General features: G+C 41.0%; 5 protein-coding genes, 2 long non-coding RNA genes and 1 other non-coding gene across 16 annotated transcripts; 3 read left to right on the forward strand and 5 right to left on the reverse strand.

Annotated features, from left to right (window-relative positions):
* The first annotated feature begins 5,790 nt into the window (after positions 1-5,790).
* MATN2 (matrilin 2) lies at positions 5,791-168,860 on the forward strand. 4 transcript variants are annotated; one of them, XM_037802886.1, is made up of 19 exons: positions 5,791-6,015; positions 27,493-27,657; positions 67,521-68,090; positions 75,226-75,348; positions 94,575-94,697; positions 106,370-106,492; positions 124,638-124,760; positions 132,434-132,556; positions 135,352-135,474; positions 135,740-135,862; positions 154,901-155,023; positions 156,345-156,467; positions 158,301-158,423; positions 161,842-162,255; positions 164,561-164,713; positions 165,764-165,835; positions 166,146-166,280; positions 166,636-166,734; positions 168,308-168,860. In XM_037802886.1, the coding sequence occupies exons 2-19, from the start codon at positions 27,519-27,521 to the stop codon at positions 168,361-168,363; spliced, it is 2,868 nt and encodes a 955-aa protein (XP_037658814.1). In that variant the 5' UTR covers positions 5,791-6,015; positions 27,493-27,518; the 3' UTR covers positions 168,364-168,860. The 4 variants fall into 4 exon arrangements, with proteins under 4 accessions (XP_037658814.1, XP_037658816.1, XP_037658817.1 ...); XM_037802888.1 differs by having other exon boundaries at positions 166,203-166,280; XM_037802887.1 differs by having other exon boundaries at positions 5,860-5,918.
* On the reverse strand, positions 6,436-8,056 carry LOC119509061. The gene is made up of 3 exons (XR_005211617.1): positions 7,971-8,056; positions 6,737-6,828; positions 6,436-6,570 (listed from the first exon to the last, which is right to left on the reverse strand). It is a non-coding gene; the product is annotated as an uncharacterized LOC119509061 (long non-coding RNA).
* A 6,423-nt stretch (positions 168,861-175,283) lies between the features above and the next one.
* RPL30 (ribosomal protein L30) lies at positions 175,284-178,994 on the reverse strand. The gene is made up of 5 exons (XM_037802891.1): positions 178,920-178,994; positions 178,759-178,811; positions 178,346-178,491; positions 176,791-176,921; positions 175,284-175,881 (listed from the first exon to the last, which is right to left on the reverse strand). The coding sequence occupies exons 2-5, from the start codon at positions 178,777-178,779 to the stop codon at positions 175,832-175,834; spliced, it is 348 nt and encodes a 115-aa protein (XP_037658819.1). The 5' UTR covers positions 178,780-178,811; positions 178,920-178,994; the 3' UTR covers positions 175,284-175,831.
* Positions 176,099-176,230, reverse strand: LOC119509716. The gene has a single exon (XR_005211774.1). It is a non-coding gene; the product is annotated as a small nucleolar RNA SNORA72 (small nucleolar RNA).
* A 42-nt stretch (positions 178,995-179,036) lies between the features above and the next one.
* On the forward strand, positions 179,037-208,725 carry ERICH5 (glutamate rich 5). Of its 5 annotated transcripts, none has more exons than XM_037803549.1 (3): positions 179,037-179,154; positions 205,532-206,455; positions 207,946-208,725. In XM_037803549.1, exons 2-3 carry the CDS (start codon positions 205,603-205,605, stop codon positions 208,056-208,058), a joined length of 966 nt encoding a protein of 321 aa, XP_037659477.1. In that variant the 5' UTR covers positions 179,037-179,154; positions 205,532-205,602; the 3' UTR covers positions 208,059-208,725. The 5 variants fall into 5 exon arrangements, with proteins under 5 accessions (XP_037659477.1, XP_037659474.1, XP_037659475.1 ...); XM_037803546.1 differs by lacking the exon at positions 179,037-179,154 and adding an exon at positions 188,410-188,900; XM_037803547.1 differs by lacking the exon at positions 179,037-179,154 and adding an exon at positions 188,410-188,825.
* On the reverse strand, positions 180,474-188,517 carry LOC119509528. Its single transcript, XR_005211722.1, has 3 exons — positions 188,456-188,517; positions 183,128-183,481; positions 180,474-181,677 (listed from the first exon to the last, which is right to left on the reverse strand). It is a non-coding gene; the product is annotated as an uncharacterized LOC119509528 (long non-coding RNA).
* Positions 208,726-221,129: 12,404 nt separating the features above from the next.
* RIDA (reactive intermediate imine deaminase A homolog) lies at positions 221,130-244,773 on the reverse strand. Its single transcript, XM_037803392.1, has 6 exons — positions 244,589-244,773; positions 230,447-230,552; positions 226,158-226,212; positions 225,833-225,901; positions 224,778-224,833; positions 221,130-223,782 (listed from the first exon to the last, which is right to left on the reverse strand). Exons 1-6 carry the CDS (start codon positions 244,651-244,653, stop codon positions 223,720-223,722), a joined length of 414 nt encoding a protein of 137 aa, XP_037659320.1. The 5' UTR covers positions 244,654-244,773; the 3' UTR covers positions 221,130-223,719.
* A 102-nt stretch (positions 244,774-244,875) lies between these two features.
* Positions 244,876-280,660, forward strand: POP1 (POP1 homolog, ribonuclease P/MRP subunit). Of its 2 annotated transcripts, none has more exons than XM_037803350.1 (16): positions 244,876-244,940; positions 249,360-249,503; positions 250,492-250,659; positions 251,637-251,812; positions 253,143-253,391; positions 255,845-255,932; positions 256,610-256,797; positions 257,497-257,753; positions 257,878-257,971; positions 260,090-260,201; positions 260,811-260,930; positions 267,179-267,294; positions 269,372-269,563; positions 270,928-271,082; positions 277,202-277,561; positions 278,496-280,660. In XM_037803350.1, the coding sequence occupies exons 1-16, from the start codon at positions 244,934-244,936 to the stop codon at positions 279,127-279,129; spliced, it is 3,060 nt and encodes a 1,019-aa protein (XP_037659278.1). In that variant the 5' UTR covers positions 244,876-244,933; the 3' UTR covers positions 279,130-280,660. The 2 variants fall into 2 exon arrangements, with proteins under 2 accessions (XP_037659278.1, XP_037659279.1); XM_037803351.1 differs by having other exon boundaries at positions 256,628-256,797.
* The last annotated feature ends 7,698 nt before the right edge of the window (positions 280,661-288,358 follow it).

Consider the following 288,358-nt stretch of genomic DNA (forward strand, 5'->3'; position numbering starts at 1 on the left):
AGCTGTGAAGGTGATAGGCAAAAAAAGGCAAAACAGTAATAAAAGAACTGATCTCTGAAGACAAAGATTAAAGGACCACTAAGAAGAGAAGCTAGCTAATGTTTGACTTACATTCGAAATCAAAAGATATCAGCATTCTTAAGACTTACTTTCTTGCAACTAGCTCCCTTTTATATGAGCTTAATTCATCAGGGCTCTTTGAAGATGAAAGAGTAAATTGTTAGAGGCTGCCTCCCCTTAGGAGCTTTCCCTTTCCACTTTTCTGTTAGAAAATTGTATCATTAAAACAATAAGTGACCAAATCTAAGACCCTGTGAAATTCTGAGGCCTTGGCCCCAATTGGCCTTGGGCTTATAGGGGGGAAGTTCTGAACAGCCAACATGTAACTGAAGTACAGTGATGTGTTCATCCACCTCCTGGGAGCTTTGGATGTAAATAAACCCTGTGAAAGACTGTGTGTTATAAAGCAAGTTTGTATTTCATCCTTTACAAGGATATCACAAGATTCCAATAGTAAAGCAATGTGAATTCCTCTGTGGCAGGTGGAGGAGATACTAGTACAGACAATTCTCACCAGTAGACAATTCCTGCAGCATAAAAGCACTCAAAAGGAGGTATGAGGAAGAACATGAAAAACAGAGACTGGGAGAGGGAGAAAAAGACCACTTTTGGCTTTTTTAAGACCCTGCCTAGGTGTGAGAGACATGATCCCAGGAAGAACATTCAGGGAGGGTGTGCAAAGGAGAAAGAGGAAAGGTCTGGTTAAAAACTGGTTCAGACAGAGGCTAAAATGTTTGCATGAGTGCTCTGAATTAAAACTTGCCCCTTCCCCATAAACCAAAAATTGTGTATGTATGGAGCTTTATTGGGATATAATCCACATAACATAAGTTACCCATTTGAAGTTTACAATTCAGTGGTTTTTAATATATTCACAGAGTTGTGCAACCATCACCACAATCAATTTTAGAACATTGTCATTACTTTAAAAAGAAACTCCTTGTTGGCCATTTGTATATTTTCTTGAAGACCATTTGTACATTTTCTTGTATAATTTCTGGATATTCAGAAGTTTTTCCCATTTATTAATTGGGTTATTTGTCTTTTTATTATTGAGTTCTTTATATATTCTAGATACAAGTCTCTTATCAGATATATGATCTGCAAAATTTTTCTCCCGTTCTGCAAGTTGTCTTTCTTGATGGTGTCCATCAAAACACGAAAGTTCTTAATTTTGATGAAGTCCAAATTCTCTGTTGTGCCTTTGGTGGTATTTGTGCCTTTGGTATCATAGTTAAGAAACCATTGCCTAAACCCTGTGCATTCATCACCACAATCAATTTTTGAACATTTTCATTACTCAAAAAAAAAAAAAAAGAATAAAAATAAAAAAAGACACCCCAAACATGCCATATCCCTTACCCACCCCCATTATTTATTTTTTTGTACAATTGATTTTTGTATATTGGGCCTTGTATCCTGCAGCCCTGCTAAATTCATTTATTAGTTTTAACAGTTTTTAAAGTGGATTCCTTAGGATTTTCCATGTATAAAATCATATAATCTGCAAATAGTGATAGTTTTACTTCTTCCTTTCCAGTCTTCCCTGGCTAGAATATCCATTACAGTGTTGAATAGAAGTGGTGAAAAAGGACATTCTTGTCTTTTCCCTCATCCTAGAGGGAAAGCTTTCAGACTTTTGCTGTTAAGTTTGATGTTAGCTGTGGATTTTTTGTAGATGCCATTTATCAGTTTGAGGAAGTTCCCTTCTGTTTCTAGTTTGTTGAATGTTTTTATTATGATGCAGTGTAGGATTTTGTCAAATGCTTTTTCTGTGTCTACTGAGATGATGTGGGTTTTGTCTTTTATCGTATGGATATAGTGAATTACACTAATTGATTTTCAGAAATTCTTCTGGCACACTCTTCTGCCTTATACTGAATGTGGAAGGAAGGTAAAGGCTGGACTAAAGGTGAAGCAGTGCTAGTTGATGCCCTCTCATTAGACCAGGCTAGGTATGCTTAACTCTCTTAGAAACTCTGTTCTAACTAAAAGAAAATTCCAATTCAAAATCTGTGGTTATTGCATCCTCTTCTCATCATTTTTAAAAAATTATATAATATTTACAGATAGTGCACATGTAGCCAATGGCTTTCTGGCACTTTCCATACTTGGGAATTGCTTTGTCAATTCTTGTTTTTGACAAGTCAACATGTTTCCATTGCTTCTTTTCAGAGACTGCTCTGCTAACAAAATTGTGCACTTTATTGCACTACATGTTATTTTTTTCCCATCTTAAGGTTTATTGTGGTTCTCAGCTGTTCATTGCCTTACTTTTTCAATTAGTGTTTTCCCTTCTGCTGGACCATGGTATAACCATATCCCAATTATTTTCTTTGTCAAGGGCAAATGTGGAAAAGTCCTGACTTCTGTTATTCTTATTATTCTTGAGTCCTTGCTTATTGAGCTCTGCCAGCATGTGGGAGATTTTACAGGACAGATGTGCAAGGTCATTGCCCAAGTATCTTGCCATCTGATTTAACACCAGGCAACCAAGGCAGATGTAGACTCATTAAAGACATAGAGTAGAAGTAGTTGAGTTTCACAGGGATATGTTTATTGGCTTCTAATAGCAGAATTCTTTGTGACAAAGGTTTAAGGGATGAAAGAAGTAGCAATCTGTATGTTGCTGAGTGATACTTTCACTCATAGCAGGTTCATCCTCCACTTGAAAAGTGGAGACTGGTCTCCAGGGAGACAGGCAGTGTTTCAGCTTTGTTGAATCAGATTTCTGCTCATTTTTTCCCTATGTTTCAAGGCTCCCTATCCCTCCCTATTATCTCATTCTTGACAGGGAGCCTCCTCAGCCTGATAAAAGGAAAGCTACTGGCTATAAACTCCAGGTTAGAACCACAGCAGCCCAGTCCCTTCCACAGCACAGCATAGGGCAAGGGACTGTAAACAAGCCAAAGACTAGTCCCTGTCCTCTAGGAGCTCGTGGTCCAAGTTTGAGATCACAGAAAGACATTCGAGTCCTCTTTGAAATAAGTATTGTTTGCAATATGGACTTGTAACGGTTTTTCTGTGATCATCTCTCATACTGCCTTTTCAAGATGGGATGATATATTTATTTAGAAACCATTTCACTTGGGACAGTGATTCCATCAGCCAGCCCATCCTCAAGGGGACCCTCTGGTGACCATCCCACAGTCGTAATCTCTGGACATGGGATGGGGTACTCAGAAGGGTTTCCTAACCTGGGCTGGAATGGGAGTCTGGCACCTGTCTTGTAGGGCTCCCACAAATGGTCAGCTGGCCCGACGGGGACATGTCTCCTTACCCAGGTGAGACATTCTGCCCTTCTACTTGGGCAGAGGTACTCCAATAGTTTACATAGAACTTAAACACCATCAGTTGCAGAGAGAAATGCTGTGCAAATGAGGTGGCATTGCAATTTTACATTTGTCCTCACCTATTCAGTACAAGGTATATTTTAGGCTATGGGTCCATGACACAATCTGTCTGCTCTTTGGTTTCCTCATATTCTGTTCCCCTTTGTGTTTCATTAAGTCTAATATCAAATGCACTGAGGGCCACATAGCTGGGTCAGTAGTAGGCACAATTCTGTTGCAAAACAAAACAATAAAATTCTAGTGTTTACAAGGAACAAATGAAGGCATGTCATGTCAAAAGTCTCTATTTGAGGTGCTTCATTGAATGGGTCAAATGACATGCCTTCCCCCCACCCACCTTTATTCTGTAGTAGTACCCATGTGGAGATAGAGAACTGAGAGCTGATCCAGAGTATAGCTACTAAGGTGTCACCAGTTTAAACAGTTGTCATTTCCAACTAACTCAAACTCTTAGACACTAGATACCTTCATTCTTGTCTGCTTGCATGAGTGTCCACATGAGAGTTGAAAATCTTAACCCCATACTTCTCTGAACACCCAGAGAGTAGCAGAAAAGGCAAATACAGGCTTTCTTCATTAGCCTTTATCATCATCAATTTATACTTACTGAAAGAAACCAGGAAATTAAGAAGTTGTATGTAGTGGGGATTTTTTTTAACCTATTTCAGGACATTGAACTTGCTTTTGCTGCTGCTGCTTCTTTTTTTTTTTTTTCCCTGGCAGACCTGAATATCAGCCCACAAGGTAGAACAGTTCATTTGACTATTTGACTTGGCCTCAGAGGCACTTTATACAGAGATTTCTGAGTCTGAAGAATTCTGATAGAATTCCCTGGGGAAAAATACCCATTTTAGTAGGCATTCACCAAAGTCACTGGAATCACCTACTAAATTGCAATTTCCCGAAAAGTTGGAAGGATTATGGGATTGCTATTGTTTTCCTGATAAATTACTGGATCATATTGGTGTCTTGGAATAAGACAACACAGTTTAAATGTAAGTTTCCATAAACTGTAACTCAACTTCTCTAGCTCCTAGGAGATTTTCACTGGCCCAGACTCAAATAATTTTCTTCTGTGGGATCCAAGACTTCCGAGACCAAACATTTCCTGAAGACTTCCCTCTGCTTTCTGACCTCCACCTACCTCCTCCAAAAGATACACAAAGAAACTATTCCTGATCAGTGCCCCAGCTAAGAGCGCCCAGTGGGTGTAAGTTAAGGGAAAAGGAATCCAAGATTCTTTCTTGGCATTATGGTACCACTGAGTTGCTCATGGCACAAGTATGTTAACCCCTTGCTTTATGGCTGGAATTGTAATTACCTACTTCTGGAGCCCTTTCTGAAGAATTTATTTTGTTCATGGTATTTATTCATATTTCAAAAACCAACTCTATCATCAAATAAAAATTATTACAAAATAAAGATAGCCACAAGCACTTTAATGATGAAACTCTGACACATCCAGAGGTTTTGAAATTCATTAGTTCTGCAGCCTCTCCCTATAGCTTGTTAAAACCTGAGTTGTGCGCTTTAGGCTAGTGGTTTGGGGATAGAATCTGTGCTACCTTTATTAGGAAAGAGATCGTCCTGGCCTGTTGGACCCCTCCACTCACCTGGTGGGCCAAGACTGGAGATTGCTGGTGGGGTGGGGATGGCAACCCCTTTCCCTGCCACTGCCCAATACTTCCGTCTTCTGCATCCCTCCAAGGCTCAGTGGGGACCTCCAAGGTAAAGTTCCCCCACTTTATAAAGTTGCAAATGTCTTTGCCAGTAGTTGCGAAAAGTCTTGTCTGAACTAGACTTTCACCACTCCTTCATCGTAGGAGCCTTGTCTCCTTTCCGTCTCGGCATCCTCAACCCCCCACCCCAACCCTGGGGCCTAGTCCCAGTTCAGTGGACCCCTGGTTAATATGAATTGGCACTGTTGGGGTGATCTGGGCAGTGCGGAAGCTCCAGTTGTCACCAGTCATCACTATTTTAACCACTTTTTTCTTCATCATCGTCATCGATGAAACCCTACAGATCATGACCCTATGTTCAGGATATAGGACGTCTGCCATGCCTCCCTTCCCCCAGAGATGCGCCCCCCTGCCAAGCCTCGAAACCTCCCCGGTTGTTCTGAGCCTGCTGCTTCCGACCCCTGGAGTCCGATCCCAGCTTGCGGGCAGAGCTGGGTGGCAGCGGGCAGAGCGCACGGCCAGGGTCCCCTGCTCCCGGAGCTGTCCTGCAGGGTGGGAGGCGGCTCCCTCTCGGCGCCTTCCCCATACCCAAAGAGGACACCCCTCCTTCCGCCCCGGCCCGCCAGGCCCGCTCCCCACCCTCGCCGCGGCGCCGCCTTTCCCGCGTCCGCCCGCCCCTGCCCAGAGCCTCCCATGCAGCCAGCGAGCGAGACGAGCGCTCTGGGATGGGACTTGGAGGAGGCGGCGAAGGAGGAGACAGCGGCCACGGCAGCGCCGGCGATTCGGGCTTCCTCCTCGGCTCCCACCAGAGATCCCCTGAGGAGAGGTGCGGCTCTCGGAGAAGCAAGGAGGCCCACGAGGAAGACGCGGGTGGCTGCGCCCCTGTCTCGCGGCTCCCGGGGCGCCGGCGGCGGTGGCTGCAGGTGAGCGGGGTGCGCTTTGCCCGGGGCTCTGCACGGCCCAGCGCCCCGAGGCGCAGACAAACAGACGGAGCCTGGGCTGGCGGACGCTCACGGCGCGGTCTCCCCAGGCCTGCGTCCAACTCACGCCCAGGATCCCGCGATCCGCGGCCCCGAGAGCCAGGCGCCCCCTGCTCCCCGGGACCCGCTACTCCTGGACCCCTCTAGGGAGAGTGGGAGGTGGGGAGCAGTACTGCCCTCGCCCCACAGCCGGGAGACGTCGGGCAGCCCCTGGCCGGCCAGCTGGGCGCCCTCCCGGTGCGGGGCGCTGCACGCGGGAGCGGCCCCGGAGCCCGGATGCCTCGTAGGGGCGCTGTGCCCTGCAGCGAGGGCACCTAGACCCTGTCTGCACCGACCCGGTGGAAGCGAGACTTGTTGAACGAGTATCCAGAGTGATTCCTATTCAACTGGCAAGTCGGATGATTCCAAATTATCCCCCTTGGGAGGGTGGTATGTTAATGACCTGTGACATCCGAATTTTGTTCTCGATTCTACCTGGCAGATCAAGTTTCAGCTTCCCTAATTGTGAGAGGAGGGAGAGAAAGGTAAGGGCATTTTGAGGTAGCTGCTAGAGACCCAAAGGACACTTTGGAGAGAGGACAAAAAAAAAAAAAAAAAGAATCCCACCGAAAAGGGAACCCTGGGATAGACTCACTGGGCGCACAGGAAGGTAACTTCAACTTACCGACTTCCAAATTGTCATAAATCAGGGAGCAATGATGGGTGAGTGCCAGGTCCTTTCACCATTGGCCTTTGAGGAGCCGGACCATGAGGAGACTGTCAAGAGCAGATACCCCCCCCCCCCATCAGCCTGCGGGTTCCAGCCCAGCTGTGAAGCTTACAGCTTGGTGACCTTTGCTTCCTCGACTGAGTGGGGAAGATCATATCTACAGGATTTTGAGGACTAAGTGAGATAGTGAGATACTACAAGTCCTTAGAATAGTTTCAGGAACATCTTTAAGGTGAAATGGTGAGCTCCATCATCTGTCTTTCCAGAAAAAGCCAGGAATCTCCCAATTTAGGATGAGAGGCTCTACCTGGATGGTGAGCGTGGCAGATAACCCACACGTATAACCAGGGTTTTCCATTCACTCCAGCACAGCATTCCCTTCCTGCTTTCAGGGACAGACTCAAAAAATCATGTCAAAATATCAAGATGGGTTTATGGCCTGGAAAGTTTCCTCTCAGCCCTAAAGCGTGATCCCTTAGAATCCCCTGTGGGGAATGCAGATACTTGTTGCTCTTTACCTTCCATTTTCCTAGCCATCACACTTTTATTCCTGCCTACAGAATTCCGTTTCCTGCTGGGTGCTGCCAGGCCTCTCTTTTCCACAAATCTGGACTCCAGGGTTCCTTGCTCCCTCAAACCCATGCAAACTGGAGCCACTGAGGCCTGGGCTCACTTGCTGGAGGTGTCATAGTAGGGTCCAAATCTGAAATACCCATGGACAGTTGTCATGTCCTAAACTCCTATCAGCTAATGCCATGTGTCTCTGGTCAGCCAAAAGTGGTTGAAATGAGGCCCAAGGTTTAACGAAAGGGAAAGAGATGGTGACATCCTGAAAGACAGGGAAGGAGTAAGAGACCATTAGTGATTCTGGAAAGAAACTCCACAGTTGGCCTAGAGACAGCTCTGGCTGGTACCTAAAAGAAGGCAAGGAGGAGGAAAGGGGCGGGGAGGAAGGGGAGGGACAGGCTCGGGACTCGGGAAAGCAGGCTCAAGAGGGTGTGTGTGTTGGGGCTCAAGGCTGGCCCTGGCCAGGCGTCCGGGTGCGAAGCTGAGCAGGCGGGAGGGAGACTAGCGAAGACTCAGCCGCGAGCAGGCGAGGTTTAAGAGAGTCAAGCCAGCGACAGAGGCTCTGGTGCTTTCCCTGGGACTTTCTCCCCTCTGGTCTGCAGCATGTGCGAGAAAGTCTTACCTGGGATTCGTCCATTTCTAGGGAAGCTAAGGAGCACTTCCCCGTTTAATGTGCGGGTGGGAATAACTCGGGCTGGAGCGGCAGTGGGAGAGCGGAGCGTGTCGTTACTGTTGCTAGTAAACAGTGCCGGAGAGACTTCCTCCCAAGGGACGAGTTGCCACTTGGAGCTCCAGCCTGTGAGGTCATCCTTGAACCCTGCCGTGTGGCTCAGCAGAAAGCAGGACGCCGAAGCGGCAGGGCTGAGCTCCATCCCAGAGGTCTCGGCGGTTGTCAGCAGCGGGGAGAGGGTGGGGGTTAGGGAGAGGGGGGCGGGTGGGAGCTGGTGGGGGCACGGCCCCAAGCGCCCCGATCCTGCCGCCCGAAGGACCTCAGCTCCAGTCCCAGCCCTGCCACCCATCGCCTGTGAGGATCTGGAAAAGTTACCCCGACTCTCTGGGCCTCGGTTTCTTCATGCTTAAATGGGGGATAGGACGGTTGGGAGAATTAAATGAGTTAACACATGTGCAGCGCTCAGAGTAAGTGCTCAAGACTTAATAGCTCTACTTACTGTTATTATCCGAGCCTTGGTTACATCATCCACCAAATGGGCGTGATACTATCTATGCCTGAGGGTTGTTGGGAGGGTTAAATGAGATGATGAACGTGAAAATTACTCCAGCACAGTGTGTGGGTGTAGGGAGTGCTCAGAGGCCCTCTTGCCGTGTAAGGTAACAGATTCGCAGGTTCCAATGTTGGGAGGTGGACATCTTCCACAGGGGACGTGTTGTCTGCTCACCACAGCCATCACTAGAGAAAACAGGGTAAGCCAAAGGGTTTTGCCTCACTTCTGCTTAGGGCTTATCCCTGCACCTTCAGAGTTGGTGAGTTGGTTTGTACTCATTTTAGAGATGAGAAGCTCCAGACCAGAGGGCTCCAGGCTGTTGGTGAAATCTCCTTGTGACATTTAGCCCTGGGCTTCTTTCAACCAGTGCAGAAGTTGCTACTTCCTGGCCTTGGCAGATTTCTCCCTTTCTTCCTCTAACCCTCAACTGTGCTGTTTGAGGAAGACACATAGCTTGAAAATACCTTAATCAATGCTAGTTTTGGTTGCTTATAGGAGTCAATTAACCAAACCAGTAAAAATAGAAGACAAAATTTCAGCGCAGGTTTAGTAATTATTCCTGAAGGAACAACTTCACAACGGCAAGGGTTGGGTCCTTTTTATTTTTATTTTCATTTTTTTAAAAATTAATTCTATTTTGTTAGAGAAGTTGTAGGTTTACAGAAATATGCATAAAATATATAAAATACAGAGTTCCCATATACCACCCTATTATTATTATTATTAATTTTTTTTAATCATCATTTTATTGAGATATATTCACATACCACGCAGTCATACAAAACAAATTGTACTTTCGATTGTTTACAGTACCATTACATAGTTGTACATTCATCACCTAAATCAATCCCTGACACCTTCATTAGCACACACACAAAAATAACAAGAATAATAATTAGAGTGAAAAAGAGCAATTGAAGTAAAAAAGAACACTAGGTACCTTTGTCTGTTTGTTTGCTTCCCCTACTTTTCTACACATCGATCCATAAACTAGACAAAGTGGAGTTTGGTCCTTATGGCATTCCCAATCCCACTGTCACCCCTCATAAGCTACATTTTTATACAACTGTCTTCGAGATTCATGGGTTCTGGGTTGTAGTTTAATAGTTTCAGGTATCCACCATCAGCTACCCCAATTCTTTAGAACCTAAAAAAGGTTGTCTAAAGTGTGCGTAAGAGTGCCCACCAGAGTGATCTCTCGGCTCGTTTTGGAATCTCTCTGCCACTGAAGCTTATTTCATTTCCTTTCACATCCCCCTTTTGGTCAAGAAGATGTTCTCCATCCCACGATGCCGGGTCTACATTCCTCCCCGGGAGTCATATTCCACGTTGCCAGGGAGATTCACTTCCCTGGGTGTCTGATCCCACGTAGGGGGGAGGGCAGTGATTTCACCTTTCAAGTTGGCTTAGCTAGAGAGAGAGGGCCACATCTGAGCAACAAAGAGGCATTCAGGAGGAGACTCTTAGGCACAAATACAGGGAGGCCTAGCCTCTCCTTTGCAGCAACCGTCTTCCCAAGGGTAAAACTTATGGTAGAGGGCTCAACCCATCAAACCACCAGTCCCCTATGTCTGTGGTCATATTAGCAACCATGGAGGTGGGGTAGGCGAATACCCCTGCATTCTCCACAGGCTCCTCAAGGGGGCACTACATCTTTTTTTTTTTTTTTCCTTGTTTGTCTTTTTTCTTTTTTTTTTTTTTTTAACTTTCCCTTCTTTTTTCAAATCAACTGTATGAAAAAAAAAGTTAAAAAGAAAACAAACATACAATAAAAGAACATTTCAAAGAGACCATAGCAAGGGAGTAAGAAAAAGACAACTAACCTAAGATAACTGCTTAACTTCCAACATGTTCCTACTTTACCCCAAGAAAGTTACATAATATAGCAACATTTCAGTGAACTTGTTCCTACTACATCCATCAGAAATTAACAGACCATAGTCATTTCTGGGCATCCCCAGAACGTTAAATAGCTTATCTGTTCTTCTTGGATTATTGTTCCCCCTTCCTTAATTGCTCTCTACTGCTAGTTCCCCTACATTCTACATTATAAACCATTTGTTTTACATTTTTCAAAGTTCACATTAGTGGTAGCATATAATATTTCTCTTTTTGTGCCTGGCTTATTTCGCTCAGCATTATGTCTTCAAGGTTCATCCATGTTGTCATATGTTTCACCAGATCGTTCCTTCTTACTGCCGCGTAGTATTCCATCGTGTGTATATACCACATTTTATTTATCCACTCATCTGTTGAAGGACATTTGGGTTGTTTCCATCTCTTGGCAATTGTGAATAATGCTGCTATGAACATTGGCATGCAGATATCTGTTCGTGTCACTGCTTTCCGATCTTCCGGGTATATCCCGAGAAGTGCAATCGCTGGATCGAATGGTAGCTCTATCTCTAGTTTTCTAAGGAACTGCCAGACTGACTTCCAGAGTGGCTGAACCATTATACAGTCCCACCAACAATGAATAAGAGTTCCAATTTCTCCACATCCCCTCCAGCATTTTTAGTTTCCTGTTTGTTTAATGGCAGCCATTCTAACCGGTGTTAGATGGTATCTCATTGTGGTCTTAATTTGCATCTCTCTAATAGCTAGTGAAGCTGAACATTTTTTCATGTGTTTCTTGGCCATTTGTATTTCCTCTTCAGAGAACTGTCTTTTCATATCTTTTGCCCATTTTATAATTGGGCTGTCTGTACTATTGTCATTGAGTTGTAGGATTTCTTTGTATATGCAAGATATCAGTCTTTTGTCAGATACATGGTTTCCAAAAATTTTTCCCATTGAGTTGGCTGCCTCTTTACCTTTTTGAGAAATTCCTTTGAGGTGCAGAAACTTCTAAGCTTGAGGAGTTCCCATTTATCTATTTTCTCTTTTGTTGCTTGTGCTTTGGGTGTAAAGTCTAGGAAGTGGCCTCCTAATACAAGGTCTTGAAGATGTTTTCCTACATTATCTTCTAGGAGTTTTATGGTACTTTCTTTTATATTGAGATCTTTGGTCCATTTTGAGTTAATTTTTGTGTAGGGGGTGAGGTAGGGGTCCTCTTTCATTCTTTTGGATATGGATATCCAACTCTCCCAGCCCCATTTGTTGAAAAGACCATTATGACTCAGTTCAGTGACTTTGGGGGCCTTATCAAAGATCAGTCGGCCATAGATCTGAGGGTCTATCTCTGAATTCTCAATTCGATTCCATTGATCTATATGTCTATCTTTGTGCCAGTACCATGCTGTTTTGGCAACTGTGGCTTTATAATAAGCTTCAAAGTCAGGGAGTGTAAGTCCTCCCACTTCGTTTTTCTTTTTTAGAGTGTCTTTAGCAATTCGAGGCATCTTCCCTTTCCAAATAAATTTGATAACTAGCTTTTCCAAGTCTGCAAAGTAGGTTGTTGGAATTTTGATTGGGATTGCATTGAATCTGTAGATGAGTTTGGGTAGAATTGACATCTTAATGACATTTAGCCTTCCTATCCATGAACATGGAATATTTTTCCATCTTTTAAGGTCCCCTTCTATTTCTTTTAGTAGAGTTATGTAGTTTTCTTTGTATAGGTCTTTTACATCTTTGGTTAAGTTTATTCCTAGGTACTTGATTTTTTTAGTTGCTATTGAAAATGGTATCTTTTTCTTGAGTGTCTCTTCAGTTTGTTCATTTCTAGCATATAGAAACATTACTGACTTATGTGCATTAATCTTGTATCCCGCTACTTTGCTAAATTTGTTTATTAGCTCTAGTAGGTGTATCGTTGATTTCTCAGGGTTTTCTAGATATAAGATCATATCATCTGCAAACAATGACAGTTTTACTTCTTCTTTTCCAATTTGGATGCCTTTTATTTCTTTGTCTTGCCGGATTGCCCTGGCTAGCACTTCCAGCACAATGTTGAATAACAGTGGTGACAGCGGGCATCCTTGTCTTGTTCCTGATCTTAGAGGGAAGGCTTTCAGTCTCTCACCATTGAGTACTATGCTGGCTGTGGGTTTTTCATATATGCTCTTTATCATGTTGAGGAAGTTTCCTTCAATTCCTACCTTTTGAAGTGTTTTTATCAAAAACGGATGTTGGATTTTGTCAAATGCTTTTTCAGCATCTATTGAGATGATCAATTGATTTTTCCCTTTCGAGTTTTTAATGTGTTGTAATACATTGATTGTTTTTCTTATGTTGAACCATCCTTGCATGCCTGGAATGAACCCCACTTGGTCATGGTGTATGATTTTTTTAATGTGTCTTTGGATTCGATTTGCAAGTATTTTGTTGAGGATTTTTGCATCTATATTCATTAGGGAGATTGGCCGGTAGTTTTCCTTTTTTGTAGCATCTTTGCCTGGTTTTGGTATTAGATTGATGTTAGCTTCATAAAATGAGTTAGGTAGTGTTCCATTTTTTTCAATGTTTTGAAAGAGTTTGAGTAAGATTGGTGTCAGTTCTTTCTGGAAAGTTTGGTAGAATTCCCCTGTGAAGCCATCTGGCCCTGGGCATTTATTTGTGGGAAGATTTTTGATGACTGATTGGATCTCTTTGCTTGTGATGGGTTGGTTGAGGTCTTCTATTTCTTCTCTGGTCAGTCTAGGTTGTTCATATGTTTCCAGGAAACTGTCCATTTCTTCTACATTATCCAGTTTGTTGCCGTACAGTTGTTCATAATATCCTCTTATAATTTTTTTAATTTCTTCAGGATCTGCAGTTATGTCACCTTTTTCATTCATTATTTTGTTTATATGGGTCTTCTCTCTTTTTGATTTTGTCAGTCTAGCTAGGGGCTTGTCAATCTTGTTGATCTTCTCAAAGAACCAACTTTTGGTGATATTTATCCTTTCTATTGTTTTTTTGTTCTCTATGTCATTTATTTCTGCTTTAATCCTTGTTATTTCTTTTCTTGTACTTGGTTTAGGATTGGTTTGCTGTTCATTTTCTAGCTTCTTCAGTTGATCCATTAGTTCTTTGATTTTGGCTCTTTCTTCCTTTTTAATATATGCGTTTAGTGCTATAAATTTCCCCCTTAGCACTGCTTTTGCTGCATCCCATAGGTTTTGGTATGTTGTGTTCTCATTTTCATTCGTCTCTATATATTTAGCAATTTCTCTTGCTATTTCTTCTTTAACCCACTGATTGTTTAGGAGTGTGTTGTTTAACCTCCAGGTATTTGTGAATTTTCTAAGTCTCTGATGGTTATTGACTTCTAATTGTATTCCATTGTGGTCAGAGAATGTGCTTTGAATAATTTCAATCTTTTTAAATTTATTGAGGCTTGTTTTATGTCCCAGCATATGATCTATTCTGGAGAAAGTTCCGTGAGCACTAGAAAAGTATGTGTATCCTGTTGATTTGGGATGTAATGTCCTGTAGATGTCTGTTAAATCTAATTCATTTATCAGATTGTTTAGGTTTTCAATTTCCTTATTGGTCTTCTGTCTGGTTGATCTATCTATAGGAGAGAGTGATGTGTTGAAGTCTCCCACAATTATTGTGGAAACATCAATTGCTTCCTTTAGTTTTGTCAATGTTTCTCTCATGTATTTTGTGGCACCTTGATTGGGTGCATAGACATTTACGATTGTTATTTCTTCTTGCTGAATTGCCCCTTTTATTAGTATGTAGTGGCCTTCTTTGTCTCTCAAAACATCCCTGCATTTGAAGTCTATTTTATCTGAGATTAATATTGCTACACCTGCTTTCTTTTGGCTGTAGCTTGCATGAAATATTTTTTTCCATCCTTTCACTTTCAGTTTCTTTGTGTCCCTGTGTCTAAGATGAGTCTCTTGTATGCAACATATTGATGGTTCATTTTTTTTGATCCATTCTGCGAATCTATATCTTTTAATTGGGGAGTTTAATCCATTTACATTCAACGTTAAAACCGTGAAGGCATTTCTTGAATCGGCCATCTTATCCTTTGGATTATGTTTGCCATATTTTTTCCCTCTCTCTATTAATATCCTTTATTGTACCCATACCGAATCTCTTTAGTACTGAACCTTTCTCCAAGTCTCTCTGTCCTGTCTTTGTTTCTCTGTCTGTAGGGCTCCCTTTAGTATCTCCAGTAGGGCAGGTCTCTTGTTAGCAAATTCTCTCAGCATTTCTTTGTCTGTGAAAAATTTAAGCTCTCCCTCAAATTTGAAGGAGAGCTTTGCTGGATAAAGTATTCTTGGCTGGAAATTCCTCTCACTCAGAATTTTAAATATATCGTGCCACTGCCTTCTCGCCTCCATGGTGGCTGCTGAGTAGTCACTACTTAGTCTTATGCTGTTTCCTTTGTATGTGGTGAATTGCTTTTCTCTTGCTGCTTTCAGAACTTGCTCCTTCTCTTCTATGTTTGACAGTGTGATCAGTATATGTCTCGGAGTGGGTTTTTTTGGATTTATTCTATTTGGAGTTCGCTGAGCATTTATGATTTGTGTATTTATGTTGTTTAGAAGATTTGGGAAGTTTTCCCCAACAATTTCTTTGAATACTCTTCCTAGACCTTTACCCTTTTCTTCCCCTTCTGGGACACCAATGAGTCTTATATTCGGACGTTTCATATTATCTATCATATCCCTGAGGTCCATTTCGAGTTTTTCAATTTTTTTCCCCATTCTTTCTTTTATGCTTTCATTTTCCATTCTGTCATCTTCCAGGTTACTGATTCGTTGTTCAACTTCCTCTAGTCTTGTACTATGAGTGTCCAGAATCTTTTTAATTTGGTCAACAGTTTCTTTAATTTCCATAAGATCATCCATTTTTTTATTTAGTCTTGCAATGTCTTCTTTATGCTCTTCTAGGGTCTTCTTGATTTCCTTCATATCCCGTACTAGGGTCTCATTGTTCATCTTTAGTTCTTTGAGTAGCTGCTCTAGGTGTGTCTCTTCTGGTCTTTTGATTTGGGTGCTTGGGCTTGGGTTATCCATATCGTCTGGTTTTTTCATATGCTTTATAATTTTCTGTTGTTTTTGGCCTCGTGGCATTTGCTGACCTTGATAGGGTTCTTTTAGGGTTTGTAGACCAGTTGAAGTCCTTATCTCTAATTTATCAGATCTACAGCTTCGTGGAGTACACTTTCTCTAACTAACCAGCAGGTGGCGTCCACGAGCCACCTGTTCTCCACAAGCCAGATCCCCCTGCTTAGCCTTTTTGGTGAGTGGGGGAGTGAGTCTTGTGGGGCCCAATTGGTGTCCCAAGCTTGCGTGTGTAGTTGGTGTTGCCTGCCCTGTATGTGGGGCGTGTTTCTGGGCAGTCGGGGAGGGGGGGTGGCCCTAACAATCAAATCTCCCTGATGATCCTAGAGTTTTAAAGCTACTGCAATAGTCTAATCCTTCAGTTCAGTCCTGCCACAGTTTGTCTCTGCCACTGACCCACAAGTCTTTGGTATTGGCGTATGGCTCCTGAGACTTGCAAGTGGGCCCCTCTTCCAGGCTGTGCACCCCGGGTCCTCTGTTGAGGGATGACTGTGCTATGTCACAGGTGAGTGCCGTCCCCCCAGGGCAGTTCTGGGCTGCTGGGCTGTGTTGGGAGGCTCCCAGTCTGCTCAAATGATGGCTGAATGGGGCTCTGTTAATTCACACTGCTCCCCCTTCCCAGCTCTGGGACATTCAGCTGAGGTTGCAGGGAAGGCTAATGTCCACGCCCAGTTTTGTGGTGTGTGCCTGTTATTTGAAGCACTTCCGTCACACTGGGTTGTCTGGGGCAGCTCTGGGCTATGGGGCTGGCGATGGGCAGGAGTGTTTCCTGTCCACCAGGATGGTGGCTGTGAGCGGACACCCCCCTTTTCTTGGGAAGTTGTGTTGTTTAGTGAATTTTCTCAGCCACTGGATTATTGCCTTTTGTCTCAGAGCTCTCTTAGTTCTGCTCTTGACTTGATGTGCCCAAATTTCAATTCTTTGAAGCTTTCTGTATTGAGCTTCTTAGAGTAATTGTTTTAGAAAAAGCAAAAAGGATTAAAAAAAAAAAAAAAAAAAAAAAAAAACGGCCCTCCTCAGAGATCTAATGGGTTATTGAAATGCTAATAGACAAAGCAACCAGGGCCATTAAGGAAAGGTGCCCAGGGCAGAGAGATCAGCCTTGCTTTGGGATTTGCATATGCGCCTCAAGGCCTGATCTCCGCCCTTCCCCTTTCTGTGTTCACCAGAACTCCAAAAATCCTCTGCTTTTATTTTGGAGTTTTTCGTGTTGTTTTTTTTCTATGCCTGTCTCCTCTCTGCTGGGCTGGCTGCTCTCAGAGTCTCTGGTGTCTGGCCTCAGTCTATCTATGGTTGGAGTTTGAATCAGTAGAATGAGTTTCCGATAAGAGCAGCCACTGCAATTCTCCCTTCTCCTTCCTGGAGCTGACAGCCCCTCCTCCCCCGGGACTGAGCCTGGCAGGGAGGGGCGCGGGTCCCCTGGCCGCAAAAACTTACAGATTTCGCTGATCTCAGCAGTTCCACGTTTTCATGAGTGTTGTATGAAGTATGCCCAAAGACAGATTGCTCTGTGGTGTCCAGTCCACGCAGTTCCTGGCTTTTTACCTACTTTCCTGGAGGAGTAACTAAAACATACAGCTCACCAGTCTGCCATCTTGCCCCGCCTCCCCACCCTATTATTTTTAAATACAGTTTTATTGAGATATATTCACATATCCTACAATCATCCACAGTGTACAATCATTTGTTCACAGTACCATCATATAGTTGTGCATTCATCACCATAGTCCATTTTTGAACATTTTCCTTACTTCAAAAATAAAAATAAAAGTAAAGAACACCGAAAACATTCCCTCCCCCCCATCCCACCCTATTTTTCATTTAATTTTTGCCCCCATTTTTCTACTCATCCATCCATACACTGGATAAAGGGAGTGTGAGCCATAGGTTTTCACAATCCTCTGTCACACTGTGCAAGCTACATAGTTAAACACTCATCTTCAAGAATCAACGCTATTGGGTTGCAGTTCAACAGCCTCAGGTATTTCCTTCTAGCTATTCCAACACACTAAAAACTAAAAAGTGTTGTCTATATAGTGCATAAGAATACCTTCCAGAGTGACCTCTCGACTCCATTTGAAATCTCTCAGTCGCTGAAACTTTATTTTATTTCATTTCTCTTCCCCTTTTTGGTCAAGAAGATTTTCTCAATCCCACAATGCCAGGGCCAGGCCCATCCCCAGGAGTCATGTCCTGCATTGCGAGGGGGTTTTAAACCCCTGAGAGTGATGCCCCGCATAGGGGGAAGGGCAGTGAGTTCACCTGCTAAGTGGGCTTAGAGAGAGAGAGGCCACATCTGAGCAACAAAGAGGCACTCAGGGGGAGACTCTTAGGCAAATTTTAAGTAGGTTTAGCCTCTCCTTTGCAGTAACAAGCTTCATAAGGGCAAGCCCCAAGATCGAGGGCTTGGCCTACTAAATTGGCAGTCCTCAATGTTTGTGAGAGTATCAGTAATAGCCCAGGTAGGGAAGGCCAACATTTCTGCATTTTTCCCCAGTTCCTCAGGGGACCCTGCAAATACTTTTTTATTCTCTGCCCAAATTACTTTGGGATGTATGAAGATTTCACCTTAACCTGTATATACCTACCAGATCCACTTCCTATTCAAAGTTCCATATACTTATCCACCCTATTATTAACACCTTGCATTAGTGTGGTACATTTGTTATAAATCATGAAAGAATATTTGTATTATTGTACTATGAACTATAGTCCATCGTTTATAATAGGGTTCATTATGTTGTACAGTCCTGTGTTTCCTGTGTTTTTTCTTTTAATTTTTATTCTAGTAACATAGATATGACCTAAAATTTCCCCTTTTAACCACCTTCACATGTATAATTCAGTGCTGTTAATTATGTTCACAGTGTTGTGCTACCATCACCACCATCCATTACCAAAACTTTACAATTAACCCAAATAGAAATTCTGTACAATTTAAGCATTAACAACCCATTCGCTACCCCCCAAACGCAGTCCCTGGTAGTCCATATTCTAGATTCTGCTTCTGTGAGTTCGCTAATTTGATTTCATGTCAGTGAGATCATACAATGTCTGTCCTTTTTTCACTCAACATAATGTTTTCAAGTTCATCTATTGTAAATGATCCCTTTAAAGATCCTTTTAAAGAACAGCACAATGAATGGTTAAGTTATAGAGATTACGAATTTATGCCTCCAAGGCATATACAAAATCCAACTGAACTCATGTTATATAAATGGGAACTGGGGGCCTGTGATAAAATTCCCAGTGACAGCAGCATGCATGGGTTCCAAAGTTGCTGTACTTCAAAAACCTAGGCAGAAGTGCAGGTGTTGGAGGACTCAAAATCATTGTTAGTGTTGACAAAATACTGATGTTAGAGAGGTAGATAAAGCTTTTTAACACATTGCTTTATGAAATGAGAGAGTAGAAAAAAACAGTATTTCTAAATTAATGTATTATTTTATAATATGCAGTTTTAAATAAGTAGATATTTGATATTTGATAAATAAATAGATATTTTTATAAGTAGATATTTGATATTTCATCTGTATTTTAAAAATTTTATATTCAAGTTGGCCAAGAAATTTGGGGGGGATCCTCCCATCAGAAAAAAAAAAATGGGATTCAACCTTCTATTAGTGGTTGCCTACATTCAGGCAAATATGGCAGGTGGAGGAGGAAGTGGGCTTGGCCTTGGCAGTTGGAGGGTACAGAACTAGAGCCAGTTTGAGTCAACGTTTGTTGATCTTGTATTGATCAATAAATGTGTTTATCCAGTATTTATCTATTTTCTAAAATCTTACTTACAAAATTTGATATCTGGCGTCATGGATACAGAGTTGACAAGGTGTAGTCCCAAAGAGCAGCTTGCAGCCTAGGTAGGGGGCTGATGTGGTTGCAAAAAAAGAAAAGTTAGAGCAGACAACAAACTCATTGTCAGGGGAGTGTGGAAAAGTCACTCCTTGCCGGGAAAGTTGGAGAACATTTTACAGAGAGGGTGACATGTGAGTTGAGCCTTGGGGGATGAATGTATTTTTGATTAATGTAGAATATAGACATTCTAGGCCAAGGGCCAGCATGGACAAAGACACTCAGCTATGACAAGAATCTGATTTCTCCAGGGAACAGTGGGGAATGTGTGGAGGAGGTGGCAACCGTCATGGTTGAAGTGGTAGCCTGTGGGCATTGAGTAAGGCCTTGACTGGTAACGTTACACAGTGAGGCCACGGACAAGCTCTGAACAGAGGAGGGACAGGACCAGAAGGTGAAGGACCCAAGGCAAGGAGGGCAGTTCTGAGGCTCCTTCAAGGGTCTGGGTGAGAAGTGGTGAGAATGGAGCGTTGGCTGCAGTGGTGGGCACAGGCAGGGGAGCTGAGTGGAGGGAGATGTGCAGGGGTGGGAAAGCCAGAGTTTGCGTACTCGTTGAACATGATGGGTGATACAGAGGCAGACAGGGAAGCCACCTCTGTTTCTGTTCTGAGTGACTGAGTAGCTGGTTACCTTTACCACGAAAGGACTTGAGTGGAAGAAGATGAGTTCATGTTTGGACAGGCTGAGCTGGCAAGCAGACCTTCACCTCTGGGTGGAAGATACAGATAGGTGATGTTGAGTCAACATCTAGGAGGACAGTGTTCTAACATTTAGAACCAGCTGATAACCATGGCCTTGAGGCCCAGCAGAGGTTCAGGTCCCATTTGCCAGCTACACAGGAGAAAGGGATTCCAGTCTTAAGTGGGACACGGGAAAGTGCCAGCTCTGTGACTTACACCACTCCAGTATTGTGAGCTTCTCCGTGAATGTATAGAGTAGTGACTCTAGCCTGGCAGAGAGGTCTTAGAGGGACAGAACCACTGAGCTTGATGACTAAGAACTTACACACGGGGGAGGTGATCCAAAATCCCTCTTTTAACAAGTACGCTGACTGCCTGAGAGGCAGCTGTAATGCAAGGAAAGAACAGAGGTAGAATCCTGGCTTTGCCACTCAAGCTCTGAGGCCTTGAAGAAGTGTCTTTCCATCTCCAGATCTTAGTTTTTGAGCCATAGAATTGGGAGCTCATCCACCTCACAGAGTGGTTGTGAGAATCAAATGAGATAATAACATGCAAACTGCCCAGTTCACTGCCTGGTCCATAGTGTACTTAATACAAAATTCGGCTGCCTACCCCTTTCTTCTTGACCATAGTTGGGGTTTATCAACTCAGAGGCTGTTTTGCTCACCTCCCTCTTTGGAACAGCAGAGCTTTACTGGAGGGTGGTCTGTTTTAGGTTGAGAAACACTGCTTCCATTCCTCACCTCTCCATTTATGGCTTACTAATTAAAGCCGGGGAGTGAAGTCACCCAAGTAAGGTCACACAGCATTTCAGTGACAGAGCCAGGGTTCTCCTCCTGAGGCCCACAGCAGATCGTGCTGGCTCTGGGAGGATTCTACTCACCTGTCAACTTACTTGGAGCAGTGATGCTTAGAAGAACCTGTAGCTGAGAGGGTCAGGACAATCTCCTTCTCTCTCCCTTCCTCTACCCCCTTGTAAAGCTAAATGAAAAGACTCATTGCTTCATGGAGAGGGAAAAAATTGCTAAAATGAAGGTCAAAGCTATCATGTTTCTTAATAGCCTTTATTTCTCAGCACCACAATTGTTCTCATATGCCCATATATGAAGAGGACTGTTCTCAAATAGCATTCCAATTTCCAGTTTGAAATGGCTCCAGTTCTTCAAATGCCAGCAGCTGGAACCGAGAAATAATCACTGAGCTGAGCTACATGCACTGCCTTATTTTTCACTGCCATTGCATTTTAAGAACAATCTGTCTTGTCTGATATTAATATTGCCATACTGGTTTTATTTTGGTTGGTATGTATGTGGTGTATTTTTCCCCATTCCTTTACTTTTTTTAAAAAAATAGCTTTTTTGAAGTATGATTTATGTACAATAGGATTCATCAATTTTAAGTGTATAATTTGATGAGTTTTGACAAATGTATAGTCAAGTAACCTCCACCGTAATTGTAAGATAAAACGTTTCCATCGCTCCCCAGATTCCCCTTGTGCCCCTTTGTGGCCAATCTCCTTTTCCTACCCCCAGTCCTGCTTTCTCCATATATTTGGCCCTGTTCAGTTTGTCATCATTTTGTGTCTGGCTTGTTTAACTCAGCATAATTATTTTGAGATTCATCTACTAGATTGTTCCTTTAATTGCTATGTAGCATTCCATTGCATGGATATACCATAATCTGCTTACCATTCAGCAGTTGATAGACATTTGAGCTGTTTCCAGTTTTTGGCTTTTATGAATAAAACTACTGTGAACATCTTAGTACGAGTCTTTGTAAGAACATGTTTTCATATTTTTTTTGTTAAATACCTAAGAGTGGGGTTTCTGGTAGGGACTAAGTGGCCTGATTTGCCTGGGATTGAGGGATTTCCCAGGATGCAGGACTTTCAGTGTTAAAACTGGGACAGTTGGTCACTCTGTTATGGCATCAGGGAAATGTATGTTTAACTTTATAAAAAACAGCCAAACTGCGTTCCAAAGTGGTTGCACTATTTTACATTCTTACCAGTAGGGTATGAAGTTCCATTTTCTCCACATCCTCACTGATACTCGATAGTATTATTCTTTTTAATTTTAGCTATTCTAATGGGTTTATCACGGTATCTCACTGTGGTTTTAATTTGCGTTTTTTAATGACTAAGGATGTTAAACCTCTTTTCATGGGCTTCTTTGCTATTTGATTATCTTCTTTGGTTAAGTGTCTGTTCAAGTTTTTTCCACATTTTTAAGTGCGTTGTTGAGTTGTAAGTTGTTCTTATTGTTGAGTTGTAAGAGTTGTTTATATATTCTGGATATAAATCCTTTATCAGATACATGTTTTACAAATATTTTCTACCACTCTGTGGCTTTGTCTTGGTATTGTATTTTGGGAAAGGAGAGTTGAAGATTTTTGGATAATAACATATATGTAAAAATTGTGGATATGTATGTCATTGCTTGTTTTATTATGGTAATATTCATAAGCAAGTGTAAAAGTTCATTTAATGTACATTAAATGCTTAGTATAACAAAATTAAAAATGTATACTTTATATTAATTGGTTTGATTGCAGAATAATAATGATAAGTAGCTGACTTTATTGACCACTTACTATGAGCCGGGCCCTGTTCTAAGTGCTTTATGTATATGAACTGATTTAATCTGTACCACAACCAGTCTATTATTATGCCCATTTTATAGATGAGGAAACTGAGACAGAGAGGGTCAGTAACCTGCCCGGGGTCACACAGCCAGAAGTGTTTTATCTTGTCTATTTTTTTAATTCAATTTTATTAAGATATATTCACATTCCATACAATCATCCAAAGTGTACAATCAGTTTTTCACAGTACCATCGTATACTTGTGCATTCATCACCCCAGTCTAGTTTTGGAACATTTTCCTTGAACCAAAGTGAAAATAAGAATGAAAAATAAAAGTAAAGAAGAAAACCCAAAACAACCCCCCACCCTATTTTTCTTTACATTTTTTTGTCCCCATTTTTCTACTCATCCATCCATACACTGAATAACAGGAGTGTGATCCATAAGGTTTTCACAATCACACTGTCACCCCTTGTAAGCTACATTGCTATACAGTCATCTTCAAGAGTCAAGGCTATTTTGTCTTGAAGAGCATTTGGCTGTTTCTGTTGTGAAAGAGCTGCATTTAATACCAGATAAGAGTCATCATGAATTCAATTACTCAAGCTCATAATCGGAGGAACTGGTTGCAGAGAATAATGCAATACGAGTTTTCCCGTAGAATCTGCCAACAGCTCTGTTGTTTCTGTATTGGAATAATAGTTTTCATTATTGGAATTGCCATGGGGGCTTTTTATCCAAATGGTATAACCTTCCACATTGTAATGACATTGATTGCTTCTGGCATTGTTCTGGTCATCAGTGCTGTGAGGATAACCTTTTGTGAAATATACCAGAAGGCACAAGAATTCACGTGTCTTCAGCTAGAAGAATTCTCAAGGCATCATTAACCAGCATTGGGTGGAGGCTTCAGCAATGGCAGCACCTACAGCCAGCATCTCATGCTAATCTCAAATTAAACCCAGATATCTCTGGGCCTCTGGGCCTTTTTAATGTCTCTTGAGACTTTTTAAATAGAAATAAACTATGCTTCTTAAGGAAAAAAAAAAAAGAGTCAAGGCTACTGGGTTGCAGTTTGATAGTTTCAGGTATTCACTTCTAGCTATAACAATGCATTAAAACCTAAAAACGGTTATCTATGTAGTGCATAAGAATACCCACCAGAGTGACCTCTCTACTCCATTTGGAATTTCTCAGCCACTGAAACTTCATTCTGTTTCATTTCGCATCCCCCTTTTGGTCAAGAAGATGTTCTCAATCCTACAATGCCAGGTCCAGATTCATCCCGGGAGTCATACCCTACATTGCCAGCGAGATTTACACCCCTGGGAGTCAGGTCCCATGTAGGGGGGAGGGCAGTGAGTTCACCTGCCAAGGTGGCTTAGTTGGAGAGAGAGGACCACATCTGAGCAACAAAGAGGCACTCAGGGGGAGACTCTTAGGCACAAGTATAAGCAGGTTTAGCCTCTCCTCTGCGGTGAGCTTCATAAGGGCAAGTCCTGTGATAGAGGGTTCAGCACATTAAACCGCCAGTCCTCAATGTTTGTGAGAACATCAGCAGCAATCCAGGTGAGGAAGCCCAACACCTCTGCATTTTCCCCAGGCTCCTCAGGGAGGCCCTGCATATATATTTTTGTCCTGTTTATTTTTAACTCCCTCCTTTCTTCACTTATTCTCAGTGACTTTGTTAGCATTGATGACTTGAAAATGCAGACACTTCTTGAAATCTGCAGTAAACCCAAACCACATGTAATGGTGTTTGCTTTGTGGAAATGATGATTATCCACTACATCATATTTTAAATGTTTAGATTTATGCACAGATGTGTCAGGATGGAAGTGGGCCTTGACAGCATGTGATATACGTTTTGTAACAAATAAACATGGACTTTATTCATTTTGGAGGAAGGGGAATAACTAACACAATAGACTAAGAGTAAAAAGTAGATTTAAGACAAGATGAACAGGCAAAATCTGCTACGTTTTTTCCCTTTTCTCTGAAGACATCTCAGAGTTAAAGCTATGAAAAGGGATCAGTCCAAATAGTAAAGAGTTTACATTGTTTGAAAAGGGGCAGGTAGAATGCATACATGTGCTCTGGAGTTCATCCCTTATGAGCTGTGCAACCTTGGGCAAGTTACTTAACTTCTCTGAGTTACTGTAAAAATTAAATAGCAGTACATCTGTGTGGGTTTCCTGTGGCTGCCATAACAAATTACCACAAATTGGTGAATTAGTGACCTAAAAAAACAGAAATTTATTCCCTCACAGTTCTGGAGACCCAAAGTTTGAAATCATTGCCATGGCCATGGTCCCCCTGAAACCTCTAGGGAAACATCCGTTCTTGCCTTGTCCACCTTCTGGTAGCCCGGGTGTTCCTTGGCTTGTGGCAGACAACTCCAGTCTCTGCCTCCATCTCACTTGGCCGTCTTCCTTCTCTGTCTCTGGGTCCAAATCTCTCTCTTCTTGTAAGGACACCAGTCATCTTGGAGGCAGGGCCCACCCTAATTCAGTATGACCTCACTTTAACCAATTACATCTGCAAAGACTCAATTTTCAAACAAGAGCACATTCTGAGGTTCCAGGTGGACATGAATTTTGGGGGTACGCAATTCAACCCAGTGCAACTAATGCACCTTGGCCAAGTGCTTTTCACATCATGAGTACTGAATAAACATTTACTGTTATTAACATTATTTTAATCCATAGTGAACAGTGAGCTAGCTCAATATGGCAAATGTGAAAAATTGTGGACTTTGAAGGTTGACAGGCTTAGGTTTATCTCCAGGTCAATTCCCAAAGCCATTTGCTGAACAAATATTATTGAGTGGTTTTTGTTGTTGTTGAAGTTGTGGGAAATGGTCCCTGCCTCGGCCCCTGCCTGTCCCTGCCCCATCCCTGCCTCTGACAGTGAAACAGCTATGGCCTCTCATGACTTGACTTCTGGTGAGTTGACTTTCAGCTAATTGAGTTTTCTGCTAATCAATGAATTGACAAACTGACCTGCTTATCCTGGGTTTGAATTGCTGCTTTAGCTGTGTGATCTTGGTCAAGTCACTGAACTTCTCTGAATTCAGTTTCATCATCTCTAAAAAAAGTAGAAATAATAATTATAAGGATTAAATGAAGTAAGTTAGGTGAAACTGCCAAGCACAAGATAAGGGCTTACTAAAGATTTTACATGCCAGAGATGTTGCTTGAATGTTGTTCCTCCTAAAAGGGACTGTGAAAGGAAATGAAAGAAGTTTCAGTGGCTGAGAGATTCCAAAAGGAGCCAAGAGGTCACTCTGGTGGACACTCTTACGCACAATATAGACAACCCTTTTTAGGTTCTAATGAATTGGAATAGCTAGCAGTAAATACCTGAAACTATCAAACTACCACCCAGAACCCATGAATCTTGAAGACGATTGTATAAAAATGTAGCTTATGAGGGGTGACAATGTGATTGGGAAAGCCATATGGACCACACTCCCTTTGTCCAGGGTATGGATGGATGAGTAGAAAAATGGGGGCAAAAGAAAAAAAAAGGGCACCCAGTGTTCTTTTTTTACTTTAATTTTCTTTTTCACTTTAATTTTTATTCCTATTACTTTTGTGTGTGTGGTAATAAAAATGTTCAAAAATTTAATTTTGGTGATGAATGCACAACTATATAATGGTACTATGAACAATGGAATGTACGCTTTGTGTGACTGCATGGTATGTGAATATATCTCAATAAAAATGAATTTATAAAAACATTGTTCCTCCTTAAATATTTCCTCCTCCTCACCCAACTTATGTAAATTAATAAGTTGCTATGACACTCATTATAGTCATAGATAATAGAAGTATAAACTTAAACCCAAACCCGAGGATATTGCCTTATCCATGAGGCTTTGCCAGGCCTGACGGTCTGGATGTCATTCACCATGTTGCCAAGTACCTTTAACTACCCTCCATTCTAATATTAATCCTATAACTGGAGGATTGCCCAGGGTAACAAAAGCTATCAAGGGTCAGAGCCAGGATTTGAATCCAGGTAGTCAAGGGCCAGGGCCCACGCTCCTAAACACTGCCCAATACTCTCTCTTAATAGCGCTGTGTGGGAAGTGGAGAGGTAGAGAGCCTGGGGGGCTGGCCACGTGATGCAACCTTGTGTTAGCTATACATGAATTCTGTGGGAAAGTTTTGTATATTAATTTGTGCCATCCACTATTATTAGACTGTAGGAGTACTGCACTTAGAATCTTCAGTTTTAGTTTTTTCTTTTTCAAGTCTAAGATATAGAATGTGATGGTGAACTACTTATTTGAACTAATTGACTTCAGGATAGAATTTTTTTTTCAAGTTTCCCATTCCTTCTTACAGTGACTAAAGTGATAAAGAATTCCAACTATGAATGTGGGCTCAGAGTATCCTAGAAGAACCCACCAACAGGGGTTACTTAAGTTCTTACTGGTCAAACACACACATGACATTTTTTTCCGCCATTTTATTGTGATATATTCACACACCATACAAACCATCCAACGTAAACAATCACTGGCTCACAGTATCATCACATAGTTGTGCATACATCCCCATGGTCGATTTTAGAACATTTTCGTTACTCCAGAGCAGAAATAAGAATAAAATAATAAAACCCAAATCCTCTCCTCCCTTTGTACCCCCCTATTGTTGACCCATCACATTGGTACAGTAAATTTGTTACTGCTGATGAAAGAATATTAAAATATTACTGTTAACTTTAGTCCATGACACAAATGGCATTTTAAGTACAAGTGGCAGGTTTGAAACGTGGAAAGGCAGCGCCTGGAGTTCAGCGAGACAGGAAATCTCACCCGGCCCCCTTCTTGTGTTGTGTGTCACAGCTTTACCCCTCATCCTCTCCCTGAAAATGGAAAAGATGCTGGTGAGCTGCTTTCTGCTGATCTTTGGACAAATCCTCCTTCCATCAGGGGCCAGGGAGCGGCCACTCACGAGGCCCTTCTCTCGAGGGAGACACACTCGGACTCACCCCCAGACGGCCCTCCTGGGTGAGTGACGGAGCCCCCTGCAGCAGCAGGCAGGAGGGGGGCTCGGGAGCGGGTGTGACCAGAGTGTGGGCACCAGGTGTGTGTGGCCGGGGTGGGAGTGGGGTGGCTCATTGTAAATGGGTGCATCTGGAGTTGAAGACATGGTCATACATGAGTTTTCAAAATGAAATCAGACCTCCTCTCTTCTGAAGCCTTCGGTTTAATCTTAGGCTTGTGATTTCCTCCAATATGCAGGGCAAGATTTTTCATCTGAAAAGATCCTTCTTGAACTTATCTGGGCAAGAGCGTTATGAGAATTTTTATTGGATTTGTCCAGCCAAATCTGTGTTAATGATGCTTTCCCATGTATGGCAGCATGGGAAAAAGGTCAGGCGGGCTTGTGGAAGTGGGGGTTCAGCAGGCACAGGAGGGGGGTGGGGACATCAGAGGAATGGAAAATGTCAGGGGTTTATTGTTCTGAGCCAGTGAAAATGTTTTCTTCAGCTGAATTTTTTTCCTTCCTCTCCTCTGAAAGACAGGAATGTCCTGAGAGCCCACAGGATATGGCTAAAGCAGCCCGCTTCTGACTATGGGCTCTACTAAGCCTGGGATGGGGTGTGGGGAGGTTAGCCTCTCTTGGGGTTTGGTTTCCTCACCCATAAAATGGGGATGTTAATGCTGATCTCGGAACATTTTGGGGAGGAATAAATGCAGTAATATATTAAATAGTAGGTACATATTAAATCATGACACTCACCACAGTATTAACCTGTCATTCTATCAAGTCATTTCTCTGAAACTGTATTTTCCATTCACATCTTATTGACCAATCAATAGACTGGTCCCCTGTGAAAGCCACTGAGAGAGCTGCCCAGCAGCCTGCAGCCTCAGCAGCTGACATTGCACAAGGGACCCAAAGAGCCCAGTTGGAGAGGTCAGAATCTTTACTGATGTTGACCTCCACAGTGACCCCATGATCCTGGGTCTTCCACATCTTCAGTCTCCTAAGACTTCTGGAAATGTGAGAAGGACTGGGAAATGTCTAGTAGGTCAGCTGGAAGAGTCTTTAAAAACAACATTTTAAGATGATAGTAAACATGCATGTATAGAATTAGAAATGTCTGATTTCTGGGTCACCACTGGCGATTGCACTGTTGGGATTCTGATGGGGCTGCTTTCAGGGTGAGATACCAAACATTTATGGGAAACACATACTCTGCTTGGTTCCAAATCTCCATACCCCACCCTTCTCCCTCTCCCTCTGTCTCCCCACCCCCACACTCAGAGCTTTCTCCAGTTGTCAGCATTTACCACCCTCCTCCTTTACCCCAAGTTCAGGCTCTGAATTGGAAACCCCTTGTCTTCTGAGCTGAAAAAGAGAAGCCTGTTTTGCCAAAATGCATTAACCCTCATGTCCAGCATTGCTGCCTGCTTTCCATTTTGCCAGAGAATGTATGTCAGGGATAAAGAGGATGGAACCCGGGCACGTATCCCACCCCAGGGGCTGGATGCAGAATGCCACTTTCTAGGGGGTAAGCCCTGCAAGGCTGCTTCCAGATGCACCAGTGGGTTGCTGGCTCATGAAAGAAAATCATGAAATCAGAAGACAAATACTACAGCTTTGGTCTCGATTTGGTCTGGATTCTCAAGTGCAGTCTGCTTTTGATCTTACTGAGTTCTACTTGACAGGGAACGTGGATGGTGAAGCCAGGGTTCGTTAGTAGTCCTTGCAATGATTATATGACCTCCTCTTCATTCTCAGAATAGAGTGCCTTGTGTTTTCTGAGCATTTGCTTTACTGGGCTTTGGGTTTTCTGTGTTCAAAACATTGCCCAGGCTGCATTCCACTTCTATTGTGTGGCAAATCACGTTGGAGGTATTCATGGCAACCACTGGCATGATGTATTTCACTGGTTACTGCTGCCTAGAGCGTCTCTGAATTCCCTTTTTGTAAAATACAGTTTTATTGAGATATGTTCACATACCCTACAGTCATTCACAGTGTACAATCAATTCTTCACAGTACCATCATACATACATTCATCACCACAATCAGTTTTTGAACATTTTCCTTAGTCCAAAAATAAATAAATAAATAAAAGTAAAAGTAAAAAAGAACACCTAACACATTCCATGCCCCGACATCCCACATTATTTTTCATTTGATTTTTGTCCCCATTTTTCTACTAATCTGTCCATACACTGGATAAAGGGAGGGTGAGCCACAAGATTTCTGAATTCCCTTTTGATGAAAGTTTTAACAGAGTAGAAACCGCAGAATGATTTCTTAGGTTGATTTGTTTGTTTCAATTTTATGTTTATCCTTTTTTTTTCATGTTTATAGCTTATATCTAAATTCAGGTCAGAGTCCCAGTAACAACTTGAGCCACTTTTAAAAAAAAATGCATGCATGTATCCATCCATCCCATGAATGTTTGCAGGCCATGCATGTGTCAACCTATGACACCTGTCCGTGTGGGGGTGACCTCTTACTTCATGCATTCATCTGCCATTTCTACTCTGTACCAGATACCAGGGGTTTGAGAGGAATAATCACCATCAAGAGCCCTCAATGTAGTGAGGAAGACAGATATGTAAAAAGAATGAATTGGGCAGAACCAGAGACCAATCCTAGAGATATATCTAAGTCAACATATTAAATACAATATGTTTGTATTTAAAAAAAACTTTATTTTCCAAATAAAAATTTAGTAAGAAAGAAGAGTGGCACTGTTTTACATTTTTGCAATTCCATTTAATGTCTGGTCTAATCGAGGATTGCCATGGCAATACGAGAGAAGATTTGAGAACTGGAAGGGGGAGATTTTTAAAAAGGCTGGCCTCACAGTCTGGCCAGAGGACAGTGGGATCTGAACTTCCCCTCACACTCTTCCAGAAAGAAGTCCAGACATGTTCAGGGGTAGAGGCCATGGAATTTAGTGAAACTTCTTCAGAAAAGTTAATTTACTACTTAGAAATAAGACTACTGAAGAAAGTCTGAGCACTCACTTTATGCATACAGCCCTAAATCCTGCCGTTTGGAAATTACAGTACATTATAAAGCTCTTATTTCCATTTTGGTGTACACCTCTAATTAAACCCGATGTCAAAATATTAGTGTAAAAGCAGTGTGTTTCGTATGAGGAACTGAAACCTCCTAAATTAGCAATGTGACTGAAGGCGTTTCTGACCTAGAGAATGAAATGTAAGAATGTCCTGCCCTGTGGTGCCCTTGGAGGTTTTAGCCTAGGTTGCTAATTATTTACATTTTCCAGTTAATAATTTAGTTCCAACATTGAAATAATGAAGTTTCAACATTGGCATCTAGTAACATCTACATCCTAAAACAATATCCCTAATGGACATTTGTTGGCACTTGGTGCAGGAAAGAAGCCAGGGCCAGAAGCCATGTGAGACTCCTGGAGAGATAACCCAGGCAGGCCTCCAGTCTTCCATCCCTGGGGCCTCTTGGTCATGGTTAGAATTTGTCCACCGTCTTCCTTCCACCAGGAAGAGCCTTCCCCTGCCAAGGCCTGGCCAAGGCTCAAACGACGCCTCCTGTTTCTCCCAGCCGGGCCGGACCCTCCAGCTGTCAGGCCCTACACCCTGCATTTCCTCTGCCGAGGTGCTGGCCCAGTCTGCCTGATATTCTAATGATACCTACCTGACAGGAATTAATATTCTAGGTATTTTTATACTGGTCTCATATTTACCACCAGGCTGCAAATCCCTTGGAGACGTGGACTGAGTCTTTTTCATTTCTCATTGCACCTATCTCCATAGGAAACGCTCATTGATTGAGCCCTTGCTATGAGGACATGTTATCCCACCCCTCAAAAAACAAGACAAAACATTATTAGGTAGTCACAGCTAAATCCCAGTTTCAGATGAGGGAGCTGAGACTCAAAGAGGTTAAGTGATCTGGCAAACTTGTCAAAGCTTCTGCAAACCTAGACGGAAAAGGGGCCCGACACGGAACAGATGCCCGGCTTGGGGCAGATGTGCCTCTGAGCAAAGACAAAGGCACCTGGGGCAGGCACAGGGCTGATTTCGGCCCCTCCTTGCCCCTCGGTCAGCAGTTTTTGTGCGGACTGTAAAATGCCCATCTGCATCTGGAGGCCCCGCTGCTGCTGGCTATATCTGGGGTCCACTGGCCTCAAGCCCTGTCTTTGCTCCTTCCCACGGCTGAAGCCCAGAGTGTGTTGAATGACTGAGCAAAGGGGACGTGCAGAGAACTGGTTCGGTCCTCTTACGATGGCTCCAGTCTTGATTCAACTTAGCAGGTGGCACAGGGCAAGTCACTTTTCTTCTCTGGTCCTCCGTTTCCTCATCCATAAAAGGAGGAAGTTGATGCCGAGATGCTCAGGCCTTATCCAGGACGCGGTGAGGTCTCTGATTCTCCTGCCTTCCTGCCGGCCCTTCTCTGGCTACTGCAGAAATCTAGAAGGGTGTGGGGATGGGGAGGAGCAGGAGGAAAAGATCTCAGGAAGAGTGGCTGTGGGGAGCAAGCCAGAAAGACAACTGGGGATGAGTAACGTCTGCAGCTGGGTCTGCCCCCTCTGGGGCTTGAAAATAAGCTGCTAGCATTTTTCAACCCAGGGGATGTTGGCAAAAGGCTCAAGACTGGACAGGGGAGCCAGCCTCTAAAGCATGGCGGTTAACAACTCACCTCCAAAGGAGCAAGTGTCTGGTATGTGTTGTTCTCATCCAATCCCATTATAAAAATGAAGATCTGACTGTAAAAATAGAAAGCTGATTGAACTGTCTTAAATACAGCAAAGGCTTTAAAAAAATACAGCCCTTTGAAGTAAACTCTCCCCTTACCCGCCTCCTTAGCCCTCAGTGGCTGTGTTCTCTTGCATGTATCATTCACATCTCGGTGGAGCAGAGGATTTGGGCCCCGATGAGGACTGTGATGGCTGCACTCAGCCCCCACATGCTGCCCCCACCAAGCACATCTCTCCATGCTTATGTACTGTTTTATGTATAAACAAACTTCTTTGTTATCATTCAGTTTTCATATGCTGTATGAAGTGAGAGTCCTCATTTCTATTTTGTGATGAGTGTTGGGAGAACCCAAAGAAGCACAGACTCTGACTTCCGATAAGCAAGATGGCCAAAGGCTCTCCTAGCCAATTAATAAATAATTTGATTTTTTTTCTCCTATGTATTCTCCCTCTTCCCTTCTCTCTCTCGTTTTTTCCTCTGTTAAATGTTTTCTTTATCCTCGTCCTTTTCTCCAATGCTCCTTCATCTCTTCTTCTCAAGTCTCTCTTCCTCCTTGCCTCGTTTCCTTCTTCAGTTCTGGGATGTTCTATCTTCGGCTCGCCCCTGTGTTTTGCAGGTTGTATACATGTGTGCCTGGCAGGCAGGGGGAGGATGGCGGAGAGGGGAAATCCTCTTGTCACTGTTCTTGTCTCCTCTTCAGTGGTTGGTGCTGTTGTGGAATGTGACATGCAACCATACCCCTTTGGAGCTAGTCATGCCCCAGGGCTCCCCAACTCTGCTCCACCAAGATTTGAATGATACATGCAAGAGAACACAGCCACTGAGGGCTAAGGAGGCGGGTAAGGGGAGAGTTTACTTCAAAGGGCTTTATTTTTTAAAAGCCTTTGCTTTATTTAAGACAGTTCAATCAGCTCTCTCTTTTTACAGTCAGATCTTCATTTTTATAATGGGATCGGATGAGAACGACACATACCAGGGCTCCCCAACTGAATGGGCATGATGGCTGCCACTTTAATTTTTGAGCATCTACTATGTGCCAGGCACTGTGTGAGGTAGTTCACACTTCCTCTGCAAGGCAGAATTATCCCCATTTTACAGATGAAGAAACTGAGGCTTAGAGAGGTTAAGGGTCTTGCTCAAGATTGGACATTGCTGCGCAGCAGAGATAGGATTCAAAAAGTCTATGCATTTGCTGTTTCCACTGCTTGGACCCTTTTCTACAACCCCCACCGCGCACCCCTTGTTTCATCCCATTGAATTATACTCATCTTGCACATCCCACCAGGAGTGCCCCTGGTCCTCTAGGTTGGGAGTTAATATCCCAACTGTGCATTCCCATAGCATCCCTAGTCACAGGATTACCATCTGGCACAGGGATGGCCAGTTTAATTGTCTATGTGGCTCATCACTGTATCTGCAGGGCTTAGCAATGTGTTTGTTACACAGCAGGCACTCAATTAATACTTCTTGAAGGAGTAAATGAACTAACAAGTGAGCAAAGAAGGAGAGTGTCCAGAGAAGAGACCCCAGGCTGGCAAAGATTTCCCAAGCCAGGGCATGTGGAAAATAGTTGAAAGACCTGAGAATGTTTCGCTTGAAAAACAGAAGATACAGGGGCTCTCTGAAGGTTGTGTTACAGAAGAGTTAGACTGGTTATTATCTAAGACTTCAAAGAGGAGACATGGGACCAAACACTTGTGCTTTCAAGGAGACAGGTTTTTCTTCCACATGGGACCTTTCTAATCTTCAGAGCAGCTCAGGAAGGAAAGGAGTTGCCTCCTCAGGTATCAGGGACCTTGAAGGGGTCGGTGTCTGGAGGATTAAATAAACCCCTGACCTGCAAATCTTCACGTTCAGTGGTTCTATGCAGGTGCTGCAGGATTAGGACACAAACTGGAAGATAAGGACTTTCTCCCCCAGGGATTAAAAAAAAAAAAAAAGCTAAATATTTTCTTTCCAAAAAAATTAAGAGCCTTTGAGATAACTTTTTTCCATTTCTTACTTTATAATGAGATGCTTCTGTGGGAATATCAAAACACTCAACAAAATTTAATGAAGTGATTTCTGTGCCATGGAAAAGTCAATGGAGAAACAGAAATTATTAGTGCCTGGCAACGTATATAATTGGTTGAACCCCTGGGGTACACTTTTGGCAATGTTGAATGAATGAATGAATGATTACGGGTAATTTGCATTAGCTTTTTTGATCAGTTCATGTAGAGCTTGCGGTCAATGAAAATCACTAGATCTTTATTGCACATGGCTTAAGAGCTACCATGTAGCTGAATTTTTTGTTTTTTTTTTTTTGCTTGAGTGGAATACTTTAAATTTATTTACGTTAAATTTTATCTTCTCCATTTAGGTTCATCATTCTAGCTTGTTAAGATCTTTTTTTACCCCTTAACTTAGCAAGTTAGGATCATCTGCAAATTTGATACAATGTTTTCTATATCTTTTTCCGAGTCTTCACTGGAAATTCTGTATTCTTTTATAATGATTATAAAGAATAATCATCTTTAAAAATCATGTCTAAATATTTAGCAATTATTAGATATTGAGAATACAAGGCAAACTAGTTCAAAAAGACACCTCAACGAACAACCTATGAATATTTAATATACTTTTGATAGGAAATATTACAGAGATTTGAGTTGCTTTGCTCTTCACTTTCCTAGTAAATATAAAATTTGTGGAGGACAATATGTCATCTTCTGACATGTTCCTCAATAGCCTCTTTTTCCTTTCTGATTCACTTTATATTCCCATTTCAGGGTGATATAACTGTTCCTTACATACACTGGGGAAGCATGGTCAAAGACTTCAGCAGTGTGTTACTTATTAATTTGCCATCATATATTTCTGAGTCATTGAAGCAGGTCCAACAAATGCAGTGGGTTGGACAGCCAGCCTCCTAGAGTTGGAGATCAAAATAATTACTGTCACTGAATTCTCTACCAGGTGGTATCAAGCTGCAGATGGGAAATGAACACATTTTAGCCAGGTGTAAAACCAGTTGGAGTAAGGTTTTTCAAAAGCCAAGAATCGGAACCACTAGCTCAGAAAAGTCTTCTTTCAATATACCCAAGGGAGACTGACTTATAGGGAAAGATGAAAGGAAAGTAATAAGTGTGTTTGGGGTGTCTTGGCTGCCCAAAAGGGAGGAGGGAGAAGTTACCAGAATCTCACAGCACGCCAATGAGCAAGAACATCAAAGAAGGAGCTGCGGGACCAGTCGCACAAAGGACTGAAGCCTGGGAAGTGGCTGGGGGAGAAACAATGTACACAAGCGTTGGACAACTTGGCGTCAGAACCAGGAGGGGCCTTTGCAAAAGAAAGATGGGTTACATCGTGTGCAGGGCATTCAACCATGAGAGACTCTAAGAGGACAAGCCCTAGAGGCCCTTCAAGTCAGATTGGACCATGAAGTAGACTGCAGAGGAATCCTTTCCAGAAGGGCTCAGTCCTGCCAAAGGCTGTGAGAGGCTGCTTTCCATCTCCAGCTCCGGCTTCCCCAGCACTGATACCTGGGCTCGTTCCAGTCCGCTCCATCCACTCACTGAATAAGTGTGTACAGCCAATCCTCCAGCATTCCAGTGCTTCACGAGGGCTAGGGAAAGGCGGAGGGTCCTTAATTTTTTGGGACTCATTTGAGGGGAGTCTGGGAGGCATCCCCTCCTCCTGAGCACTGTTCACTCAGATGTGCCAGTGTCCCTGCAGCTGTCCTGATCTGACTGCCACACCCACCAAAGGAAGAAGCCTCCTCCACTCCACTCTGCCAGTCAAACTTGAATTTATCTCCAAAATGAAGAGGAAGAGGAGAATCATTGATTTTAGCTAGGTTTTTCCTATACCAAACTGGTTTAGCTCTGATAAACTGTTCTTTTGCTTTAGAATATGTCTGGGTTATATCATTCATTCTTCCATAAGACAAATGCTTATTGAGTACCTGTTGTTACAAGGTGCTGCTCTGGGAGCCAAGGACATTGCACGGTCATTCCAGGGCCACATCTGGCTCACTGACTGCCACTGGCTCACTGACTGCCATGCTTTAGGGTTTGGAACAGATTCCACAGTCTCATGCCATATAGGTCAAGGCATAGTCTTTTTTTGGAAAATTTGCATAGGACCAGTGAGAGAAGGAATGGTCCCCCTGACAAGCCACCCCTCTTCCCCCATCATCTAAGAGGTTTGTAGAGGGCCTGGGCACTGCTGCTTTTTTATAGGACTAGCTTAGGAACGCAGCCTTGTCATTGGAGGGATACCCAGGTGGTCTGGATTTGGAGCCAGCTGTTTTCAGGAGTACCCAGGGACATTGAGATTCCTGGGATGTTCCAGTCCCCTCCTGGTGGCAGGAGGAAGCCACTAATCCCTTGAGAAGTTGAGCTTGTGGCAGCCCCTCCTGCTGGAAGAAAGGAGAGCCTCAGATGCCAGCAAACTTGTTTCCAGGCAATGCAGAGTGAGGCCCAGAGTCATTTCCAGACAATGCTACTCATTGCACTGTGTGTAGTGATCAACACAGACATGGTACCTGCTCCCATGGAGATGGGATGCTCTGTGGAACATGCATGCCTTCACCTGCCCTTTTTCTGTACCTTTAGAATCATGGAAGAGGGGCACTGTTTCTTTTACATTTGAGTGTAGTTATAGTGCAAGGGCAAAGACGAGTTCCTCTGTGGAGTGCCAGGTCTCTCTTGAAAGATAAAATCATGTTCTGTGTCAATTCCATGTGGAAGGGCCCTTTCTCAAAGACCTTAGAAAGGTATCGTTTGAATGTAAGCTCCTTGAGGGCAGGGATTTTTGACTGGCACGGAGTAGATGCTCAATAAACATACGCTGGCTGGCTGGCTGGGTGTGTGGATGGATGGATGGGTGGAATGAAATGGAGAGGTCCAGGTGGTTTGTGGGAAGGAATAGACGAGGAACACTCTAGGAGGAGTTGGAGGGTTGGCAAGTGCAGCTTTCTTTGGAAGGAGGAATTTGAAAATCTTCCAGCCTGCTGGAGAAGGAGTTTTTGTCTAGATTGGGACCATAACATTAAAGGAAGTGTCCTGTGCTATCAAGGGTCAAAGTAGGTTGACTGAGATTTCCAGGGACTGAGGAAGGACCACTTGGTCCATCCTTGCAGATTCTGAGCTATGTTTCATCAAATACTTTTCCTTCATCTATTAACATGATTATGAGCTTTTTGTACTTTTGTCTAATAATACAATGGGTTATATTGATTGATTTTCTAATGTTGAACCAATCCTCACATTACTTTTTAATACCCTGCTAGACTTATTTGCTAATATATTTTTGTACCTAGATTCATAAATGAAATTGGCTAGTATTCCCTATAATTTTCTTTTTTGCACTGTCTGGTTTTGGTATCAAGGTTAATTTAACTTCGTGGAAGGAAACAATGTTTATCATATAGAGATTATCTGCCCCTTAAAGATCTGTAAAACTAGCTCATAAAATAATCTGGGTTTAATGACTTCTATAGGGGGTAATATATTTGACTACTAATTAAATTTCTTCATGTTTTCTATTTATTCTTGATCCCTTCTTGTTAATTTGGATTTTTCTGAAAAATTGTTCAGTTTGTCTGCATTTTCAAATTTATGGACATAAGTTACAGCTCATAATACAGAGCTAGTTATGTTTTAATAGGGGACATAGTATTCTTTAACAATAGTGCCCAGTGTTTTGTTCCGATAGCTCACAAAGCTCTTAGCAAAATTCTGAAGGAAGGTTGAAACCTGGGACAGCAGGTGAATGTAGGAGTAGATGGGAGACGTCTTCATTGACCCTTTGGTTTCCCTGATAATCCGTAGCATTTATAGAGCGAGTTACAGTTTTACAAAGCACTTATTGCTTTCCTTATCTCCTTTTTCCTCATAAAGCCCTTGAGAGGTAGATTTACAGATAAGATAAATCTGATCTCAGATGGTGTCTTATCCATGATATACAGATGAAGCAAAAGCCACTCCTAGATCACATCATTTAATTAAAGGTTCAGAGATTGTCTAGCTGAGAGATTCTTAACTTGGGGTCCATGGACCCCCAAAGGGCTCTTGGATGGACTTCATGAATTTGGATGGGAAAAAAAATTATATCTTTTTTCATTAATCTCTAACTGCAATTTAGCATTTTCTTCTATCAGGATTGTAAGCAACAAACTTCAGTGGTATTGGTAATACTTCGTCACCAGTAGAGATTACAGATAGTTTCATGGACATTACAGTTGTCAGTCATTGTTTACACTCACCATTACTTCACAATTAACGTTAGTAGATCCACCTCTAGTTCTTGTTGTTTAATGTTATAAAAAAGTACATGCATTGCCCTATCCCATTTATTTTTCTGTTAACATCTTGACAACTATAGTTCAAATAACTGAGTTCCTTTCTAATCTTTTGCATTTTCTTTTAAGCACTTAAAAACTTTACTCTGAGAAGGGTCATGAGTTTCACCTGCTACAAATAAAGGCTAAGAAGCTAGAATGAGGAAACCAGGGCCCAGAGATAATGTTATTAGTCCAATGGGAAGTGGTCGACCGGCACCAACCTGGAGCTAGAACCAGGTGTCTTGGGTCTCAGATGAGCCCTTTTCCCTCTAGCCACACAATCTATTCTCATGTAGACGCTCTGCCCAGCCCGTGGTCAGCTTGATCAGCTCTGAGTCAGGACTGGAACAAAGCCATCGGCCAACCAGCTACCGGAGACACGGAAGCCAGTGCCAGATGAGACGGCTCTGAGTCTGGTTTGCAAATTGCTGCAACATAAAACCACCACACACCGCCACAGCAGCCCAATCTTTATCCATTCAACATTCATTGAGTGCCTTGTGTGCAAGTCAGAGTCAAAGTTCACGACAGCTGATGTCTGAGGGTTATCTACATGCAGATTCTCAGCTGGCAGTTTAAAGTTCAGGAGGGAGGAATGACTGTGAGCTTCCTTTATGGTGTTGTCCTGAACCGAGTACAATGCTCTGGTTATGCGGTGGGTGGGGAGGACCGTGTGCTTTCTTGATCAGGATCCTCTAGTTCTGCAAGGGTAGCTTTCCTTTTCTAACGGTCTCATCACCCCATTTTCTCACTGGACTTCCCATCAACCGTGACTCCTGAACCTTCTCACACCTGCTACTGTCCTTGTCAACTTGGTTTTAAAAATAACAATAGCTAACTTTTAACAAAATTGAATTCTGGCTCTCCACTGTGTGATCATGAATTGGTCATTTAATTGCCCTAAAATCCAGTTGCCTCATTTGTAAAATGGGAATAATAACGGCCCCTCCCTCATAGGGTTGTGAAGAGGAGGGAATAAGATACTATGTACAAAGGGCCTGCCGCAGAGTAAGCATTCAATAAATGTGTTTACTATTATTGTTGACTTAAAAATTATTGTTAAAAAGCACTTTGTAAATTAAAAAGTGATGGTAGGAATCCCCCTAGACTGTGAGATCTCGAAAAGTAGGAATTAGGTCTTTTCATTTCTGTGTCTGAAACCTCAGATGTACTAGCCTCTCAATAAATATGTATTGAATGAATGAAGAATGAGTAAGAGATGACACTGATATTAATTTTTATCTATTTGAGCATCTACTGATTGAAATATAAAAGAGCAGTTTGTCTCTTCCAACCTTAAATCAGATAGGGGTCTTAGAGAAGAATCTATATAGAACCAATTATCTAATGAATACATAAGCATTTTGGAAAATATGCAAAATGAGCAAAACAGTTTATTAAATTTAATTTTTAAAATGTCAATAGTTGTAACATTAGATGCAATCATTCATACATTGTATTTTTGTTGAGCTTCCATTCTGTAGGAATGGAACCAGGCTTGGTACTAGTAGCAGAATCTCCGATATTTCCTAGTATATAAATGATTTAAGTGAACAGTAGTTTATTAAAAGATATTTAAATATCTCACAAGAAGTCTGGAGGTCAGTGATCGCTGTTTGTGGCAGCAGCTTAGCTTTGTCATCAAGACCAGGTTTCTTTCCAGCTTTCAGCTGGTTTGTCCCAGGAAACTGGCTTTCCTTCCTTAGGCTTCTGCCTTGTAGTCACAAGATGGTTGCCATAACTCCAAACATCACTTCCATCTGTGGCCTTGGTCAAGGTAGCATAAGAGTAAGAGTAGCAGTGGTGGAAAGGCTTTTTCATCCCTTGGCTCACTCCTTTTATCAGGAACCAAAATCATTCCTAGATGCTTCAGTAGACTTTCCCTTATATAAAACCAGATTGTATGCCCAGTTTTGTGGAGTGGCTCCATCCAGTCAGGAGTCATCCCTGGCGAGCAGTGGAGCCTGCCTTCCAAGGGCTCGTGGCCACCCCTGTGCTGTCTGAACAGCAGTTGAAGTCTGTCAGTGAGGGAGCAGGAAGAGGGTGGGGAAATAAATGGATTTTAAGTTGGAGACCACTAGTCTCCACTCTACTGTGTTAACCCATTTTCTTACAAGTAACACAAAATGCAGGGTAGGCATAAATAATTAAGATGAAAGATGATAGAACAAAGAAAATAACTTCCCCAAATGGCTGATGCACATTAAAAAACTAAATGTCAAAGAATGTCCAAAGCTTAAACTTGATCACATTTTTTTTAGCAATTTAAAATGTGTATGGTGAATGGAAATGTATTAAATGCAATTTAACAAAGGATTTAACAAAGGATTACCAGTACTAAATCTTTATATAAATATGTATATTTATATATATATATTTTTTGGATGCAAGGGTATTGGAATGCTAGAGAGAAATGGCTGAAATGGTGGAACTGTAACCCATGGCATTCTTTGAGGTTACCTGTTTGCTTGCTGAGTCATGCTTTGGGGGTTATCACCTTTCTGTGTCACAGTGGGGAGGTGGCTGGGGTTGTGGAGCTGTAGCCCGTAGCATTCTTTGAAGTTTGCTCTCAAGCTGCTTGTTGGATCGTGCTTTGGGGCGTTGTCACTGTTCTGTACATATGTTGGGTTTCACAATTTAAAAAAGTATTTAAAAAGGAAAAATAATTTAAAAAATTAATGCAGTTTAAATGTATTGAATGCAACTTAAAATTTGTTTGATGAATGCCCTGTGAATTGTTCCAGGAATCATGGGAGAGAGCCAGACATGCTGCCCTCACTCTAGTGCGTTCTGAAATTGGTCCTATAACTTCTATCCAGTGTTTTGCCCCAGAGCCATACAGAGTAAACCTTTACTCCCTCTTTAAGAAATAAATAAATAGGCAAGCTTTTCCTGTTATATCAATAACATATACTCATTTATATTTTTTCCTTTGTGAATTGCCTTCTCTATGTTCTGCCCCTTTTTAATCTATTGGAGTCATCTTTAGACGTCTTTTCATGCCAGAGTGGGTTTAATCTGGTCTCTGGGAAAGGGACCTGGTAGGTCAGTTTCAATCCTTTTTCCAGGACTAATATGTGAGAGGCGAAAGGAGAGTTGTAAGAAATCTTCATGTCATGGTCTGATTCTGTACTGTTGTATCACAGGACCCCGTTATGTGCCTATTCATTCACTATTCTTTCATCCATTCATTCATTCAACAAATATTTATGGGGCATCTGCTGGCCAAGGTATTGGGAACACAGTAGTGAACAAAACAGCAAAAATTTCAGACCTCTTGGGGTTTACATTCTGGTGGGGAAAACAGACAATAAAAAACATAACTAAATAGTTGTTGCTTGGTGAATATAGAGTGCTTGGAAATTTTGGAAATTTTTAAGTAAAATTAAAGTTAAAAACTAAATTAAGTAAAATATATAGTATGAGAGAAGGTGAAAAGTGATGGAGAAAAATAAAGTAGAAAAGAGGGATAGGAGTTTTGGGGGTGGGAATGGAATTTTAAACAGAGCAGAGAGGGAAGGCTTCCTTGAGAAGGTGACATCTCTACAGTACACCTGAAGCAGGTGAGGGAGCAAGTTGCTGATGTCTGGAGGAAGCATTGCAGGCAGAGAAACAACAGGTGCAAAGGCGTGTGAGGGGGGCCTGCCTGAGAGTGTAAGAAGCAGCCAAGAGGCCGGGGTGGCTCTTGCAGAGTGAGTGAGGGGGACACGTCAGGAGATGAGATCAGGGAAATGAGCAGGGGGTCTGCGGGGGCCCTTTAAAGCCTCTGGCTTTTCTCTGAGTGAGATGGGAGCCATTGGAGGGTTTTAATGTGCACAATCTGACTTAGGAATGACAGGATCCGACTTCGTTTTTTAAGAATCCCTCTGGCTGCTGGATTGAGAACGGTCTGCGGAGGAGCAGAGCAAATACCGGTTAGGAGGATAATGCTGTGTGAAAGACGATGGTGAAGGGAAATAATCTCTGGAGTATAGTGAAGAACTAAGAATTATTTCATTTTGTGGTGTTTCCCAAAGCCTTCTCAAATAATACCAGGTTGCTGAGAGTTTGTGGATACAACCTGCAGAGTATCCCATAGTTATAACCAGAGAACAGCATCAGTGTAATGTAAAGTCATGCAGGTTGTACTGTGGTGTAGGTGTGTGTGTGTACATTTGTTTCCTGTAGTAAAATAGAGAAGAGTGTGAATTCTAGTGTCAGGCTCCCTGGATTCAAATCCTGGCTCCACCACTTATTAACTATGTGACCTTGGGCAAATTACCCTAATCTCTCTGAGCCTCAGTTTTCTCATCTGTAAAATGGGACAGTTGTTTGTGGTGAAGGGTAAGGCACTAATGCATGCAAAGCATTTTGCACTATATTGTTTATAATTGTTGCTCAATAAATATTAGCTGTCATTATAGATGTGGAGATAACCATTTGTAAAGGTCAAGAGATAGCTCTAATTTATTTTATTTAGAACCATAACATGTTAGAGCTGGAAAGGAACTGGGACATCAATACTGAGTTAAAAAGGGACATGGCTAAAAAAAAGTGATGTGTCCAGTGTCACCTGGTCAGTCACAGAGTGGGGACAAGAATATCAGTTTCTTGACATCCAGGCCAGTGTTTTCTCTGCTGTGCTTCCTTAGAGCTCTCAACACAAGACCAGATGGGAATAATAATAACAACAAATGATTGTTGGATTCTTAAACTTTGTGCCAGACACTGTTCTAAGTGCTTTTCACATATTAATTCAGTAATCCTCACATCAACCCTATGCAGTAAGGGACAGTTATTATCCCCATCTTGCAGATGAGGAAATTGAAGCATAGGGAACTCAAGTAACTTGCCCGAGGTAAAGAATGTGGGTGAGTGGGTGGGTTGGAGGACGTGGAAGGCCTGGGAGACAAGGAGGCCCCACCCCCACTACACCCATGACCCTGGGAATGCCATGTACTTTCTTTATTTGGAGAATAAGGAAATTGAATCCAGTGTTTAAGGTCCCTTTTCAATTTTAAAATTTACATATCCTAGATGCTTTGTGATTATTGGGTCTGTAAGAAACACCATTTCAGTTCATTAAGCTTGCTGTTTTATTAGCTTATCTTCATCTTAATGATCTGCTGCAAGAAAGACTATTTGTAGAACAGCCTAGGAACCCAAGTTACCAAAGCAGTGAGGGATTCCTGAAGTGTTATTTCTGGCTTCCATAGCAACCCTAACATTGGGCATCAAGCTTAATTGAGTCACTGACAGCAGCTGGAGCCCGGCGCTCGCTCAGGCACTGCAACTGACAAAGAAGAAAATTACTGCCTCAGTAGTTTTCCTTTGGGATTATACTATTCCCAGCGTGCTTCAAGGGCTTGAAATCTAAGCCAAGTTAAGGAAGATGGAGGAAATGAAGCATTGTATCAAAACGGGGAGAGAGGACAATTTTTCAAAAAGAATGTAAAAATCTTGGTGCCCAGGGGAGTCACCATAGAGCAGAAAGATGGGGCTACTCATGCAGAGTCTTCAGGGGAAGTGATTGGAGTTGGCCCCACCTTTACAAAGCCTGGGGGCTTAGGCCTTAAGGTGGGCTTTGTGAAGAGGACTGAGCACGCCCCGTTGCATTTTTCTGTTCCGACACATTTGGAGTCCTCGGCAGGAGCCCACTGTGAATGAGTGAGACCCCCAGAAGGCAAATATATTCAGGAGTTGAGGAGCCAACAGGATCAGTGCAGGAAATTGACCCCTCTAGGAATTTTAAGCAGAAAGGGATTTAATGCAGGGAATTGAGTGCTTACAAAATTGTTGGAAAGGATGGAGGAGTGGGAGTCTGGGGCCACCACCCCAAAACGCATTGCTGGGGCCAGGATGCTGCTGCCGCTTAACTGACATCTGTGGAGCTGGTGGCCAGAAACCAGAGCACAGGGTCTGTCTGCTGTCTGTTTCCAACCTTGCTTGCCAGCAGAAACAGCCTTCACCTTGCACCATCCATTTTACGTGCATCTCATTAGTGTGACCAAATCCTTACCCAGGACTCTAACAGCAAGAGAGTCTGAGAAATGTGGTTTTTGTCTTCTTGGCCTCTGCAATACTGTAAGACTCATAGAAAGAGGTGGAAATGACTGCTGAGTACCAACTGACATTCAGAGTATTTCATTTGAAATTTGGATTAAATAGGTAGCTATCTGCTCTACCACCTGAATGTCCTTTATTTATTTATTTTTTTTTTAAATTCAGTTTTATTGAAATATATTCACAAACCATACAGTCATCCATGGTATACAATCAACTGTTCACAGTATGATCATATAGTTATGCGTTCATCACCACAATCTATTTCTGAACATTTTCCTTACATCAGAAAGAATCAGAATAAGAATAAAAAATAAAAGTGAAAAGAGAATACCCAAACCATCCCCCCATCCCACCCTATTTGTCATTTAGTTTTTACTCCCATTTTTCTACTGATTTTTTTTCAATTTTTTAACTTTGTTTATCAAAAAATTAAAAACAAACAGGCAAACAACCACCAAAAAAACCCCACAACATTTCAAACAAAGCAATGGATTAAGGAAAACAAATAACCTAAAATAACTACTTTGCTTCCAATATGTTCCTACCATACCCCAAGAAAATTAATAAACCATGACCAAACAGAGGAGTAAGAAAAACAAATAATCTAAAATAACTACATTGCTTCCAACATGTTCCTACCATACCCCAAGAAAATTAACAACCCCTAAGAAAACAAAGGAATAAGAGAAAAAAAAAACCTAAAATGACTCTATTGCTTCCAACATGATCTTACTATATCCAAGAAAGTTTGCAAACCATAATCATTCCTGAGCATTCCCATAACATTGAGATTACCCTCCATAGTTTATCTGTTCTTATTAGATTATCATTCCCCCTCCACTAATTGGTATCTCTAGGTTCCCTACATTCTACAGTATAAAACATTGTACATTTTTCACAGAATTCACATTAGTGGTAACATACAATATCTCTCTTTTTGTGCCTGGCTTATTTTGCTCAGCATTATGTCTTTTTTTTTTTTTTTTTTTTTTAAATCTTCATTTTATTGAGATATATTCATATACCACGCAGTCATACAAAACAAATCATACTTTCGATTGTTCACAGTACCATTACATAGTTGTACATTCATCACCCAAATCAATCCCTGACACCTTCATTAGCACACACACAAGAATAACAAGAATAATAATTAGAGTGAAAAGGAGCAATTGAAGTAAAAAAGAACACTGGGTACCTTTGTCTGTTTGTTTCCTTCCCCTATTTTTCTACTCATCCATCCATAAACTAGACAAAGTGGAGTGTGGTCCTTATGGCTTTCCCAATCCCCTTGTCACCCCTCATAAGCTACATTTTTATACAACTGTCTTCGAGATTCATGGGTTCTGGGTTGTAGTTTGATAGTTTCAGGTATCCACCACCAGCTACCCCAATTCTTTAGAACCTAAAAAGGGTTGTCTAAAGTGTGCGTAAGAGTGCCCACCAGAGTGACCTCTTGGCTCCTTTTGGAATCTCTCTGCCACTGAAGCTTATTTCATTTCCTTTCACATCCCCCTTTTGGTCAAGAAGATGTTCTCCGTCCCACGATGCCAGGTCTACATTCCTCCCCAGGAGTCATATTCCACGTTGCCAGGGAGATTCACTCCCCTGGGTGTCTGATCCCACGTAGGGGGGAGGGCAGTGATTTCACCTTTCAAGTTGGCTTAGCTAGAGAGACAGGGCCACATCTGAGCAACAAAGAGGAATTCGGGAGGAGGCTCTTAGGCACAACCATAGGGAGGCCTAGCCTCTCCTTTGCAGCAACCGTCTTCCCAAGGGTAAAACCTGTGGTAGAGGGCTCAACCCATCAAACCACCAGTCCCCTATGTCTGTGGTCATGTCAGCAACCATGGAGGTGGGGTAGGCGAATACCCCTGCATTCTCCACAGGCTCCTCAAGGGGGCACTGCATCTTTTTTTTTTCCTTGTTTTTTTTTTTTTTTTAACTTTCCCTTCTTTTTTAAATCAACTGTATGAAAAAAAAGTTAAAAAGAAAACAAACATACAATAAAAGAACATTTTAAAGAGACCATAACAAGGGAGTAAGAAAAAGACAACTAACCTAAGATAACTGCTTAACTTCCAACATGTTCCTACTTTACCCCAAGAAAGTTACCTAATATAGCAACATTTCTGTGAACTTGCTCCTACTATATCCATCAGAAATTAACAGACCATAGTCATTCCTGGGCATCCCCAGAACGTTAAATAGCTTATCTGTTCTTCTTGGATTATTGTTCCCCCTTCCTTAATTGCTCTCTATTGCTAGTTCCCCTACATTCTACATTATAAGCCATTTGTTTTATATTTTTCAAATTTCACATTAGTGGTAGCATATAATATTTCTCTTTTTGTGCCTGGCTTATTTCGCTTAGCATTATGTCTTCAAGGTTCATCCATGTTGTCATATGTTTCACGAGATCGTTCCTTCTTACTGCCGCGTAGTATTCCATCGTGTGTATATACCACATTTTATTTATCCACTCATCTGTTGAAGGACATTTGAGTTGTTTCCATCTTTTGGCAATTGTGAATAATGCTGCTATGAACATTGGCGTGCAGATATCTGTTCGTGTCACTGCTTTCCGATCTTCCGGGTATATACCGAGAAGTGCAATTGCTGGGTTGAATGGTAACTCTATATCTAGTTTTCTAAGGAACTGCCAGACTGACTTCCAGAGTGGCTGAACCATTATACAGTCCCACCAACAGTGAATAAGAGTTCCAATTTCTCCACATCCCCTCCAGCATTTGTAGTTTCCTGTTTGTTTAATGGCAGCCATTCTAACCGGTGTTAGATGGTATCTCATTGTGGTCTTAATTTGCATCTCTCTAATAGCTAGTGAAGCTGAACATTTTTTCATGTGTTTCTTGGCCATTTGTATTTCCTCTTCAGAGAACTGTCTTTTCATATCTTTTGCCCATTTTATAATTGGGCCGACTGTACTATTGTCATTGAGTTGTAGGATTTCTTTATATATGCAAGATATCAGTCTTTTGTCAGATACATGGTTTCCAAAAATATTTTCCCATTGAGTTGGCTGCCACTTTACCTTTTTGAGAAATTCCTTTGAGGTGCAGAAACTTCTAAGCTTGAGGAGTTCCCATTTATCTATTTTCTCTTTTGTTGCTTGTGCTTTGGGTGTAAAGTCTAGGAAGTGGCCGCCTAATACAAGGTCTTGAAGATGTTTTCCTACATTATCTTCTAGGAGTTTTATGGTACTTTCTTTTGTATTGAGATCTTTGGTCCATTTTGAGTTAATTTTTGTGTAGGGGGTGAGGTAGGGGTCCTCTTTCATTCTTTTGGATATGGATATCCAACTCTCCCAGCCCCATTTGTTGAAAAGACCATTATGACTCAGTTCAGTGACTTTGGGGGCCTTATCAAAGATCAGTCGGCCATAGATCTGACGGTCTATCTCCGAATTCTCAATTCGATTCCATTGATCTATATGTCTATCTTTGTGCCAGTACCATGCTGTTTTGGCAACTGTGGCTTTATAATAAGCTTCAAAGTCAGGGAGTGTAAGTCCTCCCACTTCGTTTTTCTTTTTTAGAGTGTCTTTAGCAATTCGAGGCATCTTCCCTTTCCAAATAAATTTGATAACTAGCTTTTCCAAGTCTGCAAAGTAGGTTGTTGGAATTTTGATTGGGATTGCATTGAATCTGTAGATGAGTTTGGGTAGAATTGACATCTTAATGACATTTAGTCTTCCTATCCATGAACATGGAATATTTTTCCATCTTTTAAGGTCCCCTTCTATTTCTTTTAGTAGAGTTATGTAGTTTTCTTTGTATAGGTCTTTTACATCTTTGGTTAAGTTTATTCCTAGGTACTTGATTTTTTTAGTTGCTATTGAAAATGGTATCTTTTTCTTGAGTGTCTCTTCAGTTTGTTCATTTCTAGCATATAGAAACATTACTGACTTATGTGCATTAACCTTGTATCCCGCTACTTTGCTAAATTTGTTTATTAGCTGTAGTAGCTGTATCGTCGATTTCTCAGGGTTTTCTAGATATAAGATCATATCATCTGCAAACAATGACAGTTTTACTTCTTCTTTTCCAATTTGGATGCCTTTTATTTCTTTGTCTTGCCGGATTGCCCTGGCTAGCACTTCCAGCACAATGTTGAATAACAGTGGTGATAGCGGGCATCCTTGTCTTGTTCCTGATCTTAGAGGGAAGGCTTTCAGTCTCTCTCCATTGAGAACTATGCTGGCTGTGGGTTTTTCATATATGCTCTTTATCATGTTGAGGAAGTTTCCTTCAATTCCTACCTTTTGAAGTGTTTTTATCAAAAAGGGATGTTGGATTTTGTCAAATGCTTTTTCAGCATCTATTGAGATGATCAATTGATTTTTCCCTTTTGACTTGTTAATGTGTTGTAATACATTGATTGATTTTCTTATGTTGAACCATCCTTGCATGCCTGGAATAAACCCCACTTGGTCATGGTGTATGATTTTTTTAATGTGTCTTTGGATTCGAATTGCAAGTATTTTGTTGAGGATTTTTGCATCTATATTCATTAGGGAGATTGGCCGGTAGTTTTCCTTTTTTGTAGCATCTTTGCCTGGTTTTGGTATTAGATTGATGTTAGCTTCATAAAATGAGTTAGGTAGTGTTCCATTTTCTTCAATGTTTTGAAAGAGTTTGAGTAAGATTGGTGTCAGTTCTTTCTGGAAAGTTTGGCAGAATTCCCCTGTGAAGCCATCTGGCCCTGGGCATTTATTTGTGGGAAGATTTTTGATGACTGATTGGATCTCTTTGCTTGTGATGGGTTGGTTGAGGTCTTCTATTTCTTCTCTGGTCAGTCTAGGTTGTTCATATGTTTCCAGGAAATTGTCCATTTCCTCTACATTATCCAGTTTGTTGCCATACAGTTGTTCATAATATCCTCTTATAATTTTTTTAATTTCTTCAGGATCTGCAGTTATGTCACCTTTTTCATTCATTATTTTGTTTATATGGGTCTTCTCTCTTTTTGATTTTGTCAGTCTAGCTAGGGGCTTGTCAACCTTGTTGATCTTCTCAAAGAACCAACTTTTGGTGATATTTATCCTCTCTATTGTTTTTTTGTTCTCTATGTCATTTATTTCTGCTTTAATCCTTGTTATTTCTTTTCTTCTACTTGGTTTAGGATTGGTTTGCTGTTCATTTTCTAGCTTCTTCAGTTGATCCATTAGTTCTTTGATTTTGGCTCTTTCTTCCTTTTTAATATATGCGTTTAGTGCTATAAATTTCCCCCTTAGCACTGCTTTTGCTGCATCCCATAGGTTTTGGTATGTTGTGTTCTCATTTTCATTCGTCTCTATATATTTAGCAATTTCTCTTGCTATTTCTTCTTTAACCCACTGATTGTTTAGGAGTGTGTTGTTTAACCTCCAGGTATTTGTGAATTTTCTAAGTCTCTGATGGTTATTGACTTCTAATTGTATTCCATTGTGGTCAGAGAATGTGCTTTGAATGATTTCAATCTTTTTAAATTTATTGAGGCTTGTTTTATGTCCCAGCATATGATCTATTCTGGAGAAAGTTCCATGAGCACTAGAAAAGTATGTGTATGGTGGTGATTTGGGATGTAATGTCCTGTATATGTCTGTTAAATCTAATTCATTTATCAGATTGTTTAGGTTTTCAGTTTCCTTATTGGTCTTCTGTCTGGTTGATCTATCTATAGGAGAGAGTGATGTGTTGAAGTCTCCCACAATTATTGTGGAAACATCAATTGCTTCCTTTAGTTTTGCCAGTGTTTCTCTCATGTATTTTGTGGCACCTTGGTTGGGTGCATAGACATTTACGATTGTTATTTCTTCTTGCTGAATTGCCCCTTTTATTAGTACGTAGTGGCCTTCTTGTCTCTCAAAACATCCCTGCATTTGAAGTCTATTTTATCTGAGATTAATATTGCTACACCTGCTTTCTTTTGGCTGTAGCTTGCATGAAATATTTTTTTCCATCCTTTCACTTTCAGTTTCTTTGTGTCCCTGTGTCTAAGATGAGTCTCTTGTATGCAACATATTGATGGTTCATTTTTTTTGATCCATTCTGCGAATCTATATCTTTTAATTGGGGAGTTTAATCCATTTACATTCAACGTTATAACCGTGAAGGTATTTCTTGATTCAGCCATCTTATCCTTAGGTTTATGTTTGTCATATTTTTCCCCTCTGTCTATTAATATCCTTTATTGTACCCATACCAAATCTCTTTAGTACTGAACCTTTCTCCAAGTCTCTCTGTCCTTACTTTGTTTCTCTGTCTGTAGGGCTCCCTTGAGTATCTCCAGTAGGGCAGGTCTCTTGTTAGCAAATTCTCTCAGCATTTGTTTGTCTGTGAAAAATTTAAGCTCTCCCTCAAATTTGAAGGAGAGCTTTGCTGGATAAAGTATTCTTGGCTGGAAATTTTTCTCACTCAGAATTTTAAATATATCGTGCCACTGCCTTCTTGCCTCCATGGTGGCTGCTGAGTAGTCACTACTTAGTCTTATGCTGTTTCCTTTGTATGTGGTGAATTGCTTTTCTCTTGCTGCTTTCAGAACTTGCTCCTTCTCTTCTGTGTTTGATAGTGTGATCAGTATATGTCTCGGAGTGGGTTTATTTGGATTTATTCTATTTGGAGTTCGCTGAGCATTTATGATTTGTGTATTTATGTTGTTTAGAAGATTTGGGAAGTTTTCCCCAACAATTTCTTTGAATACTCTTCCTAGACCTCTACCCTTTTCTTCCCCTTCTGGGACACCAATGAGTCTTATATTTGGACGTTTCATATTATCTATCATATCCCTGAGGTCCATTTCGATTTTTTCAATTTTTTTCCCCATTCTTTCTTTTATGCTTTCATTTTCCATTCTGTCATCTTCCAGGTCACTGATTCGTTGTTCAACTTCCTCTAGTCTTGTACTATGAGTGTCCAGAATCTTTTTAATTTGGTCAACAGTTTCTTTAATTTCCATAAGATCATCCATTTTTTTATTTAGTCTTGCAATGTCTTCTTTATGCTCTTCTAGGGTCTTCTTGATTTCCTTTATCTCCCGTACTATGGTCTCATTGTTCATCTTTAGTTCTTTGAGTAGCTGCTCTAGGTGCTGTGTCTCTTCTGGTCTTTTGATTTGGGTGCTTGGGCTTGGGTTATCCATATCGTCTGGTTTTTTCATATGCTTTATAATTTTCTGTTGTTTTTGGCCTCGTGGCATTTGCTGAACTTGATAGGGTTCTTTTAGGATTTGTAGACCAATTGAAGTCCTTATCTCTAATTTATCAGATCTACAGCTTCGTGGAGTACACTTTCTCTAACTAACCAGCAGGTGGCGTCCACGAGCCACCTGTTCTCCACAAGCCAGTTCTCCCCTGCTTAGCCTTTTTGGTGAGTGGGGGAGTGAGTCTTGTGGGGTCCAATTGGTGTACCAAGCTTGCGTGTGTAGTTGTTGTTGCCTGCCCTGTATATGGGGCGTGTTTCTGGGCAGTCAGGGAGGGGGGATGGCTCTAACAATCAAATCTCCCTGTTGATCCTAGAGTTTTAAAGCTGCTGCAATAGTCTAATCCTTGAGTTCAGTCCTGCCACAGTTTGTCTCTGCCACTGACCCACAAGTCCTTGGTATTGGTGTATGGCTCCTGAGACTTGCAAGTGGGCCCCTCTTCCAGGCCGTGCACCCCGGGTCCTCTGTTGAGGGACGACTGTGCTATGTCACAGGTGAGTGCCGTCCCCCCAGGGCAGTTCTGGGCTGCTGGGCTGTGTAGGGAGGCTCCCAGTCTGCTGAAATGATGGCTGAATGGGGCTTTGTTAATTCACACTGCTCTACCTTCCCAACTCTGGGACAATCAGCTGAGGTTGCAGGGAAGGCTAATGTCCATGCCCAGTTTTGTGGTATGTGCCTGTTATTTGAAGCACTTCCATCACACTGGGTTGTCTGGGGCAGTTCTGGGCTATGGGGCTGGCAATGGGCAGGAGTGTTTCCTGTCCACCAGGATGATGGCTGTGAGCAGACATCCCCCTTTTCTTGGGAAGTTGTGGTGTTTAGTGAATTTTCTCAGCCACTGGATTATTGCGTTTTGTCTCAGAGCTCTCCTAGTTCTGCTCTTGACTTGACCTGCCCAAATAGCAAGTCTTTGAAGCTTTCTGTATTGGGCTTCTTAGAGTAATTGTTTTAGAAAAAGAAAAAAGGATTAAAAAAAAAAAAAAAAAAACAAACAAACAAAAAAAAAACAGGCCCTCCTCAGAGATCTAATGGGTTATTGAAATGCTAAGAGACAAAGCAACCAGGGCCATTAAGGAAAGGTCCACAGGGCAGAGAGATCAGCTTTTCTTCGGGATTTGCATATGCGCCCCAGGGCGCTTCCCCTTTCTATGTTCACCAGAACTCCAGAAATCCTCCGCTTTTATTTTGGAGTTTTTCGTGTTGTTTTTTTTCTATGCCTGTCTCCTCTCTGCTGGGCTGGCTGCTCTCAGATTCTCTGGCGTCTGGTCTCAGTCTATCTATGGTTGGAGTTTGGATCAGTAGAATGAGTTTCCGATAAGGGCTGCCACTGCAGTTCTCCCTTCTCCTTCCCGGAGCTGACAGCCCCTCCTCCCCCGGGACTGAGACTGGCAGGGAGGGGCGCGGGTCCCCTGGCCGCAAAAACTTACAGATTTCGCTGATCTCAGCAGTTCCACGTTTTCATGAGTGTTGTATGAAGTATGCCCAAAGTCAGATCGCTCTGTGGTGTCCAGTCCACGCAGTTCCTGGCTTTCTACCTACTTTCCTGGAGGAGTAACTAAAACATACAGCTCACCAGTCTGCCATCTTGCCCCGCCTCTCCTGAATGTCCTTTAGGTAGGCTCACTCTTGGGTTGCGTAACAAAGGGGCAGAAACTACAACTCCTAAGACAAAAGTTAAAATACTTTCTGGTTAAAATTCTTTCTCTGTTAGTATATAATAGGGAGACATTAGTTTTTACCCATTGTGCTGAGACGATGAGACTAAAGTGAGAACCTGGACAGGAAGGAAAGTAAGGGGACAGGCCTGGAGAGACTGGCTTCGAGTTGGAGCAGGGATGGGGAAGTGTGAAGCCTGGGCTGAGAAAGGAGCCCTTAGAATGTGCCCTAGAGGAGGATGGACACTTCAGTGGCTCCCTGTTGGCTCCTTGACGAAGTCCAAACTTCCCTTAAAGGAAGCATACGCAGCCCTCTCACCAGCCCGGCCACCCCCCTCTTGTCCTTGAAGATCCAGCCTTAACACATGACCAGCAGTTCCCCATGTGTGTACCCCACTCCATTCGGGCCTCCAGGTCTTGCTTATGCTGCCATTTTGCCTAAAATGTCCACCCCAACTCTCTTCCTGGCCAACCCCTGCTCTCCCCGGAAGACTTGATGCAGGGTCACCTTCTCTGGGAGTCCTTCCCCACCTGCACCCCCCAATGTATTCACACACATGCCTGTGGGGTTGATGCTCTCCTCCAGGCCTCAGTTGCTCATTCTCTCACACCCCTTAGGAATCTGTCTTTTCCACCAGGTTGTATGCTTTTCCCAGGCTCAGACTGATTCTCGCACTATATCCCCAACACCTAGCGTGAAGTGGGGTTCTATAAGGTGTGCACAACTCAACCGACCTAAACTGATGAGAGATGTGCCTCCAAAGACAAACTTTGCCTTTGCTGGTGTAGGGGTGTAGAACCTTCAGCTCTTTTGTGAAACAAGCCCCCTGGCTCTATGTGTGCCTGCCCCTTCCTCTCCTTCTGGGGAAAGGACTCAAAGAAAGACTGCCTCCAGCATTTCAGGTTCTCGCCCTCCTGGCTCTCAGCTCTCAGCCCTCAGCCTAACCTTGCATTACTGCTCATGGGTCTCTCTCCTCTTGACTTCCATCTGCTGAACTCTCAGAAAGCAGATGAGACAATTGCTCAATTTTAAATTAAAACACGCCTGTGGGTCAAATGCCAGTTTGCTTTTTAAAACCTGCTTACGCTGTTTTTCACTCTGCAGAAAGAAGAAATCACCCAACTGTTTCCTAGTATCTTTATACTGTCTCTTATCGTACAGGGTGTGTGTGTGTGTGTGTGTGTGTGTGTGTGCACACTCGCATGGAGATCACAATCTTAAGATACAAGTCATTTCTCAATTTGAAAAAAGAAGAAAGATGGTGGTGGGGCGGGGGTGTTCGATAGAGAATACCAAACTTATTCTCTGCGTATTCAGTGAGTCCAGATATTTTTTAAAAGGATTTAAAAACCATTGACTATTTCAGGCCTTATTTACACTTTTCTTTATCATTTACGAGAAAGCCTGTTTGTACAGCAAACTCTGAGAGAAGACTTGAAGGGCATTTTTATTTTTTAGAGAAGCTTTAGCGAACTGTTTTACCTTGCAAGGAAATGCAATTCATTGGAAACTGTTTTCTCCAGGGCTGAACTGGGGCGGCTTTCTCCTTGGCTCCCTCGCAAAGAAAATTGTCCAGGATTCTGGAAACCACAGTTGCTGAACCTCATACAATGTCTCTTTTCTTTCAGCTCATGTAACAGTTACTAGATGAGACTGGTATGATGTGGCATGTTTTTTTTTTTTTTTCTTTTCCATTTTGTTGGCCTAGTGGTGCACACTCCTTGAGGGCCTTAGAGAGCTGTATTCCTAAAGGAATTTATGACAGTTAGCAGGGACAACTGAGGATCCCAGGAACTGCCCCTGGTAGGTGTTTTCTGGGGCACCGTTGCTACCCAAAGATGCAGGCTCTTTCACCAGAACCTTCTTTAAAAAAAAAAGTTCTTCATGACATTGCCAAGCATTTTTGCATGAACACTTCCCAGCGTGTATCTCCGTACGCAGATAGAATCTATCTTGGAAGGGTCCTTCCCAGTGTGCCGTCCCTTGCTGCTCTGCGAATGCCCTTCTTGGTAAATAGGCAGATAAAGCGTACAGAGCAAACCTGGATTTCTGAAATTTTGACTTGTAGTTGTTGGAAAGAAACTTCCTAGAATAAAGGTTGACATTCAGACCATCCTCTTCTGTGTTCCTTTTTTTTTTTTCAATTCAGTTTTATTGAGATATATTCTCATATCCTACAATCATCCACAGTGTGCAATCAGTTGTTCACAGCACCATCATATAGTTGTGCATTCATCACCAGAATCCATTTTTGAACATTTTCATTACTCCAACAAATAAATAAATAAATAAAAATAAGAATAAAAACACAAGAACACCCAAAACATCCCATTCTTCCCCTCTCCCTTATTCATTTGTTTTTGTTCCCATTTTTCTACTCATCTGTCTATACACTGGATACAGGGAGTGTGAGCCACAAGGTTTTCACAATCACACAGTCACACCATGTGTTCTAGTTTGCTAATGCTGCCGGAATGCAAAACACCAGAGATGGATTGGCTTTTATAAAAGGGGGTTTATTTGGTTACACAGTTACAGTCTTAAGACCATAAAGTGTCCAAGGTAACACATCAGCAATCGGGTACCTTCACTGGAGGATGGTCAATGGTGTCTGGAAAACCTCTGTTAGCTGGGAAGGCACATGGCTGGCGTCTGCTCCAAAGTTCTGGTTTCAAAATGGCTTTCTCCCAGGATGTTCCTCTCTAGGCTGCAGTTCCTCAAAAATGTCACTTTTAGTTGAGTGTTTTTCCTCTCTTAGCTTCTCTGGAGCAAAAGTCTGCTTTCAACGGCCATCCTCAAACTGTCTCTCATCTGCAGCTCCTGTGCATTCTTTAAAGTGTCCCTCTTGGCTGTGTCAAGCTCGCTCCTTCTGTCTGAGCTTATATACTGCTCCAGTAATCAAGACCCACCCTGAATGGGCGGGGCCACACCTCCATGGAAATTATCTCATGGGAGTTATCACCCACAGTTGGGTGGGGCACATCTCCACAGGAACACTCAAAGAATTACAATCTAATCAACACTGATAACATCTGCCCACACAAGATTACATCAAACATAATGGTGTTTGGGGGACATAATACATTCAAACTGGCACACCACGTAAGCGACATAGTTTTACAATCATCTTCAAGAATCAAGGCTACTGGGTTGCAGTTTGACAGTTTCAGGTATTCTCCTGTGTTTTTGAGGGAAATATATGATTCATGTCACTTTGATTGGTGTCAGCTGCTTTTTATGGTGCAGTGGGACAAGGGTATTTAGGATTAAAACGCACAGAGCAGAGCAAAGAAAACCAGAGTGGCTCTGGCAGAACAGGGAGCCTGACCGGTCATCTCCTGCCTTCTCTCCACCCGAGCGTTCAGAGCACAGGGGGAGGAGGAGACCATGGCCATCACCCCCCCCTGGATGCACATCGTTCCTTTTATCCTCAGCAGTTGGCCAAGAGGGTATATTTGCTGTATATCTTTGCTCCTCATTCAAAAGTAAAATTGCTAGTGTTTGTTCATCATGATCAAGAGTGCATCAGTCAGGGTTCTCCCAAGAGAGAGCACCAAGAGGATATGTGTATGTATGTGTGTGTGTATGTATGTGTGCATGTATGTATGTAAAGGGATTGATTTAAGGAATCGGCTTATGTGATTGTGGGTACTGGCAAGTCCTAAATCCCAGGGCAGGTGGCAAACTGGAAATTCCTACCAGAATCAGTATTGTCCAAAATCTGTAGGGGAGACCAAATGGCTGGAAACTAAGGAGTAGAGATGGTATCCTTGAGGCAGAATTTCTTTTGGAAGAAGTTCTTTCTTTGCTCTTCCGGCCATCAGCTGTGTGGAGAAGGCCCAGCCCCATTGTTGAGGGTGATCTGTTTAGAGTCAACTGATGACAGATGTTAATCACATCAACATAGTACCTTCTCAGCAACATCCAGGCTCGTGCTCGACCAAACTCGGACACCATAACCTAACCATGTTGACATGTAAAATTAACCACCACTATGTTAGCCTGATCTGGTTAAGCAAATATTATATTATACTTATTATTATACTCATTTCATTGACCCCCTGGACTATAAGCCCCCTGAGGCCAGGAACTGTGTCTTCTAAATGCTAATATCCCCACAGTACCAAGCATTATGTATTGCACAGAGTGCCTTCAGGTCCCTGCCTTCTATGTACCAGCCCTGAGCCAGGCATTGGTGAAACAAAGATGAATCAAGCCCCACTGTAACTTAGAAGGTTTGCCTTATTGTTTACTGGGAATTGTAGTCCGGTAACTATCGTAAGTATCTGCAAGATTGCATCACTGAGCTGTGCTCTGAATTGTGCTGTCGCCCCTGCCAAGAGGTGCAGAAGGCACTTGGAACTCAGGTGGTTGCAGTGTGCTGATCGCTTGCTCTGGGTCTGGAGACCCAGTGATGTGTCCCAGGATGTTGGACCAGGGCAGGGAGTGAAGTGGGAACATTTGTTCTAAGGGGAGCACGTGTTGAATTGAGCTTAATTTCTGCATCTCATTCCAGTTTCAGTGGCCAGTCCACCCCTGACTTTATCTGGTGGTTAATGTGTTGACTGGTAACCAGGCAGCCATGAGGACCCTTCTCAGGGACTTTTTCCTGTGAAGAGGAGATGCTTCTCCTTAAATCCCCTACTGGGGTACAGTGGCAAAAATGCAGGTACTGGGATCAGACTGACATGGGTTTTAAGTCCCTGTTCCATCATGCACTAGCCATGTGACAATGGGCTTTTTATTTAACCTCTCTAAGCCTCGGCTTCCTCATCTAAAGATGGGGAGCCTTGTGGTGCCTATCTTGTTGGGTTGCCATGAGGATTATATTTGGAAAATGTGATCACTCAATAATTTAGCTATTGTCATCGCTTTCTGAACCTAAGTGGAGCCAGGATGTACCTGACATACATATTATGATCCGACAAAGGATCAGAATGTTTGGATCAGGAGACATGGGAGAAACCTGCATGTATAGTTGCCTTATTATTTATGAGGCCACTCTTGGTCTTGGCGAGGGTGTGCTGGGACATGGGGAAGGGCCTGACCAAGTCTTCTCTGGACTCTTGACTTGTTGGCAGATGCTGTCTCAGGACAGGGTTCTCAGAATCTCCTGGGGCAATCACAAGTGCACATTCCCGGGTCCCATCCCTAGAGCTTCTGATTCACTGGGTCTAGAATGCCCTGGATTCAGCATTTTAAATAAGTACCACGGGCATCTCTGATATCATCGAGATGTTTAGGATCCTGCTGTGAGCTGGTCTTTATTGTACCACCGCTGACCAGCTTTCCCAGCTCTTTCTAGCTCATCTGTAACTTCTCCCTTCAGACCTCCCCACACCCCTACCCACCGACACACACACACTGAAGGGGATAAGCAAGACCGAGATAAAGTATCAATATGCCTAGTACTGCACTGGGTACTAGGGATTCATGGATGACAATACTTGTGGGCCAGACAGCACTGTGCATGAGAAGCTGATGGGAAAATGCTCTGACAGAGGTCAAGGCATGGTACCAGGGGACCCAGAGTAGCCCAGTGGAGAGGAGGAGTCATCAAGGAAAGGTTTTCAAAAATAGGCCACCACAGGACTGTCTTAAGATGGAGCAAGTCAGCAAGCAGGAAGCATCCCTAGCAGAGAGGACGTGTGTAAAGAGCTCCAAGCCAGCAGGCTGATATTACTGGGGTAGAAGGTGCAGGGCAGGGAGTGGCCTGCAGGTCCACGAGGTGGAAGAGTTCATGAGATCATTTCCTCATGAATATCAGTGACCTTGCTATCACTGACCCTGAGGATGATGGCTTTTGAGAAAGTTGCTTTGATGAAACAGGTCACTGAGACTCATTTATACTGGGAACTTAGAGCTGCTGAATCCAGCGATTGTAACTCAGATCAATGAAACATCAAAATATTCATTCATAGGAATGCTCTGATACAAAGAGAGGAGGACTAAGGGTAGTTTTGTAGTGAGAGTCTCTACCTTCCCAGGCCAGGAGAGGCCACTGATGAGTTGTCTGGGGCATCACGTTTGAGAGGAGTCTAATAGGAGTGATCAGAAAGTGATCAGTTTTACTTCCCGAGCCCTCTCCAGTCATTGGGTGAGTGGGGACTTGGGGTGCTGTGTTGGGGGGGGAATCCTGTGGCCGAGCTTTGATTCCAAGGCCAGGGTTGATTAGGGGCATCTGCCACAGGTGCTGGGATGGGGATGTGGGTGCCACACACAGCTCTTGGATTTGCCATCCTAGCTCTGGGTTTCATATGAGACCAGCTGAGCCAGCTGTTTGCTTTCCTGTGGTTCATATGGTGGATTTTGAACCCTGTGTGCAGAACTTACTTGACATTTATACCAATTAGATTTCCTCTTGTTAGCTTTGACATTTTTCCAGCCCTCAGCAATCCTTCCTCGTCCTGACTGTTATTCCTCCTGGCCTTGTGAGAATCACCAGTGCCCCAGAATTTGAAAAAAACGTCTGGAAAATATTACCAAGTGGGAAATGGCTTGCTAATGAATCCACAGTATGTCCCAGAGCCCATTAAGGAGCCCAGGGTGTCTCCCTATTAGACAGTAATCAAGTGTTCAGGGATTTCCCCAAGCAGCCCTTGAGGACGGTGTGAGGATTCCTTAAGTCATTCAGCAAAGCCGGAGCCCATGCGCCGCGCTGGACGCTGCCCGGGCTGAGGTAATGCAGCAGCTGGCGGCTGACTAAGGAGGGGAGTGGGGAGGGAAGCACCGACGGTCTTCCCAGCCCTAGCCAAGGACCGCGGTGATCTCATCAAGTGCCCGAATACAGGGGAGTCACAGGTCAATGGGGGGTTCAGTTCCAAAGTCGCACTGGGCGCAAAAAATCAAAGATAGTCAAAGCTACCTCTGAAATATCCCCTAAATCAACCGTGAGCCCTGGGCGGGTGACGCAGTCTGGAGGCACATGGGGCTGTCAACACCTGAGGGTCAGCACGTGCTCACCGAGGCCGGGGGCGGGCGAGTACCATGCTCACGCCTGTTGGGCTTCACTCAGTCTGTCTCTCTCTCTTTGACAAGCCCATATAGTTCGGTTCACACAAACCAAATGCTTATAGGATGCAACGTCCCTGTATTCTGACATGCTGGTTTTATATTCTTGTCATGGTGGGTACATAACACTTTCTCACTGAGAGGAGACTATTCTTACAGTCTTTGGGTTTTCTTTGCTCTGACCCGGTGCCTGCCTGGCAATCCTCCGTCATAAATGTGGCTTTATCTGAAAGAACATAGGCAGATCGCTTGCCCTTCTTATTTCTTCTTTCTCACCGAAAAGTAATAAATTAGCATAAGTGTGTCTCATGAGTGTGATTAGCTAATTTATCTTTATTCAGTAGCTTAGGAATGGATAAAATCGAGTCGAGTAGGGCACCAGTCTCTAAAACAAGGTTGGCGAAATGATTCCATTTCATGTGTCAACACTGATAGATTGTTAGCAGGCACTCGGAGGGCAGTGCGTGCTGAGTGGGAGAGGGTCGGAATTGATTAGTAATATCTGCCAGGGCATTGGGCATTGCCGAGCCTGACCTAGGACCTGGGTACCTGAACCAAGAGATAGTCATCTTTGTGTGCTCTCTCGGTCTCCGACATCTTATCTGCACCAATGTGATTCACAAATGTGCCTTCCATGCTTTTATCTAAAGCACTGATAAAAAGATCCCTTTGGCATCTCACCAAAGACCTCTTGCACATTGGCTTGGAACATTTATCAATGGCAGCATGTTCTGTTTATCTTTATAGTCTGCCAATTTCATTGGAACCTGTTATTTGTGTGTACAACTGCCTTTCATAATTGGGAGTCTTTCCTTATCTGTATCTCCAAAGCCTGGTGCACAGTGGGCACTCACTAAATATTTGTTAAATGACTGGCTCTTCCTACCTATTCTACATATGTGCTTTCTGCATTTCCATCTCACTAGAGTTGTTCATTTGCCATTTGCTTTGCTGAGACTCAAATTATAGATTTCCTCTGATCCTCCTGATTTGTCCCATGTAGGAATAGAAAATAAATTTTTCATGATTTTTTTCCTTCTTAAACTCATGTTGGCTCTTTATGGTCATGGTTCTCTCTCTTTTTGTAATGAGAAAACAATAATTTTCCTTCCCAGCATTCCTTTGAAACTCTTGGAGAGCTAGTTTTTCTCCCTGTTGTAAAATTGTAATCATGCCTCATTGTCTTTTTGGTCACTTTTAGGTAATTTGAAAATCCTCTGGTCGTTTCCAGTCATAAGAACAGTTTCAGCTCTTGGCTAACTGCCGCTTTCTCCACCATTACTCTTGACATAATTCCTGATAACTTGAATAAGCCTATAAAGGCTCTCTTAATAACTTTGACTTACTTTTCTCCAATATCCCAGCCACTTCCTTCTCGGCTCATACCCTTGACCCCCTGATTACCAGTAACTGCAATCCCTCCATAATCTTAATTCCAAACCTCCCCTCTTCCCTGCTCACTCCTTCTGCTGTTCCAACTCCACCAATGTTTTGGCCTTGTCTGGACTTTCAATCCATTGATCCTGCAGCCTTTTCGTTGTGCTGCACCCTCTTGTTTCCTCTTGTCTCTACTTCCACAGCTTTAATCCATAGATCATTGTAATCACTCTTTCAACTATCTCCCCCCCCACCTGATTCCTCACTCTTGTTTGGGTAAATGACAAGCCTGGTTAAATCCAACTTTTGCCTGCTTTTTCCCTGTGCCTGTGCGGTGAAAGCGACTGGAGCAAAACACACAGCCAGGCTGATTGATCTCACTTAAATTTCATGGTCACCAACCCTAGGTAGGCCTTTAGTGCTGCCTGGAACTCATACTCTGGTTTCCACTGTCCTAGAAACTCTTATATGCTCTCATTAAATTGTTCACATTTCTCTAAGTGCCCACAAACCATCTGTCTTTGGAGACTTTTCTGGGAATGGATCTGAAGCATCACATATTCTGAAATCCATTTTCCTCCCCGACCCTGCCCTGGGCACCAGCCTATTGACCCTTCTGTATTCCTCCTCTCCCCCACCGCCCCTCAGGGATGGGGGACCCCTGTCTCCCCATCACATCTGTCCCCCCCTGCAGTTTGCCATGGGGTCTTGCTCCTACTGAGCGCTCCATAAGCACTTGTCAAGTGAATGAGAATGTGAGCGACTAGCAGCCTGAATCACTGGGCTGCTGCTACCCAGGGAGGTACACATCTGTTTTAATCACTTTATTAAATTAAAAAAACATGCAAATAGTCATTCCGCAAGGGAGAAGCACTTGGCAGGAGACAGGCAAGTTTGAGCCATAGCTCTCAGCCCTATTTCCAGGCTAGGAAAGAACTGACACCAGAGAGCCAGTGCAGTCCTGCTGCATTCTGGGTAAACTGGGAATGGCAGATCTGAAAGGACCAAATCCTTCACATCCATTAGAGCACTGCTTGGTGGTTAAGATTGTGGGCTACAAAGCTAGACAAGATGGGTTCAACTCCCAGTTTCTCTTCTCCTAGCCAGGAGACCTTGATCTACCTCTAGACTTCACTGTCCTCTTCTATTAAGTGCTCAGTAAATATTATCTATAAATTGTTATTATATCCTCTTTTCAGTCTCACAACAACCCTGTGAGATATTATTATCCCCATTTTACAGAGGAAGAGACTGAGGGTCAGAGAGGTTAAGAAGATGCTCAAGATCAAACAAATGGCAAGTGGCAGGGGCTGGACATGCCCTGAGATCATAGGACTGCTGCTCATTTCCCTATCTCAGAGCTCCTGTCAGTCTCCAGATGAAGTTCCTTTTCCCTCTTCATGAAGATTCACATCTCTTCCTTCTCCAAATATGCTCTGACTTCCCCAGGCAGATGTCACCACATATTTACTGTACAATTACACGGCTGAAATTGAATTTAGCCACAGCAGGGGAGGCTAATTAGCAACAAGGCTGCACCCCTGGGAGGAGGAAAGAGTTCTGTGATTGTATACTGCATTTCCACTGGGATAGGAATGTCCCCTAAAATTATCCTGGCTCAGGTTCACCTTCCCTGGAAGGGCAAGAGTCACCCTTGGACTTTTGGAATCAAGTTGACAGCATTGGAAGTGCTGCTGACAGAGGCCAGGCCCTCGCTGTATGGTTAGAGGATGACATTTTATTATATGCCCACAAACCCTCTTCAACTGCTGCTGAAAGTCCTTGTCACAAGGGCCAGAAGGCAGGTCATCATGTGCTCCTCTCCCTGGCCAAGGAGAGGGGGATGAATCGTTCATGTGAGAGGGTGTCTGTGTTCTGGAAGGTGTGAGCAGGACATTGAGACCCACTGAATGTCTCTTCAGCAGGGCCCAGGTGCAGAAGCTGTGAGGCTTTTCGCAGTGTAGATTTCAGCCTGCTCCCCGGTACTTGCAAAGCGCCTAACTATAATGCCAGCTGTGCTGATAATTTTCCACGGGAGCCAGCTGTGGGAGGGTGGAAAAGGCACCAGTCCAGCCCTAGGTCTGAGCATTATGAGCCGTGAGGCCTTGGGGAGGTAGACTCACCTCTCTGAGCCTCAGTTTTCTCTTCTACAAAGTGAGCAATCTGGACTCTATTTAGACCCCTCTAGCTCTAATGCTTATGAGTCTATGATTCCTTGAACACATAGTTCAAGAGCAGTATTTTGCCTCACAAAATGGATGGTAAAGATTTGGGTCCAGGAATCTATGACTCTTATTATCAGGACCCAGACCTGGTCTAGAAGTGTTTGACTCATGGTTTTCACCCACCCCCTGGAACTGTCTGCTCTGACTCAGCCCCTTCCACCTTAGGCCTTGATTCACTGCCCAGAATCCAATTTCATTCCACAAATGTTGACTGAAGACTTAACTCTGTTCCCCGAAGCATGACTACTAAGATGAATGAGACTAGCTTCCCACCCTCAGGAAAATTCACGGTGAAATAAGGAGGTCAAGACTTCCCAGAACTTCTTTTCTGAGTGGTTGTCAGGGTGAGGTCCCTGGAAAAGTAGCCTCAGCTTCACCTAGGGACTTGTTAGAAATGCGAATTTTCAGGCCCCCACCCCAGACCTCCTGAATCTGGGAGTGTGGCCCAACAATCTCTGTTTTTTTAACAAGTCTTCCAGAGAATTCCAACTCACACCCAAATTTGAGAACCACTGGACTAGCCCTTCCAGGGACAAGCTGCAGGGTTCTCAAGGGCCCTAAGGAGATGTCTGGAAGGAAACTCGGTTGCTTGGGCTGCCAGGACTTGGGGTTTACAACTTGCATTCACTGCTCACTTGACTTGGAACCTTCAATTTTGAACCTTTGTGGTATTTTTGTAAACTTCCAGGCATTGTGCAAACTACACATTTGTTTTGACAGGAACTGATCCAGTTTAGCACATACTTCTCCATGGAACTTCCATGCTTCCTTTTAAATTGCCTTTTAATCATCGACTGACCGTAATGCTTGGTGGAACGTCAGTATGGCTAAGACACACAATCAAAACTCCTGGTCCAAGAATGACCCACTTGCTTTCAAAGATCTCCAAAGGAAAAGTCTCAGGGGGCCAGTCTGCTGTCTGCCTCCCTCCTTCTCAGGAACCTTCCGTTAGTGTCCTCCCCTCGGGCAGGATCTAAGCGTGGTTCCTGCTCCCCTCAGCAGATGGAGAGCATCAGGTCACATTCTTTCTGTAGGAAGCTCAGACAGGAAAGGGGAGCAGGCTTGGCTCCCTGAAAGGAGCCAGCCTGGGAGCAGGGACTGCCTGGCCCTTGTCCTCCTTCCTGGGACCTGCAGATCTCTCATCCACTGCTCCCACCCAGGGCCCTAGGCTAGCCCACAGGCACCTTTGTGAACATTAGAAAGAGGCACCCTCTCCAGGTGCCCGTCAGGGTGGGCACAGCCCTTGGGGCTCGGGGAGTGGGTGATCTTCAGCCCCACTGGCCTCCTTGGGCAGGAGCTTTGTGCAGCACAAATTGTACAGCCATGAGCAGCTGCCCTGCTCCTACTACTGTAGGGCTGAAGAAGAAGAGATGGGGGTCTGGGTGGGGCAGAGGGAATCTATCTATGCAGCTACTACCTGGTGGGATGTTCCCATGTGCTGAGCCCAGGGCTATGCTCTTTACCTGACTTAGTTCTTTGAATTCTCATAACTCCCCAGTAAGGTGGATATTACTGCTATCTGCTGTGTTTTGTTTTGTTTTTCTCTCTCTCTCTCTCTTTCTTTTTCTAACTGAAAGATTTTCAAACTCTCAGTGCCTCTAATTTCTCATCTAATGGATATGATACTTCTAGCTTTTTTCTCAAGAGCTTGTTCTGAAAATCAATGAGATCGTAATGATGAAAGTGCTCTGGAAAAAAAAAAGGGATTTAAAAATGCCCAACACATGTCAGGTTTTATGCCATGTCCTCAAAGGCAGTTTTTGGGGTGTCTGTTTTGAGAAACTCACCTTAAATGCACCCAGTCCCCAGTACTGTGCATGGGCATGGCAGAAGGCTGATTTCCTGCCAGGATATGGACTTTTAGGGGTGCCTCCACACCTAGAATCGCTAGAATTGGAGGCTGCAGTAGATGTGTGTATGGGACGAGTCACAGCCTGGCAAGCCGGCCTGGACAGGGTGATCTCATGGGCCTTTCCCATTTCTCATTTTTATGACTGAGCTCACTGTGTAATTTTTGGCTTTCTCTTTCTTTCTTGCAGCTGTGGTGACTGGGATTTAGGGCAAGCATTTCGGATCTCTTTTCTAATCCCTGTCAAATCCTGATTTAGCTGCAAAGTCTGGGGTGGGAATGGGGAGAAGGGGAGGTGGAGAGGAGGGACGCACCAGCTGGGGGCGGTAGTTCAGAACATCCGAGGAATTCAACAAAGCATGTTCAGCACCCACTGGCTGAGCAGGAGGCTGCCATCTCATCCAGTATTCTCCTCTTCCCAAAATGCAGAAGGGATGAGTTGTAGTCTTCTTGCCTGGCTGCTTAAGAAACAAGTACGGTGGTTGTGGTGTGTGGGACAGATTTGTCTTTTTCCAGTGTAACTGTGTCCCTTGTTGAAATATTTCATGGTGGGGTCCCTTCTTCTCCATTTACACAGTTGCCTCCCTGGTTGAGATGTGGGTCTCACTCTCAATCAGATACTGCAACACCGAAAATGGTCTGGATCCCACCCCCCCTTGTAAACCACTGCCAGACTCAACAGACTTTCATTATGTCCCTTTCCTCGGGAGAGGTAAGGGATGCTAAGACCATTCCCCATCACCTGTGGCATCACATACAAATTTCTCACTTTGAATTTAAAGGCCTTATATAACTGGCTCCAGGCCACCCCTTCAACTTATTTCCTGCCTGCAACTCCTAGCAATTCCTTCTTCTTCAAGGTCTGTTAATACTCTGTTATCCACCCTATTCATTCTATCTTGGGCTTTCGCTCGTGTGTCCCTCTCCTTGTGTCCCTTCTCTCCAATCCAAACGCCATGCATCTGTCAAGGCCAGGTCATATCCCATTTCCTTGACCCCAGCCTATCAATATCTGTCTTCTCTGAACATCTACTGTCAGAACCACACAGTTTCAGACAAGTTATTCTCTCCTTGCTCTCTTGGTTAAGTCTCCCCTAGTAGATGGTAAGCTCCTTGACAAGCCCTGTCCTATACTTCTTTTATATTCCTTGCGGTATCCAACCAATCTTATGTGCAAGTGGGAAATGATAATTTTGGCCCTGATTAGGTGTTTCCCCACCTAAAAACTGCATTGACAACTTTCTGGGAACTGAAGTGTTCATTTATTTTGCAAAAAGAAATAACGTCTCTCTGTAGCTAATAGTCATTCACATATATTCCCTCATAACTTTCCCGAGTGTGGAAGGAAAACCAATGAATGTTGGAGGTTTGAAAGGTGATCCCCAGCCCTAGGATTTCCAACCACAGCTGATCGATACTTGGTCCTCAACCCTCTTCTAACTGTGTACCTCTCCTCTTTCCCCAGAGAGCTCTTGTGAGGACAAGCGGGCGGACCTGGTCTTCATCATTGACAGCTCCCGCAGCGTCAACACCCACGACCATGCAAAGGTCAAGGAGTTCATCGTGGACATTTTGCAATTTTTGGACATTGGCCCTGATGTCACCCGGGTAGGCCTGCTCCAATATGGCAGCACAGTCAAGAATGAGTTCTCCCTCAAGACCTTCAAGAGGAAGTCTGAGGTGGAGCGTGCTGTCAAGAGGATGAGGCATCTTTCTACCGGCACCATGACCGGGCTGGCCATCCAGTATGCCATGAACATCGCATTCTCAGAGGCAGAGGGGGCCCGGCCCCTGAGGGAGAACGTGCCGCGGGTCATAATGATTGTGACGGACGGGAGGCCCCAGGACTCGGTGGCGGAGGTGGCTGCGAAGGCACGGGACACAGGCATCCTGATCTTTGCCATCGGCGTGGGCCAGGTGGACTTCAACACACTGAAGGCCATTGGGAGCGAGCCCCACGAAGACCACGTCTTCCTGGTGGCCAACTTCAGCCAGATCGAGTCGCTGACCTCGGTGTTCCAGAACAAATTATGCAGTAAGTCCTGCTCCTCTGTGGCTATTCCTTATTAATTTTCAAGTATTCACTCAGTGCTCCCAAGTCCCAGGCACTGGGCTGACAAAGACCAAGACAGACACAACGTTCTCTTGGGGCTTTCACTCTGGCCAAGAGACAGATATTAAACATATAATTACACAAATAAGCAAGCAGGTGCAGTTGTGGTAAGTGTAATGAAGAAGAATTCAGGACATGGTGGAGCATATAACTCCAGGACCTTACGGGGCAGGGGAACTTGGGGAAATTTCCCTGGGGAAGGGACATTTAAACCCAAACTGCCAGGTGAGTAAGAGAAGACAGATGAAGTTTTTCTCTAGCATTTGAAGCTGCCCTGGCATTCCCTAAGTTGGAATTCCATGTGCTGGAGGTGGAATGGGAATGGGAGGAAAAAAAAAAAAGACAACATAATTTCTCCTTGGATGATGTGGATTCCAGAGGGCAGAGGCAGTTTTGCTCCCTGGCAGGGCTAGTAGTGGATGTTTGCTCAGTGACGAAGAGGCTCAGTGTTCAGGGAAGACTAAGATGCAGTTCTGGTGCTTCCCGCCTCTTGGGATTGCAGGCGCCCCACCCTCCCCCTCTTCTGCAAGAAGCTGCCTCCCCAAGGGCTTGAGCCGAATTCTTCTGTTTTAATGGTTTTCTTCCCTCTTCTGCTTTCAACCCTATTCTCCACAAGGCCTCTCTCTCCCTTCCTTCCCAAACTCCTCCCCGTTACCTTGAACTTAACTTTTCTCAGCCCGCCAACTTGCTTTCTCCCCACTTTCTTTCCTCTGTGGCCACCTTCTGGTTCAACAGGAGGGCAGGGGCTGGTGCCACACCAGGCTCCACTCTAGTCCCTGGAACTGGAAGTGTGTGTCCCAACCTTATAAGCAGTGTCTGATCCTGCCTTACCCACCCCCAGGGTTCCATGATCCCTCCAGCTGCCAGGCTTTGATGGGGACACATAAGGAAGCATCTATTTTTTTAAATTTTAAATTCAGTTTTATTGAGATATATTCACATACCACATAATCATCCATGGTGTACAATCAACGGTTTACAGGGAAACACCTATTTTAAACTATTAATTCCCTGAAGTGGAGATAAAGCTTAAAAACATAACTCCTCACCAGCGACCTGGGAGCAGAAACCTGCCCCCCTGGGGGACTCTGGGACCCAGTGCTCAGAACAGACAACCCTAGACCCCTCAGGCTTGCCTCAGGAAAGAAGAAGAAGAACCATGTGCTTTTGATGTGTCCCAGAAAAACCCCCTGCTGAGAACTGAGAGCAACCTCAAAAAGCAGATCCCATTCTTGCTTGACTCCAAAATCAAAAGAGTTACTTAAAAAATCAATGCCATAAAGGAAAAGTAACCTTCTTTTCTCTGCAATGTCACTAGGAAAATGTTCAGAAGTGCCGTTTTCTCTGGCGCTGCAGAGGGGCTGTGTTATGTGGTGCATTGTAGCTTAAATCAACTGGAAAACTTCAATCAGTAGAACACACTGAAAACATTTTTAAGGTTTATGACTTTAAATGACTTCTGCAGAATTGATAGTCCCCCTTTCCTGGAATATTAAAAAAAAAGAAATTGGTTCAGTAACAGTTTTGATGGTTTACTTGTTTATACTGGAAAGTTTTAAGGTGGGGGGGTTCTTTCATAAGCACTCTGGGTTTATCAGCACATGGAAAGATAATATGATAAGGCTGGGAAGCTAGAGGACATTTAAACTGAAACTGCCGGGTGAGTAAGTCAGCAGAATGTGGACTTGTCCCTGGAAGAACCTTCTCTATGTGCCTTATGGCAAGGCAGCAAAATTAAAAGACAGTTCGCATTCCTTTTACCACCCCACCCCCCATAATCTTTGTTTTAATCTGGAAGCTCTAAGAAAACATCAGTGTTACCCTGGTTGTTCGTGTGGCCCGAGAAATGAACACCCCACCCACTCCGCAGGAGATGCAGCTGCTCTCTCCCCACAGGGCTGGGCTGAGCAGACTCAGCAACTGTCTTGAAAGGTTGAGGAGGCCCCAGGGCCTCTTTATCCCCACGCAGTAAAGACTGCAATTTATAAAGCACTTTCCCTTATGTTATTGCATCTGATCCTCAGGAGGGTGGAGAGGTGGGCAGTATGACACTGTCATGTCCTTTTTATAGATTAGTGAATTTAAGTAATTACCCAAGGACTAACAGTCAGGAGATGAGGGAGTTCTGATTCCAAATCTCTTGCTCATCTCACTCCCCCATATACCATCAGGAATTATAAAGTCCCCCTTTAAGGTGAACCGTTTTCTGATGAGGACGGCCACAGTCTGGCTGTGCTGGGTAACTCTGCTTCTGGTGGGCACCTTCTGAAGTGGGAAGTCTCAACCACCCCTCCTGCCAGCTGTACAATGTGGAGCAAATCCTTTGAGCTCCCTGAGCCTCTGTTGTCTTGTCTGTAAAATGGGGATTATACACACATGAAGTAAGTGTGTGAACAGGCATTATAACTGTAGAGCACTGTTCAATGTGCACCATGTTGGGTACTATTGCCGTCAAATACACTGAGTACCAGAAAGGTCAGCTAATGCTTTCAGTTTCGATCTGCACTCAACTTCTCAAACAGCAACAAGCATCTGCTAAGTCGCAGATAACTTCTCTGAAGTTTGGGAAGTCTCATTTATTCATTAATCATTTATTGAGCTACATTGTGATAATGACAGCTAACCTTGTCCTAAGCTGGATATTTTCTATATATTACATTTAATTATAACATCCCTATGAGGTGTATAGTGTTATTATTCCCATTTACAGAAGCAGAAACTGAATCTTGGAAAGGGTAAGTAACTTCAAGTGGTAGAGTTGGAGATTCAGATCTCCAGTCTCTGGCTCTGGAGCTTAATCTCTTACCCACCAGTGCTAAGCTGGTAGGAAGGTGCCCTCATTACAGTGCAGTGGGATAAATGCTGTATGCCTGGTGCACTTCAAGGGCCTCAGAAAGTCACCTGGGATGGGGAGAGCTCCAGCCAAATAATGCCTGGGTCTGCCTAGAGGTTCTGGGAGAGCTTTAAAGAGGAGGTAATAATAATAATCACTAACAGGTATGTGCATGTGCTGTTTTGAGCTAACTCATTTTATTCACACAACAACCTTGTGAAGTAGTGCTCTTATAATTCTCATTTTACAGAAGAGGAAATGGAATGCAGAGAGGTTACATAACTTGCTCAAGGTCACAAAGCTTGAGATGTAAACCCAGTCATTCTGGCTCAGAGCCTACATTTAACCAGTACACACACTAAAAGATGACTTGACTACACAGACTTATCTACACAGCCTTGAAAGATGACCAGAGAAGTGTTGGGAGGGCCTCCTAAGATGTGTCATCAGCATGTGCAGGAAGCATGTGCAAAGACCCAGAGGAATGAAAGGTCTTAACATGTTCAGGCAACTGGAGTTCAGGGTGTTGGAACCGAAAGTTTGAAAAGGGTAGTGGTAAGAGGTGGGCCTGACAATTAGGCATCAACCAGCTCTGAAGAGCCCAGAATGCCACAGAAGCTTGTTTTGCTTCTATCTTACAAGCAGTAGGGAGCCACTGGGAAATTCTGCTCAGGGAACACCATGACCCAGTGCAGGGACTGGAAAAGTCTCTCTGCAGCTGGCAGGAAGACCTGTGACAGGTGAGCAAGGCTGGAGGCAGGTCAAGGAATGCAGAAGCTCTCGCAACAGTCCAGGCCAGAGATGCTGAACACCTGAGCCAAGGCAGAGGGCTTGGGAGTGAGAGGAAAGGACAGGTGGGGCAGATTCTAAGCTCTTAGGCAGTAATTGGGGGTGGGGGAGGGGAGGGTAAGATCAGTGCCTTAATCAGGATGGGGTTATAAGGGCTTTGCTCCAGAGCCCCTATGCTTAGAGGGCACAAAAATTAAAAGCAGTGATTTCAAGAGTTTTCAGCACCCACCCCTCCCCATCATCTCCTATCGCACAGACTCAGACGTCGCCACGACCAGAGCCTCTTCAGCCTCTGGGAGTCCAACCCATCCTAGGAAGAGCACTCCAGGCAGAGGGCACGTGTGTGCGTGGGAGTGGGCGGGGCGTGTCCGCGGTGGGCGCAGGCGCAGTGTTAGAACGTGAAGATGAGGTCAGTGTCCTGCCGGAGACCCAGTCCTGCGGGGCCTGCAGGAGCGAGGTCGGGAGGTTGGCTGTAATTCTGACTCGGGAGCTCATGCAGGGTTTTAGGGCGAGGCGTGTTGTGATCGGACCCACAATTTAAAAGCAGCACCATGGCTGCTGAGTGGATAATAGCGGGAGTGCAAGGATGGAAGGAGCCCTGTCAGGAGGCCCTTGCAGAATACGGGCAAGGAATGAGGATGTTTTCGCTCCACACCCCTCACCCCCTAACCCCTTTTTATTTAAATGAATGGATGAGTGAATGAATAAGGTCCAAATCCCCTCAGTTCATTTTATGAGCTGCTAAGGGGACATGACCCAGAATTTGGAAAAGGCTCTTCGTCAGGAAAGTGGGATGTCGCCATGCACACAAGGAAGACAGGCTGTCACGGGGAGGCGAGCTCTCGCCTGTACTGTGGGCAGAACTGAAAAGTGCCTGGATCTTCTGTCAGTGGAGAGCAGGCAGGCGGTCTCCGCGTGTGGTCAGGGCAGGAACTTTTCCATACAATTAGGAGGCGATTAGGCTCCCGGTGGGCATCCTGGCTCTGGCACTCCCGGGTGTGTGGTGGTGAACCCGGAGACAGAAGCAGCTTGGTGCCCGCGGGCAGGGGGACCACTGAGGCCTCATTGTCAGGCCACCCGAGCGAGGAACTTGAAGGCCAGTGTCCTGTGAATTGAGGCCCTGTCTACAAAGTGACCAGAACCCACACATCTTGGGGTCCCCCCACCATGTTTGCCACCCAGTGAGAGAGAACCTTAGAATAAGGAGCTGAAAAATGCACGTTTGTCCTGAGCTTTCTGGTGATTCAGTGTAAACTGGACTGGGCTGCTTTTAATTAACCTCTTAGTGCCTGCTTTACCAGCCTAGCCTGGTATGTTGGAGCCCTGTTAGCCCCACCCCACACAGGTTAAGTACGATCTAAGGCTCTAATAACACACCCTTCATCAACTGGCCTGGGCAAAGTCTACACTGCTTTGCGCCCCCTTTGAAGCCCTATTAAGTGGGGAAGTCAGGGTGACTTCAGCGTTAACTTTGTGTACCCAGGAACCCTAATCAGCCCACAGCCATATGATCACCCCTTTAATCATTAACACGGTCATTAAAAAATGTTTATATCCATATTTCCTAATCAAAAGATCCAATCCTGCCAATAACTTAAGTCTGCAGATTTGTTTTTCCTCCCTCCTAACAGAAAGCTGTGATCCCATGTAAACCCAGAGGGGCTGGTAAGAACTGAGACTAATGGGGACCTCTCAGGCAGGCCAGCGGAGGAGCAGAGCTATCATCTCCACTCTAGTCACACTCCAGAGGACACGTGATTGGAGACCCAGTCTGTCCCCCTGCTCTTAGAATCTGGGTGCCAAACAGACAAAATAATAGCTCTTTATAGTGAGAGCCCCTAGAGACAGTTCATGCCTTTATTCTTCAGGTGGAGAAAAAAAAGGCATTAAAGAGCTTCCCATCTTCCCTAAACTTATCTCGCTTGTTAGAGATAAAGGGAAACTGGAATTCAGGTCTGCTGGCTCCTAATCCAGTGTTCTTTCCAATATACCAAGTTACAATCTCCCAGTTCCAATTTCTTTTATGGTAAATGGCCAAAAGAAGCCTTCCTAATAAGCTGTCACTCCAAAACCCTGTGAAATAGTTCTTTTACTTTCCCCTACTTGACAGGTGGAGAAACTGGAGTTCAGAGAAATGAAGTAATTCATGCAAGGTCAGGATAAGCTGCAAAGCTGAGCTTTCAGGCAGCCTAATCCCAGGAGCCATCCTCTTCACCACTGTGCGGCACAGCTGCCCAAGAGAGGTTTTCTCTGCCTGCCATCTCCTGGCTTCTTATTTAGTCTGTCTGGGTCCCAGTAGGAAGACTGGCATCAGGCTCATCACGTGGGCCTGCCACCAGTGGGTACTGCCCTGTGTTTGGCTTCTTAGGCTTCCTTCATGGTGGAGAAAATGAGTGACACACTGTGAGTTGTGTTATTTGTATCTAACAGGAGCTAAACTTAGACATTCATAAGCTCAGAAAAATACATTCTAGATTGTATGAAATAAAAATGTCCTACTGCCCTAATTCATAGTCATTCACTACATTTCTTACTAAGAAGTAAAGAGGCATTTACTCAAGATATGCCATCGATTTCATCAGCAGCTGAGTTTTTCTAAGCACTGGGTTAATGGGATCATTTGTTGCCTTTGAGAGCCCCTTTTATTTTAGCTTCATAAGAATATATTTCTACATATAGGCATTTTTTGGAGAACACTTGCTTAACTAGTACTTTTTTATACTGATGCTTTTTAATTATGAGTATGTTCAAGTTACATTAGACTGAGTAAAACCATAAATTACGATGCAAAAATGATGAAAATTTTTATGAGCTCCAGACAGACTTATGCAAGAATTGATGTATTTGAAAGTTGAGGTACATCAGAAAAGAAATACAGAAATATTTTAAATTGAGAGATATAGATTATGGAAACATGAACTGTCAGAAGACATTTTTACTCCAAAATTTTTGGTAAACTTTTGGATTTTAAAAAATCTTATTCTTAAGACATATGTTTCTGAGAAATTGTTGATTGCTTACTACATCCTCGTTTAATTAATAGCTTTTCCTCCAGCTCCATTGCTGCCTATTGAAAATCCACACTTTAGCCTGGTTCTCCTCGGGTGTCAGACTTCTGATCCCCCTGCCCCACTAAATGGGTCTTAGTAAGTTTGAACCAAGTGAAATTCCTGTTGTGCTAGTCATATGGTTCTGCCTAATACCATTTCCCTTTGAGCCTACCTAGCCCTTTATCTGTGTCTTGCTGATGGCTTTTATATGGACCTGTCTTGTCCATCCATAGACTATAAACCCCCCTGAGTAGGGGCTGCCTTTTGTTTCTCTTTGGGCCCTGCCCTCTTGTCCACAGAGCAGGCTCTGCATAAATGTTTGCTGGGTGGAAGGCATTTAGAGGAGGCATCACTGTCCACTTAACCTCCGTGTCTTCCCTTCCAGCCGTCCACATGTGCAGCGTCTTGGAGCACAACTGTGCCCACTTCTGCATCAACACTCCCGGCTCCTACGTCTGCAGGTGCAAACAAGGGTACATCCTCAACTCAGACCAGACGACCTGCAGAAGTAAGTTGGCTTTGCCAGTGCATCTCTGCTGTCTTCCTCTTCTCTCCTCTTCTTTCATCTAGGCTTATTTTATTCATCTAAACTCCTTCACCCAACCCAGGTACTATCTCCCTGCGGACAGAAATGTTGACTTGTAACTTGTGTATTTTGTGTTTCCCCCACCCCACACTCTCCATCATAGCACCTAGGCTGGAGCTGAGCACATAGTAGTCCTTCAGGAAGAGTTTGAAAGATCATGAGAGGCACCGTCTTAGAATAACCTCCTTGAATGCATGGGCAGTGTCCTTCACTTCCAGTTTTGCTCTTAGGGGAACTGCTGAAGAGGCTTTTAAGCCACTGTCTTTATTAACTGTACTCCAAGGAATTGTTTCTATAGTTTATTCTCTTCTCTGAAGCATGGACTTAGGATGAGTTACTAACATTGGCTGGGAATGATTATTCAATAAGTTCTGTTTTTGAGGTGTGCAGGGATCTAGTTGCTTTGATGAGACACACTTTCTTTCTAGGTTTCTTAAATTAAAAAGGGCAAACAGACATAAAGTATTAATAGAACTTACATTCTCTCTTTTTTGGTCAAGCCCCAAAGACCAGACAATATATTGACCTTTGAGCCAGCAGGAGGTAATCCACCTCTTAGAGTACAGAGTTACCTGCACACTGAACATTGTGCCCTATACTTTTTTCTTTTTTCCTAAAATAAGGGTAAAGCCATTGTAACTGCCCACAGCCCCAACAAGGCTGCCCAAGCAAGACATGAGGAAGGCCAGCAAATAAAACTCAGCTTATCTGATGCGTGTAATTCATGCAGTGCATAATTATTACACCTCATGGTAAGCAATTAAGCATTAATGGAAAGCAGTTTTGCACAAATGACTGTAATTAGTATCACATTTTAGCACCAAACCACATTTTTCTTTTCACTTTTCAGTTTCAGGGTTGATCATTGTTGGCTAGAGGCTTCCCTGCCCCCCAAGATTAGGGACTATCTGCTTGGCTCCCTCCCGTTCTGTGGCCTATAGAAGTCCAAAGCCCTCCCAACTCTGTGAATCACAGAGGGCTTCATGTTCTTAGGTCCAGCTCAGACCTCAGGATCCCAGGTTGTTGAGTACAGACTACATCCACTGACAACTGCTCTGATATTGTCATTGCACAAAATGATTCTGAGAGGGCCTCTCAAGGACTGCCTTCGGGTACACACACCCTTACCCCCCCCCCACACACACACAACGTTTCATACACTTTCTATTTATACCTTGCTTGTGTGTGAAGAGAGGAGGCAGATACAGCAGATTCATAGATTCTTCAAGTGGAAATGGACTTTGGCCATCAGACTTCCAGCTTCCTCTCCCACACAACCCAGGAATTCTGTCCCCTCCTAGTGTCCTACATGGGTGAAGGGGCTTGGAAACAAGGTTGTTACAAAGCACCTGGCTCCCACCTCCAGATGGCCTGGATCAGAGGTTGAGCTGAAATCCCACTCTCTGTAATTTTCTCCTTGGGTCTTATTCTGCCATCTGAGGCTATATATCAAAACGTTTATTTCCTTTTCCAAATAAAAAGAGAGAAGTCTCACCTCCCCACCTCCTCCCATTAATTATCCCTTTCCAGGGAAGCATAAACATGTCTTCAGGTAACCTGGTTTGGGGTCTTTTTGCTGTTCTGGTAATTCTCTTCTGGTGGATCCCAGTTGATCAGTGTCTCAAAATGTGCCCTTCCATTCAAACGCTACATCAAGGGCACTAAATAATCTTACCTTCCAAGTCTGCCGATACGAACAATTCAGGATGTTCTGGAGGTCAACATGGTGGATTCCCTCTGCCCTCCAAAAAGTTGTCCCCATCCCATACCATTATGTGGATGTATACAAAAGCATTCGCACAGTGCCTTAGCCCATAGGGCTCAACAGAAGTTTCCATCTTTCCTTTTCCCCATTAAAAACCATGAGTCGGGGGGAGGGGGGGGGACTCATCAAGTATGCCCATCTTCTCATTCTTATTTCCTCTTCCTCTTCTCTTCCCCTTGAATTCCTTTCCCACTAACAAGAAAGAACTTTATCTTGTTTCTTTTTCTTTATTTATTTGAAAAGTAAGGACTTTTCTCTTCCTTTCATTCCCTTCTGGAACATTTAATCTATCTGGAAGCTAATGAAATGGAACATTAAAAAAAACCTTATTTGGCACAAAATGTAAACTTTCTTGTCCAGCTTTCTTTTTTCTTCCTCAAAAACCATATTAAATGTATTATATTGCTTTCACTTTTTGGATATTTTCCTGACATTTTTTTCCCAAGCCATAAGTGACTTACAGCTTTTCTATTAGAGCTTAAACAAAGAACCATGATCCAGAATAATAATTACATTATTAGGGAGAGAAAAGACAACTATAACCAGTATACCCCATGATTTTAGATGCAGAAATTCTTAACAAAATTTGAACAAAAAGAATCCAACAATATATAAACGAAAAGTATATCAAGACCAAGTGGGGTTAATCTCAGGCATGCAAGGTTGGTTTAACATTCAAAAATCAATCAATATAATTCACCATACTAATAGACTAAAAAAAGAAAAAAACATGATCATCTTAATAGATGCAAAAAAAAAAAAAAAAATTGGAAAATCACAACATTCATTTGTGTTAATCTCTCTCAGCAAACCAGGAATGAAGGGGAACTGCCTCAACCCGATCAATGGAAAAAAAACAACAACAGTTAATATCATATCTGAGAATGAAAGACTAAACTTTCCTCCTAAGATAAGTAACAAGACAGGATATCCATTCTCACCACTTCTATTTAGCATTGTACTGGAGGCTATAACTGATGCAACAATGAAAGAAAAAGAAATTTAGAAGGAATATAGATTGGAAAGGAAGAAGTAAAACTGTCTTTATTCACTGGCTATATGATTATTTATGTAGAAAAGCAGATGGACTCTTCAAAAAAGCTCCTAGAACCAATAAATGAGTTTAGCGGAGTTGAAAGATAAAAGATGAATATACAAAATTATTTTATTGTATTTCTAATACTGGTAAAAATCAGAAATTGAAATTTTGAAAATACTACTTATAGTAGTGTCAAAATATGTAATTAAGGACAACTTTGATTAAAAATGCACAAGATCTGTACATTGAAAACTACAAAAGATTGCCGAGATAAATTAGACTTAAATAAATGGAAATATAGACTGTGCTCATGGACAATATTGTTAATATATCAGTTCTCTCCAACTGATCTATAGATTCAAATCAACCCCTATCAAAGTCCTACAAGACATTTTTGTAGAAATTGGCAAGCTGATTCTAAAATATATTTGGAAATGCAAAAAACTAGAATAATAAAATAAACTTTGAAAAAGTTAAACAAAGTTGGAGGATTCAAACCACCTCGTTTCAAGATCAGTTATAAACCAACAGTAATGAAGATAGTGGTGGTACTGGTGTAAAGAAAGAAAAATGGAACAGAATAGAATATAGAAATAGACCCATACCTAAATGGTGAAATGATTTTTGAGAAAGGTTCCAAGGTATTTCAATGGGGAAAGGATAATGTCTTCAACAAATAGTGCTGCAACAAGTAGGTTTCCATGTGCAGTAAAAAAAAAAAGAAAGAAAAAAAATCTCGGCTCTTTCCTCACACGACATACAAAACTTAATTTACAATGGATTTTAAGCCAAAATGTAAGAGTGGATACTAAAACATCTAAACGAAATGTAGAATAAACGCTTGATGACTTTGGGTTTGGCAAAAGTTTCTTAAATAGGACACAAAAAGCTGCACAGTATAAAATAAAAAATCATTAAATTGAACTTCATCAAAATTAAAATGTTTGCTCTTCAAAACTCACCATTACTGAAATGAAAAGGCAAGCCACAGACTGGGAGAAAATATTTGCAAAATATATATCCAACAAAGGACTTGTATTTAGAATATATAAAGAAATCTTAGAACTCAGTAAGAAGACAGTCCACTAAAAATGGGCAAAAGTTTTGAACAGACATTAAACCAAAGGAGATGTGTAGATGGCAAAGAAGCACATGAATAAAATGCTTATTATTAGTTATTAGGGAAATGGAAATTAAAATCACAAATAAGATACCATTATTTAGCCCACTAGAACAGCTAAAATTAAAAAGACTGATCTTACCAATTCTTGGTGAGTGGGAACTGGAATTCTCATACACTGCTGGAGGGAATGTAAAATGGTACAACCACTTTGGGAAACAGTTTAGCAACTTCTTACAAAGTTAAATATGCACCTACCATACGACCCAGCCATTCTACTCCTAGGTATTAACTCAAGACAAATGAAATTATATGTCCATACAGAGATTTGTTCACAAATGTTCACAGCATCTTTGTTGTTATAGTGCCAAACTAGAAACCAACCAAATGTCCTTCAACATGTGAACAGATAACAGATTGGGATATTTCTACACAATGGACTAGTACTCAGCAATGAAAAGAATGAGAGTGAACTATTGGCCCATGCAGCAACCTGGATGAACTTCAAAATAACTGTGATAAGTGAAAGAAAACAGACAAAAAAGGAGTACATGCTATATGATTCCATTTATATAATATTTTAGAAAATGACAACTAATCAATAGTGACAGCAGATTAGTGTCTGTCTTGGGCCTAGGGGAGGGGAGGAATAAAAGGGATAACAAAGGGGCATGAGGAAACCTTGGGGGGCGATGGATATGTTCATTCATTATCTTGACTGTGGTGATGATATATTGATATGCCAAACTTATCAAATGGTACACTTTAAATATGTAGTTTACTGTATGTTAATTATAACTCAGTAACGCACATATATATATATATGTGCACTTATCTGTGTGTATCTATCAGAACAAGGTTTCAGAGGGTATGTGGTGCTGAGACAAAATGATCCAAGAGATCAGAGAAAGAGTCATGGAACAACCAGGGAAGGCTTCGTGAAGGAGATGGGATTTTCTGCAAGTCAAAGAAGAGCAATGCAGGGGCTTGTTGTCCTGCCTATCTGGAATAGTTTGTTTGGGACACTGGGGGGCTAAGAGAAAGCGTGTATGCTGGGACAAATTGTGGAGCAATTTGATTCTCAAGCTGAATTCCATCAGTGTCCTTTGGTTAGTGGTGGGAGCTGAGCAGAGGGTGACAAGTGCAAAAACATGTTTTAGTAAACTGTGCCTGGCAATCATGTATGCGCTGGATTAGAAGCAAGTAGAGATTGGGGGCAGAGATACCATTTGTTTATTCATTCAATACTTATTGATTCCCCTCTGTGCCTGACACTCCTCTAGGAGGTGGGATAAAATGAGCATTTCTCTTGTATGCTTGAGACCCAAGGAACATTCCGAGCTTGGCTTCCCTTCCATGCAGAGCAGAATGTGAAAGGGTACGATCAGTTTACAGTTCTAATCGGTTTAGTTAACTCAGTGCATGTCTTTCTTCTGCCCACACAACTAACGAGGAGACCACAACAGTAATCCCAGCCAAAGGGAAGAATCTGACATAAGATGGGAGATGGTGGGTGGGGGGTGGTAGTAAAATTGACATTGACAAAGGTCTTCAGAGGGGAAACGAGGTTCTGAGGGAAAACAGGAGTCCAGAAGGAAGCCCACACACGTAGTTGGGTGAGGTTGAAGATGGAGGATTAGAGTTCAAGGGAAAGGTCTGAGCTGGATGTGCTTGGTGGTGGTAATTGACCCCACGATGGAGGCAATCTTGGAGGAGGAATGCGAAGGTCAGGGTCTGAACTTGGAGGCAGCCTGCAGTCAGAGCGTGGAGCAAGAGTGGAATGGCGAGCAGGCTGCACACACACCCAGAGCGGCTGCTGCCTTTAGCTTCACAATAAACAGCAGTGAGCCCAGACTGCTGCTAAGACTGCCCTGAGCAGAAGCTGAGAGGGAACAAATTCAGTTACTGAGCTTCCTCTTAACCCTGGCTGCTGGGCCCAGGAGATTAGAAATCATTCTGTGCAGACTGCTCACCCTCTGGCTTTGCAGAGTTTAATTTAAAAAAAAAATAAAAAAAAAGGAATTGGGATGAGTAGAGCCCCATGGGAGAAATGAGCTCACTAAATGTGAGTGGAGAATGCCAGTTGCGAAGGAATTATTACACCTCGGGGGAATACGAGCTGAACCTTGTACAGCTTCTCCTCCACTTTCCTGTTTTCACGCTCAAAGTGTAGTCCCAGGGCAGAAGCAACAGGTTCACCAGAAATTTGCTAGAAATGTAAATTCCCAGGCCCCATCCCAGACCTAAGGACTTGAAAACCCAGGTGTGAGGCCTAGGAATGTGTGTTTTAACAAGCCCTCTAGGTGACTCTGATGTACATTCAAGGCTGAGAACCACTGACCTAGACCTTCCCAACCAGGCCTCTTCCTGGGGGAGTCCACGCGGGAGGGGGTTTATATAAGAACACAATGGAAAAACATTTGGAAATTGAAAGTGGTCCATAACGGTAGGGCATTATTCACATGTGTGTATTATTTTGATCAGCCTCATTCAATCAGATTTACTGATGTTTCAGGATTTTATTTTGGGGATCCCCCTTCTTTCTTTTCCCTTCATCAAGGAAAATCAAAATCTTATTAATGGATAGGAGAATTGAAACAAAAATGAATTAAATTGCCAGGGGAATTGATACAAGGCACAGCTGGGGTTGACCTGAAAAGGCAGGTTTTGTTTTTTCTTGGAGACATTAGGCTCTTTTGTTTCTTTCAAGGAAGAAGCACAAGGCTGATGACTCACATTTACTGCTAAAAGTCTTTAAATCCAAACTGCAGCTGTCAAAGTAAGATTAGTGCTTTCAGACATGATGAGAGAAGGGGGTGGTTCTCCAAATGCAGGCTTGGGTTTTGCCTTCATTGGTGGAGACCTAGGTGGGTGAGCTTTGGGGTCACAGCAGGCGGAGACCCCATTGTTTCCCAGTTGGGTGAAATAGCCCTAATAACAGATCTTTCTTCCCTCTTGCTGTGATAATTTCTGATTTCTGCCTCTTGGTTTAAATAAGTAGTAGCTGTCCATAGTGGAGATTATCTTGGAAAGGTATTCATTTTACTTTACCCTAAAGGAGAGATTAAACCGTCATTGGTGTCAACAGCATGAAGTGTGGTTGTCTAAAATTGTGAAAGATCAGTAAAAACCCTTTGTTTTAGCCCAGGTTGGTGTCAGCCTCAGCAGTCACAATTTTTGTCCCATGTTGCCTTCGTCCAGTGTAACTAGATGAAGGCTTTCCAGTTCTCTTGGCTAAGTGAGACTCTGTGCCAGGGTTTTGAGGTCAAAAATGAAGGAAGGGATTTGAATCTAGGGTGCTCATGAGCATCTGGAGAAACCTTGCTGATGGATTTGAGTACAGCTTTGGAACTCCTAGCCATCAGATCCTCACTTGCTCATTTCACCTGGGAAGACTGAACAGATGCAGTTAACATCCCTCTCTAAATTCTCCAGGATCTAAGAGAAACAAGTGAATATTGCTGACTGTCAGCTATGAGCTAAAAGGTCGCCCTCTGGCAAGGCAGAACCTGAGTTTGAGGAGACCTTCTGATGTAAAATTCGAAATTCCCAACTTTGCTGTGTGACATCAATTCAGTATAGAACTCTCAAACCAAAACTTGGTCAAAGATACATTGTTTGAAGAAATTTGAATCTACTGTTCATGTTTTCATAGCTACCTGTTTTGGTTTGTTAATGCTGCCATCATGTAAAATACAAGAAATGCACTGGCTTTTATAAAGGGGGTTTATTTGGTTACAAATTTACAGTCTGAAGGCCATGAAAATGTCCAGATTAAGGTATCAACATGAGTATACCTTCACTGAAGGAAGGCCAGTGGTACCCAGAAAACCCGTTAGCTGGGAAGGCATGTGGCTGGTGTCTGTTGATCCCGGGTTGTATTCCAGCTCCTCTCTCAGTTCCTGTGCGTTCTTCAAAATGTTGCTTTTGGGTGTTTTTCCTCTCTCAGCTTCTCCAGAGCAAAGTGTCCGCAAAAGTCTGCTTTCAATGGCCGTCTCCAAAATGTCTCTCTTGACTGTAGCACTGAGCTCCTTCTGTCTGAGCTCTTATAGGGCTCCAGTGACTTAATCAAGACACATGCTGAATGGGCAGGGCCACACTTCCATGGAAATAATCCAATCAGAATTATTGCCTACAGCTGAGTGGGTCACATCTCCACAGAAACAACCCAATCCAAAGCTTCCAACCTAATCAAGACTAAATACGTCTGCCCCCACAAGATTGCATCAAAGAATGTGGTGTTTTGGGGGACACAATACATCCAAACTGGCACATTACTCCAAAAGCAAAACTATCTTTCTTAGAATTGTGATGTCTGCAAAATTTGGTTGGGCTCACCTGTCCCCCTTGCTTAAATAAAGCTGCACCACCAATGCCATTCTTTTTCCCAAGGTCTAGGAAAGGAGAAAACTTACTGTGGAGCAGATGCTTTGCCCATCTGTTATCTCATGTAACCCTGCAAATGAGATATTTTCTCCACTCAATTATTTAATCTCCCTGTGAAAATTGAATCTCATGGAAGTCACATACTGGAGTCAGGCAGGCCATCCAGCTGGGGCCAGGTCTGGCTCCAAAGCAATGCTGGTGTCCTTTCCATTCTACCCGACTCCCTTACCCCCTCCGAGGTTCAACATCCTTAATCCCTATTTTTTCACATCACATCCTTAGGTCCTTTTCGGTGAGACCACCTTCTTTACATGCTGTTTAAAATGGAAGTCCCCTTCCCTCCACACTCCCAACAACCCTTTCCTTCTTTTTTTTTTTAAATTTTATTTTGAAATAAATTCAAACTTACAGGAACAGTTGCAAAAACAATACAAACCCCATACACAGAACTCCAGCATACCCCTCCCCCCTCCCCCAATACCCTGAACCACCAATTTTAACATCCTGTCACACCACCATTTCTTTCTTTCCCTCCCTCCCTCCCTATCTATCATCCATCATCTATTGCTCTGTCTTCTGAACATATGAGAGCAAGCTGCACACATTCTTGAACAAACGCTATAATTCACATATACATTTCCCATGAGCAAGAACATTCTTTTATGCAATCCCATTAAGTGCAGCTAAGAAGTTCAAGAAATTCAGCATTGATACAAAGCTTACATTCTATGTTTCCCTTTTTTTTTTTTCCCTTATGTCCCATCTGTGTCCCTTTGAGCCTCTTCTCCTCCATCCTCAGATCCCATCCCAGGATCATCCTTGGCATTTCATTGTCATCTATTTAGACTGTCTTTTTTTTTTTTTTTTTCAATTGTGGAAACATATACAGCCTAAATCTTCCCATTCCAACCCCTCCCTAGCATTCCATTAGTGGGATTAATCACATTTAGAATGTTGCAATGCTGTCACCTTCCTACCATCCATTGCTAGAGATTTCCCTTCACCCCAAACAGAAACCCTATACTCATTTCTTAACTCCCCCTTGCCCCTTCCCCCACTTCTGGGAACCCATACTCTACTTTTCATCTCTATGGTCATATTCTCTGATACTTTCTTTGTGTTTACCATGGGGCTTAAATTTAACCTCTTAAATCTATAACAATCTTGTTTTTCTTTGATACCAACTTAACTTCAATAGGACACATAAACTATGTTCCTATACTCCTTCATTCCCCCACCTTTACGTAGTTCTTGTCAAAAATTACATATTTTACATTGAGTCCAAAACCACTGATTTATCATTACAGTTTATGTATTTTAGATCCTGTAGGAAGTAAATAGTGGAGTTACAAATCAAAAATACAGTAGTATTGGTATTTATATTTACCATGTGATCTTTACTGGAAATCTTTATTTCTTCATGTGGTTTCAGTCAGTTGTTTAGTGTCCCTTCCTTTCAGCCTGCTCAACTGCCTTTAGCATTTCTTATAGGATTGATGTACTGATGATGAAGTCCCTCAGCTTTTGATTATCTGGGAATGTTTTCATCTCCCCCTCATTTTTACCCTCCAGGTGTTTGTGAATTCTCCAAGTCTCTGATGTTTGACTTCTATTTGTATTCCATTGTGGTCAGAGAATGTGCTTTGAACAAATTCAATTTTTTTTTTTTAATTTATTGAGGCTTGTTTTATGTCCCAGCATACGGTCCATTCTGGAGAAAGATCCATGATCACTAGAGAAGAATGTGTGTCCCAGTGACCTGGGATGTGATGTTCTATATATGTCTTTTAAATTTCTCTGTATCTCTCTCTCCTTTCTTTGTTTCTCTGTCGGTAGGGCTCCCTTTAGTATCTGAAGTAGGGTAGGTCTTTTATTAGCAAAATCTCTCAGCATTTGTTTGTGAAAAATTTAAGCTCTCCCTCAAATATGAAGGAGAGTTTTGCTGGATAAAGTATTCTTGGTTGGAAATTTTTCTCTTCTCAGAATTTTAAATATGTCATGCCATTGTCTTCTTGCCTCCATGGTGGCTGCTGAGTAGTCACTACTTAGTCTTATGTTGTTTCCTTTGTATATGTTGAGTTGCTTTTCTCTTGCTGCTTTCAGAACTTGCTCCTTCTCTTCAGTATTTGAAGTCTGATCAGAATATGTCTTGGAGTGGGTTTATTTGGATTTATTCTATTTGGAGTTCGCTGGGCATTTATGCTTTGTGTATTTATATTGTGTAGAAGGCTTGGGAAGTTTTTCCCAACAATTTCTTTTAATACTCTTTCTGGACCTTTACCCTTCTCTTCTCCTTCTGGGACACCAATGAGTCTTAAATTTGGATGTTTTATTTTATCTATCATATCCCTGAGATCCATTTCGATTTTTTCAATTTTTTCCCCATTCTTTCTTTTATTCTTTCATTTTCTGTTCTGTGGTCCTCAAGGACACTGAGATGTTGTTTAACTTCCTCTAATCTCATATTGTGAGTATCCAGAGTCTTTTTAATTTGGCCAACAGTTTCTTTAATTTCCATAAGATCTTCTATTTTTTTATTTACTCTTGCAATTTCGTCTTCATGCTCTTCTAGGGTGTTCTTTATGTCCTTTATATCCTGTGCCATGCTCTTCTTCATGTCATTTATATCCTGTGCCATGCTCTCATTGTTTGACTTTAGTTCTTTGATTAATTGCGTCAAGTACGTGTCTCTTCTGATCTTTTGATTTGGGTGTTTGGGTTTGGGTTCTCCATATTGTATGGTTTTATCATATGCTTTAAGATTTTCTGTTGTTTTGGCCTCTTGGCATTTGCTTTGCTTGATAGGGTTCTTTCAAGTTATAAAAAATACCAATCTCTAATTTGTCAGATCTACAGCTTGGCGGCGTATACTTTCTCTAACTAACCAGCAGATGGCATCCGCGAGTCACCTATCCCCCTCAAGTCAGTTCTCCCAACTTTGTCTTTGTGGTGTGTGGGGATCTGATTCTTGTGGAGTTCAATTGGTGCACTAAGTCTGGGCGTGTTGTTGGTGCTGTCTGCCCTGAATGTGGGGCATATGTCTGGGTGCTTAGGGAGGCAGGGCAGCTTTAATAATCAAACCTCCCAGGTGTTCCCGGAGATTTAAGGCTGTTGCAAGAGTCTAAGCCTTCATTTCAGTCTTGCCACAGATTGTCTCTGCCACTGACCCACAAGTCCTCGGGATTGGTGTAGGGTCCCTGGGATTTCCGAGCGGGTCCCCCTTCTCAGCTGTGCTCTTCCAGGACCCCTCCCGAGGGAAGGCTGTGCCACATCACAAGTGTGCGCCAGCCCTCCAGGGAAGCCCTAGGCCACCGGGCCATGCAGGGGCATTCCCAGCCTGCTTTAAAGATGGTTGAATGCAGCGTGTTAATTTCCCCCTTTCCGCACAGCTCCGCCTTCCCAGCTCTGGGCCACTGTCCACGGCCAATATTGTGGCATGTGTGCAGTGCTGCGGGAAACACTCCCCATCACACTGGGTTTCTTGGCACGGCTGTGGGCTATGGGTCTGGCCCCAGGCAGGAGCGTCCCCAGGCCATTGGGGAGATGGCTGCATTGGGCGCGGTTTCTTTCTCCTTTTGGCTCCCTTCTGCCCCCATGGCCCCGAGACAATCAGCAGCGGGTGTGGGAAGGGCTATCCTCCACGCCAGACACCGAGGCGTTGGTACAGCCCGCTCCTGCTGTGCTTCACTGCACAGTTCTCCCCGTTGTATCGTAGCCGCTCCCAGGTTGTTTTTTTTTTAAGAAGAACTAGTCCATCTCCAAACACCAACCCATGGTTTCCCCACACCACAGCGTGGCCGCCGGACTTTCAGCCGGCTCACTCACTCATTTCAGAATGCAGACTCCTGGTTTCACCAAATACATGGTCCCTGTAGATTTAGCAGACCTTGTCCAGCTGGTGCATCGCTGGAACTGGTGTTCTGGATCACTTTCTGTTTTTTTTCTAGTATTTTTCACGGAGGTGTTTTTTTTGCCGTCTCACCTAGCTGCCATCTTAGGTTCCTCCAACCCTTTCCTTCTTAACTTTGAGAGCTAACAACATGTATTGTTTTACCTATTTATTGCCTGCCTCCTGTCAGTGGTATGCTGGTAATGTTTAATAAAGAGCTCTCCAGGAAAAAAAAAAAACACCCTGATGTATAGTGTTTGCTAATTTCCATGGCGTAAATACTCCCACTGTGGCTGATTTCAGGCTTCCAACTTGGTCTCACTGAATGTGGAGTTGGGAAGAGATGAGCATAATCTCTTTTTATGTGTCAGTAGGAGTGGCCTCTGCCCCCCACTGACTCCCCAAGTACAAGATCAGCTCCGTAAGGCAGGGATTTATTTTTAAAATCTTAAATTTTCATTCTCTGTTGTTTTCCCACTTTGAAAAATTCAATGGATGAATGAATGGATTAATTAATTCAGTCATTCACAAATATGTATTTTTGAATTGACCATCTACCAGACACCATGCTATATATTTGAGCTAGAGAGCTGAACCAGACAAGCACTGTGGCTGCCTTCATGTGATAGGAGAAATGGACATTAAATAATCAATTGAAAATTAAGTATTAAATTATAATAGTGGGGGCTATAAAGGGAAACTATGATAGGAGACATGACTTCTAATGGGGAAGGGTCACGTAAGAGTCATCTGAGAAAGTGGCCTTTATGTTGAATCCTAAAGGATATATAAGAATTAAGAAGGTAAAAAGACAGCCAGGAAGGGGCATGAGCATTCCAGGTAGAAGGATTGGTATGTGCAAAGGAATTGAGGCATGAAGCTTAGTTTGGAGGATGGGGAGGAGGAAAGTGTAGGATAAAACAGAGAAAGCAAGAGGGGGTGTGAAAAGGGGCTGGAGAGCTGAGGGATAGATCATGAAGCACACTGGCCATCACATTAGAGATTTTGGACTTCATCCTAGATCATTGGGAAGCCATAGAGGGTTTCAAGCAGAGGAGAGGCAGGAGCAGTTATTTCTGGCAGCAGGGGATCCCCAGGCTGGGTGGATATAAGAAAATTAGTTAGGAGCTACTGCAGTTATCTGGTCAAGAGATGATGGTGGCTGCATATGGAAAGAAGTGGGTCAACAGGACCTGAAGATTGGGCTCCTGAGAGAGGAGCCCAGTGGGTCCCAGGTTTCTGGTGTCATCCTTGAACCCAGGGTAAAAACTAGTGAATCTAAAAACTCATCTTTGCTTAAGGAAGAAGATTAAACAATACTCTCAGAATCCTTCCCAGTTCTCCCAATTCTGCCAAGTCATTAATTGGGACAGTGCTCCAGACTGGTCAGGAAGGTGGGCTGTTCAAGTGAAATCAGCAGATGCCTACTGAGCACTTCCTGGGTGAAATGCATGGTATTATGTAGGCACCTTGAGAAGCACCAAGACTTAAGAGTCAGTCCTGTCCCTCAAGAAGCTTACAGCCTAGGTGAGAGAGATAAGGTAGGAACACCTGACCACTCTGTGTTTGTGTGTCACAGACATGTGATCATTCATTCTGCCAGCAGTTGCCTACTGAGCACCTACAATGAGTGGGCACTGTGCTGGGTATCCAAGATAGAGTAGGTGGCAAGGCAGACTGGCTCCTTAGCTGTTAGGACAGTTCTTCTGGTCTCCCCAGGTGGGGGCTGGCTCCCAGATGCGGTTGTGCTCTGAGTCCTCTTCTGATATGGAGCCTCAGTGAACTCTTGCTGGGAATGAAGAGAGGCACACGTGACTCTGAGTTTTGTTCCCATCTTACTCATCTTTCCAGGACCCAATTTTTGTTGGAAGAGTGTTTTTATGACCCTAGGAACATCCTTGTGTTGGGTGAAAGGGCATATGGGCTTTTGATATTCATTCATCAAATGGGCATTTATGGGACACCAACTACATACATGCGCTAGGACACTGTGCTTGGCTCTGGGGAATCAAAACTGACTCAGACCAGCTCACATTCTAGTGGGACAGATGGACTCATGACCAGGTCCTTCCAATACCATGGGGTGATTGCTAGAATGGAGCCATGTGTATAGAGCTTTAGCAGCCCAGAAAAAGGCACCTCTAAGCCCAGCCAACTTGGGAAGCCTTCCTGGAGGTGGTGACATTTCACTGAAGCCTTGAGCGATGAGTGGGTATACCAACCAGGTAGACAGGGCAGAAGACTGTGCCAGGATTGATGGGAACCCTGAATCCAAGACTTCTCCCACCCCCCAGGATTTTATAACCTATCAGCGAAATCCTCCCAGGCTGTGAGAAAAAGAAGTGCTATTTTTCAAAAACTTAAGGAATCATCCAAAAAACATCTATATTTGTTTCAAATGGAAGTGACTGCTGCCAGAAAAACAACAAAGTTATGTCAGAACCCAGTCTGTATTTATTCCTTTGTCTTTGTTTAATTAAAATAATTCCTCTATGGTTTTCCTTGGGGTTAGTGCAAACTACTAGTGGCCATAAATCCCCAACATTCCAAAAACATGAAAGGACAGAACACACTAAGCCAACTGGCAAACTCGCTGTGTGTGGGACATTTCTGCAATGTGAGTAATAATCTCTGCACCCTCTCATACCTGTCTGGGGTTCTTTCAGCAGCTCTGAAAGGGTAGCAAGGGCAGCAATAATTCTGAGATTTGTATGAAAGCAAAATGGAGCCTCAGGGTCTCACAGTTAACTGCCACCTGGGTCTTCGCACCTTCCCCTTGGAGGACTGTGAGGATGTCTTATCCTTTAGGGCCAGTGACCCAACCCTGGCTGCACACTGGAATCATCTGGGGAGCTTTAAAAGGCGCTGCAGCCCGAGCCCCACCCCCAGCCAGTCTGATTTAGGGGGCAGGGGGAGGATGGGCATCACGATTTAAATTGGCAGCTGAGATTGGGCACGGCTGTTTCTGTGGGCAGGGTGCTCATTGCCCCCCTCTACCTACCCCGGGGGAAGAAGCCTTTTGGGAAAAATAGATTATTGCTTCAACATTCTCAGGTCCTTGCTTTGGAAATGCCTCTTTCAAAATGATTCTATTGTAACATGTTGATTTTTTTTTCATAGTTATAAAAGGCATATAAGCTCTTGTTAGAAAACTTGAAAACATACAATTATAAATAGAGAATAAAAATCGCCTGCACTCCACCTCTCCTTGGTAACCACCCTTAGGCAGTGTTCCTGCTGGGCACAGAGGGAGGGGGAGGAGGGTGGAGCAGCAGCTGAAGCAGGGGAGTGGGAAGGGGGAAAGGACCCAAGCAGAGAAGCCCCTGCCTCCCCTCCAGAGATGGTGGGCTCAGCTTGTTTCACGTGCTGGAGCATCATTTCCCAGCCGACAAGGCTTTGTGCTAAACACTCCTTACTCCCTTAGGGGGCTTAGAATCTAATGAGGGAGTCATAACAAATACATCACCACATGAAGGCATATGTAATTAACATTGTGATACATGCGCCAAGGGAAAAGCGCAGGGGTGTGCTGACAGCTGATGGGAGAGGCCAAAAGCTCTGGGAAACAATTGAAGAGGTGAATTTGCACATCACCGTGCAGGCAAACAAAGCTACTTCCACCCAGAACTCAGAAACTACCGCTGTTGCCAAACAAGGCAATGATTTTCCTTCCTGGTAGAAGTCCTTTACATTTCCCAGTGCTGAGAGAATTGGTGATGCTGCTAGATTTATTCTTCTAAAGCACCTTTCCGGTGAAATCACAGGTCTCCCTTTTTAAGGTTTTTACCTTACCAGTGCCTGCTAAATCACGCTCAGACTACTCATCCTGGAATCAAGCCCTCTGTCATCTGTTGTCAATCGTCCTTTCTATCCTCCGTCCTGCTACTTCCCTTGGGATTCCCCTAGCGGAATCTAGCTACCACGCTTGTCCTGCTTTCCTTGACTTCTGTGCGTTCCCTCACCGGGTCCCTCCACCCTGAGTGCACTTTCCCTTTCTCTGTACATTCAGCTCTTACCTGGGAGCCCTGCCAATCCACCCTGGACTGGCAGTGATCTGTCCCATTCTGCACTCCCCCAGGGCTATCAGCGTCTCCTTTACATATTTCCACCATTTCCTGCCTTGTACTGTAGTTATTCCAGTTGATCTGATAGCTACTCTGGCCTTTCCATTCCTCAAATGGGGCAAGGCTTGTTCCAGCTCAGTGCCTTTGCATTTGCTTTGCTTTCAGAAGAAATGCTCTTCCTAGAGCTTCACACTGCTAACCCTTAGAATACAAGCTGCATGACAGCAGGAGCCCCTTTTCTCCATTTGGTTCTCTGCTATATCACCAGTGCCTGCAACAGTGCTCAGTAAGTGTTAATTGAATAAATGTATGAATATCCTATGATTCAGATTTTTCTTATATCTCTGGTCTAGGCTTATGCCTAATGGTAGGTTTTGTCATTCCCTGATTATTTGCCATGGTTTTTGCATCAGTGGAAGTTTTTTTCTGATTAATGGTATTTTCCTTATGTCTGAATCCACTGGAAATCTAAGTTGGAAATCGCAATTGGACTTTCTGATTGGAAAACTAAGGTATAAACATACTGGTAAGAGGTAAAGGATTTTGTGTCTAAAATTTTTTCTTCTACTTTATTGATTTCAGATTGAAAATACTTTGTTTAGCATTTTAAAACCAGAATCCTTATTTGTGGAATCTTAGAACTAAGCCTTTTTATTATTATGTAGATATTTTTAAAATTATTTAATGCATTTAATAGAGGTGATGAATAAAATCAGTTTTTATCTTTCTATAAATTTTATATTTATTTAAAAGCCTAAAGATCTAGGAGATTATATTAAAGTTCAGCCAATACAATAAGGGGTTAATCAAGTTTTCTAGTTATTGAAATTTTTGCCATAGCGTTTATTGTGATACTTTTAAATGGAAAATTCTCTTTAATACATTCAATTCCTTTAATGCTTTCTGATTTTCTCCAATTTTAATGATAAAAATCCCTGGGAGAGCCAATTCTGTTTCAGCAGTTCCCCTTGCTGGGAAAGAGCATGATCATGTCAGCTTGTTTGTAGAAGGGACAGACTGAATCTGATGAATTGAAAATGCCTTTAACTTTTTTCATCCTCTGATATATTCTTAGAGCCATTACAGTAAATGTGTTCCTGTAAGTGCATTCCTACTTTGCATTTGAATAAAGAGCCAGGGCTCAGCACTTTGTGGACACCTAATAAATATTTGACCAAAATAGGACTGATAATTGCCGCACATCCATTTCTTTCAACTAATCTTTCTTACTTCTCTCTAACCTCCCTTGGCTTTTCTATTTTCATCATATGTTACTGGAATGAACAAATAGAGAGCAAAGAGGATTTTCAAAGAGCCTGCTGGTAGACAAATGGAAGGAAGAAAAAGCATGTCCAAAGGGATGGATGCAGACTTGGGTATTAGGTGCTATTCTTAGACCTGCCATATTTTCAGTAGAGTAGCAGGTCCTGTGTGCCCTCCTTCAGCCTTCCCCTCTGCAGAATGTCAAAGATAGTGTCAAATTATCTCGGTGTAGATTGGTGAGACTGTGATTATGAAGTGCTCTGAGTTCCTGTAGGATAGGAATAGTACCTGATGCAAACAAATGCAAACGCCTGTTCATAATAACTTACAGTTCTCAAGAACCATCAAATATTTTCAGAACACTTTCACTGACATTGGAAGATACAAACTTATGATAATTAAAAATTATTTCTATTAAATGTATTATTTAATAGAGGTGAATAATTCCAACTGTTTAAAAATGTGTTTTTACAAAATAAAATTTCAGTGGCTGAGAGATTCCAAATGGAGTCGAGAGGTCACTCTGGTGGGCATTCTTATGCACTATATAGATAACCCTTTTTAGATTTTAATGTACCGGAATAGCTAGAAATAAATGCCTGAAACTATCAAACTGCAACCCAGTTGCCTTGACTCTTGAAGACGATTGTATAGCAATGTAGCTTACAAGGGGTGAGAGCATGATTGTGAAAGCCCTGTGGATCACACTCCCTTTATTTAGTATATGGATGGATGAGTAGAAAAATGGGGACAAAAAAACTAAATGAAAAATAGGGTGAGGGGGACGATTTGGGTGTTCTTTTTTGCTTTTATTTTTCTTATTTTTACTTTTTTCTGGTATAAGGAAAATTCAAAAAATAGATTGAGGTGCACAACTATATGATGGTACTGTGAATAGTTGATTGTACACCACAGATGACTGTATGATATGTGAATATATCTCAATAAAACTGAATTTTAAAAAATATTAAAAAACAAACAAAAAAAACTATATAGACCCTGCTATGTTAACACTAATGGGTGGGTTTCTAATTTCTGAAGCAAAATTGAGTAAACTGAAACCTCAAATAATTCGTTTTGGTTGCTGATTATCTAACACCCATCAAGAAAAAAGAAAAAAGTGATCAACTGTAAAATAAGAGCATTTATTTGGCAATCTGGTACTAAACAAGTGAGATTTTTGAAGTGTAGATGGGGTAATGCAAATGAGTGTTATAAATAGATTATAAATCTGTTGATACATCCAACACAAGAAATGAATGTGCAAATTAAAAGAAAAATTGAATCTGGAAAACTAAATTCAATATAAATTACGCATTTAATGTAATTACTTTAATACCTGGAAAAAAATGTGTTTTTATATATACATAGAAACTCACCTGAAAGGAAAACGCACCAAAATGTTAACCATGGTTGCTTCTGGGTGGAAGGATTTACAAGTGATGGGATTACTGGTGGATTTTTCTTTCATATATTTTCTATGTTGCCCAGATTTTCTATTATGATCATAGTGTTTTTACAAGTTACTTCAACAAGTGCTGTGGGGTTGCTTACTGCTCCGCCCTGTGCTGAGAGAGCCGTCTCCTTCAGAGCTTGTACTAATGGTGCACCCTCCACCCCAGTCCAGGACCTGTGTGCGGTGGAGGACCACGGCTGCGAGCAGCTCTGCGTGAACGTGCCAGGCTCCTTCGTCTGCCAGTGCTACAGTGGCTACACCCTGGCTGAGGATGGGAAAAGGTGTGTGGGTGAGTATCCCCCTGGCCTTGCTTACTGAGGAGGGACAAGTTAAGCAGAGTAAGGAGGGAAGGAGAGGCTCAACATGCACCACACATAACATTCCTCTCATTTGGGTTTCAGCAAGGTGCTCTGTTCTTTGACCTCGTTCTTTATCAGTTTGAACTTCAAAAACTTCGTTATGGCTGAGGTCAGCATTTTCCCCACTCTGGGTCCTCAGCAAAAAGCATACTTATGATAATCTATATAAATGTAATTGTTGTTGCCACTTCACTTGAAAAGGGCGGAGCAGATTTTTGTCAAATTTGGAGGGTATGTTTGGGATGGCCTGACTTAAGCCTATATGTTAAATATGAAGTTCACTTGGCTGTTGGTGGGGGTTGCTGAGTGGCACCTCAAAAACGTGGGCAGCCTTCCTCCCAAGCACTGGGCCTGCAGTGCGGTGAAAGGCCCACATGACTGCCAGATGTAGAGCCCAGCTGTATGTAGTAAGACACTGTGGTCAGAGAACACAGTGGCTTCCAATTCAAGCCCCAGGTGGGAGTCTTAAGGCCATTGCTTGAAACTCCAGGCACCAGCTTGTGCTCAGCCAAGCGGTTTCCCACTTGGGCGGCTCCAATGGCATGACCAGGTGAGAGGTGGGAGAGGCATCTGATCCCTTCAGTCCTGGAGAGTAGTTCTCAGCACCTGCAGAGCAGGCCAGACGATCCCCAGGATGTGCTCGGCCCCTCCCAGCTTGTCTGCAAAGCCCTTTAAACCAGCGTGGTCTCATTCATCCTCAGACCCGCAAATAGTAGTAGTTTGGTCAACTGAATTGGGTACTTCTTAAGTGGAAAATCTGGAAGGAAAAGGACTTGACTGACATTAGAACTGGAACCCAGATTTTCTGACTATAAATCCTGCGTTTTCTCTTCCATATTGCTTTGTTTTCAGGGCTCCAGCTATGTCTTGCTTCCCCAAACAGTGAATGAATATTTTTTGCACATAGAATTTACATTTCCAGGATGCCTGATTGATTCTTAGCTAGGGAAGTGAAAGGGAAAAAACAACAAAACGAAGTATAGGTGGGGTCATGTTACTGCAGGCAGGTGGTGAGATTTATGGGTTTTTCTGTTTGTTTCTACACACTGATGGGGATGAAAACCATCCTTATCAGAAGTCCCAAATTGAATTAGTCTCCCAGGGTTAAATGTTTGTTTGTTTGTTTGTTTTTCTTTAATCTTCTGGTGGTGTCTGTGATGGAAGGGCAGGGCACCATGCTCCTTAATACTGGCAAAAAGGAAGCTGACATGTAAGCATGCACCAACTCTCATTATTTTTGATTCATTCATTTTTATTATACAAGTAATAAACTTTCATTGAGGAACTTAGAAGAGAAAAGCACTATTAAGAGTTTGTTGTATTTTCTGCAGACTTTCCTGCAGAATATCCACTTCAAAACATTTTGTTAATGTTTAACTGTTGGGTCAGAAGGAAATCAGGCCCTTGGGTGTAAGGCTAGAGAATGAGCTTCAGGAAACAGGCAACTGGGTACGGCTGATTACAGTGAGGAAAGCACAGGGAGAGCCCAGAGCTTATGTGGGTGACAGGGAATAGATGGCGCAGGGGCTGGGGCAGGAGTCCTGCATTGGTCGTTAGAAGACTGGAGGGCAATGAGGAACCCAGTTCTCTGAGTGTTGCCAGATAATTGCCTAATCTTCCTATGTAGTAGAGAACTTTTGTGTTTCTAAAGGTTTTGCTGTAACTGCTGGGATTTGACATGTATTGAGGACTGGCAAGCATGAGAGGGTGGATGCTGGGTTTGGAGCTGTTGTGTGCTGTGTGTATTGGAGATGGGCATTTCTCTTGCTGCTGAAGGCATGTAAGAATGTCTGCCTTCCTCAGGCGAAGGTTCCAAGCAGAGTAGGAAAATGGGATAGACTGTCTATGATCCAGGCCCTATCTTTTCACCACCTTCACCACCATCACCACCATCACAATCATTGTCCTTTAAGGCGATTAACCAGGCACCTGCCTGTGAAAGGCTGGGAGTCAGAGATGATTAAGCAGCGAGGGACCCTTGTTCCCAATTGACTTGGTTGGGGAGACTGAACAGTTTTTCAAAAAGTCAGATGCTGCTCACTGGGGCTATGATGAGTGCAAAGCAAATGATAGGGACAGTAGAGGCTTGCAGAAGGTCAGAGAAGGGGGCCGTCTTTCATGGCTAGGACAGAAGATCTGGGTTGGAAAGGAAGGGTAGCAAATGGGCAAATGTCAAAGGCAAGGGAAGACATTAAAGGCAGTGACAGTGTGGAGGTGGCAGAGCTCTCAAGACTTGAGGGCTGAGGATGGGCTGGGAAGGGCAGGATTCAGTTCAAGGGGCTGATGGAGCAAGGAGAGCCCGTCACAATGTGAATGCCTAAAAGCTAGACAGCCTAACCCGAAGGCATTGGCCTAACTGGACGCTTCCCCGGCGATGCGCGCAAAAATATCATTGATGAATGAATTCATGATGCCTATAGTCTTAGAGGAGATGCTGGTGTCAGAGTGGACTTGCTTCAACACCTTGTACACGTAGATGGAAGAGCTCTCCCTGCGGCTGCACTTTCATTTCTTACCATCCTTTTTCTGGACCTTTGTAACAGCCTTGTCAAAGAGGGAGACTTGAAGTGTCAGGACTAAGACCAGGAGATTGAGGAGACCAGCAGCTGGTCTGGTGGTGGTGGTGGGGGCTGTGTGTAGATAGATGAGGAATGTTAAGAACAGGGTGACCACACAACCCAGTTAAGCCAGGACAATCCCAGTTTATGTGTGTGGTCCCAATTCTCAGCAGCACTCCCTTTCACTTTCACAGGAGTTCCAGGTGAAATTGGAATTGATAAATCATATGATCACCCCACTGCCAGACCACTAGCTTGAGTCAAACAATGAAGAGGCCAGGTCTGTCGAAGCAGGGAATCCCTGTTGATAAGAAGTAGGTGGTGAAGTTGAAGATGTCAAAGGAACCAGATCGTCAGGACTAAGAAAGACTGACTAGAGAGTCTGGAGTTTATCTCTGAAAAAGAGCCACTGAAGGGTTTATAATTGGGGGTGACAAATGCAAAGCCTCATTTTAGGACACTTAATCCTGTGGTGAACCACAGGATGGATTCCAGGAGGAGGATGGTGAGGGATGGAAAGATCAGTTCAGAGGTTATGGGAAGCATCAGGCGAGCGGTGATGTGAGCCAGGGTTTGAGCAGTGGCTGCAGGAACGGCGAGGGAGGGAGAAAGGGATGAAGGAAAGCACTACAGGTAAGAGGGAGAAGGAGAAGCCCAAAAACGACTCAGTGAGTCTGAGCTGCCATGACTCTGGCGTGATAGCAGCAGTGATGGGAGAGTTTAAAGGTGAGTTTAAAGCTAAGATGGGACCCCACCAAGGACATGCCAAGAGGGAGCAGAAAGCACAGCACTCACAGAACGGAGAGAGGGTGGAACCAGTGATGTGATCAGGAAGCAGCATGGTCAGTGTCTTTCTCAATCTTAATTTCCATTTTGAACATTCATTTATTTGTTTGTTTTGGAGGCACCTGGGCTCAAATCCCAGTCCTGCTACTTTCTAGTCAATGTGACTTTGGGTACGTCATTTAATTTCTGAGGCTTGGTTTTCTCATGTATAATGTAGAGTAATAATACCTATATCATGGGGTTGTTTGGGAGATTAAATAACATAATTCATGAAGTTTCTAATATACACTAAGCACTTATTAGTAGGAGTAGTAGGAGTATCTCATGAATTATTATCATCATCATTTCCTGGATATTAGTAAAATACAGTGTCAAGTGAGCAAGGGACTGAGCCTTGGGTTTTAGCTCTAGGTAGAGAGTAGGAGGGTGAAGTGTGAGCAGGAAAGGTGTCCTTGAAGGGACAGCCTAAGGCAGGTGGTGGGGGGAACAGACAGAGAAAAGAGAGAAAATGATGCAGAAGAGTCATGAAATATAATGGGGAAAAAAATTTCTAGGCCAGGTCAGTATTGACTTCGTGCTCCAGAGAAACCAAAGGGAACAGGAGTTAGAGAAAAGGTCACCGGGTTGAGTCATTGATTCACTTCAGCAAACATTTCAGCACATCCTGCCAGGAGCTCTGCCAGGCATTAGGAAAACAAGGATGAGCAGGAGGCCACGGAAATGTTCAAGAGGGCAGGGTAAGGGGCAGATTTCAGGAGGTAGGGAGTGGGTGGTGAGAAAGTGGGGACAGTAAATTTAAAGTAGCCCTGTAAAGAAGTTTGGTAGAAATTAACCACGTCCAGTTGCTGTTGAATTGATGCGGTGGTTTTTCTGGCTTCAGCATTTCCATAGCAGTGATGCCATTACATTGACTCATTCCAGATTTTTGACTGGGACCTTCATGAAAGTCTAATTCTTAGTCACTAACTCAGGACTTTTTACACAGCATTTTCACACTTTTGAGTTACTGGAACCTTAAATTCAAGTATCAGAGTCTCATCTCCTTAACTCCTCATTTCTCTCTTTACTGTATTGAATTCATTTCCACTGCAGGTGATCCAGGGTGGATTACCAAGTAAATCAGGGGTCCTCCTACTGCTTTAGTTGAGTCCCTGTATTTGTAACTCATCAGCGGCCATTAAAGCTGTGTTAATTCCCATCTAAACGTACATTTTTCGAAGATCATTTACCAATATTTTGAGGGTGAATTTTCTACTGTACTTGCTCAACTGGCCTTCACCCACTGGCAGAAATATTCTGGGTAACTTTGGTCCAGTTTGCATCTGATCTGCCCCAAGATTGTAAACCCTTGAGAGTAGAGGCTACTTGTACTTTTCATCTTTCACAGAGTGGATTTGCAATACGTTTTTCTTCAGTCATTGACTGAAGTTGGGTGACTGATTACAATCTCAGCCATTTGTGGTTTTTAAGTCCTTTCCCCATGATTGGTTTTTAAGTTACAAACTCATTTTTTGCTTTTTTTTTTTTTTAAAAAAAAAGGTCAATAAATAAAGCTGTATAAAGTCAAAGTATAAAGCCAGACTGGAAAGTTATCTCCCCCCCATTCCAGTTCCTGGAGGTAATCAACTGCTAAAAGCTTGGCTTATCTTTCTGCATTTCTTCTGAGATGTCTTACTTATGGTATTTGCTTCTCGTTACCACCCAGAGTTTGGCAAAGTGCCTGGCATGTAATAAATGCTCAATAAATGGTTGTGGAACAAATGAATGACATTTAGGTACCTCTTTATCCCCAAATTCGACCCTACCTGGTTAGGGAAGCAGTATGATAAAAATACAAACCACGTTTATTGAATACTATCAGATTCCAGGCACTGCTGGAAATATTTTATGTACACTGCCACAACCCTGTAAGATGGGTACTCCTGTTATCCACATTTTATCTTAACCTCTCTGTGCTTCAGTTACTTCATCTATAACTTGAGGATAGTAGTAATACCTACCTCAAAGGATTGTTGTGAGAATTAAATGAGGTAGTATGTGTAAAACTCTTGGAACAGTGCTATGTAAGCGTTTGCTAATATTATCTACTATTACAGTCTCAGATACACAATGGGCAATTGATAAACAACAGTTGAATCTGAATTTCTATATTCTTTATAATTTTTGTCTTCTAATGAACCCTTAATTTAACAATTTGTTAAATGTATGGTATATATTTTAAATGATACCGAGTTCTATACTTCAAAACTGTACTCCCATATTCTCCTATCACTGAGGACAGTGATGGTTGATACTTAAATTGGGGACAAAGATGAGAGATCACTTTTTATACTGAAAGGTCACATTTTTAGTTCATCAGCCAGCTCCTCATGTTTGAAACATGACCCCCTCCCCACAAGATGTTAAATATTAGCTTTCTCCCTTATTGTTATCAAAATCTATAGCAAAGCCTTTCCTGGATTTTTAAATCCTGCATACAGGAATCCAGTCATGCCTTGGGGAGGAGAGGTTCTGTGTGACTGTGTGTATGTCTAATATGTACTCAGCAAGCAAGTGGTTTCTACCATTTCTCTAAATAATGGATTTGATTTTTCTTCCTTCACCATCAACTAGCTTGAAAATCCAAATGTTCCTCTTTAAAATATCCTGTTTCTGCTAATGCTATTCCCTGCTGAGAAAACCTTGGAATATGACCAGACTGTAAATCTGTCAATCTCAGATTTTATTACTTTTCACCTAAGTATCATTTGTCCTCGGAGACAACTAAGTGATTTCTCACAAGTTGGACAGAGACTGAATGTGGCAAAACTGGTTTCCTACTCTGAGACCTCAGCACTTTGTGATCAGGAGGGCTGAAGAGCTATATCCAGGACATGACTCTTTCCATTTGTAAAGGAAAGGCTAGAAATTTTAGGGGAAAACTACAGAGAATGGATTTGGTGGAAGTAGATGAAGTCTTGGATAATAGAGACATCACCAAGTTATGTACAGAGACCCACATACATCTGCCCCCTAACCTTGAACTCCCTTTTTATGAGTACAATTTTGCAACCAAGAAAGTTATGCAAAGAACCCAGAACATGCAGCAAAGGGTGTCAGAGTTGAATGGACTAGAACTCTATTGGCCTTAAAAAGCTTTTAGGCTCACTTGCCTTGAAATGGCTTCTCCGTATCTAATGGCTACACTGATGACTTAATGTGCTGCCTCCATTGGCAGCAAGGGCAGCTCTCAAATCAAGGTGGGCTGGGCTCTCAGGACCAGCAAATGCCTGACTCCTGCCTTGCCTATCACCCCCTCCCCACTCAGTTCCCCAGAGAGAGGAGCACACAAAGAACAGAAGCAGAGAGAGCATCAGAGTCCAGGAGAAGCTGTCTTATCCTATGAGATTGAGCCTGTGTGGGTGATTAATGGAAAACATTATTTAAGAGGGGAATCATTAAAAAACAGCATATTCAAACTATTTTATTTTGTTACTAAAACACATACATGTACATTTAATAAAAATCAGTGATTTTAAGTTGATGTGAACCATATGGTTGCATAAACCATAACTGTAATGTGCTATGATTTTCAGTTTTGGTTTCTTTAAATTGGAACAAGGATTTGAAGACTTCTGTAAAGCAATTTACAAGGACAGAATCCTTGTAAATTTTTATGAATTTTTTCCCAATCTTTTACACTTATTTCATCCATGCTTGGTTCTACAGCAATTTTCATTAATAAATTGCCTTAATCAAGGCCTTTTAAAGCATTTATCTTAGTTTTTATTAAAAAAATTTATTTTAGTGTTTATATTTTATTGGTTATAATAATTAAGTTAATGAACACATATATAGGTTTGGAAATGATTTGACTCATAACAGTGGTTCCCAAATTTTAGCATGCATCAGAAACACCTGGAAAGCTTGTAAAAATACAGATTCCTGGACCCCAAATCCAGAATATCCGATTCATTGGGTCACCGATGGGGCCTGAGAATTTGCATTTCTAACCAGTTCCCACGTGATGGTTGATCAACCTGGTACAAGACAACCTTGTGAGAACCAGTGCTTCATAAGCATATAACGCGGTTGATGGGAGAGGTGCACAGGTGTTTTAGAGCTTAGGTGCAACACCAGGCTGGAGCATTTAGTATGTTCTAGGCATCAGTCTTAATTTTCAGAGGGAATGAAAAGCACTGATTGATCGGAAGTTGGTTAAGTGGAGGTCAGTTAAAAGTCCTCTGTGTTTTAAACACCTGAGCCAACATTGTATACTCTCTTCTAGAGCAATCTGGAAAATGACTAATTTGAGTATGTGGCTTAGACTTGAAGCCTAAGCAAAGCCTCCAGCCTCTCTCCAATCTAAATTTGGGGGCCAGCACACTCATTGTCCTTCTAGAGAAAGAGATGGCCGGGCTTAAAGATTGCACTGCATGGAAAGAGGAAGTTCAAGAGAGAGGTGAAGTTTGGGTTTATGTCTTTTATATACATGGTTACATCCATGTCCGGGAACTCTGAAGTCAGATTAGCAACTCCAGGTCTGGCCGGTTGAAGGTATAAGTCTGTTCAGGCAGACCCCCACATCAGGGGTTGGGAGATTTCCAAGATGGTGGGTCAGGCCTGGTGTGAGGAGGTTGGGGGTGGGAAGTGCTGACTGCCAACACCGGCCAGCGTGGGACACAGCACAGACAACTCCTGTCACACTCAGCCTGGGGCACGTGCCAGGGCTTGGTACTGCCTGGTTTCAGTGTCCCCAGTGCTGCCACTGAATTTTTAAAATGAACCATTGGGTTTTTTTGTTTTTTTAATTCATTTTTATTGAGGTATATTCACATACCATGCAGTCATACAAAGCATACATTCAGTTGTTCACAGTACCATTATATAGTTGTGCATTCATCACCAAAATTAATTTTTGAACATTTTCATTACCACGCACACAAAAATAATAAGAAAAATTAAAGTGAAAAAGAACAATTAAAGTAAAAAAGAACACTGGGTGCCTTTTTTATTTTTTTGCCCCCATTTTTCTACTCATCCATCCATAAACTAGACAAAAGGGAGTGTGGTCCATATGGCTTTCCCAGTCACATTGTCACTCCTCATAAGCTACATTTTTATACAATCGTCTTCAAGATTCAAGTGTTCTGGGTTGTAGTTTGATAGTTTCAGGTATTTACTGCTAGTTATTCCAATTCATTAGAACCTAAAAAGGGCTGTCTATATTGTGCATAAGAGTGCCCACCAGAGTGACCTCTCGGCTCCTTTTGGAATCTCTCTGCCACTGAAACTTGTTTCATTTCCTTTCACATCCCCCTTTTGGTCAAGAAGATGTTCTCCATCTCACGATGCCGGGTCTACATTCCTCCCTGGGAGTCATATTCCACGTTGCCCAGGAGATTCACTCCCCTGGGTGTCAGATGAGAAATTAATTTTTAGAAGGATTTGGTGCTAGTTCAATACTTGTGTTATAACTAATCTTCAGCAACTGGCTAATGTCCCATGACGAAGAGCCCATTCAGTACTCCAGACGACGTGAATGTCCTGTTCCCACCAAAATTATATGTTTATTAAACCCACAGATATTAGGTGCTATTAAAACTCTTTAAGGAGGTGAAATTACAAAACCAGCACTTTAGACTGAAACTTAATGCCTGGGAGCAAAAGAAAAAAAAAACCCAACACAGATTATTACTCTTTAAAGATCTTTAGCTTTCCCCTTTGCGTATTTTGATTACTACATTAAGTATGCCATTATCTCCTCCATGCATGGTTTTGTTTTTAAAGATTTAGATGTGGCATTACGCTAAGTGAAAAAAAACCAGACACAAAAGGCCACATATTGTATGATTCCATGTACACAAAATATCTAGAATAGGTAAATCCATAGAGATAGAAAGCAGATTGGCAGCTGCCAAGGGCTGAGGGGAGGGAGAATGAGGAGCGACTGCTTAATGGGTATGGGGCTTTCTTTTTGGGTGATGAAATATTTTGGAACTAGATAGAGGCAGTGGTTGCACCACATTATAAATGTGCTAAATGCCACTAAATCATACAATTTAAAATTGTTAATCTTATGTAGATTTCACCTCAAAGAAATTGCATGTGTTTTAATTTTGCAGATTCCATTTCCTTCTTATTTTTTACAGGTTTTTGTTATTAAAATATTCTAAATCATTCCAGGTGTAAGCAATTTTTAAAGGAGAGAAAACCATCCATAATCCTGCCACTTTAGCCCAGCAACTATTTTTTTTTTATTTCCAGGCTTTGCCCTAGACCTCAGTTTTACCTGGATGTAATCGCTATGACTATACAATTTTGAGATCTACTTTTTTCACCAAATTTTATTTTAACTTCCAATCTACAATTATGTCATCATAATTATAATGTTAATGACTGCCTAATACCCAGAACAGACTTCCTGATCTTTCCCCACAAAACCTGCTTCACCCACACTTCTCCGTTTTAGTCACCAGCAGCTCCATCCTTCCAGTTGCTTAGGCCAAAACTCCCAGGATTCAGATGAATTCCTCTCTTTTTCTCTCGCCTCACCTCTAATCCAATGGGAAATCCTCTTGACCTCGCCTTCAACATATACCTGGAATACACTTCTGGGTCTGCCCACGCCCCATCCCGGTTTAAGCCTCCCCAGCTCCTGGCCAGGATTATCACAGCAGCCTCCTAACCTGTCTCTTGCATTCACCTTTGCCCTGTACTGGTCTGTTCTTGACTCCTGTGTTCAAAACCCTCCAGTGACTCCCAACTCATAGTAAAAGGCATAGTCCCTGCAGCAGCCGTGGGCCCCTCCTGTCCTGCAGCCACTCTGAGCTCCCACCACTCTCGGCTCTAGCACACCTGGCTGTTCCTTTCACCCAGAACGCTCTCTCCCCGATACCCTCATGGCTCACACCTCCTTCAGGATTCTGCCCACTGCCACCTTCTCAGCCAGGCCTCCCCTGACCAGCTCTACTACATCACACCCTCCCTCCAAAACCCCTACCACACAGCCCCTATGCCTCTTCATGTGTTTTTTCCTCACAGCACTCTCCATCTTCTAAAAGACTATGTTATTTATTTTTTGTCTGTTTCCCTTTCCACCAAATGAATGTAAGCTCTTTAAGGGTTAGAACTTTTGTCTGTTTTATTATGTGCTCTATTCCTAGCACCTAAAACAGGGCTTCACCCATAGTAGGTGCTCGGTAAATATTTGTTGAATTAATAAGAAAAGGTCTGTTTTAGTTTCCCGGCTGCTGAAACAAATACCATACAATAAGTTGGCTTAACAACAGGACTGTATTTGGCTCAGGGTTTCAGAGCTAGAAGGCTTACTTCCTCCTGGGGTCAGTATCTTCTGGTTGCCTGGCAGTCTCTGGGGTTCCTTGGCTTTCCCATCACATGGCAGTGCACATGGTGGTGGCGTTTCCTTTCTCTTCTGGTTCTGTTGACTTCCAGCTTCTGGCTGCTCCTGGTGGTTCCTCCTTCCATGTCCAATTTCCTTTGCTTATAAGGATTCAGTCAAATTGGGTTAAGGCCCACCCTCATTCAGTTTGGGCCACACCTTAACTAATAACATCTTCAAAGGTCCTATTTACAAAAAGGGTCCTAGTCACACCCACAGGACCAGGGGTTGAGACCTGAACATGCCTTTTGTGGGGGATGTGATTCAATCCCCGACTAGGCCAGTGCATTTTCTCATATTTACTAACCCATTTACCCATTATTAAATGCTCATCTTATTTTCTGGGATTTTTTTTTTTTTTTTTTTTTTTTTTTTTTGGCCATTGTAAACAATGCTGCTTATTACATATAATTAGGTTTTTTCTCTTTTTTCAATTGTGTAATATTGCCAGAGTGAACATTGTCAAATTGCATTCCAGTTTATAATGCTACCCACCATTAGTAACTGTTTCCATGCTACCTTGCCAGCATTGTGTTTTTTTCATAATTACAATTTTTTAAATGCAATTTTATTGAGATATATTCACATACCATATAATCCATCCAAAGAGCATTGTGTTTTATTCTTTTTTGCCAATTTAATCAGTGTTGGTGTGCCTTGTGAGCATTTTGATTTGCATTTCTTTAACGTTTAAACACAATTGATCCTATGTTCCTTAGTTTATCTTCTGAGTTACATTGCCTGATGTAGGCTCCTGATTCTTTCTGAGAAGAGATCTTGGATTATTAATCCTTATTTATGTTTGTTATAAGTATGCTTCCATTCTGCCATTCCCTTTATATTCATTTACATTTCTAATGTGTTTTATTCTCTACAGCCGTGGACTATTGTGCCTTGGAAAACCACGGATGTGAACATGAATGTGTAAATGCTGATAACTCCTACCTATGCCGGTGCCGTAAAGGATTTGCTCTTAATCCAGATAGAAAAACATGCACACGTAAGTTACACACCAAAAACCATTTGGTGCTATTAATACAGAAACTGTGGCTATGGAACTCTCCCAAGCATAGAAGGACATACGATTATGTCCTATTCCTCCTTTGTCAGGCCTTTCTTAACTTGCCATAAGAAGTAGCCCACTCCATCTCAGGGACTTTGACGAAGGTGTCTTTTATCTGGAGACTACATGGTGAGGCTGTTCTTTCAGCGTCTTCTGAGTGTTCTGACACTCAGCCCACCTAGCTTCATGTTGACTCAGCCTGGCTGTGCTCATTAGCATTTACAGGGGTTAAGAAATACTTTCATTGAAACTTTGTGGCTTCTGGGCCTCGGCGCTGACTTGACATAAGTACAGAAAAAACGCTGAGCCCCAAAGAGTTGAAAGTGGTTGCTTCTGAGTGGGGTGGAGGGCGGTTTGCAGGGAACTGCTCATTTTTTGTTTGAGCTATTCTATTTGATTTTAACTAAGCACACAAAAATTAGAATCAATTTGAGCTCCCAAAATCTGAACATAAAAATCTACAAACTAAAGGCAAGTATTAGTTTTGCAAAAGGATTCCAAAAGCATTCTTTTAAATGTAGAGGTTCATCAGAGCACTTAAGGGATTGTGTACAGATTAATTATCCTCCCATAGGAAGGTTCACTTGAGAAAAGATTGTTTTTAGAGTATTAGGACCCTGCATATTTAAAAAGTTAAGTTTAATAGATAGCAAGTTAGAATAAAATAAGGCATCTTTGAAGCATTTATCAATAGAAAATAGGATTTCAATTCATAAGAAGTTCATGTATGCACAACCTTTCTAAAATACATCTATTATATAAATCAAGATATACAGGTGTAGTTTTAAAAAAGCAGTCCCAAATTCCCCTTAAACTTACCTCCTAGTCTTCAACCCCTGCATATCAACAGCTTACAAACACCAGAGCTGGAGGTAGGGGTGGGGTGTGGAACTGTAAGGGGCATATTAAGTCAAAAAACATACATTTATAGGGCGTCAATGATGTGCTGATAGAAATGAACAGGGCAAGGCCGTTTCTGGAGGAGGAGTTACGCTGGCTGAGTCTTGAGGGCAGAGCCATCAGTCACCAGGCAAAGAAGGGTGAGGTGGAGGCTCTAAGAGGAGGAAAGAGGCGTACCAAATATATGAGCCAGACGAGAGTATTTTAGGTCGCTGTGGCCAGCACATTCAATATTTGATTATTGAGCAAATAAGTGAATGAATGAACGAACCGTTCTGTCCCTCATCTCCCTTCTCTTCTGAATTTCTAAACTGTAGAACAGCAGCCTGGGCTGTAGTAAGGGTTGGGGAATTTGGGTTGCTGGGCTGTTGAGTAAGTACTTCACATCAAAGGCAGAGGCCGTGTGCTGCCAGGGAGCTGCCTCTGTTCAAACCCAGATCCTCTACTTAGGAGCTGGGGGTTCGAGTTATTTAAGCCTGAGTTTCCTCAGGGATGGCAATACTACTTCCTTCACAGCACTGTCTCAATGACTATATGAAACAATCCATATAAACCACTTAGCAAATTGCCTGGTGTTGAAAAAATTCTTCCAAGGGATGATACTGGCTTCAAAGACTTTAAATTAGTATATATTGAGCATATACTGTGTGCCTGGGCTAGGTTTAAAGATGCATGAAAAATTCAAGACTTGGTCCCTGCCTTCAAGGAGCTTGCACTGGAAGCAAGACAAGTCATGCCCACACAAGGCAGCTTGGTCACAATACGAGGCATCATATGATCACAGTGTGATGCAGGCAAGGTCCACGGCAGGAGTTAAGGGAAAGAGGGGGACCAGTTGGGCTAGGGCAGGTGGGGGGACGGTGCTTCACCAGAATGAGGCCTGCGGGAAGCAGTGCACCTGGTCCAGTCTCCTTCCCACCTGTACAGGGCTCCTTCCCTGGCTGAGGTCCCCTGATTTCCACCGCACCCCCAATCCTAGTCCCAGAACTCTACCGTCACCCCATACTGTGGCTCAGCACGTCTCCTATCCCAGAATTCCTTGGGACATGGAGGGTTATGAGCCACAGGATGGTACAGTCGAGGAGGAGGTCTGCAGAGTAGGAAGACTGGGAGAAGGTTTGGCTGGGAGTCAGGAGGGAAAGATCAGCTGTGAGGTCTCACCAACCAGGCATGGAAACCAAGAGTTCAGCTGTCTCTGGGCTCTGTCAGAGTCACGACCAAAAAGTGGGCTGCCCAAAGCATGGGCAGAGAAGCGTGCTGGGAAATCTGAGGGGTCTGGGCAGTCAGCATCAGGGAGTTGGGTCCCCTGGAAGAAGGGTTGCCTTGCAACCAAGCTTGGCGGGAGGGCAGGGAGCCAGACCTTGGGAAGGACCTGGCAAGAGAAAGGAGATATCCAGGGTACTTGGAAAGCTGCAAGAAGGAAAGAAGGTGAAAGCCCACTTCTAAGAACTAAGCACTTGGGAGTGCTCTGGAGCTGTGGCAGTGACAAGAATAGGAGCTGGGAAATGGGAACCTGTTATGAGGACAGAAACACAGGATGGAGGGAGAAGCACAGAATCACGGCAGGCATCCTTTTGATAATTAATAAGGTTCTGGTCATTCTAGTCAAGACAGCCTTGCCACTGCTATAACATCAAGACATTTTTGGAATTTTTTTTTCTCCTTCTCATGAACTTACAAAAATTAAAATAGAATAAAAGATACTCAGTTTCTTAAGTTTCAGTTGCCCATGACTAGACTTCAGTAGGCATTGGACCAATTTGCTGACAGGAGTCTCGTCGACCCTCAAAGGGACAAATGTGTGCTGGCTGGAAGAACGATTGTTGGGTCTGTTGCTGAGCTGAGATCCTCCTACAAGAAGGTTTTTAGCAGCCTGGAGGGAAAAAGCCTTGAGGAGAATATAAACTGCCTTCCTTTCTTAGTGACCCTTTGCTGGTTCTTGATTGGGCAAGAAATGCTCACAAAACACTCCATGAAGAGTAATGCCAATAACCATTTATTCGTTCAGCAAGTGCTTGTTGACCACCTACTGTGTGCCAGATGCTGTTCTCTAGGCACTAGGCATATGATGGTAAATAGACAAGATCTCTGCCTGTATAGATATTGCATTCTACTGGAGCAGGGTATATAATAGAGAAACTACAGGAGGGAGGGTCTCAATGAGAAAGTGACATTTGACCGACTTGTTCCAGTTTGCCTAGGACTTTTCTGGGCTTTAGCACTGAAAGTCCAGCATCCGAAGACCCCTTCAGTTCCAGGCACACCAGGGCAGTAGTCACCTGGGTCCATTTCTTGGTTCTTTAGTCATCATTCTCATTTGCAAGTTCTCTCAGGGATAGGATTTACCCTGCCAAAACAGCTAGGACTTAGGGGGTTGCCAACTCCCAGGTAGGACCTGGGAGGTATGAGTGCAAATGCCTTTAGAAGTCAGGTGGGTGAAATAAATATTTGGAGCAGCCAGATGTAATCAGTAGGACAGTGGTTCTCAAAGTATGGCCCCAGGACTAGCAGCATTTATGTCACCTGGGGACTTGTTAGAAATGCATATTCTAGGGCCCCACCACAGACCTACTGACCCAGAAACTGTGGAGGTAGGACCCAGCAATCTGCATTTGTACATGCCCTCCAGGTGATTCTAATGCATGTTCAAGTTTGAAAACCATTGCAATAGGGAGTGATGGCGGTTGTGTCCAACTGCAGGACACTTGCCTTCCCTTTGAAGACATTTCGAGTCAATTAAAAGAAAAACTGCTGGTCAAAGAAAATGCAGGCTTTGTTGGCAGCCCCTTGAATATTCTTTTACTCCCTTTACCCATCTTGAATTTTGCTTCCCTTTCATTTTTCTTTCTTCTGCCCTTTCCAACCTGAAAGTTATTCTCCTTTTAAAAGAAGAAAAAAAAAATAGTTGAAGAGTTTTGTGTTCTTTCCATCAGCATTTTATAGTAGCTCCTAGGAAACTGAGAAGACTCTTGCCGTCCTTAGCATTAGAGTTTTAGCTGTTTTGACACCATTTTAATAAGCCCAAATGGCTCTCTTTTATTTATTCTTATTTCATTTATACATGCCCTATTAAAATCTGGGTTTCTCAGTGAGCTATCTGTGCAGCCAGAGTGGCTCATTTGCTACTTTAACCATTTTCTCCCTTGCTGGAATTACTTGTGATTAAATAATAAAATTTTACTTTCTATTGCTGTCCAGGTCTTGTGAAACAGACTTCCTTGCCTGGCCATGTAACAGTGCCCTGTTCTGTTGGCAATTTTCCCTGTTTTTTCTCTTTTCTTTGTTTTTCTTCCTAAATTTTGAGAGTTCACTTTCCTGGGCAAAGAAGCTTGCTCCCGGTGCTGTTGCCATTTCCATTTTCCCAGTCCACATTCCTCCTTGTTAAAAAAGTAGCAGTTGCAGTAGTTCCTTCTTCCTCTTCTCTAGCAGGGCAGGTTGATATTTTCTCAAAGGTTCTGTTTGTAGCCAAATGACCATTCTGGCAGAACTCTGAAGAGTTCAGATCCTCTGACTTCTCCACCCTCTCTGACGTTGATGCTGATGGGGTCCAAACTTGTCTGCACATTGGAAACTCTTGGGGAGCTTTCAAAAAAAATACCGATGTTGTGTTGTACCCCGAGAGATTGTGATTTGATTGGTCTGGCTGTGGCCTGGGCTTTGGAATTTTTAAAACCTCCCCAAGTGATTCTAACACAAATTTGGGAACCACTGCCGTAGGCCTGTTTTGACCTTGAACCAGAGCATCATTTCTTCCATCTGACCAGGTGGCCTGTATTGCACTCCATAGTTTAAATTATTCTTCTTAATCATTTTATACTCAACTATGTCCAGCAAGCTTATTTTCCCTTAGATTCATAGATTTCCATACACTCAGCACTAATTCATCCTTTTTATTTTTGTTTTTGTAACTTTAATTGTGGTTACTTACATACAACTCAAAATTTCCCATCTTAACCACTTTCAAGTATACAATTCATTGGTATAATTACATTCACAGTGCTCATTACTGAAACTTTTTTATCACCCCAAACAGAAACTCTGTACCCATTAAGCATTGATTCCCCATTTCCCTCATTCGAACCCCAGTAACCCGTAATCTACCTTCTTTCTCTGTGCATTTGCTTATTCTAGATATTTCATATCGATGAGATCTTACTTGTCCTTCTCTGAAATCATTTCACTCAACACGCTATCTTAAAGGTTCATCTAGGGTACTTCATCACTTTTCCTGACTCTTCTGTTTCTTTTGAATTCTGACATGTTTTTAAAACTGTGCCTACAGAGGGAGAAAAGGTGCTGACCAAGTGCAGATACTCCCACAGATCAACAAAAGTAGCTCTGCTTTTAAGTTTTGTTTATTTGCTCTTCTAGATAGAATTTCTTTTGAATAAAGTGTTTAGAGGCTTAAAAACAAGTTTGAAAATCGTTAGTGTAGAGTATACATAGCCTGCCCTCACCACATCCTCGTACTCAGTTCCTGTCTCCCCAAATTCTGGGGATACCTGTGAGCTCACAGCTACTCCCCTGGACTGAGATCCCAAACTTGCTATATTTATTGCCTGTATTTTATGTTTTGGATATAGACATTTGAAGCTATATGTATTGTTCCTAGCTCTGTTCTCTGTTTCCTTCTCCAAAGCACTGGGTACCTCCCACACTTCTTTTTTCTACATTATTCCTGCTGTTTTCCATGGCAACTAGTTTTTTTTTTGTTTTTGTTTTTTTTATTAAATTCAGTTTTATTGAAATACATTCACACACCATACAATCATCCATGATATACAATCCACTGTCCACAGTATGAGAACATAGTTATGCGTTCATCACCACAATCTATCTCTGAACATTTTCCTTACATCAGAAAGAACCAGAACAAGAATAAAAAATAAAAGTGAAAAAAGAACACCCAAATCATCCCCCCATCCCACCCCATTTGTCCTTTAGTTTTTATCCCCATTCCTCCACTCATCCATACACTAGATAAACGGGGTGTGATCCACAAGGTCTTCACAATCACACTGTCACCCCTTGTAATCTACATTATTATATAATTGTCTTCAGGAGTCCAGACTGCTGGGTTGGAGTTTGGTAGTTTCAGGTATTTACTTCTAGCTATTCCAATACATTAAAGCCTAAGAGGTGTTATCTATATAGTGCATAAGAATGTCCACCAGAGTGACCTCTCGACTCCATTTGGAATCTCTCAGCCACTGAAACTATTTCGTCTCATTTTGCATCCCCCTTTTGGTCAAGAAGATACTACTCTCAGTCCCATGATGCCGGGTCCACATTCATCCCCGGGAGTCATACTCTGCATTGCCAGGGAGATTTACACCCCTGGGAGTCGGGTCCCACGTAGTGGGGAGGGCAGCGAGTTCACCTGTTGAGGTGGCTCAGTTAGAGAGAGAGAGGGCCATATCTGAGCAACAAAGAGGTACTCAGGGGGAGACTCTTAGGCACCATTACATACAACTTTAGACTCTCCTTTGTGGTAATGAGCTTCATAAGGGCAAGTCCCATGCTCGAGGGCTCAGCACATCAAACCGCCAGTCCCAATGTTTGTGACAACATCAACACCAGTCCAGGTGTGGATGTCCAGCACATCCACACCTTCCCCCAGATCCTCGGGGCTGGGGAGGGGGAGGCTGTAAATATATTTTTTATTATCTGCCCAAATTACTCTAGGATGTGTCACTATTTCACTCCAGCCTATACTAACCTACCATATCTCACTTCCTATTCAAAGTTCCATGCAATTGTGGTGTTTGAACAAATCGACTGTAGAGTTGTACCGTTTAGAAAATTTAGATCCTGTACCAAATAGATATCTATTCCCTTGGTCTCATATGAAAGTTGAAGTTTTAAAACACAATCAGTTTCAACCTTTATCCTTTGGCCTGGCTTGCCCTGGTCTTAACCAGACCTGCTTCATTCATATCACTAATTGAAGTCTGGGCTCTTTTTCAGCTTTTTTTTTTTTTTTTTTTTGACAGTGGCTGTATGCACTAACACTGACATTCATATCTGCTGAGCTCTAGCTCTGAGTTTCAGGTGTCTCAGAGATATGCATTGTTCCAGAGACCAATCAGGTTATACGCTAGGGGATCAGCATCTCAAAGTTTAGAGATAGGCCTTACAATTCAGGGATAGAGTTAACTGCTGTAAGAGCTTACAATCTAGGGACTATTACAATTATTGTGTCCACGTTAGGCTATGTTCTAAGATTCAATTCTGAGTTTACACATTGTAGTTAGTCCATATTGGTGAGGCATCATCCCTCTCACCATGTTTTTTCCAACACTTTTACTCCTATATATATATTTTCCTACAATTTTATAGAGTTATATTCACATACCATACATTTATCCACAGTGTACAATCAGTTGTTCATGGTATCATCATAAAGTTGTACATTTATCACCACAATCAGCACTTGAACATACTGATTACTACAAGGAAAAAAAATTTTTTTTTTTTAGCAATAAGAAAAAATGATAAAAAGAAAAATAACATGTCATACAATACAATATACTACTAAGGACAGCCAATAACACCACTACCAAGAATCCCATATTACTCCCCTATATCCCCCTCTCATATACATTTAGCATTGGCATATTGCCTTTGTTACATTTAATGGAGGTATATTACAATGTTACTGTTGACCATAGACTCCAGTTTGCTTTGATTATGTTTTTTCCTGAATACCATCCCTTTTTGAAATTTCTACATGGTTGACATTCATTTGCTTTCCCACATGCAAAAACATTTTTATATTTGTATATTTAGTAACAGTCATTGGCCACTCCAGTTTTTGCATGGCAACTAGTTTTACAATCATGGAACGTGTATATTTATTTTTAATACATTTCCTGATTACAGAAGCAGTACATGCTCACTGGAGAAAATTGGATAGTATATTAAAAAAAAAAAAACCTCTAAAGAATAAAATGAAAATGATCTGTAATTCTATCACCCAGAGATAACCATATTTAATACTGATGTGGTATATTTCTCTCTAGTGTTTTTTTTTATGCATATGGCTATATTTTTATAGAGTTGAGACCATACAGTATAATACTAAATCACGAACATTTTCACACATCACTTAAATTTTATCAAAACATTTTAATGTCTGCATAATATTCTATCATATATATCAATTTGTTAAACAGTTTCATGGTTCTTTTAAATTGTATTGTGAATGTGGGGCAAGATGGCAGACTGGTGAGCTGTATGTTTTAGTTACTCCTCCAGGAAAGTAGGTAAAAAGCCAGGAACTGCGTGGACTGGACACCACAGAGCAATCTGTCTTTGGGCATACTTCATACAACACTCATGAAAACGTGGAACTGCTGAGATCAGCGAAATCTGTAAGTTTTTGCGGCCAGGGGACCCGTGCCCCTCCCTGCCAGGCTCAGTCCCGGGGGAGGAGGGGCTGTCAGCTCCAGGAAGGAGAAGGGAGAATTGCAGTGGCTGCTCTTAACGGAAACTCATTCTACTGATTCAAACTCCAACCATAGATAGACTGAGGCCAGACACCAGAGACTCTGAGAGCAGCCAGCCCAGCAGAGAGGACACAGGCATAGAAAAAAAACAACACGAAAAACTCCAAAATAAAAGCAGAGGATTTTTGGAGTTCTGGTGAACACAGAAAGGGGAAGGGCGGAGATCAGGCCTTGAGGCGCATATGCAAATCCCGAAGCAAGGCTGATCTCTCTGCCCTGGGCACTTTTCCTTAATGGCCCTGGTTGCTTTGTCTATTAGCATTTCAATAACCCATTAGATCTCTGAGGAGGGCCGTTTTTTTTTTGTTTTTTTTTTAAATCCTTTTTGCTTTTTCTAAAACAATTACTCTAAGAAGCTCAATACAGAAAGCTTCAAAGAATTGAAATTTGGGCACGTCAAGTCAAGAGCAGAACTAAGAGAGCTCTGAGACAAAAGGCAATAATCCAGTGGCTGAGAAAATTCACTAAACAACACAACTTCCCAAGAAAAGGGGGGTGTCCGCTCACAGCCACCATCCTGGTGGACAGGAAACACTCCTGCCCATCGCCAGCCCCATAGCCCAGAGCTGCCCCAGACAACCCAGTGTGACGGAAGTGCTTCAAATAACAGGCACACACCACAAAACTGGGCGTGGACATTAGCCTTCCCTGCAACCTCAGCTGAATGTCCCAGAGCTGGGAAGGGGGAGCAGTGTGAATTAACAGAGCCCCATTCAGCCATCATCTGAGCAGACTGGGAGCCTCCCAACACAGCCCAGCAGCCCAGAACTGCCCTGGGGGGACGGCACTCACCTGCGACATAGCACAGTCATCCCTCAACAGAGGACCCGGGGTGCACAGCCTGGAAGAGGGGCCCACTTGCAAGTCTCAGGAGCCATACGCCAATACCAAAGACTTGTGGGTCAGTGGCAGAGACAAACTGTGGCAGGACTGAACTGAAGGATTAGACTATTGCAGTAGCTTTAAAACTCTAGGATCATCAGGGAGATTTGATTGTTAGGGCCACCCCCCCTCCCCGACTGCCCAGAAACACGCCCCACATACAGGGCAGGCAACACCAACTACACACGCAAGCTTGGGACACCAATTGGGCCCCACAAGACTCACTCCCCCACTCACCAAAAAGGCTAAGCAGGGGAGATCTGGCTTGTGGAGAACAGGTGGCTCGTGGACGCCACCTGCTGGTTAGTTAGAGAAAGTGTACTCCACGAAGCTGTAGATCTGATAAATTAGAGATAAGGACTTCAACTGGTCTACAAACCCTAAAAGAACCCTATCAAGGTCAGCAAATGCCACGAGGCCAAAAACAACAGAAAATTATAAAGCATATGAAAAAACCAGACGATATGGATAACCCAAGCCCAAGCACCCAAATCAAAAGACCAGAAGAGACACACCTAGAGCAGCTACTCAAAGAACTAAAGATGAACAATGAGACCCTAGTACGGGATATGAAGGAAATCAAGAAGACCCTAGAAGAGCATAAAGAAGACATTGCACGACTAAATAAAAAAATGGATGATCTTATGGAAATTAAAGAAACTGTTGACCAAATTAAAAAGATTCTGGACACTCATAGTACAAGACTAGAGGAAGTTGAACAACGAATCAGTGACCTGGAAGATGACAGAATGGAAAATGAAAACATAAAAGAAAGAATGGGGAAAAAAATTGAAAAACTCGAAATGGACCTCAGGGATATGATAGATAATATGAAACGTCCGAATATAAGACTCATTGGTGTCCCAGAAGGGGAAGAAAAGGGTAAAGGTCTAGGAAGAGTATTCAAAGAAATTGTTGGGGAAAACTTCCCAAATCTTCTAAACAACATAAATACACAAATCATAAATGCTCAGCGAACTCCAAATAGAATAAATCCAAAAAAACCCACTCCGAGACATATACTGATCACACTGTCAAACATAGAAGAGAAGGAGCAAGTTCTGAAAGCAGCAAGAGAAAAGCAATTCACCACATACAAAGGAAACAGCATAAGACTAAGTAGTGACTACTCAGCAGCCACCATGGAGGCGAGAAGGCAGTGGCACGATATATTTAAAATTCTGAGTGAGAGGAATTTCCAGCCAAGAATACTTTATCCAGCAAAGCTCTCCTTCAAATTTGAGGGAGAGCTTAAATTTTTCACAGACAAAGAAATGCTGAGAGAATTTGCTAACAAGAGACCTGCCCTACTGGAGATACTAAAGGGAGCCCTACAGACAGACAAACAAAGACAGGACAGAGAGACTTGGAGAAAGGTTCAGTACTAAAGAGATTCGGTATGGGTACAATAAAGGATATTAATAGAGAGAGGGAAAAATATGGCAAACATAATCCAAAGGATAAGATGGCCGATTCAAGAAATGCCTTCACGGTTTTAACGTTGAATGTAAATGGATTAAACTCCCCAATTAAAAGATATAGATTCGCAGAATGGATCAAAAAAAATGAACCATCAATATGTTGCATACAAGAGACTCATCTTAGACACAGGGACACAAAGAAACTGAAAGTGAAAGGATGGAAAAAAATATTTCATGCAAGCTACAGCCAAAAGAAAGCAGGTGTAGCAATATTAATCTCAGATAAAATAGACTTCAAATGCAGGGATGTTTTGAGAGACAAAGAAGGCCACTACATACTAATAAAAGGGGCAATTCAGCAAGAAGAAATAACAATCGTAAATGTCTATGCACCCAATCAAGGTGCCACAAAATACATGAGAGAAACATTGGCAAAACTAAAGGAAGCAATTGATGTTTCCACAATAATTGTGGGAGACTTCAACACATCACTCTCTCCTATAGATAGATCAACCAGACAGAAGACCAATAAGGAAATTGAAAACCTAAACAATCTGATAAATGAATTAGATTTAACAGACATCTACAGGACATTACATCCCAAATCAACAGGATACACATACTTTTCTAGTGCTCACGGAACTTTCTCCAGAATAGATCATATGCTGGGACATAAAACAAGCCTCAATAAATTTAAAAAGATTGAAATTATTCAAAGCACATTCTCTGACCACAATGGAATACAATTAGAAGTCAATAACCATCAGAGACTTAGAAAATTCACAAATACCTGGAGGTTAAACAACACACTCCTAAACAATCAGTGGGTTAAAGAAGAAATAGCAAGAGAAATTGCTAAATATATAGAAACGAATGAAAATGAGAACACAACATACCAAAACCTATGGGATGCAGCAAAAGCAGTGCTAAGGGGGAAATTTATAGCACTAAACGCATATATTAAAAAGGAAGAAAGAGCCAAAATCAAAGAACTAATGGATCAACTGAAGAAGCTAGAAAATGAACAGCAAACCAATCCTAAACCAAGTACAAGAAAAGAAATAACAAGGATTAAAGCAGAAATAAATGACATAGAGAACAAAAAAACAATAGAAAGGATAAATATCACCAAAAGTTGGTTCTTTGAGAAGATCAACAAGATTGACAAGCCCCTAGCTAGACTGACAAAATCAAAAAGAGAGAAGACCCATATAAACAAAATAATGAATGAAAAAGGTGACATAACTGCAGATCCTGAAGAAATTAAAAAAATTATAAGAGGATATTATGAACAACTGTATGGCAACAAACTGGATAATGTAGAAGAAATGGACAGTTTCCTGGAAACATATGAACAACCTAGACTGACCAGAGAAGAAATAGAAGACCTCAACCAACCCATCACAAGCAAAGAGATCCAATCAGTCATCAAAAATCTTCCCACAAATAAATGCCCAGGGCCAGATGGCTTCACAGGGGAATTCTACCAAACTTTCCAGAAAGAACTGACACCAATCTTACTCAAACTCTTTCAAAACATTGAAAAAAATGGAACACTACCTAATTCATTTTATGAAGCTAACATCAATCTAATACCAAAACCAGGCAAAGATGCTACAAAAAAGGAAAACTACCGGCCAATCTCCCTAATGAATATAGATGCAAAAATCCTCAACAAAATACTTGCAAATCGAATCCAAAGACACATTGAAAAAATCATACACCATGACCAAGTGGGGTTCATTCCAGGCATGCAAGGATGGTTCAACATAAGAAAAACAATCAATGTATTACAACACATTAAAAACTCGAAAGGGAAAAATCAATTGATCATCTCAATAGATGCTGAAAAAGCATTTGACAAAATCCAACATCCCTTTTTGATAAAAACACTTCAAAAGGTAGGAATTGAAGGAAACTTCCTCAACATGATAAAGAGCATATATGAAAAACCCACAGCCAGCATAGTACTCAATGGTGAGAGACTGAAAGCCTTCCCTCTAAGATCAGGAACAAGACAAGGATGCCCGCTGTCACCACTGTTATTCAACATTGTGCTGGAAGTGCTAGCCAGGGCAATCTGGCAAGACAAAGAAATAAAAGGCATCCAAATTGGAAAAGAAGAAGTAAAACTGTCATTGTTTGCAGATGATATGATCTTATATCTAGAAAACCCTGAGAAATCGACGATACAGCTACTAGAGCTAATAAACAAATTTAGCAAAGTAGCGGGATACAAGATTAATGCACATAAGTCAGTAATGTTTCTATATGCTAGAAATGAACAAACTGAAGAAACACTCAAGAAAAAGATACCATTTTCAATAGCAACTAAAAAAATCAAGTACCTAGGAATAAACTTAACCAAAGATGTAAAAGACCTATACAAAGAAAACTACATAACTCTACTAAAAGAAATAGAAGGGGACCTTAAAAGATGGAAAAATATTCCATGTTCATGGATAGGAAGGCTAAATGTCATTAAGATGTCAATTCTACCCAAACTCATCTACAGATTCAATGCAATCCCAATCAAAATTCCAACAACCTACTTTGCAGACTTGGAAAAGCTAGTTATCAAATTTATTTGGAAAGGGAAGATGCCTCGAATTGCTAAAGACACTTTAAAAAAGAAAAACGAAGTGGGAGGACTTACACTCCCTGACTTTGAAGCTTATTATAAAGCCACAGTTGCCAAAACAGCATGGTACTGGCACAAAGATAGACATATAGATCAATGGAATCGAATTGAGAATTCAGAGATAGACCCTCAGATCTATGGCCGACTGATCTTTGATAAGGCCCCCAAAGTCACCGAACTGAGCCATAATGGTCTTTTCAACAAATGGGGCTGGGAGAGTTGGATATCCATATCCAAAAGAATGAAAGAGGACCCCTACCTCACCCCCTACACAAAAATTAACTCAAAATGGACCAAAGATCTCAATATAAAAGAAAGTACCATTAAACTCCTAGAAGATAATGTAGGAAAACATCTTCAAGACCTTGTATTAGGAGGCCACTTCCTAGACTTTACACCCAAAGCACAAGCAACAAAAGAGAAAATAGATAAATGGGAACTCCTCAAGCTTAGAAGTTTCTGCACCTCAAAGGAATTTCTCAAAAAGGTAAAGAGGCAGCCAACTCAATGGGAAAAAATTTTTGGAAACCATGTATCTGACAAAAGACTGATATCTTGCATATACAAAGAAATCCTACAACTCAATGACAATAGTACAGACAGCCCAATTATAAAATGGGCAAAAGATATGAAAAGACAGTTCTCTGAAGAGGAAATACAAATGGCCAAGAAACACATGAAAAAATGTTCAGCTTCACTAGCTATTAGAGAGATGCAAATTAAGACCACAATGAGATACCATCTAACACCGGTTAGAATGGCTGCCATTAAACAAACAGGAAACTACAAATGCTGGAGGGGATGTGGAGAAATTGGAACTCTTATTCATTGTTGGTGGGACTGTATAATGGTTCAGCCACTCTGGAAGTCAGTCTGGCAGTTCCTTAGAAAACTAGAGATAGAGCTACCATTCGATCCAGCGATTGCACTTCTCGGGATATACCCGGAAGATCGGAAAGCAGTGACACGAACAGATATCTGCACGCCAATGTTCATAGCAGCATTATTCACAATTGCCAAGAGATGGAAACAACCCAAATGTCCATCAACAGATGAGTGGATAAATAAAATGTGGTATATACACACGATGGAATACTACGCGGCAGTAAGAAGGAACGATCTGGTGAAACATATGACAACATGGATGAACCTTGAAGACATAATGCTGAGCGAAATAAGCCAGGCACAAAAAGAGAAATATTATATGCTACCACTAATGTGAACTTTGAAAAATGTAAAACAAATGGTTTATAATGTAGAATGTAGGGGATCTAGCAGTAGAGAGCAATTAAGGAAGGGGGAACAATAATCCAAGAAGAACAGATAAGCTATTTAACGTTCAGGGGATACCCAGAAATGACTATGGTCTGTTAATTTCTGATGGATGTAGTAGGAACAAGTTCACTGAAATGTTGCTATAGTATGTAACTTTCTTGGGGTAAAGTAGGAACATGTTGGAAGTTAAGCAATTATCTTAGGTTAGTTGTCTTTTTCTTACTCCCTTGCTATGGTCTCTTTGAAATGTTCTTTTATTGTATGTTTGTTTTCTTTTTAACTTTTTTTTTCATACAGTTGATTTGAAAAAAGAAGGGAAAGTTAAAAAAAAAAAAAAGAAAAAAGACAAACAAGGAAAAAAAAAAAAAAAAAAATAACAATGTAGTGCCCCCTGGAGGAGCCTGTGGAGAATGCAGGGGTATTCGCCTATCCCACCTCCATGGTTGCTAACATGACCACAGACATAGGGGACTGGTGGTTTGATGGGTTGAGCCCTCTACCATAAGTTTCACCCTTGGGAAGACGGTTGCTGCAAAGGAGAGGCTAGGCCTCCCTGTATTTGTGCCTAAGAGTCTCCTCCTGAATGCCTCTTTGTTGCTCAGATGTGGCCCTCTCTCTCTGGCTAAGCCAACTTGAAAGGTGAAATCACTGCCCTCCCCCCTACGTGGGATCAGACACCCAGGGAAGTGAATCTCCCTGGCAACGTGGAATATGACTCCCGGGGAGGAATGTAGACCCGGCATCGTGGGATGGAGAACATCTTCTTGACCAAAAGGGGGATGTGAAAGGAAATGAAATAAGCTTCAGTGGCAGAGAGATTCCAAAACGAGCCGAGAGATCACTCTGGTGGGCACTCTTACGCACACTTTAGACAACCTTTTTTAGGTTCTAAAGAATTGGGGTAGCTGGTGGTGGATACCTGAAACTATTAAACTACAACCCAGAACCCATGAATCTCGAAGACAGTTGTATAAAAATGTAGCTTATGAGGGGTGACAGTGGGATTGGGAATGCCATAAGGACCAAACTCCACTTTGTCTAGTTTATGGATCGATGTGTAGAAAAGTAGGGGAAGCAAACAAACAGACAAAGGTACCTAGTGTTCTTTTTTACTTCAATTGCTCTTTTTCACTCTAATTATTATTCTTGTTATTTTTGTGTGTGTGCTAATGAAGGTGTCAGGGATTGATTTAGGTGATGAATGTACAACTATGTAATGGTACTGTAAACAATCGAAAGTACAATTTGTTTTGTATGACTGCGTGGTATGTGAATATATCTCAATAAAATGATGATTAAAAAAAAAAAAAAAAAAAAAAAAAAAGAAGACATGTAAGGAGCTACATGAGCTTGTCAAGAGGGGTCAATCTGAGTCCAGGGGCCAGGGAATGTGTTCTTGAGGAAATGAAAATCTGTTTGCTAACCTAAAGGATGGTTGTTAGAACTAAATAGGAGAGCATCAGGGAAACCCTTTGTGACGGTTAGGTTCATGTGTCAACTTGGCCAAGTGAAGTGTCCAGATGTTTGGTCAAGCAAGCACTGGCCTAACTGTTACTGCAAGGACATTTGTGACTGGCTAATAAACCAGAAGGCTGGTTTATTAAATCATCAGTCAATTGACTGCACCTGTGACTGATTATATCAACGAAGGGCGTGTCTTCCACATTGAGAGAATTCAATCAGCCGGATTTAATCCAATCAGTTGAAGACTTTTAAGGAAGAAGAGAGAGGAACTTCACTTCTTTGGCTAGCTAGAGAAGTGGTTCCTGAGGAGTTCATCGAACACCTTCATTGGAGTTGCCAGTTCACTGCCTGTCTTACGGAATTTGGACTCGTGCATCCCCACAGTTACGTGAGACACTTTTATAAAATCTTATATATACAGAAAAAAAAAAAAAAAAAAAAAAAAAAAAATAAATTGTATTGTGTTAAACATCCTTGTGCATAAATCTTTGTCTGCATTTTTGATCATTTTCTAAAGAACAAAATATGAAAGGAAGTTGGTTTATTGAGTCCAAGGCTATTAAAATTTTTAAAGCTTTGGATGCATGTTGCAAAATTACTTTCCCAAAACTCTGTAGCAATTTATGCTCTGCCATATGTGTTTTAAGGAAGCCATTTTAAAATCTTTTGCTAATTTGCTAGGAAAAAAATTTTACTCATTGATTTTTAAATCATGTTCTTGATGACCTTTTCTTCATAAAATTATCACAACATATAAATGTATAGTTATTGGTGTGATTGTTTGCTTAATGAATAATTCTCTGCTCTATAAGAGACTATAAGGGATTCCTGTAAGCTCTGTGAGGCAAAGGACTGTCTCTTTGCTCACTGCTGATGCCCAGTGCCCAGTCCATGATCAATGTTCAGAGAATATTTATTGAATTAATGAATAAACATGAGGCTAACACTTTTCATATAATCATCAAACATTTGCATTTCTTCTTCTGTGAATTCTCTCTCCATGTCCTTGACTCCTTTTTCTATTGGGATCTTAGCTGTATAACATAAGAGACAGCATGAACTTTAGAGTCAAACAGACTGGGATCCAAATTTTGTCCCCTGTGTTTATTAATTGGGTGACTCAATCAAATCTCTTAATCTCTCTCAGCTTCAGATCATATGAATACCTACCTCATAAAATTGTTGTGAGATTAAATAAGATAATGAACATTCAATGTAAGGTCCCTAAGAATATTTAATAGAAGTTTAGATTTTTAATTTCTTATAGACTTATGAGTTCTTAATATAATAAAATATATTATACTTTGCATCATATTTATGGCAAATATTTTTCCTTATTTGTCATTTAATTATTGTATTCAAAATGTTTAAATGTATCTGAAGTCCTTAACTTCCAAGTAGTAAAAATCTGTAGTCTATTCCTTTGTATTTATTCCATTGCTTTTGTGTATGAAAAATTTTACCTGTCCCCAATCTGCATTTTCTTATAGTTTTATGTTTATTATTTAACTTTATGATTGATCTTGAAATTAGTTCACTTTCCAACTAGACAATTTCCCCACAAATCACTTATTGAATAATTCATCCTTTCCTTATTGAATTGTGATGCTTTCAAACCTTGTTACAAATGAAGTTCTTGTTTGCGCTCAGACTACCTGTCTTGTTCTATTGCATAACTTTTCTATTCTTGCATCAGTAACAATCTTCATGCTCTCATTTTGGTGGCTCTAAAATGAACCAAGACAAGAAAAAGCATGTTCACAAACCTGTTTTTGCATAAATATTTTGTAACATGTCAACAAGTTTCTCTTTCTGAGGGGCCAGACCCCTAAACATGGAAAAAAGCCTGATTGAGAGATCTCTTCAGGATGTATCTTTGACATCATGGGATTTCACCTGTTTGGGAAAACTTAAGACTGAAAATCCCTTGGTTTTCATATGTTATATTTATTGTCTTGTTCCTTATCATTATCATCTTTCTTTCTTTCCAGGGATAGATTATTGTGCCTCCACCAGTCATGGCTGTCAGCAGGACTGTGTCAACACGGATGATTCCTATGCCTGCCGTTGCCTGAAAGGGTTTACCCTGAATCCAGATGGGAAAACCTGCAGAAGTAAGTCACACAGGGTGTTGGAGACAGGTTGTTCTGCTAACTGTGTGCCTGGTTCATTTTCCTGTCCTTGAAAATCTTAAGGTGTACCTGTATTCAGCATTTGGGTTTACTGACATTATCTGTCCTTTGACTTACCTTTTGGTTCACTTGATCCCGTTATGGGGATGATTTTATACATTGGGTTTGCTGGGTCTGTCCATTGGATTCATTTAGCAAAGTCAGAGCCCACGCTCAAGCACTCACCCATGAGGGGGCACCGTCCCTCCTCCTCACTCCCCAGCAAGCCACCATGGCTCCCACTTGTATTTGGAACTTTGAGAAAGAAAAGGCTGGGCCAAGAGATGGTACATAAAGGTGCTGGTTTCTTTTAGTCCTACAAGACAAGACAATTTCTGGCTGCTAAGAGGGAGAAAATTGCAGCTGTATCCTCTTCAATAAAAAAAAGTACCGCCCCCGGAGAATCTTAGTAGAGCACATGGTGTCAGCAGGATGACACTGATGATGCGCTGAATGACCCTGGTTCCTGCCATCTGCCTCACAGGGGGCTTGACTTGGGGTCTAGAGCATGGATCCTCCAACAGGATCCCTTTAAACCAGATTCTTCCTGAGAGACCACTAGAACAGGAATGCCACGAAGACAGGGGTTTTTACCTTTTTTTCACTGCACCTCAAAAAGTGCTCGACATATGTAAGTGCAGCACAGTATTTGTTGAATGAATGAGTGCATCCTGGAGAAACCACAGCTATTATTTGAATTACTCAATCTTGTTTAAAAGATGACCTTTTTAAGTGATGCAAGTTGAGAATTTTTTCAGAAAGCATTCCCGTAGTCAGTACACACTTATGTGCACTGAATTGTTTAAGTTCTGACAATATGAGTCATAGAACTCTCCAGAGCTCCTATTGAGAGATTTATTTTCCTATATTCTCCTTCTCCCACTTTCTTGCTGGTGCTGTGTAGAGAAGTGTTCTGCATAGCAGGACTGAATTTTCAAAGGTTTCACCATATATCTCTTTTGAACCACACTGTGGGCTGTACAACTGAATCCAGAGGAGTCACATTCTGCGTATAGCACATATTAACGTATACACTCATTCTAATAAGTGTAAAACTTGCATGGTGGCAGATGGTTACAGGGACCATATTTTGAAACTGAGCCTCTCTTTTAAAATATAATTCCCACTGCCTTGCCTGGATACAAACCCTGGAAACGTGCAAGCAGTAAATGGGAATTTTAATTGAGAGCATTCAGAATGTGAAAACAATGAGATGGAATATTTTCCATTAGACCACACATACATACAATGTGTTGGAGGGCCAACCTTTCTGGCTTGGCCTCTCCTTTCTGTGTGATTTACACCTTTTTCCATGGGTGAGTGTGTCAGGAGCTGATAGCACTCAGGGAAAATAACTCACAGGTGGACTCATATTTCTGGACCAAAAGTTCCTATGTGAGGGATAATTAGATCTGGTTCAACTCAGACCCTCATTGTGGCTGCAAGTTTCATTGTGTGTTACTAATGGAGTAAAATGGAAATAAGTTAGAGGCATTTGGCAGTCTGTTGGGGGAGAATTTGCGTTAAGCGCTGCATCTCTCACCATTTGTCTAAGATTCCTTCAACCTCTGCCACTCCCTCCACACCCTGCCTGGAGAGGCACTTGGGATCAGAGAAGGGTCAAGGGAGAAGGAGGCTGAGAACAGAAGGGTGAATGTGAAGAGGAAGCAACCAGTGGAGGAGTTTGACTGCCACAAGTCAGCCCATGGGTGGGTCTGTTTGCAGGCTGTAGCATAGTCTGAGTTCCTAACACTCATTCACATGTATTCAGTGGTTATAGCTCCATTTCCTCTCTAGCCAGGTGCCCTACTTTCTCATCCAAGAAAAACAGAGTTTGTTCCTAAGATGCACTGTCCTCAGCAGCCCTTCTCCCAGCATCCTCCTACATCGTTACATTTTCCGTTGTCTTTGCTGCGAACCCAGCCCTCCTCTCCTGAGGTCAGTTCTGACTGATGTTTGTGCTCAGTTGGTTATGGCAGACAGCTGTAAGGGGAAGCCAATGCTCACTGTCTTCAGCTCTCTGGAGCATTACATGGAAGAGGGAAGCTAGGAGATTTGGTTTAAAATCTGGAGATTATTATTAGGAGTCTGAGGTCTCTCGAGTGAGCTGAGCATTAGAAATCTTGAGCTCAGGGTACAGCCATTTACATTTAATGGGGAGTTGATGGTTGTGCATTATTTTCAAATTTCATAAGAAATCTGTTTTTCAAAGGAATTTGATGTCATCCAATTAAGCTGGGGACAAAAAAAAAAAAGGTTCAAGGTAGTACTCTACTGAAGAAAAAGACTCTTGGCCAGGATTTGTTCTTCCTCTTCAGCCAGGCAGAATTTCTCCTACTGGAGAGGGCTGTCGTCAATTTGAAGAATAAATTATTAAGGCGGTGGAGCAAAGCACAGAAATAGGGCTGGACAGGCTGTTTGGCTGGGGCTCCAGAGCTGAATCAGATGTGCTGGGCTTGAGGATTGCTCATTCTGGTATTATGGGCTAGTGCTCCAGGTAGCTGGAGGTAATTACACTTTAAAAGTTGGTATGGGCTACCCAGGTAGACTGAGCCAGGAGATGTGAGGCCCAGTCTTGGCAGTGTCGCTCATAATGGCCATGTGACCTTGGACAGGCCAGGTACTTCTCTGGACTTAGGTTTCCTAAGCTGAAGAAATAGGACTTCCTGCTTTAACATTTCAGTGCCTGTGAATTTTTTCCCCTCTAACGTACTATCTGTGCCACTCAGCTGGCATTATCATTTATATAGGGTCTGTACTAATCTTTCATGCTTTTATGTCTTATCTTCACAGTTAGCTAGTTCTCCTTCTTTGGGTTCCACAGAGAACTCCACATAGAGTTGGCACTCATAAAAACCACTTAATTTGTTATCTGATAATTCTACCATCTGACCTTGGAGGGGTTCAGTGGACACCCTGGGACTCACCAAGTAAAGGTACAGAAGCCAAGTCTGGCCCATGCAAACCACTTCACAGTTTGTGAGGAGACTTAACTGAATATGGGGTACATAGTTGGTAGCCAATAAATACTTATTGAGTTAGTAAATGAATGAAGGATATCTAAGTAACACACACACACTCTCGTACCTACATGAAGAAATATGAACCAAGTATGTGAAGACGACAAAGAGCTACAGTTAAACGTCTGCTATATGGAAACATCTGGAAAAGGGTCATTTTGAATCACTATTTGCAGATAGCTGAGTGGTAACCTCTTTAAGAAACTAAATGTTTTTCTGTTGAATTATTTCATGTGTAAGTCTTTCTTAACCTGACGGCCCAGGCTCACCTCTATGAACCTTGTTATTTCAGTTTGCTAAAGCCAGAAATGGGTTGGCTTTTAACAATGAGGATTTATTAACTTACAATTCATAGTTCTTAGACCTTGAAAATGTCCAAATTAAGACATCAACAGGATGAAACCTGGACTCTGAAGACAGGCTCCTGGCATCTGAGAAACCTCTTTCACTTGGGGAAGGCACATGGCCAGTGTCTGCTGGTCCTTCGCTCCCAGGTTTCATTGCTTTCTGCTTCTGGTTCCAGTGGCTTCCTCTCTGAGGTTCTGTGGGCCCTTGCTTGCTTTTCTGGGGGTTTTCTCTCTGAACTCTATGGGTTTTTATCTTCTTATAAAGGATTAAGGCCCACCTTGAAATTTAACCAAAAGGTCCCACTCACAACAGGTCTACACCCACAGGAATGGATTAAACGAACATGGCCTTTTCTGGGGTATATAACAGCTTCAAACTGGGACCCTTACTTAGTCACTGGTGTGTAATGAGGTGATTCTAGCAGGCGCTAGACTAAACGGCCCCAGACTTTGAGACCCTTCGTGTTCTGTGTCTGTTTGCTTGCTTGTTGGTGGCAAGTGTTTTATTGCCAGCCCTGTTTTTCCTGATTCAAGTTCTCTGCTTGATCCCAGCACTCTGTTTTGTTCCACACAGGTGAGGATGTTGAATTCCAGACAGACGAACTGAAACTGCACACACTAATGCTATTCTGCCCCTCCTCCTCCAGGGAGCGTGCCAGGGGCTAGTAATACAAACTACAGCGCAGCGCTCTCTCCTCTGTGAGGCCAGCACCTGCTGCGTGTCGTGGGAACTTCGCTGCATGTGCTCAGTCTGCAGCGACTCTTACTCCTACTCTGTGCCTGCAGGAAGTCCATCCACCAACTCAGAGGTCACCTCACATAGCCTCTAAGGGAGGGGCCTGGGGTCCCTCAGCTCTGGGTTCCATTCACAGCTCCAGTTTTACTAGCTGTGGGATCTTGAGCTAGTTTAAGCTCTGCAAACTTCTGTTTCCTTATCTTTAAAATATGCAAAACAATAGTGCATACCTTGTAGGGCCAGACAAAATTATGTTTGTGAAGTGCTTAGCAGTGTCTGGTACTTACAGGTGCTTAAGAGATTTTAGCAGCTATGATTAGCATCATTAACGTTATTATGGGACTGCCTCTAATAATGAGAAAAACCAAAACGTCACGGTCGCCGCTCATGGAACTCGCAGTGTTGTAAAAGAAACAGACGTGGAGGCATCACACAACACATGTTCCGTAACCATTGTGATGAACGCTACAAAGGAGGGGCCCATAGGACTGACTTCATCAGGGAGGGCATGAAGGGAGTAGCTGGCAAATGATGCTGAACTGACATGTGAAGGAAGAGAGGGGTTAACTAGACAATGTGGGGTAGAGAGGGAAGGGCAAGATGTTCCAGGGAGAGAGACCTTCATGATGAGGACCCCCCGGTGGGAGGGAACCTGGGGAGGAGAGTGAACTGAGGAAGTGTGGCTGGAGCACATACAGCAACTGGTATGTGAAGAATCTGGAATAACCTGAGTGAGGCCATACTGGGGCCTAGAGATCTCAGTCTTTATCCTAAGGGCCGTGAGGAGCCATTGAAGCAAGAGGGTGGCACATGTCCTATCCTCAGATAGTTCTATTCTCAAATTCCTCAGTGTTTTTTTTGGGTAGAGGCATGATAAATAAAAATAAAATGTTTTCATTCTCAGTTCATTATTTTGTAGTTTCAGATTATTCCCCCTGTATCACTTAGGGTGCTTTTTGGTCACATGAAACAGAAAATTCAATTAATGGTATCTTAAGCCATAAGGATATTTACTTTTTACCTAACAGATCCAGCAGTGATTGGTCCCAGGGTTGTACTCAGTGACTCAGTAATGTCATTAAGAACCTAGACTCTTTCTGTCACTTTTCCATCCTCAGCATGTTGACCTTTTAGCCTCATGCTTGTTGCCTCATGGCTACAAGATGACTGCTGCAGCTCCAGGCATCTTATCCTTACACTACTAGATCCAAAGATAAAAAAAAGAAGAGGGCAGAAAATGGCATTTCTCCTCATACACCTCTGTCTTTTCATGGAGGAAAATCTTTCCTGGGTGTCCCCATAAACTTCTCCTATGTCTCATGGCCAGAATTAGGGCATATTCATATAGCTAGGTCAATTACAGGCAAAGGAGAACATGGTTACCAGGCTGGCTTAGACAGATTATGATTCATTCTTTGGAGGTCAGGATTCTGTTACCAAGTGTGCCAGTTTACATGTATTATGTCCCCCCAAAGGCATGTTCTAATCTAATCTTGTGGGATTTGTGGATTAGATTGTTTCCATGGAGATATGACTCACTGAACTATAGGTGATACTTCTGGTTAAGTTATTTCCATGGAATGTGGACCATGCCCATTCAGGGTGGGTCTTAATTAAATCTCTGGCATCCTATAAGAGCTCATAGAAGAAGCTCAGAGGAGCTGAGAGAGATATTTTGGAGGTGGCCATTGAAAGCAGATGCTTGCAGGTGGTTGGAGATGCTACCTCAGAGTTTGCTCTGGAGAAGCTAAGAGAGACAAGCCCAGAGACATTTTGGAGAACATGATTTTTAAATGCAACCCGGGAGCAAAGGAACAGCAGACAGCCACGTGTCTTTCCAGCTGACAGAGGTGTTCCGGATGCCATTGGCCATTCTTCAGTGAAGGTATCCTCTTGTTGATGCCATAGTTTGGACACTTTTATGGTCTTAGAACTGTAAATTTGTAATTTAATAAATCCCCTTTATCAAAGCCACTCCATTTCTGGTATTTTGCAAAATGGCAGCAGTAGCAAACCGTAACACCAAGGAAGACAGAGGTAAGTTGTTGGCATGGCAACCAACAGGGTCTGCCACATCCCCAGAAAAAGAACAGTGCATGCAGGTAAACTGATCCAGCCCAGCCCACAGGGTCAGTGGTGACCTTTTGCCCCAACACCAGTCTCATAAAGACCCTCCCCCAGCTCATTTTATTCCCTTTTCCTCAATTCTTAGTCTCCCCACTAACCTGCTATAAGTGGGGTCTTGTGGTTTTAGCATTTTCTAGCAGGAAATGAAATTGCTAATTGACTGCTGGTTATGATGCAGCTTCAGTCAGCTGGCGGAACACAGTGTGGATGGGGGTTAATCTTACCGTAGGACAGAACTGCAGTTATCTAGAGCAGCATTAGAAGTATGTCTTCTCCACTTTGATACGAATATTGTCATGATCTCTCCCAGAGCATTTGGACCCTTCTTAATATCACTGCCATTTCCGGGCTCTTCTAAATAGCTGGATATTTTGCAATATCAGCTTTTGTTTATTCTGCCTCATGCTGTCCAGTGTCACTGTCAGATGTTCCTGCAGACAGCAGCTTCCTAGTGCCTTGAGCCCGGGTGATAAGATTAACTCAGTGAAGCGACTGATTGGATTTTCTCAGCCCCTTCTTTCTTGGAAGGGGCTGGGCTGGGAACTGTGGCCCTCAACCCATTTCTCTGCTCTTTGGCCATCAGAAGGGAGAGATCAGTGCTGGAAAATCCAGAGGTAGATTTCAGTTACCAGCTTCTTTCAAACAAGCTTCCAGGTAGAGGAGCTGTTTCCTCAGTGTCCTGTGGAGTGCCTTATTTATTGAATTCCTTGGTCTTTCCCCTGCCACTGCAAATTCAAAGGCATGACTCTGGCTTTGCCACCTCCACCAACACTCCCACCTCACCCCGACCCTCCGACCACCTGTTTAAACCCTTTCAAGGCTCCATCCCAGGGCTTGCAAGGCCTTCCTACATGACCTGCTCTCCTCAGCTCCACAAATCTGTCTCCTCTTGCTCCAGCCATACTCAGCTCCTTGCAGCTCCCCAAATGTGCCCCCTCTCCCTCACCTCCAGGCCTTTGCGTTTGCTGTTCCCAAGTCCTCACCCTCTCCTCCCTCTGCCCTGCTTTGCCTCCTCCTTCTCTTCCTCAAGGCCGCCAGCTGGCCATCACCTCCTCAAGAAAGACACCCTTGACCCCCAGGACCGAGATGCGGCCCCGCCGCTCTGCTGTGTTGTATCATCTCTCTGTCTTACGATTGTCTGTTTTCTTGTCTGCCTCCCCAGTAGAGTATGAGCCCCGTGAGGGCAGGGACCTCCTCTTACTCGCCATTACATCTTCCGTATTGATCTCAGGTCCTGGCACTTGGTGAGTAAAAGAAGGAATGAGCATTTCAGGACTTATTCTGCAGGCAGGCTCGCTTCATGGGGCTCTCGCCAGGCTGACCTCACAGCCCTCGAGAAGCCCGGAGACTGAAGGGGGGAACCTGGTCTGCCCTTTCTCCCCCCAGGGATCAACTACTGCGCGCTGAGCAAACCGGGCTGTGAGCACGAGTGCGTCAACACCGAGGAGAGCTACTACTGCCGCTGCCGCAGGGGCTACACGCTGGACCCCAACGGCAGGACATGCCGCCGTGAGTGAGCCCCGAGGGGCGGGGAGATGGCTTGTGGGCGGGGCGATGGGTGGGCGGGGCTCCCACAGAGGCCCGCCCGTTGGGTCATTTCTGAGGCTCCTGGGTTTCCTGTGGGCCTGATGGTACAACAGACTTACTAGTGTTTGCCTCAATTTCATCATCTGTATAACAGGATTATTAATGACACCTACCTCCTAGGTTGGGTCATGAGTATAAAAGAATAAGTACATATAAAACACTTAGAACAGTGCTACCAGGCACATAATAAGCACTCAATAAATAATAGCTAACCTTATTATTTGTCATTAAGAGCACTGACTAAGAGTCACAGGCCTGAATTCAATCTGAGTTCTACCCCATACAAATACGTGACCTCAGGCAAGTTATTTAACTCCCCCTAGCCTTGATTTTCCTACCTGTTTAAAAAAAAATAGAAGAAGATAGTAATAGTATTGACCCCCTAATGCTGTTAGAGGGAGTAATTGGGACCATTTCACTCTTAGCACGGGGAAGCTTTCAGTCGATGGTAATAATTCATTGTTGCCCTGGAGCCTGCAAGGGTGACCAGTGCCTGGACTTATGATGCCCCAGGTTGGCCTAAGAGGCTGAAGGGACAGACTTCAGAAATTTCTTATGCCACCATCACGAGCTGAGGGCAGAGCTGAGAAACGAGACTTTTTGTGGAGACTTGTCTTCATTTTCTTGTCTAAGAGCCACAACAAAGCTCCATTTGGTGATGTAAACACATGGAAACTCGCAGGCTTTGCCAGCTGGATGGTTCTGTCATTTTTTATGAGGCACAGCTCTCTCCACTGGTCCAGGCCAGCGGGGGTGGGAGCGCATGAACCCTGAGGGGATCCCTGTGACCTGATGTGCTGGGAAAGGGGGCTTGGTGACATGGTCGGCATAGAAGAGGCCCTTTGTGTGGCTTTCTGCCCAGCAAGCTACACATCTTCTCCAGCTTTGGGGACAGAGATGGATTGTGATCAAGAACACTGCAGCTGTTCAGCATTTGCACCCTAAATTGCCAGGAGGGGAAGTTTCACAGATGAAGTATTAGGTACAGAGCAGTCCTCGGGCAGAGTTGTTTCCCTTCAGTTTTCAGAGGGAACAAAGGGCCTCAATCAGGTTTTCTAAGGACTGACCTCAGAGGCCAAAAAACTTTTGAACCGGTAAGTTGGGGCATCCTGCCGTGCATTTGCCTCTGGATGTCTCTGAGTCCTCAGGAGAAGCCAGTGGAGAACAGATCTTCCATACAGCAAGGAGACATCTTGTTGAAAATGCATCTGTGTAGATTGTTCTTCCCGGAGTGTGGGGCCTGCCACCTGGTAGCCCTGGCAGGTGTCTGTGGACTGGTTGAGCACAACCTGGATGGGCCCACCTAGACCCCAGGGCCCTTGGTGTACCCTCTACCTCCATCATCCCTTGGGGGAGCCCAGAGGAACTCAGAGCAGATCCCTTTTTCACTGGGATCTAATAGGAGGGACCCCCTATCAGCTCTAAGGAACTGTCTAGAAGTGCCCTGAGAAAGCCATGATATTCTCCCACCCAGGAGAGCTCAGGAAACCCCAGGCCATACTAACAGCAAGCCCCAATGAGCATTTTCCACACACTAGCTCATTTTATCCTCACAACAGCCCTATGAGGCTGTTATGTTTGTACCCTATTTTAAAATGGGGAAGTAGCAGCTCAGAAAGCTTAAGTAACTTTCGCAGGATCACAGGGCTGGTGTGGTGCACCCAGGATGTGAACATAAGCATCTGGCTCCTGAGACCCTGCAAATGTTTGCAGAAAGTGAATCCACTGGTGGAATGTTCCAGAAGGCAATGGTCCCATGTCTGCGGGAGTGAAGAGGCTTACTAGGTGGCCCTGCACAAGGCCTCCAGTGTCTCTCCAGTCTCTGGGGATGCACCTTCTGCATTTGGGAGGCAGCCTGCAGGGCGGGCTGTCTTTGGGAGCCATTCACCGCAGCTGTGTGTTCACTGTCCTTCAGGGCTCACTGCCCAGTGGGGCCGGCTGTGCGGCGTTTGGGTGCCAGGATGGGCCACACATGCAGACCTGTTGTGGGTTTGTTTTCTGGATTTGGGTGTCCTGGTTATGGGGAAAAAACAGCAGCTTTCTTTTTCATTTTCAAATAGAAATGAAGCTGTACAATTCTTACTCATCTTGTTTAGTAGCAATAAGTGTTCATTGACTGGTTACTGTATGTCAGGTACTATTCTGAGGGTGTCACATGTATCAACTCATCTCATTCTCTCCATAGTCCTATAAGAAAGCTGCTATCACCATCCCCATTTCTCAAGTCAAGAAATGGTGGTGCAGAGATGTCCAGTGCCTGGCCAGTGTCTTGTGGCCAGGAAGTTGTGGAGGTGGGGTTTGAGCCCCAAGTAGCTTAATGCCAGAACCCTCATTCCCAGTTGCTCCTCTGTCAGCTGTGTGGCTTTGGACAAGCCACAGTTTTCTCTGTGAAATGGGAATAGTGTCTGCTTTCCAGGAATGTCTTGAAAGCTGTTATTAGCCCTGGGGATAGGCGTCATTTCCCGGTCATTGGAGTTGTATGTGTTCTACTCTTCAAAAAAAGAAATGGGAAGGAAAAACAAACAAGGTTGAATTTCCATGAAGCCCAGGGGTACGGAATGCAATGAAACATTCTCCAGGGCTCATTGTGATACCAGTGAAGTAAAATGGTCCCACAGGGGCTCTGTCTGGGCAGAAGGTTTTGTCTTTCAATCCTGGCGGCCGGTAAGGCGTTGTCGCCTTGGTTCCTTCGCCTTTCACGTACGTGACCAATGCAGGGGTGGACCACTGCGCCGAGAACGACCATGGCTGTGAGCAGCTCTGCCTGAACACGGAGGAGTCCTTCGTCTGCCAGTGCTCGGAAGGCTACCTCATCAACGAGGACCTCAAGACCTGTTCCAGTGAGTCCTCCTCCCGGCTCCTCGGGACACCACCTTCAGCGGGAAAACCTGTGTCCCGGGAGAGAAAAGGGCGGTGGCTGCCGAGGTCGCGGGCTGTGGTCCCTGCTCCCCCTGCCCCTGTCTGTGCTCTGGAGAGCTTGTGGGGTGTCCACTGGGGGCTGCACGCGGTCAGAGAGGGGGTGAGGGGACAAGCGTGGTGGTCACTTCTGAATTCATTCCCCTCAGCGGTAGCTCGGAGGCCTTACCCGGCCGCTTGGTTTTGCAGGGGTGGATTATTGCTTGCTGAGCAACCATGGTTGTGAATACACCTGCGTCAACATGGACAGGTCCTTTGTCTGTCAGTGTCCCGAGGGACACGTGCTCCGCAGCGATGGGAAAACCTGTGCACGTGAGTGTTCTGAGGTGCTGCGACAAGTGGGACTGGGTGCCGTGTCCCATGGCTGTGGGTGCTCTGACTGCAGGTGCCTGTGCCCATGGATCCTCTCTCGGGGTTCACTGGACCCGCGTGCGTGCCTCACTGTGGTCGCTCAGTGACCCGGGCCCTGTGGCGGCTTCTCTCCTGCCCCCGCGCTTCCTCCCTGACTCCGCATTTCGCTGTCATTCTGAAGCTCGTCAGAGCCCCATGTCTTAGCTCTCTCCCCGCGACCCCTAACCTGACCTGAATTGGCCGTCAGCCGGCTTTGCACATGAATAATAATGCAGGCCCTTTGCTAACCGCTGGCTACGCGCCCGGCACTGTGCTGAGCACATGCATGATCGCATTCCAGTGACCTGTGGAATCCGTTTTACAGATTGGAAAACTGCGACTTGGATTAAGAGCCTAAGGTTACCAGCTATTAAGTGGCAGGTTCAAACTCAGGTCTCTGTGATCTCAGGTTTCTGTGATTCCAAATTCAGTTCTGGGAGAAGGGGAGGCTCCTGAGAAATCCCTTACACTCCACCCCCACTCCCTCCTGAGAATCTGACCGCAGATGGTGAGGTTGGCAGTGATGTTTCCTGGCTACACATTTCCTTGCAGCTGGTCCCAACTCCTGTCTCCATTAATAAAAAAGGCTCCCAAACCTCCCTTTCTCCTTCACTGAAAAATGCTTTGTTTGCTGCCCTGCAATCCTGTTTCCAAGTGGATCAAGATAAAGAATTGAAAAAAGTTATTTTGAGTGAAGGGATCAGAAATGGAGGAAAAGACAGTAATTTACCTCCCCCCACTGCTGGCCTTTCTGGGTATAAGACCACTTATGTGATTGTGGTCACAGCCTGATTTATCCAGCTTTTTATGTTGTCCATTCACATGGTAGGTGAACTGACTGCAGAGCTGGACCTGCCTCTCCCGTTTTAACCACATGTGAGAAAATATTGGGATAGATTCTTGAGTCTCGGCAAATGGGTTTTCCATTTGATGACTTGGTTGTGGCCCCCTGCCAAGCTGTCTCCCAGATTGTTGCTACAGCCAGCACAGGGAGGGGCTGGCACTGGGGGACAGCAGGAGGGTGTGTGTGTCCAATTGCTTCTCCATTTCACTGCATGCCAGAGCCAGATGCAAGGTTTGCCGTTGGTTTGTTTTAATTCTCCATCATCTTAGATTATTCATGCCCTTCCTCTATCCTCCCCATTACTGTGCATAATCAAGAATTCGATGGTTGCATGACTTCTAAGAAATTCTTGAGGGCCCTTCCAAACAAATGGCAGCCCTCTTCCCTTTACAATCTCATACCCTTCTTCCCCCAGCTAGATCCACATCTGGGTTTTTCCACTGACACTTTTAAATGTTCCCCATTTTCTCATTTAAAGTGTGTTTATAATTAGTGGCACAGTGACATTTTCCGTATGAGTAAACATCCAGCAATGCAATTAAAAGTGAATTTTGATTGTGTCTGTATGAGAATTTGTGAGATAATCAGATGGGTTAGAATTATCCTGGGGGATTGTACATGAGAGATGCATTTTACCCACTAGCTGATACATATGCATTGAGCTATTCCTAATGGAAGACTTTCTTTCTGCCCAGGATGATTCAGTCTGGTTGCAGTGTCCTGTAATATTGGGCTGTTTTCAACCCAGCCACAGTTAACTGGGGGGTTTGTATGTATATTCCCCAGATCTATGCCAGATGACAACGAGCCAGATGACATGACTTCACCTTTTTGGTAAAGTCTGCTGGGCTGACTATGGGGGAACCAGTGGGGGGGTCAGCCAGGCCTGGCTCAGCAAATAAGGGCATAGCCCTTCACAGAGGCAGCTGGCACCTAGAGCCTTGTCAGCACACCTCACCTTCTCTCATCTTCAGGAATGTTCTCTGGAACCTGGAGACCAGGCACAGTTTCCTGGGGCCCTAGAAGGAAGTGGGCACTGTTACCCCCAGACCCCTACAGGTTCCTCCTGTTCCCCTTGGGCTCTCTGGCCTCTGCCCCCCAAGCTCTGATTGGCCAGATTTTCCCTCGGTGGTCTTCATTGCCTTGGGCAGTCAGATTGGGGTGGGGGGTGAGGTGGGGAGATGGAATAGTCTCTACTACCAGCTGCAACTGAGAGGCCTCCTCCCTACCCCTAGCTCCTGGAAATTTCCCTGAGGTAGACCTTGTACAAGTGCATCCCAGTGCCAAGAAAGACTCCACAGGCCAGATGTGCATGGAGCTCAGCCCACTGGCCTGCAAGCTCCTGGAGGTTGGAGACTTGTTCTTATTTGGAGTCTGAGTTCCTAGGTCCTGGCGCATGGGAGAAGCTCAGTAAAGTCGAATGGGTGAGTGAGTGAATGGACAGAGATCACCTTTCTTTATATCTTGTGGCATCTAGCACAGCATCCACTGCCTGCTCAAAAATCGTCAGGGACTTCTTATCTTTAAAACCAAAAATCACTGCCCTCCAACACAAAATCCCCACCTTATACTAGTAAAGGTAATATGATATTTGCACCATAGTTTTTTAATCTTCAAATCACAGCATGTAGTTATGCTTTTTAAGATTGTGTCCTTAATGTCCACCAGTCTAAGACAGGGTGTTTGATTTGTGCTATATTGACTATCTCTATTACTAACTTATATATAAGAATTCCTTACTGCAGTAAAGCCTGAATAATCTAAGGATTCTAGCTCTATAAAGTGCCTCAAGTTATGTCCAAGAGCTTAAAAAATATCGATTCGTTACTAAAAATACAGAAAAGAGTCACACAGACTCTAAAAAATAAATCAAACCCAGCACCTTCAGGGCACTCCACCATCTCCCCAAATAAGTCCATGGCCCCCCATTTGGTGGGCAGGAGAATGCGCCTCCTCTTCAGCCTCACCCAGGCTTTCCCTGGACTTTCCTGACCTTCAGCCTCACCGGCCACCCCCACTGCTCTCTGAACAGGCCCTGGGCCTTCCAGCCTGTCCGGTCTCCACTTAGGACTTCCTTCCCCTACCCCTGCTGGTGGAAACCCAGCCCCTGGCCAGTGGTACCCCCATGGGGCCCTCACTGCCCTTCCCACCCGAAGGGAGCTCCCCTTCTCGGACCCTGTGAACTGGCTCAGCCCTGTCCACCGCTCTCTCCCGGCCCTGCCTCACCCTTGGAGTGCATAGCAGAAGAAGGATTGACCTGGGAGCCCAGAGTCTGGGTTTAGATCTTGTCATTTCCACCCTGAGCCTCTCTGGGTGTGCTTCCTCATCTGTCCCCTGGGAATGACCATTTCTGCTTCTCTGTCATGGTCACTGTGCAGCACAGGGAAGAGAGGTTTGTCACAGTGCTTTGTGGACTTGTAAAGCACCATACCCACCTAAGGTTCTCTCGTTAGAGTCTGACCTCTCCACGGTGAGACACCTCTCACCTGGAGGGGGCTAAGATAGCACCTTACACCGCTGTCTGGAGACCCACCTCCCAGGGCCAGGCCTGCTCTCCTTGGGGGGCCAGAGAGGGGCTGCCTGGGAGGAGGTGAGACTCAGGAGTCTACGGGCTCACCTCAGGAAGACCTTTCTTTCTGCTGGCAGGTGGAGGACACTGAGGGGGGCTCTGAGCCTCAGCCACAGGGGTCTGTGAGGGCCTGCCGGGGCCAAGGCAACCCGGAGCAAGCCTTGGGCAGTGAGGGGAGAGGTCCGCTGTCATCAGGAAGGAAGCTTAGAGATCTTCCATTTCTTTTGTGGGAGAAGGGGCACAGGGAGGAAACTGATGCCCCCAAGATGGCCCTGGGGTCAGTGGCAGAGCCAAGACTAGATCCCAGGTCCCCTTACTTCAGGATCTCTTGCCCCATGTGGGATGCCTGCGAAGGTACATCTCTCAGGCCAGCTGCTTCTTGGGTTGAGAAAAGCCTTATGCAGAGTTAACGAATGACTGGCTGCTCCAAGTTTTAGTGTAAGAAAATTCAGGAAATGGTGTAATTCTGTTTCTCAGCCTTCGGTTACCCTCTTGGGAGGCAATCACTGTGGCTCTCACCCTCTGGTGCCTGGATTGGTTTGCATACTCTCCCGCATGGAGTCCTAGACCCAGGATTGCTCGCTGTCTGGCTGCAGAGGCGTTGAGTCCACAGAACATGTTAAACATTGCTTGCTTTCCCACAGACGGACGTGACTCACCAGATCTGGAATCTAGATGAGATGAGCACAGCCTGTGTCAACATGCAGGGGTGCTAGACACGGGCCCTAAAAGCCTGTACTAGATCCCGAGACTTAGCATCATCTGGATCACATGTTGCAGACCCTATTCATGATGAGGGTCTGATTACGTTTGTAGAGCAGCCTCCTTAAGTGTGAATGGAAGACCACCCTTCTTTTAGAGGGAAAATATTTTCTCCCTGCTCCCTGAGCTTTCTCATAAGCCCTTTCACCCATTGCATTTAAGTAGTGGTTCCTAATTGGTCTGTCTTGCTCTTTTCTGTGGATTTGATTCTAGGTAGTTCCTTAAGCTCTTGGTTCATTTATTCTTTTCCTCTTCAGTTTCTTACCATGTACCTGTGTACCTTCAGCGTGCTGGGCATAGTGTGCTGGGTGCTAGGGGGTCCCTGGAGGATTGACACAAATTCAGGTTCTGCCCTGACTAGAGTTTAGACTTTCTCGGGGAAGAAAGATATAAAAGAAGTAACAACTAGTTAGTGTGTTCCCCAGGAGCACACCCAGGCTAGAAAATGTCTCCCTGAGAAAGAGATGTTTAATCTGAGACCTATACATTGAGCAGAGTGAGTTAGCAAGAGGTGGCGGTGACGAGTTTCCCAGGCGTAGGAAACAGCATGTGGAAGCCCAGGGCCCAGATGGTGAACTGTGGGAGATTCAGAGTGTTGAATGCAAGAGGGAAAGTGATGAGAGACGAGCCTGGATAAGCAGGTGGGATAGATCATCTACAGCTTTGAGAGTGACATTAAACTATTTGGAGGCCCAGCCTCATCGAGAAAACAATTTTAGTTACTCTTTTAAGAATTCAGCAGGCTGTCTGAGCAAACTCTGCTAAACTATGATGAACAGTGGCTGTGTAGCTGGACCAGAGCACACGGAGATGATAGATTTGCCATCTAGTCTCTCCTCTACCCCCAGGACAGCAGAGACCGTCCACCAAGGATAAGGGACCTTGGGGAAGTCACTTCCCCTCTCTGGCCATCAGTTTTCTCAATTCTAAAATGAAGGGGTTTGTTCTAGTTTGCTAATACTGCCGGAATGCAAAACACCAGAGATGGATTGGCTTTTATAAAAGGGGGTTTATCTGGTTACACAGTTACAGTCTTAGGGCCATAAAGTGTCCAAGGTAACACATCAGCAATCGGGTACCTTCACTGGAGGATGGCCAATGGTGTCCGGAAAACCTCTGTTAGCTGGAAAGGCACGTGGCTGGTGTCTGCTCCAAAATTCTGGTTTCAAAACGGCTTTCTCCCAGGACGTTCCTCTCTAGGCTGCAGTTCCTCAAAAGTGCCACTCTTAGTTGCACTTGGGATATTTGACCTCTCTCAGCTTCTCCGGAGCAAGAGTCTGCTTTCAACGGCTGTCTTCAAACTGTCTCTCATCTGCAGCTCCTGTGCTTTCTTCAAAGTGTCCCGCTTGGCTGTAGCAAGCTTGCTCCTTCTGTCTGATCTTATATAGTGCTCCAGTAATTTAATTCAGACCCTCCCAATGGGTGGGGCAACACCTCCATGGAAATTATCCAGAGTCATCACCCACAGTGGGTGGGGCGCATCTCCATGGAAACACTTAAAGAATTACAATCTAATTAACACTGATAGGTCTGCCCACACAAGATTACATCAAAGATAATGGTGTTTGGGGGGGACATAAAACATTCAGACTGGCACAGGGTTGGACCAGTTCATCTCCAAGGTCCCTGCTGGCCACATAATGCGGACAGTGCCTGGCACAGAGCGAGTGCTCAATAAACACTCACCGAGGAACCTACCATCTCCTCAGGCCAAAGGCACCCCATGGCTGGGAGTCAGGGATGGGGGACTCTCTTTGCCTGAAGCATTTTCTTCTAGGGGAGTAACTTTGGCTCTGGGGAGAAGCTGCTCCAAGTTGGTTTCCAGACTTCATTAGACAGAAAGTGGCCAGAGCCTGTGGTTAGGCAATTAACTACAGTCACCCTTGGTATTCTCTAATTTACCACATGTGGTTTTTTGAATTTATGAGTGATCCAGAACAACCCTGACATGCAGAATTCAGACATTTTGCTGAACAAACGTGAATTGTGCATTCTGCAAGTCAGAGAGTGATGGAGCCCAGCCGACCACCAGCATCCACTGCATGGGGTTCTCACGTAAAACATCCTCAAAAAAACCCAGTGAGCTGGATCTAATTACTCCCGCTTTTCAGAGTAGAACACTCAGGAAATTGGTTCTTTTAGTCAACGTTTATTTCCTGGAAGGCTATTTCCGTCCCAGGCATTATGTTAGGTGCTGGGAGAGACAGGCAGGGACAGCCCCAGTGCATGGTCTCTTGAAGATCACAGCCCAGCAAGGAGGCAGACGCAAATCAAACACCCACGTAAATTTATGTTCAGTTGTAACTGTGATACAAACCATAAAGGGCAGGTATTTGGTGCTTTGAGACCTGTGATGCTGGGGGTCAGGAGGATTTCCTGAGACCTCAGTGCACATCTGAGGGAAGAGAAGGGGTTAACCAGGGAAGGAGGCATGGAGGAGGGAGTAGCTTTTCTGGGAGAGGATACAGCCAAGTCTCATGGTGGGAGGAAGTGGAAAGGAAGAAGTAAAACTTTCCCTGTCTGCAGATGACATGATCCTATAGAGAGAATATCCTGAAAAATCCACAACAAAGCTACTGAAGCTAATAAATGAATTCAGCAAAAAAAAAAAAAAAAAGAGGCAGGGTACAAGATTGACATATAAAAATCAGTAGTTGTTTCTATACACTAGTAATGAACAGTGAGAAGAGGAAATCAAGAAAAAATTCCATGTACAATGGCAACTAAAATAATCAAATCTAGGAATAAATATAACCAAGGATGTAAAGGACTTGTACACAGAAAACTACAAAACATTAATGAAAGAAACCAAGGACAACCTAAATAGAAAGACATTCCAAGTTCATGGGTTAGAAGACTAAATATTGTTAAGATATCAAAGTAATTTACAGATTCAATGCAATCCCAATCAAAATTCCAAGAGCCTTCTTTGCAGAAATGGAAAAGCCAATCATCAAATTTATATGATGGGTATAATGGAAAGGGAAGGGGCCCCAAATAGCCAAAACACCTTGAAAAAGAAGACCAAAGTTGGAGGAGTCACACTTCCCGATTTTAAATCTTATTACAAAGCTAAAACAGCATGGGCACAAGGACAGATATAGACTAATGGAATCCATTCAGAAATAAACCCTCATATCTATGGCCTATTGATTTTTTTTAACTGTATATTCCATTTATATCAGTTTCCAAAAACAAGCAAATGGATCTCTCCTATTAGGAAGCAGAATAGTGGTTATTGTCTGTGGGGAAAAGGAGGAAACATTAGGGGACTTCTGGGGCCAGTGAAGTCCTATTTCTAAGTGTGGTAGTGGTTACATGGAACGAATTTGTAACAGTTCTTCAAGCTATACGGTTTTTTTAAAATGCAATTTTATTGAGATATATTCACACACCATATAATCCATCAAAAATATATAATCAGTGGCTTACAGTATCATCACAGAGTTGCATTCATCACAACAATCAATTTTAGAACATTTTCACTACTACAAAAAAAAAGAAATAAAAAGAAAAGAAAACCCAGAACATCCCATATCCCTTATCCCCCACTATTATTTTTTAGCAGTTTTATTCACACACCATACAGTCCATCCAAGTGTACAATCACTGGCTCTTGGTATATTCACAGTTATGCATTCACTACTACAGTTAATGAGAATATTCTTATTTCTTCTGAAGAAAAAAAATCTCATACCCCCTAATATTGACATTTAGCTTTGGTATAGGGCCTTTGTTTCAGTTAATGCAAGAATATTACAATGTTACTGTTAACTATAGACCCTAGTTTACATTAATTGTATTTTTCCCACATACAACCCTATTACTAACACCTTGTGATGTATGTTTGTTCCAGTTCATGTAAGAACTTTTTTATATTTATAAAATTAACTACCATCATTGTCCACTCTAGGTTTTGCTAAGTTACACAGTCCCAGTTTTTAACCTTTAGCTTTCCTTCTGGTGACATACAGGACTCTAACCTTCCTCTTTCAATCATGCTCATCCTTAGCTTTGTTAATTACACTAACAGTGCTACCATCAAACAGTATTGTGCTTTACATTTCCAAACATTTACAGCCAACCTTATGGAACGTTCTGTACTCCTTAAGCATTGATTGCCCAATCTCTGCCCTCTTTCTATCTCCTGATAACCTATGCTTTCAACTTTAACCCTCAGAGTTTGTTCATTATAGTTAGTTCATATTAGTGAAACCGTACAATATCTGTCCTTTCATTTCTGGCTTATTTCGTTCCACATAATTTCCTCGGGGTTCATTCACATCGTTGCATGCCTCATGATTTCATTCCTTGCTGCAGCTGCACAATATTCCATCATATGTATACACTACAGTTTACCCTTCTGCTCATCAGTTGCTGGATCCTTGGGCTGCCTCCATCCATTGGCAATCATGAATAATGCCACCATATACATCAGTGTGCAAATGTCTCTTCATATCCCTGCTTTCAGTTCTCCCAAGTATATACCTAGTAATGTGATTGCTAGATAATATGGCAATTTTATACTTAGCTTCCTGAGGAACCGCCACACTGCCCTCTATAGGGGCTGCACAATTCTACTTCCTATCAGCAGTGAATAGGAATGCCTCTCTTTCCACATCTTCTATAGCACTTGTAGTTTTCTGTTTATTTTTTTTAAACAGTTTTATTCATGCACCATACACTCCATCCTAAGTTTACAATGAGTGGCTCCTGGTGTAATCACAAAGTTATGCATTCACAACCATAATCTATATGAGACCATTACCATTTGTTCTGAAAAGAAAGAAGGGAAAAAAGTCCCATACCCCTTACTTCTAACCCCCCCTTCTTATTTACATTTAGCTTTGGTATATTGCCTTTGTTACAATTAATGAAAGATTATTATAGTGTTACTGTTAACTATAGATCTCAGTTTGCATTAATTGCATTTTTTCCATATACCATCCGATTTTTAATGCAATTTTATTGAGATATATTCACATACCATACAATCATCCAAAGTATACAAATCAATTGTTCACAGTACCATCATATAGTTGTGCATTCATCACCACAATCAATATTTTGAACATTTTCATTACTCTAAAAAATAAGAATAAAAATAAAAATAAAAGTAGGAAAGAACACCCAAATCATCTCACACTCCTTTTCCCTCCTATTATTCACTTACTTTTTGTCCCCCTTTTTTCTACTCATTTGTCCTTACACTGGATAGAGGAAGTATGGGCCACAGGTTTTCACAATCACACAGTCACATCATATAAGCTACACAGTTACACGATCGTCTTCAAGAATCAAGGATACTGGATTGCAGTTCAACACTTTAAGGTATTTCCTTCTAGCTATTCCAATACACTAAAAACTAAAAAATGGATATCTATATAATGCATAAGAATAATCTACAGAATGAACTCTTGACTCCATTTGAGATCTCTCAGCCACTTAAACTTTATTTTGTTTCATTTCTCTTCCCTCTTTTGGTCAGGAAGAATTTCTCCATCTCAATCCTATAATGCTGAGTCCAGGCTCATCCCCAGGAGTCATGTCCCACATTACCAGGGAGATTTGCACCCCAGGGAGTCATGTCCCACATAGTGGGGAGGCAGTGAGTTTACCAGCCAAGTGGGCTTAGAGAGAGAGGCCACATATGAGCAATGAAAGGTTCTCTGGGGGTGACTCTTAGGCACAATTATAAGTATCTTTGCAGTAACAAGCTTCATAAGGGAAAGCCCCAAGATCGAGGACTTGGTCTACTGCAATGGTAGTCCCCAATGCTTGAGAGAATATCAGGAATTCTACCATCCCATTTTTAATACCTTGTAATGGTGACATATATTTGTTCTCACTCATGTAAAAACTTTCTTATATTTGTAAATTTAGCACCTTCATTGTCCACTCTAGGTTTTGCTAAGTTATACAGTCTTAGTTTTTATCCTCTGGCTTACCTTCGGTGACATACACAACTCTAGCTTTCCTTTTTCAACCATACTCACACTCAGCTTTTTAAATTATACTTACAGTATTGTGCTACCATTACATGGTATTGTGCTATACTGGCCAATTGATTTTTGACAAGGGAGCCGGGTCCACTCAATGGGGAAAAAATAGCTTCTTCAATAAATGGTGCTGGGAAAAGAATGAAGGTAGACCCCTACCTCACACCATATACAAAAATTAACTCAAAATGGGTCAAAGACCTAAGTATAAGAATCAAAACTGTGAAACTCCTAGAAGAAAACATAGGGAAGCATCTTCAGGACTTTGTTAAGCACTGGTTTCTTAGACATTACACCAAAAGCATGAACAACAAAAGAAAAAAATAGATAAATGACACTTCAGTACTTTTGGGCATCAAAGGACTTCATCATGAAAGTAAAAAGACAACCTAAAGAATGGAAAAAATATATTTTGGAAACCACATAACTGATAAGGGTTTAATTTTCAGATAAATAAATTCTACAATTCAACAACAAAAAGATAAATTAAAAAACAGGCAAAAGACTCGAATAGACATTTCTCCAAAGAAGATATACAAATGGCCAAAAAGGACATAAAAAGATGCTCACATCATTAGTCATTGAGGAAATCCAATCAAAACCATGAGATACCATTTCCTACCCACTAGAATGGCTAGTATTAAAAAACAGAAAATAACAAGTGTTGAAGAGGATGTGGAGAAATAGGAATACTCGTTCATTGTTAGTGGGAATGCAAAATGGTGCAGCAACTGTGGAAAACAGTTTATCAGTTCCTCAGAAAGTTAAGTATAGAATTACCATATTAGCCGGTAATCCCACTACTAGGCATCATATATTCCAAAGAATTGAAAGCAGGAACTCAAACAGTTATTTGCACACCAGTGTTCATGGTGGCATTATTCACAATCAACCCAAGTAGCCATCAACAAATGAATGGTTAAACAAAATGTATATACATACAAGGGAATATTATTCAGCCATAAAAGGGAATGGAGTTCTGATACATGCAACAACATGTTGTTGTTAAAGGCATGATGAGTGAAATAAGCCATACACAAAAGGACAAATATTGTATGATCTCACTGATAAGTAATCAGAATACGCAAATTCATAGAGTCAAAAACTAGAATACAGGTTAGCAGGGACATGGGTGGGGATAAGGAATGGGGGATTAATGCTTAATTGGTGCAGAATTTCTGTTTGGGGTGATGGAAAGGTATTGGTAATGGATGGTGATGGTGGTAGCACAACTTGTGAATGTAATTAACAGCAAAGAATTATATATTTCAAAGTGGCTAAAAGGGGAAATTTTAGGGTGTGTATGTGTTACTAGAATAAAAAAACCATAGGACTGTACAATGCAAAGAGTGAACCATAATGTAATAATAATAGTTTCATCAGTTGTAACAAAGGTACCACACTAATGCAAATAGTTAATAATAGGGAAAACTGTGGGTATGTGGGAATTGTGTATTTTCTGCATGATTTTTCTATAGACCTACAAAATCTCTAATTAGGAAAAATTCTAAAAAAAATACATGCACAAGAATATCCATTGCAATAATGTTTGTCATAGCAAAAGACTAGAAACCACCTAAATGCCCATCAAATAAGATACTGGTTAAATGAATTATGGTGCAGCCTTTAAAAATAATGTCATACTCCCAGGGATGAATCTGGACCTAGGATTGTGGGATTGAGAACATCTTCTTGACCAAAAGGGGGATGCAAAATGAAATGAAATAAAGCTTCAGTGGCTGAGAGATTTCAAATGGAGTCGAGAGTTCACTCTGCTGGACATTCTTGTACACTTTTATATAGATAACACTTTTTAGGTTTTAATGTACTGGAATAGCTAGAAGTAAATACCTGAAACTATCAGACTCCAACCCAGTAGCCTTGACTCTTGAAGATGATTGTAAAACAATGTAGATTACAAGGGGTGACAGTGTGATTGTGAAAACCTTGTGGATCACACTCCCTTTATCCAGTGTATGGATGGATGAGTAGAAAAATGGGGACAAAAGCTAAATGAAAAATAGGGTGGGATGGGGGGGGATGATTTGACTGTTCTTTTTTACTTTTATTTTTTATTCTTATTCTGTTTCTTTCTGGTGTAAGGAAAATGTTCAAAAATAGATTGGGGTGATGAATGCACAACTGTATGATGGTACTGTGAACAGTTGATTGTACACCATGGTTGATTGTATGGTATGTGAATACATCTCAATAAAATCGAATTTAAAAAAATAATGTCATAGAGGGTAATAAGTGAGAGAGGGGCTTACTGTTTTTTTTGAAGTAATTTCAAACTTACAGGACAGTTGCAAAAATATTGCAAACCCAGAGAACTCCAACATATCCCCACCTACCCCCAGATACCCACATCCACCAATTTTAACATTTTGACACTTTTGCCATATCACTTTATCTATCATTTATCTGTCTATCCATCTGTCTACCTACCTACCTACTATCTGTCTCTCTCTCTCTCTATCTGTCTATCTATCTATTTTCTGGACATTTGAGAGCAGGTTGAATAATTCATACTCCTTGAACACATAAAATTTCTATGTACGTTTCCTACGAACAAGGATATTCACTTATGTAATCACCTTAAGTGTCATCAAGTTCAAGAAATTTAAAGTTGATTTAAAACTTACACTCTAAATTCCAATTTATGTCTCAATAATGTCCTTTTGAGCCCTTCCTCCTTCATTCTTAGATCCCATCCAGTATCATGTATTGCATTTAAATGTCAGTATTGCTTAGTTTCTCTTTCTTTTTTTTAAATTGTGGAAACATATATATAACATAAAACTTCCCATCCCAAACCCTCCCAAGCATACAGTTCAGTCACATTGACAATGTTGCAGAACCCTCACTACCATCCATCACTAGAACTTTCCCTTCACCCCATACAAAAACCCTACATTTATTTTGCATTAACTCTCCATAGCCCCATGCGCCCTCCCACCCCCAACCCTGGTAACCTGTACTCTACTCTGTGTCTCTCTGGGTTTGCATATTCTCTGATATTTTCTTTGTGGTTACTATGGGTCTTAAATTTAACATCCTAAATCTTTAACAATCTTGTCTGCTGTGATACTAACTTAAAAATTTCAATAGCATACAAAAACTGTTCCTATGCTCCTCTGTCCCTCCCACCTTTATGTTTCTTGTCATAAATTACGTGTTTATATATTATGAGTCCAAAAACATTGATTTGTCATTACATTTTATGCATTTACCTTTTAGATCCTGTAGGAAGTAAAAAGTGGATTTACAAATCAAAAATATAATAGTACTGATATTTGTATTTACTCATCTCATTATTTTTACTGGAGATCTTTATTTCTTCATGTGGCTTCAGTCAGTTAGTGTCCTTTCTTTGCAACCTGAAGAACTGCCTTTAGCATTTCTTGTAGGATCAATCTGGTAATGACAACGTCCCTCAGTTTTTGCTTATCTGGGAATGTCATAATTCCTTCCTTATTTTTGAAAGACAGTCTTGCTAGATATAGAATTCTTGGTTGGCATTTTTTTGCTTTCAGCACTTAAAATATGTCTTCCCACTGCCTTCTTGCCTCCATGATATCTGATGAAAAACTGAACTTAATCTTATTGAGGCTCCCTTTCATGTGACACATTGCTTCTTTCTTATGGCTTTCAGAATTCTCTCTTTATCTTTGGTACTTAACAGTTTGATTATAACATGGCATGGTTTGCATCTATTTGTGTTTATCCTATTTGGAATTTGTTGAGCATCTTGGATGTGTATAATCATGTATTGCATTAAAATTGTGAAGTTTTCAGCCATTATTTCTTTGAATATCCCTTCTATCCTTTTCTCTCTTTCTTCTCTTTCTGGGACTCCCACAATTTATACATTGGTATGCTTGATGGTCTCCCACAGGTTCCTCAGGCTCTGTTTACTTCATTATTTCCCCTTTCTGCTTCTCAGACTGGAGGATTTCAATTGTCTTATCTTCAAGTTCACCGATTCTTTCTTCTGACTATTCCAATCTGCTATTGAACTGCTCTAGGAAATTTTTAATTTCTGTGGTCTTCAGCTCTGTTTGGTTCCTTTTCATAAGTTCCATATCTCTATTGATATTCTGTCTTAATTCATCTATAATTTTCTTGATTTCCTTTCATTATTTCTCCATGTTTTCCTTTAGCTCTTTGAGCATACATTGAGGACCATTTTTAAAAAGTATTTTTCTGCAATGTCTGAAGTCTGATTCTCCTCATTGATGGCTTCTAATGCTTTAATTTTCTCCTTTGCCTGTTTTGTATGTTTGTATGTTGTTTGTATGTTTTGTAATCTTTTGTTGAAACCTGGATATTTTACTGTGTTATTGCTAGAATTTAGACTCTGAGGCATCTTTTTCCCTAAGCTTGTATCCAGATAATGTTATGGTAGAGCTTTCCTTGAATTGTGAGTGCTGTCCTTCAGGGATTATTCATACAATGGGTTTTGAGAATAGCTCCAAGCCAAAGTGTAGGGGCCTCTCTGGTCCTTTCTGCACATGCCTCTTATCTTGGTCATGTGTATGTGGTGGTAGGAATTCCCCTATTTACACAGCTATGAATGTCCCTTAGGAAACTGTTTCCTCTCAGTCCAGGCACTACAGTGTATATCCTACAGCCAGCAATCCCTTGCCCAGAAAGAACAACTTGACTGCCCTCCCACAGCATTCTACAGGAGAGCTCAGTTTGAGCTGCCTTCTGTACTCAGGGCAAGCTGTGTCTTAGGCCACCAACAGACAGATTGGGTCAGCATGTGCAAATGGGTTACTCTGTTCCTTCCAGAGCCAGACCAAAGGATCTGCACTGGAAGTGGGGGTATCTCCATACCAAGCTCATGAGGAGATGCAGGAGGTCCCAGCCAGAGTGTCACAAGATGCTACTGCTGCTTAGTGGCCTTTTTTCTTGATTCACTGTTTGCCCTATTACTGCAATCCTTTAAATGTTTTCTGGAGCTTTTAGAGAGATGTTTCTGCCAGTTCTTGATTCTTGTTCAGAGCTTCTGTGGGGAGATAGCACCCTCAAGCATCACACTCCACCATCTTCCTCAGGACTTAGGGGCTTACTTTTAACTATGAACCTTTTAGTTCCATGAGAATTCACTTTGTTTTAATTTATTTTATTTTTAGAATTGGTAAGAGGGTTGCATGGTTCAAAAATCAAAACAATACAAGAAGATTTACATTAAGAATTCTTGTTCCCCCCTTGCCCTTCCATCTCATTACCTAACTCCACCTCCTACAGGTAACTATTGTGGTCGCTAGGATCCAAGATGGCCCCAGTGGTCCCATCTCCTGGCATTCACACACTTGGGTAGTCCCCTCCTTCATCCTTGGTTTATATGACCAATAGCGTATGACAAGAGAGATGGTACATCACTTAGCAGGTTAAGTTAAAAAAGACGCTGTGGCTTCCATCTTGGATGCTCTGTCGCTTCTATGTGTTCTCTACGTCTTGGATCACTTATTCTAGGGAAGCCAGATGCCATACTCTGAGCAGTCTTACGGAGATGCTTATGTGGAGAGGAACTGAAGCCTCTGGGTAAGAGCCATCAAAGAACTGAGGCCTGACATAAAATACAAGAGTGCACTTGGAAGCAGATTGAGATGACTGCAGCCCCAGCTGACAGCTTGACTATAGCCTCATGAGAGACCCAAATCCACCCATTTAAGTTGCTCCCAGATTCCAGACCCTCAGAAAGTGTGTGAGATAATGTATGTTTATTGTTTTAAGCTGCTACCTTCTGGAGAGCTTATTACACAGCAATAGATAACTAATACACAATTTTATTAGTTTCTTATTTGTCCTTCCAGTGTTTCTTTATGTGAATAAAAGCAAATACAAATATATAGTTTTTACACACAAAAGTAGCATACTGTATACCCTGCTCAATGCCTTCTTTTTTTCCCCACTCAGTAATATTTCCTGGAGATCTCTTTACATCGTTAGAACTTCCATCCTCATTCTTTTTATGGCCATTTAATGTTCCATAGTGAGTAATAGTTATTCAACCAATCCCCTATTGCTGGATAAAAGTTGTTTCCCACTTTTTGTTATCACAAACAATGCTGCAGTGAGTAACTTGAGGGTATATCCTTTCATATAGTGCAAGGTTATCTGTAGGAGAGAGTTCCAGAAGTGTAGTTGCTGTATCAGAGGCACACTTTGTAACTTTTGGTATTGCTAGAGTCTCCTCCTTAGGGTAGATGTACCCTTTAGTTTGTTTGAATTCTCTATCATGTGCATGTTTTGCCTTTTAAAAAATATCTCTGCAAGTGATGTTGATGCTCATCCAAGGTTGCGAACCAATACGACCTCCCACCACATGTTCTACTCCTTCAATGTTCTACTGTCTCTTGATCAGATGCTCTCAGGGGATGAGGAGAAGAAAGGTTGCAAGTCAGAACTCTCCATATGCTTTTAGAGTATGCAGTCCACAAAAATTCCAAACAGCTGTTAGTTTGAAAGCCCAAGAGAACTCAAGAATTGGGCTGGGAGCTGCAGCTGAGGGTGAAGACGCCCCTGTAGAGAGCTGGCACCCCACTCAGCAGGTTCCTGATCAAGGACAGCAGCATCAGTCAGCCAGATGCAGACCTAGGCCACTGATTTCAGGAAAGCCAGGGAGTCACTGGCCCTTTAGGGTCTGTGTGGGGAAGATTCTCAACCTCTCTTCCTTGAAAGCCTGAACCCAAGCTGAGAGAACAAGACAGGGCCTGGTGGAAGCTCCAGAAAGGAGGGGCGTGCTCAGAGATTCCTGTTGGATTATGGTCGGATGAGACCGACCTGAAAGAGTTATAGCTATTTCATTACCTTGGGAAATGGACTGTTCCTATTATAAATTCATGGTGGGAAAAAAATGCTCACCTCCACAGCCAGCCAGCCACCTGTGTTATGGCTACCCAAAGTCATCAGGATATGTTCTGCATTAATAATGAGTCTAGAATCTACCCAGAGAAGTAAGTAATGTTCAGAGCAAACAGGAGGGTCCAACTTAGCTCCAAATCTCTTCTGCAGCTATAATTTCAATTAATATAATAGCACCCATTTCTCAATGACTTTGGCAGTGCTTCTCCCCAATGGGCAAAATTCCCTATATGTCTGAAAGCATTCTTTAGAAGATAGCAATGTAGTGTAGTCAATAAAAGCATGGGGTTTATTGTCAGAAGATAACATTTTTTAGTCTAGTCTATAACTTATGAGCAATAGGTCTTGGCAAGCCATTAACCTTCCCAACGCTTAGTTTCCCTAGCTAGTAAATAAGCTCAATTAACATGGGCCTTAACTAACCCACAGAGTGGTTCTGAGAACTGCCCTCAAAAAAGAAATAATGCAAAAATGCATTAGAAAAAAAGTGTAAGGTTTGTGTCTGATTATAAAAGTGATTGTGCACTTTGGAGCCTTTATTTAATAACTTCAAAGTATATCCATTAAATTCTACTCAACTGAAAATAATTAGGTTAACTCTTAGAAACATGTATGGTTCTCACAAAAAGTCACTGCTTACTGTCCTCAGTGTGACGCTATGAAATAGTAGCCTGGTTTTCACAGTTTCACAAATCTCCGCTCCCATGGAAGTGGCCCCAGCCCTGTGCAACTGCCATCCTTACAGTTATTTAGTCCAACCTTGGGTCATCCTTGACTCTTCTGTCATCTCTTAGATCCAATCCATCAGCAAAATTTATAGGCTGTCTTCAAAATAAAGCACCATAATCTGAGCACTTCTGACCATCCCAGTCCAAGCACCAGGCTTATTGCTGTAGGCTTCTTACAGCTCTCGGCCCTCCATCCGTACCCAGCCCCAGTGTGTGCAGAACAATCCTTTAAAACAAAGCCAGATCATGTCATTCCACCACTCAGAATACCCCAGGGGTTCCCATTTTTGCCCAGAGCAGACCCCTCCTGTGAAGCCCATAGGATTTGACCCTGCTGACACCCTACCCCGGCGCCTGCTCCCAACTCCTCGAGTCAGTTTTTCCTGAACTGTGCTAAACACACTCCTACCTCTGCAGTTTGCAAATACCGTTCTTTCTTGCTGGTAATGTTCTTTCCTCAGATACTGCACACTCATTTGTTCTCTTTTTCCAGGGCTCTGCTCAGCTGTCACCTTATCTCACTGCATGTTGCAAAATACCAAGCCCTCCCCACCCCCAACACCGGCACACACTATCCCCCTCATCCTGCTTTGTTTTTCTCCATAGCAATTTTCCCACCTATCATTTATTTGTTTGTCCTCCACGTACCCCACTACCCCTAAACCCCACTGCCAAATGTAAGCTTCACAAAAGCAAAAGCTTTATTTTATTCACTACTATATCCCCAGCACCTAATGGTGCCTGGCTCATAGGAGAGATTCAATAAATTTCGGTTGACTGCATGAATATATGAATGAATGAAGCGTGATGCATTTATACATATGTACAAACATAAGGAGTTACGCAAATAAGTTGATATAGTTATTTGGTAACCAATAAGGTTGAACTTATTTCTAATATTTACAAGTCATTTAGATCTCTCTTTTTGTAAATTGTCTATTCATGTCTTTTGATCATTTTTTCCTGTGGAGATGATTATATTGTTTATTTGTATATGCTCTTTACATATTACAATTTTTTGCTCATAAACGGCCTTTCGGCCTTTCTATTCTGAAATGTGCAATATGAGATAAGGTACTGTTTTAATTTAAGGGTACCTGAAATATTTTTTAAGATTGAATTAATCACTGACGTCCAAATTATTTTCTTCTTCTGTTTCTATAACACCAATTTGATGCTCAGAATTGGACTCTTGTGCTTTGGGGGACCATGGTTGTGAACATTCATGTGTGAGCAGTGAAGACTCTTTTGTGTGCCAATGCTTTGAAGGGTATATACTCCGTGAAGATGGGAAAACCTGCAGAAGTAAGTTGTTATTGGAGCTGGCTCACATTACCGGGTATGACGCAGCATGAAATCTACCCTCTTGATCTTGATGTAAATCAGTTACTCTCAAAAGTCAATGCCGCATGACAACTAAATGTAATGTTGGATCCTCAATAGGAACCTGGAACAGGAAAAAGACTTTAGGTGAAATCTAAGGAACTCTAAACAAACTATGGCCTTTAGTTAATAATAATGTGTCAATATTGGCTCGTTAATTGTAACAAATGTACCATACTAATGCAGGCTGTTCATAACAGGGAAACTAGGCAGTTAGGGGAAACTGGGCTTAGGGTGTATGGGAATACTATGCTACCATCTCAATTTCTCTGTAAATCTGAAACTGTTTTAAAATATCATCTATTGAAAAGAAAGGAAAAACAAAAAAGTCACTGCCAGAGCTGCAACTGACATTGATAATTTATGCTCTGTGGCAAGAAACAGTGCACTAGTGGAAAGATGGACAGTCTCAAATCCAAGATTCAGCTTCTAGCCCTGCCATTTGTTATCTGGTAACTTTGCTTAACTCCTCTGAGATTCTGTTTATCTTTAATAATGTTGTTGTTTTTGTTATTTCTTGTGGCACAAATCTCTCATGGAGTCTACCTTGTAATGAAGCCAATGTTAAATTTCAGAAAGCAAAGCTCCTTAGACTGGGCTGAGACAAGCTTACCCAGGATAGGCAGCCTTAGAGTGCTACTGTAAATCTCAAGCTACATCCCATTATAATCAAAGGGGAGTATGTAACCTTGAGCAAATGATTTTCATCCTTATCAGCCATCTTTTTTCTCACACTTCTTAAAGCACTTTGCAAAGAGCAACTCAGGTTGACACTATTTGAAGAAAAGATGGGTAACTGAAATTATTATTCTCATTTTTCAGACAGGAAAGCTAAGACTCCAAGAGGTTAAGTGATTCTCTTAAGTGATATATCAGGGACAAAGCCAAAAATAGATTGCAGTGCTGCTAATCTAAATTGATGTTTAATCTCCTAAGTAATCATACCAACAGTGTTTCCATTCTGATACCAGAAGCTACATTTGCAGAAAGCTGATGATGGATTGCATTTGTATGAGACACCAAAGTAGGTGATGATGAATGATGATGGCAATGATAGTGAGAAAAGTTTGAAGAGTTAGCCCAAATTATAGCCACTAAAGTCTATCCTCAATTTTACCTTTCTGCTCCATATATCACTGAGCTCACCGTGGCTCCAGTGGCTGAGATGGATGTATCATCCAAGGTGAAGCCCATGTAAAACTTATGTTGGTCAAATTGTTCTAACTGGCTCTGCTGTCCTCAGGGAAAGATGTCTGCCAAGCAGTAGACCATGGCTGCGAACACATTTGTGTGAACAATGACGAATCGTACATCTGCAAGTGCATGGAGGGATTCCGGCTTTTGGAGGATGGGAAACGCTGCAGAAGTAAGTAGCTTTGAGGTAGAGACGAACTTTTCCATCTGTGGGGCCCAGACAATTACAGAACTTCATTTAATCTTTAAAATCTTCATTTATTACTAATGTCACAGGTAGAAGATCCTGTGTCGGGTGCTCTGAAAGGGTTTTGCTAATAATCAGTTCAGTCAACCCTTAGTTCTTCACGAATTTCACAGTCAAGTTCCTGGGGTTGTGGGGTGCTTTGCTTGTTTTCATTTTGGCCCTTTCCACGATAGACATGTGGATGCCCAGTACCTAGCACAGTGCTGGCTAGTTGGATTGAATGAGAATCTCTGCAGCAATTACTACAAGGTTTGAAGAAAGCTAGAGTGATTTTTCTTCTTGGGAGACCTTATAAATGAGGGGAGGAGCTGAAGAGAATGTCTGTGGGTTTTATTTATCCACTCTATCATTTACTTCTGTAGGTCACTTAAAACAGACCCTGAAAGTTTATTTGGAAAGTGACTCAGGGATTGTGTTTGGCTTTTGCTAAAAGATATATGGTTCCCAAAGGAAGTGGGACATGGACACACGAGCTCAGTACAGTGGGCATTAAAAGAACATAGGGCAGGATTTTTTCTCCTCTGTGAGATTCTAAACTATTAATCCCTAACTTTGGGGGGTTTTGACACTGTCTACTTGCTTTTGTGTCACTCTGCCCTGACGGGTAAAACGGCCTTTTTAAATCAGAGGCAAAATTAATTCATTTGCTTTTGAGGTTGGGAATTTCCTCACAAGACTAGTTTGAGGTAACTGGGGACACTCGACACGTTAACAATGCTGGGTTGGATGGAACTCACTGTCCTCATTCTTTGTCCAGAAAGAAGAGCTCCTACCTTTAGCTACAAGTTCCATTTGGATAACTGACTCTTGAGATGCTAATACTCTAAAGCTACAGAACCCCCTGCACAGTCCTAGGTCTGCCTTCACGCCGGGCATCCCTTCTGTGGATGCCATGCCTACAATTCTGTGGAGACTATGATATCTGCCTGATCCTTTGGTTCATGCTTTTGTTTCTGTAAATGCATGCATGCACACACACAGCACACATACACACCAAGTACTTAGTCAACACATTTATTGCCCATAAATTGAGCTACTGTAAACATTTCCCGCTGGCATTTGATCGCTAAATCAAATTCCACCATTCCCACTTCCTACAGGGATCTGTAGTCACTGCTTCCAATTTTGCCTGAAGCTTCTCCTTTTAGAGAGCTAATGACAGAAGAGAACCCTGGGCTTTTGTGATACGGAGGAGGAAGAGCACCATTCAGTCTCAGGAGACCTCACACCTCAGCTGTGTCATCAACTTGCTGGATGACTTGGGCAACTCAGTGAAACTTTTTGAGGATCTGTTCATTTATAAATTGGGTACAATTACCCCTGCCTTCCCCCTCTCATAGATGTTGTGAGAATTAAAGAGCTGTAACTACTTTGAAGAGTTTAAAGTGGCTCACACATGAGAAATGTTCATTAGATAATCAAAACTGGAGTGATTGGGATGTGTATGGAAAAAAAAAATCAGCTCAGGAAAATCAAAACCCAAAGCATACCTAACAGTTCTAAAACTGAACGAGAAACCCAGGCACTCTATTGTTTGCCTTACCATTCAGGCTTGTGGGACTTAGGGCTTTCTTAGAGGAGCTTTTCCCTTGGCTCAGCCTATCCTGAGTATTAAACTGAAAAAGGAAATTTGTAAACGTTTGAATGGAGACGGATTTTTAAAAAATGGATTGCTTCCATAATCTCCCCTTACATGATTGTTCAGTCCAGCTTATTTCTACACTGATGAGATTGTTCAACTCCCTACATTTTCCTCAGGGAAGGATGTCTGCAAATCAACCCGCCATGGCTGTGAACAAACTTGTGTTAATAACGGCAATTCATACATCTGCAAATGCTCACAGGGATTTGTTCTAGCTGAGGATGGAAGACGGTGCAAGAGTGAGTGATCTGAACTTGGCTCTTTGCTTTGATTTAGTTTTGGAGCAATTGTTTTTTGGAGTATTTTCAGGGTACAAACCCCTCACTTCTCTTTCTCTCATAAATGCGAATACATAAATACAGAATGGGGAAGACAGAGCTTAACTGCAGCACGTGTGAAAAAATTTTGTAAGTTCATCATCAGCCAAAAGGCTAAAGTGATCTTAGACTGGATAAGAATATCTGGAATGAAGGAGGGAGAAATTACGTTTCTGCTCTGTGCTAGGGAATTATATTCAGTTCTGGGCGTTGCACTCTAGGAAAAGAGAGATGATTAAAAGTTTAAATGTTAAAGAGTATATAAAACCGCAAAGAAAGAGAAGAATTCCTGAGGGAATTATTTTATAATTTCAGAGAATAGACCTTTCTAAACCTCAGATGAAATATTGAAGCCCTGAAAAGAGAAACAAGGTAAAAATATGTAGGAAGAAATTAAACCTATGATATCTTTTTTACCTATCAGTTATTCAAGATCAAGAACTTTGATAATTCCTTATGTTGGCAAAGGTATGCTGTAATAGGCAATTACAAATTATCAATGGGTATCTGAATTGGTACAGTCTTTTGGAGGGCAGTTGGCACTATTTTGAATGTTATTCCACTTGTAGTTTATTCTACAGAGATTTGCATATATTTACAATGATATTTCTTGCAGCATTATTTGCAGCAACCAAAAATTGGAAACAAGCTAAATATCCATCCATAAGAGACTTATTAAATAAATTACGGTACATCCATGCAATAGAATACTGTGCAGCTATTTAAAAGAATGAAGCAGCTCTAGTTGTACTAATATAGCATGATTCCCAAGATATTTTAGATGGAAAAAAAAGCATGGTGCTGAATGGTTTATCTAGTACGTTACCGTTGATGTATTTTGTAAAAGATTCTCTCTAACATAAACATTCTCTAGATAGATGATAGACACTCTTTTGTAATGTCTGAATTTTGCTCCATGTGCATGTATTATTTTTTAGAAATCAAAATGAAAGGAAAAGGATAGAGAAAAACACAATTTAGAGAGAAAAAGCATCCTGTGAGGGAGTTCAGTACCACATCAGGTGAGAAATAAAGGAAGAAACCAGGAATCTTTCTAGAAAAAGACTTGAAGTACCCTTCAAATACCATATTGGCTGTTACTCCATTCATTAGTCTTAATTTATATGACCCCTGGGGAGAGAAAGTACATTGGGGAGAACCCACTGCTTAGCATGAGGACAAAGAAACTTGCTATCAGGGAAGCTGTGTGATTAACTGATTAAGAGCATGGGCTTCGGAGTCAGACAGACTTGGAATTTGAACCCCAGCTCTTACTACTTTTATGATCTTGGACAAATTCTTTAATGTCCTCAAGTCTCCATTTCCTCATCTATAAAATGAAGATAATAATAGTATTTACCTCGTGGTATTTACCTCATCGTCCTAAGGAATAAATGAAATCATGAGGCACTTAGCCCAGTGCTGGCACATCGTTAGAGCTCACGAAATGAAAGCTATTCTAATCATCAATAGCAGAGCTGCCCAGAGATAGGACAGCTGCTTTCATGGCAAGGTAATGAGTTCCCTGTCAGTAAAGGGGTTCAAGCCCAGGGTGAATAGCCCCTGGGTTGGGATGTTGTAAAGAGGATATAAGCAAGCACCAGGGGAGCTGGACTACAAGAATTTTAAAGGACTTGTACAACACTGAAATTCTAGAACTCTGTGAAAATTAAATTCTGAAAGTAAATCAGAGCTCCAAATTGCAGTCTCTTCAACTTAACTACCAAAAAGAAAATGCCCAAGGAAAGTCAGACTTTCCTGCAGACTTCTGCAAACAAGAAGCCAGCAAGTGGAGCTGTCATTCTTTCTTGGTCTGAAAGCAAATGTCTGGGGACTTCTCATTTCCTGGAGAAGCCTTCTGAGCCCCATCTGTGCACGGAGGCTGCAAATGCTGGTTTCCTTTTGTAAGAGAAGTGTGTGTAGGGAAGAGAAGGAAACAGATTTGCTGCTGGAAAATTATTCCAGTATTTCTGAAATCTGCTGGAGAACCACGTGCATGAGAATCTTCCTTTGATTGATTCAAGAACAGGCTACGGAATGTAAATGAACCTCTGACTTGGCTTTTTCTGCTTTTGCTAAGGAATCAGTAGGTTGAGTAATGAGGACAGGCACTTGAGGGAGAAAGAGAAGACCCCAGGCCCTATATACTCATGCTCTCTCTTGCTCTCACGTGCACACACTCACATTGGCATGTTGTATGGGCCGGGCATAGAAATACTTTTGCGTGTGTGTGTGCTTTACTGGCTTATATTTTTGTTGTGCTTTATTTTCAAAGATTAGATAGATGCTTGCTATATAAAAGAAAATGTTATGCCACCTACTGTAGACTGTGCTTGAAATGAGATCATCAATTTGGGAACTGTAAATTTTTCTAATGCTGCCCTAAATAACAAAAATCTCTCTTCAAACCCAGATTGCTCAAGTGTTTAAATAAAGCTTTTCTCTCTCTTTTAATGTCAACCATCTGAACCAAAAGCTTCAGGGTAGATTAAAAGCATTCACAGTGATGAATCATTATTAAGTTTTAATAGGTTAGTAGGGTACTTACAGGTGTGCTGACACCTCAGCCATCTAGTCTTTCAACAAGCATTTATTGAACACCTATTGTGTGCCAGGCACTGGGATACAAAAATGAATCCTTGCTGAGGAGAACTTTTTAGAATGGAGGAAGAGACAGAGACGTAAAGAATTACCATGTAGTGTGTGGATGCATGGAGTTTTCACTAGCCTATAAGCAACTTGGTGTCAGGGATTTTGTCTTGCTCACCACTGCAACCCTGTTCTGCTCACTGCCTTGCACAAAGCAGATGTTCAATAAGTAATTTTTAAAAAATAGATTATCAGGGTCAGGGTATATAGAGAATAACTAATACAAGCTGGATTATCAGGAAAGCTCCCTGGAAAAGGTGGTGGCTGAACTGAATTTTAAGAACCTCCTCCATTTTCTGTCAGAATGCCAACACTAGGGCCTCGTCACCCTCCTGGAATAAAGTTATAGGAATCTTTGGGTACTGTCAGAACCTTCATTATAGTCTATACACGGTCCCACCCAGAGCTTGTTGTCAGTGATCCAGGGTTCGGCATGGACCTGGTTTCCTAGACAATTTGTACATCTGTTACTTGGTTATGTTTTTTTCTGTGAAAAATACTATTTTTATCAATTGGACAAGTCAAACATAAAGGTTAGTGTGAAAATTATTGTTCTCATGACCCCCCCCTCTTATCTGTCCTACTATCCCCAAAGCAGTTATGCCTCCAATTGAAGCATAGTTTTCTTTACTCTTGTGCATAAATGGTTCTTTATTCTTTTACTATCTCAACTTTCCTTTCATTCTTGTAGGATGCACTGAAGGCCCAATTGACCTGGTGTTTGTGATCGACGGTTCCAAGAGCCTTGGAGAAGAGAATTTTGACATTGTGAAGCAGTTTGTAACTAGAATTATAGATTCTCTGGCGATTTCCCCCAAGGCTGCTCGAGTGGGGCTGCTCCAGTATTCAACACAGGTCCGCACAGAGTTTACCCTGAGAACTTTCAGCTCAGCCAAGGACATGAAAAAAGCCGTGGCCCACATGAAATACATGGGCAAGGGCTCGATGACTGGGTTGGCCCTGAAACATATGTTTGAGAAAAGTTTTACGGAAATAGAAGGGGCCAGGCCTCTCTCTTCACGGGTGCCCAGAGTGGCCATCGTGTTCACCGACGGACGCGCTCAGGATGATGTCTCCGAGTGGGCCAGTAAAGCCAAGGCCAATGGTAATATGGCATGGACGTATGATTTACACCACTCAAGGTTCAGGTTTCTTAAACTCACTCAGACGTCACAGCTGGCCAACTTCAGCGAGTACAGAACAGCGTCCTCACAACCACTTTCATACACCTTTACTAAACTGCCACCTAGAGGCCTTAAATAGAGTACTCTCAGGAAGGATGAGAAATTCTTGCAGACTAGATGGTTAATCTACGCACAGACCATGCCTGAGTAATCATCTGCTGTGATTTACTAGCCAATGAATGGGTGACCTCCAGCGGATGACCTCCGACGGAGACCATCAACCCTGCACGTGCTATTTAACCACAGATAAATACACTCCCAGCAGTTCCCAAACACTGGTCTGGTTGCTTTAGAATCACCTGAAGAGCTTGTTAAAAATAGATTCCTGGTGGGAATTTCTACTGATACTTTTTTAAAAATGTGTTTCAAGTGAACACTCTGAAGCACAATAGCCCTAGCAGAGAGAATAGTCTTGTGTTTTCAGGAGGTAAAATTTAGCTTTTGAGAATATCAAAATGTTGGGAGAGATTGACTCTAAACTGTTGTTGCTCAGGAAAGCCCAGCCTCTTCTCCAAGGTTTTCCTGACTAGTGTATAATATAGGGAGGGAGCTGAGGGTTTCCTTCATTTTACAGATTTTAAGTGTGGCAGAGGAGTAATGCTCTTAGCAAAAGGAAACCAAAAAGCTAGGATGGTTGGGAAAGACAGCTTATGGTGAATTCAGCCTCTGGATTCCTTGGGGAGCTGAGAAAACTTGAGGCTGTGAAGCAGTTTGTTCAAAAGCCACCTTCTTTAAGAACTTACTTAGGGCACAGTGCTTTAGCAGGTTCTGTAAGGGGGGACAAGGCTATGCACAGACCAGGGTCTCATTCAGGACATATGAACCCAGGGCCTAGGTCAGGTCTGGCACATAGGAGGTGCTTCACAAACACTTGCTGAGTAAACAGACAAAGCAATGAAAGTACCAGCGAACTAGCAATTCACTAAACTCCATTCCTCATCACAGAGAGATTGGTTCACACTGACATTCAATCACTCTTTGTGAAGCACGCCATCCTGTTGATGTTCCTTACTTCACTCTTCACTCTCTTGTTTTCAGCCCCAAAGAGTGGTAGCCACAAAAAGTTTCCTGCTCTGAATCATCAGGCTGGAGTTCATGTCAAACCCACGGGCCCCTCCAGCCTGCATTCCTAAAAAAGTACTTGGGGGTAGCATTCTGGTCTCCAAAGACAGTGGTTGACCCTTTTATTTGTCTCATTAAGGCCAATCTACCTTACCCTTTTCCTGACTCAGATGTCCATGAATCACCCAAAGGCAGGTGGTAACAGAGGGGAACATGTTTATTGGGTTCTTGATTCAACAAGATACATGTGGTAACATCTTCTAATGCATTTAATTACTCCTGTGTATAGCTAACACAATCTTAAGATAGTAGTTATCCTTTTGAGGAAGTTGTCATAAAATCACTGGGTTTCTAGACAAATATGCCACACTTGGCTATTGCCCTTTTGCGGACTTAGAACACGGCGTAACTGTTGCCCCTTGGCGTAGAGCCATTTTATGTGTACTTTTAAAACCCTAGTCTGATGAATTAGCCAGAATAAGATATCAAGTGTTGAAAAATGTTAGAAATCTAACAGAACTTAAGTTCTTATTGTGTTTTATTTTCACACGAGGAGGGGGCCTAATGATTAATTTTGTTTAGAAAAGCTTTTAGAGTAACTCCATATCGCTTTTGAAATCTAAAGTTAGTACTTGGGTTTGTTCTTTTTCCCGACTTTGGACACTTCCAGTGGTCTGCAGATTCTCCTTTTCAGATTATCACCTTGTCACAAGGCTGTGTCTTTTCAAGAGAGGTGGGCAGAATGCAGCTTCACTTGGCCCCAGGTCAACTTAAGGTTCCCATCTGGTGTACCTTTGAAAAGTAGAAACTAGGATACGTCATAAATTGACCAGTTTCTTAGAATTCTTCCATAAGAGATTTCCACTTAGTAAGCTGTAAGATTAACGGTTTTTCTACTCATCCATAAGGCTAATACAGGTAAAAGTTGAAGATTTGCTAAATGAACTGCCCAGAGCCGAGCAACAGGTTGTTCCCACCTCTCCTGGATACCCCATCTTCCTCTTGGATCCTTCCCTTTTGCTCAAAGGGCCAAAACAAAAATGGTGGGAACATTTTAAAAAGGGAAGTTGACATAGACCCCTCAAATCATACCATGCAACATACCATGCAGTACAGACCCTGGAAATACAACTTATTTTGTTCTTAATTTGCTCTTCTTCTTAGGTATAACTATGTATGCTGTTGGGGTAGGAAAAGCCATTGAGGAAGAACTACAAGAGATTGCCTCTGAGCCCACAGACAAGCATCTCTTCTATGCAGAAGACTTCAGCACAATGGGGGAGATAAGTGAAAAACTAAAGAACGGCATATGTGAAGGTACCAGATAGCTTATGTCTAGAATAGACCTTTGTAAACAGAGCAGCATGAACCTTTGAACAAGAAATTCTCAACCCCTGATTTCAAAGTGTTCAAAAAAAGTGTTTCCCTGGTGGGCAACAGCAGGGAAAAAGTGGATCAGGGAAGAGAAAAAAAAGAAAAAGAAAAAGAGCTATCATTGCTTGAGCACTTGTTCTCTGCCAAGCAGTGTGATTGTTTTGATACACAGGCATACTTAATCTTCACAAAAACCCTACAGAGATGATCGTTTAACTAAGAAACAAACCTTATATTTATCAGGAGAGCTGATGCACAATTTTAGGATATGCCTGTGATTGGAGTGGAAAGGGACAATATTCCTCAAGCCCACTGTTGAAAAATTAAATGGCTTGTCCAGCCCTGCATGGACTATTTTTTGTTTACAGAACATTAGACTGCCCTTTAGAATTTACATTTATGTTCACTAGCTTTCTATATTTTTTTCTCCAGTTCGTGAACTGTGCCAGGCATGCTTACATATAGCAGTTCTGCCCAAAGCCATTTTTCCTTTTACTCATGTCTCAGGTTCAGTCACCAATAAATTCCCAGACCAAGCTATGTGTCTTACTCCCCCAGAAGGAAAGAATACTGAGATGAACAGGGGCTAGGAAGGAAAGGCCTTTCAGGTTTCTAATGTGAACAGATGATGTTTTGTCTCTAAGCTCTTTCATTTAAGGAGAAATGCCTGAAGTAGAGTTGCTGCCACTGCAACTAAACCCTTTGACAATTTTAATTTTTTTCTGCCCTACCTTCTAGACAGGTCATTTCTGGGGGCAGTCTCAAGTAAGAAGGCTCACTTTAGAGATCCAGGTTTCTCTTACTTGAGAGAACTGCCACAGGGTGGTCTTGGATTATTGTAGTAAACACTTATTTGAATCCTTGGTGTTGCCAAGCGAAACTGAAATACCCTGGGTTATGGCAGGCAGGTGAGGAGGTGGTCTGGGATCAGCTTTCTAAAGGCATGTGTATGTGGACAACTGTCATTCCTTTTGGCCATCTTTTTTCTCTCAGCTCTCGAAGATTCTGATGGAAGCCAGGACTCCCCAGCAGGGGAACTGCCAAAGAGGGTCCAGCAGCCAACAGGTAAATTTTAAAAAGCAGTGTTTTTAGAAACTTCAGTGGATGCTTCCACTATAGCCTCCCTTCAGACAAGTTGTAAAGTGAGATTTATCTGATATCATTTATGATTATGCTAACTTTGCCCACCCCCCCTCCCCACCATCTGATAGGAAACATTTTCTCTATACTTTGTCTTATTTTGTAACTTGCACCTCTGCTTGGTCAATCTATGTACCAAGAGCTAGAAATTCTGAGTGCCTTCCTCTGCTGATGGCTGTTTTATAACCACAACCATGTTAGGCAAGTTTGATCTCAGTTTTCTTTCTCTTTACAGAATCTGAGCCAGTCACCGTAAATATCCGAGACCTACTTTCCTGTTCTAATTTTGCAGTGCAACACAGATACCTGTTTGATGATGACACGCTTTCACAGTCTACACAAAAAATTTACCAGTCAACAAAATCTTCAGGTAATTCTAGGTAAAATATTACTATAAGGTAACTGATACCAGTCTTTCAGTTTACTGCAAACTTAGCTTTAAGGAAGAAAAGGATGCAGGTAATAAAACAGAAGAAAAGGAAGTAAGTAAAGAGAGAACTAAAAAATAAATAAACTAAAAGAAATCCAAGTAATCTCCTCACTAATGCTCAGTAAAAGCCACTTCCAGTGTTGGAAGCATGCACAGCCCTTTCCTGGTATTTACTGCATGGAAAAAGTTGAACATTTCTTTCATTATGGTTTCCTCCATGTGCTGATTCAGTCCTATTATGTGTCTGGAAGTCTGGTGGATTATAGAGGTGAACACTTTCCATCTGTTTTCTCAGGAAGCCCTTCAGAAGAAAAACACGATCAATGCAAATGTGAAAACCTTATAATGTTCCAGAACCTTGCAAACGAAGAAGTAAGAAAATTAACACAGCGCTATATCCTTTTCTATTATGCTTCTATGTGGAATGTAAAGAACATTATCAAAGCTTCACAAATATTTGATGTGGTCATTTCCATAAAGTCAAGAATAAACTCCAGGGAAAAAATTTTTTCTTTAAAAAAATAAAGTACCCTGATAAGGTGTTTGAGAGTGAAGGGCGGAGCTGAAAGGCAAGGGTCAAAGACTTAAGTTGTCACCTGCTTTTCTAGGGGGTTTAGCAATAAGGCTGGTCCACCAAGTAAGCAGGCAAAGTAGAGGAGGTAAAAAAAAAAACAAAACTTTAACTCCCTCTTTGCTGGAAGGTTATGTACACCAGGGCTGAAGTGCCTCAAAGGTACAGTACATATAGGCAAAGAATACTGTAGTATGAAGAGGTTTTAAACTCATTCTAAACTCCAAGCCTTTCCTTTAGCACTGCAGTCACATGTGGATTTGGTGTGAGGTTTCTGGAGGACTGCTTTTCTTGGCAGCAGAGATCTTTTATATCAGCACTCTAAAAGATGAAACATTCTACCGAGGGAACAGCAGGATTCAATGATTCATTAAAACAATATTACAAATAAAAAGAATGCTTTGGGATAATGGAGAAATGAGGATTCAGTGCTTTTACATGTTGAACACCCTGTCAACTGCTCTGAACTTAAAATTACATAAGCTTACTAGAGCTGGCTGATATTTATCTCAATGTGTATTGACGAGTCTACAGGGAAACTGGTTTAATTCCGAACCACCTCTGTGCCAGTGGGTTTACATAACTAACAGCATACAGCAAATCCCTTCCTCAAAGCTGGAAATAAGCTCCCCTAAGTAAAATAAAATCATCTTTCTAACAGTGGTTAATATCGATGATGAACCTGGTCTCTATTTCTGCCACCAAGGGAGCAGGTAGAGGGTATTAAAGCACTTACAGACAAGACAAATGCTTATTCTAATGCCCTTTTCCTCTCCCTTTTACCACCTCCACCCCTGAACATCCTTTCTGCTTGACAAGAGGTACCAAGTGCAAGAGATTAAGGAACACAGGCAAGGGGGTAGTTTAGAATTCCTAAAGGCTGCATTCCCCATGGCCTTAATCTGGCATCACAGGTGAAAACTTCATCTCCCTTCTCTTCCAATTTCAGAATATCTTACTTTTCAAGGCCTAATCCTTTCATTCTCTTCATCATATTCCCAAACCTTTTCATTTCTGGATCCCTAAGGTGTGCTACGGCGAACTAATTTACAAGCAACAGGGTCAATGGTGCGCAATGGAATTTAAAAATTAAAAAAAAAAAAAAGTTCAAATTGAGTTACCTGACTTCAGTAATTTTAAGAAAGTACTTAACCTGATTTGTATGTACAAGTCTTGATAAAGCAGGTGTTTACTGAAAATGCAAGTTTAAACAATACCATTTTTTACCTATCAGCTTTGCAAAAATTAGTACAAAAGTCAGGGTTTTATATGCTTGATAGAAATGGAAAAAAGCAAAGCCTATTATTTTTCAGGGAAAATTTTTATGTAGATAAATTGCATTTGAAGGAAATAAAAATTGGCAATTCTGATTCCTCTTCCTTAATTTGAGATTCACTAGAAGAAATGACACAGAGAATGGAAGCTCTGGAAAATCGTCTGCGATACAGATGAAGATTAGAAATGCTCTACATATGTATACATGTCACTGTATTAAGAATTACCATGAAAGCAGTTCCCAGCTCCAAATTTCAGACTATCCTTAGTCTGTAACGTGATGTAAAACATATGTACTGAAAAAGCTGGTTCAGGATAGAACAAAAACTAAAAGAAGACACCAACTTGTATGAAAATACTTAGGGAAAAAAATTGTGTCAGAATTCTATGAGTTCAAATGAGAAGAAATAAGCTACGCAAGATATTTTGTAACATACTGTGGATATGATTTGCTTTTGGCTCTTCCTGCCTTAGTGTTGCGATCTTGTTTGACTATAGAATAGTTTGCAAAGTCTTACTTCTGTAGAACACTGGCCATAGGAAAAGCTATTTTTTTGTATTGGATGTTACCTTGATATATGTATATGGATGTATGCATAAAATCATAGGACATACGTACTTGTATAACAGGTTGAATTTTTTTTATACAAATTAAAATTCACTACTTCAGAGAATGGTATTCTGTCTAAAATTCTTTGCTTAACTTTAAATGCAAGGTATGTATACATGAGAAATGGCCAATACACTTGTGAAAAAATACTCAATCTCAATGGTAATCAGGAAAACGCAGGTTTAAACAATACCATTTTCTGCCCATCAGCTTGGCAAAAATTAGTATGTTTGACTACGAGTATAATGATAAGGATGTGGAATGTGGGGCTCTGCATACTGCTAATGTAAATTGGTAGTCTCTTTAGAGAACAATCTGTCAGTACCTAGTAAAAGTGAAAATGCACATAACCCTGTAACTCGAGCAATTGCACTTACAGGTATCTAAGTAGAAGACTGGAGCACACACATTCAAGGAGACCTATACAAAGTTTATAAAAGCAACAAATTAGAAACAAACATCAGAAAGGGAAGTGATAAATTGTGGTATTATCCACACCAAAGAAATACATTTAAAAGAAATGCACTAAATCTACACGTGTACATGGTAGAATAACAGAGTCAATGACCGAATATATTCAGCATGACACCATTTCTGAAAAATTTAAAGCAAACATTACTAGAAGTTGTTCAAACACACACAAATGTAAGTATTTAAATACAAGAAATGTTCTGGAGGAATATACACAAAAATAGTGGTTGTCCTGGAAAAACAAATAGGAATAGGGCTAGGGACAGGGTTAGGGTCAAGGTCAAGGGGGACTTCAACTCGTCATTAAAGATATTTCCTTAAATAAAAAACTTGTAAAATATATTTATACATGAATTGCACAGTAAGCTCAGGAAGGCACCATGAGCAAGAAATACTATAGCCTACAACTTCAGTAAGAAATGAAGATACATAAAATGACATACTTCCCATGGAAGCCACTGTATTTGGGGGCCCAAAACAAGACACCTTGAATAAACTGCCAACTATTTAAATATTTTAAGACATGCATTTTCATCAGAATGTCCTTCCCAAAGTGACATAATTGTGTGGTAACAATGTATCTTAGGCCTCAATTTCATCCGAAAAATCATGATTCTTTCCAGGTATGAAAGGTGTGCATCACAGGTCTTTTCAATCATTATCTCCCTATATTTGCTTTTAAAATCTTTTGTCACTTTGATTAAATGGAGAGCCACATACTGTTTCACAGTGGTCCATGACTGTGTTCAACCAAGTTTTCAAACTGCCTGATAACTTCTGACATTTTGCCAAAGATATCAAACTATCTTTGGAATTTTCCCAAGAGGGACCCTGGAAAATCACAAGGGATCTGTTCTTTCACCTTGTAAAAAGAGAGGTGCTAGAAATAATTAGGTTTATTATGTTACGAGTTCCATGGAAAGTGATGTTAAATTAAAAGAGATGCTTAACCTTCTTAGGTAAAATTTGAATGGGTAAAATGTTAATTTAAATGTTTCAGAAATTGCATTAAGTTTCCTAGGGATTTGTTAGTTTCCTCACTGTCCATGATGTCTTGGTACTGCTTTGTCTGGTATTAGACAATAACAGTATAATGTTGCCAGTCATAATTTATTCTTAAGAAAGGTCATATGCCACAGCAATAGGCAAATTTCCATGTCAGTTGCATTGTTTTATTATGAACGCTCACCAGATCTATCAATAATCTAAAATCACTCAGTAATAACTTAACCATGGCCACTTTAATCTTCTGTCATTCACAAATAGTTGTTTGTTTTGTTCTGATACTTCCCTAAAGGTGCTTACAATGAGTTATAGGCCAGCGTGCTTGTCTTCAACATACAAGGGACTGTCTTGAAGACACATGGTGTGGTTTGCTGTCCAGCAGTAACCACAGTGACGCAATGAATTACTCGAGACAAAAGTCAAGAGAGGCGAGAGTGAGAACAACTCAAGGGAGTGTCCTCCCAAGCAGTTCTCATTTCAGTTTTTATTGAGATTTTCGGGGTAGGGAGACATGCTGGCACTCAAGGCTGTTTAGGGAGGCAGGATGTTTTAACCTTTATGACACAAAATCGACAGGCAAGTAGAGACAACAGACAAGCCTGGCTTTGGGAGTGGAATGTACTATGTGCAAGAACATAGCACAGTAAAGTGAGACATTCTAGATTACAATATTTTATCTACAGAATTCCCACATATCCCTTTTTATTTAAAAATTATCAAGTTTTTATTAGCAAGCAAAGCACTGACTAAAGATGGCCTTGTTTCTTTGTGTCCAGGCGCCCTCTTGTGGCTCGAAAGAATTCTCCCCCTTTTGTAACAAATACATTCATCACAGGGTTTTCACTTTCTCCAATGTGGTAAGGAAACACTTGCAGGAACAAGTCTCCAACCATTCCATCAAATTTTATAGATTAATCCAATAAGTTTCATTTAAGGATCGCCTAAAATTTGAAATACTTCTGTTTTCCTTGTTTTTGCTGCCTATACATCTCTGCTGTAAGGGTTTTGCATTCCAGTTTCATCATTTATTGTGATCTTGCACAAGTTATTCACCTTTCCATGCCTTGATTTCCTCATTTGTAAAATGGAGTTGAAGTACTACCTCCCTTGGACTGTTAAGATTAAATGGGTTAACATGTACACTGCTTAGCAAAGGCTCTAAAATATTTTAAATTCTCAAGTTATTTTTACTCTTCAGTGAGCCAAGAATATCTGACACAAAGATGGTGTTTTAGTTAACTGTAGGTTGGATGAAGGCAAGAAAGGATAGAATCATTTCTTTGCTTACTTTACCTGAGTAAAATAATCTAGCAGATCCCCACTCCTAAACTATCTTTTGAAGTCAAAAGGTAGGCAGTAGTAAATTAAATAATGGTAAATGCACAAGATGTTCAAGATTTACCATCAAGACAAATTCTGGGTCAGATAGCCACAAGCATATCAATTAAAGTCAATATTCACTCTAGTTTTTGACTGATTTCAGTCACGTGATACAAAGTTGAATGTCAGTCCCTGCCCTCTAGGACCTTAGTTTAGTGAGAGACAGATATGATTAATTCCATTAAAAAGATTCTATGGTAACACAGAGGCACCTGATCTAGACTGAAGGGGGTGGTAGGCTTGCCCTCAGAGTTAGGGGTAAGCCCTGCAAAAGGGGAGGGGGGGGGAGGAAACAGCAAGCCTAAAAGGTAGCTGGCATTGTTGGAGCACAATTTGTAAGACAGCAGATCAAATGAAAGGCTGTTTTCCACAAACAAATATGCTTTTCCAGATGGTCATATTCAACTAACTGCATTCGTGAGCAACATAGATTGGTTTCTTCTCTAGATGCCTTTTGCTTCTGCCGTCATACCATGACTGCAATTCTTAACACACTCCACAATACCCAGCCTCCTCTTTGGGATTTTATCCAATCTCTGGGCCTAATAGGTACTTCAGTACAGTAATGGAGTAAGGCCAATTGGCTGGAATTTCCTGTAACCGCCTACTCAGAGATACCCAGCTATAACCTCACTTGCACTATAATCAGAAAAGGGCATTTTAACATGCCACCTTAGAAGGGAAGCTCTGACTACAGCACAGCACAGGACACCAGTAACTTTGTTTGATGTGATCATTAACCTTTCTGGAAAACGCAGCTGGCAGTTCTTTGAGACGAACTAATTTGGCAATGAGGAAACTACAGACAAAACCACCTTCAGCAACTCTCCATTCGTTAAGTGTGCCCTTCCCCTGAGATGTTCCCTAGCTAACTTTGCTGGCCTGCCAGCAGAAAGAGAGTGAAGACACGCACCTACCCTGCCGAAAGAATTCACTATGGCAATAGTGTGATTACTTAGAAGTTCCTGTATGAAAAAGAATCACCTGAAAGCATCTGGGATAGTTTAAACCAGTTTCATAGGATCCTCTTCTTCCTGGTTTCTCTTTAGAGGGAAAGTAACAAATTAAAAAGTGATTCCAGTCTGAGACACAATTGTTTGCCTGTATAGCAAAAATCTCTCATCTTTTTCTGCACATTACACTTACATGTGCACTTTTAGTGTTTAAAGTCTTAAAACTCTCCAACAGTATTTAAGAATTAAAAATTTTTCTTTCATATTCTTATAATTATCCACAAGTATTAAAATGACTTTGTCTATATCCTAGTGATTCCTTAACAAATGCATTTAGCTACCATTATAGCTAAATCTGGAATCAGCTGAATTAACCATTTGGCCTAGCAAAATAGGGAGAAAATAACTGGTTCATTGACTTTTTGTCAAGTCTAAGAAGGAAGTTGATATGACAGGCTTTAATGTTTATGAAAGTATTACTTACTTTATGAGTAATACCATTTGAAGTAGTAAAAGAAAGCAAAAATGCTAATTGTAGTTCATGTTATTTTAAAACTGAAATGTTCATTTCTGAATCTTTTTCTTATCATGTAATTTAAAGAAGTCAAGGCTTGACTTCCTTTGCAGTTGTTTTTTTGTCCTTGATTATTCTGTATAGATAGTCCTTTGTATCTAACAGATAAGTGCTCATGATTCTGCTGAGCTCGGTTTGGTCCTGTTCAACCTGTGGTGAGACATGTAAATAAAAATCAGAAGGAAATAAGGGACAGGGTTATCCTATAGGAAACTATCTCCCCTAAATCTTAATTGTATTGACATCTGGATGTTCCCGTATCTCTACATTGTTAACTATGCTCTTAATTTGTATTTATTGAGAGACTGTTAACTCAGTGTCACAAAGTTTTATTTTACTGTAAATTAATTCCAATATTGAAATTCACAAGACTGACAATTATAGTTCTTGCATTTTTCTTTACTAATATCTTAACTAGGTTTACTTTGTAAACATTACAGGGTGGGAGAAGTCATAAACCATTAACCCTTTATTTTTGCTAAAATAAAAGGTCAGTATTTTAAGAATATGAAATGGAAATTATAACAACATTGTGGAGTTTGTCTCTCACAGTCTATTCAATAAAGTATCTTCTGGGGTGGAAGACTAATTAAGTTTATATTAAATTTTATGAGATGTTTTACTTCATTTTTTAAATTACATGTTATTGGAAAACTCAAATGTCTTTTATGGATAAATTATAATCCCTTTCCACAATTGCATGAAAACAGAAACTTAAGCTATTATCAATTACATTTAGTTAAAACGTATTCTTTTGTTAAAACGAACACTTTATACAGTTCAGATACAAGTCTGTATTTTATTTTTCAGGTACATATTCCAATAGTTAGCCACAAAAAGTTAAACCCAGCTTTACCATTGAAACATAATTAAATTTTAAAGATTTCTTTTCATACAACCTTAAAAACTTCAATAAAACAATGGGTGATGGGGGGGGGGACAGTGAGTGCACAAAAAGTATTTTTAAGGAAAAGGTAAAAGCCAGATAATTTTATAACATTATTACTACCTAGGAAGAGGTTCTAGAAATCATAAATTATTTTCTTAAAAAAAAAAAGCCAAATGCCTGCAGTCAAAAAAGACATGTAATAGAAAAATTGCAAAGTAATGGTACACTGGCAACTGCAATGTTGTGTTCAATTTAAGAAGTTAAATTGGAACTAGTCAACCTGGAGGGAAAAATAATCCCCAAATAACCTGAATAGTGTGAAAAGTCAATTTGTCAGGGGGAAAGGTGGGAAATTGACCAAGTCAATGGATTATGAAAAAAATTCCTTAATCAAGAGATAGAAACATTTTATACAGCTATGGAAGCAAGGTGATAGCATTATTCTTTTCCAAGATAAAGATTTTAAACATTTTAAATGACTTCGAGCATACCAGCTCTGGATATGTAAACACAAACTCTTTAGGACATCGTGAGAAATATCCTGCAGTTTGCCACAGCCCTCCAAAAAAAAATTGGTTCATCCCAATGCCAGTAAGGTTCCCAAACTAAGAAATATAAGTAACTTAACCAGTAATACTCTACTTAATAACAGTCAGTCTTTCCAAATTATATACACAACCTCACATTAACTTTAGGCACCAATTAAAATCATGTGACATTACTTTGAGAGAAACCAACTCCTTCACCCGTCAAACTGGGCCTTTGACTCACCCATGGTTCTTACATAGATATTAAGAGGTCGACTAGTGCTCTGACTCCAAGTCACAGGCTTCGGCCAAGATTTGCTCTACAGTTACTGCCTACCTTTCTGGCTAATTATATAGAAAGCATACTTATCTCCTATGTTTCATTCTATCTACCAAGAATTGCCTACAAAATAGACAGAGATAGGGAGACTGATAACTAAAATTCTAAAGATACTTTGTCATTTCCTTAGCCTCCCTCAGATCCCAGCCGATTGGGTAGGATATATCTATCCTACCCACATGCCAACACGCACACACATACACATTTCAACAATGCAAATCAAGGAAATTAATCACAAGATGTAGCTAAGTCTGTATTTTCCCCAAAATTATTTCTTATGAACACCCAACACACTTCACAAGTGTACCTTTTTAGGACCAAAATTATATGAAACACACTCAGGCAATCTTGGATTTAACATTTATTGAATACCTGGGATTATTCTGAAGTTATCCAAGTACATTCCATTTACCCCTACCATTGCCTACCCATAGGAAAGTTCCTTCTTCATTAAAGTTCATTAGAGCTTTTCTTAATCTATGACAACTTTCCGGGGGTGGGGGAATATATTTCATTTGCTGCTCTTTGCTACTCAAGATTTGGTAGATTTAAACTGGACTGCCAATTGCAACTTTGGTATCATTGAACTTTGTTGCCTCAGAAGCATAAAAATGTTAACAATGTCCCAAGACAGGAATTAAGAAAATCAAGTCTCTTAAAAACCTCGTACTGGAAAGGAACTCAGTGCATGCCCCCTTACAAAACAAAAAAAACTGAAATTGAGATGTATGCCTCTTAACCTCAAAGTTGCAACCACATCTAGTTGCCTCACCCTCTCTAAATCTACCTTCAGAAAAGAGTGCAGAAACAAAAAATATATAAAGGAAAATAACAAATGGATACAATATTTTTAAAACAAGCTCTGGCTGGTTTATTAAAGAAAATTTTTACATGATTTACTTTTCACCAGTCTGTTCTGGCATGCTTCTAATGATATCAGAATCACCTAGAAAATAAAACACAGCAATTTTATAGTTCATTTAATGGCAACTGGTAATCACAGAATTTCCTTTCTTTAGTTATGCCTTTAGACATAACTGCAAAATCAGCACTGGTTACTTCCAAAAAGTTATTACAGTTGCTATATCTCTTAAGGCTGACCAAAGATACCCAGAGTTACAGCCATTTCCTATATAGGACAGTCATATAATAAATCAGACTGGGCTTATCACCAGCATTTTAAAAACCAGACCTAGGGGAAAACCTAGGTCTGGGGACACATGCATGGTTCTAATATAGCGAATGTTTAGCCTGCCCTGGTTATCACAAAATCAGGACAGCGAGAATATTCGCAGCATATGTGTTATGAATTAACTAAAAATTCTTAAGTTGAAAACATAAGATGATGTGTATTCGTAGGTACTTTTTCTCAACCTATTTTTACCCGTCCTCAGGCAACCAGTAAAGATAACTTTCTTTTATTTCATCTGATTATTTCTCCCCTTTATAACCCTCTATTTCACCAAGTTCTTTGTCTTCAAACATAGCTTTCTATTACCAGCATCTAAATTTTTAAAATTTTGACAGCCCACAATTTGTTTGCTCCTTTTCTTTAGTGAAAGTTTAGAGATAGCTAATTTGATAGGTAAATCAAATCCACTTTTCCTTTCCAAAATAAACTACTAACTCCATGGTCACTATTTCTTAGGTACATCAAATAAAATTCATGATTTCAAAGTAAAAACATAATTTATAATGTACTGATGTATTCACTATTAATTCTCTGCAAAATAAAACTACAGGCTACCTCTTCCTATATAAATTTTTACTATCTGACTTCAGGAGCTAAGGAATACTAGTGTATTACATTAAATGCAAAAAAATAAAATGATTTTGTGATTTTTTAAAGGCATACCTGGATCAATGATAGCCAGTGTGCATACTCTGTAATATTTTCCGCACGCTGTGCCCAATTCAATATTATTGCCACTGTAGTGATGGACACCAGTTTTGGCCAACATGGCATAGTACTCTATTTCAGATTTCCTTTGGGAACAAAAAACAAGCAAATAAATAAATGCCATACCAAGTGACTAACTATATAAATAGTTATTTCTCATTAGTTTTCATGTTGGCAAGGCCTTTATACAATAACTAAACCACCAATTACTCTCAGAAACTTACTATGATATCCATTAACCAATACAAGTCAGCTTTTCTTGGATTCCTTAAGTAACACGGGATTTTCAAATAATTTCTTGCCAACCAGCAAATATCTACCCAAGATTTATATTTAAGATAGTACCTATGCTTAAAGCAAAAGACAGGCTGAAACAAAGAGAAACCATTATTTACTTAGCATTCACAATGTGCAAGACATTTTATGAAATTTCCACGACAATCTCTAAAATAATTATCCACCCCTGTATTTTTTAAGTTATTGAAAAAATGGAGCCCAGCATTACTACATAGAAGACCCAGAATTCAAATCCAAGTTATCTTTAAATGACAAGCTATTTCTATCACCTTTTGCTGCACTGAATCCTAGATGGGGAGTGATCATTGCTTTGATGTCAGTGTCAATTGAGGAAATAGTTACTTATGGGTTTAGGAATTTGCAAGGAGTCCTACAGGCCAGCAGCAGTATCACAAGTGGCTTGTTAAAAATGCATCATCTCAGGCCCCCTCCCAGACCACTGAATCAGAATCTCAATTTTAACAAGATCACTGGTGATTTGTAAGCACATTCTCTTTTGAGAGGTACTGTTATAGATGAGAGGCTTTAAAGAGGGCTTGACCAAACCATGGGGTGGAATGGAGGGTCAACTCGAGGCTTTGCCAGTTTAAGCACAGACACCCTAGATAAAAAATGCTGTGAGCATGTTATGCGTTGCCATAGGAAATCAACAAGGGTAGGGAATTGATTACGTGGTTTTTATTTTTGCAAGCTCCTAGTTTCTTTAGCTTATTTACAATACCCACTAGGTTCAATTTCAAAACGGTAAGTCAAGAAAAGCCTAGGCTCAGAAAACTGACACAGTGGGCTGAACTAGATGATTCTAAAATAAACATCTTTCCTACACTAAAACAAATTCATACAAGGAAGCATTTTTAAAGCACTGCAAAGCAAAAAGATTCACACACAAAAAAAGAGAAAACAACACAAAATGCCTGGGAAAAAAAATATGCTTAAGTTCTGAGCTTTCCACATTTTGACATTCTGTGTGGTTTTCACCCCTGATGTTACATATTTCTCCCAAAGACAAAACATATGGATACTGAGAGAGGGAAAATTTACCCACACACTGTAATAGCAATTGTATTAATTATGCTGCAAGCGTTCCCTTGGAAGACGAGTTTTACATAAAAGTGATTTCATGCTACCCAGATTACATATTCACATTCCTGAATATCAGCTCCCGATGAATGTGCAGGGGGCGACACAAAAAGCGAGAGGTTCCTTCGATTACCTCAAAGCTGGGCAGTTGTTGGCGAGGATGACTAGTTTCGCTTTGCCTTGCCTGATCATCTTCAGAGTCTGCTTGTATCCCAGCACGTACTTTCCACTTTTCATAACGAGTTGGAGCCTAGAGTTGATAGACTCCAGAGACTTTTTCTACAAAGCAAACATTTAACACGGACCTGAAGACCTCATTTGGCAACCTCCTCAGAACTAGGGTCTAGCTTTCCCGAAACTTGGGTCCCTTAATAAAACCTCCTAAATCAAGATCACAAGTCACTGAAAGGATCTCTCGGGTTCCCTTTGGAACCTTCCAAATGCCAGTAGGCATGTCGCTTCCTCGGTGTTTCCAGGTCTGCCCGCCCCAGTAGGGCCTAATCTCTCCACGTGAATCCGCCTCCGGCCCTGGCCCGCCTCACTCACCGTCTTCTTTGCGGCCACCATCTTCCTGCCTTAGGCGCGGGGCGGCCCCCAACCTGAAATATACGGAGGACAGGACAGGAAGTTTAAGATCCGGAGCCCCAATCGGTAACCTAAGCGGTTCCCGGTGCCGTTTAAACCTCGGCCGGGCGGACCCTACTCACCAAAAGCAGCCGGCAAGATGGCCGGGGAGTGAGAAAGGAAGTTCCCACAATGCAAAGGTCTTCACGGCAGAGCCGGGTCGCCGGGACCGGAAACGGAAGCTGATTGCGTGCGGAAGAGGCCGAGCAAGAAGTGAATGGGTAAAGCCGGGTGTCAAGGTTAGCGCTAGTTACGACAGCGAAGCTGGATGTTTTATCCAGCGCCGGTCGTGAGTTGGAGGGATCCACTAAGGATGAGGTAGGAAGGGCGGTAAGAAGGGGCGGCGGCTGCTACCACAGCCCTAATGCCGCTGATCTCATTCCTGGCCAAGGTCGCGAATCTTGGGGCAGTTCCTGGAGGACTCTTGTGTGCCGAAGCTCCCGGGTCTGCCCTGTACTGTCAGTCTTTCTGGGCAGAAGCAGCTGCACCCACTACCCTGCGCTCGCCCAATTTGCCAGTTTGGCGCCCTGCGCGGTCTCCCCCAAACACCTCTTTGGTGTCTGTTTTAGCTTGAACTTGTAAGCCGATTTTGCGCAGAGACAGCGATAAATAGGCCCAGTGGTTTTTTGTTTTAAATCTTTTTTTTTGCTGTGAAGGTTGCACTTTGGTACAGGAGTATTCAAAATATTAGATGCTGAAAGATCACTCCTCCCCCGAAAGTAAAATTAGACCAGTAGGAAAGCTATTTCACATGTGGTTTCATTGCTGTTACCTTGCCTTGGAGAAGGGCGGTAGAGGGGGGAACCAAAAATCAAAAGAAAGCAAAAGTGCCAGCAACTGTTTTGTACTATTTACCTATATTATTTTATTTAATAGTACAACACACCTGTGAGATGAGTAACATATTCTCAAGTTTACATATCTAGTGAATTGCAGGGGATACGGCCAGAACCCGCATCTGTACATTGCACAGTGAAAGTTTATTGAAATGTTCAGCACTTCCCTGTGCAAAGAAATTAACCAAACAAGTAGAATTTAATTATTATACTGCTTGCTTTAACACTTAGGTATAAATTACTTAACATTGTGTAAATCTACATAATTGCTGCTCCAACCCAGTTTAGCCCCAAGATGGAAGAACACACCAGGTACAGAGTCAGACATAAGTTTAATAGAACTCACTGACGGGGGATGACTGTTGAGGGGGGCGGGAGTGGGAAAGATGGAAATTACACTCCGCAAAAGCTGGAGGGGTGGGTGTGGGGCAGGGAATGGTTTATAAGGGTTAGGACAAGGACATTCCATATGGTGTGAGAACAGTGCACACATGTTCTCAATGGTGATCAGTGGAGGGGAGTTGCAGTGCTTTGTTTTCCATACATCTTTTCCTCCCTTGGGGAGGTCTGATGACTTTTAAGTCTGTTCAGGTCAAGTAGGCAGCTACATGAAGTAACTCATTTTCACAATGGAGTGGAGGGGGGCCGGGCTCTGAGTCCCCATATTTGCTCTTCTGTAATCTAGTTCTAAAACATAACTAAGGTTTTGTTTTGTTTTGTTTGTTTGGACTAATTTTAGAAAGAAATAGTCATCTAATTTAAAGTTGAAGAAACAAACCTAGAGAAATCATGACACTATTACTTGATAGAGAAAGACTGTAACACCAATCTTGTAATCCTCTGCTCTTTATTTTGCTTTTCTTGATCCATGTTAATGTTTCATTTATGGTTGTCATCTGATTATTTGAAAAATTGAGTCATCTGTATAAGTTTACTTTCCATTACAATTCACTGCAGATACAATTCAGAAATGTTTACAGTCTCCATTACCATGAGACATTCAGATGGAGATTTTTTTTCCTTTATCACCAGACTTGATATGCAAAGAATTATAATACACCCCACCCTCAAGAAGGTTATAGTCTTGTGAAAAGACAGAACCTATAACAAGACACAGTATGTATCTAACTGTGATGTATAAATATGAAATTATGGTTACAGACATTGCATGCTCATTCATTCCACAAATGGTACCGTGTGGCAGGTCCTGTATTAAGCCCTGGTCCTATAGGATGCCTTCAGAGACCTTGCAGTCTAGTGTCTGGAGGCAGATACAAATAAATAGCATAACACATCTATTCAATTTAACAAATATATTTAACAAGTTCCTATAATATACAAAACATCATTCTAGGCACTAAGAACATATAGACATAATACAAACATGATCTCTGTTCTTAAAGAGCCTACTATCTAGCTAGGCCTTAAAAGACAGTAATATTAAGAATACCTTTTGTATAAACTTAAATGTGCTTTTCAGAAACCTTAATTAATGGTTATAATAACTTCATAGGCATTATTATCATCTTTATTTTACAAGAGATAAAACTAAGAAAAATGGTTAGATAATTTACTGAAGGTTACACAGATAGTGAAATGTTAGGGCTGGGATTTGAAGTCAGGTCCTTTTAACTCCAGAATTAATCAAAATCAAGGGGGATGCATTGCAGTCAAAGAAGAGCAAAAGCAGAGCTAAAAAGACGTAACAGAGTGGCTCATACTGTTTGGCTGGAATATAGCACACATAAGGAAGAATGGTGAGACAAACTACAAAAAAATAGAACATTGAAAATTTGAATTCCATAAAATATGGAAGTTTGCTTTAGAGTAGAATTTGAATAAATCACTTTAAACTAAAAATTTTACTTCCTATTCTAGTCATTTCCCAGAACTTTATTTAAATCCCAGGAGACTGTCCATTACTGAAGAGCCATTGAGCGATGCTTCCTCAGTTTTCAGCTTTTTTAGAAGAAAATGTTGATGAATGATTCCATTGTCAATGGGACTTGGGAAAAAAAAAATGAAGGTATTAAAATTACCACTGGAAAGATTAAAGTTAGATATAAATTATAATGGGGAAATAGACACTCTGGGAGGATTGACAGTGTCTATCAAAACATAGAATGAACATACCAACATAAGCATTTTATATAAGCATACACATGATCACAGTGTTTTCCTCCAGGGAGTGGATTGGAGGTTTGAAAGCAAGTGGGAAAACACTTATTTATTTGATTCCCTTCTGAGCTGTTTGAATCTTTTGGCTCAGCAATTCAACCTTAAAGAATCTGTCCTACAGAAAGTCACACAATTGTTCAAAGATATGTGACCATGTGTAATTATTGCAGCATAGCAAGAAAGATAAGGAACAATGTCAAGTCCTCATCATTCTTAACCAATATATATTTGTATAGGCATAGGAAAAGTCTGGAAATCCAATTATCAAAATGTATCTCTGGGAGAGAGACTAAAAGACTGGGTGGTAAAGAGGGGACATTTACTTTATATATTTCAGTATTGCTTGAATTTATAGCATGTCTTACTTTTCTTACATAAAAAGTTCCTTTTTAATAAAGTGTTTTTATAAATGTCTCATGAAACCTCAGTTATGTAATAAAGCAGTATTTCTCAAAGTACAGTTCCCAGATCACCTGCATCAGAATCTGGATTATGACTCCTGGGCCCAAACAGCCTTGTGGAAGAAATCTCTGTAAGAGGGGCGTGGGATTCTGAGTTTTAACAAGCAACATGGATGATTCTTATAAACACTAAAATTTGAGAATTAGAGACCTAAAGAATGAGATAACCAAGTTGGGTTTGAGGCATGCTTCCTTAGAGGTGGAAATATCAACTAAACAATAATGGTGCCTTACACTTTTGTCTAGAGCTCTCTACAGTACTGTGATGATTAGGTTCATGTGTCAACTTGGCCGAGTGATGGTGCCCAGGTGTCTGGTCAAGCAAGCACTGGCCTAACCATTACTGCAAGGACATTTGTGGCTAGTTAATAAACCAGAATGCTGGTTTATTAAATCATTAGTCAATTGACTGCATCTTTGGCTGATTACATCAACAAAGGGCGTGTCTTCCACAATGAGAGAATTCAATCCCCTGGATTTAATCCAATCAGTTGAAGTCTTTTAAGGGAGAAGAGAGAGAACTTTCACTTCTTCAGCCAGCCAACCTCTCCTGGGGCATTCACTGAAGACCTTCATTGGAGTTGTCAGCTAACTGCCTACCCTAAAGAATTTGGACTCATGCATCCCCACAGCTGAGTGAGACACTTTTATAAAATCTCATATTTACAGGTATCTCCTGTTGGTTCTGTTTCCCTAGAGAACCATAGCTAATAAAAGTACTTTCAAAACTTCACTATTCACTCTCCTCCAAAGTAATCAGCATAGATATTACCCCCACTTTAGAGAATAAATGATTACTGCACTGAGGTAACTTACCCAATGCTTCATGGTCAGGTTCCCTGATTTTTGTTATATGAAACCAAAGTTGCATTCTCCCAGGGATCATACTGTGGCTTTGTACTGGAAGCCAGAGAAGTCCAGAGCATTCATTTTCTGTGTGAATCATGACCACAGAATTCTTCCGAGACTCTCAGCTGAATCCACTGTATCTCTTTGAAGACAGATTTAGGTTCAAATCTTGGTTTTTCTGTTTATTGCTTGCATGACTTTGGGCAAATTTTCTAACCTCTCCAAGCCTCAGTTTCCTCCTCAGTAAAACAGGAATAATAATACACCCACCTCACAGTGTTGTGAGCATTGCATGAATGTAGTGGTGTTTAGAACAGTGCCCTGCACAGAATAAGCATGCAGAGGGTGTTAGTTCTCTTCCCCAATCCCACTCCTTGCCCCCAATCTCTACCCCAGCCACCCAACCACGCCTAAAGTCATTCACAGCATCACTAACAAAAGGATCACTTCTTTACCTGAGATACTCCTACATTTGCTGTGCAGAAATGGCAGCTAAATCCTTTGGCTCATGAAGATTTGGCAAGTTATTCCCAGACTTATATTTTTAAAGCAGAGGTTGGCAAACTTTTTATGTAAAGGGCCAGATAGTAAATATTTTAGGCTGTTTGGGCCATATGGTCTCTGTTGCAACTATTCAACTCTGCTGTTGTAGCCCAAAGCAGCCATAGACAATATGTAAATGAATGAGCATGATTGTGTTCTGATAAAACATTCAGAAAATCAGGCAGCTGGCTGGATTTGGTCTGCGGGCCAGTTTGGGTTAGACAATTACTATCACTCTTAAAATTAGCTATATTAAGTTATATGAGAAATGTCTGTATTCTTAAGGGATGTATGTAAGTATTTAGGGGAAGTGTCATGATATCTGCAACTTCTTTTCAAATTGTTCAAATAATATATGTGGATGGACAGGCAGGTAAGTAGAGCAAATGCAGCTAAGTGGTAACAATTGTTGAATTTAGGTGGAAAGTATATGGTTGTTCATTGTACTATTCTTTCAACTTTTTGTATGTTTAAAAATCTTCACAATAAAGTTGGGAAATATATATGCTTTGAGAAATGACTTTGTCATCCAGACATTATTTTTTCTTGCACCTAGTTATTCTGTAGCATTTCAGAATGATTATATATCTATACACCAACAGGCTACGACAAAATTAACACAAGGCTTTCTCTTGGTTTTCCTTCACCAAAGCTGCTGCTGCAGGTTTTTGAAACTCTGCAGACACCTGCATTTATTATGCTTCTGGTTTTTACTTGCTATGAAAATCAAAAGTGACAGGCTGTATTCCCTGTTGGAGCAAATACTAACAAGTTCATCTGATATTCGTTGGTTCAGTACACTGGCCCATCCCATTATTGTCAAGCAGTTAAAACTATCATATTAATTATCATCAGCTATTATTTAGTGTCCAGATTAGGAAGCAGCCCAATAAGGATTTGGAATTCAATTTGTCTGACTCAGTCTTCACATTCTTACCAGTTACCCTGGTCATTAAACCTACTCACAAATGTGGGGAGAGCAAGGGACAATGACCCTGTAAACTCACTGAATGTTGGTGGTCTTTCAACTAATTAAACATATGCACACAGATAACAAAAATTCTGAACCCTTAGAGGACAAGAGAATGCAGATAACCTATTCATCTCTACCCTTTCTGCCTCTACAATAATAAAGAATCAGAATATTCCTTCTATACCCTTTTCTGTTTAGACTGGGAGTCTTCCAGGTTGTGACAGTTTTGTTTTCTGGCCTAACAGGCTACAAAATCCTGCTGTATTGGATTAAAAATAGGCCATAGAAACTCCCATTTTTTTCCCATATTTCCTCTAAGAGGGTATATGTTTATACTCTTGGATACAAAGAACCCAAAGTATTTTATTGACTGTTTTACTGTGGAGATGTGGCAGTTTTTGAAGAGTAATCTTCATGGTGTCTACAAATGTTGTTCTTTGGCAATTTTATATTTCTTAGGGTTGGTTTTTGAAATTTTAGTATAACTGGGGTTGCTATGATACATTGGTTTTCTGATGACGGCAAAGGTAGCAGGTGCCGGTCAGGCTTCTTCTGCAGTGTTAATGTGAGAATATTCCTGGAGGCCCAGCCCAGAGCTGGCTTCTCAAGCTCTTCCTACAAATGGATAGGTAACTGAAGTTGCTTAAAATAGAGTGGGTTTTGTGAGCTGCAACTAAAACTTGACTGATGCAAGTGAATTTGTTTGAAGCTTTTATGAAATGTGTGTAGATGGTGAACTCTAGCCTGTTAACCAAATAATATTTTAGAAGCAGCTCTTTGGGAAAACCCATGGTGGAGTTATTACAACAATTCCTTGCTTTCTAACTGCATGACCTTTGTCAACTAGCCTCTCAGAGCCAGCATTTTTCATCTGTAAGATGACAAGGACAATATCAACCTTACCTACCACAAGAAGTTATTGTGAATACCAAATATATATGAAACAATTTTTAAAACTAAAAAGTGCTGTGTAATTGTTGCTTTGTTATTATACATTAATAATTATACTTCCATCATGCTGATAACAATTGGATAACTGAAACTGGAGAAGCAAATCTGATTAGAGAAAATTTGTTCTCTGCATTAGCACCGTTTGGATAATGAGGTGCTTGTAAAATAAGCTCTCATAAGAGCTTAGAGACTTTTGCTGTCTGTTCATCTGAAATCATATCCAGTGTTTGCTGTTACTTGTTTATTTGGTTACCGTGAAAATAATTAAGTCCCCAGAACAAAGGACTAGAGAAGTAAAATAAACAGATGACCCCATAATCTACAAACACTGTTTCCTTCCCCTTATTTTTATCTTCTTTTTCTGTCTTCAGTATGTATTTCTTATTTTAAACACTAAAATAATTTTTTTAATTTTTGTTTTTATAATGCAAGGACATGTTAACAGCTGGCACATATCAGTTTTTCTTGTCTATGTGACAAATGATAGCATGACTGCTTCTCTTGATATTTCTCATGATCTACCAATACTCCACTGAAGAGGTAGAGGTGAAAAGCAGGCAACAGTGGATTCAAATATCAAATAAAAGATGGTGTATAGCAAAAATTATAGTATACATGTAATGTTAAAGTGCTCTAGGCCATATTTTTTTCATTAAACTTATTTAATCTCATTTTTCAGAGCATAAAAGAATACTGGAAGCAGAAGGAGGAAGGAAGGAAGGAAGGGCAAGAGAGCAAAAGGGAGGGAGGGAAAGAGAAAGGAAGAGAGAAGGAAGGAGGGAAGGATGAAAGAAGGGGAAGGAAAAGAGGAGGTGGAATGAGAAGGAAAAGGAAGAGAGGACAATAGGGGGAGAAACAGGAAAGAAAGAAGGAAGCATTGTTTGTAATTGTAAAATACTGGAAGTAACCTAAATGCTCACTCATAGGAAAGTTGTTAAATAAATTATGGTCACCCATATGGAGTAATATACAACAGTAAAAAAGAATGAACTGATGTGGAGTGATTTCCTAGATGTATTGTTAAGTGTAAAAGGAAAGTGCAAAGGATTATTTATACTATGCTGCCTTTTGTATAAGAAAGTTGAGAAAAAAAGAAAATATATGTGTCTGATTATCTTTGCAAAAAGAAACAAAAAGGATAAGCCAGAAATAAGAGAGTTTTATTTTCTATGGCTGGAGGATGTTGGCAGGGGCTGAAGTAAAAATTTCAGGGCTAGGGCAACAGACACTTCTCTGAATATACTTTCCTGAACAATTTTTTTTTTTTTTTAACTTTTGGAATGATGATAACGTTTTCCATACTGAAAAATAAAACAGAAACAAGGATGGGTAAAAACTCTAACTTGAAAAATCTGAACAGAAACAAATGAACCTAACTGAATTTAAATAATAAATGGGGAGGGGAGAACTAACCCAAATACCTTTTGAACAGTATTTTAACTGTATATCCTCAGTCCAAAGACAAGAAGAATTGTAAACAAATATTGAAGTCTAATTAGTAAATTTGTTTTTTCTACAATGGTATGGGTTTGCAATTCTAAAACTACTTAATATATATTCTGGAATTGAGCAAATGACTAAATATATTGAGGATAATGGGAGCCATGTTTCTCACTGATGGAGAAGGAATTAAAAATATAGAAAGGGGTAAGACGAATGTACCTTGTGGTGTGCAGTTTAGACTGGAATTGGAGGTAGCAGTATGAAGCCATGGATATAAGATTATTTATCTATCCACCTATCTATCTGTCTGTCTACCTGCCAGAAAATAAGGAAATGCTCAAGAACAATGAAGGGGACATGTCAGAGAACACAGGAGCCAACTTGAAGGGACTTGCGCTGGTCAAATTTTAGGCAATTTGAGCATCAAATAATACTGGTAACAGTGTAGCCCATGGTGTAAGAATTCATGAGTCTTTACTGATATAAATAAACGAATAACAAATGAAAGAAAACTTTGTTAAAGTAGAATGCCAACTAATAAATGTAAAAAAGATAATGTGATTAGAAAATCACCATTTAATAACCCTCATAATAATAATTAATCCAAGCAAGAGTATCAATGTATGTCAAAACTAGCAGATAAACGTTTAATGAGAAACAAGATGCATAGTCTCAAAGTATCTCCCTATAAATTGTCCACTACAAAGTGTAAAATAGCAACTTTACAGTGGAAACACCTGGCAGACATCATCTTAACTAAGTGATCAAAATCAATATCACCAATAATAGATCAAACTGACATCATGTGCCTCTCGATAGGAAGTGTTGAGAAGCACAAACAGCACGTCTGTGTATCCCTGCCAAAACGGAATTGCCTAAATACAGTCATGAGGAAATGAAGACAAAACCAAATTGAGGAATCTTTTACAAAATAAATAGCCTGTTCTCTTTTTTTTTAAAAAAAAGTCAAGGTCATGAAAGACAAAGACTGAGGAACTACTCTAGATTAAAGGAAAGTAAAGAGCCACGGCAACTAAATGCAAAATGTGGCTCTAGATTGGATTCTGGGACAAATACACACAGACATATATAAATTATTGGGATAATTGACAAAAACTGAATTTGGACGGCGGGTTAGATAATAAAATTGTATAAATGTTAAACTTCCTTGTGGTAACTGTACCATAGTTATATAAGAGAATAAACTCATCGCAAAACTAGCTCAGCAATCAATAGCCGTTGGCCACAGACGCCTCCTCTCCTCTCCTCCCCTCCCCTCCCCAGCTGCTTAGTGTTGATTCCGCTGGTTCCGCCCAGGCCCTCGCCCCTGCCCCTCGACATTCCTGTTTCAGGCGCCTTTACCATCCCCTCCACCTTCTCCCCACCTGGCTCCTTCGTTCCACTTGTCCCCTTTCTCTTCTGTCTCCTTGCCCTCCAGCTCCAGTCCTCTGTCCCCTCCCGGCTCCTTCGCCCTCCACTCTCCCTTTCCTCTCCAGGTGCGCACCCCCTGCGCCCTCGCACCACCCTGCGCTTGCGCTCCGCCCCCGCGGGCGCCTGCGGGAAGAGCTGGAGGAACTTTGGCGGCTCCGGGTGCAGTTCGCGCGGGATCCCGGCTCGCAGGCAAACACCCCACGGGCTGGGATCCGTGGCTGCGCTCGCCTGCCCTGAGGCCCCCTCTTCGCGGCCGCGGCGCCGTGATGGGCTGCTCCAGCAGCGCCCTCCACAAGGCCGGCGACGCCAGCAGGTTCCGCAGCGGTGAGCAGGGGACCCAGCCTCCCCCTGGCCCGGGCCTCGGGATTCGGGTCCGCTCACCCCCCGGAGGTCTAAAAGGTGCGACTTGTGTCGGCTCCGCCCGGCCGTGCAGATTCCTCCCGGGAGGATGGGGAGGCGATCCCTGAGCGAAGCGCGACTCCCCCCGGAGAGGGCCGCGGGCGGGGACCTAGACTTATTCGGTCTGCTGACTTGATCGCAGAGCTAAGTCCCAAACTGGGTTAGCGGCGGCATGCTGGTAAACAGAAGAGTAGTTTTCTATCTTTGAAATAGGTCCTATTTGACCGACTAAAAGTACGACACACCGGGTTATAAAGGTGCAAATTCACTGGAAACCATTAGTTTCTGATCTCAAGTAGAGACGTGATACCCGTTTCTCTAACAAGACCTTCCCCCTTGCCCTTGGTTCAGCGTTTCAGCATCGGAAATAGCAAAGAATGCAGAGGACAGACTGTCCTTCACCCCATCACAGGTTCCTGCGCTTTTAGAGAGGTCACATACACTTTCCCCTATTCTCAGTTTAAGTATTTCTTAAATATGTATGTGATAAAAAGTCGCCACCACTGAATCTTGTAAAGAAATTCAACAAATATATTTTCAGCTTGGCGCTTGATTAGATGCTGAAGATACAGCCAGCGCACACCAGTTTAGAGCGATGGGAGTGGAAGAGACGTACAGTAAACAAGTTAAACAAGTGTTAAGATAATTTCCGACAGCAATAATACAGTGGAGAGAATAAAAAGAAATCAGTGGACTAGAGAATGACTTCTTACATTTTGAATGGCTAAGTTTCCGACAAAATTCTGAAGGTTAAGCAAATTTCTTCATGCTAGTTTACAATCTTCTTCAAGGCTAACTTAAGGCAGAATATGATACTGTAGTTCATTCTGTTTCATAGGTCTTCTCTTAGCACTCTGACGATTATTCCAATAACACAGAAATGTCTTCCTCTCTGATTTTGGAGTAGAGAGCACAGGGTTTTCATGAATACTGTTTCAAAGCTCAGCCACTATGTTCTAGTCAGAAATAATGCTGTGTTGCAGTTATTTTATGGTGGATGATAATTCATTTCTAGCTTCAATAATTAGCAGAAAGCAAGAAAAAGTTTGGAAATAGGCAGAAAATTAAAACCACATATAAAAGTGATTTCAAACCTTCTGTCCCAACATGGTGAAAAAAAATGGGGGAAAAAAGTCATTCCTAACATACAGTGCTTGCTAACCTTTTCCCAGAAGGGGACAGGTTATCTGGATTCCCCAAAATGCTCTGAAGAGGTCAGTGCAAGGAGCAATTTCTTCAATGTTTCACGTTGTACTTTCTGAAATCAGGTGGATTTAACGTTCTGTTCCATAATCCTTGTTGGTTTCAATATGAAAAATTGAGGAAAGCAGATGTTGCATGAAGATACACCAGATAATCTTGGCTTCTCTTATCCCTTACCATGCCCCAGATATTCTGGAAGTAGCATACTGGTTTAAAAAGTATCACTCTAAATCATCATTATAGGTTTAAAAACTGATTTAAAAAAAAAAAGCATTCATATCAGGGAATGTTACTCTGGGTATGGGGCAAAACTATACTATAGGTGGAATAGAAATAATAATATAGTAGATAATAATATAGAATAGGATAATAATTTTAATTTTAAAATAATAACATCATTTTATCACCAGTGTTAATGGCCATCAACATGATTCACACTTCCATTTTTTTTATTCATAGCTTCATTGCTGTTCCAAGTTTTCACGGATGCTCTTCTGGAAGAAATGTTAATATGCCTCATAACCAGTTTTAGTGTATGGAAAATTAAATTTGCTGCATGTATTGCTCAATACCCATATTGAATCAATCAACAGGTGTATTTTGTTTCTGTTCTTTGATCAGACAATACTCTCTTGTAACAGGATACTATTGCATGTTCATCCACATTTCAACTCCGTGATCAATAATTCATTCCTGTTTGTGCAGCTTAAAACTTCTTTAAATCCTGTCTATGAACCCCAAGCCTGGGTGCCTATGTGCTTTTAGATGAAAATAGTCCAGGTTTACTCAGTGCCCTTTACATGCATCCATTCACTTTATCTCCAGTGCCTAAAAGTGCTTAACACACAATGGACCCAGGAATTATTTGTTGAATGACTTACCTCATTTAATCCTTATGACATTGCAATGACTAAATATTATGATTATCCTCATTTTACAGATAAGTGTAAATAATTTGCCTATGGGCACAGGGCTTCTAAAAGTCAGAGCTGGGCTTTAAATCCAGGTGGTCTCAATGGTTCCATCAGACTTATTGCTTAGACCAGCTTCTGATAATTAGATTTAAATCTGTTTTTGCCTCAAATCAGATCCCCATTAGATGTGGTCATCCACTATGCATACAACAAAAGAAATATAACAAGGAATATTTAATTTCTAAATAAAAGTCAATAAAACATGAAGTTTATGTTTGCTTCTAAATTTCAACTAGGAATATTTGGAGGATATTAAACCTTAATCTTTAAGTAGAGCCATAGATAGTTATAGAGAAAGTTCCAGTGTCCTCCCATAGAGCTATAAATAAACTTTTTGTCCTTTTGAATAAAATTTCAAACCTCCCATTTGTTGACCACATTTTGTTGTGTTATTGAGTTGTAATATAATCTTCATATCATAATAGATTCTTTTAAATTTGTAATATGAACCTTAGAACTCCAGGGGTTGAAGCAAAAATACATGAATTAGCCTGTAGATTGGATTTGTGTTTACGGTTCTACCATACTGAATTTTCTTTAACTGGCATGAAACTGCTATACATGATACAGTATTAGCCTGCAGGCAAAAGAATCACAAAATAATGGGGTTGGACTAGATTATCTCTAAGACAGCTGATAGCTCTAAAATCCTCTAATACTAAAATATGAAGGTATTTATTTTCTAGGTTCAAATTTAAATCAGCAACCACTGATTAGGTAGTTACTAGACTGAGAAGGAATAGTCTATTTTACTAATCTTGTAGAGACTTTTGCTCTAGTCCTTCAGACACCCTTAATCCCACTCAACCTTCTCTCTATCAACCCCAAAGAAGACTGACTGGGGGATGGGAGTGGGACAGAGGTGGAGACTGGCCTTGGGTTGAAAATAATTATCCAGTGCTACTCAAAGTAGAACAGTTCCTGGCATGCAGTGATCACACATAGATATTTACTGAATGCCTTTTCCTTCCAAATGGACAACTGGGCAGATTGAGTTTGGAATTTCTTGTGTTTGTGGAAGCAAGTTCTAAATATTAGCGCAATTTCTATTTTAATCAGTGCCCCAAGGAGCCGAAGGAACACAAAGGCTTTGTAGACTTCACAGGCATTCATAGTACCCAAAGGTCTCTAGATGACGATGTGCCCGTGCCCTCTTCCAGGGCTTCCAGCCCCTTGCTGTAATGCAGCGCCAACTGTGCTACTCCTTTCTAATTTAAATGCCATCCGTTTCTGGCACACTTCTCCTTCCTGAGATTTTACAGCTTAAGAACCAACACGGACAAAGTAAATAGATTGTAATTATTGACAAATTCATTGCTAGGTTCATGTGTACACTTTCCCTGACAGCTATAATCATTTGTTTGTTCCAACCTGAACTTTCACCAGCTGCCCAGGCAATAGGATGAGGCTTGAATTTCATGCAGTTATGTGAATTGGCCTTTGTACTGGGGGTACCTCCAGGCTTCAACCAATATTTTCACACAGGGAGATTTCAGTCCTAAATAGACAAATATTTTTCTTTTGTAATAGAATAAACATCATTGACTCAAAATTAATTTTAATAGACTTTTCCTATCACAGATACGGGATATAAGTGGTATTTTTTTTCTTTTAAACTGGACTGAGTCTTTTATGTCTCTGGGCCCACTCTAGAGCCTGGTACACTAGAGTGTTCTGTAAATCTGTGTGGTGGGTCTGGTATCACACACACCTAATGAAAATGGAATATAAGTATATCATAAACTTAATCTAATTATTGATCATGTGGAGACCTTGCTCTGGTGCATCAGACACTCTGAATCCCACTCAAGCTTCTTTCCGTCACCCCCAAAGAAGACTGGTGTGTGGGGGGGTGGGAGTGGGACAGAGGTGGAGACTTAGCCTATGGTTGTAAATAATCATCTGAAACAGCACCTTGTAAGTGGTAGTGGCACAGTAGATTTTTAGCAAATTCCCTGATATGTGTAATGACATAAAATGAATTTATTTTATTTATTATAAAATAAATCTCTTTCTAAAACTGAAGACTTCTAGACATTACTGCAGCCATATCAAAACATGGGCAAGGACCAGAAGTCAGGAGAGACAAGGTCCCAGGTACGTTGGTTCACAATCCCATCTAATCCCCGCAATAGCCTCATAAAGCAAACATTAATATCATCACATACAGCTAGAAAACTGAAGCTTAGCAAGGTTAAGTAACTTGTCCAAGATCTCAGAGCTACTAAGTGATGGAGCTGGGGCTTAAGCCCAAGTGAGTGTGATTCCAAAGCTCATGCTCTTTTGACAACCTCCACTTCCATCTGGGGTCTAATCCTGGTTCTGCCAGGGCCTTGTGGTGTGGACTTACAGGAAAAATGCAATAAATATCTGCTGAGTGGGTGGATGGGCAAATGGATGGATTGATGGAGATGGGGATTCAGGGGGATGAGAGTGCTACTTAGAAAAACAGAGATGGGGTAGGAACCAAGGACTAAGGAATAACCAAAAGTGGCAGGTAACACTGGCTGTGCTGGAGTTGGAAGAGAGTGTTAGATTATGAAGTTCTAGTCCAGCAGGAAAAGGTAAACACGGTGAGACAAAGCTTCATTATGTTCTGTTAGATCATGAGACTGTAAGCTCATGTGTGATTTCTCTTCTGTGTTAATGTTTTACATCAAGTTGTGTTTTTTTTTTTTTTTTAAATCTAATGCTTGTGGGAGTTACTGAAAGTCTCACTAAAAGTGATAAAAAGCATCAGACTTGACAAGTCTTCAAATCCTGGTGTATATAAGTGTAGGTATTACTAAAAATGATTTTTTTTTAAGCATAAACCAGGATATAGCTCTCCACCTGTGTGTTCCTCTCTTGAAAGTAAAGTAATTACCTCAGAAGTTTCTTTATGTGTCCTAGGGCTATTCCTGTTGTCGCAATCCTTGGGAATTGCTTTCAGACTCCAGAGTTTGTTCTTTTGTATATATTCAAAGGTGTCAGTTTTGCCTTTTAAAGAAGGAAATTGAAAAAACAACAACAGCAAAAATCACATTAACCACTAAAACCCAATGGAATTTAGACCTTGTGAAGAAGGTGGGGGAAATAAGCCACAGGATCACTGATGTGCTCATGAACAAGGTGGGCTGCTGGAAACAGAGAAAAGGAAGGGCAACCTGTCTCCTAGGGGCAAGTTGAGCTGTTATTGCTGGAGAGTCCTCAGAATAACTGGGCTGGGCAGCCGTGGTGACTGTAGCCCTACAGCTGTGGGAGTTGATTCTCTTTTCTCAGCCATATATTTAGTCCCATTAGCGTCTCCAGACTATTCATGGTTTCTCTAAGACAAAAGACCTCAAGAGCTGATAACATGCTCTTTATTCATACTGAGCACCCCTTGGCATTCAAATATTTGTGGCTTTGAGACAAGTATGTTATATTAGTCCAGTTTAGATAAGTGAATTGTACAGGTGTACGGTAAGTAACAAAGTCAAGATGAAGGAAGTCTTAGTAGTTAAAAACAGGAAAATGACATCCCTGCCTGTCTCTACTTTCCAAGTTAACCAAGATATGTTTCATATACATACAATATACTCTGTGGCCATGACGGTACAAGTAGACATCCAAATAGGACCAGCAGAAGGAGAAGGAAAATGGCAGCATAGAGAGGAGTGGAAGCTAAGTAGTCACCCTGGAACAACTGAAAAAAACACAGAAACAACTAATGAATGATCCAGAATAACTGCGGGGGTGGCAAACAAGACCATCCACTCATCATACACCTACCTGAATTGGGAGGAATGCCCGAGATCACAGCATAAAATCTGTAAGTAAGACCTGCAGATCCAAGTCGTGAGACCCCCTCCCCCACAGCCCAAGCTGCAAAGTCTCATGGTGCCAGAGAGGAGCTCTCTCCCAGCAAGCGAATATAGCTCAGCTGAGCTCCAACTGGGGTTTTAAGTAGTGAGTGTGAACTGCTCTCTACAGGTGCGGATCCCCAAAAAACAGACAGAGGCTTTGGGTGATGACTGACCTTGGATAGCTAGAGGGTCACCTTGGACTAGGTCTGAAGGGGACTATCTGTTTCTTTTTCAGCTCAGTGGAGAAAGCCCCAGTCATTTTCAGTTCCCAGTGCTGTGACTCAGAGAAGGGTGGAGATAGCATAAGCAGAGAGAGACCATTGAAATGCTAATGACCTCCCCCTAGGGGGTCTATCTTCTCCAAGAGGAAAGGAGTGGGGCCCTTTCCATTCAGAACCAGACCCCAGAGCCTGGGGTAACACGGCCATATCTCCTCACACCAGTCAAGAATTATAGGCTAAAAAGAAGAAAAAAATGCATAACTTGCAGCCATCTCCCCAGCGAGCGGGGGCACTCCTGCCCAGGGCCAAACCCACAGCACAGAGCCAGGCCAAGAAACCCAGTGTGACAGGGAGTCTTTCCCGCAGCATCTCTCACACGCCACAATATCGGCCGTGGACAGTGGCCTTAAATACACCCACGGCTGATTGTCCCGGAGCTGGGAGGGTGGAGCTGTGCGGAAGGGGGAAGTTAACGTGTCCCATTCAACCGTCTTTGAAGAGGGCTGGGAATGCCCCTGCACAGCCTGGCATCCCAGGGCTTGCCTGGAGGCTGGTGCGCACTTGTGACGTGACACGGCCCTCCCCCCCTCAGCAGAGGTCCTAGAAGAGCACAGCAGAGAAGAGGGAACTGCTCGGAAATCCCAGGGAACTTACGCCAATACCAAGGACTTTTGGGTCAGCAGCAGAGAACAGCCTTAAATCTCCGGGAACACCTGGGACGTTTGATTATTAAAGCTGCCCTTCCTCCCTAACTGCTGAGACGCACACCCCTCATTCGGGGCGGATGGCACCGACAGCACACCCAAATTAAGTGCCCCGAGTTGTCCCCCACAGGGGTCAGATCACCACATACCACAAAGACAAGGTTGGGGAGAGCTGACTTGAGGGGACTAGGTGACTCACGGACGCCATCTGCTGGTTGGTTGGAGAGAGTGTACGCCACCAAGCTGCAATTCTGACAAATTAAAGATCAAGTAAAGCAAATGCCAAGAGGCCAAAAACAACAGAAAATCTTAAAGCTTATGATAAAACCAGACGATATGGAGAACCCAAACCTAAACATCCAAATCAAAAGATCAGAAGACACACAGTACTTGGCGCAATTAATCAAAGAACTGCAGACAGGCAATGAGAGCATGGCACAGGATATAAAAGACATAAAGAAGACCCTAGAAGACCATAAAGAAGATATTGCAAGAGTAAATAAAAAAATAGAAGATCTTATGGAAATTAAAGAAACTATTGGCCAAATTAAAAAGACTCTGGATACTCATAATACAAGATTAGAGGAAATTGAACAACAACTCAGTGTCCTTGAGGACCACAGAACGGACCATGAAAGAACAAAAGAAATAATGGGGAAAAAACTGAAAAAAATCAAAATGGATCTCAGGGATATGATAGATAAAATAAAACGTCCAAATTTAAGACTCATTGGTGTCCCAGAAGGGGAAGAGAAGGGTAAAGGTCTAGAAAGAGTATTCAAAGAAATTGTTGGGGAAAACTTCCCCAACCTTCTACACAATATAAATACACAAAGCATAAATGCCCAGCAAACTCCAAATAGAATAAATCCAAATAAACCCACTCCAAGACATATTCTGATCAGACTTCAAATACTGAAGAGAAGGAGCAAGTTCTGAAAGCAGCAAGAGAACAGCAATTCACCACATACAAAGGAAACACCATAAGACTAAGCAGTAACTACTCAGCGGCCACCATGGAGGCGAGAAGGCAGTGGCATAACATATTTAAAATTCTCAGAGAGAAAAATTTCCAACCAAGAATACTTTATCCAGCAAAGCTCTCCTTCAAATCTGAGGGAGAGCTTAAATTTTTCACAAACAAATGCTGAGAGATTTTGCCAATAAGAGACCTGCCCTACTTCAGATACTAAAGGGAGCCCTACTGACAGAGAAACAAAGAAAGGAGAGAGAGATATAGAGAATTTTAACAGACATATATAGAATATTACATCCCAGGTCACCGGGACACACATTCTTCTCTAGTGATCACAGATCTTTCTCCAGAATGGACCGTATGCTGGGACATAAAAACAAGCCTCAATTAAAAAAAAAAATGAATTTGTTCAAAGCACATTCTCTGACCACAATGGAACACAAATAGAAGTCAATAACCATCAGAGATTTGGAGAATTCACAAACACCTGGAGGATAAAAGTGAGGGGGAGATGAAAACATTCCCGGATAATCAAAAGCTGAGGGACTTCATCACTAGTAATCAGTCCTATAAGAAATTCTAAAGGGAGTTAGCAGTTTGAGTATTAAGGTCTTAAACCATCTAAATCTTCAAGGTTGAATCAAATGTCCTTCAGTTTTAGTGAATCTGAATTTTTCTTTGTTGATTTTCCTAGATCAGGTTTCCTTCCCTACGATCAGATTCTAGATCTCTGAGTTTGTCATTTTTATCACTGTTTTGCACCCTGTCTCAAGCACAGATACAGTGGTGGCCCAGCCTGGGGAACAGCCGTGTCACATTGGTAAAGCCACTTGCTCACAGTTCTCATGCACTTACACAGTAAGTATTAATCTTAATTTCAGAAAGGGAATCAGAAGACCGCTGTTTTCTAATATAGCCAAAGTGGAGGCATAGCAAGCCAGGCAAATCTGGGAACTGAAGGAAACCTGAGAAAAATTCCTTCCTGGTGTCCAGCTCATTTAGACCAGCTCAGGCCCCTGATTAGTTGCTAAATCAATATCTCTTCTGCTGCCTGTGGCCTGGTGGCCTGAGGACAGAGACCAAATATTTGAAGATGGGGAGTAAGGCCTGTGGAGAAGGGGAGAACAGCCACATCCCTCCTCCAACAGTTCTATGAGTTCATCATCCACTTTAGTCTCTCCCAATCATCTGGGGATCTTGTTAAAATACAGATTCTGGTTCACTGGGGCAAGGGTGGGGCTTGAGATTCAGTATTTAAAAAAAACTCCCAGGGGATGCTGATGCTGTGGGTTCTGGGACCAGTTTGAGTATCAAGGTCTTAAACCATCTAAATCTTCAAGGTTGAATCAAATGTCCTTGGACTCAAAACTGAGCTCTGCCACTCACTAACTGTGCACCCCTGCTTAACAGGGATAATAATAGACCCACCCTGTGGGTTTGTTGGGAAGATTGAATGAGATAATCCATATTAAGCTTTCAGCACAGTGTTGGTCACTTGTTCTGAAGGAAGCAGAGTATGCAAGGTCTGGTTAGGTTGGCAAAGTGTCATAATTTGTATATACCAGAAACATAATCTTCGCTTTGCCTCTCCTCTTTCTTGTTCCAGTGGAGGTGGCTTTGATTCGATGGAATGAGTTTCTACCCAAATATTGGATCTCCATGTACCAATAATTAATATTGATCAGTGAATTGTCTTATTCATTGACAAATACTGTTGATAATTTTTAAAATGATGCTTTGTTCAATAGCATTTTGAAATAACAGTTTATCTTCTAGGAGTCTAAAATCAAAGAAAATAAAATTAGAAAAGCATTATCTAAAGGAGGTAACTGTTGATTATGGCTTGAAAACAGGTTCTGTAGCTCTTAAATGTCAGCCTCTCCCCTAGGTAGTAGCCCCACATTTCCACGTGAGCTCATTAAATGTTCCAGAAGCATTGTTCCACCTACATGCTCTTGTGGGTCTATAGTTACGTTTCAACGTTAGGTTTGTCTTCACGCTTTGTAGCATTTACTTTATGGTGGTCAAAACTAACTTTAGATACATGAATTCAAGTAGTTCTACTAAAAAAGAAAATTGGTCTATCCAGTTTTTATTTACCTTTCAGATTTATTTGGCTGATGGTCTTATACTTCATTATACAGGATATTATATAAGCTCACCTCTCTTTACAGTGAGTGCCTCATTAGCTTCTACCCACTGTTAGAATGCACACTTGGGGATTGGCATTTGTACCAAAGTGCACTGGATAGTGTTTTTACACTTTTTGATTTGGGCAAAGGACACAAGCATCTAGCATAGCATGCTGTTAGCGCCATACATGTTTGTTGGATGGAAGGATAAATGATAGCACGAAATTGAGGAGAAAGCAAGTAAGAATAAGAGAAGGAAGATGGGTAGACTTCTCCCTTGGAGCTGACCTTGCTACACCCTGGTTCTCAAAGCTCAAAAGCTGCAAGAACCTAGACATGGTGGCAGCAAGGGAAAATACCGGGATGCCCCTTCCTGGTTGATTCGCTAGAAAACCCAGCAGATAGGCCAGTGAGGTCTTTGGGATGTCTGACATGTCACAGCCTGTGGGGGTAGAAATATTGACCTCAAGTTCTCTTCCTGGCCGGGCAGAAACATTTCATTCCTGATTAGGGCAATGAATCGAGCTGAAAAGCTTCCACCATCTTGTGAGTTTCAGACATGTTAGCTCTAGTTCTAATCCCTTCTGTAATACTGCCCAGTGTTTAGTTTCTTTGTGTGCCTATCACAGCCATCCTTACAACAAAGGCTCTGTTAGTTCAGCTGTCACAACAAATTAGCGCATGGGTCAACCTATAACAGAATCCGGCGAGGTAATGAGCACCAAAGGATTAGGCCCAGAACAGTGTATGATTTGATAAAATGTAGTGTTCGGCAAAACAGACAAATCTTTAAACAGCTTCAGACATGGAAATATTGCATCAACTTCATAGCATTTAGGGAGCTGCTTATGTTGTCTTTAATGTTACAGTTCATTCTTTCTGTTGCTAATTTATTTAAAATTCAATGACAGGGCCACTGCTAGCCCACAGGAGGCCTTTGTGAAATTAAAAACAAATGTATTCCTCTCCCCACCCCCAACACACCAGCCTTGCAGGTGCCCCCAGGCTGGAGTTCAGCCCCCATTGCCCCCTGAGCTGGGTGCCCCTATGCAGTCCCTGCTTATTAAGTATGTTCTCATGTTGGGCAGTTTACAAACATTATTGCCTCAATCAATTCTCCTAACAAGCCTGCAAGGCGGCCCTTGTTTTACAGATAAGGAAACTAAGGTCCAGAGGGTTAGGAACTCGTGTCTGGGTCGCACAGTTAAGTAAATGGTGGAACTGGGATTCACCCAGTGTCAGAACAAACTGGAGTGTCCTGCTCCCACTGAAGGGAAGGGAGAGGAGGTGAAACAGATCTGAAACTGTGCTTCCCTCAGCAGCTCTGGTTTAAAACCTCTCTAGAGACCATGAAATCTGGTGCCTGAATAAAGTTTTAGTGGTAAGTATAGGCTTTAGTGCTGTGTTCTGAGAGATGGTTTGGAAAGCCATTTGTTTTCCACCCTTTTCATTTATTTCCTCTGATCTTTCTTTTTTTTTTTTTAATCTAAATTGGCTACTTTACCTCAAAGAAATGTACTGGTATTAGAGTGAATGAAATCACCTTACTTTTCTGTTTGTCCACGATCATCTCTTCCTTGCTAGGGCCAGTAAGTGAGACAGAACGGCGGTGGCTGAGATTGATTGACACTTGGTAGATGTCAGTCGCTGTTCTAGCACTTTCCAGACATGAACTCATGTAATTCTCCGACAGCTCCCTGGTTAGGTACTAATATCATTCCCATTTTACAGATGATAAAACTGAGGCACAGAGATGCTTAATAAGACTAGTAAGTGGAGGAACCAGGATTCAAACCCATTGCATTATAGGTATTGTTCTCAAGGTCATAAGATCTCTCTTCTATTAGAGCAGACTGCTCTTTTCTACCACACAGGGAAAAGAACTTTTGAGCTATTAGTTACCTCCAAAATACACTCATTTCAAAATTCAATCAGAGTGCAGTTAATCAATATAAACTACAAAATGAGTTTGCTACACTTCTAGCCTTGTCTCTCTTTATTGTGCGTGTGATCATTATAAAGTAGCTTTTTCTCTTTTGGGCTACCCCAGAAAGAATAAGAGTAGAGACATTGACATTCTTTTGTACTATTTCTCAGCCTGGGTGACTCTTTGCAGGTTATGTTTCAAAAAATTATACGTTGAGGACATTTGCCTACTTCAAGTGTACCAGTAACATTAAGAAAAGTACATAAAAAGGAAAAGTGACACCATAATGAGGGCATAATTGTTCTAGCTATGGCAAAAATTGATAGATTGTTTAGACATTTTTGGCACTGTTTGTGGAGAAAAAATTTTTTTACAAAGCTTTTTGTTTAGGGGATAAAAAACTTGACTTAGGCTAACAGTCTAATATATAATTGTATATATATAATTCAAAATATAAAATTGCCTGACTGTGTTTTGGGTATGCTGACATTTTTTTCTCACCACTTTCTACTCGAGAAGAATCATGCCTTTAAAATGCACCCCCAGCTAATGCAGCCAGATGGAAATTGTTCATCTCATTTAACTGACAGTACTACTCACTGTAATAACTATTTTACCAGAAAATTATAATTTGCCAGACCTCTGTGATTAGTATGTTAACATACTTCCTTGTTAATACCCTAAGGCAATTATCCCCAGAACATCCCTTGTGTGATATCTAAATGAATGATCTTGTCATAGTGAATATCTTTATCTGAGAAGTCACTTTAAGTTGCCCTGCTTGCAGTTAATATGACTGCTTCTGTCGTAGTGCTCTAGCTCCCGCTGTCCCCTCTAACACACAATCCCTCTGTGACCCTCCACGCTCACCTCTGCCTTCTCCGACTTGCAGTTATTGCAAGTTGATAGTCCATAATACTCAACTCTGCGTGATCTCCTTCACTCTTTGTGTGCAGCCATCACAGCACTTAGCATTTGGTGGTGGTCTGTCAGTCTCCGGCTTCTGATGGCTTCACTGCAACTCAGAGAGCAGGGTCTGTGTTTTTCATCTTTGTATGTAAATTGCTTTTATATACATCCTATATGTTCGTTTAAAAAGTTTTCTTTTTCATTTTAAATAATACTCATTAAAGTGTCTTTGGAACTCTATGGCTCAGTTCTTCATATGAGACATATTCATTATATCTACATCTAGCTGAATATTGATATCACCCAAGTTACAATACCATTACTATTTTAAATAATAACTGATTACTAATATACTATTACTGAACTGAAAGGAAATATGTCTGTGTGATGGGAGAGGTGGGAGGGTGGAGGTGGGTGAAAAAAGGGCTTGCCGTTGTATTCCACAGTGGAAGTTAATTGACATGCCCCGAACTGAAAAATCATGAGGTAGCAATTCATTCAGATATAGGAAAAAATACCCACCCACCCCTCATAGGTAAAATAATTAAAGCATTTGCCCTGGAGATGGGAAGGTGGGAGAGGAGATCTGAATGCTATCTGTCTTAATTTAAATAACATTAAATAAGCAGATAACTCTTTAAACTATATGCATACTGGATAGTTTAAGGTAAAAAAAAATACTGTATGCCTATATAATGGGGACAAGGGACTTGGGGAAAAAAAGAAAAACAATCTTTGGGGGAAAAAAAGATAAAAGAGTGACAATGTCACCAAGAGGCCCACTTTTACGTTTGGTTCATTTTCTTCAAGTCTTTTCTCCCCTATTTGGTGAGATTTGTTTTTCCTCACTTCCATCCTCCCTCCTTTCCTCTCTTTCAACAATGCTGTAATTATACTCTAGATAAAACAATAGCTAACTTATTGAACACTTAATTGCCCAGCAGACTTTTTGCTAAAAAACACTTTATATATATTGTTTCATTCAATTAATCAAATTATGTGTGCTGATTTTTTAACTTATTTTATCAAGCTTTTTAAAGCATATGGTCTTCATTATCATCTTTTTAATGGTGCAGTAATATTCCATATAGTGGAATATTTATCTGTTGCCCAATTTATTAGACTTTTGTTTTCCAGTTTTCGCTATTATAAAGAATACTGGGATGACACCTTTTTCCCAAGACCATCTTCCTAGGGTTTATGTTTTTAGCATAAATTTTCAGATGTAGGATTACTGGGTCAAAGAGTACAAAGATGTTGCCAAATTGCTTACTTCAACTGTCCAGAGCACTTTCACATCCATTATTTAATGTGCCGTGATGCCTCATGCAACCCTGAGATAGGTGGGGGAGAGAATCAGTGCCATCTTACAGATGCCATCATTGGGAGGGAAGTTCCTGAGGTCACACAGCCGGAGGAAGAGCCAGAGTTAAAATGTATGTTTTCCTGCTCTCTCTTGATTTCTCTTCCTTCTGTGCCCCTCAAATGGAGCTCAGGCTGAACTGTCCCTGACACATTCCTTCCCAGACATCTTACACTTTACCTACTGGCACTTCTCTGCCATGGGCCCTTTTCCTTTTGTGCGGGCTATTCTGTTCTGGAAGGGAAATCAGACCTCTTAGCAGCACAAGGACCACACACGCAAAACCTCCTACTCTATCTAAAGGAGAAAGGGTGAGACAGGGAAAAGAATGCAAGAAAATAAAATGAAATGTACTAAATTGAAAGAGAGGATAAGAACCAAGAGAAGGTGCACAAGCAGCAAACAGGAGAAAAATATGGTTAAAAAAAATTTTTTTTAAGTTAGAGAAGTTGTAGGTTTACCGAAAAAGCATGTAAAAAATATGTCCCCCTATTGTTGACACTCTGCGTTAGTGTAGTAACTTTGGCACAATTGCTGTAAGAATATTAAAATTGTACTACTAACTATAGTCCATAGTTTACATTAGGTTTATTTTTTTTCCCATATACCTCCCTGTTATTAACACCTTGAATTACTGTGGTACATTTGTTATAATTCATGAAAGAACATTTTTATACTTGTACTGTTAACTATAGTCCATCATTTACAATAGGGTCCACAGTGTTATGCAGTCCTATGTTTTATCATTTATTTTTTATTCTAATAACATATATATGACCTAAAATTTCTCCTTTTAACCACATTCACATATATGATTCAGTGCTTTTATTTATACTCACAATATTGTGCTACCATTACCACCATCCATGTCCAAAACCTTACAATCAATCTAAATGGAAATTCTGTAAATATAAAGTATTAACTCCCCATTTTGTACCCCCAACCCAGCCCTGGTAACTTATATTCTAGACTGTAACTCTATGAGTTTGCTTATTCTAATTATTTCATATCAGTAAGATCATACAGTATTTGTCCTTTTGTGTCTGGCGTATTTCACTCAACATAATGTCTTTAAGGTTCATCCATGTCATCACATGTATCAAGACTTCATTCCTTTTTGTGGCTAAATGATATTCCATTGTATGTGTATACCACATTTTGTTTATCCATTCATCAGTTAATGGACACTTGGGTTGCTTCCATCTTGGCAATTGTGAATAATGCTGCTATGAATATCAGTGTGAAAATATTTGTTTGAGTTCCTGCTTTCAATTCTTTTGGGTATATACCTAATAGAGGGATTGCCAGCTCATATGGTAATTTTATACTTAGCTTTCTGAAGAACTGTCAAACTGCTTTCCACAGTGGCTGAACCATTTTACATTCCCACCTACAGTAAATGAGTGTTCCCATTTCTCCACATCCTCTTCAACACTTATAATTTTCTGTTTTTTCAATAGTGGCCATTCTGGTGGGTATGAAATGGTATCTCATTGTGGTTTTGATTTGTGTTTCTCTAATAGTGATGTTAAACATCTTTTCATTTATTTTTAGCCATTTGTGTATCCTCTTTGGAGAAATGTCTATTCAAGTTCTTTGCCCATTTTTTAATTGGGTTGTCTTTTTATTGTTGAGTTGTAGAATTTCTTTATGTATTCTGGGTATTAAACCCTTATGGATATGTGGTTTCCAAATACTTTCTCCCATTGAATAGGTTGTCTTTTCACTTTTGTGATCAAGTCCTTTGCACAAAAGTTTTTAATTTTGAGGTGGTTCCATTTATCTGTTTTTACTTTTGTTGCTTGTGCTTTGGGTATAAAGTGTAAGAAACTATTGCCTAACATAAGATCCTAAAGATGCTTCCTTACATTTTCTTCTAGAAGTTTTATAGTCCTGGTTCTTATATTTAGTTCTTTGATCCATTTTGAGTTAATTTTTGTATATGTTGTGAGATAGGGGTCCACCTTCATTCTTTTGCATATGGACATCCTGTTCTCCCAGAACCATTTTTTGAAAAGCCTATTCTTTCCCAATGGAGTGGACTTGGCAGCCTTGTCAAAAATTAATTGGCCATAGATATTAGAGTCTATTTCTGAACTCTCAGCTCAATTCCATTCGTCAGTATATCTATCCTTGTGCCAGTACCATGCTGGAAAATCATGATTTTGAAGGACTTCAGAGTTTAAGATGAGGTGTTTGAGCTGAAGACAATGACAGGATTTGCCTTGAAGAGCATTGGGGTTGTGGGATGATCCTCTATACTCATTTCTACCCAAGACTGCCTTAATTATTAAATCTTGCTTCTTGATATCAATTTATGTTCTGAAGATAGACACTAAACAATAATTTGTGTTTTCTCTTTTCTTTTTATTTTTCAAATGAATGATCAAAAAAGTAACTTCAAATGAACACTTTTCAACCAAAGAAGAGAATGAATCCTGCTTTGCCCAACCCAAACCATGTAAAATGGGAAGTGGACCCAGTTTTTATGACAATGTACTAAGAGATAGCCTTCCTCCATTAGAAAAGCTCAAGATTCCCAAGGCATCTATGGCTAATGGCGTTAATTTGCTTTGTGAACAGCCCCTGGCCTCCTGGGGAAAGGATGTAGCAGACCAACCAGGGAAGACTCAGCTTCTGGAGGGACCTGAGGGGTCTGAGTCCCCTCAGCCAGGTGGCAGAGATGATATCCCAGGAAGAGAGGAAAAGAATAAAGATGCGGAAGCAGTGACAGAGATTCAGTATTTAAAAGGAAATGCTGAGACCAAATCTTTAACAACAGAAGCCAGTGATCAGCCTTTGAGAACAGCAGGAGAGAGGGACCCTGCTGGAACAGTGAAAGGTCCTGAGAACCCACGAACTGCCAGAGAGATGAAACCTCTAGAAACATCTGAGGAAAAGCAACTGCTGGAAACAGCTGGAGAGCTGCAAGCTCAGAAAACAGGGGGAAATGATGAACAGCTCCACCTTCCAGAAACAGTTCCCAAAGGAAGTGAATCTCCAGAAATATTGGAGGAAAGTCAATTTGTGGACACAGCTGAAGAGCAGCAACTTCAAGAAACAGGGGGAGGAGATGAGCAGCCCCAACTCCTAGAAACAATCCCTAAAGAGAATGAAATGCCAGAAATGCTGGGCAGAAATCAGCTTGTGGAAACAGCTGTAAAGAATGATTCCCTTCATAAAATGCCTAAAGGTCCTGGAAACATGGAGCAGATCCAACCTGAGGGAATAGTTGAAAGCATGAAGCAACAAGCAACAGAAGCAAATGTGGAAATGGTCAGAAACATTCACACTAGTGAAGAGGACCAGCAAGTTGAAGGTAAAAGCTATGCCACTAAAGATTTTCAGAATGTTTAGATGCGCCCAATATCTGTCTGTGGCAAACACACAAGTCAGTGGAGTCTCTCTCTGTCTGAGGTTGTGGAAGTTCATTTGCCCCAAACTAAAAAGGTTTCCACACCTGGGAAACAGGAATTCCATCAATGCTCGGTTCCCCTTTCCAGCAAAAATGTTCTAAAACATAGTCTGTATCCAGTTTTTAAATCTAGACACTGATTGTTAAATAGAATCTAATATTGATGGCAACATGTTAAAGTGTCTGATTTTTTTCCAAGTTCACTATTCATCAGGTCCCATGTAACATAGGAGGATACCAAAGTAAAGGCGAATAGATGGTTAGCAGAGAAGGTGACCTTCCAAGAAAAGAACACACAAATGATGGATCTTAGGGTATAATTTTCATCTTTGCTAATCTCATCCTTAGGCAATTATTATCAGTCTGCTTCATGTCCTTATACAGTCTTTTTTATCTTTATGAGAGGACTAGAGAAAATGTACTATGTCTTGGCATATGGTATTTAAATTTTTAAAATACATTTTACTGGCATAAAACAAATGGTATTTCTACTGGAAATTTTATTTTACTGGAGTTACAATAAAAAATAACATTTTCTTCTGGAGCATGATTTATATTTTGATAAGTTTTAGCTCGACAGTACAGAATAATTAAGTGAAGTGTTCATTCATATGTTTCTTCTTTCTTTCACACTCATTAACTCAGCATGGCCTAACCACAGCTAGGTGCTGGAAATGAGGAAGGAACGAGAGATGTTCCCTGTTCTCGAAAGGGCTCACAACCTAGAGAGGGGAAGGCAGAATCTAAACAAATTACCTCAGTCTTTGGAGGTAAATGCTCTAATAAAGGTGTGTCAACATGCTCTAGAACGATAAGGGAGAAGCAACTAAAAGCATGTATTTAGACCAGAGGTGGCAGACTAAGTCTTTGGGGTCTGGGATAATGAAAATAAGTGATGTGTGGGGCGCATGTGACACCGTGGGGCACCCCAGAGTACCGTGGTGAGCAAGGAAACACAGCCCTGTCAAAAGAGGCAGCACTGCTTGGTTCCAGCCAACAGCTCTCACATGGGACTGAGGGGACTGTGTTGCCAAAACCAACATCTCAGGGAAACGGATGTTTGTGCAACTTTGAAATGTTGGCAGTCTTTAAATGTTTTATGATTGTTTCTTTGGGCACCCCTAGATCACCTCTTATTTTAGATGTCTGTGGGACTTTCTATTTGTAATATGTTTTATGGTCATTTTCATGGGTCATTTTGCACCCTGATTTTAGATAATAGAATGCCAAGACTCAGAGGCGATTAGTGCTTGATATTGGCCATTCAGAAGATCTGTGAGAACCAGGGTGATTATCAGAGGTCCCATTCATTACCTTTCTTGACACCTCCAGGAACACTTAACTGTTTAGACCGAAAGAATATCTTTTAATATCTCCATTGGTTACTTTTCCAGGTGAGACGGGAGAAAAGGTTGAAAGTGAGGTGGTGAATGAGAAAGTAAGTGAAAAGGCTGAAAAGAAAGAAGAAGAAACAGGAGAAGCTGTGGGTCCTTCAGCAGCCACATAGTTATGGTGATGGAAGGGTGAACAGACACAGCGTGTTACTACAGAGAAAGCAGAAAAATGGAGTGACGCTTGTGGTTATAGACCTTATCTTTCAACATCTACGTGTTTTGTGTACCTTTATATAACTGTGGTCATAAAGGCACTGTTGGAACCATGAGAATGTTATCATGTTCTTGATTATGTCTTTTCATAAAATAGCTAAGTCACAAACAGTTTTCTTAGCTACTTAAAATAGTTATACATAAAACTACCTTATCCAGAGCCAATAAAAACTAGAATATATGATCATTCAAGAGTGTGAGGGTGACTTTCCCTATTGTGGCAAAGAGTCCATGCAATATAGAAAATAGAACCTAAAAAGAAAGTATAAACCTTTAGGTACTGGTGGTTGGAGAAAGGAGTTAGCAAATTTTAGGCAACTCACAATGATAAAGTCACACGTTTACAACTATGAATGAATAAGAATGAACAACAACAACAACAACAAAACAAACTATATCCAGGATTTTTGTTCTATCACAGAATTTAGAGTTGGTAGGAACCTTAGAAATTATGTCATCTAATTACCTTCATCTTGAGTCTATCTACCATAGATCCTATGAATATGGTATATTCAGTATGATAAAAAAAAACCCTTTTCAAAGAAATGCAAACTCTGGTGCTGTTGCAAGATTAGGCTTTTTTTTTTTTTTTTTTTTTACAATGAAAGGCTACACATTTCCCATGTGTCATTTTGGATCAGCTATTGATTTTACACTTATATGTGAGCTGTTTCAATTGGTGTTATCCTTTTGACTAATCTTAAATGTATTTTAAATTAATTGACTTTTAAATGTATTTCAGAGGCATCAAACTGCAAGGATTAAAACATAGATTCGTTGATGATGTGGAGTCAATTCCTTGGGCCCTATTCTTTTTAAGAGATTGCTGTTTAGGCTTTAGAGATGGAAAGGAGCTAAGAAATCAAGATTTTAAAAAGCACTGATAATATCACACTAATGTTAAAATGCGCCACAGAGAGCCACTTCTCAAGAATTCTTTCATAGTTGCCAAGACATTTTGGTAAATATGTGAATAATAATAATAATAGTAACTTGCCCACCATGGAGTGCCTTGTATTTATAAATATCAGGATAGAACTGTATTCTGGAAACATTTGGTTTCTTTATCTTAGTTGTAAATACATATTTTTTAGGTAATTGTTCAAATAAACTAGAATATTTTCCTTTAGCCTCTATATTAAAATGGCTAATAAGATGACCTGTAATTAATTATTAGATTATAGGATACAGGGAAGAGTATAGCATCTTTATTCTGATTTTAATATTAGGTTATGCTTCTGACTTTAATTTGTTGAGGTAGACAATTCGAGTACATGTTATCATTCTTTCTGCAAAGGAAAGAAATTGAAGTGTGAGTTTCTCAAGAGTAAGGACTGTGTTTTATGTATCGTTGAATGCAGGCATTTAGCCTCTTTTTAATGGAACAGGGTAGATGCTCAGTAAATATTTTTTGAATGAATAAATGAATAATAAATATCAAGGGTTCACATCTACAGTTAACCCATTAAAAAAGAGTACATTTTAAAATGTGAATTTGTGCAACACTACTCACAGCCTTCCTTGAAGTGAAGAAAATCCATTTTTTTCATGCCAAGGCTGCTCAAATACAATAACAAGCTATGTTTGGGGAATAGATCCAAAACAGCATTTTTTTTATCAGAAAGCTGTATAATCAGGAACTGATGTAACTTATCTTTCAAGCTACATTTTTCTATCCAAAGGCTTTTTCCCTGACTGAAAGATAATTTTATACAACTAGCTATTAAATGAAAAATGTTAAGAATTAGTGAAAATATTAATGATCACCTCCAAAAATGGAATTGTCCTTTGTATCAAGCAGTGAAATAGTAAGATTCATTTGTTTTACAGGTATAAACATCCATTCTCCATTGAGGATATTATCTTTTAAACCTTTATAAATAACTCTTTCTCAAAGCATTATATAGTTCCATTGTAAAACTCTTCCAAATTGTTTATTAATCCCATTATTTCCCATTAATGACTAAAATTATTTATTCCCAGATTTTTAAAATTATAGAAATTTCTGATATTCTCTGTATTTTTGTCTTAAACTTTTAAAAGCGTTATTGAGATATTTTTAGAAACTTGGTTTTTAATTCTTTTATATGGTATTAGTAAGTTTTTAATTAAAACTATAAAGAATATCTACATATTCCATAAACCTTCTATCTAATCAATTTTTTAATTTTTTAACAAAATGAAAGTAATAAGTGCCTATAGTAAAACAAATAACACAGAAAAGTATAAAATGGGTAGTGAAGTTTTCCCTCCCATATCCTTTAGTCCTTCTACAAAAAGATGATGAAGTTTCTTGTGTATAGAAAAAAAGACATATGTATATTCCAGGCCATAGTATATAGTAAAATATGTGTATATTTACATGTCTGCATTTTAAAACACAGACAACAAACAATTTACATAGTGCTTGCATTGTGATAAGTACATATAGAACCATTACTCTACCCTGTCCTATGTTAGAATTTTTTTTCTTTTCCCTGCGACTGATAACACTTAACATTGCAAATGCACTTTGATCCTAAGTCTCTAGGCCTGAAAGGAGATTATCAATTTTGCCCCCAGATTCCAAAATCACAAGTTGGACAAAATATTTTAGCTTTTCATAATGAATTTATAGAAAACCTGCCTTCAGGGCTGGATTATCTATCCCTTAGGTGCTGCATAGTCTCTTTGTAGCCCACTGTTATCTTACTGTTTTCAATACCTAACTTGGAGGGAAATGATGAACGAATAATTTTCCAGCTGGCATCTCCAGTAGGGTATGAACGTATGCATTTACCAGGAGAGGGTGCCATTTGCAAATCTAGGAACTATCCAGACCTGATTCCAAATCCCTTGGCCAGAGATGCTCTGAGCCCGTCCCCTCTGGGATCCAGAGGATGGGAGCATGGTTGATCTGGACCTTACTGCATATTCCATTTAGACTTTGGAGCAAGAGCCTCTGATATAGCTAACAGCCTTTGAGCAGCCAGAACACCCACATCACTCTTAACAAATGCTTTATTCTAAACTTGGCCTTGAACATAGAATTGCTTTTAAAGGAAAAAGTTTTGTCCACATTTAAGTTGTCAAAGAATGTGGGATAGTCATGGGCAAATAACTCTGGCTTCTGTGCTCTTTTGGAAAATACAATCGATTGTTAGAGATTATAAGCATCCTATTTTTATAAAGATGCTTTGTTGATCCAATTCTTTTTCACCTCAGCCAGCAGTGTGAACATCATAAAAGCCATTTATGTCGCCCCCACACATTTGAAAGGTAAAAGGAGAATGTCCTTGTCCTCATCTCTCCTTCACCAAATAGAAAGGTGTGGCTGTATCTTAAAAGGTGAAAGCACTCACTTATAAGAATCCATTCTATCTAAAACTGTCTCTTCCCCTCCACAGAGCTTATAAAATTAGAGTGTCTAGTTATAATCTCAAGGTTTTAGTTGCAGAAACAGAATCAGTATAACCCCAGAAAGCAGTTGACAGGTGGGATTTTTCTTTTCCATTTTTGTGACTGTCAACAAAAATTAGGGAACTTCCTGGCATTTCTAATTCATATACAATCAAAGTAGAGGCTTTTAGTTTTACATCAGTAATACCACTCAGCAAATTTTGGGAGAAATATTTGAGTGAGATGTTGAAAGTTAACAACCATATCATTCTTCGTGTGCCTAGTGAAATGAAAGACATTTTCAGACATCAAAGCCAGGCCTTTTTAACTTCTGAAGGTAGAAGGGCCAGTCTGTAATCTGTTGATCTAAATTACCCTTTCAGTTTAATAAAGTCTACTGACCTTGAATAACACGCACTCCCATCCACCATTGTAGACAGGATCTGCAGGCCTCACCAGGTTACAGAAAAATAATTATGAGAAACCCATTAGAGAGGCTAACTTTGGTTTGAAATCTGCCTCATTGTTTTTCTTATAGAATGTACTTAGTTCTCAGATTTCTTCTTAGTGAAATAAAAGAAGCTGTGGCAAAACCTTATTTATGCTATCACATAAATATACGAGAAAAATACAGTTACAAGAGAAGAGGGTTTTCACGCAGCTGTACTGTTCTAGAGCAGCTTAGGGAGGGGAGGGGAGTGGGTTTCGGCTCTACCCCCTCACCAGGGGGTAACAGGGCCCAAACTTGACTGTCCCAACCATCACCACCTGTAGTCAGTTTGGGGAGAGGGCAAATTAATGGTTAATTTAATCAGTAGTTGTTTAGTAGATCAGTATGGATTAGCTTCAGGTTATCTGGATATCAGTTTTAAAAATAACACTGTTTCTGTCTAGGCGCTTGAATGTGAAACATAATGATTTAGTTGATAAAATGCAAGGAAGGATTCCTTTATTATTAAAATATTTTTTCTTATTATTAAACTAATACATGTTCATTGTAGAAAATTCATAAAATATGAACTTCAAAAGATGAAAATTTAAGATTAACCATAATTCCATCAGTCAGAAACGATCAGTGTTAGCATATTGATGTATATGAGGAATTTTTTTTTAATGTAATTTTATTGAGATGTATTCACACACCATACAACCCATCGGAAGTATACAATCACCAATCACCAGCTCACTGTAAAATCAGATAGTTGTTTATACAGCCTCATGATCAATTTTAGAACATTTTCATTACTCCAGAAAAGAAATAAAAAACAAAACCAAATCTTCCCATACACCTTATCTCCCCCTGTTATTGACCCATAGTATTGTGGGTGCATTTGTTACTGTTGATGAAAGAGTATTAAAATATTACTGTTAATTATAGTCCATAGTTTGCAATAGGTACATCCCACCTGATATAGCCCTCTATTAATAACTCATTGTAATAGTGTCATACATATGTTCTAGTTCATGAAAGAACTTTTTTTTTAGATTTGTACAATTAATCAGGGACATTGTCCTCCACTAGATTCACCACGTTATACATTCCCGTGTTTTAACCTCCAACTTTCCTTCTGGTGACTCTAAATTTCCCCTTTCCACCACACACACCATTCAGCACTGATAATTATTCTCATAATTATGGGCTACCATCACCTCTGTCCATTTCCAAATGTTTAAGTTCAACCTAGTTAAACATTCTGCACATATTAAGCAACTGCTCTCCATTCTTTAGCATGAGGAATTTTTTTTGCATTGCAATAACAAGTTAGCTAAAGTACAGACTATTAATAGAACTTTAGGTCTATTGAACCACTGAGGCACAGCATTTTTGGGTTTTCTTCACTGGGATCTATTGGGAATAATAGATCATAGAGAATGTTCCAATAATACTTGCTTTATTAGTAAATATTGATTAGTGCTTTAAAGAAAGCAGCTATGTCTGAATATATGAGCATTTAGCTGACTACAACTTATGATAGATAATTTTTGGTGCCTTAGATAAAACAATGAAACTGAATATTTTATTTGGAATTATTTTGAATGCTTTTTAATTGCTGACCAAATGGTAGAAGTATGAAAAGATTGTAAGCTCTTTTGAGAGCAGGAAACATAGCTCATGCGTCTTTGATTTCCCCACAGAACCTAGTATATATTTGGCATTCTATAAATATGTTTGATGATGAATGCTCTTTATTCCTATATAATCATGGTTATTTTCCCAGAACTAAATATAATTGGCTCTAGGAGAAGATATGGCCAAATTTTTTAATAAAATTATTTTCTACTGCAATTCAACATTTACAATTTTGATTGGTAAATATGTTATTAGAATTAATAAAGTGTTTGAAAGCCTTTCTTGGTCTATTTTTTATCTGAATTGCTATGACAGAAATGTATAAAATTACTTTTGACTCATTGTGTCCTTCAGAAAGAAAGCAGGCTTTAGAGTGCACATTCTGCAAAGGTGGGGAATATAACAATGGGTGACTTTTTTTCAGACATCTCATGAACATTTATTTAATGATAACACACTTCAAAGAGATTGCTATTTCTGTAAATGTGTTTGAAAGGTCAGTATGCAATAAATGTTTCTTCTCTCATTTAACAAAAGCTCATGATTCTCTTTCGGTGTGGATAGTAGACTCAAAGTTCCAACCCAGCCACTAACAAGTCAGTTAACTTGGTACTAGCATCTTATTTCCAGCTCTTTCTTTCCAGGGTTTGAATTCTGAAGTCATGATCTATCTGTAACTCTGCCCCTTAGACCCCACCTGGCCAGAGTATCTAATTTCCTGGCTACAATGATTGATTTAGTCATGGGGGCCCCTAACTTGAGCTGGATCAATCAGAAGATTCCCTGAGACTCTCTTGCCAGAGAGTGTTTCCACCGGGGTTAATGTCCTAGTTCCTGCATGGTCTGGGCTTGCAGGTGGCCGTCTTCCCCCAAGAGACAGGTGGAACCCATGGTTTCTGGGCCTAGCAAATCTGAAGCCAGCTGTACCCCGGACTTTCCCTTTACCTGAGCCCATGGATACCTCTTGAAGTGTTGATATTGAAAGTAGAAAGATGTATCTTATAAATGACCTGGTCAATTTTACATTAAAAGAAACAAACTAATTGAAAGAAACTTCAAAGATCATGCACTATAAAACTACAACCACCACAAAACAACCAAAACCTGTAATCGAGAGCAGAGACTATGAATTAGTAGCAACTTCATTTCTGACATGTCTGAATATTCCCAAGTTCACTGAGACACTGGGAAGGTGGAGTTTTTAGGTGAAGTAATTGGCCGCGGAGGCAGACAGTGCTTGTTAAAAATCCAGATTTCTCACATAAAAGTTATTTCCTTATCTCTAAAGTAAGGATCATAATACTGGGTGCATAAGGTGGCTTTGTCAATGATCATTAAAGCTGCTGTTTGTTAAACACATCTGTTGTATGCTATGCTTTGTACTGGAAATTTTGTAAAGACTATTTCATTAAATTTTTGGCCATCATGGGTAGAGGACGAGATCATGCATGTGAAAAACGTCCTTTTCTTCTTCATGTTCACTTTCTGCACAGCAGTTGATGAAAACCTGATGAAAAATTCAGGTTTTATAAATTAACTCATTGCAGATAGCTCTAATTAAATGCACAGACAACTTTTCATTTATCAGCAAACCAATTGTTTATTGTTTAATTTTTCCACTAGTTTTCTTGGTAAAGATCTTTCCACTTGGAGGATCTCTGCCTACCTTGTCCATGGTAAACTGTCTGGTCAATTAGTAAACTTTGACTAATATTTCAGAAGTTCAGGTGAGAGGAAGAGTCAATTAAATCCACATTCTGAAAGGCTGTGTTCAAGTGGAATTGTATTTCACGTGACTTTAACTTGTATTTTTATTTTTTTTCTTTATTGTGCAGTGTAGGTATAATAGCTCCAGAAGCAGTGTTTTGGAAGACTCTCTCCCACCATAATGGTAAAATAGAAATCAAGCAACTTGCTCTGTTAGTGAAGCATTTCTTGAATTTTTCATCCTAGACTTTCAGAACCAGAAGTGACCCTAGAGCTCATTTAGTTCAAAGTCATTTTTCATTGCTTGACACAAATGTTTAATGGGATTTCCAGAAGTGTTCCAACTGTATCAGCAAATCTGCAAACCACAGAATACAGATACAGTTCCATAATTCTTCATGTGCAACATGAAAATTCAAACAGCTCTGAAAAGTAAAAAAAGAAAAAAATATTAAATTTTGCTTTATCAATTGGTGGTCAACTCATTTGCAGACAAAAACCTGACCTGAACTGATGAGAGGTTATTTTACACCAAGTGGTGTAAATATTCTTATATTTTACTTTAGAATATCAGTTTGCTTCATTATGGGAGACCCCTCTGACTTTGCTGGGTGTGTTACATAATATGGTTTCTCCTGCTCGACCATTGTAAAATATAGAAAATTCTTCTTTCCAAAATCTGTCTTGCCCCACGGTTTTTGGACTAGTAATTGTTACCTCTACTGTCCTCAAAATCCTTGGGTGGTTTGAAGTTCCTTTTACGTTTATGAAGTCCTAAAACAACGTCTTCATCAGCATCTACTCAGTTCCTTATTTCCCCGGGTGGGTTGTTCCCACCCCCTTCTCTTTTCGGCGGACGTGAACAGAGCTTTCCCCCGGCAGCAGCAGGCCTGGAAAGGAGACAGGGCAGTTCAATGTCCTGCCAGGGAAACTCAGATATACAGGAAGCATATTTGTTCCATTGATATGAGGATGGAATGGAGTCACTACTCAACCCCCAACTAGCCTTGGCTCTGACCCCACTCAGATGTAATCTGGCACCACCGAGTCACCCAAGAGATCTGTGCCCGACAACACACAGCTGTGGGAAGAAAGACTTGCATAGCCTGTGGGAACTGTAAAAGCCCGATGTCAAAATACCCAGGTAACGATTTTCCCATCACCCGAAAAGAAAGGCTTTGCATGGCCTAGCAGCAGCACAAAGGTGTTTCTTTGTTCCTTTCTTTCCTCCTTGTTAATAAGACAGTAACTTGAAAAGGCAAAAACTGCGTGCTTGAATATCTGTTTCCAGCAATATGGTGGCCGAGGTGGGCAGAAGTTTTTTTAAAACTGTAATGTTTACTTCCTGGAGTTAAAAGTCAGGAGAGAACTGAAATTCTGGACACTAATAACATATAAATTGGGAAAAGGTGATTGAAATTTAATCATTCTGAGATACTTATATTGCCTAAGGAGGGTAAGACATTTATTAACTTGAGGGTTTAATGCTAAAACTGATGGATAGTAATTGAATGGTTCCTTCTTGGCTGCTTGCTTGATGCTAAGATGTTTCAGAGCATTGTTTAAGAATTTTAGATCCCTAGAAAGTCCTCTTATGCTCAAGTTTACCAGAGGTCTACTTGGAATAAGTTTGTTGAGATTCATGATCTATAAAATTAGGAGTGCTGATAGAAGGAAGTAAAGTTTTGAAGGCTTTCAGTGCTGCTACGCCTCTTAGTCGTCACTAAGTAGCTTTATCTTGTATTATGCATGAGATGAAGTGTCACACTGACTATAAATTTGGCCAATATATATTAGAAGAGAACTTGGGAAATAATCACTGTTCATTTGCAAGTACCGTTCTTCTTCACAGTAGGAATGTATCTGTAAGACAACTATGCCCAGTTTTTTTTTTTAAGTTTTATTCACACACCATACAATTCATCCTAAATGTACAGTCAGTGGCTCCTGAAATAATCACATAGTTATTTATTCACCAACACAATATGAGAACATTCCCATGTCTTCTGGGGGAGAAAAAGGATCCCATACCCCCTCCCTTATATTCCCCTATTATTGACATTTAGCTTGGGTATAATGCCTTTGTTACAATTAACTATAGATCTTAGTTTGCATTGGTTATATTTTTTCCCATATACCACCCCATTATTAACACCTTGTAATAGTGACATGCATTTGTTCTAGTTCATGTGAAAACTTCCTTGTATTTGTACAATTAACCAGCTCATCGTCCTCTCTAAGTTTCGCTAAGTTATATAGTTCCTGTTTTTATCCTCTAACTTTCCTTCTGGGTAACATACATGACCCTAATCTTCCTCTTTCAGCCATATTCACACTCAGCTTTGTTCATTACACTTACAATATTGTTACCATCACAGAGTACTGTGCTGTTCATTTCTGAACCTTTGTGGTCAACCTTATTAAATATTCTGTACTCCTTAAGCATCAATTGCCCAATCACTGCCCTCTTTCTATCTCCTGATAACCTGTGTTCTCATTTAAGTCCCAGAGCTTGCTCACTATAGGTAATTCATATTAGTGAGACCATAGAATATTTGTGCTTTTGTTTCTGGCTTATTTCGCTCAACATAATATGCTCAAGGTTCATTCACGTCGTTGCATGTGACAGGACTTCATTCCTTCCTGCAGCTGCACAATAGTCTATCGTTTGTGTACCACCACAGCTCGCCCTTCCACTCATCTGTTGATGGACCCTTAAGCTGCTTCCATTCTTTGGCAATCGTGAATAATACCGCCATATACATCATTGTGTGAATGTCTATTCGTGTCCCTGCTTTCAGTTCTTCCACCCAGTTTTTTTTTAAAATTAAATTCAGTTTTATTGAGATATATTCACATACCATACAGTCATCCATGGTGTACAATCAACTGTTCACAGTACCATCATATAGTTACGCATTCATCACCCCAATCTATTTTTGAACATTTTCTTTACATCAGAAAGAATCAGAATAAGAATGAAAAATAAAAGTAAAAAAAGACACTCAAGTCATCCCCCCCCATCCCACCCTATTTTTCATTTAGCTTTTGTCCCCACTTTTCGACTCATCCATCCATACACTGGATAAAGAGAGTGTGATCCACAAGGTTTTCACAATCACACTGTCACCCCTGTAAGCTACGTTGTTATACAATCATCCTCAAGAGTCCAGGCTACTGGGTTGGAGTTTGATAGTTTCAGGGATTTACTTCTAGCTATTCCAATACATTAAATCCTAAGAGGTGTTATCTATATAGTGCATAAGAATATCCACCTGAGTGACCTCTTGACTCCATTTGAAATCTCTCAGCCAGTGAAACTATTTCATTTCATTTTGCATCCCCCTTTTGGTCAAGAAGATGTTCTCAATTCCACAATGCTGAGTCCAGATTCATCCCCAGGAGTCATATCCAGCATTGCCAAGGAGATTTACACCCCTGGGAGTCAGGTCCCATGTAGGGGGGAGGGCAGTAAGATCACATGCCAAGGTGGCTTAGTTAGAGAGAGAGAGAGAGGGCCACATCTGAGCAAGAAAGAGGCACTCAGGGGGAGACTCTTAGGCACAATTATATGCAGGTTTAGCCTCTCCTTTGCAGTAATGAGCTTCATAAGGGCAAGTCCCATGACAGAGGGCTCAGCACATCAAACCACCAGTCCTCAATGTTTGTGAGAACATCAGCATCAGTCCAAGTGAGGAAGTTCAACACTTCTGCATTTTCCCCCAGCTCCTCAGGGGGGCCCTGCATATATATTTTTATTCTCTGCCCAATTACTTTGGGATGTGTCACTATTTCACTCTAACCTATACTAACCTACCATATCTCACTTCCTGTTCAAAGTTCCATGTAATTGTTCCCCCCAATAGTTTTTAAACGGTGCTCCTTTGGTCTAAAAGTTTACTAAGGTCCATTCCACTTTTACCTGTGTATTTGCCATCATGCTCTTAGTAGAGCCTCTGTAATGCAGCAGGTAGATACCACTTATATAAGTTGTATTCAGAATCATACTGAGCTTCCTTTCCTTGAGAAACCCAAGGACCTGGATGAACATAATAAATATCTTGGCTGTCACAGGAGTTGGCAGTCATGATCTAGGCATTCACCCGTACCTCTGGATTCAGTGTTCAGTATATATTTGTTAAAGAGGAGAAAAATGCCCTGCAGAAAACTAGTAGAGGATAGTAATTGAAGGAGGGAAAAACCTTAGTCCACTAAAAAGAATCAAGAAAAAAGAAAAAAAAAAAAAAAGTGGTGGACATTAATTATAAATTTTGGTAATCACGATGTAGATTAAATCCTCCAATTAAAAGATAAATATTATTAGACTGTGTTTAAAAGAAATAAAGGAAAAAACAGTCAAATGCTATTTAAAAGGAATAACAGCTGAAACATAAAAACACAGAAAGGTTGAATGAAAGTAAAAGGATGAAAAAAGCCATCCGGGCAAATGCTAAATGAAGGAAAGCTGGTGTTGCGACATTAATGACCACCAATAGACTTTGAGGTTAAAAAAAAAAGGTTTACGAAAGATAAAAACTCACTAAGTAACCTATAAAAGCTATAAAAGTTAAAGTCATCACAATTCTAAATAAGTGACTGCCAAATAACATAGCTTCAAATCATATAAAGCAAAAAAATTGAGAGAACTACAAGGGAAAAAATAGAAAATCCACTATATCACAGTAAGGGATTTTAATAAACCTCTCCAGTAATTAAAATCTAAAATAAAACAAAAAGGAAAAAGAACCAAAAACAGAAGATCTGAACATACTTATTCTAGTGGACTTTTTTTTTTAACCACAATATCCCTTTATTAAGTAAAATTGGGCTGGAAAAAGGGGTACCTTGATACAGCATTCCCACCTTGTTCCTTTGATGAGGTACTTAAGATAGTGTATTTTTCTAAAAGAATCAGTTGTCTAGAACTAGTCCAGGTCTTGGTTGCCCGATAGTCAACCTGAACTACACACTGAACTAATGAGCCATTTAAAGCTTCATCACAGGCAGTTATTCCCCTGTGAAAGCTTAAGACCCAGAGCAGGACAAGTCAGAGGGTGCTCTAAGTTTCAGAACTTAGGCCCAGGAGGCCTAGGGCAGGTACTGGGACTGAGAATAGGGAGAATACGGCAGCATAGAACAGTGGGGCTAGACCATACCCTCTCCCGCCCTGGGCTAAATCAGTCCAGTTCTGGAGGTTTTTTTAAATTTTTTTATTGAGCTATATTCACATACCATACAGTCATACAGAGTGTACAATCAGTTGCTCACAGTACCACCATATAGTTGTGCATCCATTACCAAAATTAATTTTTGAACATTTTCATTACCACACACACAAAAGTAATAAGGATAAAAATTAAAGTGAAAAAGAACAATTAAAGTAAAAAAGAACACTGGGTGCCTTTTTTTTTTTTTACCCCCTTTTTTCTACTCATCCATTCATACGTTGGACAAAGGGGAATGTGATCCACATGGCTTTCCCAATCACATTGTCACCTCTCATAAACTACATTTTTATACAATCGTTTTCAAGATTCAAGGGTTCTGGGTTGTAGTTGACAGTTTCAGGTATTTACTGCTAGCTATTCCAATTCATTAGAACCTAAAAAGGGTTATCTATATTGTGCGTAAGAGTGCCCACCAGAGTGACCTCTCGGCTCCTTTTGGAATCTCTCAGCCACTGAAATTTATTTTGTTTCATTTCACATCCCCCTTTTGGTCAAGAAGATGTTCTCCATCCCATGATGCCGGGTCCAGATTCCTTCCCAGGAGTCATATTCCATGTTGCCAGGGGTATTTACACCCCTGGGTGTCAAATCCCACGTAGGGGGGAGGGCAGTGATTTCATCTGCCAAGTTGGCTTAGCTAGAGAGAGAGGGCCACATCTGAGCAACAAAGAGGCATTCGGGAGGAGACACTTAGGCACAATTATAAGCAGGCCTGGCCTCAGTTCTGGAGGTCTTTTTACATCCCGTGCTCCCCATTCACAAGCTTTTCCTGTCAGATGTGATAACTCAAGGCAATGTACTTTTTACAAGAAGGTTTGTGGTGTAATGAGGCCCAGGAGTTGTACACAGGCCAACTTTCGTTGCCTCTAGGACTGAAACTGGACTTTTGGCGTAAGTCAGGCAGATATGTATAAGAGATCCCTCAGAGGTTTTACGCTTTTATAAAACACTTTTCACAACAGCTTATTCCTTTCAAACTCAAATGGAATGTTTTTTAAAACTTCACCATAAGCTAAAGAATTGGTAAATAGACCATATTCTTAACATATGGCAATTAAGTTAAAAACCAATAATAAAACTCCAAGTTAAAAAAAGTACATACTTTTGAAAAATACTTCTATATAATCCATAGGTCAAAGAAGAAATTATAGTGAAATTAGAAAATAACGTTGAAGAATAATGAAAATACTTTTTTATTAATACTTCTGAGATGTAGCTAAGCCAGTATTTAGAGGTAATTTAAAGCATAAATGCTTATCATAGAGAAGGAGAAAAGATGAAAATAAGTAAGCTAAACAATCAACTTAAGAAGTTACAAAAAGCAGAATAAATTCAATTAAAGTAGAACAAAGAAAATAATTATAAGAACAGAAATTAATGATAAAGAAAAGATACCCTAGAAAAGATCAACAAAGACAAAACGTGATCCTTTAAAAAGAGTAATGAAATTCATAAACTTCTGGGCAAGACTAATCAAAAAAAAAGAAAAGGATTTGAACTCGGGTAGCGTGGCTCTAAGGTCCACGTCCTTACCCACCGTGCTAGACTGCTTCTTGTAAAAATGGCTATAATTGTCAGCACCTAATCTTGTTTTATTTATTCACAATGACTCTTGATTCTGCTGGATAATTCAGGAGTATTCATACTTATTTTTTGCCTATGTTAGTAAATTCAGTTGTCTAAAGAGCAGAAACTCTTCCACCTAACACAGGATTCCAAAGCATGATTATCAAATACTGCAGAACAATGATAGCTGTTTTGAGCTCTGCCATGGACTAGACACTGTGAAGTACTTTACACATACATCTTGTTGAATCCCTATGACATCCCTTTGAGAAGGTGTGATTATTATCTCCAGGAAACTGAGGCTTAAAGAGGTTAAAACTGGCTCAAGGTCACACAGCCGATAAGAGGCAGACCTGGGCCTAGGACCCAGTTGGAATTACTCCAAAGTCTGTGTTTTTAATGCTGCTGTTCTTAACTGCTTCTAATAATTATCTTCTGATTGACACAGCTTTCAGATTAGCCTGACATTTCTAAAATAATCTGAAAAAAATCTATGTGTATGTAAGACTGTTACGGCAGCACTGGTGTGTAATATGATAATTTAAAACAATGACTTGTTCTGAGAATGGTTAAAGCACTTAAGGTATATCCCTACAAAAGAACTCTGCAGCAGTTTAAAACATGAAGTGGATCTATATGTATTTATATGGAAAGATCTGCAAGACAGAAGGAAGAAATCTGTAGAATATATATACAAGTTCTGTTATGTAATAAACAAGCCAAAACTAAACTAGAAATAAACAGAAAATTATCTGGTGGGTTGTGCACAAAATTCTTAGCAGTGGTTATCTCTGAGGAAATAAGGGGAATGGGGATGAATAAAAGGAACTTTTTACTTTTTGATCCATTTAATTCTGTGTTGGGATTTATTCTACAGTGAGGAGGTATTCATGTAGTAGTTACTTTAAAATTTTAAAAGACTTTAAAGAACAAAGATAAAATGGGTATACAAGGCCTGTTTACAACAGTGTAAAAATGCACAAAGTCAGAAGTAAACCTTGAGAAATATTAGTTTTAACTTCATGTATCTTCCCCTCCTCCCTTTTTATTAGGTAATTTATTTTGATGTATAATGAAACAGTTAAAATGAACAGAATTACATCAAGGAAAATCTGCAAGTCTATTTTATTTCCATTAGAGAAATATTATCTATATACAATTTTGGTCCACTTCTCCTTTATCTCTACCATTTAAACTCTAAGTTTAATTTTACTCAAGTAAAAGCAGAATCACATATCTGACATGAGAACTAAACATATGTTACATCATTAAATTAATAGTATTTCATTAAATTAGAAGTGCTCTTTATTATTTCTCAGGTGTAGTAACTCATCTTTCCTACATGTGTTTCCTTTTACTTTTGTTTAACTATGTAATGAATGAACTTTCACATTCAGTAATATCAGTGTGCCTAAATGTAATTTATAACATCCATCATTGAATTGCTCATCCAATCTTCAATTCATGTTCAATTCCCCCTATTATATGGTATTTACATAATAAACTTCAGATATTTTAGTCAAACTTATACTTTCCAACATCAATTATAAAAATTAAGCTGTTAATTTAAAAGTATTATGAAAATTCCAGGCTGAAGAACATGGGGCCCATTTACAGACTTGCTGTCGTGAGAGGTCCTTGGACGGCTATTGCTTCAATCTCAACACGGCCCCCCTGTAAGGAAAATAATGAAATGATGCTTAGATCACCTTGTACAAATTAGGGGACCTCCATAATATCTACTAAAAACATATGAAACTAAAAGCTATATAGCATTTCCAACATTAAACTTCTGAAAGAAGGAAGGAGGAAGAAATGTTCACTAAGAACCTTCAAGGAGCCAAGTACTGTGCGAGGCACGTTGGCATACATCCGCTCATAGGATTCTCTCACAGCCCTACAAGGTGTTTCTCACCCCAATTCACAGAATGAGACACTGAAGCTTAGAAAGATTAGTTAACTTGTTCCAGATGACAAAGCTAAATGGTAGAGATTCAAAACCATGCCTTGTGATTCTAAACCTGGAGCTCTTTCTACTACAACCAATACTTTAATAAATTTGATGAATCTGATCATTCCAAATAACAACCAGTTAAATAAATTAAAATGCCCCTCTTAGAGGATAAATTTTCTTTAGTGGAAAATTATAAGTGCAAGTGACTAAGAGTTATTTTTTTGTAGGCAGGAATATTGTGTCGTCAAGAAGCACAGGAAAAGAACATCTATTTAGATTAGAATACCTAAAAAACAATGATGAGAAATATGTGAATGACTGATTTGGATCATTTTTCTGATGGAAGATCTAGGTTTCTTATTAGACAGTAGCCATGAGAAACTTTCACCGCAGAACTCACAAACCTGGCTCAAATGTGCTTTTCTTAAGTAACATTACAACAATACAGCTGCTATTTTGCTTTTTCTCACCACTAAAGTACTATGATTCTGTTATGTTCATTTCTGTGTTGCCTTATAAAGTAAGGTTTCTTAGTTATATTTTTCCGTGCATGTCCTATTGGGTATTCCCTTTTAGACTTTAAGCTCCTGGAAAGTAGGAACTATTTCTACTTCTTATAAAAGAAATTTCCTTCCATGGTGCTTAGTTCATTGTATTCAGAAAATAATTTAGGAATTTTAAACTGTTTATTTAAGTCATTTTAAAATGTACTTACTTTGGGCAGAGCAGCAACTTGGTAAGCAGCTCTAGCAGGAAAATTATTCTTGAAATCTGAATTTAAAATAATTTCATTTTAGTTTTCAGATGAAATTGTATTGTTAATCAACACTGCATATAATCAAGACTTCGGTTAGTGCTTCACAGACTAGTCGGTTCTTAGACATAAGGAACATTAAAAAAAGAAACTCAGATTTCAGATTTGTTTGATAAAATATTTGCCATTTGATTCCCATAGTATTTAATAACTTTTCTAAGTGTTTCAGCTTTCTGGAAAATAAATGAAAAAAACTGACACATTCTGACACTTTGATCTTGTGTGATATGAATCAGATTTTGTTTTTAAAGTATTATTTACAAAATAGTTATCTACATAGGGAACATCTGCTCATGTCCAGTAGTTTGGGCAAGCACTTTCTTTCTTTGCTAACTTTGGTTTCCTCTAGGCATTTCTTCAGACTATTTTTTAAAATAGTAGTGATGCTTTTTCTACCCTACCCCCAGGTGGTAGCGTTACTCATTTTCCTCACTATGACAATATGTTAATAATAACAATGGTGAATATTTACAACATGCCAGCATCTCTTTTAAGTATTTGACAACCCTATAAGGTGTCAGTATGTTACCCCCATTTTGCAAATTAGAAAACCAAATCATAGAAATGTTAAGAAATTAACCAGCTAATAATTCTGGTAAGAGTCAGGAGAGAAAGTAGCGCAACCATATCACAGCAATAGTAAATACAATCTATATGAAAAAAAATCATTAGGATGGTTTAAAAAGTCAGAGAAGGGTGTAACAAAATTAAACTTTAGGAAAATGGATTTGTAGGAATGTGGTACATTATTTTAGGGAATGCAATAGAAATGTCCTCGCTCTTTTTCATGGGGCATATCGTATGTTCCTAACCAGACTATTAATTATTTTAGGACAGGAACCATGCCCATTTCTTTAGCATCTCCTATCACTTTTACTTCATGACAGATGCTCATCAAGGTGAACAGATTCATTTCTTTTTAAAACTGAAAACAGGAATAAAGCCAAATTACTTACACTGTTTGTAGACTTCATTGACAGCATTGAAATCATTTATGTCAGCCAGCAAGACAGTTGTTTTTACAACTAGAAAATATACACAGTCATTAAGTTTAGCTATTTATAGTCTGATCCAAAACATTACCTAGAAAAACAGCATATGGTCTGTGAGTGTCTTGATTAAAACGGGAGTGAAATAAGAAGTGGAACAGCATTGGTCTTAAAACAACAACTTTAAACGGCAACAAAGATACAGCCTGACATAATATTGAAATGCCATGTGTTTTTCACAAAGACCAAAGAAATATTAAACAGAAATGTGAAATACTATCAAGTAACTCACCGTTAGCAAAGTCACAGCCTGCAGCTTTCAGAATTTCACCCATGTTTTTAAGAGCCTGTGAACCAAGGTAAGAAAGGCTTAAGGCACTGATGTTATATTAAAGGTTTAATTAAATTAATTAATCGTTTACTAATACCTTCTTAAATAGCAAACAGAAAAATTCAACCTACTCTTTCTAGGCTACCTCTTTACAAGTGAATTGCTTTCTGTTTTCCTTTCAAGGAATGCGTCTTTTTTAAATACAGTGAGAAGGCCATCTCCTTTGGTGAGTAAGAACACAGGGATGAAATCTCTTCCTGGGTGCTAAAATGTGTGCTGTCCCCAGCCGATGTGCACTAGGCTGAAATAGAGAGAATTTCTGGGTTTTTCACTCCATGTTGCTTCCAAGATAAGTGAATTGATAGGGCATCAAAACGTTTACTTTTTATTGGATTTAAAGACTTCTTCCCTTTTCCACCAAACAAACAAACAGTATTAGTAAATTATATATATCTTTGACACTCTGGCCCTGGGAAAAACATCAGTTTTTAATTTTATCATTTTTTTTCCCAATTCATTCTTCCTCCCAACTTTACCGGTCACAATCTAACACTTGATTACATTTTTGTGATATTGGAAAATAATTTTCTGAATAGGTAATATACGCATATGGCAAAACATATATATATATATATATATATATATATATATATATATATATATATCTTATAGCAAAAGCTATACGAAAGCATATCTAGTGAAAAGATGTCTCCCACCTGTACCGCCTTCTTCCAAGGTAACTACTGTTTCTATGTTCTTGTTTAATCTTCTAGAGACTGTCAATACTTAAGTCAGCATAAGTGTAAATATCCTTAAACACACACGCACACACACACACATAAACACACAGATGGCAGCATATTGTGCATGCTGTTCTGCATCTCGGTTTTATCATGTAACAATTTATCTTGGAAATCCTTCTGTGTTAATTTCATTGTATGAATCTAGCATGATTTATTCAACCAGTTACTGTGGATGAACATTTAGGTTATTCTCTACCTTTAAGTATTCTAAATAACTCACTCAGTGAATTCATTAAATTATAAAAAACCTACTGTGTGTAATCTTTGATATTTCTCTTTCACTAAATGTTGACTTGTACTTCTATGGTGGTGTTTTTGTGGGCCAGTGGCTCTGAAAAGAAAATTTCCCAAACCATGTGCAAGTGGCAAGATGTTACCTGATCTGGATAATTCAGGTTTAAGTCTACCTCAGTGATAAGGAGGTTGTTCCAGTTTGCTAGAACTGCCGTTTTGCAAAATGCCAGAAATAGACAGGCTTTTAAAAAGGGATTTATTAGATTACAAATTCAAAGGCCATGAAAACATCCAAACTAAGGTATCAACAAGAGTATACCTTCACTGAAGAATGGCCATTGGTGTCTGGAACACCTCTGTCAGCAGGGAAGGCACATGGCTGGTGTCTGCTGGTCCTGGGTTATGTTTCAAAATGGCATTCTCCAAAATGTCTCTGTACTCCTTTCTCTTGGCTCCTGTGTGTCCTTGCTTCTTTCTCCCAGGGTGTTTCTCTCTAAGCTTTGGAGGTCCTCTCTTAGCTTCTCCAGGGCAAACTCTGGGTTTCATCTCTTAGCTTAGCATCACCAAACATCCTTTTGTTTGCAGCTCCAAGCATCTCTAAGCGTCAGCAAGCATCTGGGACTCTCAGCTTCAGTGTCTGTGTCAGCTTTTAGCTTCTCTTTTAAGTACTGCAGTGAACTAATCAAGACCCACCCTGAATGGGCAGGGCCACACCTCCATGGAAATAATCTAATCAAAGGTGTCACCCACAGTTGGGTGAGTCACATCTACATGGAAACACTCAATCAAAATGTCCCATCCTAATCAAAAGACTGATAAGCCTGCCCCCACCAGATTGCATCAAAGAACATGGCTTTTTCTGGGGGACATTAATATATCCAACTGGCACATTCCACCCCCTGGACCCCAAAAAGACATGTTTTTTCCAAATGCAAAAATATACTCATTCCATCACAATATAGATAAGTACAAAGTCTTAGCATTCTCCCCTGGCTGTGGACCTGTGAAACTCAGAACAAGTTATCTGCTGCCAATATATAAAGGAGGGATAGTCATAGGACAAACATTCCCATTGCCATAGGGAAAAATTGGAAGGAAAACAGGGTTTAAAGATCCCAAACAGTTCCCAAAACCCGCAGGGCAAACTTCATTAGATTTTAAAGTCTGAGAGTCATTTAAGGAATGTTGTTTTATCCTTGGGGCTTGAGAGAGCAGGAGTCCAACCCTTTCCAAAGGCTTATGCCATAGCCCTTGTCTCTCCAAACGCTGGGGTGAGTGCTCCAACGCACTGGGGAGACCACCTTCTTCTCGGCCACACCCTCCTCAAACATCGAGGTGGCACCCGGACTCTCTTCCACCTCCGGGGCACACGCTCAACCCCTCCAGAACAGTGCAGTGGTGGCCAGGCTCTCCCCAGTCCCTGGGGAAAATGCTCCACTCTCTCTGAGGCCTGGGGTGGCAGCACTTTCCTGAGCATTGAGGTGGAAGGCCTGCCCTCTGTCTCCAGGACAAACTCACCCTTTCCACATACATGGGTTGCTCTGCCCTCCTTGCCCAAGATTTCTTGGCTTCAGACCTTGGCTTCCATAGTTCTGCCTTCTCTAAAGAATTTTTTCTGTCCCTTTTAGTCCAGACTGGCAGTGGTTCTGTTCATACAGATCTTGCAAAAAATCTGTTGGCTTGGCATGCAGCATACAGGGGTCAAAACTGTCAGAAAATAGGACTTCCCACAAATCCTTTCTGGATAACACCATTTCCAATCCTGGCTTGCACTGAAATGGCTGGCTGGTTCCAGGTTTCGTTAAATCTTCATGTGTGGCACTATCCTCTGGGGGTCTCACTTTCTGGAAGCCCAGAATTTTCCAGACCATCAATTTCTGGTTTCTTTGTACCCAAGAGTTCAGTTCTCAGCTTCTCTCTCTCCTATCGCATTTTACTATAAGCTGCAAGGAGAAGCCATGTTTCATATTCCACATTTAATTTGGAGATCTTGTCAGCTAAATATCCCAGCTCATCACTTTCAAATTCTGCCTTCCTTCTGACGCCAGGACTCAATCTTGCCAAATTCTCTGCCACGTTAAAACAAGGATCACCATTCTTCCAGTTGGCAATGACACATTCATCATTCCTGTCTTAAGGCCTTGTTGGAAGTATCCTTAGAGTCCATATTTCTACAAACAGTCTCTTCAAAGCATCTAGGCCTTTTCTATCCAGCTCCTCACATTTCTTCCAGAATCTTCACCTTATCTACTTAAAAAGCCATTCCAAAATGTTTGGCATTTGCAAACTCAGCAGCACCCCACTTCTCTGGTACCCAAATCTGTTTCAGTTTGCTAACGCTGCCATTATGCAAAATACAAGAAATGGATTGGCTTTTATAAAGGGGGTTTATTTGGTTACAGATTTACAGTCTTAAGGCCATATAAGTGTTAAAACTAAGGCATCAACGAGAAGATACTTTCACTGAAGAATGGCTGATGGTGTCTGGGGGAACACCTCTGTTAGCTGGTAAGGCACGTGGCTGGCGTCTGCTTGTCCTTTGCTCCCGGGTTGCATTGTTTTCAGCTTCTGATTCCAGTGGCTTCCTTTCTAAGCATCTGGGAGTACTCTCTTAGCTTCTCTAGGGCAAACTGTGGGCTTCATTTCTTAGCTTAGCATCACCATATGTCCTTCTGTCCACATCTCCAAGCATCTCTAAGTGTCAGCAAGCATCTGGGTCTCTCAGTGTCAGTGTCTGTGCCAGCACTTAGCTTCTCTCTTAAATACTCCAGTGAACTTATAATCAAGACCCACAATGAATGGGCAGGGCCACACCTCCATGGAAATAACCCAATCAAAGGTGTCACCCACAAATGGGTAAGTCACATCTCCATGGAAACACTCAATCAAAATGTTACATCCTAATCAAAAGACTGATAAGCCTGCCCCCACCAGATTGCATCAAAGAACATGGCTTTTTCTGGGGGACATAATATATCCAAACCAGCAGAGAGGCAGAATCTCTTTTTTCGTTGTTAAATGATTCTTTATATTTCCCACTCTTAACTGTCATGGAACTGTCTTAAATCAAGTAGAAGGTAGCTTAAAAAGCACTCTTATCTGGTAATTGCTATAAAACAAATAAGCCAAGTGGATTCTTAATATTAAAAAGAATCTCCTCAATATTAGAAAAAGTAGTAGAAAAAGGAAATTCAAGTGTAGAAAATTACTTACTTGGTTAGCTTCTTCTGTCACCCCGCCTGGCACAAGCTGTTCACTTGAAGGGTCCATGCCTAGCTGTCCTGAAATATAAATGGTCCTGTCGACCAGCATGGCTTGACTGCAATGAATAGAAATCCCATGTAAAATATAAAATATAACATTCGATGCCAAAAGATTTCCTTGATAGAACACAAAAAGCACAAACTGTAAAAGAAAAAAATGATAAATTGGATTTCATTAAAATTAAAAACTTTTACTGACTTGTCAAATGATATCTTTAAGAAAATGAAAAGGCAAGATACAGACAGGGAGAAAACATTTGTAAAACATGTATCTAGGAAACTAAGATTGCGGCTAGGTGAGACAGGGCAAAAAAACACCTCCGTGAAAAACACTAGATAAAAACCAGAAAGTGACCCAGAATACTGGTTACAGCGATGCGCCAGCTGGACGAGGTCTGCTAGTTCCACAGAGGCCATATACTTGGTGAAACCAGGAGTCTGCATTCTGAAACGAGTGAGTAAGCTGGCTGGAAGACCCGCAGCTGCGTGGCGGTCTGGGGAAGCCAGGGTTTGGTGTTTGGAGACCGATGGGCTCTTTAAAAAAAAAAAAAAAAAGGGAAAACCCCAGGAGCGGCTGCAGCTGCGATAGTGGGAACCACACAGTAAAACACAGCCAGAGGGGGCTGGGCCGGCCTCTCGGTGTCTGGCCTGGAGGATAGCCCGCTGCAGATACCCTCAGGGCTGGGGGAATGGAGGGGAGAGCCGGAAGCTGAAAGAAACCCCGTGGCTAGCAGCTGGCTCCCCGGAGGGCTGGATAAACTCCTGCCCGGGGCCGTGCCCACAGCCCAGAGCCCTGCCAGATGTCCCGGAGCTGGGAAAGAGGAACTGTGCGAGGAGGAGGGTGTGGAGACGCCCTGTTCGGCCATCTTTGCATCAGGCTGAAAGCGCCCTGGCACAGCCCAGCGGCCTGGGGCTTCCCTTGAGGGACGGCGTGCACTCGTGATGTAGCACGGCATTCCCTCGGCAGAGGTCCTGGAAGATCACAGCTGAGAAGGGGGGCCCGCTCAGAAAACCCAGGGACGCTACGTCAATGCCGGTGGTTTGTGGGACAGCGAGAGAGAGGGTCTGGGGCTGAAATGAAATGAAGGCTTAGACTCTTGCAGTGGCCTTGAATCTCCGGGAACCTGGAGGATTTGAATATTAAAGCTGCCCTTCCTCCCTGGCCACCCGTACACACGCCCCACATTCAGGGCAGACGGCTCCAGCAACACACTCAAACTGAGTTCTCCAACTGAACTCCACAAGAATCATTTCCCCACACACCACGGGGACAAGGTGGAGAACTGACTTGAGGGGTATAGGTGACTCACAGACGCCATCTGCTGGGTAGTTAGAGAAAGTGTACGTCACCAAACTGTGTTTCTGAAAAATTAGATAGATATTTTTTTTTACAACTTGAAAGAACCCTATCAAGCAAAGCAAATGCCAAGAGGCCAAAACAACAGAAAATCTTAATGCATATGATAAAACCAGACAATATGGAGAATCCAACTCCAAACACACAAATCAAGATATCAGAAGAGACACAGTACCTCACACAATTAATCAAAGAACTACAATCAAGGAACAAAAACATGGCAAAGGATTTAAAGGACATCAAGAAGACCATGGCCCAGGATATAAGCGACATAAAGAAGACCCTAGAAGAGCATAAAGAAGACATTGCAAGAGTAAATAAAAAAATAGAAGATCTTATGGAAATAAAAGAAACTGTTGGCCAAATTAAAAAGACTCTGGATATTCACAATACAAGACTAGAGGAAGCTGAACAATGTCTCAGTGTCCTAGAAGTCCACAGAACAGAAAATGAAAGAACAAAAGAAAGAATGGAGAAAAAAATCGAAAAAATCGAAATGGATCTCAGGGATATGATAGATAAAATAAAACGTCCAAACTGAAGACTCATTGGTGTCCCAGAAGGGGAAGAGAAGCGTAAAGATCTAGAAAGAGTATTCAAAGAAATTGTTGGGGAAAACTTCCCAAACCTTCTACACAATATAAATACACAAAGCATAAATGCCCAGCGAACTCCAAATAGAATAAATCCAAATAAACCCACTCCAAGACATATTCTGATCAGACTGTCAAATACTGAAGAGAAGGAGCAAGTTCTGAAAGCAGCAAGAGAAAAGCAATTCACCACATACAAAGGAAACAACGTAAGACTAAGTAGTGAGTACTTAGCGGCCACCATGGAGGCGAGAAGGCAGTGGCATGACATATTTAAAATTCTGAGAGAGAAAAATTTCCAACCAAGAATACTTTATCCAGCAAAACTCTTCTTCAAATTTGAGGGAGAGCTTAAATTTTTCAAAGACAAACAAATGCTGAGAGATTTTGCCAATAAAAGACCTGCCCTACTTCAGATACTAAAGGGAGCCCTACCAACAGAGAAACAAAGAAAGGAAAAAGAGATATAGAGAATTTTAACAGACATATATAGTACCTTACATCCCAAATCACCAGGACACTCATTTTTCTCCAGTGATCACGGATCTTTCTCCAGAAGGGACCATAAGCTGGGACATAAAACAAGCCTCAAGAAATTAAAAAAAAAAAAAAATTTGGATATTCTCAAAGCACATTCTCCAACCAGAATGGAATACAAATAGAAGTCAATAATTTTTGAACTGTAACTCCACTATTTACTTCCTACATGATATGAAATACACAAACTCCAATGACAAATCAGTGGTTTTGAACTCAACGTAAAATATGTAATTTTAGACAACTATATAAAGGTGGGGGAATGGAGGAGTATAGGAACATAGTTTATGTGTTCTATTGAAGTGAAGGTGGTATCAAAGAAAAACAAGATTGATATGGATTTAAGAGGTTAACTTTAAGCCGCACAGTAAACACAAAGAAATTAACAGAGAATATAACCATAGAGATGAAAAGTATAGTTTGGGTTAAGAGAAATGGGGGAAGGGGCAATGGGGAGTTAAGAAATGAGTGTAGGGTTGCTGTTTGAGGTGAAGGGAAATTTCTAGTAATGGATGGTGGGAAAGAGCATTACAACATTCTAAATGTGATTAATCCCACTAATGGAAGGCTAAGGAGGGGGTGGAATGGGAAGATTTAGACTGTATGTTTCCACAATTGAAAAAAAAAAAAAAGACAGTCTAAACAGATGACAATTGAATGCCAAGGATGAACTTGGATGCGATTGGAGGATAGAGGACAGGTGGCTCAAAGGGACACAGTTGAGACATAACGAAAAGGAAATACAGAATGTAAGCTTCGTATCATTGTTGAATCTCTTGTACTCCTTAGCTGCGCTTAATGGGATTGCATAAAAGAATGTTCTTGCTCATGGGAAGTGTATACGTGAATTACAGTGTTTGTTCAAGGATGTGTGCAGCTAGCTCTCATATGTTCAGAAGACAGAGCAATAGATGATGGATGATAGACAGGGAGGGAGGGAGCGAGGGAGGGAAAGAAATAGCGATGTGACAGCATGTTAAAGTTGGTGGACTGAGCTATCGGGGGAGGGGGGTCAGGGTATGATGGAATTCTGTGTATGGGGTTAGTATTGTTTTTGCAACTGTTCCTATAACTTTGAATTTATTTCAAAAAAAACAAAAAACAAAAAACAAATATCTAACAAAGGACTTGCATCCAGAATATATAAAGAACTCTAACAATTCAATAATTTGCAGAAAAACGATCTAATAAAAGCAGGCAAATGATTTGAATGGATACTTCACAAAAGAAGATATATGAAGAGCAAAGGAGTACAAGAAGGATGCTCAATAATATGTCACTAGAGAAATGCAAGTCAAAATACAGTAAGATACATTACATGCAACAAGTTATAATTGATACTAGCAAGCATTGTGAGTATGTGAAGCAACTGGAATCCTCATACACTGTTGGTAGGAATGCAAAATAGTACAGCTACTTTGGAAAAGTTTGGCAGTTAAAAAAAAATTAAACATACATTTAACAAACAACCCAGCAATTTCTTTTCTAGGCATCTATCCAAGAGAAATGAAAACATACATCCACACCAAGACTTTACATGATTGTTCAGAACAGCGTTATTCATGATAGCATTCCCCTCAAAAGGAAACAACCCAAATACCCCTTAAATGGTAAATGAATAAAAAAAAAAGTGTAACTACAGAATAGAATACTATTCAGCGATAAAAAGGAATAAACCACTGATAGACACAACAAAAGACTACATATTGTTTGATACCACTATAGACAAAATTATAGCAGCAGAGAATAGACTAGTGGTTGCCTGGGGCCAGAGGTAGGGGTGGGACTGACTGCAAACAGGTATTTTTCTCTGTAATTTTTTTTTTTTTTAAGAAATGTTCTAAAACATGATTGTTCTAAAACTCTGTACATTTACCAAGACTCATGGAACTTGACACTTTAAATGGGTGAATTTTATATGTAATTAATACCTCAATAATTTTGTAAAACAAAAAAATGCAGTATCACTAGCATGCTAAGAAAATAATTACTCTTAGGCAAGATTAGTTACTGATTGTTGAAGATCAATTAAGGATCCACTTGTGAGGATACACCTCACTTCTTCAAAGTGCTTACTTTTAGAACTGACTTTTTCTGTAATGAGGAAAATAAATTTCAGAATTAGTATAAAGTTACACAAAAAAGGAAGATGCTGCATTGCTTAGCTGTAAAAAGCCTAACAAACCAAGTTTAACGGTAATTTATTAGTTTGAGAATAATGAAAGCCACCTCTCCACCCCGTTTTTAAGATGTTGATAAAAAGAGAAACCTTAATATCATGTTTAGAAGAAGTAAGATCTGTTTTACCATTTGCATGCTTATTTAGAAATTTAGGGTATTCTCATTTTGATTGTCTTCTTCTAGTTTCCTAAATTTTCTATTTTTCAACAAGCTCCGAACTTTCCGTTCTTTTATTTCATAAAGCTTTTCCTGATCTTCTTGGTATCTTTTTTCTTTATAATTTAATTTTTTTGCATAGGCAGAACATTCACATGGTTCAAAAATGCAGAAAATATACAAAGAATCATGGTGAAGTCTCTCTTCCATCCTTGTACCCTCAACTTCTCAGTTCCTAGTCTCCACAGATAATCACTGCTATTGCTTATGTTTCCTTCCAAAGTTTCTTCATGCATAGGTGAACAAAAATGTAAATATTTCTATCCCTTTTTACACAAAATGTAGACTATTAAACACTATTCTACACTTTGCTTTTTTTTTTGCTCTACAGTATATCACAGAGATCTTTCTATAACTATATTTAGAATGTGTGATGGTTAGGTTAATGTGTCAACTTGGCCAGGTGATGGTCAAGCAAGCACTGGCCTAACCATTATTGCAAGGACATTTCATGGCTGGTTAATAAACCAGGAGGCTGGTTTCTTAATTCATCAGTCAACTGACTGCATCTGTGGCTGATATCTATAATCAACTAAGGAAGAGGATCCAATCAGTTGAGGACTTTCAAGAGATAAGAGAGAACTTTCACTTCTTCAGCCAGCCAGCTTCTCCTGGGGCGTTCACTGAAGACCTTCACCGGAGTTGCCAGCTCGCGGCCTGCCCTACGGAATTTGGACTCGTGCATTCCCACAGTTGGGTGAGACATTTTTATAAAATCTCATATTTACAGATATCTCCTGTTGGTTCTGTTTCCCTAGAGAACCCTGACTAATAAAGAATGCTTCCTTATTGATTTTTTTTTCTCATTTTTTTTTAAACAACTGCATAGCATTTCATTGTATGGATGTATTTTACTCACCATTGTTTCTGATATTTTGCTATTATAAACAAAGTTATAATGAAAATCATTACACACACACAATTTTCCCTGAGCAAGAAACTAAGCCTTTCTTTCCTCTGAACCCCAGGAGTCCTCTGGTTGAACCTTTCTTAAACCCTGTGCAGCATCTTGTCTCATATTATTACTAGGCCGGTTCCTACCCACCTCCTCAGGTATGCTAGACTGTAAATTCCTTAAGGGCAGGGACAGCATCTTACTGTTTTTCTATCTGTGCAGGGCCTAGGTGATTCCTAACTTATAGTAGGAACACAATAACTACCTGTTATGTTATGTTTTCTAACCACTTTGTGCATTTATTTGTCAATAAAATATCTTTTTAGCAGGACCTGTTGGTTTATAGTGTGGACTTCAGAGAGCTGAAGCAGGTACATTTAAACTTCATAACAGGATTCAGAAAGACTAAGGAATTCCACTCAACTACCTGGCTCTCACCCTGATCTCCAAATAGAAAACTTTTGGGCAAGCTGAATCGTACTGCCACTTAACACTGATTCTATGAACCCTCCTATGGAGAATTAGGCTGCCTGCCCTAGGCTATTTGCAACTACCTTCACCCCTCCCCATATCTGAATATAGTTTAAGCCCACATGCATTATAATTCATCAATATCTTTATGATAATAAAAAATAACTCATTTATTCTCAGAATATTAAAAGTGCTGGAACTCTGAGACTATCTGAACTATGTGAATTATACGGATTTTAAGTAAAAACGTTTGTTCACAAAAGTAATTGGATAGTTGACACTTCCTGAGCATAATAATCTTACTAGCCATAGGCTGAGTTGTTAGGCTCCAGAAAATTTAAAAGTGTATACATCTACTTCCGGGTCATCTATTTCATATGGACTATCACTTAAAAATGTATGACTATTTGGATGCTGTTCTAGCAAAAATGGAAAGCAATACAGTAGTAATGTGATGTTGAAATTGCTAAAAGTTCTGCCCTGAAGTACTCCTGAAATGTGCTGAGCTGATTAGCTAACTAGTGACAACACCCCATTCATCCCAATGCCAGGAAATGAAAGCCCAACACATTTGAATTCTTCCGGGACAGGACCTAGAATTTTCAAAAAGTGCACTCACTACAAGCTCCACGCGTATAGAAACTAAGCTATTTGTTTCCAAATGGTTCTTAAAACATGTCCAATTAGCTTTATCAGGATATAACTAATTAGTTGAAGAGTAGCTTTTTCTTCAATATAAAATATTGAAAATTAGGACCACTTCTACTGGATAATAATTATCGACTAGTTTTTACTAAGTGTTTATTGTGTGTCAGTCGCTGAACTTGATGTAGGAAATATAGTGACAAATAAGATAGATGGTGGCCCCTGCCTTCCTTCTGGGGGGTGGGAGGTTTTAAACAAGTGATCACAGGAGGAAATAAAATTTTTCGTGCTAAGTGGGATAAAGAAAAACACGTGCAATGATAGCACATAATAGGGAGATGAGATTTTTAACCATGGATTTGGGAAAGGCCTTTCTGAGAAACATCTAATTAAGCAGCAATCTGAAGGATGAGAGGGAGTTGTCAGTGGAAAGGGAAGCGGGTGGAGAGGGGGCTCCCTGAGGAGCCCGGAGGTGGAAAGGATTTGGAGCATTTCAGAAAGTGAAAGCAGGCCAGTGTGGATAGAAAGCACCAGGTGTCTGATTATGCAGTGCCTTGCAAACCAAGGAAAGTACCTAAGACACCAGGAAGCTGCTCAAGAGTTTTAAGCAGGGGAGTGACAATCAAATCTATATTTTAAAACAACCACAATTAAAAAGTTGCAGGGAGATTTGAAGTATTGTGTTCAAGGTGCACGCTGTATAAAGCCTACTCTCAAATGTTTAGAAAATAGGTAAGACAGACAAAGATAAGCAGAGAGAATGATTTGATAAATGTAAAATGTTAGAAGTTGATGGATCTGGGTAGCTAGGAGGGGAAATAGTACAGCCTTCTGTATGCGTTCTGCATTATTTTTCCAACTCTCCTATAAGTTTGATAGTATTTCAAAATAAAAAGTTAAAAAGAAAAGCTGCAGGGAGGGCAATGGATTGGATGAGGCAAGAAAGAGACAGAGAGAAGAGATAGAGAAACACAACAAAAGTAGCTTTAGGTGGCAGTAGTACGTGTGGCAACAGTGGATCCTTAGTTCTACTACAGTAGGGAATTTAGAATGCAGACCAAGAGAAAAAGGAGCAAATTTTAACCATCATATGGAAGTCCATTCTTGTTGCTTTTCCTGTAGTAAAGTACTTCACAGCTAACTTGATACAAATTAATTCTCTCATTGCAGGCTTAAAAAAATACTTTAAAAAAAAAAACTTAGATAGAAATTAAGCTTCTTCAACTAAGAATAAATAACACCTGTTCTCATCTTTGGATACCAAAAGCACAAGAGGTATATCTTGGAATTACTTTGTGTTGCATAAGAGGTCCATCTAATGAAGCTGGTTTGATGGGCTTTTCATCAGGTCCTTTTCTTTTGTCATATTGGCATATTCATATAATGATTCCCTGCTTTTTCTCGCTTGCAGCTTTATAAAGATAGTTGACAGCCCACCTCCAAGTCAATTAGGAATACTACTGTCACGTTTTCTTTCTTTAATAAAGTACACAAAGTTAGTCTAAATAGGTCAAGCAATGTGTATGTTCTTTTAACATGCTTCAGGACAATGTGTCTCTCTCTTTTTTTTTTTTAGAGTTTAAGTCGTGTTTATTAAATCCTTTATTTACAAAAAGCTTTAAATTTTCCATTATAGACAAAAGATTCTACTCTTAGGCTAAAATGTCAACTGTTGTTCAGCTCCCAAACATACACATTTTGCTTTCACAACAAGCATCCCCCCAGTGTGTAATTAGGTGCCACTGCATTCCTCCTGCTCAAAGCAGTCAGGGAAATGTTCAATCTAAATGCAGGCATCCCTTTAAAATGGACACTTAGAGGCGCTAAATCTATTTATATAATTCCTTATTCAAAGGTCTAATGGGGTCCTAAAATTATTTTCACACTTTTTAAAAGGGAGGATCAAAACTTATGCATGTTGATTATTAAAAGAAAAAAAAAAGACAGCAAATACAGGGAAGCCTAAAGAAATAAAAATCACCCATAATCCCACTACCCCACAAACATTTTGGCATAATTCTTTCCATTCTTCTTTTACACATATATTTACCTAAACACACAGCTTAACAAAACTGAGATCAAACTTTAATTTCTTTACCATACAAAAAAGGTGACAAAAATAAAGCTAGCTAACAATTATTGAACACTACAGTACCAGGCCCTATTCAGTGTGTTTTACATGTCTTACTTCATTTAATGCTTATATCTATTATTAGTCTCATGTTACAGACAAAGAACCTGAAATTTAAAGAGGTTATAATTTGCCCCAGGACACACTCTCACTCACTAGACTGCCTCTTGTGCCTTCCAGGATTATATCAAGGGTCAGGGACAAGACAGTGGCCACAAGTGCTTTGTAAATTGTAACATACCAAATAAAAGTTCAGTTAGTACTCTGTGAAAATAGGAGGCTATTAAATTAGGAGTCAGGACCTGGAGTTGCCCTGACACCGGAGTCTAGAAACCACCTGAATGAAGAGGGCAGTGAAAGGGAAGAAAGAGGAGCTGATATACTGAAGAACTCTGCTGTGGAATAAAAGAATAAGAACTAGGGCTTACTTAGTACCTTCTAACAAGAGTGTCAGGAACTACAGGTCACCCACAAAGTCTCTCCTAGCAGTTAAGAAGGTAGACTCTGCCGTCACACTGCCTGGGTTTGCGTTCTGGCTCTGCCAGACGACCACGTGGCTCGTTATCAAACCTGTGACTCAGGGTTCTCACTGTGGAGACGGGGATGGTACCCATCTCATAAGGTTACTGTGGGGACTAAATAAGTTAGTAAATGCAAAGTACTTAAAATAGTGTCTGATACATAGTAACTGTCAGATATTAACCTGGTTAGATTTCTAGAATTTTTGTTCTTTCCTAGGGTTTGTGATATTGTTATCTTCTAGAATACCTGAGAGAAACCCATAAAATACCTGAGAGAAACCCTTAATTGAAATGGATTCTTAGTTTATCTACTTGTTCTGTGAGCAGGAAAGAAAACAAGTGAAGGAGACAAGGAAGGAAAAAAACAAACAAACAAAACTTGTTGACAGCCTAGAAAAAAGAGCAAAGCCTAATTCCCTGGGATGTGAAGAATAAGGGAGCCAATCTGGGATTTATCTCTAGGGCTTAACACATCAGTAAGTTCTCAGAACTGTAAGATTTAAAAATCAGCTATAGGAAATAATATGGAAGAAAGCACACCAAATCCTGGGAGTGTAATCTCAAGGAGGCAGAAAAGCACTTTATACACCATTTCACTGTTTGAACTTTATGTCTTATCTTTGTACTTAAAAGCACACTATCAGCAAAAAACAGGGAGGCCCCCACATCCTATTCTATTCATTCCCAACCCTCTGAAACAAGAATCCTGAAGAGCTTCCAGGACAATGCAGAGGAGTGAAAGACATGGCGAGCTCCCTCAGAAGTTTAAGGGGTCTGTGCAAGGGCAAATGAAGGAAATCTATCATGGACAGGAAAAGGCTAATGAGCTGTGGGACAATATTCCACCCTCAGGTGGAGCTGTGTGGCAGATATGCCTCTTCCCTTCCTGGATAAAACATTGTAAGACTGGGAGTGGGAGCTTTGCCAGGAAGGGTAAAGTGATTATTAAAGTGGGTGGGGGGAGTTACTCTCTGGAAAATATGCTTTGGACTTGGCCTGAGACTTCTAAAAAAATTATAAAATACGTAACGTTTGAGTACATATAATATACATATGTACAGCTTAAAGAAATGAAAGGAAGCCTTTTGCTCCTGCCACCAAGCTTAAGAGGACACTGCCAGGACTTCTGACAGCCTAGGTACCTGGTGGCCCCTCCCTGCTACACCACCTCCCTCCTGCCCCAGAAAAAACCACTGTCCTGAATTTTGTGCTCATTGCTCCTTTGTTGTAACTATTTCACCTGTTACATCCCTGACAAATGGTTTAGTTTTGACTGGTTTGAACCTTCTTTTTCTTTCACTCAAAATTGTTTGAGATTCATCCATATTGCTAATTATCACTGCAGCTCATTCATTTCACCATTGCATAGCATCTCATTGTATGAACATGGCACACCTTACGTAAACATCCTATTGTTAAAAAGACATTTGGGTAGTTTCTAGTTTGTGGCTATAAGCAGTAAAAATGCTATGAACATTCCCATTCAGTCTTCCCCTACACGCGCAGGAGTTTCTCTGGGGGTACAGAGTTAGGGGAGGCACTGCTGGGCCACAGGGTCCGCCCACCTTCAACTATAACAGATTGCACCAAACTGGTTTCCAAAGTGGCTGACACTCCCACCGGCACCAGACAATGTGTCTCTTTACTATAATCATTCTGAATTTTGTTAAAGATCACTTTTGCTCTGAATAAAAAAGTCTTGTTCTAAATGCTACCAGTGGGTGATTGAGAGAGAGGGATCAGGGCAGGAGGATAAAGATCACTGGTTTTTACTTAAGAATTCACTTCTTAAAAGAGATACGCTGCTCACTGCATACAAAATAAAGTTTATACCCTTCAGCTTAGCATTGGAAACTATCCTAACATGCACCCTGCTAAAAGCCATTTTTTATTGGTCACTGTTCTATTTAATCTTCACAATAATCCTATGAAGTAGGACAATTGTTATGCCCATTTTGAAGATAAGGAAACATGCTAAGAAAGGGTAAGTAACTCTGCAAGGTTAGAAAGAGTTTAAAAAGGGTTTAAAAGGGGCAAAACAAGAATTCAAATCCAAAGTCCAACCTTAACCAGTATTTCCCAAATTGCAGATTATAAACAAACAGTGAATCACAGTAAGGAAATGATTCCCTTTTCAATTCTCTTTCAATTCTTCTCTGCAGGGAACTAAAAACTAAATGACTGATTGGGCTCTGGAGTCTATTGCCTAAATTAAAGTTGTTCGCCACTCAATGTCATGACCTTGGGCAACTTACTTAACCTTGTGTGCCTGTTTCTGCATCTGAAAAATGGACACTGTTACAGTAACTGCCTTGTAGGATGGCTATGATAATCAAGTGAGATGATGTATATAAAGCATTTAGAACACTGATTAGTGCTGAGTAAGTATCAATAAATATTAGCAATTATGACTTCAATCCTGAGTATATTAAGAAAAAAATATCATTTTTAGAAAAATGAGTAAGAAACCTTACTATTGCTTTTAAAAGAGAGTAGGCCTCAGGTTCTGAGCCAACTGCAGTATCTAGCTAGAATTTAATAACACTTTTTATTTAATTGGGTTTACTTATTTTTTATTGTTATTTTCTTTTGAATTAATGGTTTTCCATTTCGATGACTGTTGTAAAGGTTCCTTTTAAAATTAATTTGTTAAATAAAGCGAGGCAGCTTAAAGAAAATAGTAAGGTTTAAGTGGTACCCAGATTTGGCATGTAAAAATGGTACCTGAATTACAAAAATATCTTCCCCCAAATCTTTTTAGGCTCCTCTACTAGAACCTTAAAGTTTTCACGAACATATCATGCGTTCTTCCATCTCTGTGTCCCCACTCAAGCTATTCCTTCTACCTGGAATTCCCTTCACTCCATCCATGACTTCCTGCTGAAGTCTTTAAGAAGAAACTTTACAATGTAAAACGCAACCTTCAAAACCCAACCCAAATTCTACCTTTCATAGGTAACTTTCCCATGTCTTTTTCTTCCTCCGCCCCTAGTTAGAATCAATTTCTCCCTCTTTTCCTTCACATTCCCCTCCCCCCTTAGCCATGTTGTATTTTATTTCCAATTCTACTATAACAATTATTGCTCTGCCACATGTAAGTTCCATTCTCATGACAGCGTGGTACGTAGGAAGGCGCTAAGGCTTGAGTTGGAATCAAGTTCTGTCATAGTCTATGCAAACTTGGAGAAGTTCGCTTTGAGTTTCATTTTCCTTTCTTTAACATGGAGATGGAACTAAGAAGGGAAAGTGGCTACCATAGTGCAATACAGCATGCACTAAATTAAAATGTTCTTTCTTTTTTCCCTGTATGTGTGGATGTCTTCCACGCTGGATTGCTTCATAAACATTTTTGTACCCCTGCAAAGCTGGGCATATAGTAGGTACTCAATACATGCCTGTCATAGTTAAAATCTTTTGGCTGTAGAAGTTTTCCAGCTGTGGTTCTTTTAACGCTGAAAAAGCACTATAAACCATATTTTAAAAAGGATAAGTAGAAAAAGGGTTACAGAATATACTTTAATGAAAAATTAAACATAAACAACAAAAACTGTATAAGGAAAAAAGTCTCCAAATCAAGAATGCATAAGATGAGATCCAAAAGTTTTAAAGGTGAGATATTTTAGGAAATAAAGTTCTAATTATATCAGCTCTTCTGACAAGTGGAATTGAAAGAACACAGGTTTGAATTTCTAGCTAGTATACATCTATTTGGCTACAGCATATTGGGCAATCTTGGAAAATGATCTTCACTGTGATTTGTATTTTATTAGTGAGAAAAAAGCATGAGGAATGAATTCATAAGTATCACAGTGCATTTCTTTACACATTGTAAAAAAAACAAACAGTAAATACTAATGGCTTAAATAGTGAGCAAAGATTTCTACTTGCTAAGCATTTTTTTGTGACAATAACTCAGCTCTCCCCAAAAGAGACACCCACAATTGTCTTTGATGAGATTCAATCCTTGGACATATTGTATGATTCCATTTACACAAAACGTCCAGAATAGGCAAATCCATTGAGAAAGAAAGTAATTAGGGATTGTTGGGGGGTGGGGAAAGGAGAGGATGGGAAGTGACTGCTTAGGGGTATTTCTTTTTGGGGTGATGAAAAAGTTTTGGAATTATTGGTGATGGTTACACAACTTTGTAAGCATAGCAAAAACCACTGAATTGTACAATTCAAGAGAGTGATTTTTATGGTATATGAATTATATCTCAATAAAGCTGGTACCAGAACAAAAAACAAACAATAACAGGGTTCGATCACTTCCAGAGGAGCGTTCTCGCAGCAAGCAGGCTGGGCACGCAAGCAAGGCAGCCAGAAGCTGGGACAAAGTTCCTGGGAGCGCAGGATTTTCCTGAGAGCTCCAAACTGCCGGTGGGTCTCCGGGTGAGTCCTCCACCACCCGGGGATCAGTTTCTTCAACTCCTTATGTGTCCGAGGGGGTTGGCCCCAATGGACCCGAAGACTCGCCTGGCACTGACTCGGAGTGTCCCTAGCTCCGAGCCCCCAAGCCTGCACCCGCTCCCCACTCCACCTTACCTGTAAGGACCAATGGCCCCTGGGGCTTTCGCGGTGCTAATCACCTTTCGGATCAAGGACGACATAGCTAACCCTTTTCTGCAGACACTCCTCGGATGATCAAATTCTTACACAAACCGTAGATCACCCCACCAGACTAAATAGCCCCGGGAAGTATCTGCTCATAGGCGTCACTGGGACGGGGTCGCTTCGCATTCTGGGAATTGTAGTCTTGTCGCGATTCCAGGCCACGTGGCGGAAGCGGACCGACGGCGCATGCGCCCGCCAGCTCGCTAGCTACGCATGGTGCGTACAAGAGGACTGTTGCGGAGACTTGTCATTCTGACCTGGGATCTCTCCGAGCGTATGGCAGGTAGGTGGTGATGAGTGGTGTCTCCCAGGATCCCAGGGATTGGGGGAGAGTGTGTGGCGGGCCCCCGCCCGGTGCCGCTGCTCCGGCCCAGCTCCCCATCTTCTCTCCCTCAGACCCCGCTGGCGCCTTGGTCGCTTCTTGCCCCTTGCGCCCGGCCCTACTTCTCCGTCTCGCCTCTCTAACGTGCCCTGCTCTCGCGCGCCCTATGCCTGTTAGATGTCTGTACTGCCCCGGCGATCGGAGGCCGCCCTGGATATGGGCTTGCACCCCGTCTTTTGCCACCGTAAGAGAATAAGGTGGGCCATCCAGGGACCACGCTCAGATCTGGGCGTTGTGTGTCTTCTCGCCCCTCCTGTGTTACCTTCTCATCTCTTGAGTGCTTCTCGGGCTTTACAAGGTCTCGGTGCGTTCCCCTTTGCTCTAAACAGAACCCTAGTGACTGGTTTCTGATTTCAGAAAGAAAGCTTGATCCTATTCCAGCTAATGGCCTCAGAGATGGTCTCTAGGCAGTATCGTGTCAGTCATGCTGTGTCAGAACGGGTGGTACTTGGCATGAATATTCATGAATATTCCTTGTCCTGTTAATATCTACGTTATAGGTACGCTTCATTCATTTATGCATGCATGCATTCATTCAGCAAATATATACTGAACCCCTGCTAGGGACCCTGCTAGGTGCTGTGGACCAAACAGTGTAAAAGACAGGGGAGATCCCCCACCCTTCCAAAACTTAGTATAGGAAAATCCTCTTTAGTACCTTACATTCTGTCCTACATTCTACTAAGGTTTTGCTTTCCTGCTCAAGAACTTTCAGAGCTTTTTCACTGGTTTAGGGCTTCAGTGTGGAATAGAAGGCCTTCCAGTCTGGCCACCCCTTGTTTGTTCTGTCTTATTCCTCTATTGTTTCACCTTCCCACTCTAGTCAGACCAGAGTCCTCACTCCTGAATTGACACAGTAAATTCTGAATACTCTTTCCTATCTAACAAAATTCTAACTAACTGAAATCCTATTTTCTCATTGACTTTAACTGCTGATTCATACTTTTTTTTTCCCATATCCAGTTTTCCATTGTGCTTTGTGTCTGTACTGAAGAATTCAGCATTTTATTATATGTGGTCTTATTCTCTAATTATTTTGTGTTTTAAGAATAGTGAATAGAGCTGGAATACCTGGTTTGAATCCAACCATAATCACAAGCCTTGGGCACTTTATATAACCTCCCTTTGCTCCAGTTTCTTCATTTATAAAATGAGGGTGTTAATACTACCTTTCTCATCAAATTGTACCTGGCACATAAAGTTCTCAATAAATGTTAGCTGCCTAAGAAGACTAACTTCCTTGAGGAAAGAGGCTACATCCTATTCCTTGCTTTGGTAGCACACATCCTGAAACTATTAGGCACATGCTGGGTACCCTAAAGCTTGTTAAATTGGGTTAAACAAGCATCTAGAAGATGCTTGTTAATTATAAAGTAATTTACCATATGATTCTGTAAATAAAGTGCTCTCTTGGAGCATTGCACATATTCAATCATGTGAAATATTTCTTGTGACACCTTTATTCTTAAGGTAGATTTTATATCAAGTCTTGAATCACCAACTTTTTAGATCTGGAGAAATCAGAGATCATCTGGTTAATTCCCAGTTCTCTGACTGGAGTCCACTCTAACCAGGGGTGTCATGTGGTGAAGGAGGGGATGCCAAGTGGTATGGGAAAACATGACACATCCATTTTATTTGAATATTTGGGGAAAGCATTATTTACAGCCTAGCACATATTTGTTGCTCATTCAAGTTTTGACTGAATAAATATGAAATCAAATGCAATACTAGAGATATTAGGAATAGATGTAAAATTCATTAGAATGTTTAGATTTAAACTTCCTTCTGGAAGCTGTTTTAGACTAACTCTTCAGACTCAGAAGGATGTACTCTGTATTCACTTTTTTTTTTTAATTTTTATTTTTGCTATTAGAACTGTTTGGGGACCACTGCTAGTTCAGTGTACTCATTTTATAGTCTGAAACTGAAAGCTCGGAGATGTGATTTCCCAAGATTACCCCATCCCTCCAGAACTAGCCTGCTCCTGGCCGACTCTTGTCCTGAGCAGAACCAGTATTCCTTGGTTCCTTATTGGATATGCTCTGATTCAAGCAGGTATCAGTAGATGGGCTAAATTGTTTTCTAAGATTATTTTGAAGGTCCTTAAATTATTTTGAAGGTTCTTAATGCAAACTGATCTGAATCATGTGCTTCGCTAGCCAACTGGCTCTGTAGACCATCACCACCATCCATTACCAAAACTTTACAATCAACCCAAATGGAAATTCTGTACAATTTAAGCATTAACTCCCAATTCCCTACACCCAAGCCAGCCCCTGGGTTCTAACTCTGAGTTTCTAGATTCTAGTTCTAACTCGATGAGTTTTCCTATTCTAATTATTTCATATCATTGAGGTCATACAACATCTGTCCTTTTGTGTCTAGCTTATTTCACCCAACATAATGTCTTCAGGGTTCATCCATGTTGTGTGAGTCAGGACTCCATTTTTTTTAAAAAGCAGTTTTATTGAGATATATTCACATTCCATGCAATCCATCCAAAGTATACAATCAGTGGCTTTCAGTATAATCACAGAGTTGTGCATTCATCACCACAATCAGTTTTAGAACATTTTCATTGCTCCAAAAAGGAAAACCCTGTACCCTTATACCACCCAATTGTTGGCACTTAGCATTGGTGTGGTACCCTTATTATAATTGATGAAAGAATATTAAAACATTATTGTTAACTATAGACCATAGTTTGCATTAGGTGTATTTTTTCCCCACATCCCACCATTTTATTTACATCTTGTAATAGTGAGTTGCATGGTTATAGTTCGTGAAAGAACATTCTTATATATGTACTATTAACCATAGTCCTTGTCCACAACAGGGTTCACAGTGCTATACAGTCTCACGTTTTATCCTCTAGCTTTCCTTCTAGTGACATACACAATCCTAAACTTCCCCTTTCAACCACATTCTCACACAATTCAGTGCTGTTAATTATACTTACAATAGTGTGCTACTGTCACCTCTGTCCATTTCTAAACATTTACAATCAACCCAATTAGAAATTCTGTACAAATTAAGCATCAGTTCCCCATTCTCGACCCTCATTCTATCTCCTGGTAACCTATATTCTAGATTCTAACTCTGTGAGTTTGCTTATTATAATTAGTTCATATTAGTGAAATCATACAATATTTGTCCTTTTCTATCTGGCTTAATTCATTCAGCTTAATGTCTTCAAGGTTGATCCATGCTGTTGTATGAATCAGAACTTCAATCCTTTTTAATGCTGAATAATATTCTACTGTATGTATATATCGCATTCTGTTTCTCCATTCATTGGTTGAGGAAACTTGGGTTGCATCCTTCTTTATCATGAAAGGCAGCCTACTCAATGGGAGAAAATATTTGGAAACCACATATCAGATTAGAGTTTAATATCTAGAATATATAAAGAAATCCTACAACTCAGCAATAGAAAGACAAACAACCCAATTAAAGAATGGGCAAAAGTCTTGAATAGGCATTTCTCCAAAGAGGATACACATATGACTAAAAAGCCCATGAAAAGATGCTCAGCATTACTTGCTATTAGGGAAACGCAAATCAAAACCACAGTGAGATTACATTTCACACCCACTACAATGGCCACTGTTAAAAAAAAAAAACAGAAAATTATAAGTGTTGGAGAGGATGTGGAGAAGTAGGAACATTCATTGATTGCTGGTGGGAATGTAAAATGGTTTAGCTGCTGTGGAAAACGGTTTGGCAGTTCCTCAGAAAGCTAAGTACAGAATTACCACATGACCTTGCAATCCCTCTACTAGGTGTATACCCAAAAGAATTGAAAGCAGGGACTCAAACAGATATTTGCATACTGATGTTCATAGCAGGATTATTCACAGTTGCCAAAAGATGGAGGCAACACAAGTATCCATCAACCGATGAATGGAAAATTTAATTTCTTTTACCACAGCATAGTGATCCTGTGTCATATCTCATTTTTCATTCTTCTGACAGACTTTATGTAGTGTCACTATTAGTAAATATTTAATTATTTGGCAGTACAAATTGTAATGTACTAATGGTCTCTTCTATCTTTAGAATTCTTAACTTCTGAAGCAGTTTTTTGATGTACATACTACTCGTGGATTCCCTAGAGATCCCCCGGTTATGAATCCCTTTGTAGATTAATAGCATGGTAATATTTTGATGTCATCAATCCATCTGTAAGAAATGCGATTTACTATGTCAAAGAATCCAGTTTTGAGTCATTTAATGTTTGTTCATTAAATTAAATTTATTTTTAGTTTTGAACGAAAACTCCCTCCCCCTATATTAAATTTGTTGCTTCCTTTCCAGAAATGTCTAATGCCAAAGAAAGAAAACATGCTAAAAAAATGAGAAACCAGCCCACCAATGTGACTTTATCCTCTGGCTTTGTGGCTGATAGAGGTGTAAAGCATTATAATGGAGGTGGAAAACCTTTCCAGACTCCAAAACAAGGTAAGGCACACACAGTGATCTTTCAACTCCCATTTAGATCAAATTGCTTTTGCCAACTTCTTTTGATAGTTATTATCTAAAGAGTAAATGCACTGAATGAAAATAAATATTATAGAGCTGATGTATTGCATATCTAACTTTAACATTATTTAAATGAACGTCCTGTCTTTTCTAAAAGAAATACAGGGCAATGATCCTATTTACATTTAACTTACATGCTGATTTGAGAGCCTTGTAAGGTGTTAATAAGGGTTATAGCTGTTCATTGGTCTGTAATAGAAAATGCCAGTTTGGGAAGATAGCACGCAGGTGACCAAACACTTCATTTGATTGCAGTATAGAACAGTGTGCGTTGGGTCTGAGTGAACAAGATTTAAATTCAGATTCATAAGATCTAGATTCAAATTCAGCAGTTGTTGCCTACCACGTGATAGGCCTTTCACACGTATTATATCATTTAAGCCTCATAATGACAAACCTAGTAGCATGCTCTAAGGTTATAGAGACTTAATTAAAACCTCAGTGGAGGTATGTGGGAACACTTTAAAATGTGCTACCTATCTCTCCCTCTGTCACAGAGAGGGATTTGATGTTATCTTAAAGTTCCAATGATTTAAATGACTAGACGTTTGTATAGAGAATTTGCTTTTAGTTCTTTCTTTACTTTAGCATAGTAGTTCTCAACTTTAATAAGCATAAGAATTATGATAAAAGATTGAGTATATAGAATCATATGGATTATAGTAGTTAAAGGATACTAGACTTAAAGTTAATATGCAGTATTCATATGGAGAAGATTTCCCTTGTATCTGTTACATCTCGCCTCTTTAAAAGGAGGATAATAGCAGTTACCTTGCAGGGTTGGTGTAGGATTAAAAACATTATCAATGTTGCCATCAAACAAATTCAGTTCTTCACTGTAATTCTTCTCTCTGGTAAGAGTGAGCTGTTACCCTTTTTTTTCTTTTTTCCTATGAAAATGTATTAGAGCCTCATTCTGGAACGTCACAGCAGCGGCAAACCAAAATGAGCTACCATTCATTGCACGACCCCGAAGTGAATGAGCAGTCTTCCTCCAAGATAATGTTTAAAAAAAAGGGAGGATGGAAAGCAGGTTCTGAAGGTACTTCTCAGGAGATTCCCAAGTATATAACTGGTAGGTAATTTATACAGAAATGAAGTTTGATCATATTATGAGCTCTTTGTCTCTAGTGCAGCCAACAGTGCTCCCCCTGCAATGTCTTGGCTCTGCTTCCTGCCTCTTTCTCCTCTGCTCCTTCCCACTTCAGGCCTTTTTCATCTGCAGTCTGGACTTGGCCATAGCTTCCTTGGGCCTTATTGCCCTTCTTTCTTCAGTTTCTCTTATCTATTCATCTTATAAGTCCTTATTTGTAAACTGTTAGTCTCTCAAATCTTGTCTCCCTCCTACCCCCTTTTAGTATAAAATGCTTTCCAAACTCTTTAGCATGACGATCTCCAAAGACGAAGCAAAACTTAACACACTCTAAAAGCATTTAAGGCCTTTAAATAACTATCTCCAGGCCCTGTCTGCCCCCCTCCACCACCCCACACCTGCATAAACCCTACCTCTTACATGTGCCTTCTGGGCTCTCTCTATGCCTTTCTTGGAAGAATTCACTTCAGTTTCCCCTGCACTCTCTCTACTCTTAAAAGACGGTCTCTTTTTCAATATAGAAAAGTAATAATAGCCATGGTCACATATTTGGAAAAAGCAGAAAATATTAAGTAAAAAAATAACTTGGAGTCAAAACCACCATTAAATTTGTTTTTTTCCTTTGTTCTCATGTGTGATTGTTGCTCATAAAAATGGTTGTGATTATAGTGCATGTACAGTTTTGTTTTTAAAAACTTTTTGTAAATATGTTTTAAAACTTTTTTTCTAATTAGAAAAGTAAAACAATCTTGTAGAAAACTGGAAAAATGTAAAAGTTGAAGGAGAATAAATTATATGGTCGCATAATATAGAAAACTATTGGTGGTCACCCAATAGCAGCTTGAGGTTGGGTGAATTTGAGCTCACTTACTTGAAATCTGTTTTCCTTCTGAAATCCTTCAGTAAAGGGGTTGATTCAAGACTTGTTGTTTTGATGCTTGTGCTCTTTTCTTTGGTAGCCTCCACTTTTGCTCAAGCCCGAGCTGCTGAAATCAGCGCAATGTTAAAAGCAGTGACCCAGAAATCTTCTAACTCACTGGTTTTCCAGACTCTGCCCCGGCACATGAGACGAAGAGCCATGAGCCACAACGTCAAACGCCTTCCTAGGCGGTTACGGGAGATTGCCCAGAAAGAGGTATATGTTTCACTTAGTATAAATTTTTAGGTTAGTCATTCCTAAAAGAAATTGAGAATTATCAACCTAATAGAATTTATTAAAATGAAAACAAAAAAAAACAAGGGCTGTTCCCTTTTTCCATATTTTTAGTTTAATCCTTGTTTTTCTTCTCCCCTTTTCTCCTCCCCCCACCCTCCTGCCCCAACCTGCCAAATCAACAGGCAGTTGAATATTACAGCTACTTTTAAGTAAGACGTTTGACACCTCTCTTTTATGGTGTTAAATAGTTGATGTTCCCCTGCAAGATTTAAAATAAAATTCTGACCCCTACTACCAGTCAAGCTATGCTAACTCTGTGTTTTGGGGATGTGGCCAGCTTGGTATTAGAAGGCAAAAAGGCAGCATCATTGTCTAGCATTTGGCCTTTTGACTTTTTCCAAGTTGAAAACTTGATCTTGTGATTTAATTTTTGTACAGGTCTAATTGTTTTTGGTTTCACCAGAATTCTTGGTTTGAACATTTTAAGATTGTCCAGGTACCCATTGTCTTTAGCAATTGATTCAAAATTTATTTATTGAGTGCCTTTTATATACCAGATATTGTCCTAGGTGGTGTGGGTAGAGTTCAGTAAGATTAAGTCCTTACTCTCAATAGGCTTACAGATTAGTGGAGAATTTTTTTTTCACAAAAGTTTAGCCTGGTATGGAAGAAAGGAAGAGTAAAAACTAACCAGGAGTTATCCTTTCTAGATTTAGCATAAGGTCTGTTTCCCAGTGATAGCATTTAGCATTTTTGTGTTAGAAGCCTAACTGAAATGAAATATGTGGGTTTTCCCCAGTATTGTATTTTTGGTCCTAAGCTTTGGTTTTAGTTATGATCTTAGAGGTTAAAAACAAACAAAAAAATTGCATTTGTTTTATTCTCTCGCTTTGTAATGTTAATAGCTGCTATTTATTAAGCTCATGCTATCATGTGGACATTTTATAAGTACTCTCATTTTCCCAGTCCATAAAGCTTGCCCAGATAGCAAGTAATTGAACTGTGATTCCTTCTTAGGATTGTTCAACTCTAAAACCTTCACTTTTCATACTGCCTCCCTTCTCTGTTTTTACCACATTAAAAAATTAAGCAAACTACTGGGTCTATAAAGTATTCCACTTAATCTAAAGTTAGAAGTGTTTTTTTTAATGCAATTTTGTTGATATATTCACACACCTCCAAAGTAAACAATCTTTGGCTCACAGTATCATTACATAATTGTGCATAAGTTAGTTGTTTTTAACCAACATTTAACCTTGTTTTAAGATGTTTACAAACTAGGCTCTACCTTCTCTTTTTGAAACTGTAGGCAGAGAAAGCAGTACATCAGAAAAAAGAACATTCCAAAAATAAATGCCATAAAGCACGAAGATGTCACATAAACCGGATGCTGGAATTCAACCGTAGGCAGAAGAAGAACATCTGGTTAGAAACTCACATCTGGCATGCCAAACGATTTCACATGGTCAAGATGTGGGGCTACTGCCTTGGGGAGAGGCCGACAGTGAAGAGCCACCGAGCCTGCTACCGGGCCATGACTAACCATTGCCTCCTTCAGGTATGCTTTTCCAGTTGGGTTTTCCTTTTCAGTTTTGTTTAGACCCTTTCCGATATAAATTTTTAGAATAGTTCATGGTATACCAAAGCCCTACCTATCAGGTTATTCATGCTAAAATTTATTATTGGGCAAGAGGCACTTTGCTAGATGCTAGCGATGAAGCAGTCTTAGTTAGTCAGGGAGACTGACAATAGTTAAATAATTAGACAGATAAGTGATTTCAAAAACAAGTGTACAGGACTATGCACATAACAACAGAGGAATGAAGGAGGCTTCCACATGGAAGTGATGACTGAGCTGAGATCTAAAGGGTAAGAACATGGGGGAGGCAGAAGGAAGCCCAGTGATGATGAAAAATTGCGGTTCTGTGTGACAAGGATGAAGAGAAAGAGAGCACGGCTAACATCAGGGTGAGGCTGGGCTGGAGAAAAGAGTAGGAGCCTGATCTGCATTGTCTTATTGGCCATGTTTAAGAATTATTCAACACTGATTCATTTAGTAGTTATTCATTAACAGCAAATACTTGAGAACCTACTAGGCACTGTGAGCAGTGTTCAGAAAACCAGTCTAGGTGTTTATGATTCAGTGGGATGCTGGAAAGGAGGTTTTAAACTCTGAGAAGACAGTTTGTTTTAGAGTCTCATAATAGTATTTATTTGATTCCCAAAAAAAGGAGCTAAATAACTTAATTTCGTTCTCTTCTGTTACATATTTAGAAATTTGCTCTTTGCAGAAGGGCCTATCTTGCAGTGGCAGGGACGGCCTTAGCCAAGTTTTGAAAGCCGTTGGTGTTAGTGTTTTCCAAAACCCCTTGAGAGCAATCTAGCAGAATAATCAAAACAAGAACCTTTGAAGAGCCTTTGATTTGAGAACTCAGCAGCAGAAATCCTAGATGATAAACTCCCAGGGCCACCCAGCTTGTTGGTGACATACATAGCACTTGGACAGCTGATTCCATCAGTCTTGCTTATTCCACTGTACTCTGCCATCTCTGAAATTTTAAGACAGGCACATGAGTTACTTCTCATTTTGGACAGGATTTTTGCTGAGTAATCAGTTATTTTCTATATACCTGATCAATCCTAAATAATAAAAATAATAGCTAATAATAACAAATATTTTTGAGTAACCTCTATATGCCAGACGTTGTTTTAAATGCTTTACATATGTGTACTCATCTACTCTTTATAACAACAGCAGTATGAAGTTTGTAGTTACTGTGGTTTCCATTTTACAAATGAGAAAACTGAGAATACAGAAGAGGTTAGGTAACTTGCCCATAGCAGTACAGCCCATGAGTCATGAAGTTGAGATTTGAGCCCAGGTAGTCTGACTCTCAAGTTCCACACTCTTACCCATTATTCTCTGCTGCCACCCAGTTGTACAAATTTAGGTAAGGTTCTACTGACCACTGACAGCTGAGAGCGAGCCATTGCTGATGAGAAGATTCTGTGTGTGTGTGATAACACTGGTTCATCTGAGTGTGTCTGAATCTTATATAACTTGCCACTTAGTTCCAGTTGCTCAGTTCACTGAAATTGCTTAAAGGTGCTGTGGCAGAGTGCTTGATTCTGGGTCAGTCAGCCTGGTTTGAGTGCTGCCTCCTCCACTTTCTGACTCTACGACTGTTCAAGTTACAACTTCTCTGTCTCAGCATCCTTGTCTGTCAAATGAGATGACATTGGTACCTGGTTCATCAAGTTGTTGGAAGGATTAAATGGCAGTCCATGTAAGGAGCTAACCCTGTCACTCAGTAACCTTTCAGTGAATAACTCTTTTTACAGTTCTTTAAGGTATTGATTTCATTAGGTCATTCAGATCTCTCTTCATCTTATTTGACCTGGGAAAGTCTTATTCGTATTACTCTCATTTTTCCTTATACATTGCTCATGAAAGTTGCATGTCATAATTAAGACTGGATGGGAGGAATATGAGATAAATTAATTTTTGCAGGACTGTGTCTTTGGGATCTGGTGTTAAGTGATGCTGAGGTCCTGAATTAGTAACCAAAGTGAGCAACCTTAGCATAATTTTGCAGAATTTATTGCTACCTTGCTTATTCTACTCTGGTTTCTTAACTTGGGTTGATTCCGGGCAGGAATAATCCTTTACTTCAAAGCAGCAGTTTTAGTTTCCTACTTAGGACTTGTCTATAAATATGGGATAAAACAGGTTTTCTCTCTGAAAAATAGGGCCTGTAGCTTAGATTTCAAATGGAAATGATGAATAATGTGAACCATTTCATTTTGATTCAAATTAGTTCAATAATATTTGCTAATGTCATAAGAATTGACAGATTTTAAATTTTGATTTATGAAAAGATAGCTTTAGTAATTTTTTCTGTCTTGGACCTCTAGAGGTTATCTTGTGAGACATCCTCTGGCTTCTGCCTCCTTAGCAATTTTATACCATGTAAATTCCTAAGTATTTATTTTGTCTCCGCCTTTGTGCAGGATTTATCCTACTACTGTTGTTTGGAGTTGAAGGGCAAAGAGGAAGAAATACTAAAAGCACTTTCTCAAATGTGTAGCACAGACACAGGTAAACTTGTTTCAAAGCTTAACCTTGAAAACATTGTGCTGAGTGAACTAAGCAAGGCACAGAAGGACAAATATTATGTGATATCACTTATATGAAATTTCTAGAAAAAGTAAATTAGCAGAGACAGAAAGTAGATTAGAGGTTACCAGGGAATGGGGAGAGGGGGAACGGCGAGTTTTTGCTTAGTGGGTATAGGGTGTAAATTAAAAACAAAACAAACGAACAGAAAAACACAACAAAACAAAACCCTAAAACCAAAAAAAAAAAGTCTGTCATATTTTAGTCCTTGTATATTTATTCATTTCATGAGTGTCTGCTTAAACATTTTAGTATTTGAACATACATAAAATTGTGAGATCTTGTCCTCAGTGAGTATGTTAATTTAAGGAAGGTTGGGGTGGCTCTTAAATCACTTCTGACATTGTCATGTGTAAGTTAACAGAACCATTATTCTAGTGTAGTGAGCTTAGGTAGGAAGAAACTCGAAGCTCTTATTAAATCGTTCATTAAGTAAATATTATTGAAAACCTACTGTGACCCAGGATTTGATCTAAGCAGTGATCAGAACAAAAACTTCATCCCTCATGGAGACAGACAATAAATAAGTTTGGCTATAAGGAAATAATACTGCAGTCTCAACATTTGGAATCATAGAATTTTGCTTTTGTTTATATTAGGATTGACTTTTGCTGCAGTTCACTGCTTGTCTGGAAAGCGCCAAGGCAGTCTAATGCTGTACCGGGCAAACAGATATCCCAGAGAAATGCTTGGGCCTGTTACATTTATTTGGAAGTCTGAGAGGAGCCCTGGGGATGCTTCTGAGAATAGGCAGCTTTGGATCTGGCTCCATCCCACTCTTAAACAGGTATAATCCTTCAGATTATTTTATCTCTATTCTGTTGCTACATTCTTAATTACTGCTGAAAATCAATACTATAGAAATTTAAATATGTAAAATGTGGCTGATAGTTTGATATTTCAATATGGGGGAAAAGTTGTATGAATATTAAGTGAAGCAATTCTTGACCTCTCACTTTTTAGTCAACCTTAATTAAGTTGATGGGGAGATGAAAACCAACCCTGTTATGCAAAGGTTAGCAGTGTTGCACTTGGACTAATCCTTCCACCATGCCTAAATTGGGACATGGGTATTTAGATGCTTGTTAGAGCAGACTTGATTATGAGAAGCTATTTTTAGTAATTCTGGTATTTTGAGTACTTTTAGCTTAGCTTCTCTTCTTGACACACGCACTGCTTTTATACTGTAAACTTTTTTCCAATTTTCTCTTAAATTTTCTTTTTTTTTTTTTTTAATTTGGTCAGAGTGTTTGTGTTGTTTTCATTATCTTTAACATTTAGGAGTTCTTTTTTGTTCAAAGTGCCTTGCAGTACTCAGAAAATCCCAAAAAGGGTTTTGATGATAATGAATTTAGTCTGTAATTTGTGAAGGGCTAAAAATATGAATTTTTAAAGGAATAATACCTAACATAAACTAAATCAACTTAAAGTTGTACAGTACTTAAATTTCAAAATTTCAAAGTAAAATGTTTAAATATACCCTTAGGATATCTTAGAGGAAATAAAAGCAGTGTGCCAGTGTATGGAACCTATCAAATCAACTGTCTGTATCCCTGACCCGCTTCTGACACCATCCCAAGAAAAAAACCAAACCACACTGCCTGATGAGAAAATTGGCAAGAAAAGAAAATGGAAAGATGATGGAGAAAATTCTAAACCAGTGAAAAAACTTATGGGGGATGGAACTAGAGATCTACTTCAAGCATATTCTTGGATATCTACAGCCACAGGCATTATAATCAGGTACGGGTTGAATTTGCTGTGAACCTACTGAACATTTTCAGTGAAGACTTGCTCCATTTTTGCCAGTGGCACAGACATTGTATATGATGGAAGTTTCCATTTTAAGACCTTTTCTCTCTTTTAGTGACTTGACGATGGAGATGAACAGATACCGGCTGATTGGTCCACTTTCCCACTCCATCCTAACTGAGGCGCTAAAGGCTGCTTCTGTCCACACTGTAAGAGTAAATGGGAATGTAATGTCTTATTCTGATTATGTCATTCTATCAAATTCGTGAATCTTAATGTACACTTTGGTAAAATTCTGGCATGCCTTACAAACGTTTATTTCCCTACTTATGCTTCTTATCAAAACTATCTTTTACTTCCCGCCAAAGTAACTGATTTGCTCTTATTTAAATACAGAGTACTATTTCACCTTCTTGCGAGTCTAGTAGAAGGGTCTTAACTTTTGATCTATGGTTAGGTACTAGGGAGCCTCTAAAATCCCTGAAATTGTATATAAATTTCTTGTGTGTATGTATTTGTGTGATACATGTTTTCTGGGGTTAGTTTCAGGGTCTGTGATCCTTAAGAAGATTAAGAGCAATTTGTCTAGTGCAGCATTGTCCAATAGAACTTTCTGCAATGATGACATTTCTTTGTACTGTCCAAAATGGTAGCCATGAGTCACATGTGGCTGTTGAGCTCTTAAAATGCGGCTAGTTTGACTGAGGAACTGAATTTGTACTTTAATTTTAATTAATTAAAAATTAAATTTAAATAGCTGTATGTAGCTAGTGGCCACTGTGTTGGACAGCACAGATCTAGGAAGATTAGGGATCAGACATTCTGGGTTCAGGGCCTGTTCGTTTTCTTGTAGTAGTGCAATTAATCTTTCAGCATCTGTACCTGACAAGGTCAAATATGATGATAGAGAGGAACAGATTTGAACCTTTTAGAAATAAGATGCTTTAAAAAACAAAGGCTACTTCCCTCTCTTCTTTACTTCCACTTTGGTTTCAACCACTCTTGTCCTTTGACTGCAGTATTGGAGCAGCTTCATAACTTTCTTCAATTATTCTTGCTTTCAGTTCGTTTCCATGCAGAAGGCAGTGATTTTTAAAAAACTTATTCCTATCATGTTACTTCCTGATTAAAAGCCTTTCAGCAGCTTCTCATTGTACTGAAGAGAAAATCCTCCTCACTTCTGCACTTCAGCCAGGCTGGCCTTCATTCAGGTCCTAGAATGTGTCCGTTGCATGGCTGCCTTAGAGCCTCTGCATCTGCTTTTCTTCCCCCGCCTGACCTGATCGTTCTGCCTCACCACTCTTGCTTGCCTACACCTTCCTCATTCTTCAGGTTTCAGCACCTATATCCTTTCTCTCTAGAATCCTTTTTTCCTGATCCCCCAAGTTAAATGATGGCCCTCTGTGTTTGTCATAGCATCTTGCACCTTTCCTCAATTTAGGTAAATAGACTGTGTATTTATGTAATGTGTCTCTCATTAAACTGTGAGCTCCCTGATGGGAAGGACAGGGTGGGCCTTGTTCTTTGCTCTGTCCCCAGGGCCTGGCACTGAGTTGTTGTTCCACTTAGCTCGTAAGTTGTGGAGTCAGGGTTTGAACATAGGAAGTCTGGTTCCAAGGCCTGTACTAAACCACTAAACTCTGCCACCTGAGTTTCTGTGCGGTATGAGGTGTTGCATATGTTATGAGTTGCCTCTTTGAGGTCTGTAGGAGTGTATCCTGCCTTAATGAGCTTCAGTGTGAATCATGGCTCTAGGTTTTCTTCCTTGGCATGCACATGGTTCTTGAAGCAAGACTGTTTGAGCCTTGCTGAATTCCTACATCTGCCCAGAAAAAATGTAAGTGAAGTGCCTGTGTGTCTCACTTGAAAGTTCCAGGAATACTGTGGTAACAATATATCCTTTACCTAAAGATTGTTTCAAAGAGCACTGGTTTGGTTTTCCTGCTTACGTAGGCAGTGGTGCAGTTGGCAGAGGAGGGAGAGGAGTAGGGCTGCTCCTGTGGTGCTGTGCTCAAGAGAGAGACTGCAAGTGTGATGTTGCTCAGTTAGGAAGTCTGCCTGAGAGCCATGGTTGCTTTTCCTGGTGTATGAAACCTAGAGAAAAGGGTAATACTGTGTCCTTATCTGATGAGAGCAGTAGTAGGTCTGGTGCTAATTACGGTGCTAAATATAACTCCCCTAGTTTCCCCCATAGCACATTCCCACATACAACAACAACAACAGCAACAACAACAAAAAACAAACAGTGGGGGCTGATATCATGATCTTAAAATTATTAAAGGTCTGAGTAATTATCTGTCTAGTTACCAGGAGTTGTTACTTTCCAGGGGGGAGAGGATACAGAGAAGACGCCTCATCACTGGTGGACTGAAACCTGCAAGAATCCCGATAGCATTGCTCTTCATCACAGACAAGAAGCCGTTTTTGAGTTGTTGGGAGGTATACAGAGGGCACATTGGGCTTTCTTGGGGAGGGCAGAGGAGTGGGAAGTGTGTTAAAGTAGCGCTTTGCTGTTGGGCTACTTACCTGTAGTGTCACTTTTTAACTTGGAGCTGTTAGAATATACAGCAAGAGCAGCAATCAAGAAAGGTGCCTGAACTCAATGAATAAACACAGTCTTTGTGTTTATGAAACAAACAAACAAGTGAGACATTAACATTCTATAAACTGGCATTCTGATGTTATAGATAAAAACCTGTATCAGGTACAGAACTAAAATCTCTGTTGACCTGCACATAGGTTGCATTTGTGCGCATGGCTACTATAGTTATCAATGATAGAAGCATAAGTGTTCCTATGGCAGAGTGACCTGTTTTGTATTTGTTTTGTGTTTTTTTGCAAGAAACTCTTGGCTCTTTATGAATTCTAGTTTATTTTCTAAAAGTATCAGTTCCCCAAGAGAATACATGTTTTTAAATTATTAGCCCAGGAAGAAAGTTTCACTAGACAATCTGAAAGATTTGAAGGTATAAGCAAATATGTATTTAATGTGACTAACTTTCTGTAAGCTTTTATGGTCTTTGTTTTTGTTTGTTTGTTTTGTTAAAGGAATAACATCACCAGCAGAAATTCCTGCAGGTACTGTTCTGGGACTGACAGTTGGTGATCCTCGAATAAATTTGCCTCAAAAGAAGTCCAGAGCTCTGCCCAATCCAGAAAAATGCCAAGGTAAAGTTCTTGAAACAACCCCTGATTTTTCTTATTATTTTGAGCAGTCTCGTCACATTAGAAGTTTCTGTCTCTGACACCTCTTCAGTACCTTCATCTGTAGAAAACGAAGGCAGTCTTTACCTGCCTGCCTTGTGAGATGATTACAAACAAAGGAGTTTCTGTGTATAAGAATCTTTTAGCTGTAAACTTGTAGCCTGATGTTCATTTTTTCCTGAGTTCTCTACTTTTAGTATCTAGTAAAACCCATCTCTGCAAATCGAGTTCTTTGAAAATTCCTGGCATTTCAGAATTTTAATTGTGAGGAAGGGATCTGCACCCGCAGCTGGTCTTGTGCTCAGTGGAAGCCTCTGTCTGATCATACAGATGATCCAGGTTCGAATCCTGGCAAGGCCATCCCAGGTGCTGAAGTGTGAGATGCTGTGGTTTAGACTGAGTTGTTGGGTTGGGATGACATAGGAAGGTGGGTAGGGGTTGGTTAAAATTTCAGTCTCATCTGGGATTTGTAGCTATTGTGATAATGTCTTATGGTATTTACTGTCATTTAAACACATTTGATTGGAAGAATAAGTAAAATTAGCTTGTGAATTTTTTGGAGGAAAAAAATACAGATGTGTGTATAACAACTTCAGAATTTTTTTTTACCTCTCTGCATGTAGTTAGATAGTTTATTAAGTGAGCAATACATTACTCTGTCAAATCTTCACATGGAAGGTGGATTGGATGAGAAAGGAGTTTGAAGATACATAGGTAAGTTAGTTAATTACAGAATCTAAGACTTTAACCAGTGACTCATTGTCTCTTTCTTGTCTTCTTATGGCACTATGGTCTGGTGCAGTTGCATCTACATCATTAAATATTGACTTGTAATTGCCTTAAAGCTGCAGTTAAATTCTACTTAGTTTCCCTGGCTGCCTTAAATCCTATTTTGGAATGAGGCAGTTATACATGAAATCCTTTTTATGGCTTTTATCTTAATATGAATCAATTCAAGTAAAATTAAAGTCTACCTGGAAAAACATGATTTAATTTCTTTTTTTAAAATTTCATTTTATTGAGATATATTCACAAGCCATACAGTCATCCATAGTGTATAATCAGTTGTTCACAGTACCATTATATAGTTGTGTCTTCATCACCATAGTCACTTTTTGAACATGTGCATTACCACACACAAAAAATAAGAATAAAAATTAAACACAACACCCAAAACATCCCATACCCCCCCATCCTTCCGTATTATTCATTTACTTTATCTCCTCATTTTTCTACTCATCTGTCCATACACTGGATAAAGGGAGTGGGAGCTACAAGGTTTTCACAATCACACAGTCACACAGAGTAAGCTATATACTTATACATTTGTCTTCAAGAGTCAGTTTTAGGTATTTCCTTCTAGCTATTCTGATACACTAAAACTAAAAAGGGATTATCTATATAGTGCATAAGAATAACCTCCAGAATGACTTCTTGACTCTATTTGAAATCTCTCAGCCACTGTAATTTTATTTTGTTTCATTTCTCTTCCCTCTTTTGGTTGAAGCAGACTTTCTCAATCTCACAATGCCAGGGCCAAGCTCATCCCCAAGAGTCGTGTCCCATGTTGCCAGGGAGAATGATTTAATTTTGACTATAAAAGCTTACCATCTTGTTAGTCTTTGATGTGGTATTTCATTGAAACTTGGCTTCGGTAATGTCTTTGGAGAAGTATTTTATTTGGCATGTAAGCTACATAAAGAATTAAACTTTTTAAGGAGTTAGTGTTATATACTAATGTTAATAACAATGCATAACATATCTAGGAAGAGAATTCAAAACTAAGGTTAGAAATATACTTTGATGATAAAAGAGTAATCCTTGATTATGACATAACGACATTCCTCCAGACTATCTTTCTCTATCTGCAGTCATTCTTTGCCTGTTTTGACTTAGACACTAAAAATCAGTTCTGGTCCTACTTATAAAGAAGGGTTTGCCTGATTTGGAAAACAAACTCTTATCTCCTCATGTGTAGTGGGAATTAAGAGTACTCTGAAAAGAGAGAATATGTGAAGAACTTGAAGTGATGGTACATTTTCTGCTTTGAAAAAGTTTGCTACTTGACCATTGATTCTTGAATTGGAATTAAATATTAATCATGTGTTTTTTGCAAATCTTTTCAACTTCATTCATACAGCATTTTACTATGTAAGTAACTGGTTTTCTGGGTGACATTTAAAAATATAGTTTCAGCTATAGGATCTGTTATTTTAGTATTTACTAGCCTTAGTATTTGCTGATTTGCTTTGATGGATTTTTTTTTATAATTCAGTTTTATTGAGATATATTCACATACCATGCAATCATCCATGGTGTACAATCAACTGTTCACAGTACCATCATATAGTTGTGCATTCATCACCCCAATCTATTTTTGAACTTTTTCCTTATACCAGAAAGAATCAGAATAAGAATAAAAAACAAAAATAAAAAAGAACACCCAAATCATCCCCCCATCCCACCCTATTTTTCGTTTAGTTTTTGTCTCTATTTTCTACTCATCCATCCATAAACTGGATAAAGGGAGTACGATCCACAGTGTTTTCACTATTACACTGTCACCCCTTGTCATCTACATTGTTATACAGTCGTCTTCAAGAGTCAAGGCTACTGGGTTGGAGTTTGGTAGTTTCAGATGTTTACTTCTAGCTATTCCAGTACATTAAAACCTAAGAGGTGTTATCTATATAGTGCATAAGAATGTCCACCAGAGTGACCTCTCAACTCCATTTGAAATCTCTCAGCCACTGAAGCTTTATTTCGTTTCATTTCACATCCCCCTTTGGTCAAGATGTTCTCAATCCCACGATGCCGGGTCCCAATTCATTCCCGGGAGTCATATCCTGTGTTGTCAGGGAGATCTACACCCCAGGGAGTCGGGTCCCACGTTGGGGGGAGGGCAGTGAGATCACCTGCCAAGGTGGCTTAGTTAGAGATAGAGGGCCACATCTGTGCAACAAAGAGGCACTCAAGGGGAGACTCTTAGGCACAATTATAAGCATGTTTAGCCTCTCCTTTGCAGTAACAAGCTTCATAGGGGCAAGCCCCATGACAGAGGGCTTGGCATGTCAAGCCATCAGTCCCCAGTGTTTGTGAGGACATCAGCAACAGTCTAAGTGAGGAAGTCCAACACTTCTGCATCCTCCTCCATCTCCTCAGGAGGGCCCCGAACATATATTTTTATTCTCTGTCCAAATTACTTTGGGATGTGTTGGTATTTCATTCTAACCTATACAGACCTGCCATATCTCACTTCCTAGTCAGAGTTCCATGTAATTGTGGTGTTTGAACGGACTGACTGTAGAAGTTACATTGTTTAGAAAATATAGATCCTGCACCAAATAAACATTTCTTCCTTTGGTCTCACATGGAAGTTGAAGTTTTAATACACAGTCAGTTTCAACCTTTACCCTTTGGCCTGATTTGCCCTAGTCTTAACCGGGTATGCTTCATTCATATCTCTAATTGAAGTCTGGGCTCTTTTTCAGCTTTCCTTTTTTTTTTAACAGTTGCTGTATGCGTTAATACTGACTTTCATATCTGCCAAGCTCTAGCTCTGAGTTTCAGGTGTCACACAGATAGATACCAATGTTCCAGAGACCAATCAGGTTATACACCAAGGGATCAACATCTCAGAGTTTGGACATAGCCGTTACAATTCAGCAATAGCTGTGACTGCTGTAAGAGCTTACAATCTAGGGACCATTACAATAATCATTTTCCTTGTTAGGCTGTGCTCTAAGATTCAATTCTGAGTTTACACATTGTAGTTAGTCCATATTGGTGAGGCATTATAGTGTTTGCCTTTGTTTCTGGCGTACTTCATTCAACATGCTGTTTACAGGATCCATTCACTTCATTGTGTCTCTCACAACTTCACTCCTTCTCGTAGTTGCTCAGTATTCCATTGCATGCATACACCCAGTTCACCATTCTGTTCCTCAGTTGATGTACCCTTAGGCAACCTCCACCCGCTGCAAATCATGAATACTGCCTCCGTAAACACCAATGTGTAAATGTCCATTCATGTCTCTGCTCTCAGATCTTCCAAGCACATACCCCATAATGAGGTTGCAGGACTTTATGGCTCCCACATACTTAGCTTCTTGTGGAACCACCACAATGACCTCCAGGAAGGCTGTAGCATTCTGCCTTCTCATCAACAGTAAATAGGTATTGATGGATTTTTTTTAACAGGTCTTTGTCAGAGATGAATTTACTTTAGAAAATACTGAACCTTATTTTTTTTTTTTTTGCTTTGCAAAACTTCAAGGCTTGTTTTAATCATTTTCTTTAAGTGCTCTTTGGTAGTGTAACCTTGCCATACTACCAAAACAGGGAAAGAGTCCTGTCCCATTTAGAATTGGAGGTGGTAGATCCTGCTTTACTTTGTACAGCGTTTGCAAACACTGTCAGAGCTCTCTGGTCTGTAGATGACTTTCAGAAGTGGCCGGTTGCAGGTCATGTTGCCGTGTGTTCTCCGCTCCTGCTCTTTGGGGAAAACATACTAATGGCTTCAGCTGGGCCCTTTGACTGGTCTGCATATTTAATTAAAGGTAGAGTGAATTTGAAGGCTGTCACTTTGGTTTTATTTCATTCCCAAATGATATAGTCTTTTATTAGTTTCCTTTGCTTCTCTGGGTAAGACTTGTTTTAAAAGTTTTAATTTAAAATTTAGTTATCTTCAGATATATTTACCCAAGTTAAAAAAGAAGCACTTTCATTCAATCTTTAAATCACAATTCTGGAGTTATGTAGTCAGTTAGAAGGCTTTTGTCTGGGTCTGAAAGAGAAAACACTTTCTGTGAGTGTTGGGGGAAGGCACCATAATTACGTTCAGAACTGATAGTTCTAGGTATGCCAGCGTGCATGCTGACTCAGCTGGTAATATTCCCAAAAGGGTCTTCTCCTTTGTCCCCAGGCATACTCTGTTTAATCTAGTAATTCATTATTATTTTTATTTTATTTTTTATTTGTTAGAATATTTGAAGATGAGGTCATCCTTTCCCATGTCTTGACACCCTAAGTATTTGCCATCTCTTTTGTCAGCAGCCCAGTCTGAGTGAAATCCAAATTATGTCATGTAAATCAATAGCACCCCCACAGGAGAGCGTTCTGGATAGACAGAGACTATTTGAAATGCAACTTACTTGTTTCTGGACAGACTGTGTGAACGTGGGCAGCAAACAGTACTATTCTCTGAGACACTGTTGGTTATCTCTGTGAGGAAAAGCAGGTCCAGAAGCAGTTGCTGCTTTTAAGGCACTTTTATCTCACAAGTTTTAATCAATTTAATTTTCTCTAACTTTGTTCTCCCCTGAAATATGTTACACTTTGACCCATCGCTTCCAACTTACTTTTTTGTCCCCAGCCATCAGATCCACACAGGTACGTGACTTTGAGTGACCTTTCTGTGTTAGCATTTTAGATCCGTAGCCAAAACTTATGAATTGTCTGACCTTTTGTTTTTTGTTTTTTGTTTTTTAATTCTTCAGTCCAACAAAATAAGATTTGGAAGATTTTTTTCCCCTAGTGATTAAATGACTGGCATTTAAGAAGTCTCTTCCATCAATATATATAATTTAAAAAGTTCCTTCTCCTCCTCCACTAGAGTACTTTCTGGCATGGTATGACTTATTTAAAGGGATGAAACAATATGTTTCCCAGAAAAAATGCACATTTTAAAGGGATGAAATAAGACATTTTGCAGAAAGTAATAAATATTTAGTTCAATAAAAATTAGTTATCCGTAGACTTGAAATATGGGGTGGAAGAAAAGAATGGTATCTGTTGCATCACCACCCTTAGGCCTGGAATGATTTAAAAAAAGCCCTGAAAGAAGAAGCTAAAATGTAGCTTGTACTGTTTCAGCATATTGTCAAGGACTTGTTCACCTCTGCAGTGGTTCTTAGAATTTAATTATCTTAAATGTGGAATTAGGCAGTTTAAAAGCAATATAATATGATATTTGCATTTTGTACACTACTAATAGGTATAGAAATAAAAAGTTCAGGAGCCTTTACTATTTCATGAATTATGAAACCAGATATAAGAATAACTTAATTTCTTATCAAGTTTATTCTTCTAGGGAAGTTAAGTAAATGCCTGTAAAGTATTTTCTGGTAATAAAAGTTCTCCTGGCAACTTGTAGAGTTTGACTTCATTCATCTAAAGGATGTGGTTTGAAGGCTATTTCTCTTCCCCTTTAGATAATGAGAAAGTTAGACAGCTGCTTCTGGAGGGTGTTCCTGTGGAGTGTACGCATAGCTTTATCTGGGACCAAGCTATCTGTCAGAGTGTCACAGAGAATAAAATCTCGGATCAGGTAACTAATGGTGTAGGGATTATTGGTAAAGTCAGGGATGACAGGTTAAAAGTCTTCATTCCATGTTATTTCATACTTTGTGGAATCTCTTAGACTTCATTTTATCTTTAAACTGTTTGTTGATCCCTTACATATACTATGACTTTTTCCTGTTCTTAAGGAAGAATAATCTAGAAAATTATTTTATAATCTAGAAAAAAATCTGTTCTTAGGGAAGAATAATCTCTAGAAAAACTCGATACAAAGACTTTCTCAAAATGATAGTCTCAGTGTAAATACATGGTTTTCTTTTATTGTTTTTGTTTTCCTTAAATGTTCTATCTTGTCTTTAATTTCACAATTATTGAGCACCTACCAAAGGCTAGGCATTGTATTAGATGATGGGATAGATAAATAGGACATGGTCAAAGAAGTACAGGCTACTGAGGAAGACTGAAGAAGGGGCGCTGAGCCCAGGCTAGGGAAATGGGAGAAGGCTTCCTGGATGGAGGAGCTGGTATTTCAGCTGACTCTCAGATGGGTGGTCAGAATTAAAACTTCTTTGGGTTAGGGGAAGGCTGCAGTGGAGAAAGGATTGCAGGAAGAGAGAACTGCATGTGCAGGGGCCCAGACCCCAAACGGGATGATGTGTTGTTCATGACTCCAAGTGCATCAGTAGCTTGCAATTGAGGGTGAGGCAGGAGATGAAACTGAAGAGCACAGAAGGGGCCAGATCGTAAAAGACCCTGAGCATCTTAAGGGTTTGGATTTTATCTTGAAGTTGGAAAGTTTTAAGCAGAGCAATGATATGATCAGATTTCACTCTGGCAGTGCTGTGGAGAGTGGGTTAGACCAGGAGTGGAGATGGTGGGGGAGGGCGCTGGAGAGAAGACTGTACTTAGATGACCTCAGAAGAGACCCTTGAAATAGTCCATGTGTAACATGATGGGGGCTCGAATTGTGGTAGTTGGGAAGAGGCCTGGAATGGAGGGGATGGGGTTTAATACATTTCCTGAAAGGTAAAATTGACAAGGTTTAGTAATTGATGGCAAGATGGGAGTAAGACAGGGAGGAGACTGGTAGGCTAGAGTCTAATGTTCTAGCTTGGGTTTAGGATATCTGCAAAAATAGAGCGAGGACCATGTGTGGCTTGTTCACTGCTGTATTCCAGGTTATAGAAAAGTACCTGACACGTAAGAGGTACTCGATAAATATTTGAATGAATGAGTGAACTGTGTGAATTCTGACAACTTTCATCTCCATGGGGGAATACAGGCAGAGTGCAGATGTGGGAAGGATGCTGGATTAGCAGAGTTTGAGGGGCTCGGGACTTCCTAGAAGTAGCTGTCTGGGAGCCAGGTTTCAATCCCAGGAGGAAGAGATGCACATTTTGGAATTACCAGTATAGATAATAGTGGAAGCTCTTGTAAAGAGAAAGAAAAAGAATCAGGGCTTGGCCTTGGCTTGAAGAACATTCATGAGGTTAACGGTTAGACTTTCCAGCATCCAGGCAGTCTCTTGTGGAGTTTTGTAAGTCGAGAAGCAGCCCTCTTACCTCCGCTACTCTTTTTACAGCAGGCAAGAAAATCCTAAAGGATGTGTTAATACCTACTCCCTACATTCCACTTAATAATTTATGGCACCTTCTATCATAAATCCTTAAGAGCTGGTGAACAATTCTCAAGAGCCAGAATATTTTTCCAGTTGTCCTCCTTGCATACGTGTCACTTAATTCTTTCTCTTGTTGTGCTTCATGACAACAAAGCTAAATCAAAGTAAATGATTGATCTTGATAAAAGAGATTAGCAGAATGAATGTATGTCATTTTATAGTTTTGAATCATCTAGTATACTTTAGCCCAAATTTAGCAAACTTATTTCAGATAATTTGGCATTCTCTATCAGAGATCCTATAGGGAGGAAAAGCTTTCTTATAGTAGAGGCATCTTGTACTTAAAATGGATCACATTTATTTATTGAAAATGTTTTCCTTGCTTTTGAAAAGGGTATTTAACTTTCTAAAGCTGTTCATAGGAGACCCAGTAGACTCTCCCAGAAGACTAGGGTTGTTTGTCTTGAATTCTTTTCTTCCACTTTAGGATTTAAACCGGATGAGAAGTGAGTTGCTGGTGCCCGGGTCACAGCTTGTTTTAGGTCCCCAAGAATCCAAGATACCTATACTTTTGATCCAACAGCCGGGAAAAGTAACTGGTGAAGACCGACTGGGCTGGGGCAGTGGCTGGGATGTGCTGCTGCCGAAAGGCTGGGGCATGGCTTTCTGGATTCCATTTGTGAGTTACTTTTGATTCCCGACTAATAGTTGCAACATTTAAAATACATTCCCAATAAATATTCAGTGCTTAAAATATTCCAGACTTCACACATAACTTAGAAACAGAGTGATATTTTTCTGCCCCTAGAGCTATAATTGTGTGTACCAGATACTTCACACATCTAGTTCTTGGAGCCAGTTTTTCATAAGTAAGAGTTGTGTTGACAACCTTAAATGCTTGAGGGTTTTAAAGTGGCCTGATTTTTGAATAGTAGAGGCAACAGAATGTTGAGGTTTTTCACTAGAAGAAATTTGTTATAGTTTACAAGCTAAAGAATTAACTTTTATAGAACACTTTTTTTTTAATTATTATTATAATCCTCTGTTCCTAGTTTATCAGTTGCAGCTAGAATTTTTATTAAAATTTAATGATCTTTTTTTCTGGTTAGTTTAAATTTTACTTTGATGATAGTGTAAAACATATGTAAGAATTTGTTAAATTTATACAGGTAGTTAATTTTTAGCAGTTGTGCCTAGTGCAAAGGAAATTCAGTTAATTCCCATTTAGGAGTGGGGATATTTTAAAATGTATTTTTTTATTATGAAATATTTCAAGCATACAAAAAGAGTAGATAATGCTACCATGATTTTGGTGTTTATTACTACCATATATGCTATTGTAGGTATATTCAGTATGTTTGTATCCAAAAATAAAATATCTATGTTTAAACTTTTTTTTTTTTTTTTTTTTTTAATTCAGTTTTATTGAAATATATTCACAAACCATACAGTCATCCATGGTATACATTCAACTGTTCACAGTATGATCATATAGTTATGCGTTCATCACCACAATCTATTTCTGAACATTTTCCTTACATCAGAAAGAATCAGAATAAGAATAAAAAATAAAAGTGAAAAGAGAATACCCAAACCATCCCCCCATCCCACCCTATTTGTCATTTAGTTTTTACTCCCATTTTTCTACTGATTTTTTTTCAATTTTTTAACTTTGTTTATCAAAAAATTAAAAACAAACAGGCAAACAACAACCAAAAAAACCCCACAACATTTCAAACAAAGCAATGGATTAAGGAAAACAAATATCTATGTTTAAACTTTAAATATTTCACTGAATATATCTTTTGGCAACCTGCTAGATTCACTTAACATTGAGATTTTTTCCATGTTGATTGATGAAGCTGTATTTCATTTATTTTCACTATTGTATGGTAACACATTGCAGATTATCCTACAATATATATATTTTCAGTTTGATGGACAGTTAGGTTGTTTCCAATTTTTTTACTGTACAAACAGGAATTAAGCAGTTTTACTTTTTAAGTAGGTAAATTGACAGTATCATTCTGACATTTTTTTTAGATCTACCGAGGTGCAAGAGTTGGAGGATTAAAAGAGGCCTTAGTACATTCTCAATATAAAAGGTCACCTAATATCCCGGGTGATTTTCCAGACTGCCCTGCTGGGATTCTGTTTGCTGAAGAGCAGGCTAAGTTTCTTCTTGAGAAGTACAAAGGGTAAGAAACTGAGTTACTTAAGGGAAAAAGAAGTGCCTTCCCTCACTGGCAGCAATGTTTGGGATGATGTCTGTAACTTATTATATAATGTAGAGTTTTCAGGGACTTTTCCTTTGAATACAGCATTACGGAGAAGTAATTAAGAAGATACTACTTAAGCCAGGAGATTGTCTTATATCTGACTTGTATAGGCCCGTGGGGGTTACAAACCCTTCTCCTGGTCATTTGCTTCCATTGATAATGGTGTACACCTAAACCATGCATGTGAGTTCCAGATACTTGTTAATAATTCTCACTACCACCCCACCAAATGGAAAATGTGTTTTTAAACACTAATTATAGAAGCAATATATATTTATACAATTTAATGAAATGATGAAAAAGTATAAAAATAGTTTATAAACTGGTATATTCCTACCATCCAGAGCTAAGCAGTGTTTTTGGATTTTAGTACCTATCTATCTAGACTTTTTTCTTTTCTTCTTTTCTTTTCATTGGGGTAGTGGTCAGTGAGTTGGGGAAATGCATTCTAACATTGGGAGCCTGTATTTCCCACTAAACTGTAGGCTCCCGGAAGCACTGAAGCATGCTTTATCTCTCCTTTGTCATGATGTTTGCAGAGTCCAGCCAGAGCCTGGGGCACAATAGGCACTTAATAACTTATTTGTTTACAGATGAATGAGTGAGTAACTGAATGTTGGCCAGTTTCTTGACTGTGAGCTCCATGAGGGCAGGGATTATGTTTTCCTCTTCACCACTGCAATCACAGAGACAGGCAGAGTGCCGGCTTCCAAACTATTTGTTGAATAATGAATGAAAGAATGAATGAATGGTGGTGCATTCCTGCACTGCTAGCTTACTAGCTCTTTAAGGGCAGCCATCGTGTATTGCACATCCTGTGCCTCCCATATTAGGTAGTTGAGGGTCTTCTGTGGCAAATAGTAATAATAATTGATGGTGAAACTTATTTCACCCTGTAGACTTTTTTATGCATACAATTTTTTAAAAAAAGGATTGTGTATATATGCTATTTTGAAACCTGCAGTTTTTTCGTTTAACAACCTATCATGGATAGCTTTCCCGTATCAATAAATATGACTCTAAATCAAATGTTGGCAAACTTTTTTTCCATAAAGGACAAGATAATAAACATTTTTTGCTTTGTGGGCCCTTTGGTCTCTGTGATAACTACTCACTGCTGCCATGGTAGCAAAAAAATAGTCATTGACAAAACGTAAATGAATGAGCATGACTGTGTCCCAATAAAACCTGATTTTCAAACACTGAGATTTAAATTTCATATAATATTCGTGTGTCATGAAATACTATTCTTTTGATTTTTTTTTCAATGATTTAAAAATGTAAAAACTGTTCTTTGCTTATGGGTCATTCAAAAATAGACAGCAGGCCAGATTTGGCCTGTGAGTCATGGTTTATCAACCCCTGCTCAAAATTCTAGTTTTTAATGGTGGCGTAGGTTGCCAGTGTGGATGTACTGTAATTTAACAGTGAGCTGTCAGGTTATTTCCCATTTTTTTTGCTATGTGCTACTTCTGTGAACATTTTTCTATATTTATCTTTACATATTTGTCTGACTTATTCATTCATTTAACAAATATTTAGTTAGAGCCTACTGTGTGTTAAACACCGTTTCCAGGCACAGGTGCTGTAACAGAGGATGAGATAGACAATCTGTTTGTGCCCTCACAAAGCTTATGTTCTTGATGGAAACACATTTTTCTAGGCTGGTGGGAGGGATCAAGAGAAGGGGAAGTTGAATCAGGCGGGAGTTGGAGTGAGGCTAAAATGGCAAGAGCAAAGTCCTTGGGTAGGGGAGAGGGGATGAGATCCAGTGCTTAAGTGTAGGGGTTGGCATTTCATTTTAATGAGGTGGGAAGTTTGAAATGTGAATACCGACTTAGGTAGGTTAGACCTTGTGGGAGGGAGATTAGGTTGTCCTCTCTCGATCGTGACTCTTTTCTCAGTGAAAAAAGAGGCAAGGTTATCAGCTCGGAGTAAAGGAGTAAGAAGGGCAGAGAGGCTTGGGGAGATGAGGAGAGAGGATTCGAGGTAAACAGTTTTCTGGGAGAGTGGAAGATTGAATTGCCTGGGGAAACAGAGAGAGTCTGCTTGAGTTTGTGTTTATAAAATAAGGCCATTCAGGACTCAAGTGAGTTCTTTCCCAGCTATGTTCTGCCACTCATGGGCAGGCAGGGGTAGGTAGAAAGTTGAACGTAACCAGGGTGGGCTGTGCCAGGTGATGATGGTGGAGGGAGCTGAGGGTATTTGTAGGTGATTATCATGTGAATCACTGAATCTAAGCTGATGAGGTGAGAAGTGTGAGACAGCTAAGTGGTGATGAACAGTGAGAAAATGGTCGAGTAAATGAACAGCAGGTTCCCATGGTTGAAGAACTGTTGTGGTCAGTGGTCTGGAGAAACAGAAGGCATCACTCGGGAAGCAGGTTGGATACTTGGCTTTGAAGCTTTAAGGTGGAGCAGGTGTTGGCCTGATGGAGTCTAATGTATGACCAGGAGAGAGGTGGTTGAGGTGGGTGAAGTAAAAGATTTGAAGTGAGGATGCCCAGGAACTGCCAGGCCAGGGTCTTGGATGATTTCTGTAGATGCTGAAGCCCAATTGTGGAGGGGAAGGCAGGGCGGCGGGGAACGGGGAGCGCCTGGGAAGTCGACAGGGGATTGAATGAGGAAGGCGGATGAGCCAGTGGTTCACCAGATGGCCTGGGTCAGGGAGCTGGGGCTTGGAGGGGGAAAATGTGAGGAAGAAACAGCCTATTGTGGGGCTTCTGGGAAGAGGAAGCACAGACCTGAGGGTGGCTCTCTTTAGGCTAAATCCCTATAAGTAAAATTTCCAGTTAAAAAAATATGGGCATGTAAGGCTTTGGTGGACTATTATCAAAGTGCTCTTCGGAATCTTTGTGTTAATTTGGAATGTCACCTGTATTTAGGAGGATGCCTGTTTCCCTAACTCTCCCCAAGTAGGTTCTTACTAATCTTTTACTGTTTACCAAACTGATAGGTGAAAAAATAATATCTTATTGTTTTGTTTTAATTTTTTTTCTTTTGTTTATCAGTAGGTTTTTTTCCCCTCAACATCTGTGTCTCTTTTTTTGTACATTGCCCATTTATTTCTTTAATTCCTTTTTCTGTTGGGGAGTTTATTTGTTCCTTTGTATCTGTGACTGTTTCTTCACTGGCTACGTGACTTCTGACCCTGCTCCACTGGGTTCCAAAATTTGTTTTTCCAGCTAGGGGCCCACTGCAGTGCTTCTCCCTTCCCCTGAGGCCAGCCCTGCCAGATGCTGCTGCTGCTCTAGGATCTGGGGGTCTCGCCCGCACCCCTGCTGTTCTTTTGAACATTAAGTCTTCACCACTGGTCTTTCAGGGACCCATTAATAGCTGCTGGAGTATGCATTGTACCAAAGCCTCAAGGTGTCCCGTGGAAGAGTGGAGGATCATAAAGCAAAGATGTTCAGGTTGAGATTTGTTTTAATGTTTGGTAAAAATGATCCCCTCCAATTTTACTTGTTTGTTTTGTTTGTCTTTTATTGGATCTTAGGTGCAGGCCATTGATTTAGTAATGTTCATCTCTGGTCTGCGCAATGACCTTCTCTAATGTGTTTATTTTTACTTTCCCTTTCCCCACTACACACTTTCATTTCCCCTCACGTATATATTTTTAAGATTTAATGTAATGTGGTGGGTGATGAAGCCACACTGCTCCTCCCTTCTTAGCTAGGCGAGTCACCTTTGGGGCCTCAGTTTAGACAGGAGCCTGCCTCACGGTGTGGTCGTGTGGATTGTGTTAATGAGGGCAGTGCTGGTTGCTGGAACAGTCCCCACAATTTCTTTGGCTTAACACAATAAAAGCAGATTATTCCTCACCCGTGTATCTGTTCAGTTTGATGTTGCTGATCAAGCACTGATGTTTCAGGGATCTGGGCACCTCCCATCTTGTGGTTTCAGAATTTCCCTAGGGCCACAGGGTCTTCAGCCTCCAGCTGGCAGATGGGCAGGGAGCATGAAGGATTCTGGGCTATTCCCATAAGGGGTGAACATGTCACTTCCACTCACTCTGTTGGCTCGGTTTCTTGGTCACAAGGGAGGCTGGGACACGTAATCTTGCCTTGTGCTCAAGAAGAAGAGATAATGAATTTGATGAAAACCTAGCCTGAATCTGCACAAGGATTAAATGTGTTAAAATATTTAGTGTTTGGAACAGCCTTGGTATATGGTAAGTGATCAGTAAGTGTTGGCTTTTATTATTGTTTTGTTATTGTTTTATTATTCTAGTCTTTCCTGAAGTTATTTTAGTGTAAAGTATGAAAATGTTTTATGAAACAGAAAGCCATTCTGGCCCTAAGCCCCCATCCTGCCCCATCTATGTATCTCCTACTTTGTCTGTTACTGCTATTTATTTAAAGAGAGGGAATGTGTCAAAGTGTGAACTACCCCTGTCTTGTGACCCAGATTACCTTATATCTCCATTTACTTAAATATGAAATTTGGGGAGAATTTGTTTAAATTAGATTTACTTTTTTTTTCTGGGGTGAAGGAGATATTTTTTCTTTAAAAGCCTAATCAAATCAGATCGTGTGTTGTTTTCTTAGTGTCCTGTTTTTATTATTTTGTTCAACTTGGATTAGGAATTTCCTCCACTTCTCTACCTTGTCTTTTCTTTAAACTGCAGAAAATGATGGTTTCAAATCCCACTTTTTTTGTAGCATATACACCATCCGTATCTATAAAGCTCAAAGCAGATTGGGCCAAAGAGGTTTATAAGAATTTTGTATTCTTCTGCATTGTGTTGCAGCACTACATAGGCTGCGATTAAAATGGTTTTCTAGTAAAGGACCGAAACAGGTATACGTGGTCATCCTTTTGGACTTTTAAAGGGCTCTGGGTCAGGCAAGTAGCCTGGAAGTGTGCTTGCCAGCTGCCCCTCAAAGGAGGCCAGGACAAATTTGGTTCAACCTCGAGAACAGAGACTCCAGCGGATCCCCAGATAAAGCCTCATTTCCTCATTCCAGTTGAAGTCCTAGTACACGGCACATGGTAAGAAGTACATAGATGAAGAGAATGGCCCATCAGTCTGAGGATGCAGTCTTGGATTCCTAAGACTCCTCCAGCCCAGAATGGCCATTGGCCAGGCTGAACCATTTTTCTTGGGGTTAAGTACTAGAGCAGGCCCTGGTTCTCACTAGCTTGTGGTATTTCTCAAAGGTTCTGCCTCGGTTGCTGGGAAGGTAAATTGGTATCACCCTTTTGGAGAACAGTTTGGAAATAACTCAGAATTGCTAAACCGTTTTGACTTCTAGGAATTTTGACTTCTGTGGCTATACTTGTGCATATGCAAAATATTCAAGGTTATTCAGTGCAGCATTGTTTATCAAAGCAAAAGCTTGAAAGTAACCAAAATGAACTTCAATAGAGGACTGTCTAAATAAACTAGGGTGTTAGCATGTGGAGGAATAAGATGTGCAGCCTTTTACAAAGGAATGAGGAAGCTCTTGGTACTAACATAAAATGATCTCCAAGATATTTCGTTAAATGAAAAAAGTGAAGTCAAGCAAAGAGAATCATACATAATATGCCACCACTTGTGTAAAACTGGGGGGAAAAAACCGAAAGATATATTTATATATCTGCTTGTATGTACATGAAATGTCTCTGGAAGGATATGTTAGAAGCTGATAATGATTTCGTTCCTGAGTAGGGTAACTGGGTTACTACAGGTCAAGAGTGAGAGAGAAACTTCACCTACCTGCTTTTGTGCCTTTTGAATTTTGAACCTTGAATGGGGCAGAGACATAATTGCACAACTCCAGGGGGCACTATTTACCTGTAGTCTTTCAGGAATGGCACTCCCTGGAGTTGTGTGGTGGCAACTTAGGGCTACTTTCTGGATGTATTATCTATTAAAATAAAAACAGAATAGCAAAAAAGTTCTGCCAGTAGAATTGGTTATTCTTTATCATATATTTCTTAGAAAGCTTTTTTTCTGTTTGTTTTTTAAATAGAGATACAATATAATGGCCATAATTATTTTAATGGTTCAATAGTAAACTATCAAAATTGGTTCTCATCTTTGCTTTTCATCAGACGCCCTCCTGCAAAACGGCCCAACTATGTTAAGCTCGGCACTTTGGCACCTTTCTGCTCTCCCTGGGAACAGTTGACTCGAGATTGGGAATCAAGAGTCCAGACCCAAGAAGGATCTTCTGTAGTTTCATCTCCAAATGGTGAGGAGAACGACTTGAGGAGAGATGAGGGGCCTTGTGCTCCCAAGCCTGACAAAAGTCTTAAGCTCTCTGATGAAATAGGCTCATTCATAAATGAACCCAGAGAGCCCGAAGAAGTAACAGACACCGAGTGTGGGGACCAGGCAGGGTGTGAGCAGGTACCTGACCACGATGCTGGGGAGAACCGAGTTGCTGCCGCCAGTCGTCTCTGCGTTCTCAGGTGAGTGTACATGGCCGTTTGTTTTAACACTGAATAGGTTACAGGATGCAAAAGTTATCCATGTTCCTTTATGCAAATGCCCTCATGAATTTGTGGACTTTCTGGAGGGGAACGACAGTCCTTCAGTGTTCTATAGAAGGCTCAGGGAAACAGCTTAATAAAATTTGATTTGGGGCATGATACTAACTGATGAAATTATTTAAAATATAATCAATAGATCTAAACCAAGGTTTTTTTTCTCCCAAGCAGACTACTACCTGTTTCATTTAGTCTTTGCTCAGATTACTGTACAATGATCTTAATTAATGAGGAACTTCTATGTATTCGGAGCAAGCATTCTTTGCTTTAAATCACTGAATTAGATGTCGTGTAGTTCCTTTTGAAGTCTCTGAATTTGTGGTAGATTCAGTGTAATATATCATAGAGGCTGTCATATAAAAATGTGTTTTGCTGTCAATACTGCTGCAGGCTGTTAAATTTTGCTTTTTGGTTATCCTCTACTCTGCGCTCATTTAAAATATGTGCTCATCCCTCTTGCCTCATACTTGTTTTCCTTGATGGTAGCCTCACAGTTTCATATCTTGCTTTCTCAGTGAGGTAGCTGTCAATTTGAGTTTATTTTCTTATCAAAATATCAGCTCTTCTTCATGCCTGTAGCCTGGCTGTCATTACAGCCTGAGATTCTAATCCCCTTGCCTCATTTTTCTCTGCCTTCAGCTTCTTAAACCTTTAGTTTTCCAGTTTCAGGATAGTAGCCATGTAAAAAGAAAATCATTTCTAAAATGTATTAATGTACATTATTTTTACATGGCTACTTTCCCACATATAGCACACAAAAAAAAATCAAATTAACTCAAGCAATGCCTCATCTTCTAATTGCGTATTTTTTCCTTGGGCAAAATACCCTTAAACCTATGTTTTCATCTTCACGTAGGAGTAGAAGTTTACTGAAGCAGCTGTCGGCCTGGTGTGGGGGCGGTCGGCGTGCTCCCAGCAGGGGACACCAAGAACTGCCCCGAGAGGCCTGTCTGTCAGTCTTGACCCACTTCCCCAGGGCGCTGGTGTGGGTCAGCCTGTCCCTGCTCCAGAAGGGCAGCCCCGAGCCGCACACCATGATCTGTGTCCCAGCTGAGGAGGACTTGCTCCAGCTCAGACAGAATCGACAGTATTGTGGGCCCCAGGAATCCAAACACAGTGACCCATTCAAGAGCAGGATTCTGAAACAGAAAGAGAAGAAGAAAATGGAGAAGAGGCAGAAACAAAGAAATGCTGCTTCCGGGGGCCTGGCAGGAGAGGACCCTACTGCTGGGCATGAAGCTTTAACCCTGGGGTTGTGGTCAGGCCCTCTCCCGTGTGTGACTACGCACTGCTCCAGAGTTCTCCTAGGGTTTGTTACTCAGGGAGATTTTTCCATGGCCGTTGGCTGTGGAGAAGCCCTGGGGTTTGTTAGTTTGACAGGCTTGCTGGATATGCTGAGCAGTCAGCTGGCAGATGCGCGCGGCTTAGTGTTACTGAGACCCCCCGCCTCCCTGCAGTATCGATTTGCAAGAATTGCTATTGAGGTGTGAACGCTGTTTTAGATCCCAGCAGGGTATAGGTCATTTTCTTTGTCAAATCCCCACAATTGGAGAGGTTTGTTTTTGCCACCTCTGTTTGAGAATATCATGTGAAATTCCTTGGAAACAAGAATAAAAAATTATGTATTATGCAAATAGATGAAATGTTTACATCGTTCCAGTAATGTTGTTGATTTCCATCATTGCCTGTCTTTTCTGTAAAGCTTTTAAAGTGCTTGGCGTATATAGCCCAAAGCTTCTGTATTATGGTTTCTCAATCTGTGTAATTCTTGCTGAAAATAATTGGAAGTTCTATGTTGGATTGTCCCTTTTATTAGTAGCATAGTCTGTCAAGTCTATCTGGAAAACCTTGTAGATAAGCAACAATGGTTGTTTAATGATTTAATTGTTATAGACTTGAAACCAGAGAAATAGAGTTTGGGCTTAAAAAAAAAAATTAAATGTAAGTTAGAAAGGAAAAGATTATAAACATCAGGTCCCTGAATGTGAAATATAGGACTCCCAAATGGGCCATATTTAATTCTGTGCTCTAATCGGCAAGCCTAACACCTTATAGCGTAAAGAAGGAAATCCTGGAAGATTTACTGTTGCCTGTTTTCAAGCAGGCTGAGTTTGTGGCAAAAGTGTTGGGCTGGATTAGAATGGAGGCCTCGGACTTGGTGTTCTTGCCTTCCCTGTTGATGACTGACACGTGATCCCAGCAGTTACTTAACTTTTTGGTGCTTTTTGTTTCTGCGAGGTATTTCTCAAAGCCAGTAGGGGCATTTCCCAAAGTATGTTTTATGAAATATGTTACCTTAAAAAAGGATTCCAAGGTCAACTTGATTTGGGAAACTCTGGATTAAACGAAGTTAAACATTTCTTTATTAAATGACGCCTAGAACCTGCCATGTGACAGTGTGCATTGTGAATCTCCAGAAAGTAGATAATAGCGTGCAGTATTTTCTAAATTTTTTGGTCACTGAACTCCTTTTGCAAGGAGCACTTTGCAGGGGCACCTAGGAACACACTTAGGGAAATGGCTGTACAGTGTAATATTTACTTTTGCAAGGTGATAACTAAAATGACAAGTTGCTTTTAAACACTAATGTAATCACATTGTCCACCTGAGATTTTGAGCAGGTGGAAGTGTGTGTCATCCTTGCTTTTTTTTCACTCAGAGAGAAACTAGGTGGCTCTTTAACTTTTAGTTGCCATGTAATGTCTTACTTATATCCTTGGTCCCTTATTTTCCTGCCCTAAATTTCAGCAGAGCTAGAGTAGACTTGAAACCACAGAAATGCAGTTTGGGCTTACAAAAAAAATTAAATGTAAGTTAGGCATTTTAATTCATGTGAATGCATTGGGTTTTTGCAGTGGCATTTGGTGTGATGAGCTGGGGAAAGATACAGCAAGTATTAACGATAGTCAAATACTATATTGAGCCACCTGAAATTGAGCAGTGACATTTCTGATGTATTTCCTCTCACCGTGCCTCTGAATGTGTCCAACCCAATTGATACTGGGGAAAAAAAAAAAAAAAGCATACCTAAATAGTGTCTGTAAACAGAATCAATTAAAATGTCACCTGATGTTCAGTTGTGAGTATTTATTGGGCCATTCATGTCTCATTTTCCAGGCTCTCAGTCTCTTCGTCTGTGGTTCAGCGCACTTGATGACAGCAGTGTGAGTGTGCTGAGCTCACCTCAGTCTGTGCATCACCCTGCTTGGGGCCTGCTGCTTGCCCTAGACAGGGCACATGCTCTGCTTTGTGGATGTTAAGAAAGATAGATGTTAAGATGTTAAGAAAGACAGATGTTAAGAAAGATAGCATTTACCAAAACATTCCTGGGTGCACTCATCCTTGCAGACGCTTCCTGAGAAAAGTGTTTTATGGCAAAGTAAATTTGGGAAAAGCTATATACTATATCCTCTTATTGGAGATTCCTAATGAATATTAGCAGAGTCAAGGATCTGTAAATATCTGCAGGAAAGATAAGTTTCACAGACACCCCCACACACACCCAACTTTTTTTTTTCTATTCTGTTATCCAGAGATGTGGCTAGTTTCATGGGATGTACTTTAGGAAACATTAGCAGAATCTGCTCTTATACAGTAAATAATCTGTTTCCCTTAAGAAAAGACTGATAGGAATGTTTTTATTCTCTCAAGCAGTTGAATTAATTCATGTGTTTATTTTGGTCCTACAAGGTGCTTGCCACTAGACTAGAGTCACCAAAGAGACTGCCAAATAAGTACCCCATGTCCCTGTCCTTTTGTTGAGGGGCAAAGGTCTCAGAGTTCACAAAGCCAGGAAGTGTCAGAAAGGCTGAGCACCTGGAGACCAGAGAGCCACACGCTCATCAGCCACTCACCTGAGTGTGTGCAAAAACAAGTGAGTCTTTCTGTGTGATTGTACTCCACTTTGTGTTGTATTACATAATATCTTAATATTCATCATAGAAAAATTAGAAAATGCAGATCAGCAACAGTAACAGAAATGAAATCATCTGTAGTCCCATCACCTGGCTGTGACCGCTGTTACCTTTCTGGTACAGATCCTTGTAGGTGGGTAGTTTTCTTTTACATTTTTTTTAAAATTTTATTTTGAAATAAATTCAAAGTTACAGAAACAGTTGCAAAAACAATACAAACCCCATACACAGCATATCATGATCCCCCTCCCCCGATACCCCGATCCATCAACTTTAACATCCTGTCACACCGCCATTTCTTTCTTTCCTTCCCTCCCTCCCTCGCTATCTATCATCCATCACCTATTGCTCTGTCTTCTGAATATATGAGGGCAAGCTGCACACATCCTTGAACAAATACTATAATTCACATATACAATTCCCATGAACAAGAACATTCTTTTATGCAATCTTGTTAAGCACAGCTAAGAAGTTCAAGAAATTCGACATTGATACAAAGCTTACATTCTATATTTCCTTTTTTTTTTTTTTCCCCTTATGTCCCAACTGTGTCCCTTTGAGCCTCCTGTCCTCCATCCTCAGATCCCATCCAGGATCATCCTTGGCATTCAATTGTCATCTATTTAGACTGTCTTTTTTTTTTTTTTTTTTTCAATTGTGGGAACATATATACAGCCTAAATCTTCCCATTCCACTCCCTCCCTAGCATTCCATTAGTGGGATTAATCACATTTAGAATATTGTAATGCTATCACCTTCCCACCATCCATTACTAGAAATTTCCCTTCACCTCCAACAGCAACCCTACACTCATTTCTTAACTCCCCATTGCCCCTTCCCCCACTTCTCATAACCCATACTCTACTTTTCATCTCTATGGTCATATTCTCTGATAATTTCTTTCTGTTTACTGTGGGGCTTAAATTTAACCTCTTAAATCCACAACAATCTTGTTTTTCTTTGATACCAACTTAACTTCAACAGGACCCATAAACTATGTTCCTATACTCCTCCATTGCCCCGCCTTTATATAGTTCTTGTCAAATATTACATATTTTACATTGAGACCAAAACCACTGATTTGTCATTAGAGTTTATGTATTTTATATCCTGTAGGAAGTAAATAGTGGAGTTACAAATCAAAAATTATTGACTTCTATTTTTATTCCATTGTGGTCAGAGAATGTGCTTTGAATATATTCAATTGTTTTTTTTTTTTTTTTTAATTTCTTGAGGCTTGTTTTATGTCCCAGCATATGGTCTATTCTGGAGAAAGATCCGTGATCACTAGAGAAAAATGTGTGTCCTGGTGATTTGGGATGTAAGGTTCTATATATGTCTGTTAAAATTCTCTGTATCGCTCTCTTTTCTTTGTTTCTTTGTCGGTAGGACTCCCTTTAGTATCTGAAGTAGGGCAGGTCTTCTATTGGCAAAATCTCTCAGCATTTGTTTGTGAAAAATTTAAGCTCTCCCTCAATTTTGAAGGAGAGTTTTGCTGGATAAAGTATTCTTGGTTGGAAATTTTTCTCTCTCAGAATTTTAAATATGTCATGCCACTGCCTTCTCGCCTCCATGGTGGCCGCTGAGTAATCACTACTTAGTCTTATGTTGTTTCCTTTGTATGTGGTGAATTGCTTTTTTCTTGCTGCTTTCAGAACTTGCTCCTTCTCTTCAGTATTTGACAGTCTGATCAGAATATGTCTTGGAGTGGGTTTATTTGGATTTATTCTATTTGGAGTTCACTGGGCATTTATGCTTTGTGTATTTATATTGTGTAGAAGGTTTGGGAAGTTTTCCCCAACAATTTCTTTGAATACTCTTTCTAGACCTTTACCCTTCTCTTCCCCTTCTGGGACACCAATGAGTCTTAAATTTGGGTGTTTTATTTTATCTATCATATCCCTGAGATCCATTTTGATTTTTTCGATTTTTTTCTCCATTCTTTCGTTTGTTCTTTCATTTTCTGTTCTGTGGTCCTCGAGGATGCTGAGTTGTTGTTCACCTTCCTCTAATCTTGTATTATGAGTATCCAGAGTCTTTTTAATTTGGCCAACAGTTTCTTTTATTTCCAAAAGATCTTTTTTTAAATTTACTCTTGGAATTTGTTCTTTATGCTCTTCTAGGGACTTCTGTATATCCTTTATATCCTGTGCCATGCTCTCGTTCTTTGACTGTAGTCCTTTGATTAACTGTGCCAAGTACTGTGTCTCCTCCGATCGTTTGATTTGGGTGTTTGGGATTGGGTTCTCCATATCGTCTGGTTTTAGCAAATACTTTAAGATTTTCCGTTGTTTTTGGCCTCTTGGCATTTGCTTTGCTTGATAGCTGTGATCTTCCAGGACCTCTGCTGAGGGAAGGCTGTGCTACGTCACAAGTGCTCGCCGTCCCTCAAGGGAAGCCCCGGGCCGCCAGGCCGTGCAGGGGCGCTCCCAGCCTGATGCAAAAATGGCTGAATGGGGCGTCTCAACTCCCCCCTTTATGCACAGCTCCGCCTTTCCAGGTCAGGGACAACTAGCTGTGGTTGCACGCAAGGCTACTGTCCATGGCTGATATTGTGGCATGTGCGTGGTGCCGTGGGATACACTCTCCGTCAGACTGGGTTTCCTGGCATGGCTCTGGGCTGTGGGTACGGCCCCGGGCAGGAGTGTTGCCAGCACGCTGGGAAGCTGACTGCAAGGGGTGCGGTTTCTTTCTCCTTTTGGCTCTCCCCTCTGTCCCTCTGGCCCCGGGACAGTCAGCAGCAGGTGTGGGGAGGGCTATCCTCCACACCAGACACCGAGGCATTGGCTACAGCCTGCTCCTGCAGTGCTTCACTGCATGGTTCTCACTGCCATATCTGTAGCCGCTCCCGGGTTTTGTTTTTTTTTTTTTAAAAACAACTAGTCCGTCTTCAAACGCCAGCCCGCTGTTTCCCTACACCACAGCGTGCCCGTGGAACTTTCAGCCGGCTTACTCACTCGTTTCAGAATGCAGACTCCTGGTTTCACCAAGTGCACAGCTCCTGTGGATTTAGCAGACCTTTTCCAGCTGGTGCATCACTGGAAGTGGTATTCTGGGTCACTTTCTGGTTTTTGTCTAGTATTTTTCACGGAGGTGTTTTTTTGCCCTGTCTCACCTAGTCACCATCTTAGGTTCTCCCCTGGGTAGTTTTCTTTTAAGAAAAATAGCACCAATAATTGTGTAGATAAATATTTATGAAATGCAGGTACCGCTTAGTCCATGTTGCCTGTTCCTTATGGAGCTTGATTCATGCGAACCCTGCTAGTGCTCCTTGTACTGGAAATGGGAAGATAGCAGGTGACTGGTCAGCCCGTCGGTCTGCCGTGTACTGAATGTAGCCTTGCATGCCGAGGCGGGTCGTCCCCACCCACGAGAGGTGGGCAGTTGACAGGCCGTGTGACTCCACAGCAGTATGAACTGGTCTGTTTGTGGCCCACCCATCTGAGGCCCAGGGGACACAGAGCTTCTCCCAGACTGGGCCCCTTAGCAGGTAAGAGAAAGTAACAAAAAAGAACGTAGCAATTGCTGATCACTCAGAGCAGCAACCCCAGTCACTCAGCGATTCTGCAGGCCTCATCAGAACACAAAGGACCCTTAACAACAGTGGTTTTTATCTTGGCTGCATGTTAGAATCACCTGTCTGCCTTACAAAAACACTGACAGCCCAAGCCTCATCCCAGAAATCAATCTCTGGAAGGGGACCCAAGCATCAGCATTTAGAAGCTCCCAGGCCCAGAAATGCCTCTTGGGCTGAGAACTGCTGCTTTAGGAGGTCTTTTTCTTTGCACTCTCTGCACCTTGGGGAAGCTCGAATGAGTAATAAGCAGGGAAGACCTCAAAATTTTTGTGCCTTTAGCAGGCCTGCTTGCCAGGAGGAAAAAAATCTAGATCTGCACTGTCAGCTCAGTGTCTGATGACAGTGAAGCGTCAGGTGGGACTCAGTGGAAGCCTGTGATGATGGCTGGGTGGGCCAGAGTGGGGGCTTTCAGCTGGGGACGGGGTCTGGGCTTGAACAACAACAGCAAAACCCAGCCTGGCCCATTACTTGTATAAACTTCACTACTTGTGATACAAAATGAAGTCTTTTTTTTCCCCCATCTTGGTGAGTATCCTTCCAGGCCAGCAGTTCTCTACCTTGGCTGCACAGTGAAATCACTGCTTTCAAAATGCTGGTGCCCGTGGCCTGGCCCCAGGGAGGCTGATTTAATTGTACATTGGGATTCTTCAGAGCTCTTCAGATGACTTGCAGCCAAGATAGAGACTCACTGTTCCCGACTTTTAAAATTAGGTTCCAATGTAATTGGCCAAGGATACAGAAACTTCTCAGTATGGGGAACCACACAGGGTGGGAGCAGATACGGGTTCTTGTGAGTGAGGCACACATGTGTCACTGATGTCCCTGGTTATGGTCCTGCTGGATCTGAGAAAACAGCCAAGTTCACTTACGGACACTTCCTTTTTTTTTTTTTTTTAAATTTAACCTGCTCCTCACTCTGGAAGACCCCACCCTAACTGTGTGCTTTCACTTAAGGAAATGTTTAAAGGACTCTCCTGTTCCTCTAGTCTCATCGCACCCCTCGCGGCCTCTCTTGCTGTGTTCTGAACACGCTGGTCTTTCAGTTCCCAAGACAGCCGACCTCTTGGGCCCCCGTGACCTTGCAGGCGCTGTTCCCTGCAGTCAGGAATGTTCTCTGCCCTCCTCCTCACCACCTTCCAGACAACTGTCCCCTCAGAGAGGCCTTCTCTGCCTACCCTACTTAAAATACCCTCCTCCTGCCTACATTATTCCTATTACCCAATGGATTTATTTCCTTATGACATTTATCACAATTTATAAAATGTTCTTTTGTGATTTACTTGTTTATTGACTATCTACTTCATTAGACTGTGAGTCTCATGAAGATGAGACCATGCCTTTCCAGATTACTGTTGCACTCCTAAGTTCTAGCACAGTGCTTAACCCATAACTTGTGTTTAATACCTTTTTGTAGAATTGATAAATTAATCGAAGAGGGTGTTTGTATTAAACCGTACAGTACTACCAGGCATACGTTGTAATGGACTCCTGGGCCACGAGGTGGTGCCAAGACCTCACAGAAAACAGCCTGCTCTGGAAACCATCACAGCTAAAATACAATTCAATTCACGGCTGTGGGTCCTTGATTAAGGGCATTTATGAGGACACATTTTATGTGGGGCAGACCTATACTACCAAAATCCTAGTTTGAAGAGACTGTGAGTTTTAAAGAGGTCCTTTTGAGAATAAACAACTTGAAAAGCTGTTATCGAAGGAATAAATCCCATTCACATTATCCCCAGTAAGTTTATCCCCCATCACTAGCTGAATGCCTCCGACGGTGGGGAGCTCTTCTCACCAGGAGAAGCTACTCTCCCCCTTGGCGGTGCTCGGATGGGCTAAATGCCCCTTCAGCACCAACTTACGCCCATCTCCCCTCATTCTTACCTCAGCTGACGTTGAGAGCCAGCCCTTTGTTTTTATGAAGCCAGTTATTGTATAAACTTGTTAACTTTCTTTTCTCCAGGCTGAACAAGCCTTGTTTCTTTAACTTTCCTTCTCTTGTTTCCAACATCTCATGGGAACCTTAAATTATTTTTTGGACAAGACATAATTTGTTCTCAGAACAACCCTGCACTGCAGTGGGTGCCTCCGGCAGGGACTGCTGCCTTAAGGGGGAGCCTGGAGAGTTCTGGGTGCTCTGGGGGCTGCTGCTGCCTGGGGCATGCGTTAGCTGGGTCTTCCCCCAAGGCAGCTTACACTCAGGCAATTTATTTGGGGAAGAGACCCATGGGAACAGGAATGTGGAAGAGTGAACCAGGGAAGGATAAGCGTGCATTATCAGGCTAGTTACCCACGGGGGCCACGGGGGCTCAGTCCCACCGGGGACACTCTGAGGATCTAAGTGTGTGCACCTCAAATTGTCCACGTGAAGCCCAGAAGAGGGGAATCTTTAGTGATCAGCTGTCATTCCTGTTCGTCAACAGTTGCCCCATGGAGTGTCCATTTCCTGCACCCCCAGGTTTGTACACGAGCTAGAACAGCGGAGCTGGCTCTCACAGCATCCCATGTAAACCCAGCAGAGAAATCCAAGGGCAAGACACAGGTGCAGCTAAGGCATGGTGCTGTGGGGTTAACCTCTCCCCAGCAGCTTGCTGCAGCAAGAGCTGATCAAAAAGCGGCTGAGAAAGTGCAGCACAGGGCCCCAAGAGACCATTTCCTGTTGCAGCTCTTGAGGAGCCAAGCTTTGTGTTTTGAGTCCATGTGTGTGTGCATGCATGTATGCTGGGGGAGGTGTTACAGTGCCTGATGAACACTCTGGAACAAATGCCAGAAGTTAGCATGTAGACTCTAAAATTAATCTTGCCCAAGTCTGGGGCAGTTATAGTCCAGCTGCCCAGCAGTTTATAAGACCAAGAGGACCCATGCATAATGCCTTCTTCCTTTTCTGGGCTTCTCCTGGCACAGTTCTGTGTATTTCCCATTGTACCTGGGCAATAGTCATTAGGAAACAAGCCCCAAGACTGTCATCTGGTAAGAAAACAACCAACTGGGGATGTCTCTGCTGGCCCTGGGCTGGCTTTACCAATATTCTTGCCCAACTGCCTCGTGGCTTCCCTTCTGCTTACCTCCCACCTGCCTCATTTTTTTCTCTTCCAGCTCAGTGGTCCCCTCCTTGGCTTCCCCCCTGCCTGCCTCAGTGTCTGTCTCAGTTTCTTCACCTGTAAGAAAGGGGTAGGTGGAGAACAGTCTTGCTACTGAAAGTGTGGTCCAAGGACCAGCAGCACC

This window comes from Choloepus didactylus, chromosome 14, assembly GCF_015220235.1.
Source record: "Choloepus didactylus isolate mChoDid1 chromosome 14, mChoDid1.pri, whole genome shotgun sequence".
NCBI classification, from domain to species: domain Eukaryota; kingdom Metazoa; phylum Chordata; class Mammalia; order Pilosa; family Megalonychidae; genus Choloepus; species Choloepus didactylus.

Excerpts from the sequence above, each read along its gene's own strand:
- MATN2 (XM_037802886.1), top strand. The coding sequence starts at position 27,519 with ATGGAAAAGATGCTGGTGAGCTGCTTTCTGCTGATCTTTGGACAAATC. Across the intron at positions 124,761-132,433 it reads AGATGGGAAAACCTGCAGAA|GGATCAACTACTGCGCGCTG; the intron begins GTAAGTCACACA and ends TTCTCCCCCCAG. Across the intron at positions 155,024-156,344 it reads AGATGGGAAAACCTGCAGAA|GGAAAGATGTCTGCCAAGCA; the intron begins GTAAGTTGTTAT and ends TGCTGTCCTCAG.
- RPL30 (XM_037802891.1), bottom strand. The coding sequence starts at position 178,779 with ATGGTGGCCGCAAAGAAGACG. Across the intron at positions 176,922-178,345 it reads AACAACTGCCCAGCTTTGAG|GAAATCTGAAATAGAGTACT; the intron begins GTAATCGAAGGA and ends TTGTTCCCAAAG. Across the intron at positions 175,882-176,790 it reads ACTGGCTATCATTGATCCAG|GTGATTCTGATATCATTAGA; the intron begins GTATGCCTTTAA and ends TTTATTTTCTAG.
- ERICH5 (XM_037803546.1), top strand. The coding sequence starts at position 188,768 with ATGGGCTGCTCCAGCAGCGCCCTCCACAAGGCCGGCGACGCCAGCAGG. Across the intron at positions 188,901-205,531 it reads ACCCCCCGGAGGTCTAAAAG|TAACTTCAAATGAACACTTT; the intron begins GTGCGACTTGTG and ends TGATCAAAAAAG. Across the intron at positions 206,456-207,945 it reads AGAGGACCAGCAAGTTGAAG|GTGAGACGGGAGAAAAGGTT; the intron begins GTAAAAGCTATG and ends TTACTTTTCCAG.
- RIDA (XM_037803392.1), bottom strand. The coding sequence starts at position 244,653 with ATGTCGTCCTTGATCCGAAAGGTGATTAGCACCGCGAAAGCCCCAGGG. Across the intron at positions 230,553-244,588 it reads GGGGCCATTGGTCCTTACAG|TCAAGCCATGCTGGTCGACA; the intron begins GTAAGGTGGAGT and ends TATTCATTGCAG. Across the intron at positions 226,213-230,446 it reads TGACAGAAGAAGCTAACCAA|GCTCTTAAAAACATGGGTGA; the intron begins GTAAGTAATTTT and ends CTTGGTTCACAG.
- POP1 (XM_037803350.1), top strand. Across the intron at positions 250,660-251,636 it reads GATTCCCAAGTATATAACTG|CCTCCACTTTTGCTCAAGCC; the intron begins GTAGGTAATTTA and ends TTTCTTTGGTAG. Across the intron at positions 257,754-257,877 it reads GCCACAGGCATTATAATCAG|TGACTTGACGATGGAGATGA; the intron begins GTACGGGTTGAA and ends TCTCTCTTTTAG.